Source organism: Syngnathus floridae, chromosome 1 (genome assembly GCF_059516105.1).
Source record: "Syngnathus floridae isolate MCC-2025c chromosome 1, RoL_Sflo_1.0, whole genome shotgun sequence".
NCBI lineage: Eukaryota > Metazoa > Chordata > Actinopteri > Syngnathiformes > Syngnathidae > Syngnathus > Syngnathus floridae.
Window position 1 is genome coordinate 23292682 of NC_142413.1, and position 255300 is coordinate 23547981.

At 41.5% G+C, this 255300-nt stretch overlaps 2 protein-coding genes across 5 annotated transcripts; one reads left to right on the plus strand and one right to left on the minus strand.

Moving 5' to 3' along the window:
- Positions 1-58292: 58292 nt before the first annotated feature.
- On the plus strand, positions 58293-224210 carry nlgn3a (neuroligin 3a). 3 transcript variants are annotated; one of them, XM_088388800.1, is made up of 8 exons: positions 58293-58561; positions 92059-92729; positions 93609-93668; positions 104300-104359; positions 113187-113336; positions 166083-166268; positions 209152-209941; positions 221718-224210. In XM_088388800.1, exons 2-8 carry the CDS (start codon positions 92258-92260, stop codon positions 222574-222576), a joined length of 2577 nt encoding a protein of 858 aa, XP_088244926.1. In that variant the 5' UTR covers positions 58293-58561; positions 92059-92257; the 3' UTR covers positions 222577-224210. The 3 variants fall into 3 exon arrangements, with proteins under 3 accessions (XP_088244926.1, XP_088244935.1, XP_088244945.1); XM_088388809.1 differs by lacking the exons at positions 93609-93668; positions 104300-104359; XM_088388819.1 differs by lacking the exons at positions 93609-93668; positions 104300-104359; positions 113187-113336.
- An 11061-nt stretch (positions 224211-235271) lies between these two features.
- LOC148404669 (regulator of cell cycle RGCC) lies at positions 235272-239360 on the minus strand. Of its 2 annotated transcripts, XM_088392955.1 has the most exons (5): positions 239139-239353; positions 237971-238135; positions 236877-236957; positions 236295-236357; positions 235272-235875 (listed from the first exon to the last, which is right to left on the minus strand). In XM_088392955.1, exons 1-5 carry the CDS (start codon positions 239158-239160, stop codon positions 235868-235870), a joined length of 339 nt encoding a protein of 112 aa, XP_088249081.1. In that variant the 5' UTR covers positions 239161-239353; the 3' UTR covers positions 235272-235867. The 2 variants fall into 2 exon arrangements, with proteins under 2 accessions (XP_088249081.1, XP_088249090.1); XM_088392964.1 differs by lacking the exon at positions 235272-235875 and having other exon boundaries at positions 236287-236357; positions 239139-239360.
- Between the last annotated feature and the right edge of the window lie 15940 nt (positions 239361-255300).

Here is a 255300-nt window from a genome sequence, read left to right on the forward strand (position 1 = left end):
AACCACCTGGAACATTTGTGGGGTGCTCTGAAATTTTTCATAAAGAGATACAAAATAGTAGACTTACAACAGCCATAAGGGAAAACTGCCAAATAAGTTGTTGCTATTTCCGTGTGAGGACATTGATAAGCCTGCCAAAATATGCTTCAAACAGATTAAATGAAATAAAACAGCGCACTAGTTTTAAATGACGCTTATAAGCTGGAGCAGGTCACTTCATTCCCAATGTGCCCTCATTTCAGTTAACGGTCTTTTTGAACCGAATGGCAGTTTGATGTCAGAACGAGCCATCTGTTCCATTAATGCGTGATTGACAATAGAATAATATTTCCAAAGTTTTGATCTGGGGCCAAGACGACCTGTCTGATCCCTTAAACTGTAACTGCTGGCAGAGAACAATAGGGTTTCTCAACGAAATGTTAAAAAGCAGAAGCATCAGCTAAAGGTTTTATTGGCTGTTTGGAGGTGAGTCTGACATTGCGTCAATGGCGGTGTATGATGTCGTAGCTTTTATTTCTTCCAGCAATAGTGTGACGAGTCACGAGGCTTTTTAATCCACTTCACGCAGTGGGTAGTTTTATATACAGTATATTTTAAGTGAATAGTTCTCTGTAGTTTGTTGTACTTCTAACCCGTAGCCATTGAGAAAAACGTTTCTCCATCTGTATTGTTCTTTAGAGAATAACACTCAGGGTAGTGAGCAACAGGCAATGAAACAATGCGATTACTTATTAATGTGGTTACATTTGTTTTTACTTTGGTTTGTAAGTTTAATTGAATACAGCTTGATCACTTACATGAAGTGCAGACAACCTACGCTACAATTATATCTGCTCACTCAATCATGATAAAAATCAAGACTTTATGTAATATTGTATTTCCATGCTGAGTCATTTTTTTCAGAAAGCTTGGATTGAAATATTAAACATGTTGAACCATAGCCAGGATAACAATGACAGCTTAAATTGATCTATCCGTTTGTATGGCCGTTCGTCTGTCCGTCCGTCCGTCTATCCGTCCGTCTGTCCGTCCATCCATCCATCCATCCATCCATCCATCCATCCATCCATCCATCCATCCATCCATCCATCCAACTCTTTTACTTCCAATTATCTGGGGTTAGGTCACAAGGGCAAAAGACAAGATTCAGCCACTTTGAGCAGCTCTTCCAGGGGTGGGGCACTCCCCAGCTCTCGCTCCCAGTGGGACGTGCCCGTAACACCACACCAGGGAGCCATAGGTTGACTTTCATCTTCGCACCTTCTTCATCACGGGAGACCGATAAAGAGTCTGCATCGGGAGAAACGATTTAAAAAATAATGCCAAGTTTACTGTATTTTCTGGAGTATAAGTCGCTCCGAAGCACAAGTCTCACCAGCCATAAAATGCATAATGAACAAGAAAAAGACATATAAGTCGCATTGGAGTATAAGTCACATTTTTTAGGGAACTTTATTCGATAAAATCCAACACCAAGAACAGACATGTCATCTTAAAAGGCAATTTAAAATAAATATAGTATTATTTATTATAAAATAATAGAGGCAACAATAGGCTGAAGAATTGTACAGTATGCTAACGTTAGATGACACATAAACAACAAACTGAGAAAGTGCCTGACGTAAAATATTAAGAGTTATTTAGAAAGCTATAGCATAAATAACATGCTAACAAGTTTACCAAACCATCCTTGTCACTCCAAATCACTAAATCCAATGAAATCTTCATCATCTGTGTCACTTTTAAACAACTCGGCTATCTCCGGAGAAAGAAGATGCAGCCTTCCTCTTCTACGTGCCTTACATCAGACTCATCATCAGTTGCAGTTCCAATTATTCCACAGACCTAGAGTGCCCTCATGCAGTTTAGTGTGAAAATAACATGTGAAATTATATAATAATGTGTTAATAATTTCACAAACAAGTTGCTCTTGAGTATAAGTCGCACCCACGGCGAAACTATGAGAAAAACTGCCATTTATAGTCCGGAAAATACGGTACATGCATTTAAATTCATGATTTGGGAGTCAGCTAAATGGTCTGTAACATTTAATGTGTATTGTTGATCTTACATTGTGTCATTGTTGGTTGATCCGGATACCTCAGCACGCATCTATTTTAAATAAAGGAAGTGAACTGGAATTAGGTGAGTAGGCCACAAGCGTGAATACAGCCTATTACCAATTTGTCCAAGCATAGTATAACTGAGAAAATCTAGTCTAAATATAGCCATTTTACTAAATGATACATTGCAACTTTTTATTGTGCGTTAATACATTTCCTTTAGTGTGTACGGTCAAGTGGTTATCGAGAGCCTAATGACTTGTGACAGCTCACACAAACACAGCCAAGTGCTTTAATGACAAGCATTTTCTTGTCATCTTGAATGAACTATAATTTCATGCTATATTAAGTATATATTGACCAGAAGTAAGAAAACATTGTCTGTGTGCACAACTGCAGCCTTTTAGGCGTCGAGATCTTCATCCATTTATTGTTTCAACATATTTCTGAAAATAGAGAATGAATGAGAAAAGGGAAAGAATATGATAGTGGTCTGAATCAATGAGATTTTGACTTGCGACCCGTGGACTGTTGCCTGCTTAATGTGGATATAATACTCCTGACACGTCTACATTGCCTCACACGTCCATGATTAGATTTTCACTATTTTGCATATTAACCGCTTTTTTACCATGATAATTCAGAATGTAGCAAAAATGTGTTGGACCACAATAGGAAGAAGTTAAGGCATTATGACCTGTTATTCAGTGTAGTGACGTTCAAAAAACATATCACACAGTGATGACACCGATGGCATGCAGCTCAACTTGACTTTTCACTCAAAGGCGTGAAGGTGATTAGATATGTGCTGTGTTAACATTTTTCTGTTTTTGTTAGAATGAACTCCAATGTCCTATTTTGAAGGTCAAAGTGAACATTTGGTGACTTTCAGGTTATCATAAAAAAGGCTGTTACAATTAGCATGTGTCCTTTCCAAATTAATGAGAGATGTTATGCAATACTCAATACGACACTATAAAGAATGTCACAGAGCAAAAAATCATTTTTGTTGTCCAGAATGAAATATTTCTCTCCAAGCACTTACAGAGAGTATCATGTCAGACTAAAATTGATATACCGTAATTTCCGGACTATAAGCCGCAACTTTTTTCCAAAATTTTGGACCCTGCGGTTTATAGTCAGGTGCGGCTTATATAAGATTTTTTTCGTTATCTTTTGTGATGACTTGATCACTTTTACTCTTAACACTATTATATACAGTAAAAGCTACAAAACAAACTGACAAATAACTCGCTTTCAAATCAGACGAGTAAAAACTGGTCAAATATTTAAAAAAAAAGATATTATTAAAAGTGAAGACTATTTGCAATTCTAGTAATGACACACGAATTTGATGCACAATTTGTCTTTGCGGGCCACATAGAATGATGTGGCGGGTCGTATCTGGCCCCCGGGCCTTGAGTTTGACACCTGTGCTCTAAACCCTTTCTCTTACTCTGCCATGTGACTCAGAGATTACACAAAGCAGTGGCGCTATTTGGACCATCTGCATTGTATTAAAACCCAATCAATCAGCATTTAAATTCAATTCTTCTGACATTTTGCTCACCAAAAACAAGTTGTAATGAATGTGAACTTTTAATGCATTTTATTCAGAAGGTTACTTTGAACCCTGAGGCTTAAATGGCGGCGCGGCGTACTTGTGGATTTTACACGGCCTCCGGCCTCCAGGGGGCGCTCTAGCAGGAAGCAAGAGCGAGACAGACGAAGAAGAGATAATGCGCCGAAGAAGACGTGCTAGTTTGTGTTTACAACATTTCGCCCATCACGCAGAACGCGATCAAGACAGACATTACTGAAAGGAAGCTTTTATACACAAACCGTCATTATGGGGGACAAAAGAAATGCATATGATGCTGCTTTTAAGCCAAAGGCAATCAATGTTGATGACATTGTGTTGTGTTGTCTACTCTGGAGCGTATTTATGGATTTTTACGGCCTCCAGGGGGCGCTCTAGCAGGAAGCAAGAGCGAGACAGACGAAGAAGAGGTAATGCGCCGAAGAAGACGTGCTAGTTTGTGTTTTGATCGTCTCGCACATCACGCACACACCCACACTCGCACTCACACAAAGAAGAGACAGAACGAGATCAAGACGGACATTACTGAAAGGAAGCTTTTATACACAAACCGTCATTATGGGGGACAAAAGAAATGCATATGATGCCGCTTTTAAGCTATACGTGCCGCTCGCTAGTTTAATGTAATTTAGCGCTTCGTGCATGAATAAGATTAGCATGAACAGACCCTCATCACACTCGAAGAAATGCATAAAAGCGACGACGAAAGAGAGACTGAGAAAGTGTGAAGCGAAGGATAGCTAACACTATTCCAATCGGACACTAAGGAGGAAAACTTCGATGGTTTCAGTGCACAGAAGGAAGATGAAGACGGCTCTTTTTTTACTTTTACTGGTATGTTTTTTTTAACCAGCCCTGTTAGTGCTGTGCTATCGTGTTGCTGCTGTGTTACTGATGTGTTACCGCCGCGTCTCAGTGACTTTGCTCTGTTACTTCTGTGTTGCTGCGGTATTACTGCCGCGTCACAGGCAGTGTTTGGAAAGAAATGTTAAGGTATGTAATTAAAGCTTTAAAAAAACTTTCTGTGTCCAGTCTTTCATTGCTAATAACTCGTGTGCACACTTCCGCGTTGCTGCGGTACTACTGCTGCGTCACAGGCAATGTTTAGAAAGACATGTTCAAGTATGTTATTAAAACGTTAAAAAGGCTTTCTATGTACTGTCTTTCTTTGTAAAAAACTTGCGTGCACGTGCGGTTTATAGTCCAATGCGGCTTATGTAAGAAAAAAAATGAAATATCTCTGAATTTTAGCTGGTGAGGTTTATAATCGGGTGCAGCTTATAGTCCGGAAATTACGGTAAGTAAATAAGAAAAGAATCCTGGTTTCATATTACTCACAATAGCAATAGAGTTATGTGTATGCAAGATTAGTTTTGAAAACTTGCTCTATTTTTTAAATAACATTGCAGTGCACACTGTAATGCTGTTGTAAGCCCAGTGAAAATCAAAACAAAACAATTGCTTTCCAATATAACCTCTGGTTGCCGTTCCACTTCGGTTCACTTTAGCTCAGAATGGCGCTGTGGGAAGAAGACATGGAGTGATAGTAAAATTACATTATAAATCGTTTGATATTCAATCACACATGTATGCCCAAACAACACAAAGAAACACATTCAGCTGTAAATTTAAATGACAGCAAAAGCGTAAACCAGTAAAAATGATCTAAATACAGTACCCCAGAGGCATCTCAGAAATAAGGTTAATTCATTGAATACAGCAGGCAGTGGAATAATGTGGCAGTTACCCAAATTTAAATCAATGGGGTGAGAGTCAGCAAAGGCCAATGAAACTATGCAATGTTTGACATTTGTGATATTTATCCATCACTCTTTACTTCAATGTCGCGGCTGGATGCTTTTAACACTTCTGGCATCTGTGCATGTGGAGTCATATTTGTAAATTTAAACAGTCATGTTGGGTGTCACCTAATAAGTATGTCTAAATAAAAAAATTAAACATTGTATATAAGTAACGGGATTCAACAAGCAACTCTCTGCCTTTTTTTGGCACTTGGACTTGTGGTGTATATCTAGCCTTAGTGAAGCATATTGATACAATCATGTACAATGTGCTCCAGCTAATTTTCAACAGTGATAACGTGTTTTTAAAAGGCCCAAAGGCTGCATATTATGCTGGCTATCATACAGTTAGTGCTGCTACCACAAGAGAAATGTAGCCAATTAGCATGCAATATTGAAACATTCCAAGACATAGCAGCTGCACCTGTACACCTGCCTGGTTAAAGTCACAGGCAAGGTGTAAGCCACAGTGGCAGTCCATGGCTCGGTGCCCTCTGATTGCTCCTAGTTATCCCCAGGTTTCTGCTGAGCTGACAGGTAGGACACACAGGCCAGATGGTCAGGTGTTATCTTTTACAGGGCCACTTTGACTGCTGCCATACAATGGTGATAACATGTATGATATATTGTGAGTCAGCGCTGAATACTTTAGCAAGACTGCAAAATGGGCTCTTCTCAAAATGCCCAAAGCGTTATTAATCCGCACCTTCACAACTAAGGTGTTTCATTCTTATACCTTTACATTTACAGGTAAGATTTAGAGAGAATGTTATGTAAGTAAAAGGTAGGAATTAGTGCAGGTATACTGAGGTGTTTTTTCATCATGTAGGTTTCATAGAGTAGCCACTAAGCTGCCTTCATACTATGTAATGGAATATAACCCAAGTACAGTAATTCCCCCTCTATTGCGGGTTCCAGGTTTGTCTTTTTTTTTTTTTTGTATACTTAAAACATTGGCGTAATTCCACTTTCAACCACAAGATAGTGGCGAACTTATTTATTTGATTGAGATGGTTTGAATTTTGGAAAAAAAAATAACACAGGAAAATCAAAAAGCTCTATCCTGGAGCACAATAAATTTTTAGTTTGATTACTATTTTTTGTTACTAATTATTAATTAATATTATTATTATTAACTACTAATTATCCATTGCTATTACTTTGTCAATTTATTATGTAAATATACATATATATAGTATTGAAAAGTGTTTGAAGATATTTAAAGAATTTAAGAAGCAGAGTGTCGTAAATGCTTTAGCAGTAGCGCAGATGCACAGCAAGGGATATCATTGTTAGTTTTTCTTTTGTGAGCCTTGATCCTCCAATAGAGCAAGAATTCCATTTCATATACTTTAATTAAGTATTTTCGAAATTCCCCTTAAAAATATGCTTGACAAGTCAATGACTACATTAATAACTTGAATGAATGTCTTATTCCCTCAAAAAATACAAGGTGAGGATATTGAGGGCCATTACTTAGTCAATGAACCTCAAGTGGGTATTCACCTTCCTATATAAGCCTGAAAACAGAGTTTTCCTTTTAGATGTATTAATAATAGAAGAAGCATCTAGCAACGCTCTGTCTGGACTCCTGAGACGTGGTGGTGCCTTCCTTGAGAAATGAAGGAAATCATTGGCATAAACCAGCCCTAGGTCAAACTCATCAACACATCTAACATTGATGAAGAGAGATCTGACTGCTAATGAATGTGTCCTTGACTTGCAACCACCCAGTTAGGTTATCTGTCCTGAGGATCATTTGAGAGCAGCTTACAGTTCACAGGGGTTTTTTTTTCCTCGGTTTTGATTTGTGCTGAATCTTCCTCGCATTGTCCTTTCAATTATTGAATAATATGTTGAACAGGAGTGGAGGAACGGGGAATGAACTTAATGTCCTTGATTGGTTTATGGGGAAACTTTTAAGTAGTTATTATTCTAATACATGTTGTAACTGGTGTATCTGTAATTAAGCAGAATAATGATACCTGAATATGAATGTCAGGTTGTGAATGCACAGGTTCTATCTTTTGCTTACAAGTGGTACGACATTTTATTCTTCTACCTTGTAGCATAGATAGATGAACAAAGATCTATTTGTGGAAAATAATTATCCTGGTACTACCCCCCCACCCCCCTCGAACATCACACCGCTAACATGCTAGTCCACCCCAACAGTTCATATTTTTTAAGTGAAATTGAATCACTGGTTGTCAGCATGCCATATGGTTAAATCAAAAATCAATTCCACACAATCAACCAAAATCTTTTTTTATTCCCATGCCGTTTTGTATGTTGCTTAACCTCCCTCAGCCCCCCAACACTAACCGGTAGTATCGTGATGAAAAACATACTATTATTACTCTGCCTTGTCTCTGGCAATGTTTTAGCTGGTTGGCACACAACTACAGTAAAAATAATGATAAAATGAACTGCAGTCAACCGTGCTCATTTCAAGACCATGTGATGATGTTCATCATATGGGTTGTTTCCCAAGTGTCCACAAGGGATGCCCATCTCTTGAGGGTCACTCAGAGGATTCCTTGTGTAGAAGGCCAGCAGAGCATGTGATATTTCCCATGGGTGCTTTGACAGATAACTATTAATAGGTTGAAGGTACATCCTCCATCCCTCAACATCTACCAACCTACACCCCAATCACAAACATCCATTTCAATCAGTGAAAAGGTGTATCACCAAAAAGGTTCTCTGAGAGTAATGATTTGTTTTCTTTTGGTTAGCATGCTGTTCATCTAAAGGTTACAGGTGTGGTAACCATCAGGGACGATGCCAGATATTTTTTAGTGGGGTGTCAAGGGTGATATCTCACTGGCCACTTGCTGTCGACTGAAAATGACATCACAGTTTCATTACGTCTGCCGAACTATCACAACCACCACGAAGCTATGCCATGCGGAGGAGGGTACAGCATAGAGAGTCCTCGGTGCATGACAGGTTTTTGTTTCTTGGGCAAAACCGAACTGCAATAAGTATGACAGTAACGGCTCCTTTTTATGCCACTTGATGACACCGCAAACACCACAGGCACCCAAACTAGTTTACTACTTGTCATTTGTGACCTCAAAATGCTGTCTTTTGTTGTTGTTATTTTCTGACATTTAAGCGCTTATTTTGTGACAGCATACCATTCCCGCAAGATAGCGGGTAATTTGTAAGAAAATAAATATACCTTGTAATCTGTTGCTCCGGGTCTCTGTAAACAATAACAATGTCTTTGAGTCCTTCTACACCATCATTTGAATAGCGCTCGATTGGTGGAAGTCCACCCCTATCAACATATCTAATCGTACGACAGTCTAGTAATCTGTGCCATAATAAATGGGTACTGAAAAGTAGGATGGCTCAGGTCCGATATTTTTGGACTAACTTAATCAAAACAATCAAGCCAGCCTGTTTATGCAGAAAACCTGCGTGTCAAGTTCTATTTTGTGTCCAATTGGTTGCTGACTTGAGTTATAAAATATTCATTAATTCATCTTCAAAAAAACACTTTTTCTGACTAAATTGTACAATGTTTTTCCAAGTTATTTATTATAAAAGCTAATATTGAGAGCATTTATTTTATTTGCTTTGCACGCTGTATAAGAATGTTAAAATAAGAACAAACAAAAAAATAGAAAGCCTCCCTGAAATATGGTCAGTGGTGGGATCCCAAATGCAAAAGAATATGAGCACAAAGGAGATAACTGCAAACACGAAGCAACAGAACGGAAGGAAGGATTAATCACTGCTACCCCGCAGCTTTTTTCTCCACAGACTAACTCTGCCGCCTCTGCCCTCTTGGAGTCAAGCCAAGATCACGGCACTCTTTTTGGATTTCACCTTCCGTAGCCCACGCAACATGACCAACGTCATCCTGAAGTACTTTGAGATCACTTTATGAAAAGGCTTTAGCATCGCTTATATGTTTTAAAATGACCTTCGGTTGGAATGACATAATGTGCCAATAAATAACAAGAGCTATACCATTGTAATTGGCCCCAGCTGGATGCTCCCTCGCAGTTAATGTCACCCGGTGTCGTCTGCTCACGTCTTCTCTCTAAACGTCTTTTGTGCTTTGTGAGTAAATTCCTTCATTAAACGACAATTGATTGGACATCACCTGGCCTTTCAGTCTCGGCTTGCTAATGGAGTAGAGTTTTATTCATCTGCCAACTGACCAGTCTTATGTTTGGCTTTTACATAAATCTCACAAATTTCAGCAAATATATCATTCTGCCATGCCGGTGAAAAGTATCCGTGTGAAGACTCAGGAACTTTGTCACCGTTTTTTGTGTCTGCTAAAAACTCATTGATGTCATTGGGAGGTACAGTTTCCCAACATTCTACCTATGTACGGCTCTAATGTCTGCACTTACTCAATAATTAGTCATCGTCTACCAGTTTAAATTTAATTGATTTTTCAAACAGTGTATTTCTGCACGTTGCCCTAAGTTGACAATACTACTGTAATTACGTGTTTAGATGAACACAGTCATTTCGAACCAGTTTTAGTCACTGTCTCGACTTTTTTCATTCATAAACATGGAGGATTCCGATTTTTGCCTTGGGGTCTAAGTAAATCTGTGCCAACTCAAGTCCTTGAATTACCTTTGCCTGAATCCTTGATTTTAATCGACCAAATTTTCGCCTGGATCCACACCGATGCACTGTATGTGCTCCAACATGGTGCACACATGTTGTTTTTGTGGGTGCCAAAGGCTTTTTAGGACAAACAATTTCATCACAGGAGAATCATAACATGAGATTCTGAAGGAGCAAGAGGGGAATATTCCTTGTTATTTATTGTTTGTTAATGAATTTGAAAGAATGAAAATAATATATACCACGGTATTGGTCTTCCTTTGGCTTCCTAATAGGAACGCAAAGATGATCTGTGAAATTTTGACACTCACACAGACACGTCTACTAGATATACTTGCACAGCTAATAAATTATAGCACGATGCAGAGAGCACAAAGGATAATGTCTCCTTGTCGAGGTCGGTCAACACGATGATTGAATTTGGTGACTCGATAATTAAGTCTGTCATTAACACAATAAATTTTACAATCAACAGTCTATTGGAATTGATACACCAGCTGATCATGGCATCGATGGAACTTTGCTGTGTTTGTCGGTAATATGCCAGTAATGACAATGTTAACCTTCGTGTGCTCTTGTGGAGCTTCAATTAAGTCTGCAAGATTGCTCATATTGTTACTGCATGTAAATGAGTTTGCACTCTTTATTCTTTCATTTTTCACTCTTCATTGTGCAAACGAGTCAAACCAGAGTAGTGGCAAAATTGTGATCATCTTACCTAAATGCTATGAAAATGTTGAGGCGTTTCGCATTACCATCGTTAAAATACCACCATAGTTCACTGACTCCTTTTATCAGAACTTATCTTGTCCCGTTTTTCATGCATAGAGTCTTTCAAATTTTAGCCATACAGGAGCTCGGAAAAGCAATTTGATAAAATGTTCTGACCTATTCCATCATGTCAAACCAACAAGATAGTTATAAGATGTTAACATTGATGTCTATTGTATTCAGTGACTTTACTGAAGCTGTTGTCTCATGTTTGTTTATTTTTTTATATATATATTTTTTTTTACAAACTAAGACCGCAATTTTTACATGCATTATATGTCCGTTATACTTAAAATGCAATAATTTAAATTTCTCTGGTATCATGGAAACATAATAAATGAGCCAAGTGGCACATTTCGGTTAAAGTCAAGTTAAGACGGTGAATCCTAATCATTGATTAAGAATTATATTGATGGTTTGGAAACCATTTTTTGATAAAAAAAAATGGGAAAAGAAAATAAATAGAAGAGGGTTGGAGTCAGGAAAGGCTTCATTTAAAAAAAACAAGGGCAGAGCATTATTCAAAAACAGCAATCCAGAATAGGAACATGCTGGGAAGAGCAATTCATAAGCAACTTGTTTTCGATCTCAATAACATTAAGAACTGCAGCAATGGAAAGTTGAACTACTTCAGCAACTCAGTATTTTTCTGCAGAGGCCCACCAGCAATTATTCTAAAAGCTAAGAAGCATAAATGTAGCATATGCAACACTTTATCTCCATGAATCTCAGCATTTTTTTTACATTTCCAAATATCCCATAACTGATGAGCTCTTTTTGGAGAAAGGCCACAGGCAACTCATGTGATCCTTGGAGGCTACCCTGATGCCCGCTACCAGCGCCATGTTGTTTCTTATTGGTCTTTAATGACCACTTCCCTGAAATGCATTAACGCGAAATAATGATGAAATAATAACATAAAGAAACAGATAAGAAAAACATGGCGTGCACTGCATGACGTAAGATTGTCTCAACTAGGGTGAATCATTTTTATGCTCTCTGACAGGTATGTTGGCATTATTCAAATAGGTTTGGTGGTTGAATTCTTACGTCAGTGGAAGCCAAGAAATAGCTCCACCAATTTTTCGATGTATATGTAAATAATCACTGCAGAAGGTAGAGGTTTTACTCCCCGAGCTCTTTTGTTTATAATAGATCCTCGAGCTTGCATGCAGGTGCAACCTGTGAACAATACAAACATGCCAGGGAATTCAGACTGGCCTTAATTGCAAAATCACATACAGTGTGATGTCTCTGCAGTAATCTCCATAATATGGGAAAGCTTTTGATGCTATTTATTAAGAATAACAATACATAGAGGTCCCACAGCTCACAGGCTGTGAACATAAGAGGCCAGGATCACATCAGAATGTGCTTGTATTACTCACTTTTTCATTTTTATTAATTGTTCGCCTGTTCATTATCAAATGTATTGATATAAGGTATGCCAAATGTTAAAATATAAATTGCTTTTTTCTTCTTTTTAATCGTGCCCTGTGGCACCTTGTGGCACCCTGTGGCATTATGGGTAAAATATGGTTTGTTGCATTTACCTTACAAGTGCATTCAAATGTATATGCGAGTAGGTTTGAATGAATTTAAGTATATTCAACAGTCACTAATGGTGAACGTGTACGTCTGACTTGTGTGCGGGTAGCATGGGATTGATTCTCGCTCAGTGGCGGTGTGCATGTGAATGTGGCTGCCTGTTTGTCTCTATATGTCCTCTGCGACTGCCTGTCAACCAGTTCGGGGTATAGTCTGCCTTTTGCCCGTTACCAGTTGGGATAGACTCCAGCATCCCCCACGACCCTGAAAATGGCTAGATGGGGATGTTGAAATGTACTCGCAAATACGGTCAAACGTTCAAACACACTTGCAAATAAACGTTCTAAACGCCAGTGCATTGGCTGGTATGTTCCGCACGTATTTGCCAGTCAAAATATTTTTACCTCGCATTGGCAGCGCCACAATTGAATATGCATGCTCTTGAAAATTTTTCAATAGCTGCTGAGCTTTTCACACGCTTTATTTAAATTCCCACTTCGAAGAAACCCCACCCCAAATTGTACATCCTCAGCGGCTTTCCCTTCATATATTCCACAATATTTTTGCTATGATGAACATTTAGACAGTATTGATAGCTTTTACTGCATAGCTTTGTTCTTGACTGTGACGGCTATACGAACAATCACAAAGAGTCAGCACCAACCATAAATGCCGAGCTGTGACAATCGCTGCGACTTCTCGGTTTAATCCAATATAGTAAAGCAAGCGCTTGTTCAATGACAAAATGGAAGACGGATATCAGTGAAAACCGTGAAAATCATAGAAAATGTTGCACCAATAAAAGGGCAGACAATGGCGGCCTTTAAGCCAGAGGATGTTATTTTCATTAATTTTCTAAAGAGGCCTGTTTGGTGGGTGTGGAGTAGGACAGCACGAAGGGGTGACTCCATATATATTTCCATTCTTACCCCGTCATGCTTGCTTCATGGCAGATTGAGGCCTAAACCCATCAACGCATTATCATTCAAGTAGGGCGGCTGTCTGAATCAAGGACTTACGTATTATCAGGAAATGAATTGCCGGTTGACACCAAAGATTCAAAGGAATTTCTCATGACCCCTACCCAATGGTTTTTATTTGCTTATTTATCCAGTGTTGTCATGTATTGCAAACACGCATGCCAATGCACTGCAAAAGGCACACTGAGATCTCACAGATGACTAAGGTACAACTAACACCACAGGAGTACGGTAACTCATCTTTTCTGAAAGATTTTGCTAGCGACATTGTCATTTTAGTCATTGGTCTGTTTGGAACTGTGCAAAATAATAGGAACATCTCTCAGGCCCGTTGCAAGACTCTAAAACGACTGTAAAAATACATCACCATCTCCCGGGGACAGATTCTATCAAAATGACTCATTATAATCCTCACAACGGAAGGATTTATTTCAGTGATACTGCAGTTATCAACGTACACCTTATAAATCTGCGTCGCGTGTGAGTTTTTATCACATCTCCTAGCTGAAATGAGCAGTGGCACCTTGCTGCGCAACTCAGTGGGTGGCAAAATGTTTTCCACTTTCCCTGGGAGAGAAGACATGGCTCTAAAAGTAAATTGTAAGTGGGTGGCTGTGCTTTTCTGTCCCTTTTCAAGGTTGTGCCAGTCCAAGGTTGAAATAAGAGTGCCACCCAGTGGTCCAATTCAGCCCACAGACCCAACATGAATTCTTCACTAAGTGGTGCAATTAATTTACAAGTCAGTTGGTACATCATTAACACACTATAGAAGTCAATGTACCATCATTTTAATTATTTGTCCATAGTTCACTCCAAGATATAGTACAACCACAATTAAGCAAGACCTTTATAGTTGATGGACAGTTTAAGGCATCGGAAAACCGGTTTGTTATACCTTTCTCATATGGTTTCTCGATGAAGTATTAAATTTTTTATTGGTACACGAAGTTTTAAGGGTTCAGTGGTGTAAAACACCAATGCAAAATACTCTGTGATCTAACATGGCAGCCTTCATCATGGATCATCATGGGTATTATATTCTGACTTGTCAGTCTAAGTGCTCCACAAAGAACACATTTCTTTCATGTTTAGTACACAAGCGCACATTACGGAGAATGTGGTTGTTGATAAGTCATACGTACGTATATATACCGCTTGTCCCCACGGGGTCACTGGCATGCTGGGGCCTATCCCAGCAGTCATCGGGCAGTAGGCGGGTGACACCCTGCCAGCCAATTGCAGGCCACACAGAGGCGAACAACCATTCGCACGCTCAATCGGCCTACTAAGCATGTTTTTGGGACGTGGGCACACGGACAACATGCAAACTCCACACGGAGAGCGCCGCAGGTGGAATCGAACCCACACCCTCCTAAGTGTGAGGAAGACGTGCTAACCAGTGCGCTACCGTCATGTAAATGTATATTATGTGTAGTACTTATCAAGTATTATCAATCACACCCTTAGAAATGCTGCATTAAAAACAACCGAATTTGGACTCAACTTCTTGGGTCGTTTTGTGCAAAACAACCCATCACATTGAAATGTTTATTTGCAACCAAAGTTAGGTTAAAATTGACCCAACTTCCTGACCCATCATTTTTAAGGGTGCATGACAAGAAGACTGAATCAAATATTTAAGTGAGGAGACATTGATTCTGTGGTTCCCAATAGTTTGGAATGAATACACTCTCAGACTCGCGCTCTTCCTATGTTTCTTATCGTACGCTCCACTGTGCACTGTATTGTTGAATGGATGATGAACGACCACTGCGGCGAGAGCCGGAATGAGCTCTCGCTGAGACCACACCGACGGCGGCCTTTCAACACCTCTCCAGAAAGATTCATTACATTAATTAAAGTCCTGTTTTCGCTGGTGTCCAGCCGCTTGAAGTCCCCCCTATTGCAGTCATTCCCGGCCTTCAATAGCGGGGCAAACCCTGATGTTTAGTTCTCCTGGTGGGCGGGGAGCCTAAAGATGGACGTGTTGGAAAATCAACTCTACGGAGCACAGTGGGAAAACAAATTGGTTCATTTAAGCATGAAAATGATTGAACGAAAGAATGAAAAACTCAGAGCCAAGCATTTATCAAAACTGTTTACACGAGACACAAATCCCTCCTGTTACATCACTTGAAAAGTGAACTTGTTATTGTCACAATTGATCACAGACGTGATAATAACAAATGTATTGAAAAAGAAATATGTCCGGATAGATCAAAGATGTCAATGTTCATTTCTATGGAGATGTACAACCAGCTGGTGGAAATAGATCACAAGGAAACATTTGAGAAACTCTGATAAATGTAATATAATATCAGTGAGCCTTTGTTAAGTTTGACCTGCTATGATAAGTTACCAAGGTTTAGAATATATCCTCGACCCAAGAGGTTTATACTTCTAAACTGTAGGGCAGCCTTGAAAATTCAAAATGTGCCGTACGTAATCTCGTACATAGAACAAATGATATCTTCTGATTGATGCTTTTATCTCCATCTCTTTGAATCCCTTACTTGTTTGCACTTTATATTGTAAATATCTTGTTGATGTTTTGAGTCCTAGCCAGACATAATTTGTCATTACAACAAAACTATGCATTGTGCATCATATTACTTTTTGATACTCTTAACGGCAGAGTTTCAGTTGTCCGAAGTGAGCCGTAGAGTTGAAAAACAAACTTAAGTGGTTTCTCCACCGATGTGGCAAGCCCATGTGATGTGTTTTCCCATCACAGCTGCATTGCATTCCAGAAATTTGTAGGGTTCATGTCAACATCTCAACATGTAGATAATGTTTTAATCATCAGATTTTTCTCTGCTCTCAGTTGTCTTTGACCCAGTCTTCATGACATAAAATCCCAGCCCACACTTGCCCAGGGAGATGATTCTTAAAATGAGGTTTTCGTATACCTGCATTTGTCCTTGGCTTTTTCCACAGCCAGCCCACGCACGCAAGCACTTTAGGGCCCAAATCCATACAAATTTGCATGGCAGGCCTATAAGCCTGGCTGGCTGGAGAGACGATGATGAAAAGAGACTGAAGGTCGAATGAGAAATGGGCGGCAGTGACTCTGCCTTAAGTGCACAGTTTTCAGAGAGCTCTAAACATTTCAGCCAAGAGTGAACTCAACAGCAACAAAACCAATGACATACTGAGTCATTGTGGTAATTGCACTCAGAGTGGGACAGAAGATAAAAACACATGATCACAGTGTGTGTGGAAGGAAGGCTTTATTGGAACAAATTGCACAAAAGACACATCAGTTGATTTTAATTCTGATCTAAAAACTGCAGTGGATCTTCTAAAGTTACCCCCAGCCTCTCCCCTATGATCTCACAATTTGGATTTCAGGAAAAAATTACTTAGATGGAGTTCATGTATTAGTGTATCTTCTAAGGTCTCAGTTCACAAAGCATTGAAGGGCTGATCATTTCTTTGGGTTTTCGAGTGGGGGGGGGAATGAAGGACGTGGATCCTCGTCAGCTACATACAGATTCGGAAGCAGGTTAATGTGTCCACAGTAATTTCCTGTATATATATCTATATATATCTATATATATCTATATATATCTATCTATCTATATATATATATATATATATAGATAGATAGATAGATATATAGATATATAGATATATAGATATATATATATATAATAAGGTTCGATTCCCGGCAGGGGCACAATATGAGCAATGAGCGATTACCTTACCAACAGTCAGTGTGGGTCCTTAGGCAAGACCCTTAACGATACCGCCTGCCTCAGAGATAATGAGAGTACAAGAAATGAAAGACATGCCGGACGTCGCCCGGACAAACAAGGTCTGCGTCAGGTGCTGGGGAACCAGAGCACCCTGATGAAAAATGGGCTACTGGAACAAGACACAAATGGGCGAGATGCGAGAATAAGGATCTGTTGGAATGCTACTACTCCAGCAACCCGAGCGAGAGGGGTTACATGCGGAGAATGCGGGAACAATGGCAACTTCGATACCCACAGTCAACACTATCGGTCAAGCAACTAGTAGCTCAATGTTCCAATATCCATAAACGGCACCTGCTATCACAGCTCGAGATTGATGAGATACAACACAAATGCCATAGCGAAGGTCAACCAGAGCACCAGGTCAGAAACGAGTTAAATCCATGTACAAGTCCAGAGGTTGGGTACAAAACCCCAATAAGCACAATCAAGCTGAACGAGGCAGCAACTGACCTGAAGAACAAGATCATGGCGAGAATGAATGCTCGGGAACCTAGATACACACTGCAGAGGCTAAGTGAAGTACCCTCAGAAAGTCTCCTAGAAGATGTGAATGCAGCACTGACAACAATTCCTACGGCTACCATCACTGAAACCAATGAGCTGATATACACCTCAGCAGCAGTGATCCTAGAAATGCTTGGCTACAAGAAGAATGACCATATGCGACCACAACAGTGCCCACCATGGAAGAGAAGGCTGGAGGCCAAAATCAAGATAGCACGGAGAGAAGTGAGCCAAATGACAGAGGCCCAGAAAGGTGCAATGAAAAAGCAAGTTCCCAAGAAATACAGCCAGATGTCCATACCTGAAGCACTCGAAACTGCCAAACAAAGACTCCAAGCCTTGGCCAGCCGCCTAAAGAGGTACACAAGAGAGAATGACGCCAGACGAATAAACAGGTTGTTCACAACACAACCAGCGAAAGTGTACGCTCAGTGGCAGGGGAATAATAGCAGCGCAGACCCACCAAGGCTGGAAACTGAACAGTACTGGAAGGATATATGGGAGCGGGAGGCATCACATAACAAGGATGCACAGTGGCTGGTGGCTCTGAGAAAGGACCACAGCAAGCTCCCTGAACAGAACCCAGTAACCATCACAGTGGCAGACATCCAGAGAAGAGTCTCAGGAATGAAAAACTGGACAGCACCAGGCCCTGACATGATCCACAGCTACTGGCTCAAGAAACTTACAACTCTCCATGAGCGCCTGGCAGCACAAATGAACCAGCTGCTAAGGGATGGGACTCACCCTGAATGGCTAACCCAAGGGCGTACGATCCTGATCCAGAAGGATCCTTCAAAGGGTACAGTCCCATCCAACTACCCGCCAATCACCTGCCTCTCCACAACATGGAAGCTGATGTCGGGCATAATATCAGATAAGATCAGCGGGCACATGGATCAATACATGAGCACTGCTCAGAAAGGGATTGGTAAAAATACCAGAGGAGCAAAACATCAACTCCTGGTGGATAGAACAGTCACCCAAGACTGCAGAACCAGATGTACCAACCTGAGCACTGCCTGGATTGATTACAAGAAAGCATATGACTCAATGCCACATACTTGGATCACTGAATGCTTGAGGCTGTACAACATCAATGGGACTCTGGGAACCCTCATTGATTTTTGGGTTATATTGCTTGATTATGGTTTAGAGTTTGACCATCTATTTGTGTTTATTTTAAGGTTTTTCACCTGTGTTGGCTGTGTTTGGCTGTGTTTGGCTGAAGATAATCAAAAATAAAACAAAGACAAGAAAGAAAAACCAGTCATGATCACTGAGTGAAGTCCAGTTCAAGTCCTTTTGTCCAAGCGCCTTTCAAGAGGGGAGCTGCAGTTTAACCCCACAAAAGTGTGGGCCACTTGACATCCATCGAGTAAGGCAAGTCCTAAGAAGTCAGCTCAACGGCAAGAACAAGTCCCTAGCCATTAACAGCTACGCCCTACCAGTAATCAGATACCCTGCAGGAATCATACGGTGGATATACAGACCACAGATATCAAGACACGGAAGCTCCTAACCATGCATGGAGGGTTCCATCCCAAGTCCAGCACCCTGAGACTGTACACTAGCCGTAAAGAAGGAGGCCGAGGACTAGCGAGCGTGAGAGCCACTATCCAAGATGAAACATCCAAGATCCATAAGTACATCAGGGATAAGGCCCCAACGGATCACATGCTCAGTGAATGTCTCAGACAATGGGCATCAAAGGAAGATGAGGTGCTGGAGGGACCATCATGGGAGGACAAGCCCCTACATGGGATGTATCACCGAAACATAGCTGAAGTGGCTGATATCCAGAAATCCTACCAATGGCTAGAAAGAGCTGGTCTGAAGGACAGCACAGAGGCACTGATCCTGGCTGCACAAGAACAGGCCTTGAGCACCAGAGCAATAGAGGCCCAAATCTACCACACCAGACAAGACCCCAGGTGCAGATTGTGCAAAGAAGGTCCTGAGACTATCCAGCACATAACTGCAGGGTGTAAGATGCTGGCAGGTAAAGCATACATGGAGCGCCATAACCAAGTAGCTGGAATAGTGTACAGGAACATCTGTGCAGAGTATGGACTGGAAGTCCCAAGATCCAAGTGGGAAACACCTCCAAAGGTGGTAGAGAATGACCATGCCAAGATCCTCTGGGACTTCCAGATCCAGACAGACAGAATGGTAATGGCGAACCAACCGGACATTGTGGTGGTGGACAAAGAGCAGAGGAAAGCCGTTGTGGTTGACATAGCCATCCCAAATGATGGTAACATTAGGAAAAAGGAACATGAGAAACTTGAGAAATATCAAGGGCTCAGAGAAGAGCTGGAGAAGGCCTGGAGAGTGAAGACTTCAGTGGTACCTGTGGTCATTGGAGCACTAGGGGCAGTAAAGTGCAGTACTAGGAACAGCAAAGATACTGCGTAGAACCCTCAAGCTCCCAGGCCTCTGGTAGAGGACCCAAGCTTGAAGGGAAAAAGAGACCACCCATGGGGGGTAGGGAAAAAGTTTTATATATATATATATATATATATATATATATATATATATATATATATATATATATATATATATATATATATATATATATATATATATATATATATAAAAATATATATATACTTTCTTAGCCACACCCACAATAGGGGAGTGGTGTTGCCTATCAAATGTCGATATGCTACCATAATTTGTCTTAACTGGTCCGAGTGTGCTACTAAGAGTGCAAAGAAACTCCCGTGCTACGTCGAGAACTCTGGCAAGGGTGTAGAGTTGGTCCGCTGTTCCGCAGCCAGGTTGTCCAGTCTTTTCTAAACCTAACCATTAATTCATAAATATGACTACAGATATTAGATACTAAATATATTATTATTATTATTATTATTATCATTATTGAAACATGATGTACTAGGGAAGAAACAAAGGAAGATTTAGATTCAGAGCAATGAAAATCTAGTTTACTTGCCCCTCAGATTAAAATAATACTTTTTCAATAATTCCAAGTAATTTTGCGAATAAATATCCTTTAATTCTATTGAAGCCTAGGAATTTGGCAAGGAGGTCAAATAGTTTCTCTGAAGACGGCATACAATCCTGTTGAGGCAAAGTTTTCATATTTTGCACATTTTTATCCTAGCAATGTGGAACAAACTCATTTTCACAGAGTCAAGATTCAAGATTCAAGAGTTTTTTATTCGCCATGTTTGAGCGTGCCAAACAAGGAATTTGACTTCGGTAAATCACAGCCTCTGTTCAACATTTAGGTGACTAACAACAACACTCAGGACATGTGAAAAATGAAAGATATTCTCAAACATCCCCTGATCTTAAACTCCCAAGAGGGCAAGGAAAAACTCAAAACTCCAGCTAGGGGAAATGAGAAACCTTGAGAAGAGACCACAGATGGGAGGGTCCCTCTTCTAGGATGACCAGGCTGCAATGGATGCAGAGAGGACACATAGTACAAACAGTGTAGACAAAAAAGGTGTGTGGAAAGCGGGATGTTATTGCACAGTAAAGACTCTGAGACTCTAAGAGTGGTGTGAGTTCATCAGAGCGACAGCCTGGGGGAAGAAGCTGTCTCTGTGTCTGCTGGTTTTAGTGTACAGAGCTCTATAACGGCATCCGGAGGGGAGTAGTTCAAACAGGCTGCAACCTGGGTGCGAAGGGTCTGTTGAGATGTTACTTGCACGTTTCCTGGTCCTGGACAGGTACAACTCTTGGATAGATGGGAGGTTGATTCCAATGATCTTTTCTGCAGTCCTTATTGTCCGTTGCAGTCTGTGCTTGTCTTGTTTGGAGGCCGATCCAAACCAGACAGTGATGGAGGTGCAGAGGACAGACTGGATGATGGCAGTGTTGAAGGTCTTCAGCAGCTCCCGCGGCAGGTTGAACTTCTTGAGCTGTCTCAGGAAGTACAGCCTCTGCTGGGCCTTCTTCCGGACAGAGTCTATGTGGCCGGTCCATTTCAGGTCCCGAGAGATTGTGGTTCCCAGGAACTTGAAGGTGTCTGGTGAGAGAATAGTATTACTGCGGATAGTGAGGGGTGAAAGTGGTGAAGGGCCTCGCCTGAAGTCCACTGTCATCTCCACGGTCTTGAGCGGGTTCAGGTCCAGGTGGTTTTGGCTGCACCAGTGGACCAGCCGCTCCACCTCCTGTCTGTACGCAGTCTCATCACCGTTCTGGATCAGTCCGATGAGAGTGGTGTCGTCTGCATACTTCAGGAGCTTCACAGAAGAGTCACTTGCGGAGAAATCGTTGGTGTAGAGGGAGAAGAGCAGTGGGGAGAGGATGCACCCCTGAGGGGCTCCAGTATTGGTGGTGAGGGTGTCAGATGTGATGCTACCCAGCCTCACACGCTGTCTCCTGTTGGTCAGGAAGCTGGTGATCCACTGACAGGTGGAGGCAGGCACCGCGAGCTGGATGAGCTTCTGTTGGAGGATGTCAGGAGCGATGGTGTTGAACGCCGAGCTGAAGTCCACAAACAGGATCCTGGCGTACTTTCCTGAGGTGTCCAGGTGTTGCAAGATGTAGTGCAGTCCCATGTTGACCGCATCATCCACCGACCTGTTTGCCCAGTAGGCAAACTGGAGGGGGTCCAGCAGGGGGCCCGTGACATCCTTCAGGTGGTTCAGCACTAACCTCTCGAAAGATTTCATGACCACAGATGTCAGTGCAACAGGTCTATAGTCATTCAGACCTGTGATGGCGGGCTTCTTGGCCACTGGAACGATGGTGGAGCTCTTGAAGCACGAGGGCACCTCCAGCTCCAGGGAACGGTTGAAGATCCGTGCAAAGGTGGGCGCCAGCTGCTCAGCGCAGACTTTCAAGCAGAAAGGTGACACGCCGTCTGGGCCCGGTGCCTTCCTGATCTTTTGTCTCCGGAACATCTGGCGCACTTCCTCCTCGTGAATCTGGAGTGCGGGTGTGGCCTCTGCAAGAGAGAGAGTTGAAGTTGAGCAGGGTACGCACACTCCAGTGGTCACCAGCCAATTGCAGGGCACCTACTTTATTGACAAAATAGTCTTCAATTTACCTTGCATGTTTTTAGCATGTGCTGCTTGCGCTAACTCTGCTCAATTAATGAACTCCTCTGCTGGGTTCATCACTGTCTTCAGTGTCATAGAGCCGATCCTGGGTTAAAGACATAACCTAGTTAGACAGGTGTGATTGTATGCACGTGTATGTTTTGAATGGCTCCTTGCTGCTTTTTACCATTGTTGCACGTTTTCTGTAGGAAGAAGAAAACAGCATAAAGTGTCAATTTAAAACCTTGACACTGTAACATTTGCCGCAGAAAATAATTGGACATTTTGCAAGGCTGCGTATCGCTGCTATAAATTGTTTCGAGTGAAACCAGCCAAGCAGCATTATCCTCAATGGAAAACCATCTCACGGAAGAAGTTGTCACCTTGAGGCCGATCTCTTCTCACGACTGACTGACTGACAGCCTTCTCGCTGTATTGTCTGCCTCGCCTCCAGTCTTCACTGCCTGTCTCCATCTTCTTCTTTCCCTGTCCCTACAGTCTGTTCACATTAAACTGCTCCGTTAAGCACCTCTGATTTTCAACACGCTTCAGTTTCAGAAGCCATCACCATCTGCCTGTCCCTCGCATTTTAGAAGCGAGTAGAAGAAAGTAAAGACAATGGTTGTTCTCCCACACCGACAGTGATAGATCTGGACTCGTATGCACGCTTCTCATAACCTTCTCTAAATGAACGTGGCGAGGGTCCTTTCAGACTGATTGGGTGCTGGTTGTGTTCAAGTACAAGGTCAAGTACAGAGCAAGTAAATCAACGTGGCTTAAAGTTCAGTATTTATCTCCTCCCTTTATGATTCCAGAAGTGTAATATTTCATATACTATCCTTTGAGTTACTTCATTTTGTTTTTCAGATTCAATTACTTTTAATTCGTGGTAAGAGCAGCTTCTTTGGATTTTACTTTTAGGGAAAATACATCATTTTAGTTTGGTTCTGTTAGTTTTTTAGTTTGGTTAGTGTTAGTTTTATTTTTTTACACAGTATATGGAGCATTTGCATAAGATTTTTTAAAAAGTCACGTGGTCCTCCCAAGATATCAAAAATTCAAACAACGCATACAAATGTGGCATTTTATGATTTTGGAAAATGCTATATGTGTCAATAAAACTCAAACCAAATAGACTGAATCATTAGAAATGTGGCAAACACCGTGGCATTAGATAAGCCCGGTCAGAGTAATTACAGTGGGAGAGTGCTCAGACCGTCTCGAGAACTCTCTGAAACAAACAAATAAATGAACTGTGAAAGAAGCCAAATGAAGACAGCCAAATAAAAAGCTTTTCTTAATAGCCTTCGTATACGAGCCAGTCCACTCATTTATTCACAGATGAGATGCACTTTGTGCAAAACAGTAGTAACAGGTCCTCATCATTTAAACTGTATTGACGATTTGGTTTTGAGCAAGGCCAGTGTCATCATTGATTTTAGGTAATATCAGACTATTTGAGCGCTTAATCAAGCAAACAAACACGTTTTCCATTCTCATTAAGTCTATTTCCACCCTAGTAGCATGAGACACAGTTGTGTAATGGTGTGTATATCCCAAAGTAATTGAATGGACTTAACCCAGAATTAATTAAGCCTAATATTTGATGAATATTATATGACCTGCTCATGTCTCACTCAGGTGGAGCCAATGCATCATTTTTGTGCCACAAGGTCAATGAAGATGTATCAGTTTAATAAAAGACCCCATGCACCTCAAGCAATTTGAATGTCACATACTATAGAAAGTGAAAGACCTCCTTGTTAAATCATGGTTAAATAATAATAATGATGATAATCATGAATCATAGTTTTGAAGCGTGGTACAGTACAGGTAATCTGAAGCATAAGCCATACGGTCATGTACTGACACCTGGTGGGTAAAGTGTTCCAGAAAAAAACTAAATTCAGTGACGCCCCCTCCAAAAAAACATTTTAATTCACCAACAATATGTTGATATATGTGCAGACTGTGATTTTTTAAATTATTTTTATTAGTTGAATGTAAAATAAATGGGACTGCATCTTGAACAGTAGACTCCAAACGTCTGTCCAAACGGTTCCCATTTTCAGCATACAGCTGATGGTCAGAAGGTGGCAATGTCTGCTCACGTTTGAAATGGCCCAGTTCCGCAAATCATGAATGACTGAGTGAATAAGACTCATTAATCTTCGTGATTGATTCAGTGAGTGGGATGCAGCACGAGATAATGACAATGCATATTCATGAGTTTCCTCAGTCATGAATTTGATAATCCAGGCTCATCACATCACACACACACACACACACACACACACACACACACACACACACACACACACACACACACACACACACACACACACACACACACACACACACGCACGCACGCACGCACGCACGCACGCACGCACGCACACACACACACAAAGAACACACACACCTATACATACACACGCCTCCACTTACAGTTGGTTTGCCTTCATTACCTCAAACCTTCTTTGGGTCACCTGCTGCATGACCTCTGACTCCTTTAATTTCCTGTGAGCGTTAATAGCACAGGCTGCATATAGAAAATGATAATCAGTGGTCTCTCAGGCTATCCATATCATCTTGTATTAATAACTAGATGAACATTCATCAGAATGAGAATCAACTTTTGTTGCCTGAAGTTGTGGCCACTGGTTGGTGTCACAACAGTATACTCACAAAAACACTGCAGAGAAATATAAATTCTACACACATTTAGCCCGTTTCCATAAATGGTCAAAATGCATTACTGTATAAATAGTAACCATAAATAGAGATGTGCAAATGAATATGCTAAAAAGCTGTTTTGGATTATTCATTTGAGGTTTATTCATCCAGGTGAGGCAAGTGAGGACAAATTCTCATTTGCAGAAATTGCAGGGTGGACCTGGCAGCAGCAGACAACAGAGAAGGTTTAATGCCAAATAAGTTGACTGTCGTCTTTAAGATGAATTCCCCTCTGCCCGGTCGTTTGCTTGTTTTCGTCTCTTGTCTCATTGACTAAATTAACTCCAATTATAACTGTGCGTTAACACTAAACTTAAGACTTGTTTAATGCAGAGTCGAATGATTGTCGTCTTACAATATTACATTAGCTGTAATTACTATGACCATTTGGAGGCAGTTGTAGAGAAAACACCCGCTGTAAGGTATTATAAGCGCTTTCCTGGAATCAAAGAATCATTACAGTCTGCAGCAGCAAGTGTCTTCTGTTGCCTAGCAACTCGAGCACTGGTGCCGGCTAATGCCGGCTGTGTGTGGAGGTAACTCAGGGGGCAAATCTCCCTTCTCAATTGGTCACATAAAGGTGGGCAGGGTCAAACTTGGCTAGCCGACAGCACTTGTTCTCCCGATTGTTGTTGCACTGTCTTGTTTAAGCGGGAGCTCCCTAGGGGGTGAGTGTGCCGCATTTGAAATAAGATGAGGCGATAAAGTCCAAGGACAGCATGTCAGAGTAGGCAGTGATGGGAAAGTAACATTTAGCTGCTGACCATGGAAGGCTTACAACCTCTCCCAAATGGTGAAATTAACTCTGCTTGCCACCTGAGCTGCCGTGTCCCCGGGCCAGGCTGCTCTTTTTAAAGTATGAAAATGCGCTTTGTTGATAGCGGCCGTGTCTGCTATGTATAATTGCGCTGGTTGCTCCTCACGCATGTGAAATGCAAATGCCCATAGCGATTGTTATTCCTTTCCTAGGTTTCTTGATTCTGGTCCGTCACGCCTCACTAAAACAATTCCACATCGCCACCAGCAGATCAGCTTCTCGTCTTTTCTTCTACTTGTCATTAAAGTTTCATGGCCATTTTTTTTTTTTACTTTGATAACATATGCATATTGCATGTCATGCTCGGAGATGTAGGTAGCATCACAGAGGCAGGAGAACGTCTAAAAGCAATCAAATGTGTTTTCCACCACGTCTTTATAACTATAAACTGTCATGTGCAAGTGCACGTTTGCCTCTCAGATCTTTGCAGATGTATCGCTGAAGGTTATGAAACGCCTTGACACAATTTATTGTGATTTTTTAACTTTTTCAACCGCACCGCTGTGACAGATATATTATTAGGTGTGCTACTGTGTTGGTTTAAATTTCAATAGTTTGTCACACTCTTTCCCGCCCCCACCGGCAATGACAGGTTATCTATGCAATCTATGGTATGCCAGGTTTGATATCAAACAGAATGAAGAATGAAATTTTGACTCTCTGACCCTATATGCTCATTGATTTTAATCACATTTTTGTCTATTTAACATATACACATCCATATTCTATCCTGCTTATCCTCATTAGTGTTATGGATGAGCCAAAGCTTAGCTCAATTGACTAAGAGGCGGAGTACACCCTAATCGGATCTCAAGCCAATCACAAAACACATATCGAGACATTCACACTCAAACCCACACCATCACTGAGTGGGAACTCATGGAATGAATCAAATGTATTGTCATTGAACATTCAGGAGAACAGAGAAACAAAATTCACTTCACAGTTACATGTCCAAGAGACATAAAAAAACAATGACCAACAGAGGGAGACAAAAATAAAGTTATCACACTGTCATCTGATTTTCTGAAAAACAAAGAAGGAAAAAAAACACATCTCAACGTATGGGGAGGGGCACAATGTGGGTTTTGGGGGGCGTGGAAAACAACCGCATGAGTAGAAACATCATCCATGCTACCATGCCTGGAAGTCGAGCTGGTAAACACCATCAGTGACTGTCACCAGTCAAACAAACCTAAAATGGCGAATGTACTCGATATTTGGAGTCATGCATTATACACACTTCAAAATTAATTCAACGTACCGTATTTTTCGGACTAAAAGTCGCTCCGGAATATAGGTCGCATTAGCCATAAAATGCACAATAACGTGAAAAAAAACATATATAAATCGCTCCGGAATATAAGTCGCATTTTGGGGGAAATTTATTCTACAAAATCCAACACCAAGAACAGACATGAACGAGCAACAACAGGCTAAACGATAGGTATGCTAACGTGACATAAACACAAACGAAGAGCTGAGAACGGGCCTGACGTGACATTCAGAGTTATCAAAATAACTCTTACATAAATAACACGTTTATAAAACCATCTGTGTCACTCCAATTCATTAAATCCATCGATCGTCCTTTACGTCAACAATGCCGGCCGGGTGCGCGCTGCTGACGGCGGTTGCACTTCAAAATATTCCACAGGCCCATATAACGATATATAAATTATATATCAAATAACTATTATATAAACAATAATATTATCAACCCATCTGTGTCACTCCAAATCATTAAATCCATCGATCGTCCTTTATGTCAACAATACCGACCGGGTGCGCGCTGCTGACGGCGCTTGCACTTCAAAATATTCCACCGGCTCATATAACGAGATATAAATTATATATCAAATAACTATTATATAAGCAATAATATTATCAAACCATCTGTGTCACTCCAAATCATTAAATCCATCGATTATTCCACAGATCTATTATATAACTACATTGTAGCGTTAACAAAGTAAAGTCTCGGTTTTCAAACACAAGCCGTTCCAGAAGGCTGTTCGATAGGTGAATTGTTAGAATTCCAAATCATATTTTACAAATAATCCATTACAAATAATGGGAAAAAAATTAATCCGTTCCGAGCAAAAAAAAAAAAAAAACAACAACAACCCATCCATCCATCTTCTTCCGCTTATCCGGGGTCGGGTCGCGGGGGCAGCAGCTTCAGGAGGGACTCCCAGACTTCCCTCTCCCCAGCCACTTCATCCAGCTCATCCCGGGGGACCCCAAGGCGTTCCCAGGCCAGCTGAGAGACATAGTCTCTCCAGCGCGTCCTGGGTCGTCCCCGGGGTCTCCTACCGGTGGGACATGTCCGGAACACCTCCCCAGGGAGGCGTCCAGGAGGCATCCGGATGAGATGCCCGAGCCACCTCATCTGGCTCCTCTCAACGTGGAGGAGTAGCGACTCTACTCCGAGTCTCTCCCGACCGAGCTTCTCACACTATCTCTAAGGGAGAGCCCGGACATCCTGCGGAGAAAACTCATTTCGGCCACTTGTATCCGGGATCTCGTTCTTTCGGTCACGACCCATAGCTCGTGACCATAGGTGAGGTAGGAGCGTAAATCGACCGGTAAATTGAGAGCTTTGCCTTTTGGCTCAGCTCTCTCTTTACCACAACAAGTACAGAGTCCGCCTGACTGCCGACGCTGCACCGATCCGCCTGTCGATCTCACGCTCCATCCTCCCCTCACTCGTGAACAAGACCCCAAGATACTTAAACTCCTGCACTTGGGGCAGGATCTCATCCCCGATCTGCAGAGGGCATTCCACCCTTTTCCGATCGAGGACCATGGACTCGGATTTGGAGGTGCTGACCCTCATCCCGACCGCTTCACACTCGGCTGCGAACCGCTCCAGTGAGAGCTGGAGATCACAGCCTGAAGAAGCCAACAGCACCACGTCATCTGCAAAAAGCAGCGACGCGATGCTGAGGTCCCCAAACCGGACCCCCTCAACGCCTCGGCTGCGCCTAGAAATTCTGTCCATAAAAGTTATGAACAGAATCGGTGACAAAGGGCAGCCTTGGCGGAGTCCACCCCTCACTGGGAACGAATCCGACTTACTGCCGGAAATGCGGACCAAACTCTGGCATCGGTGATACATGGACCGAACCGCCCTTATCAGTCGGGTCGGCACCCCGTACTCCCGAAGCACCCTCCACAGAACCTCCCGAGGGACACAATCGAATGCCTTCTCCAAGTCCACGAAACACATGTGGACTGGTTGGACGAACTCCCATGCACCCTCGAGGATCCTGCTGAGGGTGTAGAGCTGGTCAACTGTTTCATGGCCAGGACGAAAGCCACACTGTTCCTCCTGAATCCGAGGTTCGACCTTCCGACAGACCCTCCTCTCCAGCACCCCTGAATAGACCTTACCAGGGAGGCTGAGGAGTGTGATTCCCCTGTAATTGGAACACACCCTCCGGTCCCCCTTCTTAAGGAGGGGAACCACCACCCCAGTCTGCCAATCCAGAGGTACTGTCCCCGATGTCCACGCAATGTTGTAGAGGCGTGTCAGCCATGACAGCCCCACAACATCCAGAGCCCTTAAGAACTCCGGGCGGATCTCATCCACCCCTGGGGCCTTGCCACCGAGGAGGTTTTTTAACTACCTCAGTGACTTCAACCCCAGAGATTGGAGAGCCCACCTGAGAGTCCCCAGGCCCTGCTTCCACAATGGAAGGCATGTAGGTGGAATTGAGGAGGTCTTCGAAGTATTCTCCCCACCGACTCACGACGTCCCGAGACGAGGTCAGCAGCACGCCATCCCCACTGTAAACAGTGTTGATGTTGCACTGCTTCCCCCTCCTGAGACGCCGGATGGTGGACCAGAATTTCCTCGAAGCCGTCCGTAAGTCATTCTCCATGGCCTCGCCAAGCTCCTCCCACGCCCGGGTTTTTGCCTCAGCCACCGCCGAAGCCGCGTTCCGCTTAGCCATCTGTCAGCTGCCTCCAGAGTCCCGCAGGCCAGAACGGCCCGATAGGACTCCTTCTTCAGCTTGACGGCATCCCTTACCGCCGGTGTCCACCAGCGGGTTCGGGGATTGCCGCCACGACAGGCACCAACGACCTTACGGCCACAGCTCCGGTCAGCCGCCTCAACAATGGAGGCGCGGAACATGGTCCACTCGGACTCAATGTCCCCCGCCTCCCCCGGGACATGGGAAAAGCTCTGCCGGAGGTGGGAGTTAAAGCTCTTCCTGACAGGGGATTCCGCCAGACGTTCCCAGCAGACCCTCACAGAGCATTTGAGTCTGCCAGGTCGGACCGGCATCTTCCCCCACCATCGGAGCCAACCCACCGCCAGGTGGTGATCAGTTGACAGCTCCGCCCCTCTCTTCACCCGAGTGTCCAAAACATGCGGCCGCAAATCCGATGACACGACTACAAAGTCGATCATCGAACTGCGGCCTAGGGTGTCCTGGTGCCAAGTGCACACATGGACACCCTTATGTTTGAACATGGTGTTCATTATTGAAAATCCGTGTCGAGCACAGAAGTCCAATAATAGAACACCGCTCGGGTTCAGATCGGGGGGGCCGTTCCTCCCAATCACGCCCTTCCAGGTCTCACTGTCATTGCCCACGTGAGCATTGAAGTCACCCAGTAGAACGATGGAGTCCCCAGAACGAGCGCTCTCCAGCACTTCCTCCAGGGACTCCAAGAAGGGTGAGCTGCCGTTTGGTGCATAGACACAAACAACAGTCAGGCCCCGTCCCCCCACCCGAAGGCGGAGGGAGGCTACCCTCTCGTTCACCGGGGTGAACCCCAATGTGCAGGCGCCCAGCCGGGGGGCAATAAGTATACCCACACCTGCTCGACGCCTCTCACCGTGGGCAACTCCAGAGTGGAAGAGAGTCCAGCCCCTCTCGAGAGGGCTTGTACTGGAACCCAAACTGTGCGTGGAGGCTAGACCGACTATATCTAGTCGGAATTTTTCTGCCTCGCACACCAGCTCGGGCTCCTTTCCAGCCAGAGAGGTGACATTCCATGTCCCAAGAGCCAGCTTCTGCAGCCGGGGATCAGACCGCCAAGGTCCCTGCCCAGCTCACACTGCACCCGACCCCTTTGGCCTCTCCCACAGGTGGTGAGCCCATGGGAAGATGGACCCACGTTTCCTTTTCGGGCTGTGCCCGGCCGGGCCCCAAACAACAACAATATTTTTAAAGTCCTGATGTACTTTCCAAAATTTAAGTGGACATCAGTGCGCAGGGAGCTTAATTTTGTCCGATCGCGCAACTGCAGCGCACCGTCGAACGCTCAACCGTAGCGCGCCGCCGACCGCGCAACTGCACCGCGCTGGTCGCATTATTGTGACCGAGTGGTCTCTAAACTTTAGAAAATATTTTTAAAATCCTAATGGACTTTGTTGGATTTTGTCCACAATTTAGGGAGCGCGTTATCTGCGCCTCACGGCAAAAGCCTTTGCCAATCACCTGTTATTCAATTTACTCACTGCGTGCTCGTTTGATTTCTTCAGATTTAGGAAAATGCAAAGACACTGAAGCAGAAATTAGACTTAGACAGCTTGGTTGAGTTCAATCACAATTCTTGTTCAAAAAGCTCTGTTTTCAGGAAAGTGCAATACAGCGCTGGGCCCTTCAAGAGCGGAAAGTCTCCATTCAGAAAAGGGCAAAGTCCAAGGTTGTTAGATCAGTTTTATATTCAGTAGCACATTGTGGGCCGGGATTGATGGGCGATGAGTCTTCGGGGTGGGGCAAGTTCGAAGGAGAGTCTGCTTCCATGCGAGTGGTGCTGGTTATGGGCGATTCGGTGTGTTGGTGGGGGCTGTTGGTGTGTGTGTGTGGAGGGGGTTGTTGTCTTCCATCCCGTATCTCGGCCTTGGCGATCATCTTTGGCCGAGTTCTCGGGTGGCTCCTTCTGGCACCAGCTGGTTTTATCTCCACGTGACCTTCCTGTGAACATTCTCCTCCAATCTCGGACATACACTGTCGTACCGCATTCAACCGTATCTTTTTCTTTGTGAGGCCAAGATATTTCCCTCTGTGCAGAACGTTCAGTAGTAATCAAAAACTGGCGTCTAGCATTAGTCAAAACATAAGATACAATCAAGTACTGAACGGTCAAGACGACTGCGGCCGTGTCCATGATTCAGAGAAAAAACATCAGGCATGCATTCCACAGTTCCTTAAGGGTCATTAAGGTATTTAGGCAATATATCAAAAGTCATTTGTTATTTCAAAGTCCTCAGAAATATATATATCAGATCATAAAGTTATAAAAACCTTTCTCATCACCACTTATCAAAAATGTCTAGTTATGTCTTCTTTATTGATTTGGTGTGTAGGTATAATTATATGCTTCAAATGTTTCTTTTATTTATTTAATATGTGAATATACTTGTCTGCTTATGTACTTTATTCAATGAGGTTTGAGCATATCTGTTTTTGTAGCGAGGCAGGACTTTTTGTATTTCGACCTCATTCCTTCACTCCCTCTGTTGACCTCAGTTTTACTGAGGTCACCAAAATCGTTGATGCCACCAGGGTCCCTCTGTTGGCACACCACGTCCCTCTGTGGAGCCGCTACAAGTCCCTCTGTGGGGCCGCCAATGAGTGAGAAAAATAAATATAGATAAAATTCATACCCAGACATTTGTAAAAGATGGAGAGTGGAAAGGCAATTGGCCTAGACGACATTCCAGTGACAGCATGGAACTATCAAGGAGAGATGGCAGGGGAGATTCTTAAAAAGCGAGAAGTTCCCCGGAAAGGTGTTGACTTCTATTTCTTAATTCAGACCACGGCGATGCGCAGAACTGTAGTAGCTACAGAGGTGTTGTTATGTTTATTAAGCAAAGCATGAAGTTATCGGAAAGAATGTTAGAAGCGAGGCTTGGAAATCTACTAGCCAAAATAATGGAGAGTGTGGCAGAGACAAAGATAGGACATGCAGATGGTTGGTGGCACAGAAAGATATGGAAACGATCGCTCTGCAGTCGCGGCCCCTAACAGGAGCAGCCGAAAGAAGTGGAAGATGAGAAAGAAAATGTGAAAGAGAAATACATAAACAAATAACGAATTACATACGTAAAACAAATAACGAAATACATACATACATATATAGTACATACATATAGACAGACAGACATCGAACAATTGCCCATTCGGCCACTCAGCCCTTCAGTCAGTCACTCAATGAATCACTCAATCAATAAACCAACCAATCAATCAATCAACCACCCAATCAATCAATCAATCAATCAATCAATCAATCAATCACACAGGTGTTAACTAATTTGTAATTGTATTGCAAGCAATTCAAACTCTAATGGAATATGATGATGTCCATATCTGTTTTATCAAATTCTAATCCTACTTTACCTTTGTATAAGGCACAGGTGTCAAACTCAAGACCTGGGGGCCAGATGCAGCCCGACACATGATTTTATGCGGCCCCCGAAGACAAATTGTGCTTTTTATTCATGAGTCATTACTCGAATTGCAAATTGTCTTCACTTTTAATAATATTTTATTTTTAAATATTAGACCAGTTTTTATTTGTCTGATTTGAAAGCGAGTTACTTGTCAGTTTGTTTTGTAGCTTTTACTCTATATAATATGAGGTGCTCACACATTTATTTGGGTATGACAGTCATACCGGTCCTCCGAAAGAAGCTATGACTACACTGCGGCCCGTGAACAAATGAGTTTGACCCCCCTGGTACAAGGGATAGCCTTCTCATTGATCAATCACGTATCTTAAATCATGCTTTTCCTCCTTTGAAGCGACTATGTACTTCAAACCCAAACGGCACCATTTTATAGGGAAAAAACTTGTTGAATCTATTTGTTTTCGACATAATACTACCGCAATCATCTTAAATTTGTTCAGTTTATCAATCCCTTCCATTGTTTATCCTGCAATCACGTGAATAATGTGTTATTCAAACTTTAACGTTCATAATCCACCTGTTCCCAATTTGTTTGGAGTCTGTATGTTATTGTTCTAATTTTTTACATTTAATACTCTCCCACCTATTTGATCCTATCTTGTGAAGGTCTACAGTTTATTATGAGCTATTTTGAAACTCTTCACACTTGTTACCAGGCTTTGGCTCCATCTCATGATGTTGTCTCCCATTCACTTCATTTCTGCCGAGCTGCTTCTTCTCCTCCGTCCAGCATGTTGAAGACTTAAAAACCATCAAATCTGAAAACACTTAAAATCTCACAATTCCCCCCTTTGTTTTTTTTTTTTATTATTTTTCTACCTCCCCCTTTTGACACATTCTAAAAAATGTGTCACAATGGTTAAAAAGTAAAAATAACAATATCCATGGTGACATACCCATCGCCAGCTGGACTTCGGTGTACCTCCAGATGCCATCCTAGCCTGGAATCACCAATTCTCAGTCCCTGAAACTCGACTGGCAGCATCTCCCATGGCTGTATGAACAAAAGCCACCACCCACCTGTAGCTGTGCATGCAGCTCTCCGTACAATAAACATCCATAATACCAAAAAATAAAATTCATAATGATAAAAATAATCCACACATGGGCGCATGTCAAACGCATGAAATAGAAAATTGGAGCCTGCCGAGCCTGTCATGAAACCGATCACATTTACAAACTCGTTATGAAAAGTAAGGGGTTAGTTGTTAATGCATGTTCACAGACATGACACAAAATTCTCCAAGACTGCAGTTGACAACCTGCAAAGTAAAGCAAGTTTAACAAATAAAGCACAATCTGCTCCCTGGGTTGCTGTTAGAGGCTGCAATACAATTAGGTAAAACATCAAAACAAAGCAAGTCATCACAAATTCCGTCACATACATTTCGTCACACTGTCAGGTAAGTCCAGAGTTGTTGTCATACACTGTCTTGGCTCAGAGTCTTGATTGTCAATGCTGGTATAGTCACGTCTGGTCATAATCTTGAAATGGGCCTTCTCCATTGAAGTCTTTTGTTGTCAATGGTGCCCCAGAGTAATCCTAAACCCATATTTAGTCCAAAATGAGCCCTGATCAATCTTGCTTTTTTCAAATCTGTAGTATCTTTATATTTTTCAGGTGAGAGGAATGTTATCCTCTGCTGTGATCACATCACCCCAACCTTAAATCATGTTAACCATTCACAATACACAAACCCCATCCCAAGTACAGACTTGACATTCATACAGCATGACAGACAAACTGTCATCCCACAACACACACATAAAACATACAATATTAAATTGTAAAAAGAACCCTCCCTATGCAAAATTTTCTCCTCAATTAAAATTTCCCTTTTTTATTTTAAATCCAAAATTAATATCTAATTGTCTGGTCTCCTGTCCTCACATCGTTTGCCAATATGCATAATACTGGAACATGATTTAACTCCCCATTTAGTTTGCTCACATCTCACACTTAGACTATTTGACACTTTGTGTTGAGCTGTAACTTCAATATTTCCACCTTCTCATATTTCTTCCACTAAACAGTTCCATTTTGCTTTCAGTTTAAATTCATCCCTCCAAATAACTACCTCTGGCAAAAAACCAAAAATTTTTAGAGCACTCCCTTTTACTGTCACCTTGTTCCTTCATTCATCTCCTCACAAGCATTACTGACCCTCCTAAGAAATAATGATACTGAAAATAATGTTTAAAAAATATACACAGCTTCCTCCTGCCACTTACACTATAACCTTGGATTATCGTTCTCATTTTTGTTGATGCCAATTCTTAGAATTAAAAAGAAAGACTTACTCTTGATAATTGAGTGACGCTATATCACAAATTTTGAAAACCTTCTTCCATGTTCCCCCTTTGTTCCTATCAAAACCAATTAGAAATATTTTTGCTGTCATGATCATCATTGTGGCCCTCACACTTATTGTTCTTGTATTTTAAATTGGCAATTTTTGTACATTTGGAGCCCTTTGAGACTTGCTTGTGGGATATATAAATAAATTTGAATTGCCTTGACTTTATTATTATTCAACTTCTTCTGCATTCCTCTTCCTTTTATTTTAATCTTAACTACTTCCACATAATTCATCTGATTTACTCCATTACACTTTTAACCTCCGAGATTCAAATTCAAATTTCACATCCTCACTTCCAACATTGCGGTAAAATTTTGCAAAGTTTCATTTTTTTTTCCCTTCTAATTTCTTCTAGTTTTCCTTTTTTCTTCTTTTTTTTTTTTTTTCCACTGACTCAACTCATTTCAATTTTTTTTTTTTTTTTTTAACTGTTCATCTTATGCCTACCTATTCCAAAACTTCCCACTCCCCAAATTTCAAATTTTCAACTTTAAAATTCACGCCCAATTTAACAAAATTCTTTCTAAATTTTTATCAATTTTCTAGCCAATTCATCACGTTCCAAATTTAAACATAACCTTGTAGCTTTCCCCGAATTTTTATTCAGCCTCTTCGCTTTCACACGCAATTTCTACAGAAATGAATAATTCTAGTTATTATTGTTAATCATCTGTGGCCCTCGTAAGGACAAGCCACACCAGTAATGGATGGATGGATGGATTGTTAATCCTAACCCCAAATGCCGATCATAAATTGCCATTTAAATCAATTGTCGCAAGGGTCATGTCAATGTATTTGTTATTTAAAGCCCTACTGTATTACTATTTTGCCGACTATCCAGAATTCCAACTTTCTTATGGCCCCTCACCCATTCAAGCTGAAATATGCATCCTATAAGTCAGTCGCAGTTGATGTGTAATTAAATTCTGTTGTTTTGATAAAGGTCAATTAAGTTTAGCAATTCAGCCTTCTGTTGCCCGAATCCAAATTTTCACTGGTCCAATTATAAAATTTCATTATTTCAGTTAGATTAATTATGTCTTCGAAATGCTAAGTTACATATAAAAATTTATGATTCAAAAGATTTAATTTCTATTGATCAATGTCCACCTTGCAAAGTTTCTGATCACGCGGTTGTGTAATTTGTCAGTGCATCTTCACTGTCCCTATCTATGTATTTTATTTTTTTTTATCCCCGTTTCAGTGTCAATAAGCAGCCTTATTATTCCCACTTTTATCAAAACTCCTCAGTTATGTCTGCCCCAGCACCCAAACACACTTCCATCCCTTTTGTCCCACACTCCACCAACTTTGTAATGCTTCAGCAGTCTTTAGCAATGTGTCCAGTTTGACTTCATGTGACTCGTGCAAGTCTTTAGCAGCCTCTCCTCTTAGATTCTCATGATGATGATTCAGGGCTGGACCGTCCGCCATTCTCAAATGCGTCCATCTTGTCTTTGTTCTTTCAGTCCATTTTCTTTTTGATCTGCAACTGTGTGTATTCCACCAACTATATGGTTCTTGTCCTGTGAAGAGCTGTGCTTGCCCCCTTCAAGCATGATAATAGTTCCTGTTGTTCTCCCAAAGGTCAAAGGTGTCTCATGACCAGGGACAGTCCTCTGTTGATTTTGAGGCAGCCAGTAGAGTACAAGGACTCAGTTCAGGACTTGTGCCATGCGCGAGGGCAGAACACACTGGGACACAAATTTCACAAAACTATCTTCGTGTTATCAGTCTTCATGTGTAGTATTTGTTCCTTACACCCCAAATCTTCCCATTAACATATTGTATCCTATCAGTTGCGCACACACATCATCTTACTATCAAGCCGCCCTTATCAAAAGCTTTTTTTTTTTTTTTTTTCGAGTAATCCATCCACCCTACCCATTAACACGGCTAAAATCCTCGTTCCAGTGTTTATCAGCAAATAAAGTTCCGAAATCCTTTGTAATAAACTGTAATGTAATTTAACAATCTACCAACATGGTTGTATATGCGGTGAATGTTATTGTTCAATCTATAGGTCATACAGCGCCTGTGTTCCAACTATGACACTCCTCCTTGGTTTACCATCTCATAAGTTATTGTTGTCAGCAGCGCTAAATGATAGTGCTTGAAAGTGAATGTCTTATCGCCCAATTTAAAACACATGCCGCATTTGAGCGAGTATTTATTCATTTATTTGCCATCCTCATGTTAGCTGGCATGTGTCAGAATTAAAATGTAATTTTGCTTTTAATTTTAAGTCTTTCAAAATTGCTTTATCCTTACTGCACCGAGATAAACTGTCAAATATATCTTTAAAAACAAACAAAAACAATCTATGCTCTGCACAGACTCTTAAAAGTGGCACCCAAATGCCAGATTACAAATCAAACCTCCTCCTTCACTCTCACATTTTTGATAAAACAGTCTACTTATCTAGACACTGTCATCACATACGAAATAATGGCCTGCAAATTAAATATAATGTCGTTGCTCTGGTCCCTCAAAACATGTAACTAGGATTTGGACAATTATTAACCCCCATCAATTGATCAATTTTCTCCTCACTAAATTCCTAGCCTGTTAATCTATCTGCATAAAGAAGACATTTACAATGCAGGGGATAAGAGAATAACAAGGAACACCTTAACAATAAACACAAGGAAAACCTAACAATAAACAAAATAAACCCAAACCACAATCAAAACCAAATAAACTCGGCCCATGACCTATGTAGACCAACACAGTACTCCAAATATTTCCCCATTAAAAATTTAAGCCTTTTTGTGTAGAGCACCATTGATTTCTAATCATTGACCTAATTTTATCCTTAATTTAATCCCAATCACGAATGCCCCCTACTTACTTTACTTGGTGTTCTTTTAATAAAAAGTGCCCCCTTGCAATGTCGTTTTTATTTGTTGTTTTTAACTCTAAGTGATTCAAATCTTTGACTTATCCTTACATGTGTCCTTGTATAGTCTTATGTCATAACCAATCAATAATTCCCCCTAAATTTAAAATCTGCAATCATAATTTAATTTTATCCAATTCTACAATGTATGTTCTCTCTTACTCTCACATTTTTATGAGGGCTGGGCACTCTCCTCGTTGGACGAGTTTCTGACCACAACCCTCAGATTATTCTATCATTTCTAATTTTTACATTTAACAATGCAAATCTGATTAACCATTGTCTAGCACACCGTTTCCGTGCACCAATTTAACGCAATTCCATCCTTTATAACGAACTGATACACAAAGACAAACATACACATAAACAAACACACGGGCCCACAACATAGACATGACAATCTTCCCAGTTGATAACAAGGGTGGGGGGGGCAACTGAAGTGCGGAGAGCCTCGCCATCACCACGTCGCACAATGTAACCCCCCACCTCTGTCCAAAAGGTGCATTTGTGCCCACCTGACCGTTTGGCCCAAACTTTAGAGCTGCACCCTTTTGAAAACAAAAATGGTTACAGTTTAACCCCACCACACAATGGGATATAACCTTCATGCTAATTAAATATACATTCTTTATCAAATTCTTGTTAAGCCATTTTTTCTGACTCCAACTCTCATGCAAAATCAAAATAAAATCAACAATTTTATACAAATCAACTTATTGTTCTTCATGAACCACAAATCATCACTTCCATCCCATGAACAGCACCACAACTAATCACTCACTTCTTCAGCTGCGCCGCTGTCCCATCTGACAGCCAAGCCTGCTTTCCACACAATATCATCATAGACACACTTCAACAATTATGTAGCGACCTGGTTAACCCAGTTACCCTTCGCCCTAGACAACAATATAAGTCTCTAAGGTCGCACTATTGAAGTCGCCAGGCATCCGTCCTGCTATATCAGCGATGCCTTCACCATTTTTTTTTTCTTTTTTTTTTTTTTCTTTTTTTTTAATTATATTTTTTTTTCACGAGTCCCTGACTCGTATTGGTGGCCTGGCCGATCCAATCGACCCCGACCTTAGGCAACAGTATAAGTTCCTAAGTGTCTACTATTGAGGCCACTCAGGTGCCCATATGCTAGTCACTGGCATCCCACAAGTTCCAGCGGTGTGAGCGCCCTTTGCTGATCAGACAAAGTCCTCACCACCTTTCTCTTAATTCACCACGACTCGGACATCCCAGATGTCCCTCGCCTTAGACAGCCCTATAATGTTCTAAGGTCACACTATTGGAGTCGCTCGGCATCCGTACTGCTATATCAGCGACGCCTTCACCTGTTTTTGTATTTTTAATTTTTTCCACAAATCACTTTTACCAAATTCCACACAAACACACACTTCTATACAACCACCATTCCTGAACACAGAGCTGAAATTATTAATTTTTGTATTCCGCTTTCACTCCACAATATTGCTGAACTGGGAGAGAGAAAAAAAAAAGTTTCCCCCTTACCTTTTGTGCCGATCGGACTGCAATACTGTTGAGCAAGAGCGGAGAAGGAAGAATCCTTTGTGGAGCATGCACTTTCCCTTCTGAAGAAATCACGTCGGATGGTCACCATTTGTTGGATTTTGTCCACAATTTAGGGAGCGCGTTATCTGCGCCTCACGGCAAAAGCCTTTGCCAATCACCTGTTATTCAATTTACTCACTGCGTGCTCGTTTGATTTCTTCAGATTTAGGAAAATGCAAAGACACTGAAGCAGAAATTAGACTTAGACAGCTTGGTTGAGTTCAATCACAATTCTTGTTCAAAAAGCTCTGTTTTCAGGAAAGTGCAATACAGCGCTGGGCCCTTCAAGAGCGGAAAGTCTCCATTCAGAAAAGGGCAAAGTCCAAGGTTGTTAGATCAGTTTTATATTCAGTAGCACATTGTGGGCCGGGATTGATGGGCGATGAGTCTTCGGGGTGGGGCAAGTTCGAAGGAGAGTCTGCTACCATGCGAGTGGTGCTGGTTATGGGCGATTCGGTGTGTTGGTGGGGGCTGTTGGTGTGTGTGTGTGGAGGGGGTTGTTGTCTTCCATCCCGTATCTCGGCCTTGGCGATCATCTTTGGCCGAGTTCTCGGGTGGCTCCTTCTGGCACCAGCTGGTTTTATCTCCACGTGACCTTCCTGTGAACATTCTCCTCCAATCTCGGACATACACTGTCGTACCGCATTCAACCGTATCTTTTTCTTTGTGAGGCCAAGATATTTCCCTCTGTGCAGAACGTTCAGTAGTAATCAAAAACTGGCGTCTAGCATTAGTCAAAACATAAGATACAATCAAGTACTGAACGGTCAAGACGACTGCGGCCGTGTCCATGATTCAGAGAAAAAACATCAGGCATGCATTCCACAGTTCCTTAAGGGTCATTAAGGTATTTAGGCAATATATCAAAAGTCATTTGTTATTTCAAAGTCCTCAGAAATATATATATCAGATCATAAAGTTATAAAAACCTTTCTCATCACCACTTATCAAAAATGTCTAGTTATGTCTTCTTTATTGATTTGGTGTGTAGGTATAATTATATGCTTCAAATGTTTCTTTTATTTATTTAATATGTGAATATACTTGTCTGCTTATGTACTTTATTCAATGAGGTTTGAGCATATCTGTTTTTGTAGCGAGGCAGGACTTTTTGTATTTCGACCTCATTCCTTCAACTTTCCAAAATTTAAGTGGACCTCAGTGCGCAGGGAGCTTAATTTGGTCCGATCGCGCAACCGCAGCGTGCCGGCCGGGCGCTCAGTGTCGCATTGCTTTGGAAGCGTCTTTGTGTTTTAGGATGGCTTTACTGCTCCCACTTGCTTCCTTTGGAAGCATGATTAGAGTTGATGCAATCCTCAGAGTAACGAGAACGTAATAACGAACGGAGCCAGTTGGCATACGGGTCCTCTCGGCTCATCTCGCGAGGTTTGACAACCGAATTTCGTCCGACATCCGAAGCAAAAAAATCTCGAATTTTTTGTTCCAATACCGATTTGTTCGAGAACCGGGATGTTCGAAAACCAGGAAAGACGTGGGTTTGGTAAACGGCTCTTTATTTAACAAAGCAAGAGTTCAACGAGCCAACAACTACTGAACCGTAACGATATAAACATATACAAGTTGCTACACGAAATAAAATATATCCAATAACTATAACATAAATAGTTCACCGCCACACGGCCCCAAGCACCAGCGTGGACTTCCAGGCGTGTGGCGGCGTGGACTTCCATCCCCGGAGTTGGCACTTCCAGCCACGGAGGTGGAAGAGAGCTCCATAGAAAAGGATCGGGCATGCGTAAAAGCCATGTTCGAGCCCCATCCACCGTCCCCGGACAGCCACCCGGCCGAGCGCCGGCCCCCGACTTCCATCCACGGAGGTGAAAGAGAGCTCCGTAGAGTAGGTCCGGGTGTGCGTAAAAGCCTTGTCAGAGCCCCATCCACCGTCCCCGGACAGCCACCCGGCCGAGCGCTGGCCCCCGACTTCCATCCACAGAGGTGAAAGAGAGATCCGTAGAGTAGGATCGGCCTTAATAGTTTTTCAAACCTTCTGTGTCACTCCAAATCATTAAATCCTTCAAACTCTTCGTCCTCCGTGTCACTTACAAACAAAGCCGCTAATGATGCCGGTAGTACGTGAGGCCCTTGGTCATCTTCGTCATCCAGTGATCAAATCTTTGTCCTTTATGTAAACAACCGCTGCGCCGCGCCACACCGCTGATGTCACTTGAAATTCAAATTACAGTAATCCCTTGCTACATCGCGGTTCGTTTATCGCGGTTTCAAATTATTATTTTTTTTTTTAACATTTGTGAAAAAATTCACAAATAAGTCGCTCCTCAGTATAAGTCGCCCCCCCCCACCCAAACTATGAAAAAAAACGCGATTTATAGTCCGAAAAATACGGTATGTTTTACTCTAAAGCAAGCAATTGATAATGGAATCTGTGCAATGTTACTCAATATATCAATGATCACTTTTTTTGTTTGTTTGTTTATCAGTTAAATTACTTTGACGGCATCTGACTCCCACCACTAATCTATCTGACTGGCAATAATCTCATCATTCAATGCAAAATATATTGTGCTTACAAGCTGAGTCGAGGACTGACAGAGTAGTTTCTCTTCCACTCCTTTCCAGCTCAGTGGTTAATGTCTTGGCGTTGGACTCTTTTCTCTCCTTTTCAACTCTCATTCCCTTTTCTCGACGCTTTCTGATGCATTTGCGCGACTCTCCTCTAGCCCCGAAAAAATTCACTTTGTCACATCGGGATGCATCATTTCACACGCTAAATTTTTAAAAAGTGGAACTGGGAATCCTTTCTCAGCATGCAATATCCATTAGGGAGAAAATTATTCATATGATTCCCTTGCATTATTGATCTATTAATGAAGAGAAATATGCGCACCTCTCAGTATGCATTGTTACCTCCCAATACTGAACCTCTCAGGAGTTCAAGATCCCCCTTCATAAGCGACGATGTAGTCTCACTGCATAATGTGGAAAGAGGAATGACTTTTGATCACGTAGTAATAGGATTTAAAGTCCCCTCATTCCTCCATCACCTCTGCACGATTCACTTCCTGGAGGTCCCATATATCTTCCTTCTAGAGGTTGTTGGGGTCCAGCCTCTGCTTTTTACTACACATTTTCTTTATTGTGGGATTGTCAGCAAGGTGTTTTGGTCTGGAGGGCACACATTCACACACGCACACATGTAAATAACGAGAAGTGTACAAAAGCTTTCGCTCGTCCTCTTTTGCAATGTCGCACCACCTTGAAAGGTTGTGAATCAAAGCCAAACAGAGTCAGGGTGTAATTTGGAAAGAATAATCCTGTGTTTAGAGGACAGTTTCAGCCAAGTGAAAGGCTTTAGCAGTGAGCATGTTTGGCTGTGGAGCTCTGCTGGGTGGGGTGAGCAGATGGAGACTTTGCAGGTGGGAGAATGTGTTGCCGGCACAAGCAGGGAGAGGAGGAGTTGTATGTCAGCTTGCTTGGATGCAATCCTCTGCAGGGTTTCACATAGAAACGTATTGGGGTTCTGAAACACACCTGCACAGACAACACTCGACAAGTTCATGGTTCAGTGAGTCGGTCACTCATTTTCCCAAATCCATGCAACAGATGAACGCTCAGTTGGATCATATGAACGCGCAGTGAAGGAAACCATGGCAGCCTACCCAGGACAATGGAAAATCCAAAGATGAATGCTCCAAAGGTGGTACAAAATGTTGAGAGGGATTTTTTTTTGTGATGCTATTCCTAACTCAGAAAAAGGAAATGAAGGAAGATAAACATAGAAGCGACAAAGCAAGCATTGAATAAAGAGCACTGCCTAGTAAAGTCAGAGCAGCAATAACAAAAATAAATGTAAATAAATAAAACACTTTTATAATTAGTAATGTTACTTGTTGACAATATTGTTTCGCAAACACTTCCCCTCTTTGTTATGCATTTTTCAGGAAAGTGTTAAAAGTACAATTGTGTCAATCACTCTCTGACGCATCCACTGAATCAAGCTTTGGTGTTTGTCCAGAACAGAACCTGTTTTGACAAACTTGTCACGAATAACATGAATTACGAGATTTGGACGTTGGAATGATGTGGTTACGAAAACCGCAAAGCCGAAGCTGTCAAATGCTGATGGCCTCACGTCTGTCTGAATGAAAAGAAAAGATTATCTAGAACATTTGGGGTTTTTGGCATTGATTTGAGTTTAAACGTGATTCATTCATTGTAGAGTATTTCCAGTCGGGAAATGTATTTATCATTTTAGAACTAAGGAAAATGCAATTTCCGGAGTAATTGTGTGGGAATGCTGAATGAAAAAATATTGAATCTTGTGGAATGTTTTTGAACCGATTTGGAGTGCTGCATGTATATTGGTTACAAACATGCAATATACTTGGGAGAAATGTAGATTTTTTTGCTACCTGGGACTTGTGAGACTGTTGAAAATTGTATCCTGAATGTGAGCTGAAAATGTTGAATTTTGAATGGGAAAGATGTGAATCTTTTGTTGAATGTGTCATTGAGAATGAATAAGGAATATTTTGGGAAAATTTGGAATTTTGGGATAGCTGTGATTGTTGTGATGAAAGGGTTAAGGTTAAAATAATAGCCTACATGCTGTGAATTCTTGTAATATGTTGAAAGGTGAGAATCAGATAACAAATGTGGAAGAACAAGCCTGACAAAAAAGGGATGACAATAACTAATTATGTGAAATCTTGGAGAACAATGTATTTGTGAATGCTCCAGCAACCATTTTCATGGGAAAAAAAAATGTTTTCAACTTTGGAAGTTGTACTCTATAAGAAAAGAAAGCATGGTAAATTATAATACATGAAAGCGGGTGAAATCACATTTGACAACAATTGCCGGGATGCTTCCATGTTTGCAAATTGAGTAAAATCCCATAGACATTCCAGGAGCTGACCTTTCACCACAAATAAACAATCGCACCAATACTGCTGGTTCTTTGCAGCCCATAGCTTTTACAGGTCAGGGGGAGTAATCTGACTTAAATCTGGATACATACGCGGACACACTAATGCTTTTGGCAGGACTGTGTTGTTAAACAAACAAAAGTAAAACATCAACAACGTCATTTGATTTTGTTTTAATCGTATTTTTATTTTATTTTAGTTTCGTCTCCCTTCCTGTCGCTCTTTGCAATAGCATCAAGCTGACCCTTACCTTTTTCCTCACTTGATAAATAATTGAAATGCACTTCTCCTTTGATATGGACTTTAATGCTTTTTCCTCAAACCTTGGAAGGCTGCATCCATAAGTGCTATTCCCCTGCTGGATTTAGAAAGTTTAGAGTGCACCATTACAGATCAGACACTCATATTATTGTGACCTTTTTCAGATTAGGTGAGATAAAGTTTTTTTTTCCCACCCAAAATAATAAAAACTGTTTATTGTGTAGTTATTCAGCCCCACAAAACAGAGATGGCAACAATCGTCCTTAACTAGATGGCCACATTTTGTTTCTATCATTGTGATCCTGTCATTATCAAAGTCAAAGTCAAAGTCAGCTTTATTGTCAATTTCTCCACATGCCAAAGACACACAAAGAAACCGAAATTTCGTTCCCCCCTATCCCACGGTGACAAGACATGGCTCACAACAGACAAACAGTAAACAAGTATAACAAAAGCGTGCTGAATAAATAATGAATAAATAACACAACAATAAATAAATAAATAATTAATTAAGAGGAGCGTAAAAACGCGTACAGCAGACATTCCCGAAAATAGCGCAACAGTACCGCACGCTACGCAGAAGGGGGTAGCGAGTTCAGGGCCCTAACAGCCTGGAGAAAGAAGCTGTTGGCGAGTCTGGTGGTGCGGGAGCGCAGGCTCCTGTACCTCTTCCCAGAGGGCAGAAGGTCAAACAAGGAGTGAGCCGGGTGACTCACATCTCTGGCAATCGAGGTTGCCTTGCGGGCGAGATGGGAGGTGTAAATGTCCTTCAGGGAGGGAAGCGAAGCACCAATAATCTTACCAGCCGTATTCACTATGCGCTGCAGGGCCTTCAAGTTCTGTTCAGTGCAGTTACCACCCCAGACAGCGATGCAACTGGTGAGGACGCTCTCAATGGTGCCACGGTAGAATGTAGACAGGACTGCCTGAGGAGCACATGCACGCCTGAGCTTCCGCAGGAAATACAGGCGGCGCTGAGCTTTCTTTGCCAGTGACGAGGTGTTCGCGGACCAGGAGAGGTCCTCACTGATGTGCACCCCCAGGAACACATCAGCGTTCAAAAGTGTTTAAATATTCTCTGCTTACTCGGGCTGCAACGATACAGACAACCCACAGTACAGTCCGTACCTCTGTTTTTGCACCACAATTTTTGGTACCGCTTCATTACACCTTTGTTTGCACGTTTTTAACACTTTTTTAAATGTTGCTTTAGTTTAATTTTCAAGTTGGAATTAATTTAATTCGTTAATCAATTAATTAATTTAATCCTAACCTCAAACCCCTCTAACACTAACTCCTAACCACTAATTTCTAACCTTTACCCTAGTTTGAAACCTTAACACTAGTTTTAAACCCTTCTACGAAACCCCAAACCAAGTTCGGAATGCTGACTTTAGTTGAAACCCTACTATGAGACATAAACCCTAACGCAAACCTTAACCCCTAACCTAACCTTAGCCCTAACCCCTTACTCTCACCCCTTATCTTAACCCCTAACCCTCACCCCTTACCCCAATCCAACCATTAGTCCCAAAACCTAACCCTAATGTGAAACCCCAACTTTAATTTGAAATCCTACTTTGAAAGCCTAACCGCAGTTTGAAACCTCAACCCTACTTTTAAACCCTACTATGAAACTCAAAGCCAGCTGTGTACAGTTAAATATATCGGAGGCAAAAAAAACAAGCAAGATCCTTATCTCTCTTGGGTTTTGGAGCAGAAAATGTCCAAAATAGCGCCTGCACTTTTGCAACAAGCAAATGAAGACCTTAACTTACCACTGCCAACGTAACCGATGACACACGGACCTGGTAACTATGCACCAACCCGTCCCTACAGTTACAACAGGCAACTCAAGAGCATAAGCGGCCCAAGCACAACAGCGACTGGACATGACCTCGTGGACGGAGGGCTTTTTACCAGCTTGCACAGGCACATACACGAAGGCCTGGAAATGGATCTGTGGAAAAGTACAGAGATCCCGCAGTACCTTGGCTGCATACATAGTTCCATGCTGAGTCGACCCAAAAGTTCAATATTATAATACCCTTACCGTTTACTTGGCCACATCACCTTTAAAAAGGAGATACTTGTCTCAATTATTCTTTTTTCTGATTAAATGGGGGTTTTGGTTGATTAATTTCATTTTCAAAGATGGGATGAACAGTAATGGGAGATTGTGAGAGGCTTCTCGTATATGAGTGTTCAAAAAGGAAAGCTCCAATTCCATGGAAGACAGCATAATCATTGACAATAATCTCATGACTCAGTTAACATTAAAAAATGCAGAGTCTGGCTGCCAAAGTAAACATTTCACGATTTGCATTCGATTATGTCATTTAGGTGGCTATAGTTCTGAGTCAGAGCATTTTATAAATCAAACCAACTCCTAGTTGAAACACAGGCTAAATATAGTCTTACTGCCGGGAAATTTTCCCAGCCCATCTATACAAAGCTGGACCTACATAACCACCTCAGGGGTCCCTAAGGGGTCATCAACTGGACTTAATCTCCTAGTGACAAAATGATAGCAGGAATTTCAGTCTGTCTTTGAAGAGAAAAAATTTGCCCACACAGAATAAGAACTGCTCGGTCCTCTTAAACATTGCCAACTTCCTCTCAATGTGTCAGGCTACTGATTGGCAAGTGGACCACTTTCTGGATTTACCATCTTCTTCCTGTCAGAATGCAGGAGCCTGCTGCCCTTACTTATTTATTTATTTATCCCCATTACGCTGGCTGGTGCATAGAGCAGCAATAAAGGTTCTCCACTTGCATTGTCCTTTTCTGTGGTCCACCAGCTCTGATGGTGCTTCTGAGCTCTTTCGCTATTGTCCTCCGCCATGTTTTTTTTTTTTGGCCTTCCTTGCTTGGTTGCCTCTCAGGAATGGGCCTTGTTGAGCTTCACATGACTTGTTCAGACACATTACCAATTGATACGTGCTGATAGTACTGCAAACTGTATTTGCCTGCAGCCTGGCTCTGATCCTTGCTGGGCCACCTGAGAACTGATTCCTACAGTCTCTTCCACCTGGTTAATGTAGAGCTTTGCTGATTAGGTATAACTCAGGTTATGGGCAGGTTTTCTCGAAAGCAACTCTTCTCCTGCAATCTACATTGAGTGGCTACTTCAGACTCACTTTCTGAGAGACGGTTCTGTGACTTTGGCTTAATCTTCCTTGCCCAACCCGCATGCTCATCATACATACGTATACAGGAGTCTTGTTCTTAATGCTGTTCTCTGAAGGATGTGGTGATGCTATCCCTATGGCCTCTGACCGCTGGAAGCCTTTGTTCTGATGGCTGTTCCACTCCTTTCGTGCCCCAATGAGAATATTTTCAAAGGCTGTTATGAACAGAATGGGAAAGATAGAATCTCCCATGGCAATACCTACCTCGAGTTGATGCCAGCATGTTGTAAATTCCTGATAGTCTGCAAAGTACTTGGCTAAGGTCTTTGATGTCTGGGATGTAGAAGACCTCCCAGGCAAAGTTAATGAGCTGGTGAAAGAATGATCCATATTCATTGGCAAGGTCCAGTCAAACAAGGTTACTCTCTTGCTTTGTCTTCTATATGGTTTCCCGTATTATGGCCGAGTACTTCACACACCCAAGAAAGCCTGGCAGTTGGTATCCATGAAGCCATTGCTTATGGGGTCATTGGTCATCCTCTTGGTCATGATGGAGAATTTTTTAACCATTGACAGCCAGTCGCACAATGCCTCTGAAATTACTGATCGTTCTAGAATTCTGCTGTTTTTGAATGAGGTCTGTGACAGCTCTTTGCCAACATAATGTTTTTGCTCAAGAGATGTGTCTGCAGTATTACCTTGGTCCCTGGAAAGGACTTGCATTGCCTGCATGTGATATCATTGGGTCCTGGAAACGAGGCTGCTTTTGCTATCTGTAAGCACGAACTGGTTATTTGATGGATTTAGCACCATCAAAAATAATCTAGTCGATATCATTGTTGCCTGAAAATTTTGTTCCACCGCCTCGTAACTTCATTAAAACACGACATACACACAGATAAGTTTCAGGACGGCGGACTGCCAAAGGACATTCCAAGACCACATTTTGCATGTCAACACCCACACACATCAAGCTGAAAGCAGACTAACAACACCAAAGGTTCTTGTAGTGTTACAGACCAATAAAATAGATTATTTTACGAAGCAATCTTATCATCTGATAGCAATGAGAACAATAATAAATCTGCATGTTAGTATTCATTCATTGCTCTCAAATCAGTGATAAAAACGGTTAGCCCAGGAGACTGCCAAAGGGGTGCAATGTATATACTGTACATGTGAAGAAGGCTGTGAATACATTTAATCTCTCTAAAACGTTCGATTAAACCTTAATACCTTGTACCGCGCTGTGAGAGTTGGATTGAAGAGCTATGACCTTCTGTTCATTTCTTGTGCGCCGTGTGTGCCAGACATCCATTAAGATATGAAGAAAATTTTGGAAGGTACAATATGTGAACAAAACAGAAAAAACAAAACAGTAAAAACAAAATCACCAAAAGTTCCCCACAGGCATTGTTCTGCTCATTCCAACTCATTGAAGACAATTTAACACTGTTTGCATCCAGGCAAAAAAATGTGAAATAGGAGCAGCGGCAGGACACCTAGGCCGAAACTGGCAATAAAAAAAGTGATATTCTGTTGAAATGCTAATTATTTGGGCGGTTTTGTTCCAGAGGCATGCAGGGTGAAATTGGCCTGTAAACACATTGGCATACTAATGTCCACCTTCTGCTCGCTCCAGAATAACCACAGCTTTATAATTGACTCATAGTTCACAATGGCAACGCATACATTTGCATCAAATCAAATTCAGAATTTCAGTGACGACTAGTTGAGTTGCAATGTGTGTGTGTGTGTGTGTGTGCGTGTGTGTGTGTGCACGTGTGTGTGCATGTGTGTGTCTGTGTGTGTGTGTGTGTGTGTGTGTGTGTGTGTGTGTGTGTGTGTGTGTGTGTGTGTGTGTGTGTGTGTGTACGTGTATACATGTACCCATTGGCTGCAGGTGTAAAGACAAAAGCGATTTGTAGCATTGCTAATGCAGAGTTGAGTATTGAAATGAATTTGCTTTGAGGATGTGGTACTGCTAACCTTGACAAGGTTCAGCAAATTGGTTAGGTTGCTTTGTCCTGCAGCTATTTTTCTTCTACCCTGTAAACAGTGTATTGCATGAGATCAAAAGCTACAAATAGTGTATGAGAGCTCGAACTGGGGGAGTAAGAATGAAAGCTACACTATAAAATGGGAACTAATCTGTTATTATTTGAAATAATCATGAATTACCATTTTAAATGCATTCAAAGTGCTATGAGGGAGAATTTTACGTAAAATGGAGAATACACTTGTATTTTAATATATTATAATGGAGGGCAAAACATAACACTTGGAAAAGACATTTTTCCTCCAAACGTATTGGAACAGTGAGGCCAAGGACTGTTTTTCAAAACCACTGGCAAAAAGATGAAAGAGACAAGCTCTTAACAATCCAGTCAGCTACATGAATTTTAAGATAGCATTATCCGTAGCAAAACACCACATTTTTAGGAGCGCAAAATCATTGGAACAAATTTGAATACACTGCACCAGCTGAGCCTGTTGTAAATATGTTGCTTGAAATAACAAATTTGTTCCAAGTTGTATAATCAAACCTTTACATTCTGTTGTGATGGTTTTCCTTATTTTAAACAAAACATATTTTAATTGTTTGTCTTGAGGTGGAGCATGTGGATTACTCAACCCACCCTCCTCGTTTGTTCAGTAAAATATACGCTCGATAGGGTTTAAGTATGGAGATTGATTTGGTCAGTCAAAAACCTTTCACTTCTCACCCTTGATGAACTGCTTTATCATTTTGGTGGTGTGTTTTGGGTCATTATCTTTCAGCGTGATGATGGTTTTCGCAGTCCATTTGGATTCATATTTCTCTTAATTAGCAGACAAAATGTTTCAGTTGACATCTAAGTTGATTTTACTGCTGCGCTGATCTGTTGGCATCACATCAATGAAGAGTAATGAGACCGGCCCAGAAGAAGCCATGCAAGACCGAGCCATGACATTACCTTTTCTGAATTTCACAGAGGAGCTTCTGTGTTTAGCATCATTATCATATTTTTTCTTTCTCAACGCTTTAGCATTTCCATCAATTTGGTACAGGTTATTCTTTGTCTCTTCAGTCCATAAAACTTTCTCACAGAATATTTTGAAGGTCTTCTTTTTAATTGGTCAGATCTACTCTGGACTCCCTAATCATCTTGCTCAGGAGTGAGTGTTTTCTATTAAGTCTTAAATAGTATAAAAGCTAATTGTCCAAAAAAAGAATACAATGATTTTGCAAATCCTCTTCAAGCTATATTCAAATTATTACACTGCAAAGACGAGATATTAAACATGACTGATTTTTTATACTAATTTCTCCTAAAAGAGACATAATGACTCCAGGGGGTATCTTGAGTCTTTCCTGCCTGTCAGCTGGGTCTTTATCTTGACCACAAACACCGGTTGTGTTACATGAAAAGGTGGGATGAAATCAATCAAGAGGTGGAAATGCCAGCCTCTTTGATGCAAGAGCAGGGCCGCACATGTATACGTGTATTAGTGAGTCAGCTTCACAATTGGCATTCAGTTGAACTCCCATAAGGATTTCAAGCAATAAATATGTAAATCTGAGCATGAGAGCCACTTACACATAAACAGACAGCAAGCTGTATAACATTAGCGCTTCCTCAACCGGTGACTCTTTACTTTAGACTTTTACACCTCAAATTTAAATTTCTGATCTGTGGTATCCTACCTAGCTCTGTAATGAAACGAATAATACTTAAGCATAAGCTGACTTGATAATGGGAAGAGGCGAGAGTAAATCATGTGGGCACATTAGATTTTGCATGTTAGATTTAGCATTTTTAAAATGCTTGTGTTAGGGAAAGACCAGCCCAGCCCTCGGCACTTGGCACAAAAATATCCCTAAATCCCGACTCCCACCCTGGGCAGTGACACGTGCTGTGACTAACCCTGTTTCACGATTATGACGTTCAGATTATTGCACAGAAAAGCATGTCTAAATATGCTCAGTGTGGTGCTAAACATTCATTATTACAATTATGAGCAGGCATCAAAAGCTTGAATCCACCTTGTTGTTAATAGCCTCAATTTAGTGTGTACCTGAAAATGAGCCTGATGCCAAACACACTTATCGACCACATCCTGAGAGCCAACCCAGATAAAGATAGATTTTTATAATAAGGAAGCATTAAAAAGGAGGACGTATGAATTAATTCTAATGCTTAGCATAACATGAATTGTAGTTCAAAACAAAGAGGAAATTCTGAAATTACACCTGGATCTCTAAAGTGAAAATTAGAATTTTAAAAACAGCTTGTATGAATTGAATGTAGTCTCCCATCTTGAGTCTCAAGAGGAAATAGCAGTGCTAGCATTAGCACAGTAACGCCAACATTAGCCATGACTGCTATATTAGTAGCATAACTTATTTGTAATGGAGTGCTACCATAAGACAAAATAGTATCGGTTTGGCAATTTATTTTAGGGGATTGTAGAATCAATTAAAAATTAAAAAGAGGTGATACATTTTACTGTGGAGCCAAAATGTTGCTAATTCTGCATACATTTCTTTATACTTTGCTTCTTTTTGCTAGTCTAATGTCTAGTTGTTTGCAAATGACATGTTTTCAGGAGATGAATATTCCGCTATAGTTTCAGCAAATGTCCTGCCACTCAATGTAACAGGTCTTTTTTTTTTTAAACTCTCTTGCATGATAAGTCTTTTGATCAGGCACTCATGAACATAAAACATGTACTTCATTCATGTATCTATAATTAAATAGGTGTGTCTTGACAGTCATGCAGAAAAGTGTGAAGTACGTATCTCCAAATAATTCTGCAGACAGTGCCCGTTTCTCTGCGCTTAAACTCGGATTTGGAATCTAAAGGTTGAAGGGTGGGAAAAGTCCTGAGCATGAGGATCACTGCCTGGCTAAGATTATTTTTACAGCAGTCTGCGTAAAATACCACAAAAGAAATAAACAGATCAAGCAAAATAAAACAATGCAACCTCGTAATGTGTCTCCGTTGGTTACGTGAAGTGCTCTGCAAAGAACTGTTAATGACATGGCAGAAACACTTCATCAGAGTTGATTAAGCAACAGAAAAGGAATTCAAAATACTTAACACAGTTAACTGATTTTTAATGTACAATATATTTAAATGGAGAATGAGAAGCTTGATTCTGAAACAGAATACTTGTAGTATCTTTTTCTATAACGAGTGAGGATGCAGCGGTGGTGTAAAATCTTGCCGTGTTTAACGCTCAGCCTGATGATTGACCTGTTTAGGATGTCTTAAAGATATTGCTTGTCTTAAAGAAGCTTGTCTTAAAGATATTGAATGAACATGTGAGTGAGCATGTGTCGATAGCCAATGAACATTACTGTCATCAAGCACAACTGCTTGTTGCGTACACTGCATGTCTGGTATGTACGTCAACAATTGTTCATAAAGTGCATCAGTAAAGTTAGATGCAAGACTTTGGAGCAACCTATTCTATTTATATTAAATTTTATATAACAAATCAAAAATCTGACAGCTTTATGAATATAATGCACTTTTATAGTGAAGACGCTTGAGCCTGTCACTGATTATCAGTTAAAAGAAAGGAAATAACCAGCAAATAAATAATAAAACGTCATCATGAGTTTTGCTTATGTGCACAAACTACAAGCCTACTAGTTACTTTCCTTCATCAAATATTATGAAAGTTAACGGAATTCTCCCAAACTCACATTTTGCCAAAATTTTTAAAAGCGTCAGTCCCACATGACAGTGGTAGGTGAGTAGTATGAACTATGGAAAAAAAAAAAAGTCAGTCCAGCCTCTAATTTGTATTGTCAGAAACCATCACACCTGAGGAAATCCAACCAATTACTGACAGGAAAAGCATTTTACCCAAAATGCAGTGTAACGATAACAGCAAATGTTATCATGGCACACGAAAATGTGTTTTGACATTGTGATGTTCATCCTGAGGCATTGATGTTACTCTCCAGTAATCATCAAATCTCTACAAGCCCCACATTCATCTGCTTGCCTCAAAGCTGACACTCACCTTGAGAACAAAATTGGGACTTGCCTGTGCTTACCTGCCCCATCACTGCCCCACCGTGTCACAATGTAACTTGAAATTTGCCCATTCACACCTTTATCATAGTTCAATTTTACATTCTTTCAGTAACGTAAATATTGATGCATGTTTGTACTTAACATTAACTGAGGAGTTTTTTCAGCATGTTTATTATTGTGCTTGTTGTTTCATTAGCTATACCAGAAGAGAATAATTCAACAATTGCAAACATGAAACAAAAATCTAAACTGTGATAAAAAATCACTTTTCAAAAGTGGGCCGCATTAATAAATAACATGATATTAATTTTCTTATCTGATTTTTACAATCTATGGGGAATCGTTGTACAGAGAACGGGAACTAGTTCAGCAATGCCCCTTTTGACAGTAAAACAATGAGCATTTCATTAGTCATAACGTGAAAAAAAAAACATTGAAAAGCTCTTACATCACCACACCTTCTCAACATGCAAATGTGCCAGTTTTTTTTTCTTACACAACCCCTCCTTCAGGGGGAAAAAAAGTTCCTTAGTGTTTATTGTATGTCTGTCCATTCTGGCAAAGGATTCCCGTCAGTTTTTAATGAGTGCCTTGGGACTGAGCATGCTGGCTCTTCTACTGATTACAAAGGCCTCTGAAGCAAAGTCAAGGACTTGATTGAGAAAGTGTTGGTGACCCAGTTCCAAGACACAAGGTTTATATTTTCACATACTGTCACTGGTCAAATCAAATAAAGGCTCTCCAGCTGGTTTTCATGCCCTTCATTTTTTAATACCTGGGGAACAATCAACGTTATGCTGTTAGCCCTCTGTTTAATTTGCAATTTGCAAATCCCTTTGTGTTCACTTTTCTATCAAACTACGTATATTGTGTGACTGATAGCATCCTGTTTATCAGACTTTAGAACACTAATCGAAATATGTGGAGATATACAATGAACAAATAAAGAATACATAAAAATCTTTTTTCGCCCCAAGGCTTCAAAATATTTATATTATTGTAAATCATTATAATTTTTCAGTTTTCCTCAATTTGAGAGCCGATGGACTGCGTTATTCATCCATTTTGAACATCTGCATGGAATTGTCAATATGCTTTGCCTATTTAAATGTAACTTTTGTTTCCAAACGGAAATGTAGTGATTTCCCTTAAGTGCCATTTCATATTGTTTTCCATTCTGCGTAAGGGTAGCTGCAGCAAATAGTGTTTTTCCCTCACTTTGTAATATAGATTAATTTGAGTTACTGTCACAGTTAATCTATACATTGCTGGCAAAATGTTATCAAGTCCTTATCTAAAGTGGCAGACACGCAACAATGGCCCTGTGTTCCCATATTGGTGTTAAGAATATGATCTATTCGCACATGTAATGCAAATAGAGCATTTTCACTGTTGGAAACAATATTATCTTTTTAAACACTTCCATATTGAGACTGTTTTGGCATCTCCTAATTCGCAGTAGCTTTATAAATGAATAAGCAGTGTAGTTATTTATGCATTTCAGCTGTAAAGTTTTAAATGAATAATTTACTAACTAAATAAGCAAATAAACAAGCAAATAAGCAAATGAATGAATGACTAAATAAATAAATACCCAATGTGTTAATGTCTTAAGGCAAGAAACAATCACCGCCACCATCAATTCAACTATGTTATTATCTACGTATTGTTTATGAAGGGCCAGTTCAAGTCAATTTTAAAACATTACATGAAGAACAAAAGCATAAGTTATACTAAATATAATGAAATTAGGTACATTGGAGCAATTCTTCATTTGCTCTGGAATATATAATTTGTCTTCTGAGGGGTTTCTCTCAGAACATATCGCAAGGCCTTAACAAGTTAGAGTGGGTTTGCAGTTTTTGAAAATGTATTTAAAAGCTGAGGGCAGTGGTATGGATAGCAAGTTGACAAAAAATCAAATGACCTCATCAATTAGTTTCATGTTGACTCAACTATCATTACCTTATCGTGGACTATAAAAATTCTGCGGAAAATGTGGAACGCTATTGAAGAATATAGATGGATGTGGAATGATATTGGTATAGAAAATGTTCACTAAGTTGAAAGATATGGAATGATGTGGAATAGTATCAAATTTTGATTTTGAATGACAGAATGATGTGGAAATATATTGTTGAAAAATGTATATATGAATATGAAAAATATGGAAGTTTTGGCATGTGGGAATTCCTGCAATGTTGAAATAGATGTGAATTGAATGAGTTTAACATTTAGAATTTTGATGAGAGTCTGAATGTGCCATTGATAATTAATGGGGACTCTGGGTGAAAATGTGCATTTGTGGGTAAACCCAATTTTTGAAATAAGAAAAATAGTACCTTTATGGTGCTCATTTTTGAAGATGTTGAACTTGAACAATATAAATGGGATACATTTTGTGGACGGCGATACATGTAAAAAAGTAGGCTGAATGATAATAATAATATTAAAATAAATAATCCATCCATCCATTTTCTGAACCGCTTAGTCCCCACGGGGGTCGCGGGCGTGCTGGAGCCTATCCCAGCCGTCATCGGGCAGTAGGCGGGGGACACCCTGAACCGATTGCCAGCCAATCGCAGGGCACACAGAGACAGACAACCATTCGCACCCACACTCACACCTAGGGACAATTTGGAGTCTTCAATCGGCCTACCAAGCATGTTTATGGAATGTCGGAGGAAACCGGAGTGCCCGGAGAAAACCCACATGGGCCCGGGGAGAACATGCAAACTCCACACAGGGAGGGCCGGAGGTGGAATCGAACCCGCACCCTCCTAACTGTGAGGCGGACGTGCTACCCAGTGCGCCACCGAGCCGCCTTAAAATAAATAAATAAATAAAATAATAATAATAATAATAATAATAGGGTGGCTCGGTGGTGCACTGGTTAGTAACCTCCGGCCCTCACTGTGTGGAGTTTGCATGTTCTCCCCGTGCCTGCGTGGGATTTCTCTGGGCACTCCGGTTTCCTCCCGCATCCCAAAAACATGCATCGTAGGCTGATTGAGCAATCCAATATGCCTGTAGATGTGAGTGCAAGTGCAGATGGTTATTCATCTTTGTGTGCCCTGCGATTGGCTGGCAACCAGTTCAAGGTGTCCCCTGCCTACTGCCCGATGACTGCTGGGATAGGCTCCATCCCGCCTGCGACCCCCGTGGGGACAAGCGGTACAGAAAATGGATGGATGGATGGATGGATGGATGGATGGATGGATGGATGGATGGATGGATGGATGGATGATAATAATAATAATAATAATAATTCATATGTGTGAATGAATTCACACGATAATCAATAATTGAAATCAGAAGGTCTGCGCACATAGTTGGACAGCACCGATCTGCTGTACTTCTTTTCCCCACGTATGATGCGTGTGCCCTTGGTTACCTAGTAACTCTCCTCTCCGGCTCCAATTGGCGCTCGGGAGAAGGCAGCGGGGTCGCGCTGCGCGTTCTCGCCAGGCTGGCTTTGAGCCTCGAGTTGAGGCGAAAGAGCATCCACTCCAGAGGCAGGCGAACTGAGAAGGAAGAGCTTTCTCGCCGGAAACAACTCACGCTCTGGAGCCCCCTTTTTATTAATGACGGCGGGGCGAACGGAATGAGACTTGCTACACTGGAGGCTTATTTCTCAAAGAAATATATATTTTTTAAAAGCCATTTGTGGGATTTGGAGTATACCCACGTAATTATTTTCCATTTCTTTACTGTAAAGGCAGACGCGCTGTTATGGGGGGATTTACATCTGGATTGTGCAGGTGAGATATTTCCTGACATTAATGGGAAGCATGCGGACTATGTGTTATTTGTGTGAGAAAACTAAGAGCTGAAGTCATGTTTTTGCAACGCTCATTGCATTCTACTTCTCCAACCCATCCCTGGGTTTGAATGCGCTGCCCCAACATAAGAGATGCATGCACTCCGACTCCGTTTTTTTTTTTTTTTTTTTTTAAACAACACTGACACACATGCGACGTGTTCCAGCACCCGCCAAATAGTGCTGCATGTCGGGATGTATGCATGCGTTGTGCTAATTGTTCCCATTGCGAACACTTGTTACTTTCAAAAAGACAATGCGTGTGCGTGATGGAGGAGTGACGCACGAGCTCCCGCACCAAAAAACAAAACAAAAAAAGACTGCAGCCACATGAAAGAAGCACATAAATTCAAATATGCAGTGGTAGCGCATCACTAGATTTAGGGTAATTTCCATACATTTTATTTTATTTTTATTTTGTTTATTGAACATTTTTATCTCCATGTTGAGGCTTCCTGTTAGTTTGTTGTTAGACAAATAGCCTGCTCAATTCAAATGCCTATTTACAGGCATGTGGGATATGATTATTTAGAGATAATCTGCCTTTATGAGCTGGGATTAGTATATTTTTATCAATTTGGGAGAATCAATGTATTATTTCTATCCTCATCATTTGAACCCTCTGATCGAAGGATCCAGTGAATAATTCACTTTTTGCAATTCTTAAGTTAACAATAGACAGGTGCATGTTGCTGAGAATTGACTAGAAGAAGAAGAAGAAGAAGCTGATGCAAGTTTAAAGGCAGTGCAATGCTGCAGGCTGCATGTCTGTCTATTTTCTTACTCCTGGAGAAGCTTGGGCACAATAAGCTCAGTATGCAGAAGCCATGGCACACACTCAAATAATGTAGCTGAGAGTAATGGGTTCCAAACTGGAAACGAGCGAGTGAAAATGTCAAATGCTCTTTGTCATTGTGATTTAGGTGAATGAGACAAATATGAGCAAGTGATCCAGCCTATCCTATTAGACCATTATTATGGATTGACATTTCACCATTATCCTTGGTCAGCTATTAACTTTCAAGTAGTCAATGGTTACTATAAGTATAGTAGTATAAAATGACCTTGTAAAAATGTTAAATTCAAACCTCTTGCATTTTCATTCTTCAATATCCTCACTTTAGATGCCTTGCATCTTTGCACACATTGAAGTATTACCCTATTTCTTTATCACATTTATTTTATCTTATGTTATTTTCACAAGTCCTCTGATTTATTGGACTAACCAAAAATGTAGATGACTTAATTTCATGTGACATAATGTGGAAATTTCTTTATTTTGGTATGACAAAATATGGTAATTGAATGATTGTATTGTTCGATTTTGAGGAAACGAAATTCCTTGAATCTTGGTTAAAACACCTTTAAATGTAACTATAAATCTAAATGACCATATTATAATAATGATAAATGAAATAAATGAGTAAGAATGTAAAATTAAAACATACCAAAATAATATCAACTAGAAGAAAAAAAAACACCTCTTTCTTAGCGTTTTGGCCTCTTAGGGGCAGTGTGGTGGCATGCTCTATTTACACAACATGTGTAATTATTTTTGTTGTGTTTAATTTAATAGTAAACTCCAATTAAGGTGTCATTAAACAGTTTAAAGGAAGCTCAGGAAAGGTAGAATATCATTTGCTTCACACCCACTTATGCAAGCAGTGTGGTGCATTCAGGGTTCTTTCACAAAATCAGGAACTTGAAAACGGATTGCTTCAATTGATTCGTTATAAAGATCAAGAGGAGCCAAAATAGAAATCATGATTGAAATTTGGATTTATTATTCAGCCCTAGTTTGTGTGATACTGTGACAGTGTGACGCATCAGCGAATTATTGATCATCTCCATCAGAAAGAGGTCTTTGTTCACAATATTTTGTCATTGAGTCAAATAAAATTTTAGATAGCAGAAACACCAGATAGAGGTATAAGTTCTCTGTATTGAGTGCTCAGAGCGAATACTCCTGTTAATATTGTTTGGATGTTTTTAATATGATGATTATTCAGATGCTTCCAATTTCCTCCTGGTCATTTAGTCTCAGTGGCGGTCTGAAAGAGAGCTTTTTTTTTTTTTTTTTTTACAGTCCCCACTTGGCACCTCGTTTTTACATTCTTTGACTTTGACTCTTGCATTGTCAAAAATCACACAAGCTTCATGTACTGCAGACAAGGCAATCTCTGTTGAAGCTGTCGTCGAATAAATGCTAGGAACAGAGTCCACCGATTGTGTTCATTTTCCAGACAGATTGTCCTTCAGTGGACTGGAAGGGCTGGGCCATCAAGAAGCAGTCAATGTGTGATCCCTGACAGGCACACAGGCTAGCGCGCTCCTGAGCACGCTGATACGTTTCATAGTGCAGTTCAAAGTGTGCACTTGTCAAGTTAAGTCAAACTTATTTATATAGCCTTTAATCACAAAAACGTCTCAAAGGGCTTAACATGGCCACAGTTGACAATTAAACTTGTTTACATGAGTCCCCACAAGGAAAAACCTAATGAGCCTCAGTGTGCTACAAAGTTCAGCAGGGCCTCATTCTTAGCTGAGCAGTTTGTCTCGGCCTGATGTGACATAGGGGAGCCACTATTGGTCTCTGGCTTTGTCAAAGTCAAAAGTCAAAGTCAAAGTCAGCTTTATTGTCAATTTCTCCACATGCCAAAGACACACAAAGAAACCGAAATTTCGTTCCCCGCTATCCCACGGTGACAAGACATGGCCCACAATAGACAATCAAGTAAACAACAGCGTGCACTTGTGTTTCCGTTTCAACGTATTATTGCTCCCCAATCCACTTGTCTGGAAAGGATGATTGTGGGCACGTTGTGTATATGCTCGAGTGCAGATCTGAAAGTGAGACAGCAGGAGGGGTTGGGTCTGGGTCAAGGTTATTTTTGTTTTCCAATATTCTTTATTGTGTTTGACATGTTGTCTTGAAGATGCAGAGGAGGAAATTAATAATGTCCCAATTGCATACTACTGACCAGTAATATGTCCGAGTCATGTTTGCCCTATACCTATGCAGAAGTCATTCTTTTGTCACGGCTTTCACCTACTTACATCAAGTGTAACGCGGTGCAATGTAGGTAACTCATACTTCCTTGCAAAACTATTGAAAAAGAAAGGCATATTCTTTTTATTTTGCTTCAGACTAAAAATCTTTGGGTTTGACTCCTGATGTCATTTTTGTATGTTTGCTCATAAAGTCCTCTGCAAATGGTTGATTGTAACAGCTTCATTCCTGCCCTCTGAAGGTTGTTACTGATGTCACTGACAATTGTTTTGGGTCTTCTTTACAGCTCGCTCAATGTTCCCCTAATCAAGTGTTGTTTTTTCCGTTACCTACCCCTGCAACATCTTTTACTACAAGTAGCTTCTTTCTTCTTGAGTGAATTGCAAATGATTATATTGGCTCTGATCAATGCTTGGACAATGGCTATGTTTGAGTTCCCCTCGCTCAGCTTCACATTTACTTGTTTTGCAGCTTGTTGGTGGCACTCGTATTTAGCATGAAAGTAAATGCAAAACCTAAATCCAAATTTGTAACAGCAGAGACACTCAGCCTAATTTGACATCACTGATGTATGAAGCAGCCACTGGCACAGACAACTAGAGATAGTAACTGTCATTGTAATTTGTAGTTTAGCTGGGTTTTGCATTTGATTGCTTAATAATTGATTGTTGTAATATATTAATTAATTTGAAGTGGTTTGCATTGTGATACTTCTAAAATGTATTATTTCTTCCTCCCCAAATAGATTTTACTGGTGTACTAAAAGGTAATGTGTCACCTCTTAATGAGATGGAAAGCAGCAGAAGACACTTTGTTGTACTAGCAAAATGGTTCTGGAACAAAAAGAGGCCTCAAATTAGCTCCAAATAACACATTTAACACAGATTTGACATTGTTCATGGCCCAAAAGCATTTCCCTTGACTAACAGGTTTTTCCTGCCAACGACCAGTGTCTACTTAGCAAAAATTCTTTTGGACATCGCCTGCTCTACATCTAACTACAAAGCAGATGTCACGCAGTATGTCGGCATTTGCTGCTGGCCAAAATGCATCATATATTTATTAGTAAAATTAGACATTTTACACATGACAACAACAACAAAAGTGTGACTGGTATGTCCTGCTCAGTTAAAATCAGGAGTGTAATAAGATATGCACAGGCACTGAGGAGCTATTTTTGATTGTTTTTCAGTTTTGAGATTTAAAAAATGCATCACATACTCTTTCTGTGATGCAGCAAGATGTGGTGGTGCAAGACAAACATGACAGCAACAGAAGGAAAGCCTTTACACGACCCTAAACTGAACCGCTGCAGTTTTCCTTTCCACAAGATATGAAATTGTATACATTGATAAATTTGATGTTCACTTCTAAAAAAAATTCCGTAACGTACCTCTTGACTAATTACCGTATTTTCTTGACTATAAATTTCAGTTTTTTCATAGTTTGGCCGGGTGTGCGACTTGTACTCAGGAGCGACTTATGTGTGAAATTATTAACACATTAAATAGTTTTACGTTATTTTCAAACTAAACCGCAAGAGGGTGCTATAGGCCTGTGGAATAGTTGGAACTGCAACTGACGATGAGTATGATGTAAGCCATGTAGAAGAGGAAGCGCTGTGTCGTCTACTTCCGAGTTAGCAGAGTTGTTTATAAGTGGCACAGAGGATGAAGATTTCGTTAGATTTAATGATTTGGAGTGACCCGGATGGTTCGCTAATTTATTAGCATGTTATTGATGCTATAGTTATTTGAATATCTCTTAATATGTTTCAACAGGTGCGTTCTCAGTTTCTCGTTTGTGTTTATGTAATGTTAGCATATCGTACCGTTCAGCCTGTTGTTGCCTATTCATGTCTGTTCTTGGTGTAGGATTTTGTCAAATAAATTTCCCCCAAAAATGTGATTTATACTCCGGTGCGACTTATATGTCTTTTTCTTCTTTATTATGTATTTTATGGCTGGTGCGATTTATACTCTACAGTGACTTATAGTCCGGAAAATACAGTAATCAACCAATCAGTCACTTAGTTAGACCCCACAACCAAACCAAATACCATACCAAAACATGATGGACATTAGAAAAAGCCTTAGGAATTTGTGAATTTGATGACATGCACCACATACTGTATGTCCGTGCAGCTCAGAATTGGTCTACCTGAGCCTTGATCAAATCCACGGAAATCGCGATTAACCAATTTAGACTTACATTTAGCTGGTCTAAAATCGAGGCTGCTCTTGGTCACCAAATTGCTAAATACGTCACAGGCATGCAATAGTAGTGCTATTGACTGCTATTACTGTCTACCAAACTCACAAGCACGCTAAACTCGACTTGCCCCGGAAACATAAAAAAATATATAGACGGGCCAGATATTTCGACGAGTGCGCATGAAATTAGGGCCTCATGTCTCAGGCAAAAGTGACATCTGACCGTTTGCTTTTAAGGATCTCTTTATAATCCTTGTTATTGTGGTTCTGATTTGTCTAAATCCAGTCTGAAAATGCCAACAAGTGACAGTAAATCCATTATTAAAAAGATGCACATGAACGCGTTCCTTTCCTCTGTCAATTCACCAACGTCTTATCCTACCAAGCAATCGTTAAGCCCCCTTTCTATCTCATTCATTTACTTAACACGGAGTAAGTATTGTGTGGATCTGACAGGACACAGAGGCCGGAGCCCGTCTAATTCATGGGATAAATTGGTTGAGATAAGGCCTGAGTCAGTACCTCTATCCTTCTATAGATCCCCTGGGGCTGGCTCTTAAGAAGCTTAGTAAAAGCCCATCCTATGAAGACATGACATGGAGCTGGCTAAATGGACCATGTTGGAGTGTCTTCCATCAACCTAATATTCATATATGGGTCAACCTTGCTGACTGTTATCCTGTCTCCTTTATTTATTCTTTGCCGTGATTTCAGAGTTTGAGGAACTCTTGGACATGTGCAAAGGATGGAGGGTATATCACTGAGGCTTTATTACAGCATCATCTGAAATAACAACCCGCTCATAAGAGCACGCTGTGGAAGACCATGAGTCTGTGCTACCCAATCAATAATGACTGCTGGTTTACTCGTTTTAAGTGAACGTGGAAGAGCTCCCCTTGAGTCACTGGGTCACCCACACTTGGGAAACAATTAGCAGATTCCTCTCTGTCCGCATTGCTGCATTTCTTTGCTTCCTTTTGCTTTCTAGTTGCACGCTTTCCCCCTTAATTTTTCTCTGGGGTTCAGCAGCGTGTCGGCTCCACTGTTGAGAAATTACAGAAACGAGCAGGAGTGGCATATCCAGCCAGAGCTACAAAAAGCGACGTCAAGTTCCGGTGATGTATGTGTGAAGCGTGGCGACAGATAGGACACCAGTCTTGCGGGTGTGTGTTAACCTCATAATGCTGACAGATTATATTTATTTATATTTATATTTTAAATCTCATAGAGCACATGGTGCTGGTGATGAGGAATGGGGAAATGACTACAGTAATGCCAGAGATTAATGGAGATCTTTCCACACTCCCACACTCCCTCTTCATCACCATTGGTGGACCAGCATTAAAAAAAATAATGTTATACAATCTTGCATTGAATGACATGTACTTTGTGTAGTCCCTTCTTGTAAATGCGTATTTTTACTGCCGGGTTTCCTCTGCAGTTGTGACTTTTATGTAGTTTTGTCAACAATTTTGCAGCAGCAGCAAACATATTTTTTCTTTGTAAGTCATTTCTATTTCTTTCATTTGTGCAAGTTAAACATAAAAGTTGAAAATTACATTCTTACAGTCCGTTACTTTTATCAAACACTTAAGGTGATCAAATGTAATCTTAGTCATGACAGAATCAATATTTAAACCTAGTGCAGTGCTAGCAAAATTGTTATTTTACATAAGAACATATAGCTGTGAATTGTGTTTAGTTGGGCTCACTGGACATTTGCATCCACTGCCACTCAACATCATTTTAGCATGTATATGCTATGTTTTGCTTTACTTTACTAAAATTGGACAGCATATCAATATTTAATAGTGTGTGAGAAAAATTGCTTTCAAAGTCAAGTCAAGTCAAAGTCTGCTTTATTGTCAATTTCTTCACATGCCAAGACACACAAAGAGATTGAAATTACATTCCCACTATCCCACGGTGACAAGACATAGTTCACAATGTTCATACAAGTAAACAACACAAGAAAATAAAACAAGAAGGCACAAACAATGAATAAATAGGAGTGATGAATAAATAATAAATAAACAAATAACACAACAAATAAGTACAGGACGCTACGCAGAAGGGGGAAGCGGAAGCTTTGCCGGTTACTCTGAAAGATTCAAGCACCAATCTTACTTTTTGTATGAAATAATACAAAAAAAAAATAGCAATGGTGTCCAATAACATGCATCCAAGACAAAACTCTATTCCTTTAGTTGTTTTTCAAGGTGTGTGTTTCACCAGACAGCAGCGTGTACCGTCTGTCAATATACATTATTAGATAAAGTATGCCCTCCGTAACTTCCTTATCAGTATTTACACTTGATAATATAAATACGTCTTGGCAAAAATATGAACTTGTAAGTAGCACTTAACAGAAGTGCTACACTTTAGGACCTTTGTTGTGAAGTCAAGTCAAATTTATCTATACTATAGCACTTAATCAGAGAAACCAATCAAAGGGCTTCACATGCCCACAGTTGACAAATATTAATGTTCTTGTTGTTCTTCTTTGTTGTTCTTTGGCCACTGGGGGAACCTACTGAACAAATAAAAATATAGTGTGCTATAAAAGCACGCGAGTGTGAAAGCTCAATCATTGTTGCCTCACATAAACGGACCTGCAATTTACACAGCACAAAGTCATTCACAGGTTTGTTTAACCTTAAATGTTCACTGCTTTCTGGCAGAATGATCTCAATGAAGTGGAATGTCAGCGTAGAACCATGTATAAATTTTACAGGCCATATTCACTCACGTAATACCGAGAACCCATATAAGGGGTTTGACATATCTTCTCTATTTCTCACATTTGCTCTTCCTTGCAACATATACTGGAACCATTTTGACATGAAAAAAACATCCCAATTTAGATTTTTGTGATTGTACTTGTGAGATCTAGAATGCTGTTGTTATTTTTGGGTCAAAGGAACCCAAAGAGCAACGCTCGTGAAAGCGGTCACTAATGGCACCCTGATTTCCAATGTGGAGGCTTCATAAATGTCCCCCAATGACACTGTTAACCACAGGTCTCAAACATAAAGCCAGGGGCCGGATCCAGCCCGCCACGTCATTTTCTGTGGCACGCAAAAGCAGATGTCAACATTCATGATCCTTGCTAAAATCTATACCAACATTTAAGATTTGCCTGTACAACAAATAACGTTGAGATGTCTTCAATTATTTGAGCAATACTACAAATTATTTTGTCTGATTAGCAATCCATATTCCCTTGGTAATAAGACCTTTAAAACATGTATTGGGTCTCACCATTTAAGCTGTTAACTACTACCATTACTACTAATTTAACTACAAAGTGGCTCATGATAATATTGAGTTTTAACACCTATTGGGTTTGGGTTAAAGTTTGAACTTTAAACATGAATTGGTTGCCATCATTTAAGCTGTAACTACAAAGTGGCCCATGGTAAAATTGAGTGTGACACCCATGCTGTAAACTCTGAACCTTAACAGTATATCTGCTTTGGGATCGGTTCATTCCAGTGCTTACAATGTAGACCTCCTCCTCCTCACATTCTATTTATATCCCTGCAGTCTTGATGATAGCTTTCTGATAGCTTCTGAGAATCGTTAAATTCCTCTATCAAGCCTAGAGCCAATCTGTCTACTTCCACCTCCTGCTTCACAATTATAAGTTTACTATACTCTGCTACACGCCATGTAATAAGGGTCCTAGAAAAATTACTTATTCTTTGAATTATAAAAAAGTTACATCCTCAATGGATTGCTAAATCATCGATTCTGAATTGCATTTTCTTTGGCTTGTGGTTTTAACTATTCTGCCACAGAGCCAATTAAGTGCAAAAATCCTCACGGAATAGAGTTTATTTGACCTAATATGTTCTCTTGGCTGCGGCTCATTACATTGATACAGATCCCAATTCACCTGGAAATCTGGGTCATTACAGAAATAGCCTGGTGGCTTACTCCCCCCTAGATGGCAGCTCTGATGAATTGGTGGCTGTAGGTCACGATGACAATGGTTTGAGTAAAAGTATAGCCTGGCAGTTGGCAGCTTAGGAAAGTTCACTTTTTGGAGAGTTTGAGCAAGGTGGGCGAATTTGTAAGACTGAAGGGATCCTCAAACCACTGAACTGATCTCTTGGCCAGATTTAAGTGGTTTTGCAAACACTGGCCACAAGATGTGCTGCAAAATCTGTAATCGTTTCGTATATGCAGAAGGCCATCAGTGTGTACGAACGTGGTCTAAAACACATGACATGTACTCACCTTGAGCCTTGCCAAACCTGTTGTGTCTCTTGAGGGATTACAACCTGAAGGTGAATTTGGCAAGATCAACTCGAGGGGTTTAGGTCTTTCAGGGGCTTTTGGGCACTCTATGAGTTTGAGCTGCTCCCATAAATACAGGTGTCGAATCACATAATGGTGGTAGACAGCTCAGTCCTGAATCTGAAGAGCAAAATGATACGGTTGGGATAGAAATGGTTCTGCGAGAGTGGCAGGAATGGAGAGCGGATCAGAGAGGATCGAGAGTGGGTACAAAAAGAGATCAGTTTGAAACAAAACAAGAGGAAAGTGATTAGGTTGGAAAAAGCTTTGCCTTCCTGACAAGTCCGCTCTTCACTGGGGGAAAAAGACAAACCAAACAAAATATTGCCAGTTTGTTTTATTCATTCTAAGGACAGCTTTAGCTTTGCTGCATAGTGAGCAAGCAGCAGATACAACCGGAACACTATGCCCGAGTTTTCTACTTGTGGGGATTTTGATTGAGCCCGATCTCGTCGCCATATTGGAACACACTAAATGATTCAACATTTTCTGACAGTCCTGAATTTGCAGGCATTCTAATGTTTTATTCTCTTTAATCACTCCAGTCTAAACCTGCCGCACACACATTTCAAACTCTATCCAACTCTCAACTCTAAAGCAAACAGTGACAATTACTGTTGGAGCATCTCGGTTGCCTGGCGCCCAGCAATATGTAAACTAACGGGATGTTTATTAAGATGATATTAAGCTTACATGCTTAACACGACTATCTCAGACATATTCAATGAAAGAACATCCATTTCACCGTATTCTTCTTTGAGACCAAAGCAGCCAAACACGACTACTTTCTTAAAAACACCGGAAGCCAAGTCATTAACATTAAATTGCATTCACACTCTTCATTCACCTCCGGGTTGATTCTAATGATACCCATGTGATTTACCAGGCAGATCCCTGATCAGTGTGTAAAAGCAATCCAGAAGTGACCTAATAAGGCATATCGTCGTCTTTGTTCCACAGTATGTTTTGAAAGGCGCTGCTCGGAGACGCGTCTAAGGGAACCTTATCACAAAAGGCGCTGGAAATGTGACACATTTCCACAGGGATAATTGTGTTTTGTGCCTCTGCGGCCCACTCTTCCCTCACATTGATGCTTTGCTGCACACCCAAGATAAAAAGCTGCATCATATTTAAAAGTCTCTAGTCAAATTGAAACATCCTGAACAGAGATCTTCAACTCAATGTTGTGCACCGTGTGAACTCGTCAAATGGGGTTGATTCTGGATCCTCAGTTTCCCTTTTAATCCAAGACACACACCCATACCCACGCCGATCTAAATCCCGCTAGAGATAAAAAGCAAACAAAAGAGTAGAGCATGCACAGTGGTGAATTTGTGTAATCTTGGGGCGACAGGGCTGACTCCAACCCAATCCAGAGCCGCTGTTGCAGAGAGACAACCAAGGACAGTAGTGTTCTAAATCCCTAGTAGAAGAGAAAAGTAAAGACAAACAGTGTTGCAATGAAACAACGGCCAACCCATTTATCTGAGCATCCCACACAACCCTTGGCCCAGATTTATAGCTGTGCGCATCCACAGCTACCAAATCTTCTGGCAGCCTCTGACAGAGTTATTGATAAGAAAAGCAAGAATCCCACCAAGGAATTCCAAGCTCATCCTAAAACATGAGCAGCCCCGCAATAGCTCATACTTGTCCACCACAGGCTTATGATATATAACATAATGCGCCATGATCACGCTTTAAATTGGGAGACATTGTTCCTCATTGATTTTGCTCTGAAGTAATCCGGCACGTATTTCATGGTAAGTGGCGGTACTGGTTTATAGATCGGTGGACAAAGCCCGGTCTTTTGATGAGCATGTGTTGCCTCCGGAGACGCAAGCCATTCGTTATTCTATCAAGAGTAAAATGCCTTTTTGAAAACAAATAAAAACAGGCCCCCGCTAATCATTAGACCTGAAGAACTTAATCCAGCACAGAGGGGGTGGCTCTGCTCTACTAGAAATCTTTAGAATCTTTGCATCTGTCAAATAGGAGGTTCTTTTGTAGAGCATGTTTGCATACTAAGGGCCAGACATTGTAATTTGCTGTCGCAACCGCACTCTGGAGTATGGTGATTACAGTCATAACAATTACTTTAATAAAAGAGCATTGACTATAGTTGTAAATATGTTTCTTCTCCTTTAAGTGACAATCTATAACATTATGAAACTACTCTGAATAAAAAAGATTAATTGTATACCTGTGGAGGATCCTAATCTTTAAGTACGTGCTCACCGACGTCAAGTGATGAAGCAAGAACATGTTCATGAGGCAACCTCTTAAAAGATTTGCACACGCCATGATTTGGTTTTAAACAGCCTATCTCTCTGTTTACCTCAGAAATAAGTATAAGGAACATGATTCTGGCTCTAAGGGCTTTGTGCATAGTGTCAATGGAAATTAAGGGGATGCCTTGTAGCCACATTATATTTTACAGCCAACATGTAGGCACTTTTATTGTTGTGGTTGCTGCTTTGCACAAGCTCTGGGGCTCTTCAGTAACAAAACGACAATGGCCTCATTGTTTCATCTCTTCTGCATTCATGCCTGGTAAAAAGTCCCCTCTTCCCTCTGCAAGCGCCAAACTCGCTGTTGTATCTGTATATGCACAGCTTGGGTTCTGAAACATACCTAGTTTTCAAAGTGCCAGCATTTAGGGCACAGTTTGGATGTCAACATATGAATGAATAAATAATATGCCCTGAAGTTGGAATGTTGAAACTGGATGTGATCCGATGTGACTTTTCGTTCAAGCTGGTTAACTCACAGATGTTGGAGGAAAACATTATTTTTTTTCTTCATTTTTTATGAAAAACGCTCTACCTAAAACATACCCAGTAGTCCTCCAAAAATCACTTTGAACGAGTCATTTGATTTTCCTCAACACACATTTTCAGCCTTGATTCATTTAATTTCTCATATTTGAAAGTTGTAGATGTGAGGGTTTGGTAGCTTTAATCTGGTTCTCAATTTTACGGTAAATGTCAGTTAATAATTTTCATTTATACACAAAATCAGTTGAGTGTCTTGTAAAACAAAACAAAACAAAAAAACTACAGAATTAAGTGGTTATAAAAGTATTGTACTTCATTCCACTCTTTTCAGTGTGGCCTATGTGCAAAAAACACGCACACGGTCAAAGCACAGAACATATTGCCTTGTATATGGTACAGTATGTTCTGGGTTGAAGATTAGGGGGAGGAATACAATCCTAGATCTGCGTGTGCAGTTTTTGAGGAAGTGCACACAACCTGAGGCTAGATTTGCCTGGGGTGTTTTGGGCATGGCCTACTTTTCAGCATTCAGTCATTAGCGTTGTCTTATACTGGCTTTAAAGTAGAGCGATGGGATTTTAATTCATCCTTAAAGCTCCGTATGCAGGATGTTTGTGCTGCATTCAATTCCTCAGTGAAAGGAGGTCAGCCACCATCAGAGCTGCCGATGAAAATTGCCTCTTTACATTAGACGGCAACAGCTCATGGATTTTAGAAAGTGGTGAGTGTTCGTACGAATGACCATATGACCTTGAGATCTCTCAGGCCAGTAAAAGGATGCGTGCTTACTCACACAGTGGCCTACTCTTGTCTCATGGATTTTGTCGAGGGTGCGCTTGAATAATATTCTGCTGGAGACACTCTAAGTGCAGCGTCTAGGACTCTGGCGTCAGCAGTAATGTTAGGGCAACCTCTCCTCTTTGTGCAATGGCATAGGGAATATTACGGCCTGATAACAGATGAATTACGATGCCATTGTCAGGGAACATCGAAGTATTTAGTACCCCCGTGTGTGAATGCTGTCAGTCAAGAGAATAAAACGAGGAATAGGCCATGTGAAATTTGGTTTAAGCATCTCTCTCCACAGCTGGACTGGTGATACGTTTTAGCCAATTCAATTGAATAACACTCTATTGAATTAGGATCCGACATTTATCACATACTGTTCTGAGCTGAACCCCGCACCACTTTTTGGGATGAAGGTAGGTACGGTTGCTGTTGTAAATGAACGAGAGTGTTTTGTCAAATAGAGGGAGAGAAAACACCAAGCTGCACGGTAACAAAGGATGCATTACCTAATAGATTTGGCAACAAGACAGAGTTCAGGGCGCTCTGATAAAGCTAGGTTATAGTACTTTAATCAATCACAAAGAACACAAGCCAATTTAGGAAGAAGCCTGACATTCAAGATAGGCTTTCAGATAGGATTAGAAATAGTAAATTGAGAGTAGACATATTTGGCAAGGAAAGCCGGAAGGATTGTTGTGATGTGACAGTGGTCCGTCCTCCATAGGGGATATTATGGCATGTCTGTGACTACCCTACTTTATTTAATATATTAGCAAGAAAGCTCTAGTGGTGTCTGTTTGCTCCCTGCCTTCTGCAAAAGGGCAGTGTCATTTAAGATATCCACAAGAGCTCATCTGGATTCTCTGGCATGACTAATAATAATATCCACAATCTGATTGTGAAGCAGTATAAACCTAGAGCCTTTTGTATATGGCTGCTTTTGAAAATAAACCCACCCCCCTTCCCCCCTCCATACACAAACAAAATGGATTCGCATGCTAGTATAGGTCAAAGCAAAAGGTGGCATATATATATATATATATATATATATATATATATATATATATATATATATATATATATATATATATATATATATATATATATATATATATATATATACCGTAATTCCGGACTATAAACCGCGGCTTTTTTCCAAAATTTTGACCCCTGCGGCATATAGTCAGGTGCAGCTTATATAAGATTTTTTTCATGATTTTTGTGATGACTTGATCACTTTTACACACTCGTATAAAGGCTGTGGACCACTGTTGTGCGGTATCTTGAAGAAAAAACAACAACAAAAATACTATTTTGAAACACTAGTATAGCTGCTGCTTATTCTGGCTGTCTTGCTTGTGACTATTATGAGCTTTCGTAGGAATGCACGCTAGGTGACCTGCGTCAAAGGGCTCTAAACCAGGGGTGTCAAACTAATTTCTTTCGCGGGCCGCATTGTAGTCATAGCTTCTTTCGGAGGGCCATTATGTCAACCCAAATAAATGTATGAGCACCTCATATTATATACAGTAAAAGCTACAAAACAAACTGACAAATAACTTGTTTTCAAATCAGACGAGTAAAAACTGGTCAAATATTTAAAAAAAAAAGATATTAAAAGTGAAGCCAATTTGCATTTCTAGTAATGACACACGAATTTGATGCACAATTTGTCTTCGCGGGCCACATAGAATGATGTGGCGGGCTGTATCTGGCCCCCGGGCCTTGATTGACACCTGTGCTCTAAACCCTTTCTCCTACTCTGCCATGTGACTCAGAGATTACACAAAGCAGTGGCGCTGTTTGGACCATCTGCATTGTATTTAAACCCAATCAATCAGCATTTATATTCAATTCTTCTGACATTTTGCTCACCAAAAACAAGTTGTAATGAATGTGAACTTTTAATGCATTTTATTCAGAAGGTTACTTTGAACCTTAAACGGCGGCGCGGCGTACTTATGGATTTTTACGGCCTCCGGCCTCCAGGGGCCGCTCTAGCAGGAAGCAAGAGCGAGACAGGCGAAGAAGAGATAATGCGCCGAAGAAGACGCGATAGTTTGTGTTTACAGCATTTCGCGCATCGCGCAGAACGTGATCAAGACAGATATTACTGAAAGGAAGCTTTTATACACAAACCGTCATTATGGGGGACAAAAGAAATGCATATGATGCCGCTTTTAAGCCAAAGGCAGTCGATGTCGCGTCTCAGTGACTTTGCTGTGTTACTTTCGTGTTGCTGCGGTATTACTGCCGCGTCACAGGCAGTGTTTGGAAAGAAATGTTAAGGTATGTTATTAAAGCTTTAAAAAAAACTTTCTGTGTCCAGGCTTTCTTTGCTAATAACTCGCGTGCACACTTCCGCGTTGCTGCGGTACTACTGCTGCGTCACAGGCAATGTTTAGAAAGACATGTTCAAGTATGTTATTAACGTTAAAAAGGCTTTCTGTGTACTGTCTTTCTTTGTAAAAAACTCGTGTGCACGTGCGGCTTATAGTCCGGTGCGGTATATATATATATATATATATATATATATATATATATATATATATATATATATATATATATATATATATATATATATATGTAATTTCCGGACTATATATATATATATATATATATATATATATATATATATATATATATATATATATATATATATATATATATAAAATTACTGTATATTATATATATATATATATATATATATATATATATATATATATATATATATATATATATATATATATATATATAATATACAGTAATTTTCGGACTATTTCGCATTTTTTTTCATAGTTTGGGTGGGGGGGCGACTTATAATAAGGAGCGATTTATGTGTTTTTTTTCCAAAAATTTTCCCCCCCCAAAAAAAAAAAAGTGAAACCGCGATAAACAAACCGCGATGTAGCAAGGGATTACTGTAATTTGAATTTCAAGTGACTTCAGCAGCGCGACGCGGTGCGGCGCGGCGGTTGTTTACGAAAAGGACAAAGATTGATCCCGGGATGACGAAGATGATGAAGGGCCCCACGTACTATCATTAGCGACTTTGTTTCTAAGTTACATGGAGGACGAAGAGTTTGAAGGATTTAAGGATATGGAGTGACACAGAAGGTTTGAAAAACTATTATGGCTTTTACGCACGCCCGGTCCTACTCTACGGAGCTTTCTTTCACCTCCGTGGATTGAAGTCGGGGGCCGGCGCTCGGCCGGGTGGCTGTCCAGGGACGGTGGATGGTGCTCGGACGTGGCTTTTACGCACGCCTGGTCCTACCATACGGAGCTCTCTTTCACCTCCGTGGATAGAAGTCGGGAGCCGGCGCTCGGCCGGGTGGCTGTCCGGGGACGGTGGATGGGGCTCGGTCATGGCTTTTACGCACGCCCGGTCCTATTCTATGGATCTCTCTTCCACCTCCGTGGCTGGAAGTCCACGCCGCCACACGCCTGGAAGTTTGTTTTGTTAAATAAAGAGCCGTTTACGAAACCCACGTCTTTCCTTGTACTTTGTTAACGCTAGAATATAGTTATATACTAGATCTGTGGAATAACAACGAGGCTGACGTCAGGGCGCACGCGTGGCGTTGTTGACAAAGGACGAGGAATTTGATAGATGGATTTAATGATTTAGAGTGCAAAGATGGTTTGATAATATTATTGCTTATATAATAGTTATTTGATATCTAATTTATACATCGTTATGTGGGCCTGTGGAATATTTTGAAGTGCAAGCACCGTCAGCGGCGCGCACCCATTGTTGACAAAGGACGATCGATGGATTTAATGAATTGGAGTGACACAGATGGTTTTATAAACGTGTTATTTATGTAATAGTTTTTTATAATAACTCTGAATGTTACATCAGGCCCGTTCTCAGCTCTTCGTTTGTGTTTATGTCACGTTAGCATACCTAATGTTCAGCCTGTTGTTGCTCGTTCATGTCTGTTCTTGGTGTTGGATTTTGTAGAATAAATTTCCCCCCAAAATGCGACTTATGCTCCGGAGCGACTTATATATGTTTTTTTTCACGTTATTGTGCATTTTATGGATAATGCGACCTATATTCCGGAGCGACTTTTAGTCCGAAAATTATGGTATATATATATATATATATATATATATATATATATATATATATATATATATATAGAGAGAGAGAGAGAGAGAGAGAGAGAGAGAGAGAGACTTATTTATTACACTTTACCACCAAGTGGCAAAGTTCAGGTTGGAGCTCAAATTAAGATCAGGCTCTGATTTGATCAGGCTTTCCACAATCACTGCATCCGCGATGAGAAATGTGAGACAGCCTTTAAGTCTCCAATGAATTGAACAACGTAATAAATGTGACTAGAAAGTGTAACAATTCAGGGTGGCCATTTTGGGAACCGTCACAACGGAAATGATTGAACTGATCTGAACAATAGCACCGGATGAAAGTAAAGCTTTCGGGCAACAGGCACAAAAAGCCATAGAGTGGATATCTTTTTAACCAATCAAAAGCCTATTCGTGGAAAACAATAGCACTTTGGTGGGAAGCAGTGAGGTAGTTATTCCTAAATAACTTAGAATATAGCATATGGTATATCATTACTTGCTGGTAAATGTCACATCAATATTTTTCCAGTAACATTTCCTAGGAACACAAACTGTAGATCATAGATGTCAAACTCAAGGCCCAGGGGCCAGATGCGGCCCGCCATCTCGTTTTATGTGGCCCGCAAAGACAGTTTTGCATCGACTTTGTCTCATTACTAATATTACAAATTGTCTTCCTTTTAAAAAAAAAAGAGCTAATACTTACAATTTGTATTTTTAAAATATTTGAAAGTTTTTACTAGTCATTAATTTCAAAATTAGTTCTTCATCACTTTGTTTTGTAGCCTATTTATAACACATTGACAATCACAACGGCCCTCCAAGGGAAACTATGACTACGGTGCGGCCTGTGACAAAAATGAGTTCGACACCCCTGCTTTAGATAGTAGATTATCATGAGACACAGATATACATTTTCACAAGCTCTGCTCAGTTGCTCATGAACATAGTATTTGAAACGTTAAAATAAAACTGTTCAAAGGCCATATGTATGAAAAATTACAGGAGCATGCTTTCATAAGCTTCCCTATCACCTGGCTTCAGATTCAGCGCGGTTTTATGAATGGCATTCAGAGAAGTACTGTGATTGTGCTGGGTAAGAGAGGCGAGTCAACTATGGTGACTGATATCACCTCACTGATCCCTCTGCGTCTCCTCCAAAGCCACCTGGATGCTGCTTTGAGTTTGTTCCTAAGAGGGGGTGTTGAGATTCAAATCACAAATCAAATCTCAGACACAGCTGCCGGCGTTAAGGGAAACAGTGTATGGCATATATTTTCTTCTATTCAGCTCCTAAGTACCTCTTCAATGGCTGATAGAGGTCATATGGTGCAGCAAGTGTTTGTGTGGCCATTGTTTCTCGCCAGTGTTGACGGTCCCCTTCACAGAGCGACAGGCTCTGTTTTTGTGTCGCGGTCCACGTAGTCATCAAGTGTAGCTTGAATTGCTGCTGACCTTTAGTTAAAAGCACATCATTGTTGGTTCAGAACTTAATTACGCTCCCATTAAAGTCCAGACATCATGTGCAGTGGGCAGACCTCATTTAATCTGTTGTCATTAGGCCACATCAACCTTCCTGTGTAAATAGGCCTGCTGCACTGTTCATAATTAAGCCACTTTACCCGTTTTTGTGTAACAGAAATATGGTTGCTGCAGGTTTGTTTTCCTGCATGAATTGCACTCATGTATGTCTTTGAAGCCACGAATTAAGAAATCCAGCTTGTCACACAACAATACACTTTGGCAGCCCTCACTTCTGTGCAACTAGCAAGCCTTTTGCATGACAAAAGCGCTTTCCTGTTCCTGTGTTGTTTGGCATCTGTGGCTGCTTCGCTTGGAAGCCAATTGGTTGCGGTATTTGAAAGGAAACATAAAAAGCTGTTGTGCTTTAATGTTTTCATTGACCCATCACTTAATATGTTAACTGTTACTCTGCATGGGTTAGTTATAACGGGTGAAACGGTGCCGAGTGCATTGAAAAGAAAAGCAAAAATGTACAGAATCCATCTGATTAATTACTGTAATTAATTCCTTTGCAGAAAGTCAAGATCAATGTTTCAGAAACTTATTCTGAAATATTGAGGAAATCCTTCTTTCCAAATATACTGTGTGTGTGTGGTAATTATTATGACACTGACCTGAAATACAAAGAAAAACAGGTGCATAATGGTGAGTTTAGTATTTTGTAAAACGAGTCCTGGAACTTTTCTGACTCACTTTGTATTAACCATTGTTAACTAACCTATGTAAACCAGTTTTGAAATTTGACATCTAACAATTAATATTTACTGTACTCATTTTTTTAAGTACAAAATCAAATCGCAAATCCAACAATAGTCACTTGCTTTCAATCAAATGACAGCAGTATAACCTGGAAAAAATGGATGCTATATCAGCTTTAATTTTTCTTACAAGTACATTCCCAACGTCTGATGGTTGGGCTACATAGCACCGGGTTGTTGCATGTTTTTTCCAGGCCGAGACAACGAGGCGCTCTAAAGTGGCTATAGTTTGCCACTGTATGCACACTGGCTGTCATGTCTGACTTCTGTAAAACATTCCCCCTTCTTCACTATTTTGCCTTTCCCTGCCTGACGTATCTGCACTCAGGCGACTCGCCGACAATCAGGCGCTCTAAAGCAGCCCACAGACTATCCAAAAGGGAGATTTATTGCTAGCTATCTACACGCATGTCGCAATCGTGCCGGATGACCACTGATGTGGATGAAGGTGCTCAGGTTATTGTATAGTTGGGGATGTCATGAGTCACTGAGTTGGTTTTACGGCTGACTCATACGAGGACTTTAAGTCAAGAAAAGTCTGGAAAACTGACAAACAGTACAGTTCGTCTCTCCAGAAGCGAGTACTACATCGTTGTAAGTCTCGGCATGTTTTCTGCAATTATCTTTTATGCAACTATCTATTATGTATGACCATTTACAAACAGATCTCTGAATTCATTTCAAAGTCAAAGTCAAAGTCAAAGTCAGCTTTATTGTCAATTTCTCCACATGCCAAAGACACACAAAGAAACCGAAATTTCGTTCCCCCCTATCCCACGGTGACAAGACATGGCTCACAACAGACAAACAGTAAACAAGTATAACAAAAGCGTGCTGAATAAATAATGAATAAAGAACACAACAATAAATAAATAAATAATTAATTAAGAGGAGCGTAAAAACGCGTACAGCAGACATTCCCGAAAATAGCGCAACAGTGCCGCACGCTACGCAGAAGGGGGTAGCGAGTTCAGGGCCCTAACAGCCTGGAGAAAGAAGCTGTTGGCGAGTCTGGTGGTGCGGGAGCGCAGGCTCCTGTACCTCTTCCCAGAGGGCAGAAGGTCAAACAAGGAGTGAGCCGGGTGACTCACATCTCTGGCAATCGAGGTTGCCTTGCGGGCGAGATGGGAGGTGTAAATGTCCTTCAGGGAGGGAAGCGAAGCACCAATAATCTTACCAGCCGTATTCACTATGCGCTGCAGGGCCTTCAAGTTCTGTTCAGTGCAGTTACCACCCCAGACAGCGATGCAACTGGTGAGGACGCTCTCAATGGTGCCACGGTAGAATGTAGACAGGACTGCCTGAGGAGCACATGCACGCCTGAGCTTCCGCAGGAAATACAGGCGGCGCTGAGCTTTCTTCGCCAGTGACGAGGTGTTCGCGGACCAGGAGAGGTCCTCACTGATGTGCACCCCCAGGAACTTGGTGCAGCTCACCCTCTCCACCACAGCACCGTCGATGATCAGCGGCAGGTGTGTTGTGTGACCCCTCTGGAAGTCCACAATGATTTCCTTGGTCTTACTGACGTTCAGCAGGAGGTTGTTGTCCCTGCACCACGTGGTCAGAAGGTCAACTTCCGACCTGTACCGAGTCTCGTCGCCCTTCGTGATGAGACCCACCAGAGTCGTGTCGTCAGCAAATTTAGCAGGGTGTTCAAGAACCACAAGCTTCTGACCTAGAACAAACTACTGTATTTGGCTTATTTTGGCACCATACATTACCTCGCTTCAGAGTCATTTAGCCTTTGCCTGCGCCAATAGATTTCATTTAGATATTTAAAAAAAATAGTTTTTTATGTTTTGTTTTTATGTTTCCTAGCATAGCCCGACAGATTTGCTTTCACATTCTGGTGGAAAACTCATCTCAATTTTAACCCCAACATAAAAAAAAACATGATTCAAAATGCATTGGGTAAAAGGCACTGAATTGCACGCACTCAGTGTGGCGCTTCAGTGGATTTTTGAAATGACGCACAGTAAGTGTTCAGGATGATCAGCTCTTCAAAGGTTTCTATTGTTTATTACCATAATGTGTTTGTGTTCTGGGCTCTGAAAATAATGTTTTTGTATGTGAGGGCATTGTACTATGTGTTATATACACCCTTCCTTGTAGGGAACCTGCCCTTATTTATCGACATTACTTCAGACAACATGATTCATATGATTCTATTTAAATTTACTCTCTGCTATTTTTTTACCACTGTTTTCACATTAGATGACCATCACTGACGAATGATATTAACTCTGTAGATGTTCACTGAGGCGAAGGACAACTGAGCAGTCTTTAACATATACTTCAGTCGCAGCCACACTGATGTCATATAATGCATTGCCAATGAACACCTCCCAGTGCAGCTCCATGTGTTTGTGAAGTGTTAATACAGAAGCCACTTCAAGAAAAATGGCATCCCACCTATAACGCAGTCGATGCCCGGCGATATCCAATCAATGCTCTGTGCTCCACATAGTGCTAAGCATTACTTCAAGTGAAAGGTTTCAACTTTATACCAGATGATAACCTCATTAATCTTGCTCGATAATCGATCAGTGTGATTTTAAGTGAGGTCTCTTTTGCAGACAGCAACTATCAGGACAAATGGGTTTGTGAGCAAAGAGTGCAGCATAGGTAATACACAGCAAGTGGCTGTCATAATTATTGATTTGCTCTTCATATGTAGAGATGTGCCGTTACTACTCCGTACACTTGCAGGAATTTCTATTAGCTATGAATCCCAGAAGAAAAAATTAAAATCCATGCTCATTCTGCTGTTTGCAAGAAATTGATGTCAAGCTTCCATGTTACTGTCCTCACAGCAGTGAAGAGTAGCATGACATATCTACACAATTCTCTTTTGCTTTATTTAATCTCGCCCCATGAGTGCTATGACCCCTTTTCATAATATAGGATGATTGGATGAATGACTGTAAAAAGCAGAAAATTGGCACAGCATTTATTGACAATTTGAATTAGCCAACACTTGCGTGAAAAGCATTGGAGATGTAGCTCATTTGAAAACACAATAAATAAACACACTCAATTTCAAACTGCTTTACGCTATTAAGTGCATATTTTATACACTGTAGGCCTGGAACAGGACTTGGTTCTTTTGGTATGCTCTGTACAGTACATTATGCCTCAATGCACTGCGTTTTTGCAGTTTGGCACTTGGGATAAAAGCAGAATCATGACTCGCCCTTGAAAAGAATAAAACGTGAAAATATTGTGTCAATGTATTTTGTGTAGCTTCATGTTAATACATCACCATATGTTGACATAAAATGGGGTTGTAAAAATATATATTTTTATGTCCCAATTAAATGGTCAGATCTTTAAGAGCTACATGTATATATATTTTTTTACATTTTGGGTGCCTTTTATGAACAAACGATTTCACTGCATTTAGTGACATTGAATAGCTATTTGTTTTGAGCATTTGTTAAAGATAACTTTCTTTGTCAAATGAAACGCATGATGGAACTAATAATGTCTCCCCACTTGCAGCCAGCGTCCAACCTACTTTCACCCTCAGACTGCTACACTGATGTGCCAAATGTCAGCCCGCCTCAGTCTTTCACTTTCAACCTCACTATACAAGACATAATTGATTTCCATAACAGTCTACTGAACAGAAAACTGTGACCACCAAACAGAGATATGAACCTAAGTCCCAGTCCCATTACATAGTACAACCAAATTTAGGTCAAATGATCAACTTGGAGCTGACCCAGACACTTCGGCAGCCTATGAGTTCCCTAAGAAGTGCTCACGCACTCTGACAAAGGCATAAAAACCACTATGGTTAAAAAAACAAAGACTATTTGACTCGAGGTTAAACTGGTGGCCAGAAAGTGTCCATTTCTCGAGTTGCCACGGCAAACAATGTGTGACTGATTGTAAGAATCGCTGAGCCTTGGAATGTCACGATTTGCTTCAGTACAAACACATTATCACAATATTATACTGTACTACAAAATTTCCGTGCACCATATTCATCTGAAATTTGCTTTCTGTATTTGTTTTTAGTAGATACAATATTCAGACTGCACAACAAATTAGTTACTTAACACTCACGCAGGCTGATGGGAAAAGTATTTGTTTTGCATCTACCAGTCATGAAGCAAATTATTGGGGAAATTAAAATTTTGACCTCATGAAGGTTCTGGATTAAATAGACAGGAGATCCCTTAAGTCATTACGACTAATGCTCTGGAGACCAGGGCATAATTGCACTGTAACAACTTATCTTGTGCAGATATTACACTAAATCAAAGTGTTGGAATGACCACATTTTTCGAAAGTTGTTATGTTGTGCGCTCACCACAACTCTTGTACATGCACATCCATTCTGAACCAATGCTGAAACAGTATTCTGTCTAAATTTTGGGCCTCACTGATTTTTGATTGACATCTATCAACTTGGGTTTTGAGTCTTTCAATTGTACAATATTTAGCCAAATGGCCTGTGGGTGTCACATAACACCCCCGCCATAATGTGACCTTTACACCTTCATGCCGACTACCACAACTGTGCAGCCACCATAGTGTTAATACTCTAGCTGTGCATTTGTTATTGTCATTGAATGGGTCATTTTTGACTAAACTACTCATCACATGGTCATTCTTTAACTGCAGCTGTGTTAGCAGCAGGTTAGAAATAGCACTGTAAACAATTCATCAGGAGAATGGTTCCCATCCTGCAAATGGCATCTGTGGGAGCTTCGATAATGACTATGCAACGTGTTAAGCCTTAATGTGTTTACATAGGGCTCGATTATAGACGCACCTAATACTTAATCCTGTGGTTGCTCTAAGAATCCCTGTGGGCTGCTTGAATGATAATCTACTTTCAGTTTTTTCCCCCCATCAATGTTGTACTCTGCAATGGATCAATAGGAGTTGCAATAATGAACTGTTGGAAATGTATTTGTCTTTTTTAAACACCCCGGTTGTTTTTCTTCTAATTGAGTCTTGTAGCTTTGGTAAATACTCATTCTCTGTCACTATTCCTTATGGCATAATACTTCATAAATTGTGTCTGGCACACACACACACCTACACACACACACACACACACACACACACACACACACACACACACACACACACACACACACACACAGATGGAGACGGTCACTCAAGAGAAATATAGATGTTATACAGCATAGAGTCTACTTGAAATTTCTTGATCACATCTGTCCAAATCTTTGAGTCCAGGGGAGCTAACAGTTGTTTCAAGCACCGTCAGCACCTAGTAGTATGGCCATTATTTATTCGCTGAGCAGCCATGGTGTTCATCTCAGTGCCTCGTATCTGTCTTTATTTGGATCAGTAAAATCCATCCGTGTAGCTGTTCATCCATCCAACCAAGTGTCAACTTCCAATACAGCTCAACCTGATCAGGGTATATGTGCCCAGGCCATCAAGCCCTAATGAAGCGCTTGGCTCCCACAACCTGATCACGTCCTGTCTGGTTCTTCTTCACAACCGAGCCAGCTTAACTGTGATGATTAGCAGTCAGAATGTGCCGCATCTCTGTCCTTGATTTTCTGCCAAATCTTTTTAGATATAATGACTGCCAAATTTCCATGTCTCGAGAAGAAAAATAGTGACGGCGAGGACTCGTGTGCACCCACCCCTGCTGGTGTAGCGTCCCTGCTGCCCAGCGGGAGCTCACTGAAGCCACGGTTTGGTTTTGACACTCTGATGTTATTCCGCTACATGACTGTCTGTGTCCTTGATTTGAAACGGTGTGTTGTTGTTAATCAGTCCAGTGTGCCAGTAAGAAGAATGCTTCAGTGCATGCGTACTAACAATATTGATTTTGCTGTTTTAACATCCATGTCGGCTTATTTGAATGAATCACGTGTTAGCAAATAATTTGTAGATATGTATTCTCTTTAATATCGACACAGGGAGGCCAGAGCGCAATCCCTTCATGATTAAAGCAGCTCTCAAAGTGGTGCCCCGGCTCTCAGGCTTTCTCTCAGCGGCGCACATTGTAAGGCGAGATGCTAAATTAAGTTTTTGCTGTTGCCTCTCACATTTTAATGAGTTCAGCAGAGGTAGCATTCTGATTCCTCTGGTTCCTGTCCTTCTGTCTCTTGTCATTTGTGTAATGGCACATCCAGCCTCGGTTCCAACTAGAAGCGTTTGTAATCAGTGATTACACATTCTCAGGTCACATTGGTTCACTTCATTTCAAGTTAGATGTTCCCCAGGACTAATGTGGAGGTCTTTATTTGAAACTAGCTTTTATAACAACAGAGTTGGGAGAGTTTCAAACTGTATTCACCTACAACTCCTTTTGTCCTGTGTCTATTGTAGCTTTTCTCCAAGGGTTGTGGAGGCATAGGTGTACTTTCACTTTGCTGCAATTTACAGAAGTCTTTGTTGAACCTCAATTTTAGAAAAAACATTGTATTTGTGGGGATTTATACAGGTATGAAAAGTTGACGCTTCCTGTGTGGAGGTTTTTTGACTGCTCTGTGGAACCGCTGAGGTTCTAACATCTGTTCTATGATGTTGGTCAGTCATTACTTGGAAAATATCCATCAAATGGAACATTGTTTTATGAGTGGAAAATGGATGAGTTGGAATGTTATCATTTTAATTAGAGTACACTTCATGCAACTTCCATACATCTTTTTGTCTTTCTTATATTGCCATTCTCTGACCGCCCTTGTGTCGCCGAACAGTCCAAAGAAAGGTAAATACCATATTTTCCGGACTATAAGTCGCTCCGGAGTAGAAGTCGCACCAGCCATGACATGCATAATAAAGAAGAAAAAGACATACATATATAAGTCACACTGAAGTACAAGTCGCATTTTTGGGGGAAATTTATTTGATAAAATCCAACACCAAGAACAGACATGTCATCTTGAAAGGCAATTCAAAATAAAAAAAAGAATAGGCAACAACAGGCTGAAGGTACGGTATGCTAACGTTACATGACACGTAAAGAACAAACTGAGAACGTGCCTGACGTAACATATTAAGAGTTATTCAGCTAACTATAGCATAACATGCTAACAAGTTTACCAAAACATTTGTGTCACTCCAAATACCTAAATCCTCTACATAAACAAGGATGTAAAACACAAACCAAAAAAAAAAAAAAAAACATCTGTAAATGAAAATTGCAGTTGAAATGAAATGAAAAATGAAGTTTTGTTTATTCGGTTGATTTTTTTGCATTTTGGCTGCATGCACATGTGGGTTGTCTCAGAAATTCAGTAAATGTGGAAACAATGACCTTGGATATAATTCACTTGGTAATAGAGCAGATTATCAGATATAGGTGCTATATCTGAACTGGGCACTTCCAGCTACACTGTAAATCAGCAGTAAAGCTTTACTGTCAATTTTATTTTATAACATCTTACTTTTCCCCCTTTACATTCTTTCATCAAGAATTTGGCCCTTGACTGAAAGGCCTTAGGTTCAGTTGCCTTGACTGACATTGGTATAAGTGTTCACGACCCAATTCACAGCTGAGGTGCCCTTGACCACAGCTGATAACTCCCCCAATTACTCCCATGTCACCAGTCCAATGTCTCTTCTAATGTGCCAAATGGCGACCAGAAAGGTCTTCTGAATAAGCAGGAATTGGACCGGCAGAATGCGGAGTTGAGAATTTGGGAGAGGGGTGCTTAATGGGGTGTACTCGCTTGAGTGCCGTGTTGCATTAGAGGCTAATAACCTCCCTTAGATTCAACACAACACCCCGTCTCCCCTCCCAGCCCGCATGAACCGCCCTACTCGCATTTATTACGGTCGGCAAGGCCATGGTGATGAGACGATCAATATTTCTGGGATGATGAGGGAGAACCTGTGCGGTCTTTGTTTTTCCCTGTGTTTCTCCCTTGGCACTGCTGCAGCAGGTAGAGATCAAAGCACAGAGGACTTCTGAGATGGTGTTGGGGATGGGAGGGGACGGGCGAGACTGATGAAGTCCGTGCTACTGTGTGTCCTCTAAACACACACACACACACACACACACACACACACACACACACACACACACACACACACACACAGACACTCAATCAGACTGTCCTATGTCCTTGCTATGTCCTGATTAAAAAGTTTGACCCGATGCTTTTTATCTCAACCAGAGGGGTTTTTCTCCATCCTGTTGCAGTTGAAATTGAAACTGAAAATCAGGTTTTCTATAAGACACGGTGACACGCAGCGAGGCTCCATAATGAAAAGTATCAGCTACGCTTTGCTACTGTAACTGAAGCAATGCAAAAAAAAAATCTTTGACACATCAGCACAGAAAATATCATCTTCATAGTCTTTGAGGTGTCCCAAGATGGCTGCGCAGGTGGATTCAGGGATTTTTCTTTTCTCTCTCTAAAAGCACCACCCAAAGTAGAGACTATTGAAATACAAGCATTTTGCAGCTCTTACTTTTTTAGTTCTGTTCTCTTTTAACAGTGGTCTCCAGTGCCAAGCATTTTTTTAGTGATTGTGTAGATGTGAACTATTAATTGGGCTGCACTGTTATAACTCAGTGAGAAGGAAGTTCAAAACCTAAAGGGAATTCATTTTTCATACAGTTAAAAAGTAGGTTTCTTTTGCCGCCCACAATCTCACATTTTGAGAAGTCACAGTTGCTTAGACAACAAAATGGAATCCACCCGAAATGTATTTGGAAGGTATACCGTATAGAGCTAGAAACCCAAACTCAATGCGGTATGACAAATTTACAGTACTTGTATAGTCAGAACTCAAAGTACCGTATTTTCCGGACTATAAGTCGCTCCGGAGTATAAGTCGCACCAGCCATAAAATGCCCCTAAAAGTGAAAAAAAACATATATGCTCCGGAGTATAAGTCGCATTTTGGGGGCAATTTATTCGACAAAATCCCACACCAAAAACAGTCATGAACGAGCAACAACAGGCTAAACGATAGCAACAACAGGCTAAACGATAGGTATGCTAACGTGACAAACACAAACAAAGAGCTGAGAACGGGCCTGACGTAACATATAGAGTGATTAAGGACAACTATTACATGAATAACATGTTTATAAAACCATCGGTGTCACTCCAATTCATTAAATCCATCGATCGTTCTTTGTCAACAATGGGTGCGCACGGCTGAGGGCGCTTGCACTTCAAAATATTCCCCAGGCTCATACAACAATAGATAAACTATATTTCAAATAACTATAATACAAGCTAATAATATTATCAAACCACCCGTGCACTTTAAATCCATTAAATCCATCGATCAAATTCCTCGTCCTTTGTCAACATCGCCGCGCGTGCGCCCTGACGTCAGCCTCGTCTTTATTCCACAGATCTACTATATAACTATATTGTAGCGTTAACAAAGTACAAGGATAGACGTGGGTTTGGTAAACGGCTCTTTATTAAACAAAACAAACTTCCAAGCGTGTGGCGGCGTGGACTTCCAGACATGAGAGCTCCATGGCATAGGACCGGGCGTGCGTAATGGCCATGTCCGAGCCCCACGCACCGTTCGTGGACAGCCACTCGGCCGAGCGCCGGCCCCCGACTCAGTAGAGTAGGACCGGGCGTGCGTAAAAGCCATAATAGTTTTTCAAACCTTCTATATCACTCCAAATCCTTAATTCCTTCAAACTCTTTGTCCTCCGTGTCACTTAGAAATGATCACCGCGAATGATGCCGGTAGTCCTTATGTGGGTACGCGCCGTGCCACTGACATCACTTGAAATAGTAATCCATTGGTACATCACGGCTCTCCAAACTTTCTTTCTGCTGCTCGATTACTGTTTTTAGCTGCATATTTTACAACTTGAAGTTTGTAACCTGCAAAATATGAGTTTCTTTTTGGTGCCATTTTTCTTAAGCCCACCCAGTTGATGAGTCACGGCCAACGGTGAAATTTAGAGCGCCCTCATCCAGTTTCGTCTGAAAATATAATTTTTTTGGGTTGTTTTATCAAAGTCAAAGTCTGCTTTATCGTCGATTCTTTTTCCATATACTAAGACACACAAAGAGATTGAAATTACGTTCCCACTATCCCTCGGTGAGATAGTACACATATGCATACGAGCAACACAAAAAAAAAAAACAAGAAGGCACAAACAATGAATAAATAAGAGTGTTGAATAAATGATAAATAAACAAATAATAATAATAATAAATATAAGAGGAGCAAAAATGGAGCAAGTGTACATACAGCAGACAGTGGACTTGGATATGGTGCTTTAAAGTGTTAATTGCTTTATTTGATGTTTTCTCTATTTTTTATGTTTTGAATATGTTCAAGATAAAGATATAAAAGCATGTGAAGTGATCAACTATACTAAAAAGAAGTGGTCAACTATACTTGTAAGTAAGTGATGTCTTAATGATCAAGTAAAAATTTGTGAAAAAAAACATATATGTCGCTCCTGAGTATAAGTCGCCCCCCCACCCAAACTATGAAAAAAAACGCGACTTATAGTCCGGAAATTACGGTAAGGTAAAAAGTAAATCAAGTTAAAAAGTTGTTTCACCGCTGCGTTTATCGCTGTACTATTTTTACTGCTGTTTCAGGTTTTTGCTGCCATATTGTTACAGTAGCTGTATCAAGGAACTTCATGCAGTAATAGTATTGTTTTCAAATTTTTTGTATCACAACACCACATGAATAAATACAGTCCATCCATCCATCCATCCATCCATCCATCCATCCATCCATCCATCCATCCATCCATCCATCCATCCATCCATCCATCCAGCCATCCATCCAGCCATCCATCCATTTTCTGTACCGCTTAGTCTCCACAGGGGTCGCGGGTGTGCCGGAGCCGATCCCAACAGTCATTGGGCAGTAGGCAGGGGACACCCTGAACTGGTTGCCAGCCAATTGCAGGGCACATAGAGACGAACAACCATTCGCACTCACACTCACACCTATGGTCAATTTGGTGTGCTCAATCGGCCTACCAGGCATGTTTTTGAGATGTGGGAGGAAACCTGAGTGCCCATAGAAAACCCATGGAGGCATGGGGAGAACATGCAAACTCCACACAGGGGAGGGCCAGAGGTGGAATCAAACCCAGACTCTCCGAACTGTGAGGCGGACGTGCTAACCAGTGCTAACCATACCACCCCAATAAATACAGTCCATATTGTAAATATGACCAATAATGTAAGTGAATAAAATATAAATTTATGTTGTGAATGTTATTGTTCATTTATGTAAGCCTTAAAATTGACCAATGTTTGATAAAGTGTTTGATAGGCTCTTACTTCTTTGATACTTCTTCTGCTATTGAATTGTATTAGATTAGAATGGTGTACTTAACAAAATATACACGGAAAATATAGCATCAATGTAGCCATATGCACATTGGTATGTTTCCTAACTATATAGACATAAATATAAGACTCATAGTTTAGAGTTATAGCCTGACATCTGCATGTATGTCTTATGAAGCAGCAGCAGCAGCAGCACACTTGCCTCTGATCAGTGTGCCGCTCGTGTTTCTGCACCACAAAATGGAATTGCACTGCTCTCCTCTGCTTTCTCTGGTATGGCCTTGGGCTTCCATAGTTAGCCACAGACATTGGGGAAGCTCTAGCATCCATTTTCCTTCACTTCAATCGTTAAACCCCTCCTCCGGGATCCTCCTTCCATGACTGAAGCCTTACTAGCAAAACCACTTCAATCATGTTGACCCGACCTAGCCACAGAATTGCATCACAGACACCACCATCAGTGGGGCTGATCCCTCATCCCAGCTGAGCAAAAAAAAAAAAAAAAAAAAGCCACAGCACCCCCAAGAAGCCTTCTATCTTCAGCCAGGCTGCTTGTGCCTCCACTGTGGGCGTTGCAGCTGCTTCCACGCAGACAGCAGAGCAGGTGCAACTGGTCACTCATTCATACTTCCAATACATCTTCACTTTAGCTGATGACATGCTCATCCGATGACACATCTGGCGCAGACTCTTTTTCTAATGATGTTCCCATGGACTGCAGTTGACTCCATGAGTTGCTGAAAACAGTCAACAAACACTGCTGCCATACCTTGATGCTCATGAGTAGATCAAGTGGCTATAGCTACTTCACCCCTCCCCCGCTAGTTCACACTTTGGTGGAAATAATCATATAATCTCTGGGAGAGATAGCGACTTTGACGCCTGAACAAGCACAGCTTCTGGAAAAGGAAACTATCCTTCTGCAGTGAGCAAAGTGCATGGAACGCCCCAAAACAGTCTTATGATTCTGGCTCTGAATTCCCTACAATATGTAATGAAGCTTATCCCATGAAGCTTACCGTAATGTGCACTTTTATTATTATTGTTGCTATTATTATTATTATTATTATTATTATTATTATTATTGGTAATAACTGTGGTAAATTAGGATTCAGCTAAATTCACAGGACATTGCCATAGATTCCACCCATTATCAGGATTGTGTCATGATGTAAAGGAAATAAAATAATTTTAAGACAGAAAAAACATTGTATATGTGCTTATAGATCAATAATAAAAACCTTCTGAGAGACTTCAATGTAGAACTTCAAACCATTTAAGACACACAGTTTTTTTTTTCCTTTTTAAAGTAACTTGAACAATAATTGAACAAACTTGTCTTCAACTTCTGATTCCAAAACTAGTCATACAACATTTTGTTGTGTTTACAATACGTAAGAATACAATGAGACTATTAGACATTTATCTGGTTTCACCCTCTTAAGGCTAGTCTTGTCATATTGTTATTGTGTGCCTTGTCATTTTTGTGGTCCTGCTGCAATATTTATTCATCTTAAGGGAAAATAAGGAAAAATAAAGATGATTCAGATACCTAACCCGGTAACCGGGGACAGCAGTAGAGTAGGTGGGAAAACTAGGTTACCACTTGCTAAATCCTAAGTATCAAGTGTTGGTGGATGCGCTCGTTGATTCAATAATCTCAACAAAATATGTCTTCCAGGATTTTTGCCTTCCCACCGTATTGAGTCGATCAACAGTGTCACTTTTCTGGCAAATAATCCTTTCCCAACACTTAGCCCCGAGCAACGGATGCCTCTTAATCCACAGATTGAATGTGAGAGGGGACTATTCATATATTTTCAGTCAGCAGGTGCTCTGTGTGCATGAATTGCAAATCACAATAGTCCATCATGTGCACGTCCTTTATGTAAGAGTTGATGACGATGGGCTCATCTGGAGCATCGTCAGTACGTATGGATATATGCTTGAGCCACAGTTCCTGCAGATGGGAATAATAACCCAGCGGTAAGAGCACCCCTGGGAACATCCATGTTGCTGATGCATTATAAATCATTCAAGCCATCTTTCTGAAAGCAATATCCTCTCCTAAATGTTGACTTTTCTTTGTAGAGCAAATGTTGTAGGACGATAGAGGTGGTGGGGGTGGGGGAGGGCTAAACTGCAGAAATTGAAAATTGATCAGGCAGTGTGTGGGAGGGTGATATCTCAGGCACTACAAATTTACCCTGAGACTTTTGGTTGGCATTTACAGCAATGTCATGAGAGGAAGCATCACTGCCTATAGCTACATCCTCCTCTGCCCCTATCATTTGGAGCAGGAGGGAGTTTGAATCTAAATTGTTCATATCTGGACCAAAGGGAGAAGGGTAAAATGCTGCATTGCAATAAGCACAACATACATTTTTTATCATGTGACTGTGTATGCAGATTTTTCTTTTTGTGTTAGTATTGGGAGTGAGACTAGGTGGGAAAATGGCAGTTGGTGGCTGCCACAAAATGTCATTTCCATTATCAAATACCTTATGACACAACGTCATGAAGTTAATTACAACATCTAAGTCACTTGATCATTTGGTTCAATGGTACTTGCAAGAACTCCTGTCACGTTTTTGTGAGGAATTTTATGTCAGCACACGAAAGCAGCCTAGCAGTCAATAAATATGAGGGCCTTAAAGAAGAAGGAAGGACACCGGTGAGCTGTCAGGAAACTGTCATTAATTCTCCCGTCTTCTTCTTTTGCAGCACGGGATAGAAGATCTGACAAGTGAGGAGAGAGGACTTCTCTCTAAGGAGAGGAGCTGAAAAACTGTTTCTCATTCTCTACAAGCTGCCAGGGTCCAGTATATCAACCCATGATTGGCCTTCTCGTGGCTGGAATGCACATCTAAGCTCCGGCGCAGGAACATTGTATGTTCGACGCTTGCACTCGCTCTCAAGGACCATGTGGTTTTCACCGAGGAGAAGTCGTACCCCTTTGCAGAACTGGGAAAAATCTCACAGTTGCCCTGGGATTGTCTTGTCCTTGTGGCTATTAACGTTTTGCTGGTACTTTGCGGCAGTGAGGGGTCAGAGCTACCATCCCACCGTCAACACGCAGAATGGCAAACTCCGAGGGGTGAGGGTGCCCCTGCCTAGTGAGATCCTTGGCCCGGTGGACCAATATCTTGGGGTCCCTTACGCTGCCTCACCAGTTGGGGAAAAACGCTTCACGCCCCCTGAGCCTCCTTCTTCCTGGTCAGGGATCAAGAACGCCACCCACTTTGCTCCTGTGTGCCCCCAAAATATTCACAATGCCGTTCCAGAGATCATGATGCCCATATGGTTCACCTACAACCTGGATATAGTTACCACTTACATACAAGACCAACATGAGGATTGTCTTTATCTTAACATCTATGTTCCAACAGAGGATGGTGAGTGTGTCTCGCAGTCAGGATGAAAGCAGTTCTCTCCTCCCTCTCTGTCACTTTTTTTTTTTTTGCGCGTGAGCATGACCTGTCGTCTGGCGCATGCTGTGTCTGTGTCAGTCATCTCAACCTATCATCTTTAGTCTTTTCATCAACTCTCCCCTTCCATGTCACTCTTAAATGATCCTCTTTTGATGACTAAATGACTTATAATGACAAAATTATATTCAAAGAAGGGAGACATTGGTTGTGCACTTTCCTACCCTCACTGTCTTGACTGTGTCGGAGATATTAGTGCTAAGTAGCTTCCCTCATAAGTGAATGATCTTGAAGGTTGGTGAAATGCTCTGTCTGGTACATGAGAGGCCTGTGGCGTCAGCCAAACCTATGTAAGAACCTGAATTTTCCTCTGCACATGGAGAGCTCATCTAAAAAAGATTATGGGAACCACACATTTAAATTTGGATGTTCTGAATGGCCGCTATTATGGCACCAATAGAAAACTGCCCAGGAAAATGGGTTTAACCCATAAAGCGCTCACCACTGATTCAAATGATTCAAACTGACGTCACTTCAATTTGTGATACCGCAAAATGGCGAAATCTGACCAGAAACTGTGTGGCCTATAATGGGTCTTAAATAGAAGCACATGTGAATATGGGCTTCCTGTGTCCCAGGATGCAGCAAATTCATTCCACTACTTTGGAATATTTCTGCAGCAACACCTACTTACCTTTTCAACAGGTCCTCTGTGGTTCTTGTTGATGGCTCGGGTGATGGGGTGGGGGTGGGTGATTTTGGGTTTGACAGATTTGTTGCATGTTACTTGCAATATTTTCCAGAGCCACCTGTTATTTTGTAGTTTTTTTCCCATTCATTTTACAGTCAAAAGAATATCCAAGGAATGTGCCCGGAAACCCAACAAGAAAATGTGTAGAAAAGGAGGTAGGTAAACAATCCCACATGTAATGAAATGAAATGAAAGAAAAGAAAAGAGGAGGTCGGAGCATCCTTCCAAAGTTGCCAATATCAGCGTCAACCAAGACTCCAGGCCATGTTCTAATGGTGATGAACGCAGGAGCTACATCTTCCTTGACAGTGATTGTGCTGCCTTACATGAGGCTGTGCATGCACTCGTGTACCAAGAAATAATAAATAAAAAAGAACAGTTCATAAAACAAATGTTGAAGCTTTGTCGAGCATGTCTAAGAATTACTTGGATCTTATTTTTGATAAAACTGTATTTGGATGATTTTTATCTTATTTATTTTGATCTTGACTGGAACTGTTGATTAAATGAGCAGAGTTTGTTTTCATGAAATTAGACTGTCAAATTTTAACTTTGTATGCAAAGTAACGCTTCGAGTTTAGTACAAATTCTGACAGCACTTTGGACGCAAGCCTATTTCTTCAAATAGAATGCTCTGTGAGGAAGATTGATCTACTCCAAGTCCTAACTGTTATAAAATTGCTATAGGTCTTTTGAAAGAATATATCACAAGTCTAAAAATGCACTTACTTGCTAATAGCAATAGAGCAGTTGATTCATCTAATTTCAATTAATAGTCTTGAAGAGAACACTGTGAAAAGTTGAGATACATTCATGCAGACTGCACACTGCAGTGGTTGAAATGGGTTTAGGTTTTATGACTATGTATCTTGCAATTGTTAAATGAGGGTGTACAGTTCTTATAGAGTGAGGGAGCGTCAACTCATGCCATTGCCGTGTTTACATCATTAGGTCTAATTTTATCCTGCACAACAAATTCAGTCAACTGGGAAAGGTGAAAAAGAGTTTGCGTTATGTCGCAGCAATTCAGTACCTTACGCTGTTGTTGTCATGCTTTTAGCACTAGTCATCAAACATATTGAATGTATTCAGAAACAAGTAATGACAGTGTCTTGAAAAAACCCATTTGTGACAAAATATTGATAGTTTCCATTGGCGAACATTGTCATGCTAGACTAATGAATTGCAAATTTGGTAATGTCAGGAAAAAGCCCATATCCCACTGAGGGCTGAACATTTTCAACTGTTGGCAAAGGTAGCCAAATGTGCGTTCACGTCGTGTTTGACAGGGTTCGTTCAAAGTCGCAAATGTTTTCAAAACGTTCGCCAGATGTTCGTCAATAGATTTAGTGATTTTCCCTGTCCCAAAGAATTTTGAACATGTTCAAAGGTCCGTTGTGACAAGATAAATCGAAGCAAACATCTGGTGACTGTTTGGCCTACATTAGCGACCTTGAATGAACCATGGAGAAAAACCATCATTGGTTAACTTCGAAAACACTCACAATGTTCGCCCCTAAGTGGAAAGGGGGCTTTACCATTATGCTGAAGACTGAGAGGCATTGCATATCCAGAGGCAGTATTTCTAAGAGGTTACTCAAGAAACATTTGTCAAGGTCATGTTTTTGCAAAGATGACCAGCTCATAGTAATATAATAGAAAGTTTAAATATCCATACATTTCACCCTGAATGCTCACGAGATCATGTTACTTTTGAATGATTGGACATATTTACTATTTGAATTGGGTCATGATATTTTACTGGCAATAAAGCTTCACTGTAGCCAGAGATACAAAAACAATGACATGTGTAAATTGCAATTTCACTTTAAACGCTCGTTAAAAATCGCAGTGTTTTGTAAAAACACACAGCTAATTCAAAGAGTGTGCCATAAAGGACTTAACAATTAGCCTTTAGACTGAAACAAAGCATATCTTGCTCCACATGAATGAGTTGGCTCCCTATTTCCATAGAAGCAATTGGCAGCGTGTGGCCTCACTCTGTGGACCCATACATTCTACTTTGGCAAACCAATTTTATTTGAGACAGGCCCTCTAGGCACTTCTGTTTCAGAATTAGTCCCAGATGTGGAATACACGCAGAAATATCTCTTTAATATTACCATTCCTCTTGAATTTTTTTTTCAATTATCTCCCTTAGGTTCAGTAATGGGGAAATGGTTTTAATATAAGTTTCATATATTAGTTTTGTGACACAATATTATGAGAAAAGCCGGTTGTAACATTGCCCCCCTGTTGCCATAAACATTCAGGGCATCATTTACTCTCAAACTCTCGCTTCATTTTAATGACACTTTAAAAAAGAGTCTAATCTAATTGTCTAATCTTGTCTTATGTTGAATTAGCGGTGCTAATAAAGCAGAATTTACTATCATAGGTAATGCAGGAATTGACCTATAAAGCCTACGTGCTTCCAAAACGGGAATTACAAAATGAATAGTTGTCTGAAATATTTACGATGAATACGCTGCATTGAAAATGCAACTTTGATTTTACAATGATGACATTTAAAGCAAACACTAAATTATTACTCATGGGGGAATTCTGTTTTGATGGTTGCAAAGCAAATGAAGTGTAGTAGAGTCATACGCGGTGCTAATAACATTTTAATTCCCAAATTTGCGAAATCTATAAATACGGTTCCCCCGAAGGAAATGATGATTAATCCTCAGAAATATGATAATATGCTTGTTTTTCCCAGCATCAGGCCTCTTAGCCAGCATGAAATACATTTCTTGCATAGTGATGCTCATCAAATGACAACTAAATAGCTTCATGAACTTCACGTTTGGTAGAAATGCTGCTTTAGGATACTTGTTCAGGAATATATAAAGTAATGGGCTTCCTATAAGACTTCTTGCATTCTTCCTTGTGGTCCTGTACAGGTTGTTCCACATTTTTCTGATTTATTCGAACAGATTTAAAAAAACAAAAATGTGCAAAAATAATATATGCCTTCTCTTATTATACATTATTTAGCACTGCTTGTAAATCAGACATCGACGCTGTTAGGCAAAGTTGCTGGAACTAAATCTTTGATGTTTAGTACAGCTAAGCGATGACTCAGATATCATTTACAACAGAAACAAGAGTTTTCGTCGTTTGCTTTAATAGCCCGTTGCATGCTGAGCAGGTTGCCACCGAGGTTATGTGGAGGTGCTCAAATGTGCAAGTGCAGCACTGTAGCCTTTCTACAGGCGATCTATCTATCTATCTATCTATCTATCTATCTATCTATCTATCTATCTATCTATCTATCTATCTATCTATCTATCTATCTATCTATCTATCTATCTATCTATCTATCTATCTATCTATCTATCTATCTATCTATCTGTCTATATATACCGTAATTTCCGGACTATAAGTCGCGGTTTTTTTTATAGTTTGGGTGGGGGGGCGACTTATACTCAGGAGCGACTTATATATGTTTTTTTTCACAAATTTTTACTTGATCATTAAGACATCACTTACAAGTATAGTTGACCACTTCCCATGTTATTTTTAGTATAGTTGATCACTTCACATGCTTTTATATCTTTATCTTGAACATATTCAAAACATAAAAAATAGAGAAAACATCAAATAAAGCAATTAACACTTTAAAGCACCATATCCAAGTCCACTGTCTGCTGTATGTACACTTGCTCCATTTTTGCTCCTATTATATTTATTATTATTATTATTTATTATTATTTGTTTATTTATCATTTATTCAACACTCTTATTTATTCATTGTTTGTGCCTTCTTGTTTTTTTTTTTGTGTTGCTTTTATGCATATGTGTACTATCTCACCGAGGGATAGTGGAAACGTAATTTCAATCTCTTTGTGTGTCTTAGTATATAAAAAAAAAAAATCGACGATAAAGCAGACTTTGACTTTCATAAAACAACCAAAAAAAATTATATTTTCAGACGAAACTGGATGAGGGCGCTCTAAATTTCACCGTTGGCCGTGACTCATCAACTGGGTGGGCTTAAGAAAAATGGCACCAAAAAGAAGCTCATATTTTGCAGGTTACAAACTTCAAGTTGTAAAATATGCAGCTGAAAACAGTAATTGAGCAGCAGAAAGTTTGGAGAACCGTGATGTACCAATGGATTACTATTTCAAGTGACGTCAGTAGCGCGGCGCGGCGGTTGGTTACATACAAACGTGCCCACATAAGGACTACCGGCATCATTAGCGGTGATCATTTCTAAGTGACACGGAGGACAAAGAGTTTGAAGGAATTAAGGATTTGGAGTGACAGAGAAGGTTTGAAAAACTATTATGGCTTTTACGCACGCCCGGTCCTACTCTACTGAGTCGGGGGCCGGCGCTGGGCCGAGTGGCTGTCCGCGAACGGTGCGCGGGGCTCGGACATGGCCATTACGCACGCCCGGTCTGTCTGGAAGTCCACGCCGCCACACGCTTGGAAGTTTGTTTTGTTTAATAAAGAGCCGTTTACCAAACCCGCGTCTATCCTTGTACTTTGTTAACGCTACAATATAGTTATACAGTAGATGTGTGGAATAAAGACGAGGCTGACGTCAGGGCGCACGCGCGGCGATGTTGACAAAGGACGAGGAATTTGATCGATGGATTTAATGGAATTAAAGTGCACGGATGGTTTGATAATATTATCGGCTTGTATTATAGTTATTTGAAATATAGTTTATCTATCGTTATATGAGCCTGTGGAATATTTTGAAGTGCAAGCGCCCTCAGCCGTGCGCACCTATTGTTGACAAAGAACGATCGATGGATTTAATGAATTGGAGTGACACCGATGGTTTTATAAACATGTTATTCATGTAATAGTTGTCCTTAATCACTCTATATGTTACGTCAGGCCCGTTCTCAGCTCTTTGTTTGTGTTTGTCCCGTTAGCATACCTATCGTTTAGCCTGTTGTTGCTATTTAATGAATTGGAGTGACACCGATGGTTTTATAAACATGTTATTCATGTAATAGTTGTCCTTAATAACTCTATATGTTACGTCAGGCCCGTTCTCAGCTCTTTGTTTGAGTTTGTCACGTTAGCATACCTATCGATTAGCCTGTTGTTGCTTTTTAATGAATTGGAGTGACACCGATGGTTTTATAAACATGTTATTCATGTAATAGTTGTCCTTAATCACTCTATATGTTACGTCAGGCCCGTTCTCAGCTCTTTGTTTGAGTTTGTCACGTTAGCATACCTATCGTTTAGCCTGTTGTTGCTATTTAATGAATTGGAGTGACACTGATGGTTTTATAAACATGTTATTCATGTAATAGTTGCCCTTAATCACTCTATATGTTACGTCAGGCCCGTTCTCAGCTCTTTGTTTGTGTTTGTCACGTTAGCATACCTATCGTTTAGCCTGTTGTTGCTATCGTTTAGCCTGTTGTTGCTCGTTCATGACTGTTTTTGGTGTGGGATTTTGTCGAATAAATTGCCCCCAAAATGCGACTTATACTCCGGAGCGACTTATATATGTTTTTTTTCACTTTTTGGGGCATTTTATGGCTGGTACGACTTATACTCCGGAGCGACTTATAGTCCGGAAAATACGGGATGTATATATATAGATATAGATATAGATAGATAGATAGTCTGATATATATATATATATATATATATATATCAGAAAAAGAAATATTCTATATAATATTACAAAAATAGGTCACCTTGCCATGACCCAGTGGCACATCTTTTCATTTGATTGAGTTCGAGTGTTTGGAGACATGAAGCTTCAATTATGTGTAATAAAAACGTGCATGGTAATAGGAATAAAGGAAAGGATATAACGCAAGAGAGCTTTTGAAGAAGACTATCACTCAGTATTCATAAAACATGAAGGCAAAAACAAAGGATGAGCATATGAGTCATTGATTAGCAAACTAAGGCCAGTTGGGATTTTTGGTTCTGACACTTAAAACCTTTCTTGATGAATTCATTAATGCACTGATCCAAACACTAATGCAGACTGAATGCTGAGGAAATTAAAGAACAGTGTGTCAGGCTGTGTGAGGAGGAGGAGAGACACTAAACTCGGAGCTTATCTCTTCCAACCAACTTCAATTATTCACATATTGCTGGTGAGTTGAAGCATGCATCTGGTCACCGGTTTTCTCAAAATTAAAATAGTGAATTAAAATTGGGATCTTGCCGTCTTGAGACAACAAAATTTAAATTGCTTTTCGCTTTAAGTTGATGCAGTTTTACAGTGTAAGTTGTGCTGCTGCAGTTTTTGAGGGCAGGTTTTACCTTTAAAAGAATAAACATTATCGAAGGTCTCACCCTATTGATCTGCTTCTCTTGAGGCAGAGCTGCACTGCTAAATTTTGTATACAGTACTTTTTGTCATTTGTTCTCTTTGTAAAATATATTTTCACCTCAGGTCCCTCTCACTGCGAGTGTAAAAAACGTTCTTAGTGTTCTTCACAACAGCATTTAAGAGACACTCATCCTTCCTGAAATTAAGCACTCACTATGAGAAAAGCGCAGCCATATCAATGCTACATTTGCTTCTATTTTGGGCCCTCTGAGTATGTTTTCTATAAAGGCTGTGGACTACTGCAACTGATACTGGTGGCAGGGCTGAACGATTCCATCCAAAGGTTTGCAAATCAGCCAATTAACTCGAAACTTTGGACACTTTTCAGTTAGGCTTGGTGTTGGGATGCAGAGCATGAACGCTGTGAAATATATCCAATCCTGCTTAGACCACAGTATGTCTTCTCATCGCAGCCAGTAACACTCAGTACACAATAATCTGCCGGTTGGCCCACTTCAACATGCCAAAGAAAAAGAGGGAAACGCCGAGGAAGTCTGTGCAGCAAGAAAAATGGGTGAACATTTCCCAACATGACAGTAAACATTGGCCTTTGTGCTTTGACAACAGTCAATGCCTCCCTTTGAATACGACAGCAACGAGCTCTATTATTGAGCCGGGACACTCACTGACCCAAGTTAGTCCAGTCACATTGATTTGTGATGCAAGACTTGACCAAAGCAGGAAGTTCGCACTTAGAGCCCCACTGCCGTTTTACTGTTCACTTTTCACAGTAATTGCTCTATTCTTTGAGTTTAGACCAATTTAAGTGAATAGAGAACGCGTATACACACACAATCGGTTGCCTCTGGTATGTCTATTAGCTTAGTCAAGCAGCCTGCGGAGAATTTGCCTTTATTTTTTCTATTCTCCTTTTATTTTCATTAATTCCCCAATTTGTGAGTATGAGTTATCTGTACACGGAGAAAAACATCTATCATTGCTGGTAACTGATATCAAAAGGAGTGCTATTGTGTAGTGTGGATAGGTATGTATGTCTATATGTATATATCCATATATATGTGTATGTGTGTATATATGTATATATACACACATACACCACACAATAGCACTCCTTTTAGTGTCAGTTATCAATGATGATTGATGTTTTGTTTGTGTACAGATAACTAATTCAAATAACCACTAAGAAGTGTTATGACATCAACAGTCTTGTAAGATTTGATTGATAATACTGATGTTTACATGATTATATACCTTTACCTCGTTTTATATTCAGAATCCCGTGGTGCTAACATGCCTTCTTCCACATTAGACAGGCAGCAAGATTTTTTAACCAGATTTTTGTTGGTTTTTACTTCATTATTTTGAGAGCAGCTGAAGCACAGTGTGAATTTTTGGCTGTCCTTTACGGCAGGATTACAGCCTCCTTAACCTTTCAGCTGCGTTCTCCATCATTCACTCTTACGTGTCCCTACCAAGCTGTTCCTTAACCTCTCCTCTGAGAGCCAGCTTGAGGGGGACGTAGAAAAGGGAGAGAGCGCGAGATCACAGACAGAAGGAGATACAGATCCGGCCTCTCTAAAAGAGGAAAATGGCTACCTGAGGATTAGAGACCGACTATAACTGCTTCAAATTGTCAAGCCTGCAACATTTCACCTTTTTACAAAATCCCATTCCACATTCTGACCTTTCTAATATTTAACTCCGAGGCTCATCTGTTGTCACGGAACCTTTCTCCTTTGCAAAGGCATGGCAGTTAACATTCAGCCCTTCTTCTATGTATTGAGGAAATGGTTGATTCGTTTAATAAATCTCATGAGTCTTCCCGTATGAGTAAATTAGTGCATGCTCTGGTTTCTTCATGATCACCTCCAAGGCAAACTCACTTTTTGACTGTGGTTGCACCCTGCTAAAATGTAGCATTTTGCCACACTTGATGTAACCAACAAGTCAGGTTTGGCTTATTTGAATCTTGATCAGATGATTGTGACAGGATTCCATTTCTCCTGTCAATGAGCATTAACGATACTAGCTATCGTTACCCATGGAACCTTAGAGACTGCCCATGCGAACAAAATCCTTCATTCATTTTTGGAGTATCACAAACGATCTCACCTCCTGTGAGTTTCAACCTAGAAGCTCAAATATAGTCTTGTCCCCAAAGTCGCTCCTTATTTGGGCTTCATGTTAAACTGTAGGCCCACGTTTGACACATACAGGCTCACCCACACCATGATTTATTGTGACAGAGCTCCCTTGTTGACACCTGCCATCCAATCCCTGCCTGTCTAGAACACTAATACTCAATAACCCTGTATCATCAACACCAGAGGAAGCTAAAATAATAGCAATAGGCCATCAAAAACACTGAAATATTTTTTTTCGACTGTTAGTTGTTATTTTTCTAAAACATTTGCCCATCTAAAAAGTTTAAAAAATGATGATTGAAAAGGAGACAGACAGTTACAGTGTAGCACCAGTCAAACACAAAAGCTTTATTGTCTCAAAAAGTAATGTTAAAATTGCTAGTGTAGTTTTTGGAGCTGGAAATTCAGATCCCTGGATTTTGTTTTTATTTTACTTTTGTTTTTATTTTTATGAAGTGATCTTTGTTGTTTTTATCTTCAATGTTTGCACATCCACACAGACTCTTGAGTGCTTTTAAACATCTCAATGTACAACCAACAGTCCTTGGCCCCTTACTTACAGCCATATTGGCGTTTTTACAATTGTAATCGCCTGAGAGCATTCGCATTTACCCGAAAACCCGCACACAACTTGTACAGCATTTCATTTTCAATCTCACATATAAACTCATGCAGCATGTCCAGTTCACCGAGATACACAAGTTGGCACATGGAGCAATACAAAGGTCTCCACCCTCTTGCACTTTGCACTAACTGAAATGTTCATGACTGCAATTTACATTATGAAATAACTAGCTATGGTCACATAGGTAGAAAATGTTGGTTGTTTAAATGGTGTTTGTTACCAATGAGGATTGTCTTTAATTTTCATTGTTAATCAGTTAGTTAACAAAATACATTATATATGTATAATATATAATGGGCAGAACATAGAAAACACGGAATGCTTAAAAGCGTCAGAGCATAAGTGAGTGTGGTCATTATCTGAAGAACCTCAGAAAATGATTTGTTCATTTATTAGCTTTAATCTGCAAACAAAAAACACGGTTGAGTTATAAACTCTAAAGTGTGTAAACGTTTTTATGGTACACCATAAAACAGCGAGTCATATACGTTGGCTTCATTGGTTGACACACTGAAGGCCACTCTGTTTGCAAACAAAAGAATATGCATACCAATATAAGTGTACACCAAGAACATTTCTGTGCAGGAAAGCAAAAAAATAGACCTGAGCACTGCAAGTTTATATGATGTTCAGGTGCCCTGGAGGGCTTGCACTTGCATGCGGCACAAGGACAACATCACATTACCTACCGTGTGGGGCGCGGAGACAACTTGCTCACATTAGCACGTATACGTGATACCCACAATCTCTTGTTTTATTCAAATGTAGCCACCTCTTGGGAAGCGGAAAGCCTTGCTCTTGCTTAAGCCTTGTAGTTTAAAGCCTGATCTCTTGAGCATGTTCATGTCAATTAGCATGTCGTTAGCCAGTTAGCCCATTGTCTGCCGCCTTTGTTTTTTCAGCCTCCCAACAATCTCGTTAACATCATATGCTGAGTTAAGAATAGCTATGAGGTGCGTTTCTGGAGAGAACATGAATTCTCCAATGTATCATTTAAAGGCACTCAATATTAAAAAAAAAATGGAATTTTTAAGAGCTCACTTATAATTCAATGCAATGTTAGTTTTAGAATTTCTTCAAATTGTGGAGCTTATTGGTGCTTTTAAAGTTCATTCCTTATATTGCTGAAAATGTATAAAAAATATTGTGCTCGATTTGTTACAAAAGGTACTTTCTTTCTTGTACTATGTATTAGCTGAATTGATTTTGTGAATTTTGTAATAGTGTCAAAAAACACCATGTTAAGAAGGAGTAACAGTACCACTGAAAAGAAAGTGGGTAATGCGTTACAAGTTATTTTCATTACATGCTTTTTATGTGACAGAACTGTTTAATTTAGGGGGTCTAATGTGCCACAATTCTGAATGATGTCATAACACATAGATTTATGCTGATAATATTGCTACTTCATTCTTTTTTTTTGTTTTTCAGACACATAAATATAATTATGTTCTGATTAAGTAATATTGCAATCTCTTCAATTTTTTTCTCATTTTACAAATGTTTTCTTGTACTTTTGACATCATTCTCATATTGTTCTTTTTTGTATGGCACTAATACTCCTTTGTACTCGATGTTAATGAGAACACATATACTTCAGTTTGTGTCTTGTGATTTCAACTGCTGCTGTCGAAACTTCAATGAAATAATTCACAATGTTCTTAGCATTGTTGCTTGCTTTGAAACATGCCTGTTCCTCTCTATGTCTCTTCCTCCTTCACCAAACAGGTGCCCATGCAAAAAAACAGAGTGAGGATTTATCAGACAACGACGGTGATGAAGATGAAGGTATTTTCATGGTGAACCAAGAAAATGCATGGTTATTCAGATTTATTTCTTTGTCTTCATTTAGTGTTTTTTTTTCTCATAATGAACCACTGTCACGTTACAATATTAAGTTATTTCTTCATTTATTTTCATTTCCAAGTGAATGAATGTGATCGGCATCTGAATTCAGCCACCGTTATTACGCCAAAGTCGAATGAGATCAGGTGGCAACCTAGATAGTCGCACTTAACTCATATGAATGTCTCATGTTGACAAGGTGTTGTTACAAGGCTACAGGTGCCGGTAAGCGACCCCTCTGGAGGTGTGGTCAGCCACCGTGTTTGTGACGACGAAAATTGCCAAGAGGAAGCGAGGCGGCGGTGTCATATCAGCCTATTCAGCAGGTCTTCCAGCAGATTTAGATGAGGAGAGGCGGTTCACGAGGACCGCTGGAGAGGATTAGAGGAGAGTGGTGTTAAAAATGGAATGTTACTGCTCAGCAATCGCATTGTTCACTTTCCATATTTATCTTGTGATATTCCAGGCTCAGGCTGGATCTCTTGGTGAGATTAGAATGAGAGATGATTCTTGTGCTGCAACAGAAATGTCTTAAGTCCTGGAATGTGAATCAAACCCTTGATATCATCCGGCTTTTGCCATGGTGAGCCATTCCAGGGCATTTGAAGCAATCATGGTGTTGAGTATCGAGATAAAGTGCTGACAGAAATTGGATTTTTATACAGTGTGTTGGCGCATTTGGCGAAGAAGAGGCTAGTGAGAAGTGACCTCATCAAGGTGGAAGACACCTCAGTATGTGATTTGACATCTCTTGATGCCACACTTTCCTTCGAATTGCTGACACTGGTTGATTCTGAAAAGAGACAACGATGCTTCCAGATGTCAATCAATAGCTTTTCTCATCCTGACGGCAAGGTTCTTCAAACCTGCAGTGTTGTGTCACTTCAAGGTATAGCCTCAAGCGTGTGCAAATGCTAGGCCGGAGTCCCATGGAAAATGCTGACGAGCGTCGATCCGTTTCTCTGGCACGTCTTAACGCTCGTGTTTGCATTGACTTGGTCTCTAAGCCATGCAAGACTACCCAGAATGAAACTGTGACATGTCCATTCTTTACCGAGCGCGACTAATGCTATTTACAGAACAGCACAGTACAATACACAATACCAGCCCAGGGGAATCTCTTCGGTAGCACTTTAGCTAATGCCTGTTATGGCCATCAATCCCTTAACATAATCGAGAAGATTTTATTTGTTCTGGTAAACATGTCTTTTTGCAGTGTCAGCCTGAGACAGGAAGACGGAAGGAAGAAATGTTCAGGGAGTCCCTTGTTTCTGTTATTCACCCCCTCTTGAAAATGAGCACCACTCACTGACGGATGGATTTGAACACGCCACGGCACAATCCAAAAATTCCTCACAAGCTTCCTTGTCTTTTGCTCAAGCATGGTGAACACATTGCGTATGTCACTGATGAAAATGGAATGGGTTTATTTTATGTTAAAGGGCAGGTAGAATAAGAATGCACAAAGAACTCCCACTCGGTCACTTCTTGCCGATTCACCTCTCATCCACATCATTCATTGTGCAGAGCTGCCGTTTTGTCTGGCTGCTCAGCACTTCCATCGCTCAGCCCGTGCATTTCTATGCCGCCTTAGTTGGCTGTCTGTCTATGTGGGGATAATTCCCTCACTCCCCCTAGCTTTGTGGTATCTCCCCCATGTTACGAGCATTCGGGTACGTACTTCGGATTCAGTTGTTTACAACAAAAATAGAATAGCTGTGTATGTGTCTGTAATGTTCACTGACCTAATAATAAATATAAATAAATAAATAAATAAATAAATGTTTCTTACCTGTTATCTGGATTCAAACCAAAAAGTGTTGGCTTCTTCTCAGATCAGTGTAAGCAGCCTGGCTAATTTACATTAGCAAGCCATAATTGTTGAGTCACATACCAGAGAGGCATACTTTTGTTATTGGAGGTGTCGTCGTATTGTACTGACCAGCCTGAACAGAAATGCGTGTACCACTATTGCTGCTACTGCTACCTTGCAATATATTCATTATATATTGCTTGTGTCGCATCACAAAAAAGTGAAACCACACCTAAAACCTCTCATCCAACAACCTTATATTTTCTCACAAATGTTTATCAAACTGTGTTTTAGACCGTTCAATTTAGAAGATTTAACTGTATGTGATAATAATAAATACACATTCATAATATATGTACATTCCTTTTTAAAAGCAAGCGCTACTTGTGCACTGATTAATGCAAAGGGCTACCAGTTTCATTAAACACATCTGAAAAAACAAAAATACTTACTTAAATTATATATTTATATATAGTCCTGTGCGATTGTGTGATTGTGATTATTGATGGTGACAAATTTCACTTCGATTTCTCAATCAAGCATGTGTCAGGATGCAATACACATACATGTGATACAGTCAATGGCGCTGAATGCAAACCACCATTGTTCTTGATAAAGAAGAAGAATTGCCTGACAACAGCCAATCAGAGACGACCTGTAACTGATTCGGTTCAGTTTTGAGTTGCCGAAGTTGTAAATTGCCAACCGCCACTAAATGCCAGAACAAGCACATCAGGTTTCACACATGGAAAAGGCCAAAAGCACATACCGTAATTTCCGGACTATAAGTCGCGTTTTTTTTTTTTCATCGGATGGTTTGATAATATTATTGGCTTGTATTATAGTTATTTGAAATATAGTTTATCTATCGTTATATGAGCCTGTGGAATATTTTGAAGTGCAAGCGCCCTCAGCCGTGCGCACCCATTGTTGACAAAGAACGATCGATGGATTTAATGAATTGGAGTGACACCGATGGTTTTATAAACATGTTATTCATGTAATAGTTGTCCTTAATCACTCTATATGTTACGTCAGGCCCGTTCTCAGCTCTTTGTTTGTGTTTGTCACGTTAGCATACCTATCGTTTAGCCTGTTGTTGCTATTTAATGAATTGGAGTGACACTGATGTTGTTGCTATCGTTTAGCCTGTTGTTGCTCGTTCATGACTGTTTTTGGTGTGGGATTTTGTCGAATAAATTGCCCCCAAAATGCGATTTATCCTCCGGAGCAACTTATATATGGTTTTTTTTCACTTTTTGGGGCATTTTATGGCTGGTGCGACTTATACTCCGGAGCGACTTATAGTCCGGAAAATACGGTAGTCTATTTGACAGAAGTAAATGTAGAGGAAGGTAAACAGCAAAGTCACCTGTTTAGATACTGCACATCTTTCTGTCTGTCTGTCAGTCCCTGAGGCTTCCCCCTCTGAGCATCCCTGTATGTTTTTCTTCTTCATGTCTTTCGGAGTGACAGTCAACCCAGTGGCACCGCCAAAGTCTATTCAAATTCCTCCTAGGACTCCCTGTGGCAACATGAGTGTGTAGGCCAAGTCGTCGTGATTTACGCTGTCCCACAATAGATCCAATTTTCCAGAGGCCATTATTACACTGCAAATAGGAAAGTGCAAGTTTCCAGTCACCTAGCTGCTATTGTAAGATAAAAGTGGCCATGGAAATAAAGGAAGCAAGGTTAAACACAGCTTCTGTGTATCAAGTTGCTCCCGCTAATGAAAAGTAAATGCGTCTGTGAGTCCATCTGCCTGCTGTTTGGCTACAGCTCCAGTCAGGAGGGAGGCCGCCACTGAGAGTGTGCGTCTCACACCATCAAATAAGTAAAGCATGCACGCACTAGAAGGCATAAACAATACTTGCTTGCAAGCTCTGACAAAGGATAGACACACAAACACAGAGGCTCCCTGTGGTTACAGTACTGGGGAGCAGAGCCGAGCTCCACCTGCCCCGGTATTATAATTAATTCCATTGCACAAGAATAACTGGATGCCCATGTAGCGCCCCCACCCTTCCCCGACTTTTCTCAGGCTGCCTGGATGAAGAATGCTGAACCAAATTGGGGAGTAATTGTACACCATTCCCGCCATTCCTATCTTTCTGTTGTTACTAGAATGAAGGCTCCTATCCCAGGTCCAGACTTGTTTACATGAAGATAGTTTTATTTCACTACTACAACTTGTATTGTACGGTTTTGTTAATGCCAGACAAACCAGGTCAGTAGCATTATGTAGTCATCGTCGACGTAGCGTAGTAGTTATAATTTAAAAAATATAATGTAACAGGTGCTTTGACAACATAGCTTGCCTTGCTGCCCCTCCTCAAACTGTCTCGCACTCACTGTATTTTTTTTTCCTTTTCAGAATGACAAAGAAAGAATAGACCAAGCATGTTTCATGTTGCATATTATTTTTCAAGGCCCAGAAATGACGTCCTTTGCAGCCGCACATATTGCACATACCAGAAACTGTTTCAGTCTTCACCACTACTTCGATAATTCATTTGTAGTTTATTAGTGCTGTATTCAGTCTACATTACATACAAAAAATATATATTTTTGTAGAATGGCTCAAGGACTAAAACAGGTCCAATAATATACTGGTAGATTTGACGAATTGACTCACCTCAGGCTCTAGCAGCCCACACTTATTTTTTTTCCGTCTTGCCCTTTTCCCACAAGTGTCAAGAAATAATTGGTGAAGAAAAGCACGTCGACATAAAATCTAAAACCTGCAAGACCGGTCCATCCTACACATGTCCATCACATTAATTTCATCTGCATTTTTGTCAAAGTCATGTGAAACCAGTACATCAAAATATTTTGTTCTTTTTAGACCGCAGGCCCACCGTTAAAAAACTTTAACAATTTTTCTTTAAAGAAAATCTGTTTAATTTGTAACCTTATTCAAATCTGTCACATTATAGCCCCCGAAAACCCTTTTAAAAAAAAAAAAGGTACTTTTATCAGCAATTCCAACATCCTACCTGCTTGTTGCTTTTGATTTAATCTGTTTTTCTAAGATGACACCTTTCAGGTTTGCTTTGGTGACAGAAACTCATTCTCATTTGATTCTGGCGGCAAACATCTGTCTGTGTGTGTTAGGGATTATAGAAATAGCTACGGGGAACTTGGGGTCCCCTCACATTATTTTTCTCAGCCGTCATCTCTCCTTGGCTCGACTCTCTTTTCTATGCAACACATCACACCAAGCTCACATTTTGACCACAAGCCACCAGCCAAGCAGGAAGTCACCTTCACCCAAAGGTCATTGTTGCCATTACTGGCGCAGTAGGGATGCAAAGATTCATAGAGGAGGCATTCACTTTCACACTTCTTTCATGTGTTAGCATCCCTGCCAAGAGTTTTTTTTTTATAATCTACAGGACACACCTGAGTTAATCAAGGAAATGTCAAAAGAACGCAGTGATTGTACCAAAATGAAAGTGAAAGGTAATGATGGATGCCATCCTCTCGAAGTCAACTGGCTCGTGACAAAATTGTTTTTTTCACGCTCATGCTTGCACTTGTTTGTGTGTGAAAAGAAGAAAATTTGTTACAGCGTGTTCCTTCACTTTAGTGCTTTTCCCTCTAAGGCCAAGTCTCACACACACACACACACACACACACACACACACACACACACACACACACACACACACACACACACACACGCACACACACAAACGCAGAGTAACTCATTTGATGTGGATGAAAGGGAATGGAAGCAGATATTCTGTGACATTCCAAATATTGTCAGTGACTTGTAGAAGCTGTATAATTTGGTGTAATGACACAAAATGTTTTGCAAGCAGCGTCACGGCAAAGAGAAAAAAAAACATGCTGCCATATTTAAATGTGAAAACAGTCTGTAATGGACTTGTCATGACTGAAGTGTGAACCTTGTCCTGACAAGAACATTATAGTAGGATACGTGTCATGTCGCACCATATCAGGACACTGTCACCCAATGGCTCCCTTCACCGTTGCCCCCACTCGGCCTCCACGCCACCACAGACGCTGGCCACTGACAGCCGTCGTGTTTCACAAAGTGCTGAATGCCAGCCACACGGTCGCCTCTGTTCTGTGCCACTCCGCTGGGTCAAGGGTTAAAGTTGCCCTCATAACATACCAGTGCAAACATGCCCACAAAGTTCAAGATATCACAGTGTGAGCTTGGGGTCCTGATCGAGGAGGTGCGAACGGGACTTTTATCTGACTGGCCCTGGTCGAGCAGGCATTAAATTATTAGGTCGACGGGGGTTTGAGGGCGGAGGTGTAATTTCAGAAGACTTGCCCTCGTGAGGTTAAGCGGTTTGGATGATGGACAGATGGATGGATGTCTTGTATATGTCGGGGCATTTCCCCATGTTTGGAAAAAAAGGAAAAAATATATGTGAACTTCACATTAGAAGCCATTCTAGGGTTTGAAAATGGCTTCAGTGTGGATATAATATAATGCTTCACTTACAACTCTCATTACATCTCAGTGCACAGAGGACTAGTTATGAATGCTATTTATTGTTGATGTTGACATTAACTGCTATCTGAAATAAGCGGCCCGAGAGTCTGAAAATGTTTTGCATGTGAGAAGAAGTGTCATTGCAATGGGTTTTTATTTGTCTCCTCAGTTACTGCACACCATCATGTTTTGCACAATAATTCATTTTCTTTCCTTCTATGTTTATTTTTTCATGTAGTTTTTTTTATAATTATGCATGTTGTTGTATTCACACAGTTCTGATATGTGCATTAATGAACTCTCCTTTTCTTTTCTAGCACCGAGCACACTTGCTAATGTTTGATGTTATATATTATGTTGTCACGAGTTTTATTAAGGAATGGTCGATTACATGTTGATTTGTTTGCCTTGACACAGATGAAAGAGGCAGGAGGGGCAGTTTTCTGACGTTAACTCCTGCTCTCAATCATCAAACTCCATCTCATTCTTTAATAATATTCCCTTACATCAAAATGTTTTAAACAGTCCATGACAGTAGTTGACACAATTGGGTAAGCATCAAGCTGTTTATACATCAGTGTGACTCCGCCCACATTAGATCAGTAAACAGTACTGAACAAATTGAGCTGAAGCGTCTTATGTCACACTCCTGAAACAGATTGAACTGTTGTCATGGCGACATGATGAGACTCAACAAAAGATGTGACCGATGACATTGACGTGACTAATTTCTGTTGTGTTTTTATTTGATTTTTTTCTGCCCCTTGCTCCTGCCTCATCCCCTATGTATCTGTGGTACATTTGTTTGCTTGTTTTTCCTTCCCATTTCCCTTTGACTCTACCTCCCATGTTCTCACTCACTGTTCAGCACACATGTGCACGGAGAGGTGTCAGTTGTAAATCACATTTCACTGTCGCCCTCCCAGATACCAGACCAATAAAGAAAACCCAAAGTCAAAGCTAGCGTTGCACATGCGGTCAAATGCGGATAAACAAAGGGACAATGCGATTGCGATTATGTTAAGGCTGGAGTAGAAAATGCATCTTGTGTGCATATTGACGAGCAGCGTTTGCAGATATAGATAGGGTCGTCCAGGATACCGTTTTGAAAAAGTCAAGTTCAATCTCAACCTCTTGTTTTGTCTTGTTTGTTCTTTGCTTCTCAATTTTCTTTCTTTTTCGTAACTGTATCTTTTTTTTTTTTAGTCGGTCTCTCACGTTCTTCGTCACTTTTTGCCCTTTGCGCCTCTTCTCATTCGCACCACTCTCAGACTGTAGGGGGAAAGGAGGGAGGTGGAAAGAGATGGAAGGAATGCAAGAGGGAGATAGGGGCGAGCTTGTGATTGAAAGTGATACAAAGTGAGGGAGGGGGGCTGAAGGAGTGAAAATGAGAGTTTCTTGAGCTGTTGCTAGCCTCTCACTAATTGAGAAGACTGCTTCAGACAGTGCCCCCCCACCCTCCCTTTCTGCCAGTGAATGTGTTTTATCTGGCTTAGCTGTCATTCTAGCTGGCCATCCATTTCTGGTCTGGGAATAAAATAAATAGCCTTCAATGTCCTGCACCTCTGTGCAAACAAGTTAGCGAGTGCACACAGGCCCATGCTTAAAAAAAGAAAGAAAGGATGTTGTGTAATTTATGTGTTTTTTTACCGTCAAACCAAATCAGCCCCTCTCGGTTTGGAAATGTCAGAGTAGCTTCCTCATAGATATGAATACTAGAAGCGTGCCGTGAGCCAATCTGAAATGACGTCACCACAGGACGTCCATTTTTAGACAAGGCTGGTCGATCACTCATAACATTACAGTCGATGGAGTACGACTTCAAAATAACACTAGGTTGCTCAACACAGTCTATGTTCAATCAACTTGTATTGTTAGGTGTACATCAGAGATTATTGGCACAAACAAATATGCCCTAGTTTTCCTCCCCCCAAAAATGTCAGTCTGAATCACAGCCACCTCACTAAAGTTTGTAATAAACCAATCTGTTTGTAAATCCATCAAGAATTACAAGAATTTAATTGAGTAAATCATCCAATTTACAGCTGACAACAGCACAGCGCAACAAAGCAGTCCTCTGTTCTAAGATGGTCGACGAGTGGCGACGCTGTCGAAGCCGCCTTAAGCCATCTCGCCTTTGCAATAGAAAACTGAGCTTCCTCCTAATAGCTTCTCACTTGCCCATGTTTGGGGAGTCTGTGAGCTTCCTGGAAAGCCAAACACGAGCTTAATAGTTTGTAAAGGTAAATTAAATGTCATTTGCAGCCGGGATGGCCAATTACTTTAATAGAATCGAAATCGGTTTAATGAGCTGACATTTGCATGCAGGAGATGCAATCGCATGATGCATCCGTGCCAGTCAGCGCCGGTATCTGGGAGGGGAAAGTCAGTTTATTTGTTGACCTACGTGGATGTGAACCGAGTCACCGTGAGCGTCAGTGGGCGAGCATCCAATGTGAATGTGGTAACAATGGCCGCTTTTGCAGACATACGAGACACCGGGGCCAAGCCTGTGATGGTCTACATCCACGGGGGATCCTACATGGAAGGGACGGGCAATATGATTGATGGCAGCGTCCTGGCAAGCTACGGCAATGTCATCGTCATCACCCTCAACTACCGCGTTGGAGTTCTTGGTAAGTTTTGTCAGTTTTTAGCCACATTGTTCACATTTATGGAGTTGCTGGGATGCCTGTAAAGAAGATGATGCATGGGTTGCTTTTGAGGAAAATTGGATAATGATTGTTTTGGTATGATGGTCAGAGAGCAATGGCCCTATTTCCTCACACAGTGGCCGGGACTTATTAATTTACATTATAGTTAACGAAAATCAATAAAACAAACTGAAACTTCATTTTATTAGATCAGAATTAGTGCCATCTTTGTTGGACAATCATGACATTTATAATGGTATCTTGCACTAGACAAATACTCCATATATTTAAAAAAAAAAAAAAGGAATACAATAGCGTAATGAAGATTAAAATAAAATGAGGCATTTTTGGGAAAAAAACAGTAACACAAACTAATAAAAACCACTATAAAAACTAAGTAAATCAACCGAAATCATTAAATAAAAAAAATTAAAAATGAATAAATAAATAATATAAGTGACAATTAAGTAACAAGGACTTGATATGTCCTGTGATGCGATAGTGATGCAATAAAATAAATGTTCAATGCCAGTAAATATGATATCAAGAAAAGCATTGTGAAATGGTGTCCTTGTTTGTTGATGGTTCAGATTGACTCGCAGATAAATCTTCTTTCAGAAATGCTTTTGTACCTGCACGTATTGTGTGCGCGCATGCATGCATGCATGTGTGCGTGTGTGTTGTGGGGGTGGAAGGGGAGAGAGCCAGAAAAAGAGGGGGAGTTAAAGGAAAGAAGTCAGCTCCATGGTAACAGCTGCTTGTAACACAAAATGGAGTTTGTTAGCACACTAAGCTTTTTTAATCCACCAATCAGCATAAAGATAATTTCCTGAATATTTTTTACACTGAGACAAACAATTTATACCATTAACTTGAAACAAAGTAGGATTGTTGTCCTCTGTAAATTTTATGTCAACGAATCAGAGCAAATTCCCCCCCTTTATTGACAAAGTTCATCCCGTCAAATTAAACTGTAGAATTTGCACAAGAGGCTCAATTATTGCCTCATTAAATTGCAGAGTCCATGTACTGCCTGTGCCATGTTATTTACCTTGTGATATTTACCAGGTTTTAGAAAGATTGAATGTGCGGTAGCGTTTTAGCAATGGTACTGGAGACATTTTTGTCATTTGGGATACAACACAGATGAAAGTATCCAGTATAATTAATGAATTAAACTGGACTAGATTAGCCTAGATGAATTCTTAGATTTGAGCAGCACTCTGAGAGCAGTATTAATTTAACAATATTTATTGTGATTTTAGTTTTCAGTGGGAGGCATTTTCAAACAGAATAATAGATATCTCACCATGATGTAGAGAAAATTAAGACTGCAAATTATGACAACAACTTAATTCCAATTAGTAGCATTTGCAGCATATAATTAGTATCATTAGCATTATAGACCAGTGGTTCTTAACCTGGGTTCGATGGAACAGTAGGGATTTGGTGAGTCGGTCTCAGGGGTTTGGCAGAGCCTCAACTGCGGAGGTCCGAACACACCTGATTTATTGTGTAAATTCATGATGACGCATATCTGAACTGGTCTCGCAAAGGCAACAGCAGAAATCACACTGATTTGCAGGTATGTAATTTGTTGTTCATGCATTGTTTTGGTTTCGTTCTTTGTACAAGGTGATGTTCATGCACGGCTCATTTTGTGCACCAGTAAAAAACATCTGTCTTGAATTTGAAATGTTTCACTAAAGACGGGTTTGGTGAATGCGCATATAAAACTGGTGGGGTTCGGTACCTCCAACAAGGTTAAGAATCACTGTTATAGACGCTTACTTTTTTTGATACAGCTCTGCTACTGGTTGCCCTTACATTGTGCAAGTGTACCTAATGAAGTGACCAGTGAGTGTAATGGAATGGTAAAAGAATGCAGGCGAGATTTATACAGTATGCAATGTAATAATGGCAGAAAGATTGCTTGCAAAGTATTTTGTCCTGCTGACCTTGTTTATTGTGAACACGAAATGGTTGGTATGTGGAATGGGCGCAGCTCTAAAGGTGTTACATGAAAGAGGAGATTGTTGACTAAGTGTTGCTTTAACATACAGGACAATGAGTTGCATCTCACATGCATGATGTTTAGTTTTGTTTCTACCACATTCTATTGATTTGGCATCCAGTCATCAGACTGCTTCTCTGATGTCTTATGATCTTTCAGCAGAGGTGATAGAGTAGCCAGAATTTCTAGTCAAGTAATTTTCTTTAAAAAAAATACATTTATTTATTTTACCTTTATTTATCAAGATGAGGCAATGTTTGTTTGTTTATTATTTTGCATCCCCATTTGCTGTCATAATCTACCCTGACATCCTTTTCTCAATTCACATACAAAACCAAATAACGTTTTGTTATTTTTATTCATATGCAATGCCGACCTGGCTAAGGTGCACCTAGTGTGAGTGTAATTACTTTAGAATAGCATGACTGGAGTAAAGATAAAAAGTAGTTCTCCAAATAATAATTTGAGCAAATATTTGATGGAAGCTACTCAAATACAGAGTAACTGGCAAGTAACTTTTGCATTTAACCACCGGGCAGAAATTTGATTATATTGAACGTTAAACCACATTTATCAGCTATGCTGACATCTGCTTCACGATTTGAAAACAATATGAGCTCTGCCACCTTGCAACTTTACCTTCAGTCCACTGCATACATACTCCCTGATTTATCTGAGTGCGCACAAGCCTTTCTGCAGAGAGGAACATCAACGGCTCTAATTTGGTCAGAGGAAGTGCAACCGGCATTGAGGTGCTCTGGGTTACTTGCCGGTTTTACTCCACGCAGCATTACATTTTGCAAACGCAGACCCAGACAACCATGTGCATATTTCACAATTGAAATGAATGTAGATATTTTCCTCAGATCCAAACGTTCTTTTTTTTTTTTTGTAGTGTTTCCATCTGTTTTCTATACTGCTTATCCTCACTCGGGTTGGGATTTGCAAGATAAATATAGATTTCTACTTGGCTCCATTTGAATCGTAAAATTGACTAGTCATTAAAAACATGTGAAACAAAGTCAGATGATCTAGCTAAGACTCTCTGACAAACAAAAATCTATCACCAAATAACTACCTGTCACCAAAATTATAAATAGTAAAAGGAATGTGAATCAGTGTAACAGACAGATAAAGTACCTTTTCCTCTTTTAAAGTGAAGTTTAATTGAAGGACTATAATGGAGTAACCTGCGACTGCTCACCTCTGTTAATCAACCTTGGAAAGGTGTAGTCCTGGCTTAACATGTGCCGTCCAACCACGAGTGGAAGGCTCAGCATCCAAGGCTAAAAGGCGTTATAGGCATGTTCATGCTCATATTTCCTTCATGACACTTCATTTATGAGTCAGATGTTTCTACTCTCACCACCGCATTTCGCTAAATGTCATTCTACATGCATGCACACACACCCTGCAAACAGGGCATGTCAGTGCTCTAAGCATGCACATACTCATGCACGTGCATACACACGGTTCGCACATCATGACAAAAAAAATGCACACGCACTGATGTGCTTGGCTCAATTGCACAAACACACAGAGTTGTTCGCTTGGTAAGATCCTTCTGAGAAGCAATGCATGTGCTTGAGCGATAATGTAGCGTGGTCCGATAATCTCCCCATGGTGCGGCTTTAACTGTTATCACAGACACACTCATACAGCGCAAATAAAACCAAGGCCAGGGAGAAATCGGAGCACGATATGCAAATTTGCGCGAAGCTGTCTGAAGCGTCAGCACTTCAAAAAAGTGTTGACCTACCATTTGCTCAAAATGACATGTGGCAGTCTCTTTTTAGCTAGTTGACATTTTCTGGAGACATAGGTGGTCAAAGTACTCTACTCAAGTAGAAGCACCAGTTGTGTACGGTCCCATCTCAATTTAATTCTTCTCTGTCAATTATCATGAGCCCTTCCTTTAGTCATTAATCATATTGTTTCTTAAGGTCACATTTTTTCGTTTCAGTCTTATCATTTTTAAATGACAATTAATTAGATGCCAAGCAAAATCACAAAGCCACCACCGTTTGGCATTGGAAGTTCCGCTGCATACATTGACACATTGAGTAAAAATCAGGAATAAAAACTAATACGTAGGCTACGGGAAATACATAATACATCGTCTAATAGGACTGTCATTAAAAGATAGATACGAGCGGCTGGGATCATTGCAAAGAGAAAGAAATGTCACCTCTTCAGATGCTCCAAGGCTAATTCACTTATTTATATCATAAATAAAAGTAGTGATTTATTCACTGAATAAGAGTAAGCACTTCAATGTAAATAGATAAATAAATGAAGATTCTGAAAAGCTGTTTTAATTAAGCTGCTTAAAGGGATGTGGGAATAGTGGAGGCAGAGAGAATTAGACAAGATAATGAGTTTAGTGTAAAAGCAGACAAGGCAAGTCAAACCATCTTTTTTGGACACTAATATCAGTTCATGGACAGTCAGAATATGGCATTAATATTGCAATAAACATCTTTGAAACAGATAACATTCAGAATATTTAACACAGTCTTCAGAAACAAACGACTCACTAACAAATCTGTACTGAAAGTTATTTTAATGTGCGAATGAAGAAAAAAAATGTTTTCACCAGTTTATTGCAATAAATTAACTCCAAAACCTTTCTAAATGTCAGTGATTAATGTTTTATTCATGTTTCATTTTTTTAGTTTGAGTCACAGCATTTCTACAGTCAACGTCTCCTCCAGCTTTTCGATGTTAGTCCTAATGGATCAAAATTATTGAGAGATGCTGCTCTGTGTATTATGAAATATAAATGGCGCGTTTGTGTTGTTTCCGAAAGATAAGCTACAGAAGATTGAATCTATTATCCAGCACGGTTTTTGAACGTATTCTGCAGTGAATAGACAAACTGCATTGAGTTGTTTAAATTATGTTCTAACTGTGATGTTTTTAAAACACCATCACTCGTGTTCCAATTAAAGATGAGTCTGTAACGTTATTATGGTTCTCCTGCAGCTCGAAGCTCTTTGCTACTGAAACGGTAATTATTGCTTCAAAGAGTATACCGCAATTCTCTCGAGTCCCCATTTAGAAACTTTCACATCTCAACCGCTCAGTGTGTAGACGATTGAACTTTTTTGAGTTAATCGTTAATCACTTGTTGATCCACCGCGGGATGATTATCACCCAGCGAGCTTTGAGTCGGGTCAGTCACTGCAGGTCGGGAATTGGAGAGGAGAGATTGTGTTTTAGAGTAACACTGTTTGGAGCTCTGCTCTTTGAGCTGCATGTGTGTGAAATACATAGCATGGGACTGCTCTCGTCACGTTATTCCTTATAAAAAACACTGGAACGGAGAGGCCAATACCTTTGTTTTTCCTTTGGAGATGACATCAACAGATAAATACGAGAGAATAAATGAATATTTCCTGGCTGTTTCTACATTTGGACATTTCGACACACAAGTTCCCAATTGTGTCCAGGTGTGGACATGTGACTGAGTGTTTTGTGTCCCAGGTATATCTCAAGACTTTGCTTAGTCAAAAAATAAATAGCTCTGGATGTTTACGCTTGGTTTTATATTTTGGGTTTGTGTGTATAGACTGCATTTTTTCTACAGTAGTAAAGAGCTCATAACTTGATTTACTTGTATAGCAAATCCATTAACTCCATTTAAATGAATTTAGATGCCATTATTCCGTTCTAGGCCCCCAATAAACCAGCATTTATTTTTTTTTGTTTTTCATTTTTTTCTTTAACAAGAAAAGTGGAATAGTACTGTAATTTGTGAAAACACTCATCTTCGGGTAGTGGAAGGTGTCTCAATGATGACATAAGCTTGGTTTCCGAGAGCTTTATACTTGTGGAGTACCAGAAGCAAAAAGGGTAACTCAGAGAAGCGTGGGTGTAGGGTGACCCAAGTCAAATTGGCCGTAGGTGAAGGTCCACGACAGTTGTTGTTGATTCATGTTCTTTTTCTCACCTCTATTGCAACGTGTGGGTGTCTGAACAAATAGGATCTCGAATGTAAGCGGACCAAATTAATTTCTTGAGTATTGTCTGGGCTCTCCCTTAGAGAAGCTCCGTCATCTGGGAGGAGTTCGGAATAGAGGGCAAAGGAATTAAAGGAATTGCTCTCTTGAAATACTTTTGGACTGGGAATACCATGTGTGTCGGTGTGTGCATGTGTTTGTGTGCGTGTGTGTGTGCGTGCGTGCACATGTGTGCGTGCGTCTGTGTGTTTGCAGTTGCCACGCTTCTTTAAAGATATGTAATGACCCCCAGTAAGAGGGGAGTATCTTGCATCACTTCTCTTTACAAATATAATTACTCACCGGGTGGACAAACCCTGTCCATTGGGTGGTGGTGGTGTGGCTAAAAGGGGAGGGGTGGGAGGTGTCAGGGGGCTGGGGGGGGGTAATTTATTTACCACTTTGAGAAACATCAAAAATGACGAAAGTCTTGCCAGAACTCAAGGTGAGACACTCCCTCTCGGCCCCTTCTGTAAAGAGAGCATCGCCTCCCTTGTGATTATGACCTTTGATGACTGATTTCTAGATCGCTCTAATTACAGCCTTGTTTTTTTGTCGCTGAAATCTGTCATTTCACATTTAAGTCATTCGGGCCTTGAAAACCAACCATTTCCAATCAAAATAAGATCAAACTGCACCAGAGAGTATATATCTCAGGTCAAAGCTTCAAACTTGTAATGGTGCCTTAAATGTTTAGTTGTGTATTATTGTAACTTTGTCCCACTTGTCCTTCCCTGGTGCTTAAGAAAGTGGCTTGTGCGATTTCATCCACAGATTCTGGGAGAAGCTAATTAGTCAGGTTTGAACAATAATGAACTCAGGAATCTCAGCTTAATATGTGGTAAACATATCAAAGTCAAAGTCAAAGTCAAAGTCAGCTTTATTGTCAATTTCTCCACATGCCAAAGACACACAAAGAAACCGAAATTTGGTTCCCCCCTATCCCACGGTGACAAGACATGGCCCACAACAGACAAACAAGTAAACAAGTATAACAAAAGCGTGCTGAATAAATAATGAATAAATAACCACAAATAAATAAATAAATAAGAGGAGCAAAAAAAAAAGGAGCAAGTGCGCGTACAGCAGACATTCCAGAAAATAGCGCAACAGTGCCGCACGCTACGCAGAAGGGGGTAGCGAGTTCAGGGCCCTAACAGCCTGGAGAAAGAAGCTGTTGGCGAGTCTGGTGGTGCGGGAGCGCAGGCTCCTGTACCTCTTCCCAGAGGGAAGAAGGTCAAACAAAGAGTGAGCCGGGTGACTCACATCTCTCGCAATCGAGGTTGCCTTGCGGGTGAGATGGGAGGTGTAAATGTCCTTCAGGGAGGGGAGCGAAGCACCGATAATCTTACCAGCCGTATTCACTATGCGCTGCAGGGCCTTCAAGTTCTGTTCAGTGCAGTTACCACCCCAGACAGCGATGCAACTGGTGAGGACGCTCTCAATGGTGCCACGGTAGAATGTAGACAGGACTGCCTGAGGAGCACATGCACGCCTGAGCTTCCGCAGGAAGTACAGGCGGCGCTGAGCTTTCTTTGCCAGTGACGAGGTGTTCGCGGACCAGGAGAGGTCCTCACTGATGTGCACCCCCAGGAACTTGGTGCAGCTCACCCTCTCCACCACAGCACCGTCGATGATCAGCGGCAGGTGTGTTGTGTGACCCTTCCGGAAGTCAACAATGATTTCCTTGGTCTTATTGACGTTCAGCAGGAGGTTGTTGTCCCTGCACCACGTGGTCAGAAGGTCAACTTCCGACCTGTACCGAGTCTCGTCGCCCTTCGTGATGAGACCCACCAGAGTCGTGTCGTCAGCAAACTTCACTATGCGGTTGTCGCTGTAGGTCGCAGTGCAGTCATGCGTCAGCAGGGTGAAGAGCAATGGACTGAGCACACAGCCCTGGGGGGCCCCCGTGCTCAGCGTGATGCTGGCGGAGATTTTGTCGCCAACACGCACCACCTGATGCCTCTGACAGAGGAAGTCCAGTAGCCAGTTGCAGAGGGAGGTACTGAGGCCCAGCTCGTCGAGTTTGCAGATGAGTCACTGCGGCACAATGGTGTTGAAGGCAGAGCTGAAGTCCACAAACAGCAACCTCACATATGAGTCCTTTCTCTCCAGGTGGGTGAGGGCCGAGTGGAGGGCAGAGCAGATGGCATCCTCAGAGGACCGCTTGGCACGGTACGCAAACTGGAAAGGGTCAATGGTGGGGGGGAGAACGGACTTGATGTGCTCCATGACAAGCCGCTCAAAGCACTTCATGATGATGGGCGTCAGTGCCACGGGGCGGTAGTCATTGAAGCAGGACGGTGCAGGTTTCTTCGGCACAGGAACGATGGTGGCGGCCTTGAAACACGAGGGGACGATGGCCTGCTGCAGGGAAACGTTAAAGATGTCCGTGAAGACACCCGACAGCTCCCCAGCGCAGTCCTTCAGCGCTCGACCCGGGATGTTGTCAGGGCCCGCTGCCTTACGGGTGTCAATAGCGGCAAGCGGCCTTCTCACACCGTCGGCAGAGAGGCGCAGGGGCTGCTCGTGTGGGGGGGAAGTGGTCTTCAGCGGACAAGTGCTGTTCTGGGCGTCGAAGCGAGCAAAGAAGCGGTTCAGATCGTTCAGCAGACGGACGTCGCCCTCACAGCTCCTCGGCGCGGGCTTGTAGTCCGTGATGGTCTGAATGCCCCGCCAAAGGCTACGTGCGTCCTTGCTGTCCTTGAAGTGGGTGGAGACCTTGCACGAGAACGCCTTCTTCGCTTCTTTGATGCCTCGGGACAGGTCGGCCCTCGCTGTCCTCAAGCCAGCTTCATCCCCCGCTCTGAAAGCCTTGTCCCTGGCCCTCAACAGTCTGAGGACAGCCCCCGTCAGCCACGGCTTCCAGTTCGCGCGAGTGACGACGGATTTCGAGCAAGTCACATCATATGGGTAAACAATATGAGATACACCTTTAATACATTTGGTAATCAATCAGGTGCTGGTCAATTTTGTTTTCTTTCAATCTTAATACAGCAATGCTAAACTCTATGCTTCCAACTTTGTTGAAACAGTTCAAGGGAAAGCTTTTTTGTGTTCCAGCATGACTGCTCCAGAGCACAAAGCAGATCACATAGTGGCATGGTTGGATGAGTTTTGGTGTGTGAGGCCTGACCTCAACCCCACTATACACCTTTGGAATAAACGACAGCAGTCATTGTGAGCCCGGCGTCACAGTACTTTAGTTTATTGGAACAACTGGGGTTGAACACAATCTGTTCAGTGACACTAGTTGAAATCCAGTTTGTTATGTAGTTACAATTTTTTCCTGGAAAAAATAATTTGTAAATGTGTGTTTTCTAGGTTTGCACTGTCCCATAATAAAAACATTTAAAGTGTACAGTTAATGTTAATATTGCTAAGTCATTGGTGGTGGAGTGGTACGTTGGCCCGATTTCCATTTGAGACCGTCTGTCTATACATGGGACTATACATATGCGACTGATTTGCCGGCTCTTTGGCAGACATTTTGTTTTTTCCCAAATTCTGATATTGTCAGGTTACTCATTCATAGGTTTCACAGATCAAGTGTGCATCCTGATTTGCACACATTCCAATAGTGTCAATTGATACATGGCAGGTACATAAAACATACATACATAATTTACATAAATTGTCAGTTCATTGGCAGGACAAAGCAATTCAGTTTGAGCCTGAATCCATTTAAAGTGACACATTTCTTTCCTGAGGCTAGACGTAGCACACGGACTTATAGCGATACATCTGAAGCTGATTGATTACTGCCAAAACACAAGGGATAAAATCTCATCGTTTTCTCATTAGCTGTCACAATGGTGAAAACAACAGCAATTGACATCAAAATGACAGGCATGAAGACAAATATAGCTGGAGGAAATGACAGTGGTCCCCTGCTAATACAAAAAAATGTTCGCACAGAATATTCGATCTTGAAACACCGAGGGGATCTTACATTTTGATGACAAAAAGCTAGGCTTCTTTTACTGTACACTATGTTTTTAGCCGTCTTGAAAGCCCAAAACGTACTGAGGCATGAGACTTTCGCCATTGTTTTCTGCCTCAAATTCGAGTGCTGCTGAGTTTCTCATGATCTATCATGCTCATTTCTCTCAGAATCTGTCTGCCCGTGCCCCGATCAACTTGATCAAAATCTGATTAGACCAGCTATGTAACTATATAGACGTGGTCCAAGCAGGATTAACTTCAGAGGGACTTTCTGTCAGCAATTTGCCCTTCCACTATGTCGTAAAGCCAAGCATGATGCAGAGTGGTGCACCAAATTGGCAAACGGGTGCAGCAAGGAACAAGAAAACCAGGATACTCCCTCATTTCCGCATGTTTATACCTTCATTGCACCCAAATGGATTTCTTGGTTTGATGTTAGAGATTAGAGTCACTTAGAAAATAATTTAAAAAAATATCTCAAATTAATCTTAAAGGTATTCTGGTCAACAAACAGTTCTCGCTGTAGGTGGAAGAAAAGCAGAGCAATGGCTTTTTGTCTTCTGGCAGTGCTTCTGAGACTGGGAATAGTATTTACTGGTTTTCATGGCCATTTTGACAAAGTCCTCCAAATGAAGCAAGAGAACAAAAACATATTCATCCTATTAATGTGGCAGAGTAAGGGAGTGAAGTAATGGTTTCCATGCCCCTGTCTAGTGCAGCTTTTTGAGACGCTCTGTTTCGAATGTCTGTCAGGAAATTAACTCCAAAACTTCTCTTGGTAGACAGGCTGCAATAAAGGTCTATCCTCCAGAAAAGTGGTGGTAGGGGCTTTTTTTTTTTTTTTTCTCACCATGCACAATGAATACGTTTCTGTAATACTGAAAAGCATTGGTTGAAACTGGAAGGCAAAAACTTTAAAAGTGTCTAGCCGGAGCAAAGCATTGGCATCAAGCAGCAGTATTATCGCAGCACAAAGAATTGCATGGAGCTGACTTAAACATTATGTCATGGTTTCCTTTATTTGTTATTCTTAATTCTGAAAAACCTAGTGTGTCTCATGATACTTCATATTGATATGAATCTGTCTGAGCAAGAGAAAGCTTCAGGAAATTTGGTGGACTGTGGTCTCGAGCATCTATTAGTATATTTTAGTCCTGCGCTTGACAATAATCTTGAGATGATATATAGTACCTTATATATGCCATGACAATACTGTTCAGACTAAATTGTGGCCCAGCAGTGCTCTGCAGCTATTTTTCGCCTACTGTTCACATTGTAAAACAATTCCCAGTTGATATCAGCAGTTATAGATGTTCTAAACTTGTTAGATGTTCAAAGATGAGTGCGCTGACATTCACTTGTGCACACCTAACAATGTTGGCGGCGGGAGGAAAGTTACCTGGGGTCCTACGTTCACGTTCCGAGGCGGCCGATCCCCGCTGGCGCCAGCATGGGGGCTTCCCACCGCCTGCTGGTCGGGTCGAGTCCGGTTATGTGGGTGGAGCAGGAGGGCCGGCGCCTTAAAAGCCTGATCCCTGGTTGAGTCATGACCAGTAGGAGGCCACCTCAGAAACTGCCTCAAAAGCAGGAGAGCGATGTATGGAGATGAAAGGAGACGCTTAGGATGAAATGCAAATTTTTACTGTTTTGATTGACCACCGCTCTACATTCAAAATGGAATCCTGTTGAATATTCTCTATATTTACTCAAAAGTCAAAGTCAAAGTCTGCTTTATTGTCAAGACATACAAAGATATTGAAATTACATTTCCCACCATCGCACGGTGACAAGACATAGTACACAATATACATACAAGTAAACAACACAAAAAGTAAAAACAAGAAGGCACAAACAATGAATAAATAAGAGCGATGAATACCATAATTTTCGGACTAAAAGTCGCATTAGCCATAAAAAGCCCAATAACGTGAAAAAAAACATACATAAGTCGCTCCAGAGTATAAGTCGCATTTTGGGGGGGAAATTTATTCGACAAAATCCAACACCAAGACCAGACATGAACGAGCAACAACAGGCAAACGATAGGTATGCTAACGTGACATAAAGTCAAAGTCAAAGTCTGCTTTATTGTCAATTTCTTCACATGCCAAGACACACAAAGAGATTACGTTCCCACTATCCCACGGTGACAAGACATAGTTCACAATGTACATACAAGTAAACAACACAAGGAAATGAAACAAGAAGGCACAAACAATGAATAAATAAGAGTGATGAATAAATAATAAATAAACAAATAACACACCAAATAAGTACAGGACGCTACGCAGAAGGGGGAAGAGAGTTCAGGATCCTAACAGCCTAGAGAATGAAGCTGTTGGTGAGTCTGGCGGTGCGGGAGCGCAGGCTCCTGTACCTCTTCCCAGAAAGCAGAAGATCAAACAAAGAGTGAGCGGGGTGACTCACATCACTCACAATCGTGGTCGCCTTGCGGGCGAGATGGGAGGTGTAAATGCCCTTCAGGGAGGGGAGTGAAGCACCAATAATCTTACCAGCCGTGTTCACTATGCGCTGCAGGGCCTTCATGTTGTATTCAGTGCAGCTACCACCCCAGACAGCGATACAACTGCAGAGGACGCTCTCAATGGTGCCACGGTAGAATGTAGTCATGACGGCCGGAGGAGCACTTGCTCGCCTGAGTTTCCGCAGGAAGTACAGGTGGCGCTGAGCTTTCTTCGCCAGTGACGCGGTGTTGGCGGACCAGGAGAGGTCCTCACTGATGTGCACCCCCAGGAATCTGGTGCTGCTCACCCTCTCCATCACAGCACCGTCGATGGTCAGCGGCAGGTGTTGGGTGTGACCCTTCCGGAAGTCAACAACAATTTCCTTGGTCTTGTTGACGTTCAGCAGGAGGTTGTTGTCCCTGCACCACGCGGTCAGAAGGTCAACCTCCAACCTGTACTGAGTCTCGTCGCCCTTGGTGATGAGACCCACCAGAGTCGTGTCGTCAGCAAACTTCACTATGCGGTTGTCGTTGTAGGATACAGTGCAGTCATGCGTTAGCAGGGTGAAGAGCAGCGGACTGAGCACACAGCCTTGGGGGGCCCCCGTGCTCAGCGTGATGCTGGCGGAGATTTTGTGCCCAACACGTACCACCTGAGGCCTCTGACAGAGGAAGTCCAGTAGCCATTTGCAGAGGTAGGTACTGAGGCCCAGCTTGTCAAGTTTGCAGATGAGTCTTTGTGGCACAATGGTGTTGAAGGCAGAACTGAAGTCCACAAACAGCAATCTCACATACGAGTCCCTACTCTCCAGGTGGGAGAGGGCCGAGTGGAGGACAGAGCAGATGGCATCCTCAGAGGACCGTTTGGCTCGGTACGCAAACTGGAAGGGGTCCATGGTGGGGGGGGGAGAATGGATCTGATGTGCTCCATGACAAGCCGCTCAAAGCACTTCATGATGATGGGCGTCAGTGCCACGGGGCGGTAGTCATTGAAGCAGGAGGGAGCAGGCTTCTTCAGCACGGGTACGATGGTGGCAGCCTTGAAACACGAAGGGACGATGGCTTGCTGCAGGGAAATGTTAAAGATGTCCGTGAAAACACCCGTCAGCTCCCCAGCGCAGTCCTTCAGCGCTCGACCTGGGATGTTGTCAGGGCCTGCTGCCTTACGGGTGTTGATAGCGGCAAGCGCCCTCCTCAGGCTGTCGGCAGAGAGGCATAGGGGCTGCTCATGTGGAGGGGGAGTGGTCTTCAGCGGGCAAGTGCCGTTCTGAGCGTCGAAGCGAGCAAAGAAGCGGTTAAGATCGTTGAGCAGACGAACGTCACCCTCACAGCTCTGCGACGCGGGCTTGTAGTCCATCATGGTCTGAATGCCCTGCCAAAGGCTCCGTGCGTCCCTGCTGTCCTTGAAGTGGGCGGTAATCTTGCAAGAGAACGCCCTTTTCGCTTCTTTGATGCCCCGGGACAGGTCGGTCCTCGCTGCCCTCAAGCCAGCCTCATCCCCTGCTCTGAAGGCTTTGTCCCTGGCCCTCAGCAGCCTGAGGACAGCCCCCATCAGCCATGGCTTCCAGTTAGCCCGAGTGACGATGGACAAACAAAGAGCTGAGAACGGGCTTGACGTAACATTCAGAGTTATTCAAAAAACTATTACATAAATAACACGTTAATAAAACCATCTGTGTCACTCCAATTCATTAAATCCATCGATCGTCCTTTGTCAACAATGCGTGCGCGCCGCTGACGGCGCTTGCACTTCAAAATATTCCACAGGCCCATATAACGATATATAAATTATATATCAAATAATTATTATATAAGCAAAAATGTTATCAAACCATCTCTGTCACTCCACATCATTAAATCCATCGATCGTCCTTTGTCAGCAATGGGTGCGCGCGGCTGACGGCGCTTGCACTTCAAAATATTCCACAGGCCCATATAACGATACATAAATTAGATATCAAATAACTATTATATAAGCAATAGTATTATCAACCCATCTGTGCACTCTAAATCATTAAATCCATCGATCAAATTCCTCGTCCTTTGTCAACAATGACGCGCGTGCGCCCTGACGTCAGCCTCGTCGTTATTCCACAGATCTACTATATAACTATATTGTAGCGTTAACAAAGTTCAAGGAAAGACGGGGGTTTGGTAAACAGCTCTTTATTTAACAAAACAAACTTCCAGGCATTTGGCGGCGTGGACTTCCAGCCACGGAAGTGGAAGAGAGGTCCATAGAATAGGACCGGGCGTGCGTAAAAGCCATGACCGAGCCCTATCCACCGTCCCCGGACAGCCACCCGGCCGAGCGCCGGCCCCAGACTTCCATCCACGGAGGTGAAAGAGAGCAACATAGAATAGGACCGGGCGTGCGTAAAAGCCATGACCGAGCCCCATCCACCGTCCCCGGACAGCCACCCGGCCGATCACCGGCCCCAGACTTCCATCCACAGAGGTGAAAGAGAGCTCCATAGATTAGGACCGGGCGTGTGTAAAAGCCATAATAGTTTTTCAAACCTTCTGTGTCACTTCAAATCCTTAAATCCTTCAAACTCTTCATCCTCCGTGTCACTTAGAAACAAAGCCGCTAATGATGCCGGTAGTACGTGGGGCCCTTCGTCATCTTCGTCATCCCGTGATCAATCTTTGTCCTTTTTGTAAACAACTGCCGCGCAGCTCTGCTGATGTCACTTGAAATTCAAATTACAGTAATCCCTTGCTACATCGCGGTTCATATATCGCAGTTTCACTTTTTTGGGGGGAAATTTTTTGAAAAAAAACACATATAAGTCGCTCCTTGTTATAAGTCGCCCCCCAAACCAAACTATGAAAAAAAAACGCGACTTATAGTCCGAAAATTACAGTAAATAATAAATAAACAAATAACATAATAAATAAGAGGAGCAAAAATGGAGCAAGTGTGCATACAGCAGACAGTCAGAATATAGCGCAAAAGCACAGGATGTTACGCAGGAGGGGGGAGAGAGTTCAGGATCCTAACAGCCTGGAGTATGAAGCTGTTGGTGAGTCTGGTAGTGTGGGAGCGCAGGCTCCATATGCGAAATTTATTGACGAAATGTGTTCAAATTCCGGGAGGCCGTGCGCATGCGCAGTGGCCGGAAATAGCTCCAGCCGAGCGGATCGGCTGTTTATAAGCACCGCGGAGGAGATCGCGGAGCCTTATTCGACTTCCAGTGGCCGGCGAGCTCGCGCACGCCGCCCGGCACCACCGGGAGGCCGGAAATAGCTCCCGCCGAGCGGATCGGCTCTTTATAAGCACCGCGGAGGAGATCGCAGAGCCTCATTCGATTTCCAGCAGCCGACGAGCTCGCGCACGCCGCCCGGCACATCCGGGAGGCCGTGCGCACGCGCCAAGTGGCCGGGAATAGCTCCCGCCGAGCGGATCGGCTGTTTATAAGCACCGCGGAGGAGATTGCGGAGCCTCATTCGACTTCCAGCAGCCGGCGAGCTTGCGTACGCCGCCCGGCACAGCCGGGAGGCCGTGCGCACGCGCCGGGTGGCCGAAAATAGCTCCGGCCAAGCGGATCGGGACTTTATAAGCACCGCGGATGAAATCGCAGAGCCTCATTCGACTTCCAGCGGGCCGCGCACTTGCGCACGCCGCCCGGTTCAAATTTTCTAAGTGCCAACGGCTCTTGCGCCATAAAGAGTCCGCCTCGGCTGGTTCCCCAGGTCGGCCAGAACAAGTGAAAATTCGGCCTCTTCCCCTGGAAGTCCGGCCAAGTTTGGCGAATATTTTCTAAGTGCCAACGACTCAACCGCCGTAAAGTGTCCGCCTCGGCTGGTTCCCCATGTCGGCCACCACAAGTGAAAATTCGGCCTCTTCCCCTGGAAGTCTGGCCAAGTTTGGATAATATTTTCAAAGTGCGAACGACTCAACCGCCGTAAAGTGTCCGCCTCGGCTGGTTCCCCGTGTCGGCCACCACAAGTGAAAATTCGGCCTCTTCCCCTGGAAGTCCGGCCAAGTTTGGCGAATATTTTCTAAGTGCCAACGACTCAACCGCCGTAAAGTGTCCGCCTCGGCTGGTTCCTCCGGTCGGCCAGAACAAGTAAAAATTCAGCCTCTTCCCCTGGAAGTCTGGCCAAGTTTGGCGAATATTTTCTAAGTGCCAACGACATTCATTTAGACATGGCGATTGAATGTTTACGTACCGGTAGTTATTGTCGTTGCTTGACGCGCGATGACTCGCACATTCACTCAATACCCAGTACTTCCCCCTAGCAGTCATCGTCGCTGCCTGGCTTTCGATGTCCGTTATTGAGGTGAGAATATTTGAAATTGTTGCTGAGGATGCATGTTAATGCGACGAACGCTTTATAATGATTCAGTTTATCGCAGTTTGATTAGCCTGACGGACGCACACCCACGCATAATGAGATGCATGAGAAACGGCCTTGGTTACCATCACATTTGAAGCGATGAATACGAAGTTACATTTTATGACTCGGTGTATAAGTCGAGGTCGATTTTTTTCGGTCGATTTTGGATCGAAAAAGGTCGACCAATACACCGGCAAATACGGTAGTTACAGTTAGTTTGTATCCTAATTACATACTGTTCTTTTCATTTCTCCCCAAGCATGTATAGAGCCATAATATTGTAGTAAACTGCAGATATGATACCACCGCTAAATTGTAACATTTGAGGATATACACAGCTCGAATGACAAAAATAACCACATTGGCTCTGAAGACTGCAGCATACTACCCCCAGTCTCCACTTTGGTTTAGCGCCCCTTCGTACTGCGCTCAGTCTTCTATCGATTAAAATTACAGTCCTTAACGTGGCCAACAGCCACCCGTCAGGAAGTAGATGATCCCCTAATCTTCCCTTGTTATTGTTGTTTGTTTCTGTGTCACTTCAATAATGGGTGAAAAGCAGTGGTTTCGTGTCGATCGATATCGATAGATATCATGCAGTGGAAAGGCGGCACTATTTGTTTTGTTTTGTTTTTGTTGTTCTTGAGCGATTGTTTCCCTCTTTGTGACAACCTGCTGTTGATTTAGTGTTGTAAGAATTTTTGTGCAAAAATCCAACACCCAATAATGCGTAATTCTTAAATTTTGACCCAGATGGCTAATTTATTGTTAATGAAACTGCACACACTTTTCTCATTACGAAACAAACGAGGCACAGAGGACAGTTTTTTTTAGAGCTTGACATTTTATAGTGGGACATACAGAAATCAATACACAATTGTTTTGTTTCTTTCACTAACAAGCTATTGCCGTACCTTTGCCGAAATGCTTTGCATCTCAAAAATTCGTCGAAAGGAAAGCCCAACAGTTGCTTTCATCTGATCAGTTTGTCCGCTAGATTTTTTGGGGAAACCGGAGATGCCGTTTGCTAATATAAAATACACAGATGGAACAGCAATGTAGTTTCAGGAGAATAATAACAGCTCTGAGTCTTTTTTAATGATTTAATTATTTATTTATTTTGCGGTTGTATCGAATATATGCCATAGACAAACTTTCATTATGCGAATGAGCATTTCATTCTCTCCCATTCTAACGTGATCATGGAGTCATCGCTAATTATTCGTCATTCTCAAAGTTGTCCTTAATTGTGTTTGAGCATCAGACACAATAGGCAAGTCATACTGCACACATTAGCATCAATCGGCTTTCTTTTATTTCTGCACTCCTACCATTCAATTTCAAAATAGTTTTTATACCAGGAGAGTATTTTGCATCACCAGCCACATTTTGCCCTTTGTGACAGGTTTTATTGTACTATAGTGAAATGACCTTTTGTTGCAAGGCATTAAACGAGTGTTCCCTCAACCTTTAACGTGTTATTGCTTCCCACGTCCCCATATGACATAATGATTGCACGACTTTTTGCAGTGGTAACTGATGAATACTGGTGAAAGGTGGCTGACTTAGGGTGCTTCTTAACACTTGAAAAGTAAAATTGACAAGACTTTGTCACTGGCAATGAGCTAATGTAGTATAAAATACATAAACAGGGAATTTACCCCCAACATTTTACTTTCTTTAAACCATCCATTTATTTTCTACGACACCTTTTAAAATATTGTGTGGTGTGTCACTGGTGAAGGATGCCATCAGTAAGATTTTTCCCAATTTCTTTTTTGTTTTCCCCCAAGACTTTCTATAAGACAAGTCTATGCTGGAGCGTCTTCTTTGTGGCGCCTGAAAGATCTCTTTGTGGTCATTCTGAATGCTTTGTTTCCCTTTGTACTTGCTCTGGTGGGGATTGTGGGCTTCCTACTGGCAGCATATTTCTTTTCTGACTGCATTTGTCCCTAAGGACCCTGTTACTTGACAAAAAATACAAAGTCGCTGCTGCTTCTTTTTCTTCCTCAAGGGAAAACATATACAAGTAACAGTTGTATCCAACATTTACACCTTTCAAATGCCATGATTGACATTATTGATCATCTGGAGGTGCTTTGTCGGGGGCGCTGTTAATGTTTTAGAAGGCAAACTGCGGTAAGCACTTATTTAGGGGACATGATCAATATATCCGTACTGTCAAGCTGAAAAGTGCAATCCTGCAAAGTACCTTTAATTGGACCCCTCTCACTCTACATTCAACTACAGATCCAAATCTTATATATAATGTCTCCTTAAGATACACTCCACATATCAAAGTATCGAGACGCATATCTGAATCAATTAATTTCTTGATCAGCAGTTGCACTATACCCTTTCGTTCCTCCTATCTTAATTATTCATTTTACATTTGCAAACAATTGTATGCTTCCAACTTTGCTGGAACAGTATGGAAAAAGCTTTTGTTCTTTTCGAAAATGACCCAGTGCCCCAATACACATAGCAGTAAAGGCATGTTAGGATGACTTTGTTGATAAAGAACCTGAAAAGAAACACTGACCTCAAACCCTTTAACATTTTTGTTGTTGTCAGTCTGCCAGAGAGACTGAGTAATTTTTGCTTCCTGTGCAATCCCTGTGTGACCCAATGATTGTGTCTGCATTGTCAAGCAGTTATCAGACAACAATATGACTTTGAACACAAGCTATTTCAAGGGTCAAAACCACCAAGATTTTATTATGTCACTTTGTCACTGCATACAGGCAGTCTTATAAGATCGCAGTGCTGCTTTTCACGTCAACAAAAACATAGTGTCATAATTAATTAATTAGTTGATTACACTTACTGGACTAAATACTGTAGATTTCATTGCATTGTAAGAATAAAAACTTTGCAGTCATTGCTGAATTGGAAATATTGCGCGTTTAATGTTTAAAAATTACAATCGCTTGTGTGTGAACAGTACACAGTTCACATTTTGGCTTATCAATGGTTAGTACAAGGATGACAAAATAAAGCCCGCTATAAAACAGTATATACTAAAACTCCACTTGTTATACAAGATACAAAAGTATATCTACATATGAAGCCTAATGAAACTAATTGGTTAGTTACATTTTAATAAAGATTATAGCCAGGGTTGACTTTGGCTTGTTCTGAATTAGCCCTTAATTATGCTGTTATAGGCCTGGACTTCTGGCGGATTTCCCATGATGCAAAATATCGCTCCTCCTCTCCATCTGTTCACCTTCATATCGTGTTAGCAAATGTCTCTAACATCTTTTGCATCATCTCTGTGGAGGGGCGTTTGCAAAACACTATGACAATGATTATTATTATTATTAGGACTAGAAGTAGTGTCAGCACGTTATTGGTATTGGCAGATGGCTACACTGAGGCTTCTTGAAGTTTCTGTCGATGAGGATTTTATATTCACCGCAGTTGTCAAGTGAGTACATGAAGGGAATCACTGAGGAACTTAGAAGCATTTTTTTTTTGCCAACAATAACTAATAGGTAAATGCATCCATCAATTTGCGATACATCAGATAATGTGTATTGAAGAAAACAACAGTCATCAATGCATGTTGTTGGATTTTTTTTTTTTAACTTTACAACCTTGCTGTTTTTAAAATCACAAACAGTACAGACAGGCTAAGACAACAAAAAATAATAAAAACAAAAAAATGTGTAGGTGGACTTCAAAACATTGACCAGTAGCGTTATGAAGATAATATCAATAATTTGTCCGAGCCCTGAATAATTGCAAAACATTTTCAGAGGAAACAGCTCTTGATGCTTTTGAGACTCAGTGGAGTTGAAGAATTGAAAGTCAGGAAGAGTTTGTACAGCTTTTGGGATGTGTCCATCATGGAGTATATCACATCTAGATGCACTTGTGTCTTGTGTTATATGGCATTAATCATCAGCTGCCAAAGCTGAGCATCAAGGTTAGCAGTCTTCACGTGCGGGAAGCACTCCTTATCGCTAAGCAATGTTGTAGATCAGCCATGTCAAAACTCCGGCCCGCGGGCCAAATCCGGCCCCCGGTCATATTTCATACGGCCCACAGCTTTGGTCTTATAATGTATTATCCATGGCCCGCCTGCAATGTCAAACTGAATAAAAATAAATCATGAAACTTGAAACTGTGAATCCTCCAATTACCAAAAGGTGGCAGCACCAGCCCTCTCCGCTCATTTCTGCCATGGCAACTGCAAAGAAAACGAGGAAAGTTGACATTGAGGGCCGTCGCTTTTAAGAGAAATGAATATGAATTACAATACTTCTTCACTGAAAATCAAGGCAATTGTGTTTGTCTAATTCGTAAAGATACTGTTGCCTTGTTTAAGGATTTCAACCTAAAGAGACACCATCAGACTAAACATGCTAACACATACGACAAGCTAACAGGGACTGACCGCGCTGATAAAGTGAAGCAGCTCCAAGATGAACTGGCATCACAACAGTGATTCATCACGTGGGGCTGTGAGTCAAAAGTAAATCAAAAGTAAAAATTACTTAATATTAAATATTACAAAGTGTCTATGTTAATACGGTTGAAGTTATGAACCTGTAGACATGACACAAACTATTACTTTCTGAATATTGCAAATGACAAGAGAAAAAATTCACTTGTTTTAAGTTTTAATAATAACAGACAACTTTGCATTACTTATAACTCCTGTTTAAAATGTTCATGAGGCAAAATAATTTTAAACTCTTGTAAATTAAATTATTTTATACAGTTTGTTCAATGTTATCTGACTCTTCAGATATGAATCAAAGGCAGAATTTGTGTTTTTAAAGTTGTTCACATCTGCCTGAGTGGCTTCTATTTGGTTATTTTGTCATTTAAAAAATAAAGACAATTGGGACAATGAAATTTGTTTGTATGTATTTGCATGAAATTTCTGTAGATAAAAAATGTCTGAAAAAAGTATTGGCCCCCAGCCCCCTTCACTTTATCAAATCTGGCCCTCCTTGCAAAAAATTTGGACACCCCTGTTGTAGATGGTCAGGGGGGGACGGGAATAAAAGCGATGACGAGCAAGATGTTGAATTGCTGCAGTGAAAGTGGACAGAGGAGGAAGAAAAGTAGGTTGGATTTAAAATGACCCCGGAGGCGTGGTTGGCAAAGAGTGGCACTTGAGGTGGCAGTGAAGGAGATTGCTCTGCAAAAGTAGGTGGACATTTTGGGATAATGGATTGTAGTGGGCAGCGCAGCCGAGTAGGGCAAATAACAGTGTGTGGCATGCTGTTATAGTGCAGCTGTACCAGTCGGAGGGAGAAAGGTTTCGAGAAAAATGTGTGAATGTCTGGGCACAATGCTTTTAATCACACCTCTTGAGTAGGAGTGAGGTTTTATTCAAATTGGCAGGAGGTGAGAAATCTGCCTTTCAAGTTAGTATATTTACCGTATATGAAGCTGGCAAGTGTACATGGAAGAGCTGTTGTATAAATGCATTGGGCTCATTTTACCCATGGGGAATCAAGTTCCGTCTCTTGCTGTTAATAGCAGGTACTGAAGATTCTTGAGTTCATTTAACTCCAAGATTGCTCTTGACTTTCTCAATCCAGATTGAAAAAGAAATGGAAATTAGTTCTCATCACATTTTCTACATTTGAAAGTTGCCTTAGATCAGACCTCATTGAAAACCACTCATGAACTCACCCTGACACTTTCTGGGATGTTTTTCGCTGTGTGTTTTGGGTCTTAGTGGACCCATGACCTGCGGGTGAGATCAAGCTTCCTTCCGCTGGCCTTCACGTCTCACTTTAGAACAGTGGTTCTTAACCGGGGTGCGAGAATGCTTCCTAGGGGGTGCAAGGATACCCTGGGGGAAATTTACAATTGTTCGGGGATAATGGTCAGGTAACCGAAAAAAGTGAAAAATTCTGGAAATCAAGAAGTCATTGTGTTAATTGGCATTAGGGATAATGCTAATTAAGCCTTATAGCTGTAAAGTAAACCAATTATTATTATTATAATTATTTAGGGTTAGGGGTGCGAGAACTGGTTGGTGAATTAAATGGGGTGCGAACAAGGAAAAAGGTTAATAACCACTGCTTTAGAGCTGCTTGATATTCTTGCAAATTCATTTTACCCTGCACTGATTAATTTGTTTGCATCTTGGTGAATTCTTGCTGACAGTTTCAGGATTTTTGTCTGTGCCACATACAAAGAAAAATACCTTATGCGAAAGAGAACGGCGGCATATTGTGTTTAGCTCTAGGGCAGTGGTTCTTAACCTGGGTTCGATCGAACCTCAGGGGTTCGGTGAGTCGGCTTCAGGGGTTCGGCAGATCTGGTATGTCATTGCCCCCCCCCCCCCATGGCCGAACACACCGGTAGCACCCCCTCCTCCCCCCTCCGTCAGCGGATGGCCAAACACACCGGTAGCACACACACCCTCGTCCACAGATGTCCGAACACACCGATAGCACCCCCCCAAGAAGGGTTCGGTGAATGCACATATGAACCTGATGGGGTTCGGTACCTCCAAAAAGGTTAAGAACCACTGCTCTCGGGTATATGAATGGGCTCTGGTCAACAATGATTAGGTAGCTACTGAAAAGAAATAAATATGCTAGTATATCGCAGGAAATAAATATGCTAGTATATCGCAGGAAAGGAGGCAACACTTCAGACGTTTTACTTATCGAAAAGTCAAAGGAGACTGTCTTAAGAAGTCGGTGGGATAAACAGTGTGGACTAGAAATCTAAATGGCTTGAAGGTGGAATAAAGGAGGCCATCAAAATACAGAACCTCTCTCAGCAGAGGAGGTCTATGACACAACTTATCGACAAAGATGTCCTTTCTTCCTCTCCCCAGGAGATGTAACAACCAATTGTTTGGCCCTGCAGGACTCCAAATAGTCCAACGAGTGCCGTTGACATTTAACCTCAGATAACCGGCAGGCACACCATTGAAGCCAGTGATGCAAATCACCTTGATAACAAGCCCACAGAGGTTGAATATCTGGCACAATGCAGGACAGTGTCACTTGGAGTTGGTGATGAGTAAAACTCTTAATTACAGATATGTTGTGCTGGAAGCAAATCACAATTTGTATTTTCCCCTTTACGGTACCTACACTACTCCACTGACAGAAGTATGAAATCCCAGTCCAGAAATTAGAAATCACAGATTGGCTTCTAAAACCAAATTGTGGCAGGTATTATTTTGTTTTACTGGACCTGGATTTGAAACCTCTGTCCCTTTATAACAGTTAAACAAATGACTTTTTCTAGTACAATACTGTTTTTGTAGTTCCTAGTTTGCAGTGATCATAACACATAGATCAACAAATTCATAACACACATTCTCCTTTATTGTTGTTTGTTACCGTGTTTTTTAATTCTGCATACAATGTACCGATGCCTGATGCACTTTCCTATGCTTCTAAAGTGGATATCTGATTAGCATACTGGGCTATACAGGTACGGCTACCACACAAGTAATAGTTAAGGAGATCAAAGAGATTCCGTTGGTGTTCTAGACAAAGGAGGAAAACAAGACTAAAACTCTTTGCTTGTTCCACATGATGCAAGAACATGCTTAGAATGAATGTTTCTCCATTTCGCTCTTCCTCTGTATTGTGTTTGTTTTGATTTTGGGTATAGGAGGACAACAACAGAATAAAGTTTTGCATCAGGAGCAGGCAAAAGAGGGAAGGAAATAAGATTACAGTAGGACAAAGCAGCTTAGAGAAAGGAAGTCGTGCAAATGGTTGATATCTAACAATTCATTTGAAAATTACATATTTAGAGAGAACGTCATGGTTTGCCTGCAAATAACCTGAAAACAAATTAAAATGCCATCATCTCATGCATGGAGAGTCAGAGTCAGCTTTGTTATTGTATGTGTGTGCGCACATGCGTGTGTGTGTGTGTGTGTGTGTGTGTGTGTGTGTGTGTGTGTGTGTGTGTGTGTGTGTGTGTGTGTGTGTGTGTGTGTGTGTGTGTGTGTTGCAAGTGCATGAAGGGCAACACCTTTAGTCAAATGAATAACCCCCCTAATTGCCCAAAAATGACATTTCGGTTTTGCTCTCATGCTGCCGCAGTTTTTTAGCAAATATCAGTAATTTCATTTATGTCGTTCAACAGAGGATTAAATATGTTTTTTAATGGCTTTGGTTCCTTCCTAAAAAGTTATAGCAGCAGCATTTTACAAAACAACAATTGCAGAAATAGCGTCTATACAGAGTGCAGAGTTTCTCCAAGGTTGAACTTTTCACTCAAAACCATAATTTTTTTAGGGGAGGTTTCCATCATTTTCAAACAGCATTAAGGAGAACATTGTGTCCTTCAATTCAAATTGAAAACAGCGTGCTAACATTTGTGGATTACTCGATGTAAGGTTACTTTTTGGTTCTGGTTGGAAAACAACGTGAGACACTGTAGCTGTATTCACCTTTGTCAGTTACTTTAAGTTAATGTTTAATGCAAGTTTTTTCTTTAGTTTTCATTGGGGTTTTTTCCAAAAATGTTCTAGTTGAATTATTATTAGTTTGATGCACAATTTGTCTTCGCGGGCCACATAGAATGATGTGGCGGGCCGTATCTGGCCCCCGGGCCTTGAGTCTGACACCTGTGCTCTAAACCCTTTCTCTTACTCTGCCATGTGACTCAGAGATTACACAAAGCAGTGGCGCTATTTGGACCATCTGCATTGTATTAAAACCCAATCAATCAGCATTTAAATTCAACTCTTCTGACATTTTGCTCACCAAAAACAAGTTGTAATGAATGTGAACTTTTAATGCATTTTATTCAGAAAGTTACTTTGAACCTTAAACGGCGGCGTGTCGTACTTATGGATTTTTACGGCCTCCGGCCTCCAGGGGGCGCTTTAGCAGGAAGCAAGAGCGAGACAGGTGAAGAAGAGATAATGCGCCGAAGAAGACGCGCTAGTTTGTGTTTACATTTCGCGTATCACGCAGAACGCGATCAAGACGGACATTACTGAAAGGAAGCCTTTGTACACAAACCGTCATCATGGGGGACAAAAGAAATGCATATGATGCCGCTTTTAAGCCAAAGGCAGTCGATGTTGATGACATTATCTTGTGTCTACTCTGGAGCGTATTTATGGATTTTTACGGCCTCCAGGGGGCGCTCTAGCAGGAAGCAAGAGCGAGAAGACGAAGAAGAAATAATGCGCCGAAGAAGACGTGCTAGTTTGTGTTTTGATCGTCTCGCACATCACGCACACACCCACACTCGCACTCACACAAAGAAGAGACAGAACGAGGTCAAGACGGACATTACTGAAAGGAAGCTTTTATACACAAACCGTCATTATAGGGGACAAAGGAATGCATATGATGCCGCTTTTAAGCTATACGTGTCGCTCGCTAGTTTAATGTAATTTAGCGCTTCGTGCATGAATAAGATTAGCATGAACAGACCATCATCACACTCGAAGAAATGCATAAAAGCGACGACGAAAGAGAGACTGGGAAAGTGTGAGGCGAAGGATATCTAACGCTATTCCAATCGGACACTAAGGAGGAAGACTTCGATGGTTTCAGTGCACAGGAGGAAGATGAAGACGGCTCTTTTTTTACTTTTACTGGTGTGTTTTTTTTTAACCAGCCCTGTTAGTGCTGTGCTACCGTGTTGCTGCTGTGTTGCTGCTGTGTTACCGCCGCGTCTCAGTGACTTTTCTGTGTTACTTCCGTGTTGCTGTGGTATTACTGCCGCGTCACAGGCAGTGTTTGGAAAGAAATGTTAAGGTATGTTATTAAAGCTTTAAAAAAACTTTTTGTTTCCAGTCTTTCTTTGCTAATAACTCGCGTGCACACTTCCGCGTTGCTGCGGTACGACTGCTGCGTCACTGGCAATGTTTAGAAAGACAAGTTCAAGTATGTTATTAAAACGTTCCAAAGGCTTTCTATGTACTGTCTTTCTTTGAAAAAAAACTCGTGTGCACGTGCGGTTTATAGTCCGGTGCGTCTTATGTAAGAAAAAAACTGAAATATCCCTGAATGTTAGCTGGTGCGGCTTATAATCCGGTGCGGTTTATAGTCCGGCAATTACGGTACATTTAAAATAACCCCCAAAGATAATGCTGGGCTCCATTATTGGTTTATTGTTTTTGTTGTTGCATTTATTACGGTAAAAAAGAAAGATAGGAATGAAGAATAATTCAGAGCTCATTATATTGGGTTTTAATTTTTTTTTTTTAGTGCCCATTCTGTTCAGAATTTTTTTAAGTGGGAAGAAGAGACTTAATCAGCAGTCTGTCTTAATTGAGATTACTTTATTGAAGAAAAAAATGCATTGTTCCAATAGCAAAAAAATAGTTGAAGGCATTCTTGTACATATTATGGGGGCGTCAGGTGCAGCTGAGCGGCGGTTTCTCTTGAAAAACAGTGGTGAAATGTGTTGATAAATCTTGAATGTCTTGTTGGAGCTACGTGGCTTCAGGTGCTGCCTGACATTCTCTCAGAGGAACTGCCTGTCAAAGTGATGCTGGGCCTCTGGAGTGCTGTCTGTCTCTCTCGCTGATTTCTTTCCAATAGTACTTGTTTCTCTCCCGCATTGTGAGCGTGCAAGCGTATAGCTGCAACACTTCACACATTTTTGGTTTTCATTTTTACCTACCAGCACTTTATTTCCCCACATCTAAATGTATTAAATGCTAATCTGTTTAGAGCAGTGACACTCATGGTTTTGGAACACTCGTTACAAAACAACAACTCGCAACTGGCTCACATATTGGCCAAGTGCCCATGTGAGTTGTGACCCCATGCCACTTGTCCTTTACACTCAGTGGCTGCATGCTGGCAAGTTGACCTTTATCATTAACCCTGCTGCGCGCTTGTCATTTGAAGTCTTTATTATTCATGCTGTCTTCTGGGTATATTGTATACAGAGGATGAGGAACATCAAGGAAGGATGCAGGCAGAGTTAGCACATTTGCACTCAGCAATTAAAGCACTTTAGCTGCCGCAACATCAGAGGCAAGGATGAAATCCAGTAATGATGATATGTAGCCATGGCATCTCAAAAAAGTGAAGTTTAAAAAATGGCACTTCTCTTGTAACATCACAGATACAATGACTGTAGAAAAAACATATACCGTATTTTCCGGACTATAAGTCGCTCCGGAGTATAAGTCACACCAGCCATAAAATGCCCCAAAAAGTGAAAAAAAACATATATAAGTCGCTCCGGAGTATAAGTCGCATTTTGGGGGCAATTTATTCGACAAAATCCCACACCAAAAACAGTCATGAACGAGCAACAACAGGCTAAACGATAGCAACAACAGGCTAAACGATAGGTATGCTAACGTGACAAACACAAACAAAGAGCTGAGAACGGGCCTGACGTAACATATAGAGTGATTAAGGGCAACTATTACATGAATAACATGTTTATAAAACCATCAGTGTCACTCCAATTCATTAAATAGCAACAACAGGCTAAACGATAGGTATGCTAACGTGACAAACTCAAACAAAGAGCTGAGAACGGGCCTGACGTAACATATAGAGTGATTAAGGACAACTATTACATGAATAACATGTTTATAAAACCATCGGTGTCACTCCAATTCATTAAATAGCAACAACAGGCTAATCGATAGGTATGCTAACGTGACAAACTCAAACAAAGAGCTGAGAACGGGCCTGACGTAACATATAGAGTTATTAAGGACAACTATTACATGAATAACATATTTATAAAACCATCGGTGTCACTCCAATTCATTAAATAGCAACAACAGGCTAAACGATAGGTATGCTAAAGGGACAAACACAAACAAAGAGCTGAGAACGGGCCTGACGTAACATATAGAGTGATTAAGGACAACTATTACATGAATAACATGTTTATAAAACCATCGGTGTCACTCCAATTCATTAAATCCATCGATCGTTCTTTGTCAACAATAGGTGCGCACGGCTGAGGGCGCTTGCACTTCAAAATATTCCACAGGCTCATATAATGATAGATAAACTATATTTCAAATAACTATAATACAAGCCGATAATATTATCAAACCATCCGTGCACTTTAATTCCATTAAATCCATCGATCAAATTCCTCGTCCTTTGTCAACATCGCCGCGCGTGCGCCCTGACGTCAGCCTCGTCTTTATTCCACACATCTACTGTATAACTATATTGTAGCATTAACAAAGTACAAGGATAGACGCGGGTTTGGTAAACGGCTCTTTATTAAACAAAACAAACTTCCAAGCGTGTGGCGGCGTGGACTTCCAGACAGACCGGGCGTGCGTAATGGCCATGTCCGAGCCCCGCGCACCGTTCGCGGACAGCCACTCGGCCCAGCGCCGGCCCCCGACTCAGTAGAGTAGGACCGGGCGTGCGTAAAAGCCCTAATTTTCAAACCTTCTCTTTCACTCCAAATCCTTAATTCCTTCAAACTCTTTGTCCTCCGTGTCACTTAGAAATGATCACCGCTAATGATGCCGGTAGTCCTTATGTGGGCACGTTTGTATGTAACCAACCGCCGCGCCGCGCTACTGACGTCACTTGAAATAGTAATCCATTGGTACATCACGGTTCTCCAAACTTTCTGCTGCTCAATTACTGTTTTCAGCTGCATATTTTACAACTTGAAGTTTGTAACCTGCAAAATATGAGCTTCTTTTTGGTGCCATTTTTCTTAAGCCCACCCAGTTGATGAGTCACGGCCAACGGTGAAATTTAGAGCGCCCTCATCCAGTTTCGTCTGAAAATATAATTTTTTTTGGTTGTTTTATCAAAGTCAAAGTCTGCTTTATCGTCGATTTTTTTTTTTTATATACTAAGACACACAAAGAGATTGAAATTACGTTTCCACTATCCCTCGGTGAGATAGTACACATATGCATACAAGCAACACAAAAAAAAAAACAAGAAGGCACAAACAATGAATAAATAAGAGTGTTGAATAAATGATAAATAAACAAATAATAATAAATAATAATAATAATAAATATAATAGGAGCAAAAATGGAGCAAGTGTACATACAGCAGACAGTGGACTTGGATATGGTGCTTTAAAGTGTTAATTGCTTTATTTGATGTTTTCTCTATTTTTTATGTTTTGAATATGTTCAAGATAAAGATATAAAAGCATGTGTAGTGATCAACTATACTAAAAATAACATGGGAAGTGGTCAACTATACTTGTAAGTGATGTCTTAATGATCAAGTAAAAATTTGTGAAAAAAAACATATATAAGTCGCTCCTGAGTATAAGTCGCCCCCCCACCCAAACTATGAAAAAAAACGCGACTTATAGTCCGGAAATTACGGTATTAAAGAACGAGATAGTAGGATCCTTTTTGTAAGTACTCTATCGTGCTCAGAGTGCAAAAAGATGCAGAATGAAAAGACTAAGAGCTATGTGAAATTCCCTGGTAATGCACTTTGGGTTAAGGCAATTTGGTACAGTTCAACGCAATTACGGCTCTTCTCCTTTTTAGAGTCAGTCAATCCGCATTGCTCATACCTTCCTTATGATTACAATACTGATGTGTTTTCATTCTATCCCAAATCAATTACACCTTTATCGCAACTATATTCATTATCATCCGCCTCTGCTGCTTGCCTTTGCTCAACCCCATGCTGCTGTGTGCCCAGTCAGCAGTCTCTGTCAAAAAGTAATCCTGTGTGTCTCTCTTGATGGGCTGTGATTGGCTCGGCGCTGCAGCAAAAGGCAAACAGGCAGTTGACACCCTACTTCTCCTCTGTCAACCACTCCATTTGAAACACAATGTCAAAATGATTCCGAGCAAATTGTCTGATTGTATTATGCAGCCAATGCATCATCCCGGCAGTTACTTCTACTAGCCGTACAATATGACTTTCAGCACAGTTTTATACCCGAGCTTTTTGCATTACACACACAAAAAAAAACCACAACTCAGTGCAAACCCCTTCTAACACATTTCAAAATCTGTCATCTAAAATACAATTTGTTGATTGAATAGCTCTTTACGTGTTACACCACACCTCCTGTACACAGCCCCATTCAGAGCAGAACAACATTGGATGAAGTCATGGATTTAGGAATATGGCTGGGTAATTCAAAAAGGTAGTTGTCTTCCGTTAAAACTGTACTTTTGGATGGATGTTTGAGCATTCCGAAAGGGGGAGTTAACACCAACATTGGCTGGTATCCGGAACTGTTTTTAGGTGCCTCACCGTGATTAAAGCCCCAGGTCTAAATAAGGAAAATCAACCAGCATCCAAAAACAGCATGCTGCTGTCACCATGATGCTACATGCTGGTGACACTTTTATGACCTCCATTCATTTCTGACCTATCTGAGCAACATTTACATTATTACACCCAAAACTGTAGGACGGTCTTGCACGGTCCAAGGAAAAATCCATAAAAATCTGGTGATATCCAGATAATAAATGAATATATTTTCACCCTTTGAGTTATTCTAGCATCCACCTCCAGAATCATAAGGGCACCATCCGTCTATTCGTCATCCTACATTAACAAGGAAGTTGCCTGCTAACAAACAGATGGTTAGACAAATACTCCACAACTATCCATTTTTTTGTAAAAAGTATTACCTTGATGGATTTCTCTTGACACTTTACAGATTGTAGTTATTTTTTGCCTTTCCAGTCCTGCTAAAAACAATTGCCCAACCAATTTTGGTCTAAATTGCTATGTTCTCATCACACAATTGTTGTAGATGAGTGAACAGCCTAGCGCATTGTGGATTGATGACCATGGAGATTATTTGACTAGTAACTGGTTTGAGATGACAACATTTGTGAGATTGTACTCAGCTAAGAATCTATGAGACCATCCTTTGTAACCATATAGATGTGTGTGAACACCTTAAGCCAGTATATATACCATGTCCTCGCTGACCAACATCTGCAAAAGATCAATTACTAGATGGCTCTGAAGATTCTCCTGACCGAGTATCCCCCAAAAGATCAGTAAGATCACATAGGGCCATATTATAGTTAATGGTGACATATTCTACGTTTTAAAACCTTAAGGCCTTTAGAAACAACATCCAGGCCATTTTGAAAGTCACCCAAATCTATCTATTTATTTATTTATTTATTTATTTATTTATTTATTTATTTATTTATTTATTTATTTAATCAACAGCAGGTGCCAGTGGTTAGTATATAAACTTGAGAAGTCCAATCATGCATCCTGCAATATAAATGCAAAACACTTTGGCCTTGAACAATTTCCCATCATTAAAACCATGCAAAATGGAGCTATGCTGATTGTAAATGGTAACATTGCAGATTGGCGTTTTTTTTTCGTCCTTTTTGCCCTGTCTGAATCAATTGAACAGACCGGCATGATATTTGATGGCCTGTGAGCTGTAATTATTAGAACAATATTATGGCTGGCGTAAGACAGGGAGCACTCCCGTGGAATTCAAATAGTGTTTGTAAGCTATTTGTGCTGCTGGCTAGTCCTTCAGGAGCTGAGGAAGGGCAAAGAGCTCAATAACTCAATTCTTAACAATTAGCCCATGACTTGTCCTGCAGAAATGACTGAGATGATCGCTTCAAAGGCTCACACTGTATCCTCGAAGAACACTCTTTTCAAATCACACTTGTCCACCGATAACACCGGACTTGATAAGCATTAAATTCATCATCTCCAAACTGTTTAGGTGGCTTTTCCTCCACTTTTTTTGTCCGTGTCAGCACAGATCTCATCATGAGCACCAGCCGCTCCGTGAAAAAGCAAAACTTTTCCCCAGTAGCGTATAATTAGCAGTGCATTTACAGCATTTTTTTAAAAAGCCACATACCTTGTCATTTTCAATTACAACTGCATCAAGCGGTGCTTTTGCACCTTTGATCGGATCTCATTTCATGTGATTACTGCTCGCCCTACTCCCGCACCTCCTTAACTTTGAATCCAGGAGGCAGTGACCTTGGACCAGTGGCGACCTCACTGCATCACGGCAGCGTGATGTTATTAGATTGTCCAGGAAGGAGAAAGGTTGAACAAGCATAAACAGTCCATCTCGCCCTGGATTTGGCCTGTGAAGCGAGGAGAAAGCGTTCAAGAGAGTGGGAGAACAAATAGTCTGAGGGTGTTTGTGTGTGTGTATTCGCATGCTGGCTGTGCTTCTGTCTGTTCAGCCACATAAAACATGGCAGTGACATTTGGAGTAGTCTGTCCAGGGGAGGGTTCTCGCACATTCAGGTATCATACCATGGTGTCCTTTGGATCCTGATGTGCTCTTGTGATGGGGTTTGAAAGGAAAGATTCAATTTGTTTGTTGAGGACACCCCACAAGGCCGGCGACAATTAGAAAGAAGACGGTCACATCCCAGAAGGGCCGCTGGGATAGTGTAGGTCAATTGCATAGGGTGGGTCCAAATCATGGAGTGATTTAGGACAAGTGTATAAATTATGCAGAACTTGACTGGAAGCCAGAAAAGGTGCATGAGTGTAGTGTTGGGGAGCTGCCTTGGTTTTGAGTTAATGAGAGCCCTGGCAGGGTCTACAATACTGGAGCTTGTCCAAGGCTTTGCTGGGAACTTCGGACAGAACTTTATTGCAGTAGTGCAAATGGAAGAGCCAGACAGTTTTAACGCAGTGAGTGATAGCCAGAGTCTAAAAATATATAATATTTCCAGTGGAAGACAGTGGACTAGTAGTTGAATTGGATGTGCTACGAGAATGGGAGGAAGAGTGTTGAGGATCTCAGGAAAAGCGGAACCAAACTTCCTCAGTAGCAAGTGTAAGATCTGTATTGTCAGTGTTAAATTATAGCCAATAACATCATGGGGGCTTTTTTAATGCCCCAAGAGCAGCTTAAGACGAAGAAGTAGAAAGCTAAATTGTTGACTGAGTAGTTGTCAGCAATGGAATGTAAGCTGAGTCCTCTTTTTTGAATAAACTGGCAAAGACGGAGCATGTAAAGTGGAAATAGAACTGGGCCAAGCACAGAGCCAGTACAGCTCCTTTGACTGCTATGGATAGTGGTTAGTCAAGTGTGTCTACACAATATACTAAATTGCTATGACCAAAGTGCAACTACTGACCTGAATCCATATTAACGATACCGCATGGTCTGTCCTATACATGATTTTTTTGTAAACATTGGGTTTCGTAATACCTGGTTTCTATAAAAAAAAAAAAAAAAAAGAATACTGGTGTCAAGAACCAATGGCCAACATATTGCGTAATAATGTTTATAGTATTCATGTACTTTGATTAAAGGTTGCCAAATGTTTATTTAAGCCCATACGTACTGCATACTTGCTATATTTCCGCTTCTATATTTTTGCGGCAGTGTAACAGATTCCCTCTATAGCGGCATACGTGCTATAACAATGCTTGACAGGGATTAAAAAAGACATGGATTTATGCGTCTAGATTCCAGATTGATGATTTCAGTTTCGTATCATTATTTTTCTTCATTTTCCCGGCAGAACATATATAGAATTAATTTGAAAAGATGTGTATTCATGAGAAGGATGAATCTTTCAGCTCGTTTTTTTTTTTCGTGTGATTAGGACTGAAAGGGCATAAGCAGGATGACTCAAACTCTGCCTGTGTTGTAGTGGATCTCGCCTGGTAATGTGTGTGAATAATGTGAAGTTCTGTAAGTGGTGTAAAGGTTGCATTGAAACACATCTAACTCTATCATTTTGAGGAATTGAATGCAACTGTGATTGTCCAGCCTATCAGTGTAGACAGAAATTGTACAGTGGTGCCTTGAGATAAGAGTGACCCACATTGCAAGAAAAAAATGGCGATATTAGCACTGCATGGTCGCAGTGAACTCTTGTCAACCAGTAGCCGTTTGGCAGATAGTGATCAATTCTACTGTCAAACTAAACATTAAAAATGACCTGGTGTCCATTAAAACAACTTATCTGAAAAAATATATACTATATTTTGAATGCAAGGAGGTTGAAACGGATTGATCGGATTTCCATTCATTTCAAACAAGTGTATATACTAATTACATCACTCCATTTATTATTTTTTAAGACAAACCATACAATCATAAATGTAAATATAAACACATGCACGTTCCCTCTGTGGCATTAATTGAATGTTGGATTAAAGCTTGCTGACAAGTTTTTGCATTTAAATGTAAGCTGTATTTAAATTCACAAGGTAATCATGGACACTATAATATGGTAATGCCAGTCATTGGATGAGAGTAGAAAACGATGAAATGAATTATTCGCTGTCATAAAGGTGCAAACAAATTAGTGTCCTGTGCCAGTTGCTGTTGGCACCACCACCGCTAATGCCCATTTACTCCCATATTGTAAAAGCTAAACTATCTTATTTTGGAGCCAATTTGGCTAAATTATGTATTTTAGGAAGGTCATAATATTGATTTAATTTGAACCTATTAAATGATGCATTGCGAGGGTAGTGTCTTGTTTGCCCAAGATACACAACATATCAAACACAGTAAGACAGTAATATACTCATCCATAGTCAACTATAATCATCACATACAAACTATCATCATCTATAAGCTTTCTAAATGGTTAGTGCAAAAATGTCTGTTACATCCGATATCTTCTTGCCATGCTTTCAAATTGGACCTCCAATGTTTGGCCACTGAGCAACCTTGTTAAGGGAAATATTGAATAAATTGCCCAAGTAATTATGAAAACTGCTCACAAGCGGGACTAATGCTACCACTCATATAATTAGAGCAGGGAGCTGCCACTCAGAGTTACTCCTTGTGCCAGTCTAAAGAACAGAATTGTAGAAGAGGCTCCACTTAGGAGCTCAATATGGTATAAATCTTACACCGTCGCAAAGGTAAACGATGGGATGTTGTTTTTTGTTTGTTTTAAGTGAGCAGAACCAACCACACTGCCGAAATTTGTTATTCTGATCCGGAGCCTGGGATAGCAGCAAATTAGCAGTTTTTCAATGTGGAAGCAATTGGAAAGCGGGTAACAATTGTCAGATAAAGAGGCATTGTCACTAACATATGTCTGCGAGTCTTGGAGCGATAATTTGGAGCCCTGTTAGACATTAGAGTGCATTATCTGTGGCACGAGCTGTCGGGGAACACTGAAGTAAAAGAATAGATGTGTATACGCAGGAACACGGAATGACTCGAAATTGCCTTTTTTTTCTGCTGTGTTCTACACCTGCTAGCTGTTGGCTGGCTGATGCTATCACAGCGCCAGAGGGCCTAGTGACTGAAAACAAGATGTCCACCTAATAAGATTGTGAATCCTTCCCTCCATTAGAACGTGTCTGTTCTCTTCTCCTTATTGGCAATGTGGTTGGGTCAGTAATCCGCCTCTGTAGGCTCAAGGCAAACTGCCTCCGAGGGCTAAAGAGCTAACAAGAAAGCATGTCACCTTGGCGGTGGTGAGCAGTGCCGCATGAGGCCAGACAGAGGAAGCCCAGATCCGCCTTGACTACGCTGAACCAACAGAAAACAGCGTTTATAATGAGTATTTTCCCAGTCGTTCCCTTTATACAGTGTACGTACTAGTTACTTTCATCCACCCAAACACATAAACTGCTCACCAGAGCCAGAAAAACATTACTCAGGGGAAAAATATTAATCCAGATCAAATCCTTCTCCATTTTATCTTTTTTATTTCAACTTCAGATGCAACAAATTATTTTATAATCACAAAATAATGATCCATAGTCTTCAGCGGGCCATTTATGATTGATTTCATGACACAATGCTTCAGGCCAGTTTAAATTTAGGAATTTGGTCCATATATAACGCGCACCGGACTGTAAGGCGCACTGTCGGCTTTTGGGAACATTTTAGGTTTTTAGGTGCGCCTTATAGTCCGGGAAATACGGTACTGTGTTTAGGCACATAAGGGCCCCTCAAATATGATTTTCATTTCTGAAGGCTCCTCGATGTAATCACAACCTAGTGAGCGCTGTGTGTGTCCGACAGATGTACTAGCATGCTGGACATGCTAACTTTGCTCGCCCATGTCCTAACTTCACTTGCCAGTATCCAGTCACTCTCTTCACTTTTAACGGTGTGTAGGCTTGTAGTAGAGAGGTGCAAGAATCGCTTGTTAAAAGCGCTGAGGTTTTTTCCATGCTGTTGTTGCATTGAGCAGATTAATGCTGCCAAGAGGAGTTGATCTGAAGCGGAGGTTTGACATCATGACTTAATCCATTTATATCAGCTAAGCACATTAAAAAATAAAAACTCGCATTGTGTGAATAATATGCATTACCATTTGCATTCACACCTTTAGATGATTAAGTGTTCATAGTTTTTGGAATGAGACCCGCAAACCACACGATACACTGCGTAAATATACATTTTATATAAATTGTTGGATCTAAAATTAACTTTAGTCATGACTGAATACCAAAAGTCAAACAGTGTGGATTCAGTGTTTGTGTCCTTGTAATCACATGTTTTTTTCCCCCTAAAATGCTAATTCAATTCCCACAGCATATTTGGCAGAAATTGGTTACACTCATTTTCGTCCTCAGTGTATATAACAGATGCCTGCGCTCATGTTGCTGTTTGCACAGTGCCTGTCGGAAAATAGCAGCATGCGCCCCACATAAGCCCATAGGCTTATACGCCATACAAAGCCATTAACATCTGCTATCAAATAAAGCAAACAATACTCAATTTAGGGAAGATGTATCTGGCCTATTAGTCCATCAAATTAGGTGACTGACAAGCCTACAGTCAGGAGCGTACACTGCTGTTCAGTAATATTTTCTCATCCCGTAAGGCCTCCTTGGAAAATGGATTGAGCAGCAGTAGAGAAAGGTGAAAGTAGCGGGACCGGGGGTCATGTATTGAGCGCGGCGACAATTCCTTCCAACAATGTCCCGTCTCTATTCTGCTTCATAAGCAGGTGCTCTAAAGCGGGGGATGTCTTAGTTAATCAAATTACCCACAAGGGCTGCTCCTTCTTTTATGAATTTATTAGGGAAAGGGGAGGGGGTAAAGGGGCATGGATGAGCTCCTCTGAGATCACTGTGTTTGTGCTCTCTGAAATGTGAACCGCAGAAGGCTGACATAACAGGACCTGACAGCGGCAAACACACTCATGCTCGGCTGAGAGAGGACAAGTCGACTTTTCCACTTGAGTCTCGTTAAGAAAGCTGAGAGAATAACCTTCTAAGTTTCAGGTACCGGAGCTGGCTATGTCACACGCAATATTAACCATATGGGAGCAAACTAAAATAAATAAAATACTTGCAAGTAGACACAACACAGTGTCCACTAAAGAGTGGCAGCATTGTTGTGTAAACTTCTGATCATGTAATTTGATTTTTTTTAAAGACGTTTTTAACGGATATCATTTTGTCTAAGAACGTTTTTTTCCTCCCCCCATTTTGTCTGGAGCTCTGCTGTCTGATGGACGATGGTATCATTCCTGTGACTCAACAGGAATACCTGATGCTGTTTTGGCAAAAGTCAGATCCATAAACATTTTACTGGCACTTGATGAATTTTAAGATGATGCCTGACAGCCGTTGCTTTTTCATCTCTATCTGACTGCCGGCTATGACACCTGACAGTGTCTTAAATTGTATACAGTACTGCTGATGGCAGTTTAAATACTCATCTCTTGAGTACTCTCTGACATGATACCAAGTAACCAATACCACCAATTATTTTTCAGATATTTCAATTACGCCAATAACAGATCATTTTAATTAAAGACATTTGGTTTATAAAAGGTCAGAAGAATCAATCAGGGAAGTTAAGAACAATATAAAACACAAATAACGTACTCTGAAATGATTGTGTTATTTTTCTCAGCCAAATAAGTAAATGTGTGAAGTATATAGTACATCAAATACCATAATGGAGAAAGTCATCATACCGGTTAAGTGAGTTAGAAATCAAATGTAAACAGTTGGTAACATGACACTAATAATGCACTCAAAGCATTGATATAAAACCTATAAAAATACGAAAGGTAATAGAAATGAGATCTTAATGGACACATGAGAGGATGGACATGGATACATTTAAAAAATAAAAATATTCTGTCGACCATGCAGAAATTGAGTAAACAAATAAACATATGCATTCTGGTAGCAACACATTAATAATGCACTCTATGCATTAGTATAAACTCGATAAACATATTGAAAGTGTATCTTTATTGGAATAAGACAGGGTGGATGTGGGTGAAATTCAGATAAGACGAGCACTCTCGGCCAAGTGGAAATTGAATTAACAAATAAACATAGTGCATTTGGGTAGAAACCAAAAACTCTAACCATGGATATAAACATATACTTAGAGAAATTGCATCTAAATAGGCATATGAGTGGGTATGGTTCACTTAGCATAATGTTCCATTTCTGTCGGCCTCAACGGTGTCAGCTGCCATCGGGAATACCAAGTACTTGAACATAAAGCTGGTATCAGCCCAAAAGCGATACCTGATTTAGATGTAAGCAATTTATCAGGTTATCATCAAGATTTGTATGTTTCAAGTTGCCATAACAAAAACACAAATTGGTTGCAGCAAATAATATTTGTACACACGAGTTGGTTTGACAAATTCATATTTGCACTCCAAAAAGACATTTTTGTAAACAAGTGTCCGAGTTTTTATTTCACTTTTGAGTAATAAACAGGCTCAAATTACCTTGCTTACAATATAAATGTGTTGCACATTAGTTGCTATCTTAAATTTAGATACAGTACAGTCGATTTACTGTAAATCCCTTTTTTTTTTTCTTGAAAAAGTGAACAAGTGCAAAAGTTTACCTGCTTCACAAACCCAACTTTTGGACTTTCGAGGACTGTTTTCCATCACTTAGAATTGTTTGCAATTGGTTCTCCGCAGTCTTTAGAGTGGTTCTAACCAACCGATAGGGTGCAGGGCACAAAACAACGGTGACATTTTATCTAACGGTTTATTTAATTGTGGGGCTGGAGCAATGCTGCTCAGGTGTCGGGCAGATTTCAGGGCAGTGAGGAGATGGAATAAAGACAAGCAAACAAGGCTGCCACAATTTCCCATCGCCAAGCGCCGAGGACGCGCGCACACAGGCAACCGACATCTCGGGGGACTGCGGGAAACCTGAGATGAAACAGAAAGCAAGATCTAACCTTTTTATTGTTGTTGTTGTTGTTGTAACCAAGTTTTTTTTTTTTTTTTTTATGTGGCTAGATTAAAAGGCAGAGTGACGCCGTGAAATGAAAAAGCTGTTTGAAAGTTGAGACCTCTGCTGGAAACAGGATTTCAGTATCAATCGGGTGAGGGAGGGCAAAAAAACAGAAAAAAAGACATCTTTCGTGACACAGGCGTACAATGGTGCGTGCCGATCGTGTTGCAGGCACCAACACGAAACAGTCGAGCTACTTGTGCTGTAAAAGTGTTATGGTAATTGTTCACACCATTTCAAAGGCCTTTCATTCATTTTTCATGCCATGCCTGTTCTCAGGGTGCGGGAACAGCACCGTTTCAACAACAAAGGAATATGTAAGACCAAGCCAGCCAAGCACACCCGCACCGTTCAAATAAATCCTTTCTACGCGCGATCCCAACTTGAGGTTTTCGTTCGCACAGCAGAGTTTTTACATCCAACTGATGTAATCGCCATATCAAAGTTTTTCGTCGCTAAATATTCTCAGCAAGCCACATACCTCATATTCAATGTACCAACACTGAATAGGGAGACATGCTCTATCGCCCGGTGATACAATAGGGCTTGATGTCGGTAGGTGGTGGCATCACGGTAGATACTGACATAGTACTGACATATGTCATGCAATTCTAAAAGTATTTTCATCAAGATTGACAGAAGACTATTTCTCTTCTGTTATGTAATGTAAACCTACAGTCTTGGATTTTCAATGGACTTTTAAATAAAAACATACAAAAATAATCTAAAACGACAGCGCAGTAATATCAGACGCCTGGAGTCATTTGCGTTAGTGTTTTATCAAGCTGTTTATTGAGAAGAACTGTTAAGTTGTAAGCAAAAAGAAGGGAGTATAACTAAAGCACAGGAACAAGGACAAATTGACGTTTATTAATTCTTGTGCATCCTCCTTTGATATATTCATCTTATTTCCTTTCACCACTCCTTAACAGTTTCGTGTAACTCTGATTTATAATGGTTGCATTACTACATATGTATTCCTTTCTATTTTAATGTGCTAAATGCAGATGTGGAGCAGCCTAATTAAAGATGGATGAAACGCTTCTGCCCCGACATACTCAAGCCTGCGGAGTTGGTATTAATCTCCTGTTGGCTTTACGGGAAGATGAGGAGATAGCCGCCATTAACGCTCAACTGGAAGTGGAGCTGAGGCCCCAAGAGATCTTGAGCAAATCTCTAGAGGAAAGCTCCAGTCTACCCTGACATAGCAAAGTTTGGCCACAAATTGCCCGGCCTGTACTGCCGTGTCCTAAATTGATCCTTTTGTACAGTGAAGAGGAAGAGGGTCATAGCAGTCATTTGGAGAAGAATGAACAGGGAAGTAGAACTCTAGAAAGTTCAGATTTTGATTGAGAGGTACTTTAACATTGACACTGAGGAGGAAAGTCCAACGTGGTTTTAAGATAGCTGATGTTAAAGTTCAGAAGATAGAGTCAAGGGTTTGAAATGAGGTTTAGCACCTCTGCTTAGTTGCAGCAGACCTTTGGGAAGAGAGTATAAGCATCTTTTGTGGGTGACGCTGCAACTCTGTTATTTGATGGTGTCATGCTTTGTGGAACTAGCCAGCGAGGAGGTCAGACCTTTTTAAATCTCAGGTTGGTGTGCACTCAATGTGATAGCGGCTACATATCTTGCCGTGTATTTCACAGTAAACACGTGCTATTACCACCGGCTCAAATGTCGACTCCCTGTGCCATCATTCCAGTACTTCATCAAATTGATATTGTGGTAAGACACAGCCATTGGCCACTTGTTAGTTTGTAAACACACTGAGAGTTTCCTCCTGGTTTTGCTGGCTGCAGACCTAGATTTTTTTTTTTTTTTAACAATAGGATCAGTCACCTGGGAGTCGCTGATCAGAGTGAAAGCAAAAGTGCTGTCACAGTTTCATTAGATTGATTAAAGGAGCCAAATAGAAGCCTTACAGATGAGTATGTGTAGTTAGAGGGCTGTGCAATGCACTCTGGTGCCAGAGTTGGAGGGTTGAGGTGGGTGTTAATGGTATGGTTAGTATAGTTAACGAAAAATAATGGAAAAAAAAATTTGGGAAAAAAAAAACATTTTGTTCAAGACATAAAATAAATAATGATGAGAATAAATAAAATAAAAATACTTAAAATGCTTTAAAGAAAAAATAACTGAAACTACATTATAGCAAAACTAGCTGTTTTCGTCTTTGCCAATACATGAGCTTTCAGCGTTCGTTTTAGATATATTTAATTCAGTATTGATGTACTACATCCAAATAGAAGAAAAGTCAAACAGACTTACTTTAAGTTATTACACAACACTTTGTGAGCGTTTTCATTTTAAACAATACTGAGTTATCCTTTTTTATTATTTTGCACTTGACAAATACTCCGTACATTAAAAAAAAAAAAACAATTACTAAAACTAATAAAAGCTAAACTAAGAGGAAGGATTTTCAAAAATAAAGTACCACTAATAAAAACTAACAAACCTGCTCCAAAAACTAATTAAAACTAACAACTAACCCTAAAAAAGGTGAAAATAATATAAAGCAATCTCCCAAACGTTCACAACCCTGCTTTATGGCTACGGTGTACATATTCTCCACACGTGTAACCTGTGCATTGTGTGCTCGGTGTGTTGCCGTGTGTAGAACTAATTGAAATGAGAGGCGATGTGCGCGTCTCAGCCAACATGGCCGGTCCATTTGTCAGGATGACATCACTGTACTCACACCCCATCCATCTACGCCCAGCAGCACACAGCCACGCTCATCCACGTGATTAATATCTATGCCTCCTTTGCTGCCTTGAATACACACCCTCATCCCCTTTCCCTGCCATAGTGACACACATGCACCAATGCAAACAAACATTGTTGGATGCGATCCTGGTCGCTTATACGATGGCACCCCCATTTACCAGCATACACAGATGGCCGCAGTTTAGGGGCCAAAAAGTATCTCACACACAGAGTCCTTGCTCTTTGTTGGGCCTGTTCGGATTTTATATACTTGCTGACCCTTTCATTAAATGTACCTACACGATGTAATCAATCCAACACAGAAGAGGCGCCATTAATTCTATCTTTACGGGAGCTTGTGAATTTACAGTTTTAGTTGACACCGTCAGAGAGGTTGTAATTCTTCTTTAGTACTTTATTAGTGAGGTCATGGTGTCCGATAGGTATGAAAGGCAAAGGCTTATGCGTCTCTTCTCAGATATAACCGATATATGATATCTATAATCAACATGTAGTAAAGTTTATACCACTGTAATGGTGTCAATCAAAACTCAAGAGTGCCATCCATCCATCCATCTTCTTCCGCTTATCCGGGGTCGGGTCGCGGGGGCAGCAGCTTTAGGAGGGACTCCCAGACTTCCCTCTCCCCAGCCACTTCATCCAGCTCATCCCGGGGGATCCCAAGGCGTTCCCAGGCCAGCTGAGAGACATAGTCTCTCCAGCGCGTCCTGGGTCGTCCCCGGGGTCTCCTACCGGTGGGACATGCCGGGAACACCTCCCCAGGGAGGCGTCCAGGAGGCATCCTGATAAGATGCCCGAGCCACCTCATCTGGCTCCTCTCAACGTGGAGGAGTAGCGATTCTACTCCGAGTCTCTCCCGGATGACCGAGCTTCTCACCCTATCTCTAAGGGAGAGCCCGGACATCCTGCGGAGAAAACTCATTTCGGCCGCTTGTATCCGAGATCTCGTTCTTTTCCTCAGAATTTCCTCGAAGCCGTCCGAAAGTCATTCTCCATGGCCTCACCGAACTCCTCCCACGCCCGGGTTTTTGCCTCAGCAACCGCCGAAGCCGCGTTCCGCTTGGCCATCCGGTACCTGTCAGCTGCCTCCGGAGTCCCGCAGGCCAAAACGGCCCGATAGGACTCCTTCTTCAGCTTGACGGCATCCCTTACCGCCGGTGTCCACCAGCGGGTTCGGGGATTGCCGCCACGACAGGCACCAACGACCTTACGGCCACAGCTCCGGTCGGCCGCCTCAACAATGGAGGCGCGGAACATGGTCCACTCAGACTCAATGTCCCCCGCCTCCCCCGGGACGTGGGAAAAGCTCTGCCGGAGGTGGGAGTTGAAGCTCTTCCTGACAGGAGATTCTGCCAGACGTTCCCAGCAGACCCTCACAGAGCGTTTGGGTCTGCCAGGTCGGACCGGCATCTTCCCCCACCATCGGAGCCAACCCACCACCAGGTGGTGATCAGTTGACAGCTCCGCCCCTCTCTTCACCCGAGTGTCCAAAACATGCGGCCGCAAATCCGATGACACGACTACAAAGTCGATCATCGAACTGTGGCCTAGGGTGTCCTGGTGCCAAGTGCACACATGGACACCCTTATGTTTGAACATGGTGTTCATTATTGAAAATCCGTGTCGAGCACAGAAGTCCAACAATAGAACACCGCTCGGGTTCAGATCAGGGGGGCCGTTCCTCCCAATCACGCCCTTCCAGGTCTCACTGTCATTCCCCACGTGAGCATTGAAGTCACCCAGTAGAACGATGGAGTCCCCAGAAGGAGCGCTCTCCAGCACTTCTTCCAGGGACCCCAAGAAGGGTGGGTACTCTGAGCTGCTGTTTGGTGCATAGACACAAACAACAGTCAGGACCCGTCCCCCCACCCGAAGGCGGAGGGAGGCTACCCTCTCGTTCACCGGGGTGAACCCCAATGTGCAGGCGCCCAGCCGGGGGGCAATAAGTATACCCACACCTGCTCGACGCCTCTCACCGTGGGCAACTCCAGAGTGGAAGAGAGTCCAGCCCCTCTCGAGAGGGCTTGTACCGGAACCCAAACTGTGTGTGGAGGCTAGTCCGACTATATCTAGTCGGAATCTTTCTGCCTCGCACACCAGCTCGGGCTCCTTTCCAGCCAGAGAGGTGACATTCCATGTCCCAAGAGCCAGCTTCTGCAGCCGGGGATCAGACCAACTCAAGAGTGTTATACCGGAATCTCGTGTGCAGGCTATCACCATGCCTGCTTAGGTTTCTGCCCAAAAATGAAGACTCAAAACTGTCCATAGGTATGAATGTTTGTTTGTATATAGTGTACTATATGTGGCTATGCGGCCGACAATTGGCTAGCTATTCCAACTTACCTGTGACCTTGAGCGAGATAGAAATGGATTGGATGGATGGGTCTTTAGAATACCTTTATAATAACTGTACCGCATATTTAGGAAGAAATCCCTCATTTCACAAAAGGATCCTGTGACAATTTGGAACCTAACATGGTTGAATTTCATTTGAATTGTATGACTTGCCTGTAGGAAGGTTCTGCTGGATTTTTTTAAGGCATTTTTCTCTTCCTTGTGCTGCTACATTGAGAGCAGCGTTGTTGGTGTCTTTAAACAAAGTGCAGAATAAATAGGCAAATCCTCTGCAACTAATTTGGAAACAAATCTAAACCAGCACACCGTGCCCATTTCTGTAGCCAAGCCTTTTTTCTTGAACTAGCAATCAGAAGACAAATAACAAGACTAATTCCAAAGTGGCATGCTAAATGGCGAGGAAACACGGTTCACATAAAGGGATGTTGATCTACAACTGTTCTTCATTAGAATTTCCTTTTTTTTTTTCAATTGAGCACCACAAAGGAGAAATGTGGGATTATTTTGCAACATCAGAAGTTCAACTGTAGTATAGTCAACTTGCTAAATTCCGATAAAGATCACACAATACTAAGCTTATTGTGTTTTGTGGGAAAAGGAAGTGTGGCAACCTGTTGGGAGGAGAAGCTGGGCTTTGAAGATCTTCTAAATGATGACTTTTCTCTCCATTGCTGCTTCTCTAACTTGCTTTGATAAGCCTTGCTCTGATCTCCCCTGCAGTAGCACAGTGAATTAGTGCTCACTGAGTGCACGATGGTGTTAAACCTTCTCGTCACCCAACCTCATCGGTCAGATTTGCACATTTTTCATGCCTGGCCTTTGAACTTAAACACATGCAAACACACAGAGAGGCACCGTTGCTCTGTTACAGTGAGAAGGGGGAAAAAAAAGATCTGGAATATAAGAACCCTTTCAAAAAGGAGTGGGAAAATTGCGAAATGTCTCCCAATGAGCTGGAACCAAAGAGCTGCTTAACCTCACAGTTGTGCCTCTTCACCACGAGTCTTTTTCTCTGCCTTCACGGGAATGTGCAGGCCCGCCTCCGCACCAGCTGTGAGATGCCTCGTCGTCCTCAGTGTAAAAGCATTTGACTATCTTTGACAACTGACTGTCTGTGCTCAAAGCATTGATGTGTAGAAAGTATGAGGTAGTTCTTGTAAGAAGATGCTTAGCCATTGAGGGAGACAAGCGCCGCTAAAGTCTAAATGGATTATTTAGAAACCAAACGGTTTCCGTTTTAAGGGCAAGAACACATCAGTGGATCTTAGGATCATTTAGGCCTTTTTCGTTGCTTGTCCAACTCTTTGCCTAACATTAGGCAAGCCCCCTCGTCACCCATCTTTAAAACATTTTTATTCTAAGGATTTTGACCCATCATGAGACTTGTTTTGTTTTTATTGTTTCTGTCATCAATTTATTGTTTTGTGTTTGTTGTTGTATGACTTATTTCAGCTCCATGAACATCACTTTGTATGCAGCCGTGGTTGTTTCAGTGCTCTACAAATACAGTTGAGCTGAGTTGAGTATACAGTGCCGTATAATGGCTGTGTCAATCAAAACTGAGCATTATCATATCAGTAAAGACAGACACTTTAATTTGATGAAACATTCCGAGAATATAAAATATAGTTTTAAGAAATTCTATTCATATGTATTTATAATCTTTTTCTGTGGTAATGAGATCATGCAGCTGCCTCTTTCCAACAACTTTCTCTTCTACCAGAAAAAAGACTGTGATGTTACGTATGTAAATGGCGTCAGTATTCAGGAAGCCATAAAGAGGCTTCCTTGTGCTTGCATGCCCTTCTCTCTCCTTCCCTTGCTCTCTGATCACTACGATCTGACTCCAGCCGTGCCGTTGGGCATGGAGCTGTAAACAGGAACTGATACGAGTAGCAGTCACCTTCATTCAGGCCCCTCTCTCGCAGTATTTTCGGAATTCCTTAACCTTCACCGCCCCTAAAATGAAAAGATGGGAATTCCTAAAGGATGACTCTCTATGCGAATGATGTGCTACTGGATTTCTTATTTTGCTTGTCGTGAGCTTGACACACAGAGCCTTTATGTGGCCCCTTCCCTCATCTGCTTCCCATCCACACCCCAGAGGCTCCCATTCAGCTCAGGCCTGGCTGGGGGGGAAGTTGGGACTCTTTTGTACTACAGGATTCTTAAGGGAGGCTGTCAAGGCTGCAACTGTGTGGGCCTTTATTTCCCCAGAGAGGAGAAGGGGGAACAGCTAGAGGGAAAGTGCAAAAGGGAGACGGGGAGGGGAAGTACAGAGGAAGAGTTGGGACACAGACCGCCTTGTTAACCAGCACCCCCAAAGAGATGGAGGATGAGAAGCGGAAAGGCAAAAGAAAATGGAATGAATCACACTAAAAGCTACAAAACTTGCCTTCCTTTACATCATCACTGTCTTCCCCCAACCTCCTCTTCTCTTTTACTCTCCTCCTCCCTATCACTTCCCTCCATTTGTCCTCATGTAAGCTCGCTCTACAGCTCAATAGCATAGTTTTGCCCTCCTCCTCACCCTTCTTTGCCCCCTCCTCACCCTCCGCCATTACTTCACACACATTCCATTACCGGGAGATCGAGCTAAGAGAGATGTCCGGAGTCGGGGCGATCATTATCGTCACCTCTTTCCGCTCTGGTGTGAGTTATAGCCCGCCATATGGAAACAGACTTTTAAATCATAATCAATAGAGCAATATGTATGCGGTGAGGAAAGGGTAAAGGAAATCACTGCCACAGCCCAGGAGGAAGAAAAAGACATCGTGTTTATATTGAGATAGTGGCGCCGGGTTATTGATAAAAGATCACAGGACAAAATGCATTATGTGGCGGCACGCTTGGAAAAATAAACTTTTCTCGGTGATGAAATCAAACGGAAAGCTGCTACATTTGATATGCCAGTGGCATCAGCTGCATTGCTCCACACTGATGCTTGAGCTTGTCCACACTCCCTACCTCGATCGACCCTCTCCGTGCACGTGAGACTGTATACACGGTTGTTCCCCGACAAGCACGATGCAACGTGACAGGTGTGTGCGGAGACCTGGTCAAAGCTCAGCTCTGTTTCTCAGGCTGAGATCAGGGCTCAATCCGTGACCGTGACTGTGGCACTGCAAGAAAATACCATGGAGCAGCTCCCGTCACAAGATCACCTTGTTATCAGTTCAGACATGCTCCGACATGCAGAGACTGAAAGCAGAGAGACTCATGTTGATCCGTGATGTTTGTTTTCAGTAAATAAGAAACTGTAATCTAATCTCTGATCCATTTGACAGAGGTTGGACTCCATAATCTGCCATCTTTGTTTTGTTATTGTAAGGATATTTTAAGTGATTCACAAGCATGGCCTTAAGGATGCATCTAAAATAAGCCCACAGAAGAGTTTCTGTTACGTCGTGTACATAAATTTTGGACTTAAGCATTAATTATTAACAAGGCCTGCCATAAATGAAGTTTTTTTGTATGAATCCGTCTTTCTAGTGCAGTTCAACTTCAGGGCATGTGCCTTTCTCATGTCAAAACAAAAGTGTTTTTTACAAAACCGTTTGAGCTGAAACTGCAGGACTAAGTTTTGTTCTGTTGATTAACAAGAATCATTGGCACAGTTGCTTGGTCATGGATTTTCTGATTTTGCCGAGACTAACTTGTAAGCTATTACTTATATGAAGAGAAAAAACATCCACCACAGTTATTCATCCATCCACCCATTATCCATACCGCTTGTCCCCATGGGCGTGCTGGAGCCTATCCCAGCAGTCATGGGGGAGCAGGCGAGGAATCGTGAACTGGTTGCCAGCCAATCGCAGGGCACACAGAGACGAACAACCATCCGCACCCGCACTCACATCTACGAGCAATGTGGAGTGCTCAATTGTTTTTGGGATGTGGGAGGAAACAGAAGAAAACCCACGCAGGCACGGGGAGAACATGCACACTCCACACAGTCGGATATGCTCACCAATGCATCACAGTGCCGCCTTCCACAGTTTTCCATGGGTGGATATTCTACAGTACTACAGCATCCTGGATGGACGCGTGTCATCCTCTTTGGCATCACTGGTACCTTTATGTGGTGGTATCACCCAAACTGGTAATGAAGAGGTAAACCACACTTTCTCTTGAGAGCTTCAGAAGATGTTTATGGACCTTTACAATATAGTTAAAGAATGACAATTTGTCCCAACTTTGTATTTGGGTTGTTTTGCCCAAAACAATCCAGTAAGTCAGGTCAGAGTGACCCAACCTCCTGGGTCGGTCCAATTTTTAACCCAAATTGGTTTGTTTTTAACCCATAATTTTTAAGGGTGTACAGTCTAGCCAAGAATCAAAACAGCTGTGCTGCTATCTTAATTGCTTTCCAGAGGAAATATTCGCTGTCGCTTTTCCAATTAAAGCATCGCCAGAAGTTAAACAATAATTATTTTTACAATTGTACCTGCAGCTTGTCCTGTTGTGTCAGATAGTGGATTTCCACCTTTCTACATTGTTGGCCGCATGTATTTATAAGTATTTATAAATGCAGTAGCATCACCGTGGTGAAACAAAGAGTCCCCACTCAGTAGGCCGTTGGATGGAGCTTATCCTGCCAGATGGATATACATTTCTGATTGATCATATTTTGTCATCCTCTAATGCCCTTTTGTTTTGAAGTTACATCGGGATTATAGTACCTGATTCTTTTCATTTTGGAACATTGTTCCAGAGAATGTATTTGCTTGAAATTCTTCAAACTTACAAGTTTGACAGTGCAAGTATGGTGTTGACCCCCACTTTTGCAGCTTTAACAAATTCTGGGTAGATTATACAAGATTTTGGAGCATAGAGGCACAGCTGTGAGGTCATTTAGGAGGGCCTGGAACATATTCTATCCCTCCCGTAGTTCATCCCAGAAGTGTTTGATGGAGTTGCAGTCAGGATCTCCAGTTCTTTCACAACATGTTCATCAAATAGATGTTATTTTTAACCTTGGTTATTAGTTCACTACAAAATAGAAAATTACACTGTTAATTGTTTGCACAAATTTGGATGCAATGGGGCCTGCTAAGACTAGCAATGAGGAATTTGTCTGATAGGTCACACATGCACAGGTGGCCAACCTGTTTATGTCGTATAACGGGATTGTTTCTCTTACCAGTTGAGTCTCTGCTCATTGACAGTGTGAATCTGAGCATAAAACAGTTGTATGGTATGTGTCACTAGTATGTGTCCTAGTCCTATATTAACTGGCAACCAGTCTAGGGTTGAGTCTACCTTTTGCCAGAAGACCGCAGCAGATAGGCACCAACTCCCCATGATTCTGAACATCAAAGTGTCAGTGTTTAAAAAATAGCTTCCTATCATTTTAAGCAATATTGACTGGTGAATGATTAAGTAACAATCCCTCGCCCTGGTCCTACCACTGCAACCTCTTATTGTTTTTTAGTCCCACCAGTGAGAAATCATGGCGCATGTGTGACCAAATTGGTTGCACCCTAGAGCCTTGTTGTATACTGTAAGTGATGTGACTGCTACTCCTGAGAGTTTGTAATAGTCGCCACTGTGGAGACAGAACAACTTGAGTTAAGACGAGAAGCCGGGAAAGATCCAATGATTTATCAAGTAGTGATGATACATAAGCACACTGAAGAATGAATGAGTTCAGCAGGCAGTGTGCGTGTGGATCAGTGAGCAACAGTAGGGGGGGTAATCGCACCAACGGACAATACAATCAAAGTGCCCTCATGTGAGCGCTCCCTAAAATCTTTATTGATTAATATATTTCGCAGAGAGTATGTCTCAATGCCAAAGTCCATCTGGTGTATTCCCTGAGCTGACAGACACATGGTAACCTAAATAAGTTGAATTCTCAGCAAAATATAGTCTCACCCAAGAGAAGGTAGTACAAGTCTGTTGCCCTTTCATGGCATGAAAAGAGGACAGTGAGAGAGGTGAATGAAAGGCTCTTCAGATGGAGTCCTCCCCTTCTTCCTGCCGTCTTTTCTATTCCTCTGCTTGTCTCCTTGGCGCTCCCTCCCTTTCTCTGCATGTGCCACGCTGCTCTGTCATCCTCAGGGATGCGTCTGAAGGAGACCATCTGTTGATCTATTTGTCTCCTGCTTTGCTGCCCACACCACTTCCTCCTCACCGTATCCATGATGAGGCTCGTCCTTTCCGATGCCGCTCAGTCACAGCCGTCAGGCGTGCGAGGGCATGGCAGGTGTGATTTTGAAGGCAGGGCAGGCTGTCTATCATGGTGGAGGAAAGTCAGAAAGTCATTAGGACAAACACTCTGACCAAAGCGTAAACAGCTAATGAGTGCAGAGCAGATGCTTTCTAATCTGTGTTTATCCAACGTGATCATGGCTCTGTCTGACCTGGGTCACGAACACAGATTTGTATTTTTTTTCTGAGCAAGCGATGCCTTCAAAGCACTTTTCTTTCATCCCACAGGGCTTAAAAACAGTCGTCATTACATAGAGGCATTGACCATGAAATAGAAACAAAGCTGAGAAACGCTGAAGGGTATGCAACCCACCACCACGTTCACTGCCTATGATGTGTTTAGCAGTCCTTGGAGGGAGGGGTGCTTCTTTGTGTCTACATGTCTCAAGAGTTGTCGCCTCGCATGCATGTTCTCTGGCTTGATGGACATTGAGACCACCGTCGGGACTTTGGGGAGTGCCTGCCTTTGAACTTCTCCCTTAGCTCTCGATTATCCATCATTCAGCTTGGGCCCGTGAGAGCCGCTGGGACAGGGTGGTGAAATAATTCCGTATGAGGTCTGATGGGCCCAAGAGAGAGTCACTGTCCAAATCAAACATTGTTGAGCATATGACGCTCTGGGAATGTCCGTGGATAGAACCTGCTGGGAATGTTATCGAGTGAGGAATTCTCAAAATGATCTTAAAATGAAGATAAAAGATGCCCTTGTTGTGACTTGAACATATGACCATTGCTCCCTTTTTTCCCCAGTGATCCATAAGGTTATCATCTGGACTGATCGATACATCAGATGATGGGTATTCACCCAGGGTGACATGAGATTGATTTCCCATAAGATGCGAGATGGCATGGGGTCCTCACACATTCCTATTTTACGAACAACCTTGCCATAGAATAAGTCATGATTTCATCGCAGCTGTCAACTGGCGTGACGGTTAGCAGATATGTAACCTTTCACGTTGATGATACATGCTTATAAACAATACACAAGACGTACGAGAGTATAACGACACAGGGTTGTCTAATTTTTGTCGCGGTACACATTGCAATGATAGTCTCCTTTGGACGGCCATTATGACGGCGAACCCAAATAAATGTCTGATCGCCTCATGCTAAATCCATCGCATCCAGCCATCCATTCTCTGAATCGCTTATCCTGCAAAGTAATGAATAGGCCAGCTAGTTTTAAAATCAGAGCTTAGTTATATGGCATTTCTATTTATTTCAATGGGTAAAGAGGATTTACAATTTTTAAGTCACCTCTTTAATTTGAAATGAGATGAGATGTGAGACTTTGAATACAATACTACACAAATGAGAACTAAGGTATGCTAATATTAGCATGTGTAGTTGACGGAGTTGCTGAAATTTAGCAATGGTGGAGGTTAAAGTCAAAGTAGGAGGAGTGACTCCACATTGTACCTAATGTTGGCCCAATGTTGGTCCTCAGACCATATTTTTTTGCAAGTCCCAAACATCCTACTTTATTCAAAAGCCTATTTGAGCACTCAGTATAAAAGTTTAACATTGTCTCTCCAGTGTATGCATTTCAAATATCTTTATCTGCATGTGTTTCAGGCTTCCTCAGTACCGGGGACCAGGCTGCTAAAGGGAACTACGGACTGCTAGATCAGATCCAGGCTTTAAGGTGGATCAGTGAGAACATCGGCTTCTTTGGAGGAGACTCCAACCGCATCACCGTGTTTGGTTCCGGCATTGGAGCTTCCTGCGTCAGCCTGTTAACCCTTTCCCACCACTCTGAAGGTACATATGGTGCTGTCAAAATTGGGCTGGTGATATTGGGTAGTGGGGTGCAGCTGTTACCTGCTGGTGGGCTGCTTGGTATTAGAATCTGGCAAAGCCAGAGTGTCACTCATTGAGTAATGGAAATTGCAGCATGACAAATGCCGTATGGAGCAGGTGTTTGCATTTCAATTATTCTGTTGTTCAATACCACGGGGAAATTCCACATGTGGGTCTTGCGATGCTTTGCTGCTTTTACTTGTACCCCCTCTCCCCGCCTCCTTTTGGATGTCAGAAATGTACCTGTGAGTATAATTTTTTTTGTATGTGAACAAGATTAACAACATGATGCACTTTGGAAGAGCCATTCAGTCCTGCTAAATGACACACACATATGTACAGACACACACACGCAGCACTCTTCTCTTTATAGTGAATGTTCATCCTCAGGCTTCCTTAATGCTGTCTCATAATAATATACTACTCTCGTTGGCTATGTCTTTTACAGTAAGTGCAGCAGGTGTGCTTAACCTGTACTTGCAGTAAGCATGCCTCATAGACATACTTCCCTGATGCATCATTGAATTAAAAAGTAAATTGTGGCTCGCGCTTACTTTAACGAGCCACCGCTGTGGGATCCATCCGTGAATGTCAAATTCCTGCTACACCCTGCAGAGCCACGCAGTAACTGCATCATTCTTAACCTTGAATTATTACCTTCACTCACATATTTACTCATCCTGTTGACGTAGTTGTATTGCATCCATTCTGTTGTAAAGCGATGTTTATTTGCTGGTTAATATTCTAAATGAGAAATCTTCACATTTTACATCCATACACACATTTACTCTGCTTGTAAAGCAGCCACTAACAAGGTACTTTGGACATGCATGGTTGGCAGAATAAGTTATTTAAACTGTACGTGGCAGATAGTAGGTTGCATTAAATTATTTTTTCATTTTGCAGGGTTGAATCTTTTTTGTTTGTTTGTTTTTTAAATGCGTGTAAAAACTGTCCTTTTATTTCCCCCAAAATGCTAAGAATTGGTCATGTGTTTGCTACACAATTTGCATTAAAATATTATTAATTGCTTCAATTTCATGAGATGGGCGAGGACTGCTTTTGGATTCAATTTTTACCAATAAAGCTGCTTTTATTCCTACTTTATAATGCTACGCTTCATGTAGCCTGTTATTATACTGCCAGTGAAACCATCTCCTGCCTCCCAGTAAATGGGATATTATCAAGTTTGTTTTCCACCCTGAATGGTGCTGTATGTGACACTGCTGGGAAAAAAGCGCCAGTAAAAACTCAAAAGATACCTGGTAGTTAGAAATAGAAAGCCGGGACTTGCTGCAATTTATCGAGTGGAAGTCAGTATGAACACAGCATTGATCCCTGTAATTACACCAAATTTCTTTGTGGATTAATTAAAATAAAACGTGTTTCCTCCAAGTTGTAGTCATATTTTTAATCCCATCATATTGTCTTGCTGTAGCCGTAATTGACAGGATGTTCTTGTTTCCAAGACAATCCGGTAAACAACAATAGAAGGCATCTGGAGAGCAGAGGCGGAGCTGAAGTGAAAATCTATAATCAAATGAATTATACAATGGCATGAGCACACTTGCTTTTAGGTAGGCCCCCTGTAATGGATTTATGTAATGATTTCTTATACATGTTTGCAGTCTGCTGCTCGTTAGAAAGAAATATTGTGTTGTGTTCCGAACAGAAATGGAAATTAGAGCAGGAGACGCAATGCGAAAAAATGCTTTCCTCTCTGAAACTTTTTTTGGGTGGGCAAATAATATAAAGAGAAATAACTTGTGGAGAGTCAACTGTCACTAGCTTAAAAGTTGACCGGTGATATATTCAAATGAGACATATTGTGGAAAAATTACATATTAAAGGGGTACTCACCTCGAAAGCAACTTTTTGGGGGGGTCTGATAAACTGTAGAAACGGGTATCGAGTAATGCTGTCTTAATGTCCTGGTCATTATTTTAACTTATTGGGGTATGTTTGTTAAAACTTGAATTCGTGGCAAAAGTCGTCTGTGTGACGCCATCTTTTGGTTAAACTCTGCACTGCATGCAAAGTTGTCTTTCTGTCCTCAAATTTGAATAGCAGGAAATTCTGACGTCACTTCCGGAATCTTCACGTAGTTGCTCTGCCTCCGTAACAAGTTGGAGTTGCAATATTAGCATTTGCGAACGTCATTGAATTGATTTTCAGGTTAGTGATTTATTAGCATTGCATTTGGTTTGTTTATTTAGGAGTCGTAGAATAGAATTATTTCGGTCATACTTTAGACCAGGGGTGGGCAATTAATTTTCACAAGGGGCCACATGAAAAACCTAAGTTGTGTCAGAGGGCCACACCTACAATAACTTAAACCTGCTCAATTTTCTTCCATTGTAAAATGCACTAAATTATTTATTTTAAATAGCTGGTACTGGTAATTAGAAGAATACAATTATTCTGTTTATATTTATATTAAGCTGTGTGAAATTGTGTTGTATAGGTCAAATAAAAACACAATCATTAATCAGTACAATTTATTCTTAAAGTTAAAAAGTTAAAGTTCCAATGATCGTCACACACACATCTGGGTGTGGTGAAATTTGTCCTCTGCAGGGTGAGGGGAGTAGCAGCAGCGGCGGTGCCGCGCTCGGGAATCATTTGGTGATCTAACCCCCCAATTCCAACCCATGATGCTGAGTGCCAAGCAGGGAGGCAATGGGTCCCATTTTTATAGTCTTTGGTATGACCCGGCCAGGGTTTGAACCCGCAACCTTCCAGTCTCAGGGCGGACACCCTACTACTAGGCCACTAAGCTGGTTTTACTTTTTAACTTCTTTAACTTTTCGTCAAATGACAAAGCCGCTGCATCTCTGGGTGTGAAGTTTGATAAAAAGTCCTTGTTGGGCTTGCAGTTTTGCTAGCAATGCATCAGCCTCTGATACGCGCTGTTTATTAGACAGATGTATTTTTTCTCATGCTTGGTCGTGTAGTGGCGACTGAAATTATATTCTTTAAACACAGCGACCTGTGTACCACAAATCAGGCACAAGGCTTTACCTTTCATTTCTGTAAAGAAATACTTGGCAGTCCATGTCTTGTTGAAAACACGGCGCTCCCTGTCAACTTTTCTTTTCTGAGGGTCAGCACACATTTATTTCTCGGGCAGCATTACTTCGCATTGTTCACCTTCACGCACAGCTCACATACACGTACGCTACACGGAAGTGCGACGCCTTTCAAAATAAAAGCAAAACAGTTGTATTGCACGCACGACACAGATTTTATTTATTTATTTTTTTTAAATTAAGTTGTAATCAGATATAATTTACGATTGGCCTCATGCGGGCCGGACAGGGAAGCACAAAGGGCCGGATGTGGCCCGCGGGCCGTATTTTGCCCAGGTCTGCTTTAGACTGTGCACAAGCCTCTCCCTCAATCGCAAGCCCAGTAATCCTCCATAATGGGGCATTCGAGCGCCGTTGTCAAATATTAATGAATGGTGGAGCAGGAGTCTCGTAGGATGGGTGAGATCTCCTATAATGATATATCAAGAATCAATTGTTGATTAATGGATCTTCTGAACGGTTAGTGTTTCTGGTGCAATGTTATATGGCATAAATTTTTCCGCTGTCAAACAGTTACAAGCTAATCGGAGGCTATTTAACTGAAATTGACACTGTCGTCAGAGTTTCATCACCAGGAGCGTAATTAGCTATGTTTGATGGTTCGAGGGTAGTACTAAGCTATCAAAAGTTTTAGCTTTTCAAAAATTAGCTCCTCCAAAAAACACTGCGTAAGATGTAAGATGCTATTAGGTCATTTTTACTGTTGTCACGTTTTTTATTTTTCCGTCTTTGCCATCCTGACAGTTCTATGGTGACATCACAAAAATAGGACGGAAAATCAAACACGCTTGTGAAGTGATTAATTCAGAATCTCACTGATCTGAAATATGACAAGATTTTTCTGAGGCCTCGGGTAATCTCACTTTGGAGGCATATTTTTCCCTAAAATATTCACCCACTTCCAAATTGTTATCGACTCGAGGTATAGGTGCCACTGTGGAAGCAGTTTTGCCAAAGTGAAGTGGGCTCTAATAGAATATGATCCAATCTGACAGCACGGGATACTCCTTCATAGCCAGTATGCACTCACGCACCTTCTCTTTCTTCCCTGTGTGGTTCAGATGCAGGATAATGAGGCCCAGGTTAGAGAGGTAAATCAGGGACGACACATTGTTTTGAATCTCCCTGATGTGTGCGCATGTGCGTGAGTGTGTTGTGTGTCTGTTTGCATGCTTCTAATGACAGTAATCCCACTGGCACTGTACGCGGCCTGTCATGGTTGCCTGCAGATTGTGCTTTCTATGTAACACAAAGTCTTTAGGTGCCAGTATGACAACTTAGTTGAGATGCTCCATGCACCTCCTGAAGCCTATTTAATAAGCTGGATCCTCTTATATCATCCTAGCCCTCCGGCCTCTCTTTGATTGTCTGCTCCTCTGGCCTGGCCTTGGTGGCGTCTCCATGTGGGTGTGCCAATGGCTCCAATCAGAGGGTATATCCATCACAAGCCTCCCCCACCTCCCCTTTTGGCCCGCATGAAGGCTGGCCTGGTCATCCTCTCGTGAGGGCTGCATTTTTTTTTTTTTTTGTACACCCGGGTTCCTGCCCTGCCGCTCCCATCTAATCCCCTCTTCACTGCACCCATCTGTCTCCCTGCCTTCACAGCCAGTAAAAGCATGCTGGGGCCACACGCTTCCTCGCTATGTGTCCCTAGCGCCTTCTATTCCCGCAATAGTCGGCGGGATATACAGTGTTTCGCCAATAACAAGATAACCTGCCTGTTTGTTGTGCGCCAAACAATCAAGCTTTAAGTCTGAGACTCAGAAAGCAGAAATGGTCATTAAAAGCTCAACCTCCCTCAGCAGGAGAGCAGTTTTGACCGGCTTATTAAATGTAGATCAACAGTTGTGTTTCTACGTGACGTCCCTTTATTTTTCTTCTTCAGCTTCAAAACAAAACGGCAGCTGAAGAAGTTCAGATGCAAGGATGTTAGCCAGTCTTGAGGATTATCTATCTGGCATCGCACTGGCACTAATTGAACATGCAAATGTGCCTTTTTCCTCCAGCTCCTATTTATAATTGGGATGTTTTGCATGTTTTTTCTGCTAATGAGCAGATCACCAAAAGCATGAGACATTTTATTCTTTAGTCAATTATAAATGCAATAAATGATATACATTTTTTTACACTTCAGTTTTACTTTACTTATGAGGAGATTAGATTTAAAATATATCAAATCCCTCTAAAATATAGGTATGTGTAAGTGTAACCCTTTGATTAATTTAAAAAATGTATAATAAATATTAAAAACCCTAAAAATCCTTAAAAAATAAAGAACAAAATAAAAAGAAATTTAAAAAAAGGAAAAAAATAATTGCCTTGTGCAATAAATGTACCTACGTAGTTGTCATCACAAATGTCCACTCTGCTTCATGTTGCAGGTGGGGTTAGATTAAAGTGAAACAAGGTCAAAACTGTTACCAATAAAAACCGTAGATCCATGGAAAATTAAACAGTCAATTGCCTTCCCGCGCTTAGTTTGTCTCCTCGCCATGATTACTTCTAGGTCTGGCCGTTCAGACTGCGGTCGCATTGCAAAAGAAATCGATATGCATCCGATCTAGAACCACATATGAAAGCGACCCTGATTGGATTTTTAACAATTTGGGGTTATAGTCACAAAGATTAAGACCTGTGCACATGTAGACTTGGTTTCTTCACAAGGGAGCTTCTCCCTCGCATTCACACAATGATGATGTTTGCTGAGAGGCATCAACCTCTATCCATCATAGAAAGGCTAGATAACTCTTTGATTGATACTGTATTGATACTCTGCACGTGTCCACACAGGCTGGAGGGACCGGGTTGCAGAAGCACTGAAGGTCGTTGTTTGCCCCCCTCTCTCTTCCTGTAAGCAATCAGGATAAAAGCTCTGCTTGTGAGGAAGTACTCCTGTTTTAATGGAACATCTTAGAAATTAAAGACAGCTAGTGTCGAGGATCCTTCATGCCAATGTCAGCTTTCATTTTTATTAAGACTTCTGGGTTATTGGGCGCCATAAATGCCCCGGCTTTATTACACTCGTGCAACACGTACTGTGTCTTTTGAAATGCAAGACAGCACTTAGCAAACTGTAAGAATCCCTTGAATCAAGCTAAGAGATGAAAAAGCTTTGTTGTCAGTAGAGTGTGACATTTTTCTGTGTGAATGCTTTTATTTTATTATTTTTTTAAAAAACAGGATGAGACACTGAAATTTATAAAACATGAGCTGCTATTACTTTAATGGCTTCTTTATAGTATCGAGAGTCTGTCTGATTAATGCACATTGCAAATGATGTGACTTAATGTGCAAGTGATGTATGACTATATAGTTTCATGCAGGCTTCAGGAAGGGTGACTTAAGTGTGATGAAATGACTGACACACGTTCATGCCTCTTGTGCTAAGAATGCATAATTTACACTGAAACCATTACTGGTACACTGGTAATGTGGTTTTGTCAAATGAAGTCACCTTTGGAACCGTTTACCGTGCGATGGCTGCTCTTCATGGGATAAAATTGACACATGTTCAATTACTTTATTCTAAAAATTATTCTATTGAAATTACTCTTGCTCCAGTCCAACTTTTATTAATAGTATCTGGTCTTGGTCGTTTGAGAGTAATTACGCTCCTTATACTAACAAATACTGAAAACATATTTTACTGAATTCTATAACAAGTCCCGTGGCCTAATTTACCAAATACAAGCATTTTCTCCCATCTTAATCGGAACAGTTGTCTTATCAATCCAAACGTGTTATCGCTGTCACTTTTGGAAGCAATGAGCATTTGTGTAATAAAAACTGTCAAGCTGACAGCCTTTAGTAATTTAATCACTGTAGAAGGTTTTTTTTGTGTTTTTTTTTACATTGTGGCTAATTGTTACTTCTTTACTAATGTAACAATGCAGCCACCGTGAAAGTTTCTTCTACTGCTTTGCATCCGCAGCATGGGCTTCTCAGTATTATGTTGCTATTTATTACCCTTGTTACTACTAATGTCTCTGCTTACAATGCTTGAAATTCTACTCTGAGAGGACAATATTTCAAGGTGTAATAGAATTGTAATGAATACCAGGGGCATGAGTTCACTGGGAGCATGAAGAGACGTCCCTTTCAGGCTTTACGTGTGATTTAACGGCGCACATCCGTGTCGGAGACTACTGCATTCTTCATGGCATGTATTTAAATCACAGACATGTACATGGCAGGAATAAGACCCATAACAATGGTATTGCACCTCAAATCAATCTTTGTCTGTAAATCATGCTGATACCTTAGCTGGATTTAAAGTCCGCATTCATTGCCATGAGCACCCAGTCGCTTTTCGATGTACGCATTGAACGCAATCGCTTCTGTGATGCCCGTCAAGCTCAAGTTAGAAGTCATTAGAAAATGATTGATATAATTAGTGTCATGGTCAAATTCATAATTGAAACTTTATTGAGAGTACAGATTTTAGGCAGCATTTTAATATTATGCTGGATTTAAAGTCCGCATTCATTGCCATGAGCACCCAGTCGCTTTTCGATGTACGCATTGAACGCAATCGCTTCTGTGATGCCCGTCAAGCTCAAGTTAGAAGTCATTAGAAAATGATTGATATAATTAGTGTCATGGTCAAATTCATAATTGAAACTTTATTGAGAGTACAGATTTTAGGCAGCATTTTAATATTATTAAGGACCTGGATTGTCAAAATAAATTGCCGTGAAGTTATTGAAAAAAGTGTGCCTTTATTCATGGCTGTATCACGAAATACCAATCGAAGGTCAATATGAATGCTGCCCCAAATTACCCAAGTGGCGAAAGAGGCCAGTAAGATATATTGATGAAGGATGTGGAAATGTTGTGCTATAGCTCTGCCTTAAGTTTACTATTACAGCTCCCCATGACCTTTGAAAATTGCACGTGTGAATTTGCTCTTTGAAGTGAGAACCCCTAGGAACTTTCCCTTGTGGACTGAACACCTCCATAATGTCCTCACTCACCGCTCATATAAGGTGGTCATCCATCCACATGTGGAGCTGGCTAAATATATTGCAGGTAACATTCTTGGAACAGCCAGACATTGACGGCAGACTTATAAGAGCAAATAAAGGCAGCTTTGCTCCAGCAAGGAAGGGGAAAGATAGCCAGCGCATACAGACACATGCCTGTGGCAGCTATTGTTGTGCAAATTCAATGGGGTGGAGGGAAAACTCTGAACAATTGTCAAAAAATGAATAGAAACCATTTCTGAGCTGTCAAAAGGGCTCGGCACCTCGAAAGTGTAAAGTTATCTGAGTGTTTGGTCCTTTTTGATTTGCCTGTTTGCTGAAAGGGTGTCTGTGCCTATCATGGTGTGAAAAACAGGTACGGAAGATGAGAGAACAGGGGCTCGTCTTGTCACGTGCGCTATCATTCTACTTGAATTGACAAGCGTGATAATTAAACGGAGGGGGGCCATCTCATGTAGCAGGTATTATTGTGTTTATTTGTGTTGACTACGTCTGCTTGAAGTCTGCCAATATCATGGCCGCCATTTTGTAAAGAAGCTGACTGCATCATGAGTTAACCTTGCTGCATTTATGGTCAAATTTGCAATGAAAGGGACTTCTCTTTCAGGAGAAGCATTGTTGTCTGCCTAAAAAGATATTATTCACTATGCAGATGCAGTCTACTAATTTCACACAAATATATTCTCCCCTACGAACATTTCCGAGTGTTTAATTATCTTAACATGCATGTTTTTAGACAGAAGCATGAAGCAGGATTACCCGGAGGGAGTCCACACATGGATAACATGCAAGCACAACCCAGAAAGACCAGAGCAGACTCATTAAGAGTCATGCATTATTCAATGAGAAATTGGCAAAAATGTCAGAAAAATATCACAAGGTTAACAAAAGTGAGAAATATGAATGGAACCCCACATTCATCTTAATCGGCATGAAAATGTCAGATTCATACTTGGTACATAGTTTCATACAAATTAGTTCTGTACTATTTTTCCCATGTAACCCTACCAATTGACAACCACATACATAACAATGTGGACCTGCAGAATTAATGATATGTAGTAACAAGATGGCCCCGCTTTGGCTGTCCATCAGAGGGAGGCAGCTTTAGCGAACGCCAGCCAGCGGAGGAATGAAAAACTGACAAAGTGCCCAAAAACAGTGTGAGCAGTTTATTCTGCTGGTCCAGCCATCAGTCTGTCTCCGCTTGCCGCAGGTGCTTGAACCTATAACACATGGAGTTATAGGTGCTAGAGTCAAAAACTAACTCAGAGAAAGTAGCGGGGGGGTAATTGAGTGCTTTAGTGAATCCTTGCTTTCAAACGGATAGCTCAGGGCAATGTATATCCAGTGGAACTGTCAAAGATGCGGGTTTGCATGAAACAAAATTGAATTTAATCAAAGATCGTTACACATACTTGACAGTGATTGAATTCCAATTTCCTCCGTTTAAAAAAAAAAAAAAACGAAGAAAATTCTCATTGCCATTAATGGATTCTAAATATGACATTACAGAGTCAAATGGTCATAATTCGATTCAGTAAAATGAATAGTGGGTGTTTCAAAGTGCTGCTATTACAGAACCATTGTTGATTGTACAGTTATTGGACCTTTATAAACAGAACCAATATTAATCGTACACTTATTGGACCTTTTTAAACCAAACCACAAATCTGTGATTCATCAATACATATGTTCAGAGTGGAATTTGTACGATTCTGTGAAAAAAATTTGGAACTTCCTCAGACCATCTGTATGCCCAAACATACATTTTATTCACGATGCACAAAAGGCTGAAACTCATTTGTAAACTAAATAATATTAATTAACAATAGCTATTTGCTAATGGGTTGACTGACGTCCTAAATCACTGTGATGGATACTTTCACCCTTGATTCGTTCAAGTGCATCGAGTACATTTTACACTATACTGACACTTGGTAGTGTGCATTTTCGAGACACATTTTCCCAAGTTTTATTTCCATGTCAAATTCTGAATGATAGAACCTTTGGGAGGTTGGACCTTTGGAGTAGCAAAGTACCGCTAGCAACGGGCTTTGGCAGCTCTTGCAACATGTGGCCCACACAGGCTGCCTCAGCAATATTTTCCAAGACAATACGAGAAAAGCCATCTGGTGAGGTAGCACAGAGATTGCTTTTGGAATTTTAATCGCGCCTGATGAACGAGGGGACGACAGACAATGTCGTCTCTTGATGAGTCGCAGTTCCCCAGCGAAGGCTTTGGCTAAGTCATCAGCTCAGGTGGATACTATCCACAAATCCTCTTTGATGAATTATTGTCAAGAGCGTATTCGTACACATCCTAATGGACAGTGACAGTCGTGGAGAAGGTGGCTGAGGCTCCAGGCTGTGCCCCAGCATACTTTGATCTTGTTAGGATTCTGATCAATTAAAGCAATAGGGTCATCATATTACAGAACACAGGGTCTCGTCTGTTTCCTGTCTTGCCCGCTCTAATGTCTTGACGGAGATGTCTGACTGTCTTTCCGTCTTACAATTTCCCCTAATCTCAAAGGCATTTTCTTTACCTTCTCTGGCCGCTTCCGAAAGCATTTTCGTTCTCGTCACAGCATCTTGCCCTCCTTTTGCGGTTTTCTCTCACTCTCTCTCTGGCACCGGTGTAAAGCATCTATTATAGAGCCATGCATGGGTGTCTGTGTGAGTGAGTGGGAGAGAGCGACTTGGCACTGCTCAGTTCCCACCTGCAGAGGAAGCACCGACAGCTGAGCACCGGGGACCCAGTTCAGCCCACCTCCCCGCTCGATTCCCTCTTCCTCCGCCCATCTCGATGTCTCCACTGACCTCCCCCCCTCCTCCTCCTCCCCCCCCTTCTCACACCTTCCCTTGCTTTCCGTCTCACCCTCGCTTTGTTGCGCACAAATTTTTCACCACTTCCTCCTATCACCATTTTTTTTCCCTTGGCAGATACTTTTTATGCTTGTCCATACTCGTGCAACCCGTCTGCCATCTCTTAGCATGCAAGCTGCGGGAGTCTGTGTTGTTAAGCCGATTCCGTGATTGTCCACCAGATGAATCAGCATGGCGTAATTAGCCAACCTTTGCCCGTTCGTGATGACCACGAGCCTTGTTTGCTTGTTGTTGCTGGAAGCTCACCTCTGCGGCGAGCCAGGTCGCCTCTTCAGCGACTGTGCATCTGTTTCTCTCAGCTGAAAGCACTCGGTGCCTTTGAATATAAATGGACACCGCGGCTACGCCTGAGAGTGGTCGCTTTTCTCGTTATCAATTTCACATGTTTGAAAGCACATGTGATTTATAAACAGCTTCTTCAGCGGGAAGGGGAAATGACCTCAAACAGTTTTTTCTTACTGTGTTGGCTAATTTTGAAATACATAGTGGGTGTTTCAGGACAAAGTTATTTGGTGCTCTATAAATGATTATGAGCATGGAGCAATACATTTACTCCCCCCTGGATGGTCTTTTCATCACGGTGTGATAAGAAGCCTATTATTTACAGTATATGCTGCATAACCTATTAAACTATAGATATATTGCGGCGTGTTTCTCGGTGTGATTGAAAGAATGCAATCCGCATAGACCATCTGGTTGTACGCTAGCTTGTGATCATGCCCTCACATCAGTAGCTTGTCTGCTGATATGATCCCTGTGCAGTGCAAATGCATTAGCCTTCCATGAGAAATTTGCATAGTCGGAGCACAAAGAATTCCCAAATGAGAGAAACTTGGGCAAACGTGCTGACAAGCAGGAAGCTCCACTATAAAGGGCCAACACTGTGCAACCTGACAGAACAAGAGCGTCCAAAGCGTGCACGGCTGTAAAAGGGTTTAAACTTAGAGAGGCAATAGAGGCCATTAATCCTGCTCAGGGCTCAACGGCACCCACTGTCCAGGCCCTGCGCCACTTTTGAAAAATAGTATTGCCACTTTAACATTCTGTGCTTTGAATAAATTCCCATTACGTGTGTTCACAAAAAAATCAATATTTAATTATATAATGTATACATTCACATCCAGATAAATTTGCATGTAGCTGTTACAATTTCTCAGCCTCTTCCAAGGTGACATTATTGGACTTTTTTTTTTCATTCCAAAAAGATAAAAGGTAAAATCTTGAAAAGAAATGTGACTTCAATCATATTTTTTTCAGAGAAAACTATATAAGTATATTGTTCTAATGTCATCCCTTATTCTGCTCACAGGTGCCAAGGCTTCTTTGACATGTTATCAGGGGATGGCTTTGATATGCTGTGACATATTAACAAGTCGTCGTCCTTAATTTATTTCTTACATAGCGACTGCATCTCGTCGCATTTTGACAGCAAACAACTTGAATTGCTCTTGATGCCATTTATCGCCTGCCCAACTTTTCAGTGGCTTTCACAAATAACCACAACCACTGATGTAAACCTTGAAAACCAACAAGAGCGCAGCCAATTAGCTCGAGGCCTTTGCGAATGTGCAAGAGGAAATGCTGAGAGAAGCTTTGCTGACACAGCAGAGTGATGAGGTGAATCACAAACGGCTTTTGTTCCCGTCTGTTCGATGACAAGGAGAGCGAATGAAAGACTAAAAACCAAGTTCCATCCATGAGCAGATTAAAGACAAACACACACAAACAAGAAAGTGTTTTCTTAAAATTGTTCATAGCGACCTGTTTGGTATTCTCTACCGAAGCACTCGTAAGTAGCCTTGTGAAGAATTTGCCGAGTACTCCAAACTACTTTCACACCTAAGCGCATCCGTCTAATTGCTCAAAGTGAATAGGTGGAGGCTCCCAGAATCTGCCCTCTTGTAAAGCATCCTTCATATAGAGCGTTCTCCAGTCCTTGCCGCAAAAGTGACTGTTGAAAAAAGTTAGTCATACTCCAAGGTGACCCACGTAAACGCCTTTGGCAGACTCATCGTTTAACTCAAACAAATAATGCTTTTAACGGGCTCAAGATAAAGCCGCATCATGGTTCTATGAGTAGGCATCGCTGTTAAAATCTTCCTGCGTGCTTAAGTGAAGGATGTCTGGAGTACCTGCCTCCTCTGCAGTATTTCTCACATGTGACATGTGCGGCATGCCATTAATCTTGATCATGCCATTAATCTTGATCAATGAACACTCCTCATGTACAACATCTTGGAGCATAAAGACTTAGATGTTTATTCTCCTCAATTTTGATATTGCTATTTAGCATGTGATTATTTTTTTCAAGGTCTTCTTCCCATATGTTTTTAAAGAAAGACAAACAATAAGTCAAAGTCAAAGTCAAAGTCAGCTTTATTGTCAATTTCTCCACATGCCAAAGACACACAAAGAAACCGAAATTTCGTTCCCCCCTATCCCACGGTGACAAGACATGGCTCACAACAGACAAACAAGTAAACAAGTATAACAAAAGTGTGCTGAATAAATAATGAATAAATAACACAACAATAAATAAATAACTAAATAAGAGGAGCAGGAAAAAAAAAGCAGACATTCCCGAAAATAGCGCAACAGTGCCGCACGCTACGCAGAAGGGGGTAGCGAGTTCAGGGCCCTAACAGCCTGGAGAAAGAAGCTGTTGGCGAGTCTGGTGGTGCGGGAGCGCAGGCTCCTGTACCTCTTCCCAGAGGGCAGAAGGTCAAACAAAGAGTGAGCCGGGTGACTCACATCTCTGGTGTGAGTCTAACTAATCTGATCAACAATATCAGATTTATTATACTACATGATTTATTCATGATTATTATTAATGATCATTTAAAACCCAGTTTATTAACTTCAATTAAAGTTGTTAACATACTCCACACGTTGACTTGGAGTCATTTAATTGTTCACTGCAGTGGCATGAACATAAATCAGTAAGCCACAAGTCATATTACGTACAACAATAATGAAATTTTCATGAAACAATATGCAAACATGCAGACTGCACATAAGTGCTTAACATATCTAGACACAATGTAAATAAATCATCAGCTCTTTTTTTACGATTTGAATATGATTACAATGAAAACTGCAAGCTATCATCGACATTATGATGATTGTACTTTCAGAAGGGCATTCTGCATTCTACTATCATCGAATGTTTATTTTCTGAGCGCAGAACTCGTAAAAATGTCTACTCTCACCCTTTATGCTATTCTTACAGCTCCCCTCAGAGCAACTATCTAATTGGTGTCTTTGTGGTTGTATTGGCGACGCTTTCCTCCACACGGACCTTTCGCGAGGCCTGTGAGTAACTGCCATTCCCGTCTTGGGTCTCTGCGGCTGCTCTCCGCCATGTCCCGGGACACCGTCTCGCTCAGTGAAGGCTTCATTAAGCAGGAATGGGAGGTGGTATCAGAGAAAGAGAACAGCTGTTTAGCTAAGCACGTGCATTGTTAGCCAGCCTCCTCCGTATGGCTAACTGCCGAGTTCAGTCCCCTAGCTTCTAATAGAATGCTCATTAGGAAAGAGGAGGGCGAGTCGATGGGAAACAGCGCTGCTGTGCATCCTCGGCCATTTGTCGTCTCCCTCCGGTCTCTATTAACAGCTGCATGGAGCAAACCATCCCTCAGTGGCTCCGCCGCATATACTAGCATGTTTTGAACCCTGACCCAGGCACCCTGCGACGAACAGCGTCTGCGCGGTGAGCCGAGTTCTCCTTGGAGACGGCGAGTGTGACACCAAAAACATGCTTCACACCCTTGCAGGTACAGAAAGATGCAAGATTTAAAACAAACAGAACCCCCAGAAGGTAACAGGCGATACCCTGTGTTTCAGGCTCCTTGAGACACGATCTGTTTGCATGTGTGTGTGTTCAGACAATGTCCCTCCAGCACTGCGGCGTTAAAGTCTCTAAACACTGTAGACGGTGCTGCATTAATTTGTCAGGAAGCCAAAAGCACAAGTGTGTTTCCCCATGTCACAACTCATGAAGATGGTAAGGACGATGGAAAGCTGTGACACCGCGAGACGCCACTGTGAATATTTAAATTGTGCTCATGGGAACAGAGACATATCAGAGCCAAAAATAGGCTTTCTGTCACAGCAGAAACACACCTCGGGCTTGATTTCACCGACACTGACTGCGAGTAGAGATTTGCCAGAATGCAAAGTGCAGGTACATAAATACAAGGGAGACACAGCTCATCAGTGTGAGGCTGAAACGCATTGTCTCTTGGTTTTTGAGAAACAACGCAGCTATGGGAAATTTCCTCGCAAGCTCTGCCATGGTAACATATTGTGAAACAAATTAGAAAGAAAGGCACTCTTTATCTATCTCTATGTACCACATAATGACGCTCTCAAAGATCTTGAGTGTGGATTGAGGGCCTGGTTTTAGATCAATGAATGGTAATTTAATGTGCATATTTTTTGCATCAATTACACGAAGAACCTGAATTTGTCATTTCACCATTATGACGTACCTGTATTGTCTTTTTTTAAAAAAAAAAAAAAAAAAAAGATTTTTAATCCCTGAAAAATAACTACTTTTAAAATGGATACTAGTGCATAGTAGATATGAATGTGTAATCAAGTAGAATGCTATCCAGTGGGGAAACACCATAGAGGCTGAAACGTAGCTTTCATTTAAGGAGGTAATCATAATTTGAGAACACACAGCATGGAGTTTAATTGCCTTTACTGAACAACAGTTGGATAAAAATATAAAGTCAAGGTACAGTCACGCTGTAATAAACACCTCAAGCACACTTGTCACCTAAAATTTCCTTTGTTTGACTTGTGTTAGTGTTCAATGTCGACACTGAAAAATAAACCAAGATATTCATAGAATCATGGTAATAAGTGATGAATAAATGACAGACCACTAGAAAAACCCAATGACAATTAAGCCTTATTTTCCCTTGTAAATGAAACTATTTATGTCCTTTTCTAGGCCTTGGTATCAGTCTTATCAAATCAATCACTAAAACAGCATTTTATCAGCTGGAAAACATACTGAGAGTTGCATGCTCCAATCAGACCAGGAAAAGCTTATCTATGCGTTTATCTCCAGTAGACTCAATTACTATAATGGTCTTCCTGGCTGCACATTTTTCCAAAGCTGCAAGGAAGAAACTCTCTTCTAATGATATCACTATTATGTAAACATCGATATGAGTTGGATGCCCTCATGACCATATCGGGGTTACAACACTGACTACACCTGCATGATTTAATGAGTTCCAATAAGAGTGCCGTATGAAATTCTGCCTTCCCAAAGCTAACAATGCTCAGTTTTGACTGACATTGTCCAAGAGGTATTCATTTTAACAATGTGGCTGTTATTGTTGTAGTTTATGGTGGTATAAAACTGTAGTGCCTTATACAGACCGCTGTTTCTATTGCAAGTGCATCACCATATTAAAACGCTCTGTGCTCTATATTGGCTAGTTGTGTTCACCTTGATTTCCTATTTTTGAAATAGAGACAGATGTATTTCAACTTCCCTTGTTTGATTTTTCTATTTACAACCAGCTCAACCGGTGTGCATAAATAATATGTGTTTTGCATTTTATTTGACTTTTGGGTTCCTTTATGGCAACATTTGTGCATGAAAGCTATTTTTCATTAGATTTTTTTACAGAATTTAACGTAATTGTGGAAAAATTTGTTTCATTCTAGACCCAACACTTGAAAATTTTAGTCTTATAGGTTCCAACATTACTTAGTTTATAAATAATGGTAGCAATAAAACACAACCCGGCTTGCTTAAAACCAGTCCATGCTGCAGGTTGAGTTGCACTACTTTATTGTTTGTCCATTTGATAGCTTGAACATTCAGAAAATAGAGCAACCACGCACATAAGACACACAAACCCAGAGACGAGGATACGATACAGATCCGGCCCCGCATGTCCAGCTCCTATGGGATTATCTGCAGTTAAAGGTTGGCCTGTGGAAATACAATTCCCCCCCCTGCTCAATTCACCTCACCCCGACTTGTGCACAGGCAAACAAATACACACGTCCACATGCAAATTGCATTTCAACATGTAAGTTCACATATCGTCCCACTTCGGGGATTTCATGTGGCTACAGCTGCTCTCCTGGCAACAAGAGGCAAGAAAACACAATAGAGAGAGAATATTTTAGAAGATATAGACAGATTGCTGTGAATGACATTTTACTAAGAAAGTAACAAACTAAATAAAGGAAACTATACTCGATCACACAACTATATTTTCTTATTGTTTTGCTGCCTGCTGTGAATGACATTTTACTAAGAAAGTAACAAACAAAAGAAAGGAAACTATACACTCTCTCACACAACTATATTTTCTTTTTGTTCTGCTGGCTGCAGCCTGGTTTGAATGTATAAGACTGATATTCGGAGGTGTGTTTGCTGATGCAGAAAGGCAACTTAATACTCTCGCTGCGTCAGAGACACACAGTCACAAAGCTGTCGCTACAGCAACAGCACAGAGAGTTCACTTGAATGCCAACGCATGTGTACATACAAGGACTCACACAAGCTAAGTAAACAGTGGCACGAGGGAGCACAACAACATCGCACATACTATGTGATGAAATGTAATTGCAGATAAGACCTTAAAGGAAGGTGAATGAGAAAAAAATATTTGATACACTTGTATAAATTAACTAACGTTGACAGTATTGACATTAGTTTACTGCTTTAGTCCTGATAAATTCCATTTATTTTATGATTATTATGATTCCTGTTAGGTGTATGATACACAAAATATTGGCTGCAGTATGGCTTTTGAATATTGATCAATTGTGATAGCGCTTGTTAATGACGCCGTTGTGAAAATGACTTCAAGCAGATCCAACCAAACACCTGGCGGCGTTGCGAGCTGTACGTACGTCTATATTGAGCATTCTGCTCATGTACATGCGAATGCTAAGTGCTAAGATAACTTGTTCCAAGCTGTGGCTGGCTATATTTAGCCGCAAATAAGCTGCACTGATAAGCAACAGGTTTCGAATAAGATACACTACTGCCAAGTACCATAACAACTAAAAGCATGAAGAGAGAACAAGAATTGTCAGATAAGCCATTCTTACCACTACAACAATGAGAAATGTAAAGTAAGAATAAGTGCTAATTTACGTAGTGCTTAATAGAAGGCAGATAATAATCAACCATGAACAGCAAATTAGTACGTAAATTAATAAGGGCCTTCAGATGAAATATTTTAACAAGTACACAGGAAACACACACAACACATCTGAAAACCGAAATGAGTCATTACTGCATACAAGAGGAGCCGATAAGGTCAAGGGATTCATTTTATACCGTGATGTAAAGTTTAGTCGATGTGGCCCAGGCCTCATTCCAGTAATTTCAGTTTTATTTCTATTCATTCACATTCGTTCCCATTTGCTCCCATGGGCTGGGTCAAAATTTTATTCTCTCCAAGATTTCTGTTTTTTGCACTGTGTCCAAGCGATCAAAGCAACATCCCTTAAGGCATGATTGGATGAGTTTACTGTTGAAGAACTCTGACAGAGCCCCATCAAACACCTTTGGGATGGACTCAGAGATTGACAGGACAGAAATTCCTATGGACTCAGTCCAAAATCATGTAGAATGACTTCCCAGAAGTGTGTGTGAGGGGGAGTCTTATTTTATCCAATTTTGCTTGCTAAGGGCGTAATGACCACATATCCCAGTGGGTTTGTCCATGTACTGTATATTGAAGCAGATTAAACCCCTCAAGGGTAGAAATCACACAATTCTCACTTATCTGGTCCAGAGCCCAAGCAGCTGCGATGGCTTTCGGAAGTCTTTGCTCAAAGCATTTTAATTTAACTGTATTTTGTGCTGCTCCGCCGCCTGTCTATAGGGTCATATTGGTTTCCTATGTGCTGCAACTGTGAGTAAATATGACGGTGTGTATTACATTCGGTGGCCCCGAGATGAAATCGGATTTCTGTGAACTCAGCGGGAGCAATAGCTTGCTGTTCCACATCCACAGATGCAAGGCCACAGCTGGCAGCTCCGGCTAGCACAGCTATGAAATACACCAAAATCCAAGATATTATTTCCCTGAAACAACTCCATATCAGTGTTTGCATGACAATATTTATTTTGTATAGATAAACATGTTACGGCATCCGTGTTTCACATCGGTTGTTGCAGTTCTTGTCCGACTACACGGAAATGCATTTTAGGGGGTTGATATTGTAATGAAGGCAATAAAGCAGCGAGATGACTCAGCGGATATTGAGTAGTGACAGTTAATTTCAGTCAGAGGTGTGTGCCAGCTGATAAGAGATTGATGTCACAAACTGAATTGGACAAGTAATTAATATCTATCACACCGCCTCCATTTAGGACACTAATGTATCATATTGAATGTCACAGGAGGAAAAATAGAATGATGGGAAACATCTCAATGGCTGGTTCTGTCAACCTCAGTTAGCATATGTATGTAACCCTTCACTTATAGCAGGTCAGAACATACCGTAATTTTCGGACTATAAGTCGCTCCGGAGTATAAGTCGCACCAGCCATAAAATGCCCCAAAAAGTGAAAAAAACAACATATATAAGTCGCTCCGGAGTATAAGTCGCATTTTGGGGGGCAATTTATTCGACAAAATCCCGCACCAAGAACAGTCATGAACGAGCAACAACAGGCTAAACAATACCAACAACAGGCTAAACGATAGGTATGCTAACGTGACTAACACAAACAAAGAGCTGAGAACGGGCCTGACGTAACATATAGTTATTAAAGACAACTATTACATAAATAACATGTTTATAAAACCATCTGTGTCACTCCAATTCATTAAATCCATCGATCGTTCGATACGATAGCAACAACAGGCTAAACGATAGGTATTGTTGGATTTTGTCCACAATTTAGGGAGCGCGCTATCTGCGCCTCACGGCAAAAGCCATTGCCAATCACCTGTTATCCAATTTACTCACTGCGTGCTCGTTTGATTTCTTCAGATTTAGGAAAATGCTAAGACACTAAAGCAGAAATTAGACTTACACAGGTTGGTTGAGTTCAATCACAATTCTTGTTCAGAAAGCTCTGTCTACAGGAAAGTACAATACAGCGCTGGGCCTTTCAAGAGCGGAAAGTCTCCATTCAAAAAAGGCAATGTTCAAGGTTCTTTGATCAGCTTATATTAAATTGCACATTGTGGGCCGAGATTGATGGGTGATGAGTCTTTGGGGTGGGGCAAGTTCGAAGGAGAGTCTGCTTCCATGGGAGTGGTGCTGGTTATGGGCGATTCGGTGTGTAGGTGGGGGCTGTTGTCTTCCATCCCATCTTTCGGCCTTGGCGATCATCTTTGGCCGAGTCCTTGGCTGGCTACCTCTGGCACCTGCTGGTTTTATCTCCGCGTGACCTTCCTGTGAACATTCTTCTCCAATCTTGGACATACACTGTCGTACCTCATTCTTTCTTTGTTAGGTAAAATATTTCCCTCTGTGCAGAGCGTTCAGTAGGAATCAAAAACTGGCGTCTAGCATTAGTCAAAACATAAGATACAATCAAGTACTGAACGGTCAAGACGACTCTGGCCGTGTCCATGATTTAGAGAAAACATCAGGCATGCATTACACAGTTCCTTAAGGGTCATTAAGCTATTTAGGCAATATATCAAAAGACATTTGTTATTTCAAAGTGCTCACAAATATATATCAGATCATAAAGTTTATAAAAACCTTTCTCATTACCACTTATCAAAAATGTCTAGTTATGTCTTCTTTATTGATTTGGTGTGTAGGTATAATTATAAGCTTAAAGTGTTTCTTTTATTGATTTAATATGTGAATATACTTTTCTGCTTATGTACTTTATTCAATGAGGTTTGAGCATATCTTTTTTTGTAGCTAGGTAGGACTTTTTGTATTTCGGCCCCATTCCTTCAGTATGCTAACGTGACAAACACAAACGAAGAGCTGAGAATGGGCCTGACGTAACATATAGAGTTATTAAAGAGAACTATTACATAACACGTTTATAAAACCATCGGTGTCACTCCAATTCATTAAATCCATCGATCGTTCTTTGTCAACAATGCAATTCAAAATATTCCATAGGCCCTTATAACGATATATATATTATATTTCAAATAACTATTATATAAGCAATATTATCAAACCATCTGTGCACTTTAAATCATTAAATCCATCGATCAAATTCCTCGTCCTTTGTCAACAAAGCCGCGCGTGCGTCCTGACGTCAGCCTCGTCGTTATTCCACAGTTCTACTATATAACTATATTGTAGCGTTAACAAAGACGTGGGTTTGGTAAACGTCTCTTTATTTAACAAAACAAACTTCCAAGCGTGTGGCGGCGTGGACTTCCGGCCACCGTTGTGGAAGAGAGCTCCATACAATAGGACCAGGCGTGCGTAAAAGCCATGTCCGAGCCCCATGCACCGTCCGCGGACAGCCACCCGGCCGAGCGCCGGCCCCCGACTTCGACCCACGAAGGTGAACGAGAGCTCAGTAGAGTGGGATCGGGCGTCCGTAAAAGCCATAATAGTTTTTCAAACCTTCTATGTCACTCCAAATCCTTAATTCCTTCAATCTCTGCGTCCTCCGTGTCACTTCAAAACAAAGCCGCTAATGATGCCGGTATATGTACGTGGGTACGTTTGTCCTTTATGTAAACAACCGCCGCGCCGTGCCACTGACGTCACTTGAAATTCTAATTACAGTACAGTAATGCTTTGGTACATCACGGTTCTCCAAACTTTCTTTCTGCTGCTCGATTACTGTTTTCGGCTGCATATTTTACAAATTGAAGTTTGTTACCTGCAAAATATGAGTTTCTTTTTGGTGCCATTTTTCTTAAGCCCTTCCCATTTAGAGCGCCCTCATCCAGTTTCGTCTGAAAATATATATTTTTTCAGATGTAGTTTTTTTGTTTTGTTTATTTGGTTGTTTCATCAAAGTCAAAGTCTGCTTTATTGTCGATTTCTTCATATGCCAAGACACACAAAGAGATCGAAATTACATTTCCACTATCCCACGGTGACAAGACATAGTACACAATATGCATACAAGTAAACAACACACAAAAAAAAACAAGAAGGCACAAACAATGAATAAATAAGAGTGATGAATAAATAATAAATAAACAAATAACATAATAAATATAAGAGGAGCGAAAATGGAGCAAGTATGCATACAGCAGACAGTGGACTTGGATATGGCGCTTTAAAGTGTTAATTGCTTTATTTGATTTTTTCTCTATTTTTTATGTTTTGAATATGTTCAAGATAAAGATATAAAAGCATGTGAAGTGATCAACTATACTAAAAATAACATGTGAAGTGGTCAACTAAGTTAAAGTTAAAAGTTAAAGTTAAAGTCCCAATGATCATCGTCACACACACATCTGGGTGTGGTGAAATTTGTCCTCTGCATTTAACCCATCCCCATGTGATTTTGATCCATCCCCTGGGGGAGAGGGGAGCAGTGAGCAGCAGCGGTGCCGCGCTCGGGAATCATTTGGTGATCTAACCCCCCAATTCCAACCCTTAATGCTGAGTGCCAAGCAGGGAGGCAAAGGGTCCCATTTTTATAGTCTTTGGTATGACCCGGCCGGGGTTTGAACCCACAACCTTCCAGTCTCAGGGCGGACACTCTACTACTAGGCCAATGAGCTGGTGTATACTTGTAAGTGATGTGTTAATGATCAAGTAAAAATTTGTGAAAAAAAACATATATAAGTCGCTCCTGAGTATAAGTCGCCCCCCCCCCCCCCCCAAACTATGAAAAAAAACGTGACTTATAGTCAGAAAATTACGGTAGTTTCATAGTTGCAGGTCAGGCTATGTTCTTCCAGACCACTACTGCATAGAATTTCATAGAAAAGGCAACATACCTGTGTCGTCACTTTAATGAGTGAAGGCTTAGTGCTATTTTTCCACGTGGAGAACTTTTACTGCCCTTAATCCTCTCTTATCCTCCTATGACCCCACACACACACACACACCACCACTCTGAAAAATGGATGCCCACAAACTCATTTATCCATGTCTGTCAAAGATGTATTTTCTACTTTTGCCTTGGAGTAGACTAAAATGAGGGAATTCAGATTGATGAATGCTTGGTCAGCGCATTTTAATCTCAATTACTAATTCAGTATCAGCGCACCGTGTGCCTCTAGATCAGTGGTTCTTAACCTGTGTTCGAACGAACCCTAGGGGTTTGGTGAGTTGGCTTCAGGGGTTCGGCAGAGCTGGTATGTCATTGCCCCGCCCCTGCACCGCCCCCTGTCCGCGGATGTCCGAACACACCGGTACCCCCCCCCACTCCGTGGATACACACCGGTAGCACCCCCCCCCTCCCCGTCCGCGGATGGCCGTACACACCGGTAGCACCCCCTCGATAAAGAGGGGTTCGGTGAATGCACATATGAACCTGATGGGGTTCGGTAAAAAGGTTAAGAACCACTGCTCTAGATCAAAATAAAGCAATTTAAATTGATTGATTTGCTTTAGCATTGTACCCAATCACAGCTCATGGCCTTCCGCCCTAGGCACTCTGAAATGTCTGAATTTGCAGTTGATTTAATTTGAATTGTTAGAGTCTGTTTTCAAGGGCAGCGAGTAAAACCTTTCCAAAGGCAATTTTATGGCAGCATATGTCATAAACCTGTTATTTCAATGTGCACTTATAGTAAGTGGCTATGGTGGCTAAAGACTCTGCCATTGTAATTGACTCGATGGGAGTTTACTGTATGAAGCATGAGGCTGTGACTGCAGATATAGTGCTCTCCAGGGATGGGCTGCTGCAAAACTGCTGCAATTCAACACAGATAAGACACACAAACACAACGTCTCACTCTATGCATACACACACTAGATTGGCACTAAAAAGAGAGCAGTATTTTGGATATTGTGGGTGTGGGGGGTAGTTAATGACCCAAAACACTAAAAAAGAAATTCAAATATGTGACTTTCTGGTTCACAGAGAATTCCGTAAGCATTGTAACGATATTTTAGTTTGTTATGGACAGTAGCTTAGCGTCACCATAAGCATGCAGCTCACTATCACTTTTTTGCACCATTCTATGGCTTCTTCTTGTTTCACTTTAGTCTTCCGTTTCAGGGTCTTATCAAAATTGGCTATGTGGTTTTTGCCTAATCATGCTAACAAACGGACCATTTTTTTTTCCTGAGTCCTGTTCACGTTCACAGTGTGTGGGAACGAGGCGAGCGCCTTGCATCTCCATCCTATTTCCGTTTTCTTTTTACATGGCATGCCACCTCGAATTAGGCCGCGCCCGCGTGGCATCTGGCCGCAGGGCTGGTGGCACAATGGGCAGAGCAGAGGCCAGTGTTGGCAGACGCTGGGCGAGAAGCAACACACACACATTCACACACAGCTAGAAGAACATGAAGAATATGTTTACGCTGCTGGAACCTGAGCCCGGTCTTGCGCGTTCATGTCTGCTACTAGAGTTAATCAGCTTGGATGCAGCTGCTGGCGTGGCCACTGACCCTTAAAGCGGTTGTAATAGGTGGAGCTGGTCTAATAGGAATAGCTTTATCATTTTGCGAGAAGAGCGGGAATTGCAGCACATCAGGGGAGGGACTTTCTTCTTCCACATGCCATCTAGTTGCCGTTCATTAATGGTGTTTTACATAAAAATAATGTTTGATCTTCTTGGTCAGGAAAACAAAGGTTGCACTGTATGTGGTGCCTAATTAGCTTGCTGAATGATACAACTTGAGCGCGCCCACCAGGGTCAGTCTAGTGGGTGCACTATATTTTATATATGACATTTAGCCTGAAGAGATTTGCCGTTTGTTTGGAGATTGGGTATCCCTTGAGAAACAATTCATTTTCAGTGGGCCGCACATGTGTAACGTATTTGTGCTCTTTGTATAAATGCAAATGGTTTAGCCTTTGAATAGATGTTTCAGTCAGATGGGATCAGACACAGACTCTTAAAAGCTCTTAAGACAGATCCAATGTATTGAAGGAAAAGGGCCATCGTAAGCAATACGATCCACCCACTGTCTCCTTCCACATTGGTTTCCAGCTCACCACCTTCAATACTAATTTGTTTTTGCAGGCACTTAGTCCCTTAGCGTTTTTTCTTTTTGCCTGTCATTCTTTCTTGCCCTGGTTGTGCTAAACCCCCGTGGATCCCCTTAAGGGGACGTAAACCCCTTGAGATGATTTGTCAGTCACAAATGCAACTGTGCCCTCTCAGTGGCTTTCCTTGGCCCAAAAAATGAGTTACATCCATCCCATCTGGCTGTCACAGGCAAAATGTAGCCAAGAATAGAAGCTTGCCATCCTTCCACATTTCACGGCTGAGCTGACAAAGTCACGTGTCACTCATATGTTTGACCCTCCCACGACATACTACTTCAGACTTCTGAGTGTTTCAGCGTATACGTTGTCTCTGGTTTGTTGTTTCTCAACGTACTGTATATTTAGAAACAGCAGAGGTCATGACTTTTACTCAGCCCAGCTATCACGTGGACCGTCGTCCAATTAATTGCAGTGTCTGTGGGAACTATAGGCTCTAATCGTTTCCTCTCCGCTCCCTGATCTGGAATCTATTTGTGGACACAACAGGGGGAGAGGGAGAAATCAGAAAACATCTTTAACAACTTGTCTCATCTAATGAGATTAGCAGAGCCGCTTACACAGTCATGACATGGAGATACACATAGATAACCCTGTAGTGACTCATTATTCTTCCCATTTCCGCATGGGTGCCGATTTGAGGCGGCTTGCATGTTGTTGTGCCCCGTATCAGGCCCGCATCTAAACACAAGCCCGGCATAGAGCGAGCGTGGTGAATGCGGCCTCGAATTGCCAGAAAACAATGAAGGACATGAAGATAACAGCCTTTGCCTCTCACAGGCTGCAGCATTAGTGACACTTGCGTGAGCACAATTGGAAAAAAATTCAGCGTGCAGCCTCCTTGTCTTCGCGCGTTGGTTGTGCGAGTAAGTTATGACTATGTAGATGCAGCTGAATGAGTATGGAAAAGAGTTATGTGATCACTTTTTATGGACTGAATAAAAATGCACTCGCTTTCAGTCGGATAGCTCATAGGGTTCATACATCAATGCTCGACTGATACTGTCAATTTTGAACAACTCCAAATTTGGAAACCTTTAAACTTCATGCTAAACTGCTTATTTTTAGTCGGTAATACCGGCTTAACTTTCATATATGGTGTCCTGGAGTCTCATGGCTCAGCACTGTGCCACTTTAGTTTCCAATGTTTCAATGAAAATAGTCATTTTACCCTTTTTAATTAAAAATCTAAAATAGGAGGCTATTTTAGATTCCCTCCAATTATTTGAGGAAAAATAAATATTGCAATTGAATGTGCTAACAATCAGAGCTTATTTGCACATGTATGATAATATAAATTGTTGAAATTGATTTGATAAAAGGATCAGTTGGCAAGTATAAATAAAATGGGATAACATATTTTACAGTTTTATTTTAATTTATCAAATGCTGTTGAGTCTGCAACTTTAAGGCAGTGAACACATCCCTAGACTTACTATTTGAAACCGATTCACGCCACTTCTGATCTATCATTTAGCGCGATGACATTAACAGGCCGCAGAGAGAGAGAAAGGGAGAGCGAGAGAGAGAGAGAGAGAGAGAGAGAGAGAGAGAGAAAGACAGAGAGAGAGAGATAGCGAGCGACAGACAGACAGGCAGACAGACAGACAGACAGTTCAGATCCGTCAGTTAACCCAAGCAGCATGTGCTAAGCACCAGGTCATTTTTTTATTCACTTCCAGTGTAAAAATCTTTTTGAAATCAGAACAAATTGAAAAATGTCCCTTAACATCTTGTGATTGGCCTTTAAGGTTCCTCTGTACTTACAAAAAGCTGCTATAACCTTTTAGTGCTGTGAGATAGTTTAAGTAGGTGCAATTATAATGACATTTCCTCCACAACTGGATTAAATAGCATTTTTGAATAAATAAAAGCATCATCCTTTCTGGACTGCCACATTCAATTTTATAATTCCAAAGAATACATCTTAAATGCACCACATTGTTACACCAATCACACAGTGGAATTCTGTTTCAGCCCGTTCTGACATTCTCCAAACTAAATGGTAACATCCCAAAGTAGAAAGCCTCACCCGCAGGCCTAAATAAATTTGGCGAATTAAAGTGCTAATTATTTTCCACTCAGGTTATGCCTTGTCTGCCCGCCTGCTGATTAGCAGCTAGATTGATGAGTTCAAGTAGGAGACGGAACCCCGCTGTGCTGTGCATACAAACGGAGGGATGCCAGCCTCTGTGCATGTATGTGTGTTGTATTGACTGCTGAATGTTAAATGTCTTGTTATAATTTGTAGAGATACCACACACCGTGCTCAGATGTCTATCGATCTAATGTACAGCCTGTCAATTAGGCCATTTTTATTCATGCCATTCTTCCCCTTCCTGGCTTCTTGCCACATCCTCTCTCATTTCTCGCTAACTTCCTTTTTCTCCGTCATCCTTCATATCTCCTTTGCTCTATTTTTCTATTCCCTCCCCCTTTTTTCCCCTCCATCCACACTTATGGATCAAACTCTTTATCTGGCCAAAGCCGCTGCCTGCAGGCAAGCAGCCGAGCTCTTCAGAGGCTCGAGCCGAAGACCAAACAACGTTATATAAGGTTAGCATGAAGCATGTCTCACGCTGATAGATGAAAACACCGGCACCTCAAACACAGCCTCTTTTATGGAGGACAAGAAGGTCGAGCCTTCTGTTTTGAACTCTGCTGCTCTTAACTAACATATTGCTATGGAAACTCCAGGAAAGCGAATTTAATTTGTGTTTGATAGTAGTAGTGTTTTTTTTGTGCTTTGAATTGAGGAACTCTCAATATGTGAAGGCTTCCTCCAAACTATACTCGAGTGCATGAGTAAGTGTAATCCAGGAGATAATTTGGTTCATGATATTGTAGTTTAATTATGTAGTGAACAATGTCATTGTATTGATTTATTCGTTTGTGATTGTTTACTTGATATGCACAGACATGTAAAGCCATTTTATTTCACTTGGCTCGGGATTGAGGCTGTCACCGTTAATGCAGCCTTGTCACAGGTTGAAATCTGCATTTGTGCTTAGGCACACCCCCCTCCTCCATCCAACATGTCGAGAGTTGCAGTCGACAGCACATTGTGAGAAATCATTTCCATAATCAGCGTCTTCACATATAAGAAATTATTTAAAACCTTCCATCCATCCATTTTCTGAACCGCTTAGTCCCCACGGGGGTCGCGGGCGTGCTGGAGCCTATCCCAGCCGTCATCGGGCAGTAGGCGGGGGACACCCTGAACTGGTTGCCAGCCAATCGCAGGGCACACAGAGACAGACAACCAATCGTACTCACACTCACACCTAGGGACAATTTGGAGTCTTCAATCAGCCTACCAAGCATGTTTTTTTTGGAATGTGGGAGGAAACCGGAGGGCCCGGAGAAAACCCACGCGGGCCCGGGGAGAACATGCAAACTCCACACAGGGAGGGCCGGAGGTGGAATCGAACCCGTACCCTCCTAACTGTGAGGCGGACGTGCTAACCAGTGCGCCACCGAGCCGCCTATTTAAAACCTTATTTTTATATAATGTAGGTCAGGATTTTTTGGGTGAACCCAGACAGAGACTGGACATGTATTATGGATTCTCCCTCACTTGGTAGATGGTGAGATGACAGTAATTGAGTTTCCCATTAAAAGGGACATTTTGTTTCATATTTTGAGTCCAGGTTAAGCATGTTTTGCGCTCGGAAGACATTTTAGGTCCAGTCGGCAAAGATCTTTTTTCTATTATTTTCCATAGTATATCTTTTCAATTTTTGAGTTTGAGTTTGTGTTTTTATTCACGCAATGTCCAATACATACAACATGATGCAACAAACAGTATTACACAGTCGGATGCGTAAAAGGTCACCCCAAGCAAGCAATTTAAAGCTTTTAATAGGGGGCCTGGTTTCCCATAAGTATCAGATATTGGCCAGATATCCTTACATTATGGACAACATATAGATATATAATAGACAATAACAATAAACACACAATAAGGTACAACACACAATAAACATACGACAAGTAATAGATAGTCTCAGTATTCTGGTTACACATTAGCACATTAAATATACATTGATAAGAGTTGATTTTTTAGATTTGCCTTGAAGATGGATATGGATTGCAACATTTTTAGTGTTTTGTCAAGCTCATTCCAAATCTGTGGCCCTCTGCACACAATGCTAAAGCTTGTAGATTTTAGTTTCCATTTTTTCTCAATGATTAGATTGCTATTCCTGGTGGTGTGGGTGTGGCTGGGAGTACAGATTGGGATGAGTTGACAGAGTTTATGGTTTCGTTTATGGACAGTCTGATACATGACACAAGCATTCTGGAAATAGTTGTGTTCAACAAGCCTCAGAAGATTGTGTTGGTGGAAGATTGTTTTAGTGGGGGCGTTAAACTGAGACCATGTAATGGCTCGTATGACCTTTTTCTGAAGTATCTCAAGCTTTTTTAAATGGGTTGGAAATGTGTTAAACCATATAATATTGCAATATTTTAAATGAGGTTCAAATAAGGATTTGTACAGAATAAGAAGTGCAGTGAGTGGGAGATAATGTCTCAATTTGAAGAACAAAGCAGCATATTTAGACAGTTTTATTGTGAGATCATCAATATGTCTTTTAAAGTTCAAGAACTCGTCAATGTGGATCCCCAGGAATTTAGTAGAGCTGACTCTTTCAATGTTTTGTCCGTTGATTTTTATGCAAATTTAGTCAATGTCCTTTTTTTCATTGGAGCGGAATACGATGTGGTTTGTTTTATTGACATTTAGGGAGAGTTTGTTGCATTTAAACCATGTGTTTATTTTCGCTAACTCACTATTTATAATTTGTTCAAGTGTATTTAGATTTTTGTGGGAAAGAAACAAGTTTGTATCGTCAGCAAATAATACTTTATGTAGTATGGGTGAAGTATTAACAATGTCATTTATGTACAAAATGAAGAGGAGCGGCCCTAAGATGGACCCTTGGGGAACTCCATAATTGATGGGTTTGTATGAAGATTTATGGTTGTTAATAGAAACATATTGATGTCTTCCAAACAGGTAGCTGCGGAACCAGTCTAACACCACGCCTCTAATACCATAGTGTTGTAATTTATTTACAAGAATGTCAATCATAATGGTATCAAAAGCTTTAGACAAGTCCAAAAAAATCCCAATACCATATTCGCCTTTATCAATTGCCTCGTAGATTTTATCAGTCAAGTCAAGTACTGCCATATATGTAGTGTTTTCCTTTCTGAATCCATACTGGGATGGGGCAATGATGTTTAGTTTGTTTAGATAGCTGTTGAGTTTATTGTAAACTACTCTGGAAAGAGTAGGCAAGATTGATATTGGTCTGTAGTTGCTAAAATCGTTTTTGTCTCCCGATTTAAAGACCGGTGTGATACGTGCTATTTTTGCTATTTGTGGCACTACTCCAGAGAGTAGAGACAGATTGATGCAATGTGTAAGAGGTGCAGTTATTATATTGGAGATGCTATTCAGAACTTTACTTGAGATACCATCTGTTCCAGCTGAGTTTGAATTCTTCATATTCATGATTATTTTACACACTTCATCGCAGTTAGTTGGATTCAGGAAGAAAGAGCCCAGGTATTTTACCTGATAGGTATTCTTTAAACGAGGCATCCTGAGGCTGACTGATTTTAGTGGATACTATGTTACTACCAATGGAGACAAAGTAGTTATTGAATTCGTCGGCAAGACTGTTGTTTCTGGTGATGTTGCTTGTATTATTATCATGATCAGGGAATACAGGAGTTTTTTGGCTTCTGTTCAAGACCTTGTTCAGTACTCTCCAAGATTTCTTGGAATCACCCTGTGATTCGTTTATCAAGTCGGCAAAATTAGTACTCTTCCGCTTTCTGATAATATGTGTAAGTTTATTTCTATAATTAATATATGCATTTTTATTATTATGGTTAGGTTTATTTATGTATCTTTTATATAATTTATTTTTGTGCTTAATAGACTTTAATATGCCCTTAGTGATCCATGGATTTTGAGTAGTTGTATTACATATGATTACTTTCTCAGGAATGGTCCTTTGAATAGAGTCAGATATTTCTTTGGTTAGAGTTTCCAATGCAGCATCAACATCACTACAATTATATATTCCATACCATGTCTTGGTCTGCAGGTCCTCACCTAGACGTTGTATGTTTTCTTCATTGAGTATTTTTAATTATATTGTATGACGAGCAAGTGGGGGCCTAGCAGGGAGGTCAATGAATAATACAATAGGGAAATGATCAGAAATCTCAGAGTACAGTTCCAGAAGTAAGTGTGGTGTTTTGAAGATTTGTGATGAGATTATCAATAATTGACTTAGTTGAGTGAGTGACTCTGGTATAAGTATTTATTGTGGGAAAGAAGGATGAAGAGTGTAATGTGTTTATAAAGTCAATTTTGGCTGTATCATCCTTGGAAAGATCAACATTGAAGTCGCCAAGGAGGACACAGCTTTTGTTATTATCATTTATAGAAAATAATGCTTCCTCCAGTTTGGTCCTAAAGATTTCAAGATCAGCGTATGGGGGACGATAGATTATACCAATAATGAGATTTTTCCTGCTTTTTCCGCTTATTTCAACAAAAAGGGAGTCACTGTGGTTGTCTGCTATGACAATGTCATCACAAATCCTCACGTTGTATGCGGAGGAAATATATAGGCACACGCCACCGCCAGATCTGCCACATCTGTTCTTAGTCAACAACTTATAGCCATTAAGATTTAAGATATCAGTGTATGAATTTACCATTCCTGTGGCTCCAGTTGCATGTTTGTGTGTCAGTTGTGTGTCTCCGGTCATTTTTTATGCTATTTTATATCTGTGCGGCGACCTTGAGTGCCTTGAAAGGCGCCTTATAAATAAAATGTATTATCATTATTATTATCATTTAGTAATTGGGTCAATTTACCAATGTATTCCTTGGAGAGACAAACCTACGGAACTAACAGACGCATGCGTGGTGTATAATATGCAAACGGTAATACAACGTAACAGCCTTACTGCCCATGCATGCACTCAAATTATGCACTTTGTAACATGCATGGAGGAATTGCACCATCCAACTTCCCATCTTCTTATGATTCCATCAGATGCACTTTGAAGTTGAAGAGTTTGATGTTGGACAGACGAATTGGAATAGAAGCACAATGTGCAATTTAGATGCAATTTCAGGGCTTTGGGACCAAATGGGAAATTATCAGTGGACTAATTCCTGATTCGACCGCAGACCCAAGTGTTTAAGTAGCTGTAGCCACTAGACTGTAGCCATGGTGACGGCAGCTTTAACCTTATGACTGCAAGTGACCAAGGATATTACCGTGATTGCCGAACTATAAACCGCACCGGATTATAAAACGCACCAGCTAAAATTCAGGGATATTTCAGTTTTTTTCTTACATAAAACGCACCGGACTATAAGCCGCACGTGCACACGAGTTTTTTACACAGAAAGACAGTACATAGAAAGCCTTTTTAACGTTTTAATAACATACCTTAACATTTCTTTCCAAACACTGCCTGTGACGCGGCAGTAATACCGCAGCAACACGGAAGTAACACAGCAAAGTCACTGAGACGCGGCGGTAACACAGCAGCAACACGGTAGCACAGCACTAACAGGGCTGGTTGAAAAAAACACGCCAGTAAAAGTAAAAAAAGAGCCGTTTTCATCTGCCTCCTGTGCACTGAAACCATCGAGGTCATCCTCCTTAGTGTCCGATTGGAATAGCGTTAGATATCCTTTGCCTCACACTTACTCCGTCTCTCTTTCGTCGTCGCATTTCTTCGAGTGTGAAGAGGGTCTGTTCATCCTAATCTTATTCATGCACGAAGCGCTAAATTACATTAAACTAGCGAGCGACACGTATAGCATTTCTTTTGTCCCCCATAATGACGGTTTGTGTATAAAAGCTTCCTGTCTTCGTGTGAATGCGGGTGTGTGCGTGATGTGCGAGACGATCAAAACACAAACTAGCACGTCTTCTTCGGCGCGTTATCTCTTCTTCGTCTGTCTCGCTCTTGCTTCCTGCTAGGGCGCCCCCTGAAGACCGGAAGCCGTAAAAATCCATAATTACGCTCCAGAGTAGACACAAGATAATGTCATCAACATCGACTGCCTTTGGCTTAAAAGCGGCATCATATGCATTTCTTTTGTCCCCCATAATGACGGTTTGTGTATAAAAGCTTCCTGTCTTCGTGTGAATGCGGGTGTGTGCGTGATGTGCGAGACGATCAAAACACAAACTAGCACGTCTTCTTCGGCGCATTATTTCTTCTTCGCCTGTCTCGCTCTTGCGTCCTGCTAGAGCGCCCCCTGGATGCCGGAGGCCGTAAAAATCCATAAGTACGCCGCGCCGCCGTTTAAGGTTCAAAGTAACCTTCTGAATAAAATGCATTAAAAGTTCACATTCATTACAACTTGTTTTTTGGTGAGCAGAATGTCAGAAGAATTGAATTTAAATGCTGATTGATTGGGTTTTAATACAATTCAGATGGTCCAAACAGCTCCACTGCTTTGTGTAATCTCTGAGTGACATGGCAGAGTAAGAGAAAGGGTTTAGAGCATAGGTGTCAAACTCAAGGCCCGGGGGCCAGATACGGCCCGCCACCTCATTCTTTGTGGCCTGCGAAAACAAATTGTGCATCAAATTCGTGTGTCATTACTAGAATTGCAAATTGTCTTCACTTTTGATAATATCTTTTTTTTTAAATTTGACCAGTTTTTACTCGTCTGATTTGAAAACGAGTTATTTGTCAGTTTGTTTTGTAGCTTTTACTGTATATAATCGTGTTAAGAGTAAAAGTGATCAAGTCATCACAAAAATCACGAAAAAAATCTTATATAAGCCGCACCTGACTATAAGCCGCAGGGTCCAAAATTTTGGAAAAAAGTCACGGCTTATAGTCCGGAAATTACGGTAAATGGCACTAATTCAATCACCTGAGGTGAAATAAACCACTTCATATAGCTTTATGGTTTGGTGTGAAATAATGATTCCTTGTAGGAGATGAGGCTTAAAATGAAAAATAGAAAAAACAGCAGAGGGGAAAAGTGAAATTTAGCAAGATTTTCACTAGACGTGTTTTATTTTAGTTTTTAGTTTTTTTCCCCCACAACAAAGGGTGCACCGTATAGTGCACTGGTCTGTGGAGATTTGCTTACAGTGAGAAGATGGTGGAGGTAAGATGGCTCAGAGGATTCAAGCTTCGTTGAGCGCAGGCTTATGCCTAATAATTAGCAAGGAGGGACTCAGCACGGGCCCTCGGAACAGAGACAGCGAGCGCTCGATCGAGAGCGGTGCAAAACAGAGCAAGGGAAAGATTAAAGATGAGGCAGAGGCAAGTAAAAGATCTAGCAGGAGCTGTGGGGGAGAGTGCGGCGTGATATAGAACATTTCTGTGTTAGTCTGTTGTTATACTGCTTGTAAGGAAATTTAATAAGATTTTTACAGCATTAGCTCTGTGAAAATGTTATGTTTTCTTGTGTATTTATAGCCTTGGTGGAATTTGACAAATGAAACATTCATGGTCATGTAATAGCTAACATATTTTCCCTTTCGCTTTTTAGTAACTACTCAGCTCACTATGTTCCTCTGGGATTCCAAACACGTGGAGCCAGTGGCAAATAGGAAATGCAACACCCGCTTGTCATTTATTGGTTGAGCAGATTCACCTGTCATTGTAACATTTTGAAATGAAAGATCATAAAAAGATTGGTTACTGCCACGCTGACTACGTTTAATATGATTGTTTCAATCTCATGACCTAGTTTATTGTGATTCAACTTCTATGCTAGTGTAGGCCGATGCAAAACTTTCCTAATGCTAAAACTCATATTGAAAAACAATCAAAAAACAAAGCAATTTTGACAAAATAAAAACAAAAAACACTCTGAAATACAAAAGTGAAAAATCCCAAACTCTATGATAGATTCCGGTGTGCTCTGAAAAGCATACAAATCAGAGTTACGTCACCACTGTCGGAACACAACTTTGCAGTAAATCGAAGGCCTTCTGTGTTTTGTTGTTGAAAACTGACCACCCCCAAAGAGAGGTGGGCTAGCTGTGTAGTGGGAGAGTGGTATAACAATGGGAGATTTTTCTGTGCTTTCCTCATGCCATTATAAAGGCCCTTTTACACTAGACTTAGCAGAGCAGTGTGGTGTCAACGTCCTAATTGAAAGATTTTTGGTTTGAAGGGGAAGTGGGATGACAGACAGCACATCCCATTTGAGACGTGGTGGCAAAGTGATTCGAGACTGACAACAGAAAGAGATTTTGACAGGGTTGTACAGCAAAGGACTTTAAGAATATGGAAGACAGGTGCAGCCAGATCTCCACGATGTGGACCGTAGCTGCTCGGTTGAAAGTGGTAGACGTGTGATTTGAGCATTTTTAGCAATAGAAATATAGGCTTAAAATCAAATACTATATCATAACCACAGATGCCTCCTCCTTATTATGGGGAAAGGCAGTGCTTGGGTTTCCCTTACGTTACTCTGTTTGGTATATTAGCAACCGGTCCCAACTATGTACACGCCTGCGGCGGGCTCTCATTATTCAGGGCACCATCCTGCGTGTTTTACCACACCACAAAAACCAAGTGCAGTGTGAAAAGGGCTTAATACTGCAATGTTTTAAATAGTCATCCGCTATTCTATCCCAGGTCCAGTTTGATCAAATTCATTACAGATGCTTCAGTTACATTTGCTAGCTGGTCCAGATTACAAAGTACACTCATTTACAGTGCTTTCTGGTTTCATCGCCAATACAACATCCTTGGCCATTAACATGCATACATGCCAGAAACTATATCAGCAGCAGTGATTCAAAGCACGGCTGTGTCATGTTACTCTTTTCACAGATGTCCCATTGGCTTGTTCAAATCAAATGACACTGGTCCAAAGATGGTGTGAGCCTGTCGTTGTCAATCGCGGCACTTAACCTATGCAGGAGTCATCAACTTTTTTTCCCCTCTCCATATCGAAAATAATTTATTCCCAAAAGCCACATCACCAATTCAGGGCCTGACCACATGCCCATTTAACGGTGTCGAGTGAGGGGGCAGCGCGGTTCAAGGTCAGCTCACCGCAGTGTTGAGACGGCAGCGGTGCTACACGACAGCATTTTAGCCGCGACCCAATGAGTGATTACCTCGCAGCTCCAGTCATAATTCAGTGTGACCTCAATCTGCCAGCATCGCTGTGCTTTGATGGAGGACACATTATCAGTAGGGTAAAACTAACCTGTCTCACGACGGTCTAAACCCAGCTTTAGGTGTTGGGTTCTAGCATGTCATGCAGGCTGATAACGATAGGCCGATCTGATGCTTCTACAAAGGAGAACGTTTTTGATATGAACCTAGTATGAAACTGTTTCTTCTCCAAAGTATTTCTGAACTACAGTGTGACATACATTAACCCTGTCACGATGATGCATGTGTGGTAATTCATCATCTTCACTGACACATGCAGACGCACACACACAAACTGTACATCCTGCTGTGAATAATTAGTGGATTCTCGCTGTGGGTGATTGGCGCTACTGCTCCCCCCACCCTCCCTCTCTACTTCTATTTCTCTCTGACCTTCCCCACTGGGCTTCCTACCACAGTGGGGCTCATCACACACAGCTCTAATACATATTTATTGCCCCGGTGACAGCTCCTGTGCACTGGATTTATATGATTCTCAGCAAACAATAGTGAAGCCCAACTCACTCTTGCTCCCTTTCATCAAACAAAGCGAAAGATAAATCTCATGGTGTCAGGTCGGTTCAGTCCTGCTCAGCACTCAGCCATCTGCGGATTTTGATGCACGACCGGGCAGACCCTGTTGCATTCATAGCGCACCCGTAAATTAAGGTAAATATACTCGATAAAATGTGCACTGTATGGATCATTTAGAGGACGGCACGACAGGGCCTAATCCATTACATCTTCCTAAATGTTTTTAAATAGCAGATTTTTATTAAAGAAAATACTTCTCTACTATATTCATACATGCACCTGGGCTGTGCCAAAACCATGCTTCTTTCAAAGCAACTCAAAAAGGACAGTAGTAGTCTCTGACCACCTGTAAAGTCTCCATACGATAAAAGAGATAAATTTAAGGTTGCTAATATTTGTAAACTTGAAAGTTTGTAAAGCGGGGTCATCATAAGTCAAGGTACCACTGTATATTGTGGTTACAATACTTATGGTCGTATTTTAAGTTTCAAGGGGAACTAAGCTTTCTCACTCAACTATGATTTCTTATTAACAAATGAAGAGCTGTGTACCATTATTTATTCAAGCATTCCTTGTTGATCACGGGACTTCCCTGCAGGCAAATATGCTCTCCTTGAACATTTACAAGTGGGAACTGCATGGAAGGACAAACTCCCAGCGCCATCACAGCCTCTGCTCGCTTTGTCTTAAGTTGAGTTGAGAGGCAACACCAAGAAAGTGCGAGGAGAGGGGAAATAAGGGCAGAGCGGGATAGTGACAAAGATGGTCAGATGAGCCTGAGCAGCTGCCATACACCCCTATTCCCACACCAGCAAATTGCATCTTATAGCTGTCACTCTAATGCTTTCAAGTGGGTGAAATCCTCGACATCTGCTCCCGCTCGCTGAGACGCAGCGCAGGCCACCACCCTGCAGAGATGCACAGCTGATGGGACAGCTTGAAGGGCAGCGGTGGTCGTGGTGGCTTTCACATCCAATGTGATTTGTTTTGTCAAAACAGAAACAACAAACAAAAACTTCAGATTCACGGTGAAATGTTTTGTGTTTGCCGCAAAGCTTCCCTGTAGCATTTCTGGCATCCGTGGTGCAGAGGCTGTTTTGTAAAGCCAAATGAGCTGGTCTTGTGCAATCGCTTTCAAACAGCTCACTATCAAACTAAACTATGTTTTGAAAGTATTTGTGCCCCTTTTGATTTGGGCTCAAAATTCTTTGAAGTACAAACGAAGATGTGTTTTCAATGTAAGTTTTAGAATGATTGGATGATCAATGAGCCGTGACAAATTTGCTGCTGAGCTCCTTTGCTGCAGTCGAGGTTTTGGTCCATGGACTGTGGAGATAAAATTCAAAAGGAATTACCGTATAGGACTTTAGAACTATAACACAGAGTTCATCTTAGCGTATGAGAGAGTGGTGTTTCGCATAGCTGACTTAGGTGCAGATTGCAGGGGAGTCATTTTCATTCAATGCGTCCTTCACAAACTGTATTCATGCAAAACAAAAAGTCCACAAATTGCAACCAATTTGCATTTGGGCGTTACAGCATAATGGGAAATCCATCTGGAACATCATCCGCATTTTCTTCTTGAAACTCTATTGAGGGATGCTGCTGCTGTAAAGTGTGATTCTAAAAAATATGAATATTTTTAACATCTTTGTTATTGCTTGTCTCAGCGTTAACACAACATCCACACTGAAGTTATCGCAATGGGATCCCACAGCAGAGTGAGTGCACCTTGTAGTGTAACTTTGAAAAACATTTAACAGTTCACCCATGCGTGCAAATTAATTCTACTTACGACTTGCGAACAAATGTAAATAGGAGTGTAAAGAAACACTTAATCTTTGCCAAAAAGAAATAAGCCCCCCTCCGCCACTGATTAAGGCCACCAAAGTGATATATCTGGCACTTAAGTCTTGTGTTTACCTCATAAACACAGAGACTTCAAGCAGCCACCCACACTGATACTGAAATATTACTCTCAAACTCTACAAGCCAGCATGATGTTTTGGAAGCATCTTGTGACATTTTGTTACCACTCGGATTTACTCATCGTCTGTTGTGCCTGCCACAGTCACAACGTCAGAGAAATTCAATCACTGTTGACCGTAACAAAGACATGAACAATAATGCAGCGTGGTCGAGCAGTTGGTGCTTGGCCTCTGACTCCCGCATTGGGTGAAGTGGGACTTGTGCTGGAATGCTGAGACACGATGATGACGCGAGGAAAGCATACCGCAAACAGAGGTGATGTCCCCTTTAATCTGCTCGATGTAATGGAAACATTTTTCGAAGGGATGCAATTCAATTATTTCTGAGGAAATTATGTTTCCTATTTGGGATGTGTGCCTTGTGGTGGAAAGTCGTCTCGGATTTGCTTCATTCTTCACTGCAACTAAATGGTAATTTGATTTGGGGCAGAACCCGCGAGACTGTAGATTTGTTTGCATTGGTTTCCACTTGACACACACAACACTAAGCTCCTACAGAATATCTACTAACATCATTGGAGGTCTGTATCATAATGTGTTTATTGCCACACATGGCAGGCACTTTCTTTCAGTGTGTGCCACCGGGTCATATTTTCTTGGCAAGTAAATGCACACCGCTTCATTCCCTCAATAAGGAGTAGGAGTTTACTTTTATACCGTATTTTCCGGACTATAAGTGGCTCCGGAGTATAAGTCGCACCAGCCATAAAATGCCCCAAAAAGTGAAAAAAAACATATATAAGTCGCTCCGGAGTATAAGTCGCATTTTGGGGGCAATTTATTCGACAAAATCCCACACCAAAAACAGTCATGAACGAGCAACAACAGCATAACGATAGCAACAACAGGCTAAACGATAGGTATGCTAACGTGACAAACACAAACAAAGAGCTGAGAACGGGCCTGACGTAACATATAGAGTGATTAAGGACAACTATTACATGAATAACATGTTTCTAAAACCATCGGTGTCACTCCAATTCATTAAATAGCAACAACAGGCTAAAAGATAGGTATGCTAACGTGACAAACTCAAAGAGCTGAGAACGGGCCTGACGTAACATATAGAGTGATTAAGGACAACTATTACATGAATAACATGTTTATAAAACCATCGGTGTCACTCCAATTCATTAAATAGCAACAACAGGCTAAACGATAGGTATGCTAACGTGACAAACTCAAACAAAGAGCTGAGAACGGGCCTGACATAACATATAGAGTGATTAAGGACAACTATTACATGAATAACATGTTTATAAAACCATCGGTGTCACTCCAATTCATTAAATAGCAACAACAGGCTCAACGATGGGTATGCTAACGTGACAAACACAAAGAGCTGAGAACGGGCCTGACGTAACATATAGAGTGATTAAGGACAACTATTACATGAATAACATGTTTATAAAACCATCGGTGTCACTCCAATTCATTAAATCCATCGATCGTTCTTTGTCAACAATGGGTGCGCACTGCTGAGGGCGCTTGCACTTCAAAATATTCCACAGGCTCATATAACGATAGATAAACTATATTTCAAATAACTATAATACAAGCCAATAATATTATCAAACCATCCGTGCACTTTAAATCCATTAAATCCATCAATCAAATTCCTCGTCCTTTGTCAACATCGCCGCGCGTGCGCCCTGACGTCAGCCTCGTCTTTATTCCACAGATCTACTATATAACTATATTGTAGCGTTAACAAAGTACAAGGATAGACGTGGGTTTGGTAAACGGCTCTTTATTAAACAAAACAAACTTCCAAGCGTGTGGCGGCGAGGACTTCCAGACAGACCGAGCATGCGTAATGGCCATGTCCGAGCCCCGCGCACCGTTCGCGGACAACCACTCGGCCGAGCGCCGGCCCCCGACTCAGTAGAGTAGGACCGGGCGTGCGTAAAAGCCATAATAGTTTTTCAAACCTTCTATGTCACTCCAAATCCTTAATTCCTTCAAACTCTTTGTCCTCCGTGTCACTTAGAAATGATCACCGCTAATGATGCCGCTAGTCTTTATGTGGGCACGTTTGTATGTAAACAACCGCCGCGCCGCGCTACTGACGTCACTTGAAATAGTAATCCATTGGTACATCACGGTTCTCCAAACTTTCTTTCTGCTGCTCGATTACTGTTTTCAGCTGCATATTTTACAACTTGAAGTTTGTAACCTGCAAAATATGAGTTTATTTTTGGTGCCATTTTTCTTAAGCCCACACAGTTGATGAGTCACGGCCAACGGTGAAATTTAGAGCGCCCTCATCCAGTTTCGTCTGAAAATATAATTTTTTTGGGTTGTTTTATCAAAGTCAAAGTCTGCTTTATCGTCGATTTTTTTTTTTTATATACTAAGACACACAAAGAGATTGAAATTACGTTTCCACTATCCCTCGGTGAGATAGCACACATATGCATACAAGCAACACAAAAAAAAAACAAGAAGGCACAAACAATGAATAAATAAGAGTGTTGAATAAATGATAAATAAACAAATAATAATAAATAATAATAATAAATATAATAGGAGCAAAAATGGAGCAAGTGTACATACAGCAGACAGTGGACTTGGATATGGTGCTTTAAAATGTTAATTGCTTTATTTGATGTTTTCTCTATTTTTTATGTTTTGAATATGTTCAAGATAAAGATATAAAAGCATGTGAAGTGATCTATACTAAAAGTGACTATACTAAAAATAACATGGGAAGTGGTCAACAATACTTATAAGTGATGTCTTAATGATCAAGTAAAAATTTGTGGAAGAAAAACATATATAAGTCGCTCCTGAGTATAAGTCGCCCCCCCACCCAAACTATGAAAAAAAACGCGACTTATAGTCCGGAAATTACGGTATATAGCAATCCACCCACAATCTCATGTAGAAGCCAGTGATTAAATGTGGAAGCACATTTTCAATGGGGCGTTACAAAAACAGATGCATAAGTAGTTGTATCTATAAAAGGTAAATGTCAGTCGGGGCTATAAAGAGACTGAATAAGTAGTTGAAATGGCATTCAATGCCTGTGACTTGTAGAATCGTGTTATAGCAAAGGAAAACAAACAGATGAATGAGTAGAGGTGCCAACATTTATTGACAAGTAATCCATTAGCAAATTAAGCAACTTTTTTTAATCATCAAATAATCGTTTTAGTCTCTCAACAGTAATGAATATCTGAGCCTTCATGAAAGTGTCTTTTATCTCTTGTATTTAACTCAAATAAGACATTTGCAAACGGGTGCTTTTACTTTGAAAAACAATGACTGAACCAATAACTGAATCAGTTTAAATGTTGTTTAGTTGTTTTTAATCACTAAACAAAAACAAACAAACAACAATAATTGGTCACTAAACAGCAAAATCTGGAGGTGTTTCACCTTTAGTCCAAGCTTGAACGTGGGGAAGAAATCCAGTCACCTTTGATTTCACTTTTGTCAAATGTATGAACAACAAATATCGACACCATTTTCCATGTACCTCCTTTATTAGTCACCCAGTGATCCTCTGTTACTACCAGGCCAGGTTGTTCCCCATCACGTCACCCGTGGTTGACTTTAGCTTCGCTGCAACCAGAACGAGATGGACAGTAGAAAATCATTTCAAATGTCTGCGGAGTTTCCGTTGAAACCATAAATATTCGTTTCAATGTTCGTTCCGTTTTTCCGCATTGCTCTGACTTCTCTAATTGTAACAAAAACCCGCAGCACCATATTCTTAGCATCCGTCTCTGACGAGAATACAGATTATTATAGTGGCAGTTGCAGGGACGGGAAGTGAAATGACACAGTGCTGGTGCTCTTGTCTGTCCCTGAGCAGTAAGACCAGGCCATCTGCACGTTGATCATCACAGACACGATTCTATTATTGTTGGCATCTATTATTGTACTATGTGGGAGCAAGAATTTGTTGTCAGTCTGGGCTTTGTTGTTCTTATCAGCTGCACAGCTGACAGTCAGGTCTCGAACATGATGACGGCAGCCAAATGAACCGCCATTGTGTTTTGTACTGAATTATCCATGAGACGCACCAAGTATGATCTGTTCCCCTGTGTTCTTGTGCAGGTCTCTTCCATCGAGCCATCATTCAGAGCGGCTCGGCGCTGTCCAGTTGGGCGGTGAATTACCAGCCCGTCAAATATACACGCCTCCTGGCTGAGAAGGTTGGCTGTAACGTCCTGGACACGTTAGACATGGTGGACTGTCTGAGAAAGAAGAGCTCCAGGGAGCTTGTGGAGCAGGACATACAACCCGCAAGATACCACGTGGCTTTTGGACCTGTCATTGATGGCGATGTCATTCCAGACGACCCCGAGATCCTTATGGAACAGGGCGAGTTCCTCAACTATGATATAATGCTGGGCGTCAACCAAGGCGAGGGGCTGCGCTTTGTGGAGAATGTAGTGGACTCAGAAGACGGCGTCTCTGGAAACGACTTTGACTTCTCTGTGTCAGACTTTGTGGACAGTCTTTACGGATACCCGGAGGGCAAAGACACTCTAAGGGAAACCATTAAGTTCATGTACACGGACTGGGCTGACAAGGAAAATCCAGAAACCAGGCGCAAAACGCTGGTGGCTCTCTTCACCGACCACCAATGGGTGGAGCCCTCTGTGGTAACGGCAGACCTCCACGCTCGCTATGGCTCACCCACCTACTTTTATGCCTTCTACCACCACTGCCAGAGTCTCATGAAGCCTGCCTGGTCAGATGCCGCGCACGGGGATGAGGTCCCCTATGTTTTTGGAATTCCAATGATCGGTCCAACTGACTTGTTCCCCTGCAACTTCTCAAAGAACGATGTGATGCTTAGTGCTGTGGTAATGACCTACTGGACCAACTTTGCCAAGACTGGGTGAGTCATTGCGTATCTTTCAGGCTTCTTTGTAAAGTGACTATTTTTAGGATGTTGTAAGGATTTTATAAAAGAAAACGTTCTACAGCAATAAGATATAGGGAATAAATGATATAAGACAGTGGTTCTTAACCTTGTTGGAGGTACCGAACCCCAGCAGTTCCATATGCGCATTCACCGAGTGAACTTTTTTTTTTTTTTAAATATAAGACATAGATGTTTTTTACTAGTGCACAAAATTAGCCATGCATGAACATAACCTTGTTCAAAGAACAAAACCAACACAATGCATGAACTCACAACAAATTACATACTAGTAAATCAGAATTTACACGATAAATCAGGTTTGTTCAGACCTCCTCAGTGGAGGCTCTGTCGCACCCCTTGGGTTCGATTGAACCCAGGTTAAGAACCACTGATATAAGAAACATTTTTTAAAAATGAGAAACTCTTGATTGCTGGCCAATTTAAAGCAGTCTGACTAATCTTTCAAGGCTCATAGATTTTCTTTTTGGTGTGTTATGTACGTAAACACAAAAACTATCAAAATGAAAGATTAGACTCTTCTTTCATCACACACACACATATATATGAAAAGGAATGCGTTTTAGAAACACAAAGAAATCGATTTGGAGTATATGGAGAAATTGACTTGAAAGAACAACTCGGTGTCTGACCAAACCTACAAAACGCTCGGGTAATTCCTACAATTGCAAATTTCTGCAATTTGAACACTGATGAACGACTTGCTGACTATGTGGACAAGCAACCTGCAGAAGTCAGAAAGAATGACTGTGAATCTGTGACCTTAACACTTGACCTTGATTTTGACCAGACTTTTTGTAAGTCATATTATCTTCTTACACGCCCACGCACGCATGCACGCACGCATGCACGCACGCACGCACGCACGCACGCACACACACACACACACACACACACACACACACACACACACACACACACACACACACACACACACACACACACACACACACACACATACATACATACATACATACATACATACATACATACATACATACATACACACACACCAGTGGAAAGTATCAGAGGAAATCAAATCAGTCCTATTAAAAGGACCTGTATGCCCCATAAAATACTAGGATGTAGGAAGAAGGAATTGCCACAAAGGATGAGTGTGGGACTGGAAAGAGAAAAAACACTTTTTAACAGATATTTTTCAGAGGTGTTTTTGAAAAAAATGAGACATTAAATGTGAGGATGATTAAATGTAGTACCTCCAGTGGGTGCAAAGCAATTTGTACACAGCTGACTTTCTGAATTGAGTACAAGGCCTGTCTTTATGTATGCGGCTGTGTCTGCACCTTTGGGTTTTTTATTTTGGGCGAGGGAACTGAAAATGCAATTGCTGCTCCATTGTAGTCGGGCCCCAAAAGACACCGTGACTTATCAGAAAGGCCACTGTTGCCCTCGTCGGTATTGATTTCTTCAGCTTGGACCCAGACGATCACTCATACCCAGGGTGACTATCCCCCACACCCCCCTCCACACTCAATTTCACCTCTGCCCACAACACACAAAACATACAAGGTCAATTTTGCACAACTAGTCATGATTTCAAACAACTGGAATTTAATTTGACAATCCACGTCTTCCAGAGAGCTATTGATCTTATCTTGAGGGGTATGCACTGTGGGATAAAAACAAAAGTGTCTACTCTACATCATCTGCTGCTCAATCAGGTTGACTTTGACATCTAAACGTCTGGCTTATAGTCCACAGTGGCCACCAGCCCAAGTCAATGCAGAGTTGCTAATGATAGACAAGTGCAGATGGACTGATGTCAGCTGTTTGGCTCCTCGGTCAAACCACTGAGGTCAGACTACACATCTGTCTCCTCTGCCTGGCAGCCATCTTGTCTTGCCAAATTCAGAATATCCCTTTTTTGAGAATTTTGCATGATTTGTACATCTCATATGCACAAGGAACATGCATTAGCATTTTATGTTCCACAATATAAGCCACTCCAATAAGTCTGTGATTATTTTGGCCACTTTTTGCAATCTATAAAAATCACCTGAATTGAATTCCATTTGGATTCGCAAGAGAGGTATATTCTTTTTGCTGTGACTTTCACATGTAAAGAGGTTACCAGAGACCTTCAGTCGGAGTGGCTAAAAAAAAAAATTAAACTCCATACAAACCTGTGTGTAAATTACAGCATGCTCCCCGCTGGGATAGTCCAAGTGTGTGCGTGCGTGCGTGTGTGTGTGTGTGTGTGTGTGTGTGTGTGTGTGTGTGTGTGTGTGTGTGTGTGTGTGTGTGTGTGTGTGTGTGTGTGTGTGTGTGTGTGTGTGTGTGTGTGTGTGTGTGTGTGTGTGTGTGTGTGTGTGTGTGTGTGTGTGTGTGTGTGTGTCAATTGTAGAGTGAAATGATTCAACCCTGGTGGTAATCATTCAGGCTGATTTGTAGTGCATTGGAAATCCATTCTGATAGATGATGACATCCTCTTCATTTACCATGGTGGTGTCAACATCTGCGAGTGAGCCATAAGCCAGCCTCCACGATTAGCTGTCAACATTTGACTCTTGACTTAGATGTAGTAGGTTTTTGGTGTTATTGTCTGCACCACTTCCCTTTTATGGATTTCATGAAGAACTCCAACTAAGAATTATATCAAAACACTTTGAGAGTGAATTGATTGTAGATTAAAAAATTTTTTTAAAGCAACATAATTATTTTACTTTACATCTTATGAACCCTTTGAACATTGATTTACTGTATGGAGAACTTATAGGTCACTGCCTACCAATCATAATTTACAGTCCTGTTTGTTTTAGCAACGCTATAATGAGCACGTTAAACTATAAACATATATCAACTGCCTCCAAGGCTAAACTGTCAACAAACGTAGAGGTTGATACCACACAACTACTCTGTCACTAGGTCATTTGATTCCGAGTAAAGGACTGTACCGTTAGTTCTTGGTGAGTGCTCTTAGCAAGCTTAAGCGGACTTAAGGTTTTTCCAAAAGTTCATTGTCCTCATTTAGACTACACCGGGGGATAAGTACCTCAGCCCAGCAACACCCAAAGCCAGTCTGGCTCTGGAGGCCGTCTTTAATTAGGACCCGGTTGAATTCTCTTTGACTTCTCGGCTCGCAACAGCAATACTCAGGATGAGCTAACCCAGATTGCACTTCCTCTCCTTGACTTTAAATCGCCTGTCAAAACATGTGTGGCACCATGTTAAGACGCTTGTGCTGCACGTCACCCGTGTGTATGATACCGGCGTTCCCGCGAAAGCCCTTCCTGTCGAGGGTTGTCATCTGTCATCTTTACAGAGCCAACTCTATCCCTTGCACATTTTTGTCCTCCATCGTAGTAACTAAGAACATAAAAACACACAGAGAGTACTCACTGTCAAATCTCCTTTGTGTTTGTGCAGTGTGTCCATTTGCTCTTTTTAGGGGTGGCATTGTTGATTCTTGCCTTGTGATTTCTGAATAGATGGATGGATGAATGAAGTGAAGTGGAAGTGTTTTTGTCTTGGTGCCCTATTTCCATAGACAGGTGCACGTGCACTCTGTGTAAAAATGGCTGAATCTTTACATCTAGTTTACGGTATTTGGGAATTTGGAAGACCGTGCTACATCTTGTGAGGTGTTATGGCAGATCAAGGGCATTGTCTACATGGCCCACCACAACTTGCAATTTGCTGACAGAAAGTAGACTAGACTTTAAACTAGGTGAAACCACAGCTAAATTGTGGCACAGGTTGTGTTGTGATTTTGGTGGATTTGATCCAGGCACAGGCAGACAGATTCTGCAGTCTGTGTGATGGATGTCATCATATTTTATTCAAAGTGACATCAGCGTGTATCAATCCACCTGAATCATTGGAGATATCAATTCATTTAATGCAACATCATTATTTTTTTTATCATATTTATTTTTAGAAACGCCTCTATATTGTAGCATGACTGGGGTATGTGTAGAAGACAGTCAGATGTGGAAAGTGGTCTCAAAGTGCCTCTTTAGCAGAGGCCAACTCATCCACAAGTATTCTGCAGGAACATTCTGTTCTGAAAAAATACTTTGTACATGTCCATCGTCTGCATGGACTCCAGCGAGTTGAACTTGCACGAGGTATGAAAATAGGGCTCATAGTATGTATAGATGGACAAAGATATAAAAGGACATAACGACCAATGGAGAGTACAAATGATCGCTTAACAGACGAGTAGGTGGACAGTTAGATAGACCTTTTCATGGTTGGACAGAAGGATAGCTCAGCTGGCCAATTGGTGGGTGGTCAAGTGGACAGACCACTGGATGAGCGAAATTGACAGAAGGTTAATCAAACTGATAGACAAATGGCTGCAGTAACAAACAGGATGGAACAATGTATGGATGATGCACAGGGGGAAGAATATATGGATAGATGGACTGACAATAGAGATGGAAGGACACATGAATGAATAGGAGATTGATGATGATTACAAGGGCAGAAAGAAAGATGGACAAATGGGCTGTGGATACTGATGAATGAAGGTAGGTGGGCACACCGAAGGACGGATGCACAGGAAAAGGAAAGTGAAACAGATGAATCAGCAGAATTAGGGTATTTAGACAACAGATATGAATAGATGGATGAAGACAGAAGGAAGTATAGACAGCGGGACGGAGGAAGAATTGAGCAGATAAAAAAATGGGATACATGCACGGAAGAATACATGGACTGACAGGTGAAAACAATTGAAACGTAAGATGGACAGATAAACTGAGGCAGACAATGAAAAGTGCACTGGTAAAGAGAGATGTGGTAGTTGAAAGGTTGACTGGACATTCGGGTAGATAGATGGATGGAAGAGCAATCAGGATGGACAAATACATGACCTGATAAATGACAGATGGAGAAGCTGTATAAATTGCATAAATACAAAGGCTGATGCTCTGATAGATAGAAGGAGTAATGGACAGAGAGAAGTTGGTCTAGCCACATCTGATCAAAGAATGATAATGAGTAAATTATAAGATGCATAGACCAATGTAATCACAGATAAAATACCCATTCTATCACATGAATTGTCTTCTACTGCATTATTTAAAGCACACTTCCAAAACTTTTGTCTTGTGTCCACACGCTGCAACTTTCACACTATTTCAAACAAATAAAAAGCACAGCATGTGCATCAACATCCAAAAGCGCTGGTGGAGCACTTCAGAAAAAGACAGAATGATGAAAAGGCAGCAAAGATCAGTCACTACATATCATTAGCGCTATAAATATGTCAGTCCAACTTGGTGTGTGTTTTTTACTGCTGCACACTCCTGCCACATGCTGTGCAAGGTCTTGCTAGGTATTGTTAAAGAGTATTCCACTGTCGTGTTGATTCTTTATTTATTATTTTGCTTGTTCTCTGTCCCAACTCCTCTGTCTCAATCTCTCATTATTCTTGACCAAAAAAGAATAGCCTACTCGCGGGAGCTAAAATATACACTACGGCATTGATTGCTTTGTCTTCAGCAACATTGTCTGCCAACTCAACTGTAAGATGTCTATGGTGCACTTTTTCACCTAACGGTTTAATTCAAAGACCTCTGGAAGGATAGTGACACATATGTAGCCATTGATTCTCACCCTGCCTGCCCTCTTTAACCAAAGAGTACTTGGCAAACATACGTGCTTCTCTTTCCCTGAATCATCCCCTTTTTCTATGTGGGAACAGGCCAGTGATTTGTGTTTAAGTAGTCATTACATTCAAAACGTACAGATTCCTAATAATCATTGAGAAACCTGAGCACGTTATTAAAACATAGAGACAACCGTTTTTTTCTTTCAATAATAATCGAGGTAGTAACTAGCAATCTGTCACCAAACTCATCCCTAACCTGGATGCAATGTGCAGCAATTGCAACAGCAAACAGCTCACTTCATTGAGTTAGGCGCTCTCTTGATTAGAGATATTGTAGCCAATATTAGGATTTGCATCCGGGAAGGTAAAAAGTTGTGTAGCTTGTTAAGTGGTGTGGATACAAGTGATCGCTGTCCATGCCATTGGCTGAATGTAATGGGGGGAGGGGGGGGGGTAATCTCCACACTGACGTCCATAAGTAAGTGGCTGTTAGATTGATGCAGGCGATAAATGCCAAATTTAACAGTGTGAAGCAGCCTATTGATGGGGCAATTTCAATACAAAAAACGGAATACACAGAACGCATTTTGTTTTTGCCACTCATCTAATAAAATAAAAACTGATAGAGAATAGTCCAAGAGCTGTGTCCTCCAACACCTTAACAAACTTCAAAGTGGCAGCGATTGGCCTCGCATCACTTAGCCTGTTGAACTGAAGGCTGCCATTAAATATAAACCATGCGTCACTCAGCCCTCCGCTCCAACATGCAACCACACAAAGGGCAAAAGAGCACAGCGTGATCATTGGCACGCTGTCCTACGAGGCTGCCGAAAAGCGCTGGATAAAATGCGTTTAAGAAAAAACAACTCAGAATACAGGGTCAGGTGTTTGGAGTGAAAATTAAAATGAAATGCTTACTTTGTGTTACCTGGTAAGTAGATAAACAGCTGCAGGGGATGCATTTGTTACACAACGCTAACAACAATAACCTCAACCTTCAAAAGGCTTTAACTTTGCATATTTTAGGAGCTTAGCAAAGTGAACATCAGTGCCTAAGATTTAATGCACCCCCCCTCCCATTTGTGTTATATAGTGAGACTATAACTCAGCTCAGGAATTCTGGGCTGTTGAGTGCAGTGAAAGTAGATTTTTGTCTACTGCCTTGGGGCGCCTAAACGTGTCTTTTCAGATTTGGCGATGGCTAGGTCTATGATCATTCAAGCGCTTCAAATTACATCAGGATGAAAAGGGGAAGGAGGAACATGGGAAATGGGGAAAAATAAGAGAAAATGATATTCATTCTATCCTCTTATCTACCTTTTACATCAGAGCTTCCAGACATGGTTTGGAATGGATAATGAGCCTAGAATGATTCGAACTGACATAAAGCAATGACATGGTTGACTTTGTCATCCACATGGCACATCCACTCACGGAGAAGCTTTAGAATTTGTCATATCAGACTGGTGTGGATCACTTTCTCCACTACAGTGCGCGTGCAACTGCTGCATGATTTGTGTTGAGCACTCGTGCGGCCTCGGGGGTCAAGTTATTACACCTGGATTGGATTCTAATCCAAAGGCACGCTCACAGAGACAGACAGGTGCACAAGCCACAAGAGATGGAAACAAACATACACAAACTCCCAGTCAATCATGAATATTAACACATGAGAACGCTTGAACACGCATGACTGGCCGAGGTCATTGTGGGTCATCAGGTCATGGAGAGAACCAGCAGGGGGGGGCGCTGTGCTTTATGGTACCACAAGCATATGAACACATCGCAAGGGATGTGAAAGGCCATTAAAACTCTTTTTTTATGGGTGTAATAATCTTTCTCCAGAGCCTGGAGTCTCGCCACTGCTCCAATGTCCATCTAGATTAAGGGGGAGGTTTGACAGCACGCATGTTGTACGCTAATGTGGAAGGGTGAGGTGCTCCTTAGAGTTTAACAAGACCATAAACGTCAAATTAGGCCAATGTCGATAAATATACTTGATTAATCGTTTAATTGTAAATATGCCTCACAATGAGCCGTCTGCTGTCGAACTCAACTCATGCAGTGAGCTCAGTGTTGTTCCTTCTAATGAATCCAAAAAAAGCTTGCCAGCCGCTGGGTTTTCAGCAGCGTTACACAATATTGTGCAAAATCATGAGTAACTTGTTTGATTAGAAGATAATCAGACAACACAGAAAACTATTGGCATCATGTAGTGAAATAAAGCTCAAAAACATTCCTATAGTAAGTCCATCGATTGATCCATCCATTCGTCAATGCATAAGTCTCTAATGATAAAGTTGTTAATAATGCCATACATGATACACTCTTAAAACTTCTAGGTCAGAGTAACCCAAATTGGGTGACCTAGCTAACACAGTCAAAAACGGAGGAAGCCAATGCTCTTTCATACCCTGAACATTGGGTTGAGAATCATCGGGTCAAGATTTTGATCCAACAAGGCATAAAGACTACCCATACTAATACTACCAAATGGAGTACCAGGTTATGTATAGCTCTGGTTAAAAATATTGTAATGCTGCCAATTTTACACCAGATGACAACCCACCCATTTTCCAAGAGTGGGCAAGGGTGGTGCCCTGATCATGATTTAAAACCTAATGTTGAAAATAAGCAGTATTACTGCCAGTAACAATTTCAAAGAATGTTACATCAAATCTACTTCAACTTCCCTACACAAATGGCAACCACCTTCAGCTGCTTCAGCCCATCCAAATCCAATCTTCAATCCAATTTATTTGGTCAAACTAATGAACCCAACCAGCTCAAAAGCTACCGCTGTGTGTGTGTTAGGAAAACAGTCCAGCATGTTTTTAGCCTGTTTCTGTGTGTGTGTGTGTGTGTGTGTGTGTGTGTGTGTGTGTGTGTGTGTGTGTGTGTGTGTGTGTGTGTGTGTGTGTGTGTGTGCGTGCGTGCGTGCGTGCGTGCGTGCGTGCGTGCGTGCATGCGTGCGTGCATGCGTGCGTGGGCGTGTAAGAAGATAATATGACTTACAAAAAGTCTGGTCAAAATCAAGGTCAAGTGTTAAGGTCACAGATTCACAGTCATTCTTTCTGACTTCTGCAGGTTGCTTGTCCACATAGTCAGCAAGTCGTTCATCAGTGTTCAAATTGCAGAAATTTGCAATTGTAGGAATTACCCGAGCGTTTTGTAGGTTTGGTCAGTCACCGAGTTGTTCTTTCAAGTCAATTTCTCCATATACTCCAAATCGATTTCTTTGTGTTTCTAAAACGCATTCCTTTTCAGCCGGAACAGCTATTTTGACACGACATCGAGCACTCTATCTAAACCCGCTCCCTGCGCACACAGATTGCTTTGTGAGATTTAGCCGAGTACCTTTTAGATCTTTTTGTTATCACAATTCACCAAATTGACCCAGCCGAGATGAGAGCTTTCGTAGCGTATATGGAAGTGGCCGGAATTCCTATTAACTCAGATTGCTCTGACCCCCTCCCTCATTGTTGTCATGCGGGTGTGTGGAACATGATTTGCATGTGTGTGCGTGCGCGAGGTTGGCAGGCTGCGAATGAGCACGTCTCCATTGACGTCCTGTTCTCTGGCATGTTGTGCGCTGGGAGATCAATATGACCTTACCTCCACCAGCCGCTCCTTTGAAACTTAATTACTGATATTCGGCTACAAAGTCAACATAGTCTGCCTGTCAATATTCATTGGGGATCATTACGGGCCTAATAAAAGTGGTTATTTACAGGCTGCTCTGCCGACACGGGCCCAGGTCCAGGGATTCGGCTTTAGCCATTTCAATTTGTTTTACCACTCATTCTCTCTCTCTCTCCCTCTCTCTCTTGCTCTCTCTCTCTCTCTCTCTCGCTCGCTCGCTCTCTCTCTCTCTCTCTCTCTCTCTCTCTCTCTTGCACGCTCTCGCTCTTTCTCGCTTTCGCTCTCTCGCTCTTTCTCTCCTATTCACCTTTCCCAAAAGCACTGACCTGAAAAAGAAAAATTGACAGCAAAAAAAAAAAAAAAAAAAAACAAGGGTTGGATTCTTCTGGCGTGGTTTTTAATTCTCTTGTTTGAACATTTCCAAGACACAAAATTACACTGTGACTGGCGCATCCCTAAATCCCAGAATAAATTTGAACTTGGCATGCCGCTGACACGGCAATCAAATCCGTAAAGGGATATTTCATGACATTTGAAGAAATGTCACGTGACTTCTTGCTTCCTTTCAACCTCTGGGACTCCAGCCATTGTTGTGTTTTCAAGGCTGGTACATTCTTTTTCAGCTCTATTCTCTGTTTACAGAGGCTACAATGGTTTCTGCCAAACTTCTATTCGTGACACTTGCCAGAAATAAAGATTTATATTGCTGGAGATTGCTATATGATCATTGGTTCAGTCGTTTCACTAAAAAATATAGGAAATGTCAAAAAGAGGAACAGTGAACTCTTTGGCGCAAACATAGTACTGCATCAAAAAAGATAGTCTTTTGATCTTTACACACACACACACACACACACAGACACACACACACACAAGGGGTTGAGCAGTTCCCGCTCAGTGTCTTGATTAATATGGTCCACTTTACATCGGTTCACTAGATGCCAATGCACACTGCGCTGGCTTCCCTGAGCAATTAGCAGAAGGGCTCCACCAGTGTCGGATTATCAACAACAAGATGCCTCCTGACGTGCACCCTAAAGCCTGCTGACTTATTCATATGTGTTTACTTAAAAAGCCCTTGCCCTGGTTTTTGTGGCAAGACTGCATCCGAACCGAATTAAGAGCAACATCTGGGGAGGCGGGTGGAGTGGGGGTTTTAGGACGAGCTGGCCGAGGCGCAGTCTGCCGACAGACATTGAGATTTTGTGCTTGGGCAAAAAAGCCTGTGTGTGGTTTTGAGGATTGGACTGCGGGAAGGTGGTTCAGTGGAACAAGTTGAGCTTGGACAGCATCATTTCCAGGAAAGTCCAATTAAAAACTGCAGTCTGCTCTGCCGTTAGCGGATCGATGAACTGAATCTCTTTCAAGTCCAAAAATCAAGCCAATGTGCTTCTTGGAAAGTGTTTGTATATGCCTCTTCTCACTATTTAAATTAATTATGAATTTTTTAAACTAGGGGTGGACATCATTTATAAGTCAGCAGATTGTGGAACTGATGATCAGTTCATTGTGTCAAGTTTGTGCATAGTAATCTCTTCCAGACCGCATTATTCGGCATCGAAGAAATCAACACAGGAGTTTAGGAAATAATTAACTCAATAACATCTCATTAAAATAATTAGATTCAACCATAAATAGATCACAAAACTAATTTGCTTTATTCGACCAGTTAATCTTTAGCAACTGTGGGCGTGTGACGCCATTCGGGAGTCTTAATTAAGTAATTCTAATTAAGGGCGACATAGATATTTTGGACTTGACTTGACCACCACCTGCTTGTCTCAGAGACCATCCAGCATCATACATTGCTTCAATCCCGACTCTTTCCATTTTACTCTTTAAATGGGAATAAGGATTTTCAACTGAATTTATGCACATTCAAGTCAGGAATTGAACACTGTTTCTGGTTCATTTTGAATGCTGAGTACAACTAAAGGTACAAGCTATCAATGACAACCAAAATGGCTCATAAGAATTTAATTCAAACGTTGGTCGAGACATTTTCCAAAGATTTTCTAGATAATAACCAAAATCACTTTACAGGTTCTTACATTGATAACGACAGCATTGGACTGCCCAAAATGGTGATTTAAGGCATTTCATGTTCTCTTTTGTGCCACTTAGTCACTTGCTACACTTCTATTGGCACCAGACATTAAAATGTAACAGAAATTGAAGAAAAACATGTCTGTCTCTTATTCTTTCTCCATGGCTATATGACCGTACAGGGATAGATGACTGACTTTCATTTGTGCAACACTGATAGTTTGGTGAAACACATGCAGTGTCTATCATTGTGTGCTACGTTACCACAGAAATAATGTCTCAATATTTTTCTAAAATACATTTCTAGGCTATGAATGTAAAATGATCAAATAGAAAGCAGAATTGTTCCCAAAAAGGAGAACGATTCCTTCCCTTTTCTGCTGTGATCGGTACTGAAAGAGGTGCAACGAAGGTCAATGAACTGATGTCTAAACACTCAACACATTTTGCATGTCTTCTCCGCAGAGATCCCAACAAACCGGTTCCCCAGGACACAAAGTTCATCCATACAAAGGCCAACCGTTTCGAGGAAGTGGCGTGGTCCAAGTACAACCCCCAGGACCAGTTGTACCTTCACATCGGCCTCAAGCCTCGGGTGCGCGACCACTACCGAGCCACCAAAGTGGCCTTCTGGAAGCACCTGGTGCCCCATCTGTACAATCTCCACGACATGTTTCACTACACCTCCACAACCACCAAAGTGCCCCCACCGGACACCACGCAGAACACCTTGTCCACCAAGCGGCCCAACGGGAAGACCACCTGGCCTTTCAACACCAAGCGGCCCCCCATGTCGCCGGCCTATAACAGCGAAGACAAAGACTCCTGGAGCAACGACAAAGAGTCCGGGCCTCTAGTGGTGGAGAACCCTCGGGATTACTCCACGGAGCTCAGCGTTACCATCGCGGTGGGGGCCTCGCTGCTCTTCCTCAACGTGCTGGCCTTCGCCGCCCTCTACTACCGCAAGGACAAGAGGCGGCAGGAGTCTGGCCACGGCCAACCTAGCCCACAGCGCCAGACAACTTCCAACGACATCGGGCACCACGCACCCGAAGAGGAGATCATGTCGCTGCAGATGAACCAGACGCACCACGAGTGCGAGGCGGGCAACAGCAACGAGGGGGCGCTGCGCTTGGCCTCGCTGCCCGACTACACGCTCACCCTGCGGCGCTCTCCCGACGACATTCCCCTCATGACGCCCAACACCATTACCATGATCCCCAACTCCTTGGTGGGCATGCCCAACCTGCACCCTTACAACACCTTCACAACGGGATTCAACTCCACCGGGCTGCCGCATTCCCACTCCACCACGCGCGTATAGCTTTAAGGAGGCCGGACGAGGGTGGCGACGGGCGGCGGTGCTGATGGAGGAGGTGCAAAGGATTCAACAAAACGGAGAGGAGGATTGTGTTTTATAAATACCACAGCGATAGTGGGGGCAGGGCAGATTAAAATGTGAAGAGATTTAACGAGACTTTTACTACAAGCAGAGTCGCTTCGGAGCTCTCTATGGATGTCAAGTTGTGCAGAGCTGCCAAAATCAAACTGCTTTCCTACGCTTCATCAGGGGAGGGTCTCTTTTTTGTGTTGTGTCCTTTTTTTTCTAAAAAAAAAATTAAAATCATCATTTCAAAAGCCTTTTAAGCGGACTAAGAAAATAGCTGCTGATGGGTTTTTTTTTTTTAATTCATAACAAAAACAAACAAAAGTGCTTTTTAATTTCCCGGTCCTCCTTCCTCCTGGGGTAGACACATGAAGAACAATGGCCTCTATGTCGACATTCGCATCATGCTTTTAATTGCATCTTTCTTTTGATTTCAATGCCTTACAAAGCTTGTTCTTTGTTTTGTTTTTTGTTGCAATTTCTGTTCCAAGAGACTATAACAAGAGGAATACGGCAGAAAGACTGACACCGGGATGAGAAATTAGTGAATTTGCAGATGTAGAGATTTTAAATCCCAATTCGGGCATCTTTTTTTTTGTTGTTGGTTTATGCTCCTGTTTGCAGCACAATATGAATGGTTTCATCTTTTTAAAATTAGTTTGCGTCAAGGGTTTGCCAAGGAGAGCTCTGGCTTGGAGACAAATGCTTTGTTACTGTGGTTGTTTTTGTTAAGAAAGTGCATCTTTTTCAGCCAATGGACCCGTTAAGCTATCTAATCTGATCTGATCTGATCTGATCTGATCTCAACCAAGTGTGCATCTACAGATGCTACTCGTGTGCAGTGTACTAAGAGTGTTCTGTTAGGAACATGTAAGGTGAGTGAGTGATCACGTGAGTGTCGACTATTTTTTTTTAATTATTATTATTTTGAGTAGGTTGTACAGTGTGCTTTTTGTGGGGGGAGGTGGGGAGGAGAGTCAAGGCGGAATACGTTTTCCATGTTGATTTGCGTTGACCACCAGTCGTGTTTCTGCTGCGTCTCTTGGAGTCCGTCTACGCAAAATAGCACTTTGTTTTTTTTGGGTTTTTTTTCATTTTTCAAAGTTCTATGTGTCTAATTTTGCTTAAAGATGATAAAATAAATCTATTATTTTACATGTAAGAGAAAAAAGATAGCTTAAAGAAAACACTGAACTAACTGGCGTGTGGACTTTGTAAGACTTCCTCTTCAACAACAGCAGACAGTGGCCTGTTTGCACTGAGAGAACCTTCATCAGTGCACACTTGTATTTCTTTCAATATATATATATAAATATGGGCATACATACATATATGTATAGGGCTTCTATGGAGATATCATTCCCACTTACAAAGAGAAACATAAAAGCACCAACACAAATAATTCCAGGATGAACATCCCTCGTCAACAACACTTCAAGGTGTCTTTGTAAGAGCTCTATATGTATATTTATGTATGAAATATTTAATATTTATTTCTGTATACCAGATGCATACATGCTGATTGTGCCATGTACCAAATTAAAACAGTAAAAAAAAAAAAAAGGAATAGAGTTTCACAGTTTTGTCATTTGGATTGTCTCTTTTTTTAGGACTTGCTATAATTTCCACTTGAATGAGTATAAGGAGAAATATTCTCACAGCAAGAGCAAGGCTCAGCCTTGGGACATTCTCGCTGTACCTCCCTCATCCTCTCTTCCTCTCTTCCCATCTCTTTCTCCCTGCCTCGCTGCTCCCCCCCCCCCCCTCTCTCTCTGCTGCAACCTTTGAGAAACTGGCTAACGCCTTGAGGCCTGTGTGCATAACTACATTTTACTGTAATTCATGCAAAGTAGTGCTACAGCGATTAGGCGATTGATGCGCGTCCTCACATTGCATCTTTTAATTTGTCATTATTCAGCAAGAAAACTGAAGCTATTGACACTGACGTTAAAACCGCCAATTTTCATTAAGCGTCATAGCAAAGCGCAAATTAAGTGTCTAAAAAGAGCAAGAACACAATCTGACCGCTTGAAAGTTCAGTCTTTTTTGGTACTTCAACATTATTCTATTAAAATCTTGACTTTGCAATTGGAGGGCAGCGGAGTGAAAATCCCAATCTGGTCAGATCATCACAAATCCTGCTCGGTGTAGAAAGACAGAAGGGTTATGTGAGGGGAGATGCTTATGGGTTGATCTCTATGAGTCATCTTGTTTATTCTTATCCTGTCTTATATGGGTCACACCTCCTTCAATAAGCAAAGAGGGAAAAATACACAGATGGAGTCTACCTGCTGAAACATTATTAACAGTAATGCTTTAATGATGTCACAGTTTGCCAGCTGCATCTCAAATCCAATACAGATTGCACATGGTAAATTACTTTGTCTTGCAAACACAAGTCAATGGGCATGCTACCAGCGGCAAGCAATCCCCATTCAAGTCAATGGGCATGGTACCAACGGTGCAGTTACTGCTGGCAGCCACTGGGAGGGTGGCAGGCCAAATTAAATCTGCATTTGAAATTGAATGAATTAGGTTGATCATTACAGACCTGTTTTTCTTTCGTTTTGTGGAGTGACAAAATTTACCAGTAGGTTCCAAAGTATTTGGGCAAGTTTATTTATATATTTAAAATTAATATAGTTCAAACCAATATATTACTGGTTTGAGAAACACGTCATGTTTGTTTGTTTGTTTGTTTTATTTTTTAGGAATTACATTATATTACTGAGAGTACCTTCCTTCAAGGGTCTGTCAAGCATTTGGGAAAAGTAACATCACTGTAAATACGACGAAATCTGCAGCCCGTTTCAAAATATGATAAAACCCTTTGGTACATTATTGATACATTACTGTTTTTCAAGTTGGATCCAGGAACTTCTCCTGTACTTGAGAGACAAAGAAATAACCATTGTCTGGTAACCCCACATGTTTTTCTACAAGATGTTTACATTACCTTAAGAAATTTGATTCTAGTTTATAAAGAAACTTGAGTTAGCACGCTTGCAAATACTGAAGAGCCATACTGCAACCCTATGACTGATATTTTTATGAAATCTCTTAAGAATTAAAAGATACACTTCAGTTATATCTAAAAATATTATTCACAGTGTATTTTAAAGACTAAATCATTGGAATTGTAGTGTACAAATACATGGATCTTACGGTAGATGGCTATAACCATCTGAGTTATTTTTTCTTTTCGCTTCTGATCTGTCTGCATAACTGGGAGGTCCCCCCCCCCCCCCCCCCACACACACACACACACACACACGGGCAGTGGGCTAAAATTGAGTGGTGAAGCTTCAAATGAACTATCAAAGGGAAGCAAATGTCATGGGAGGGCAACATGTTTTTGCCATTACTTCTCCCATATGCTGCAGCAGCAGAGCAGATGTCATCGACGATTGGCTCGATGGACCCGGTCGACTCTGTGGACACTTTTTGGGAGGATGCGTGTGCTTTTGAAGAGGCTACTTATCATTATCTGTTGGACCAATGAAGATGAACTGCAACAAGAGGGGAATCGGGTCATCAGAAAGCCCGGTGAAATTATTTCAAACTTGCTATGGCAAGAACCACCGTAGTCAGAAAAATAGGCCACTTCTACAGTGGAGATTTCTTTGCACTTGACTGTGTGGGACATCAGTCAAGGCTCAGGTGAAAAAAGACCCTGGTGGGCTTTCATGCTGCCGAAGACAAAGTCAGTCTTGGAAATGGTCAATAAATGTGCCAAATTACAGCATGCTCCCTGCTGGGATAGTCCAAGTGTGTGTGTGTGTGTGTGTGTGTGTGTGCGTGCGTGCGTGCGTGCGTGCGTGCGTGCGTGCGTACGTGCGTGCGTGCGTGCGTGCGTGCGTGCGTGCGTGCGTGCATGTTCGTTCCCTCTCTGTTTCAAGATCAGTTTTTCCTATATAAGGGAGTTACAGAGAAATACAGTTATGGCCAAGGGTGTTGGCAATGATACACATTTTCAGTTGTGCTGCCTCCTTTTTCCAATGTGATTCATGTTGCTTTTACAGTGTTGTAATGAGCATTGTCATTAAGGACTTCCTGTATTTCTTTTTTTAATTGATGTAAAAATCTGCAATAATGATACACACTGTAGAAACATGTTTATAAATTTTCTGTGGACTTAATGAATACCTCTTCTATTTTCAAGGCTGATTGTTGTATATTTTCATCTTTTCAAAAAGAACCACCTCTGCTATGATCAATTCTTCTAAAAAAAAGTCCTCCCCTTTTTGAACCTCGCAAGTTTGATCTTGTTTTCATTATCAACAAATCTTGCATTCACACACACACGAACACACACAAATAATTCATGCTGCTAGATTTGCTTCGGCACAGGCTTTCTTACTAATAAAAAAAAAAAAAAAAGCTGTATGAACACATACTAGAAACAGAAAACTGAAACGAGAACGGCATTGAAATACTGTTAATTAATTCCAGGTTTCATTAAAATGGACATACCAAGTAAAACGTTATCACCCAATTAGCAAGTCTAACAAGGTTTAAGGTTGCATTTTCACAACAAACAAAAGTGGCAGCATGCTCAACTTCTTTTCTGGTCACATCACATGTTGCAAGGTCACCTGTCAGACAGAATTTGATGAGCTCACGCATTCATACACCAATTAGCAATAAGATGTGGAATATTGTCATCTCTGTACTATTTTCTTGGAAACTCAGGCCAAAGGACTGCACTGCACCACAAAGTTAAGCAAGAACAGCAAGGCATAACAGGAACAAAACTGCAATGTAATCATTATGAATGTATACAATATAACACCCAGTGGTGTTTTACGTTGTCTTTTTTTTTTTTTTAAATGATAATTAGCTTGTGTGATACAGAGGAAAAGGCCTCATCCCATGCACTCTAAAACTAATTTGGCAAAAGCATCTTGGTTTATACTTTAACTTGGGCTTTTTCTTCTGACCCGCAGGTGAACATTTTAAATCAAGTCCTGGTCATTAAAAGCACCAATGATATGGTTGCTTTATATATGGAAGAGCTAAAGAATAGTGGCAGTCTATAGTCTAGCTATTTAAACGGGCCCACCAGCCCTTGGCTTAAAACTGCCTGCCACCTACATAATGATCTTTCAGATGTATGGTCTGGAGATAATGGAGGCTGCTGAGACTAAAGCCTGTATGCTCCCAGGGTGTGCAAGAGGCAAATAACAAAGTAGGAAACAAGTGTGTTTGATCCCCCTGCACTCTTATCTGTCCTGTATGGTGTACAGTAAAACCTCTACAGCGTGTGACACCTCATTCCTCCTGGCGCTTGTTTCTACTCTGATGGGAAGTTTCACAGCAAGCTTCGCAGACTTGTGGTTATTTGTTGTTGTCTCTAACAGTGTTCATATTTCAAAACATGATCTAGTTGCTTCGTGGCTGGTCGTTCATGGCCTCCCGAGGCCCGCCTCTTTTCTTTCAAGCTGCATCAGCTGGAGTTCACCATCAGATGGCAGCCCACTAATGCCTCCTTCCCATCTTAGATGACAGGTACTTTGCTCATTGGACACCGATGTGTCTTCCGTTATTATCATTATTATTCAGTTAACAGTTTTTCACATCACACAGACTTGATCCAAAAATGATGATGGGAGTGATATTATCTTAATGATAAAGGTTTACAGTAAAGAACTTAGACCTCAAACATTCAAGACATTTCATTGAAATTCAATCATGTTCTGACTGTGAAATGTTTGTATGCTAAAAACAGCTTAAAATAAAATAAAATAAATGAGGATTATTTACATCAAAACGTTTTTCATGGCAAATAGACCACTCACAGTCAAGATGTTAAAAAGACGTTATCATTCATTCTTCATTAGTGATTTCAAGTAAATGGTCTGGTTGAAAAAAGGAAGAGTAGAGTGAAATCCCCACTCACTTAGCAGTGACGTAATGGCACAGTCGGAGTGCACGGAAAGCTGCGTGACTCACATTTTTCAAGGAGTACGCTGCTTTCCTGTTGCATACAATGAAGTCTGGACAGTGTGAGAGCAAAACAGGAAACGCCGGGCCATAGGTGGATTTTGCATTTATGTATGTGACGGCGGCTACAAACATCTGAAGTAGGTGAAAGTTTCTATCGCACCACCTTAGCAGCTGACCAACCATTCGATCGTGAGATCCTCAATATTATATAATGTTAATAAACGATATATGTCTTTGAATATTGGGTTATTTGAAAGTCGCTGGTGGTGTTGTCTTTCACTCATCTGACTTTTGTGCAGGTTGGACAATAGTCAGATGTTCAGTTCCCACTCACAAATGGTGAAATGATCCTTTAGACCAGGGATGATCAACTGTTGTCATCGAGGATCGGTATTTTGGATGTCTCCCTCTTCCAAATCACCTGCCTCCACCACACCCGATTCAAATGATCAGGAATTTTCCCCTCAAGAACCGGAGTTGCCCCCACCTGCCTCTGAGCCAGAACTAGTCCATAAACTCACGACCCTGAACAGGAGATTACACGTTAATGATGCATGGCATTTAAGTTTTCGACTAACCTGAAATGAATGATCCTACTTTATTTTTCCATGGTAAGTTTCCAATTGAGGAAAATTCCTGCTATTTTGCAGCACCAATTACCACCATGTGTTTTGTCATTTGAGTTTGACAAAGGAGCAGATGGAACAATCGATTCCATTTCCCCATGTTGAAATGTTATGTCATGCCATGAAAGATGAGATACTTATGCCCTAACTGATGGCTTTAGCAACATTCAGAGAGGAAATATCATGCGGTCACAAAGCAAGAGCATTCATTAGACGGGAACATCGTGGTTATGTGTCTCTTGATTTCATAACAAGTCTTCCAACCACCAGTCTTATTTGTTGTGGATACAGAGGCTACAGTCAGACAATTTGCAACTTGGATCAGCCATTTGTTCTGCTGTGGGTCAGAGCACCGTGTTTGCTGCTGTGTCACAATAGTCTATAAAAAGCTCATTGAGAACATTTTGATGCCATGGTAAATTATGCACATTTTAGTGTTTCAACTCCCTCTTGCTATTTTGGGTGTGTAAGTCCTCTCAGGCACCAGTGAAAATCAATGTGTGTGTGCCTGTGTGTGTGCTGTGCAAACACAATAGACCCACAGCTCAGGCCATATCTCGACTTCATTTACTCCTCGTCTGATAATAAGTGTCTCCTCTCTGCTGTACCCAATTACATCTTCATTAGGTTGCTAACTTGCTCCCAACTAACCATCAACGTACGTGCAGATTCTAAGTCCGTGTGACATTAATTACCAAGATGGCTGAGTCCACAGGGGAAGGGAGCGAGGGCTAAACCGTCATACAGGAATTATACCTTCATCTCTCAGGACCATTCAGTGTCTGGAGCCGTAGTCTCCGGTCTCATCATAGCATCAATTCATTTTCATTTATCCACTGATGAGCTCAGTTCCTTCATCATTTACTCAAGGCAGTCTCGAAAAAAGATGAGTGGCTGACGCGGTGACCGCTTCTAGTCAGGGTCTGCCAATCAAATTCTAGACACATTATAATCAGCAGATAAACAATCAGTGTTGCCATTCCGCAAGATGAGATGTTACATCAGACTCAGAGTCAAGACTCAAGAGTAAAGGCTCATGCTGCATAGTTAACAGCTGAGAATTGACCAGACATGTCATTCGGAACACTCAAGACTTTTATGTAGCTGGATATGCTTTATTGTATGTACTGCATTTATATTACTGGTCCTATTATTGTCAATAGGTTTATCATATTTGAGGTTATTTATTTATTTAATGCATGGAATTGTAGTTATCATAGGATTAAGTCCACCACTTTCATTAAGTTCCACTATCACGTGTCATTTTGGGCCTAATGAATGAATGAATGAATGAATGAATGAATGAATGAATGAATGAATGAATGAAACTTTATTTCTTCACACCATTATTATTTCTTTCATATACATATGTCGTGCATTTAGACTGTAACAGGTCCCTTGATGGTGTTCTTTCCAAGTATTTGAAGCATTTGGAAGAATTTTTTTTTTAATCGCATTGAATTGCTGGGCAGCACCAACCCTCTAAGAGACCGTGTTACATTTGTTGGTGAGGTAACACACAGGCAGAATCCTCGCCATGCTAAATGGTCTGTTAAAAGATAAGTTTCAACTAAGCACAGAAACACTGCTTAAAGAAGTGTGACCGTTTAGCTACTTTAGTGCTATTTAAGAAGAACAGGAAGAAAGACTATCAAGACAAAATTTTATTTATTTTTTCTCCATGACTACATCTTCTTCATCCCTTTTACCAATCAGCTCTGGCTTCTGTCTCAGTGTCGGTAAAATATTGAGACAGAGTTCAGAGAGGAGGCAAAGTCTGTGAAGCGAATGGCTGTTAATAAGACAAACAGTGAGGGAGAGTATCTTAAATAAGCAGCCCTCCTTCCACTGGCCACTGGCGCCATGTCAACAAGTAGTTCCACACAAGCAAATCTGTCAGTCAGCCCATGGTGTGTGTGACGGCCTTCAGCAGACAGCTCTCATTGGAACTTTGAGAAGCAAAAAAAAAATTCTGTCACTGTGACTAAGTGAAGCATCCTTAGTCAGAGGATTTTCTATTGTTTCATCTCTTATTGTGTTAAAAAGTTTGGTGTTTCATTTAGTTAAGTTTTATAGATATTAGGGCTGTGCGCCAATCGGTGGTAAGCAAGACACCGAATCTGACTTTTTGCATTCAAGTTAGAACAGGTCAGGCCAAAACACAAACTTCAATGGCAAACTGGAGATGAAAACAAACACATTAGGGCTTAGGGCTTGCTAGCAGCTGGTAAAACACAAGCAGATGGATTTGAAATTGGTCCAAAAGAAACACCGTGGATTTTGCCGTTGATCAGAGTACGGCGAGGGATCGTGAGGGTTTAGGATAGTTATTTGAAGCTAAAATGAAAAACCTTTACCTAAGTTAACGCATCGATGTAAACGCCGCTGTCTTCCAGGCTTGACAGTATGGTGTAGTTAATGTGCTACATACCGTATTTGCCGGTGTATTGGTCGACCTTTTTCGATCCAAAATCGACCGAAAAAAATCGACCTCGACTTATACACCGAGTCATAAAATTTAACTTCGTATTCATCGCTTCAAATGTGATGGTAACCAAGGCCGTTTCTCATGCATCTCATTGTGCGTGGGTGTGTGTCCGTCAGGCTCATCAAACAGCGAGAAACTGAATCATTATAAAGCGTTCGTCGCATTAACACGCATCCTCAGCAACAATTTCAAATATTCTCACCTCAATAACAGACATGGAAAGCCAGACAGCGACGATGACTGCTAGGGGGAATTACTGGGTATTGAGCGAATGTGCGAGTCATCGCGCGTCAAGCAACGACAATAACTACCGGTACGTAAACATTCAATCGCCATGTCTAAATGAATGTCGTTGGCACTTAGAAAATATTCGCCAAACTTGGCCAGACTTCCAGGGGAAGAGGCCGAATTTTCACTTGTTCTGGCCGACCGGAGGAACCAGCCGAGGCGGACACTTTACGGCGGTTGAGTCGTTGGCACTTGGAAAATATTCGCTAAACTTGGCCGGACTTCCAGGGGAAGAGGCCGAATTTTCACTTGTTATGGCCGACATGGGGGACCAGCCGAGGCGGACTCTTTATGGCACAAGAGCCGTTGGCCATTAGAAAATTTGATCCGGGCGGCGTGCGCGGCCCGCTGGAAGTCGAATGAGGCTCCCCGATTTCATCCGCGGGGCTTATAAAGTGCCGATCCGCTCGGCGGGAGCTATTTTCAGCCACTTGGCGCGTGCGCACGGCCTCCCGGATGTGCCGGGCGGCGTGCGCGAGCTCGCCGGCCGCTGGAAGTCGAATGAGGCTCCGCGATCTCCTCCGCGGTGCTTATAAACAGCCGATCCGCTCGGCAGGAGCTATTTTCGGCCACTTGGCGCGTGCGCACGGCCTCCCGGATGTGCCGGGCAGCGTGCGCGAGCTCGCCGGCCGCTGGAAGTCGAATGAGGCTCCACGATTTCATCCGCGGTGCTTATAAAGTGCCGATCCGCTCGGCGGGAGCTATTTTCGGCCACTTGACGCGTGCGCACAGCCTCCCGGATGTGCCGGGCGGCGTGCGCGAGCTCGCCGGCCGCTGGAAGTCGAATGAGGCTCCGCGATCTCCTCCGCAGTGCTTATAAACAGCCGATCCGCTCGGCGGGAGCTATTTTCGGCCACTTGGCGCGTGCGCACGGCCTCCCGGATGTGCCGGGCGGCGTGCGCGAGCTCGCCGGCCGCTGGAAGTCGAATGAGGCTCCGCGATCTCCTCCGCGGTGCTTATAAACAGCCGATCCGCTCGGCAGGAGCTATTTTCGGCCACTTGGCGCGTGCGCACGGCCTCCCGGATGTGCCGGGCGGCGTGCGCGAGCTCGCCGGCCGCTGGAAGTCGAATGAGGCTCCACGATTTCATCCGCGGTGCTTATAAAGTGCCGATCCGCTCGGCGGGAGCTATTTTCGGCCACTTGACGCGTGCGCACAGCCTCCCGGATGTGCCGGGCGGCGTGCGCGAGCTCGCCGGCCGCTGGAAGTCGAATGAGGCTCCGCGATCTCCTCCGCAGTGCTTATAAACAGCCGATCCGCTCGGCGGGAGCTATTTCCGGCCACTTGGCGCGTGCGCACGGTGCGCACGGCCTCCCAGTGGTGCCAGGCGGCGTGCGCGAGTGCGCTGGCCGCTGGAAGTTGAATGAGGCTCCGCGATCTCCTCCGCGGTGCTTATAAAGTGCCGATCCGCTCGGCTGGAGCTATTTCCGGCCACTGCACATGCGCACGGCCTCCCGGAATTTGAACACATTTCGTCAATAAATTTCGCATATTTCTGATTGAATTTTGAAGTTTAATATAATGCAACAATTGAGCTCGACTTATACAAAGGATATATCATAAAATCGTAAATTTCCGTCGAACTTTAGGGGGTCGACTTATACACCGAGTCGACTTATACACCGGCAAATACGGTACATACAATAGTGATCAAGATTTTTGGGACTTTAATGTAATTTTGGCTAAAGTACTATTAGTAATCCATTTGAGTTAATTCAGAACAAGGGACACATCGAAAATACGGCGGATAGGTGCCCTGGAAGACCGGACTTAGTGACCCCCCTGGTTTAAAGGATGTTCAAAGTACTATGCTTCTTCTACACTTAATATTTTATCTAAAACATTGCTCATACATTTGATAAAAGTTTTATTATGGTGAAAATTTGACTATTAGGCCTTGTGTCAGACTGAATTGATTTTGTCCCGACTCGTCCCCGGTTGCTTTGTTATGTATGTTACGATGGTTTCTGTTCGTGTCACCCCTACCCTCCTGTGTTACCTCAATCAATGTAACCAGTCACCTGCCTCTTGTAACCTGTCTTGTATTTAAGTCCTGTCTGCCCCTCACTCCCCTTTTCGGATCGTTGATGTCTTCCCGTTTGATGTCATTCTTGTTTCTTGTTTCTTTTGGTTCCTGTCTTTGCCAGTTCTGTTTCGGTTAGCCAGTCTGTCGGTCGGTCTGTTATGTCAGTTTGTCGGTTCTGTTAGTTTTAGTTAGTTACCTTTTCCCTTCAATAAACTCTGGTCCAAGCTGCATTTTGTCGCCCAGCTCCATTCACTTCATGACAGGTTTATGTTTAAATTAAAGTTAATATGAGGGTTAAAGAAATTTATTATTTTACAGTTTTATAGCTAAATATTTGTAACTTTATTGACAATATTCACTCTTTATTTGATATTCTGCCCTCTGGGAAGAGGTACAGGAGCCTGCGCTCCCGCACCGCCAGACTCACCAACAGCTTCATTCTCCAGGCTGTTAGGATCCTGAACTCTCTTCCCCCTTCTGCGTAGCGTCCTGTACTTATTTATTGTGTCATTTGTTTATTTATTATTTATTCATCACTCTTATTTATTCATTGATTGTGCCTTCTTGTTTTATTTTTCTTGTGTTGTTTACGTGTATGTACGTTGTGGACTGTCTTGTCACCGTGGGATAGTGGGAACGTAATTTTGATCTCTTTGTGTGTCTTGGCATGTGAAGAAATTGACAATAAAGCAGACTTTTACTTTGACTTTGACTTTGGTTTAATTCTCTGTGGACAAAAAAAGGGGTTTCAACTCCAAACCTTTCTCATTACCGATTTTTTTTTTAACCAAACCTTACAATCTCATAAGAACTTTCTGTCTCCAGAGTTGGAGCGGCGGTCACAACCTACATCAGTTTCGGAACAAAGTTAAAACATGCATTGTTGTTCTGCGGTGCTTTTGACGCACTTCCCCTTCAAGGTGTCTTGGCTGCGCGTCTGAGCTAAATTTGTGTTTTTCCTCATGTGTTGGCAGAAGTGAAACTCAAAGTATGATCAGCGCACGCATACAGGAAGCAAAGTTACAGTGTACACAATGAAGAATGCTTGAGCAGACATCAGACATCAGCTCTGTTATAATACACGGCGGCAAAAGTCACGCGGCACCAAAGGTGAAGCCATATTGTTTCTTGTCAAGTATACGTACGTTTGAAATCTTTGTGTTGAAAGTAAAATGTGGCCAGCAAATGTCACCCTGTCTCTTATAAACCTACTTTGGATTTGGTTTCCATCAACATAAAGGGCATAAAAAGGCAAAGAATGCAAGCAAATGGTCTTTTATTTATCCACTACATGCATTCACCTTCATGACATTTGATACAAAACAAAGCAATAACAAGAACTGTACAGTGAAACAACAGAATATAAATGACATTTTGATATTACACAGCAGAGACTTAAAGTTAAACTAAAGTGCTGCATAGTTTTGCTACACAAAGCCTCCTTCCAAAAAAAAAAAAAGGAAGCCAGAGGAATCGGAGCGAATTCTTGGTTTAGTACAGTTGGGAATTTCAAATGAGGCATCAGCATATTCAGAGGACTGGAGGCAGACTTCTTAAGTCGGACAGATGGAGGCTTTATCGAGATTTGGGAATATGTCACACATCTTGGAGATGACACTGCAGGCTCATCGTCTTCTGGACAAGGACGCAACATCGTCAGGGGGTCTTGTGCTTTTTCTTTTTAACGATGAAACGCCCTTTTAATTCTGATCTTAACCTTTTCCCCTAAAGCAGCGAGGGCACGGCTGGCCCCCTCCGATGAGCTTTGCTGTAGATCCGTCCGTCCGTCTGCTCGGCGGCAGTCGGCCGTGTTGCCTCCCTGCAGCCTGTTTTCTCTGCCCCTCGATGGGGATTTTCACATCTCTGTGATAGAAAAGAGATGAGAATGAAGCTCAGGGCAGATGAGGAAAGGGGCATCTTTTGAAGTTAAAAGGGTATAATGATTTATTTGTAATATGAATTATTTTGTGATGATGGTGTCGTCATGATTGATTGATATTATTCAAAGCATATACATGAAATTTGTCCTCTGTCCCCACCACTTTTACACCTTTTGCCAATTATGTTGCAATCTGTTAGTGTGAACATACAATTTACCGCCTGTTACATGTATGTTAGCAAATCAGACCTACGAGAGGTGCTCGGTGATGCCAAGAAGGAGGATGGGACACTATATATGTGACTTTATATGTACACTACTACTATGGTGTGTAAGTGTGTCAGTGAAAAATAAGAAAATAAAAGATTGAGTGATAGACGCTCTAATCTCCTTAACTACACACCAGCAAGTTCCCGGTCCAACACATCAATGAAGCTCTCCAGCTCCCTTGTGTCTCCCAGCTTGGCTGCAAAAAGAGGACAGAGAGAAAAGGAATTAGAAAGAAAAAAAAAAACTAAGATTTTGAAGCATGGCTCATTTCTTTGGTATTTGCATTGGAACAACTGCTGTGAAGTAAGAGAATGTCTGATGAACTGCTTTTAGACGAGGAAAATATTGAATTTTTTGTCTACAAACAGAGTTAAAGTTGGGCCCAAAAACTTGACAGCTCGCAACCTCCCACAGGGGTCTCTCTGCATAACTTTCTGACGTGGAATAGAGTAAGCGGCCCCTGCAGGTCACCCTTGTTTATTCCCATTGATATGTAACCATCCTCGCTGTGTATGCGTATGCGACCCAATACAACTGCATTTGCACCGATACAAGATGAAGTGCTGTGACATGACACAAAAAGCCCTGCAGGAGACACGGCAGCCACAGACAGAAGCTGTTGTGTAAAAAAAAAAAACCAGAGCTTTAGTGGTCACAGCAAGATCAACAGTGATCGGAACAGCGATATGCATACGCTGAAGGACGCCTTCAGTACCTTTCGGTAGCAGCATTAAGCCTGCTGTGTGCAGCTCCTCCTCACTGGTGTTCAAACTGTTGCCCAAAGATGTTTCACTGTCTGCAGGAGACACAATTTTAGGATCACGCACTCATTGGCCACAACATTAGGTACAAACATACAATATTTTGTATTACTTTTATGTCATTGTATCTGTTTTTCATAATATGACATTGAATAAATGTTCAATACAGTCGTCATTTAAATACCCGTCTTAATCACATTTATAAATTGACTATATGCTGTAAAGTACAAAATTTGTGCCAAAGCTAAAGGAAAATATTTTTAGGTCTACTGGCTGAAAAGGAACAAATAATTTCATGCGTTGGCACCTTTATCTGGAGCCTCCGCCAAATGGAATGGTCGCACCCCTGGCATATGCAGACTACAAAGTTTCTTTATGTATTTACAATTACATTTAGTTTAGTTTTAAAATACTACAAATGACACGTGATTGCATTTTGTTATATCAAAATATTGAGTTCATTCAACCTTGTGTTAATTTACTAAATCCACTACATTCCTTCAATATGTCAATATTTACAACATCTAAAGAGGGAACATTTAGTACTCCCCCTGGGGGTTCCCACTTTACTACACAAATGCATCGCAGTCATTGTTGATTATTTTATGCCAACATTACGCCGTTAATTAAACACACAGAGATCACACTGGTCCCGCAAACACTATTGTTTTCTAAAACTTTATTTTTTTTCGGTCGAGAAATGCTGCAAGCTGCAAAATGAATGCTTATTCATCCAATGACTGTGAAGGTTTCGTCTTTATTGTCACAGGCCTCTCTCTTTAAACACTAGAGGTCAAAACACATTCAATGATGCATCACACAAGGGAGCAAAAGCACGATTGTTTCTTTTGTCCTATAACGTCTGTTTTTGCATAACCACAAGAAAAGAATCACAAAGACTATTATGCCTGCAGAAAGGCATTAATATTCAAGGTGTATATGGATGTTGGCCTTTGGTACCATTCATTCAATGCAAATTAAAAACGTGGAGGATTATTTGTCCCACACTTATTAATATTGGGTTTTGGAGGTTGCTCAGTTTTCTTACTGTAATCAGAGTCTTCGGCCCCGCTATCATCCCCTGGTGCCCTGCGGCTCTTGGCCTCCGTCAACATGTGCTGGTATGCATGTAGGCTACTTTGAGGGGGGGCCTGCAGCTCCTTCACCACATCTTGGAACTCTTGCAGCAGATCTTGCAGGTCCAGCTCAAAGTCTGCGTGGAAAATATGACACCACTTTATGAGGTTACTTCATCGCAACTATTTTTATATTTTTTATAAGCATTAGCATGCAGGGTTGTTTTGAAAAGATTGCCTATAGTGTTTTGGGGGTCGTATAGAAAATGTTCTTGTGAATTTCATGAGATTCGAATGAAATAAACGCTTAAGCCTATACTGGTAGTTAGGATGGAGTGGAGGTGGGTGAATAAATCTTGCAGGTCCAGCTCAAAGTCTGCGTGGAAAATATGACACCACTTTATGAGGTTACTTCATCGCAACTATTTTTATATTTTTTATAAGCATTAGCATGCAGGGTTGTTTTGAAAAGATTGCCTATAGTGTTTTGGGGGTCGTATAGAAAATGTTCTTGTGAATTTCATGAGATTCGAATGAAATAAACGCTTAAGCCTATACTGGTAGTTAGGATGGAGTGGAGGTGGGTGAATAAATAGCCTTTAAAGCATGAAAAACATCTCAGTGGTGTAAAAACACTCAAACTGTTAACATTGTGGTATTGATAATAAAATGTGAAACAAAGTTAGAATGTGAGCCGTGGGCTGTGGTAAAAGATGTCATTTTGTGCAATTTCTACCAAACATTGCAGGATAAACACAGTTCTTATTTACTTTAAAAGGAAAAAAACAGAATGGTAAGGCATTGACAAATCCATTTAGAATCTAAATATATGTGCTTAATTTTGAAAAAAAAAAAATATATATATATATATATCCGCATTTGTTGAATGACACGTGACTGTGGTGCACACATAAAATGAAAGTGGAAAATGTGAAAATATGAAACATTACAGCCGTGATCAAACCAAACGCGAGGTAGGCAAAACGTGAAAGTGTAGACAGTTTAAATATGATGTGACTGGGCAAGAAATAAGTTTTAAAAACATCAAATATAGCTTCTCTGAGAACTTCTTGAATGGCTATCTGATCCCCATCAGTCCACCACTTGAAAACTAATGGCTCATATAGACGCTGGACTCACCTGAAGTCACTCCTGAGGACATAGTGGTGCCAATCTAGGGACGAAATAAAGAGCAGACTGCTGGGATCAAGGCGTTTCTAGGTTGACTGGAGCTGACTGTAGTTCTCTTATACAGCTGAGAGAGGGGGAGGAGGAGCCAGACACATGGAGGAGGAAAACTTGACTTCTACTGTAAATGGAAAGAAATGAGAGGAAAGGCTCGTCGGAAAAGCAAACATAATCAGGCATACAGGAAAGGGGCTATTATGCAACTTTGGTTCAGGCTTCAATGTTTTTTCCTTTGAAATACTTGCTGAGGATTCCCTCCCTTCATTTATAGTTCTTATTACAACACAATACAATAAATATATTGTTCTTTATATAGCACTTTCACAACAGCTGTAGCCGTAACAAAGCGCTTCAGGCTATAGTATTTATAGCAATGGATTAAAAACTGAAATTATAATCATCAGTGTAAAATAGGTCCCTTATATTCTCGACATTGCAGCCGTATACTTTGAGAAATTTAAAATGCTGAAATAAAACTGATTAAAAAAAATCTGAAACTATTCTTACCCTGGTTGGCAGTAAAAGGTACCACTTCCTGTTTGAGCATTTCTGCTACTGCTGCTCCTCTACATCACTACATGCATCAGTTAATAATGACTTCATTTGTCTTATTCCAATCTCAGTGGAAATGGACTCCAGCCCTCCTGTCAAAGGGTGTCAACATAACAAATGAGATGAATGCTGAATGCATGTGAGCACTGCTGAATTTGACACATTAATCCTATCAAATGGGCTATCCAGAGAGGGAAAATATAAGCATGAAAAAAGGTTCTTCTTGGGCAATAACTGTGTTGAGATCATTACTGGTAATAAATGACATTTTTAGCTGCACAGGTATGCTTTGCCGCCTCCACGCTTAAGCTCCTCTTGCTGCTAGGGAACAAGGCTAGCGTATGAGGTCATGGCAATTGTGAATCTCTAAAATACACCAGGTCAGTCAAGAGTCAAATCAGAAGAAATGCCATGAATATCAACTTCTTGTGGCGTCTCATTACTGTGTGGTAGAGAATCCCCATGCATTGGTAATCACCTCATGTGAACCTTACACAAAATAGAAATATATTTAAGATGTTATGCAGCCGTTAAAGAGGAGTTTGCTCGCAGTAATTGCATGACTCGAAGTTGAGAAAAGTGAAACACACAGGCTTTCCTTTTGGCGGGGTTGCACATACTTCTCACAGCTGAACTTTCCGGTTGCGGGCCTTCCAGACAGTGCACGTGGAAGAAAAGGAGTGAGCGATTTTGACTGGCTCTAATACTTTCCAGATCCGAACCAGTTTATGACTCAGGAATATTTGCGGATGGATACAACACTGGGGATTTCAACACCATTGAGCAGCAGATGGATCGAGAAGCGGTTTTCCTCCAGGAGAGCAAAGAGAATAAATGCATTCTTTAACACATCATGTGACCCACAAAGGACCTTGCGGTTTTCTGTTATCACAAAAAAATCAATAGCCATGTTTCCAAATATTAGTCAGCCTACTGTACCGTACAGCAACATTCAGCAAGCCACTGTGAGCTGTAGCGTTACTAATCTGGGTCTTTTTATCATGGAGTGTAAGTGGGATGGAGATATTTTAGTCATCCTTGTAAATACGGTGACATCATACCATGATAACAATGTAGCAAAGAAAATGAATGTGACATGGTAAACCACAGACAGCAATGGTGGACATTTAGCATGTTTTCTTGCACTCCTTGGCATGTGTCCTTCCTAATCCCATTGTTTCTCAACAGATGATTTGACTGGAGTGTTTTCCTCTGCCCTTGAGGTCCTTCTGTGTTGGTAGTGAGCCAAAAATGGTACCAATGGTACCAATGTCAGTGGAAGCCCTAAAAATTGCATTCAGACTAGGGTTATAATATCTTGGGATTTTTCACTATAGGTAGTTATTTCATGTTGACATTTATTTTTTTAAATCAAATTTTCAGGTTTTTAGTTTTACGTACCAAAATAAATACGTTGAAAATAAACTTGAATGCTCATGTCTGGAATGAATTGACAAAGCTGATAATGTAAGACATTTTTTGTTATAATTATTGATAGTTGGATACATTTGAAATGTAATTCCGTTATAGTTTTTAAAAGCACTTATTTTGATTTTATCTCATCAAAGAAATCGATTTTTTGTTTTTAAATTAAAAATTTTAGCTATTTCAAAAACTATAATAAATCTGCTCCAGGCTGAACCGTAGAGAGTCAGCAATGTAAATCTAGTTCCGCAAGTATAATAGTCATAGTGAGGGAAGGTAATGATGAGATTTTGTCTTCAACCCATCTCCTCTCAGATCAGCGCCTCAAATCTACATATACGAGTCTCAAAGTCTGTGCGTGAGCCAAGAAGCTCTTTAGCCTCAATACCCTCACTGGGCACTATCGACCACTACACAACATCCACTGGCAACGCTGATGCAGCTATTGTTGTTATAATGGTTAGCTAGCAGCCATCAGTGCCTCCCACCAAACACTAGGGTGTCATTACATGCATTCTCCCAAATACAAACCAGGCACCGGTGATAACTATTACAACCATAGCAGTGCATCAAAATCAGATGAGTGTGGATCAGAGAACCGCCCCCCACCGAGCTGTCTAGTGTTTTAGAACTTGATTGACAGCAGCTTTCAAGATGCCTCACTTTGAATGTTTTGCATTTCAAGTCTGTGCTGAGAGAATGATAAATATCTGCTTTCCACCTCAAAGACGTGATGGAGGGTGAACGTCTGATTTTACCTGGTAGTGCAGCGATGATTATCTGAAGTATCTGACATCATCTACATCCAAACATGTCATGTGGGTGTTAAAAATGTCACAGGGAACGCGTAAACAGTCGGAAAAAAACAACAACTGCTTAAGATGCAAGCAGCGTATACAAGCTCAACAAACACAGCGCTCGTATTTGGCCACGCTACTGAGCCCAGCTAGATTCCCTTTTGAATCGCTGTGGACAGCCAGGATTTGATAAGTGGGAGCCACACAAAAAAGCCCCAAAGTCAACTGGGATACGTTAGGATAGACAAAGAATGACAATGAACTTATTTTTCAGTCCTTCTATTGATAACGTACAAAGAAAAGGAAACACATATTTGGAAGTTCATAAGTAAGGCAAACTCATTTGTGTTGATAGTAACTACGAAGGTGTCCACAATATACATATATATATATATATATATATATATATATATATATATATATATATATATATATATATATATATATATATATATATATATATATATATATGTACTCTTAAAGCTGTTGGGTTAAACTGAACCCACATTTGGGGAAATAGTAACCAAAAGGGACCCACCTAATGCCGGGTTATTGGTCTGAGGATTTGACCCAGCACACTCGGTCAAGGTTTTCATCCACCAACACAAAAAGAACCCATACTGAGGATTTACATTCCATTTTCTTCCATGTCAGTAGACAAATTGTCAAAAAAAGGTGACCGGCTCGAGTATGGCCAAATGCAATCTTCAAACTACAACTACAAACTACAGATTCAAAATAATTAACCCCACCAAGACTCCAACACCGCTCCTCAGCAATTGGGCTAGCAAGGAAAATAATGGCATTTTCTTTTGTTTGTGCGTCTGTAGCAATTACATCATATCAGAGCACACGTGCAGTCACTCTGGATTAGATTTTCTGCCAAAGGCTATCATATTCGTTCAGCGTTTGTTGTGGGGCAATATTTAGGAGAGCATCATCACTTCATTGTCGACAGTCATTAATGGAAACCAGCGCCACTTAGCACCAGTACGTAGGTTAATCTGCTGGTCAATGAAGGGAGAGGGGAGGGGAGGGGTGGAACTTTGCCAATTACCCACCTGGACAGAGCTGCATGAATTTTTGGTTCAAAAAGCTTCAAAGGACTTTGCGTGCCATGGTGTGAGGCCTGCATCCATCTGCTAGTTTGATGTTGACAGCCGTTCCATACCTTAAAGACTGGGGGAAGAAATCAACAACCAACAGAGCAAGAAAGGGCATTTTGATGAGAATGAGACTGCACACAAAGACACATAACGCCTTAAATTAGAGCCGGAATAAAGCAAGCTACGTGTAATCAGGGGGGAAATAAGCATGCATTTTAAACGTTTCCTAAAGGCGTCTCTTATTTTTATAATGCAATTTGTTGAATTTTCTGTCAGCTAATGTCAACAGAGAAACTGCTAAAGCGTTTCACTATAAAGCAGTGTTTACCGAGATTGATTGAGCCAAGGCACATATTTATGTTGGAAAAACATCCCAGGGCACACCATCAAATCACATCACCAACAAAAATGACACACACACACACACACACACACACACACACACACACACACACACACACACACACACACTGCCCCCCTCCAAAAAAGTTCATATGCACAGGTTAATTGCTGTATGTACTTTCTGCCATCTAGTGGAACAACATTTAATTGTTCTGTCTGGCACTATACATCACTGGCAAAGACGCACAAAGATGAAGTTGTCGTAAATAAATGACATTCGTAATACAACGATTATCGCTAACATTAGCATAACAAACAAAAGTACTATTTTACTTTTTACAATTGTATTTTTGGGACCTCTGGAGGTTATTCACTAATTTGGAGTTTTAGCTCATAAAAAAATGTATGAGGTACTATCTAATGTGCCCCACAGGTCTAAAGATTGGATTCCAGGGTGGTAACTGCTTGAATAAAGAAACAAAAAAGGAGTATCAAGGGCACAAAAGCAGCACACTGTAGGGACAAGTCATTGTACTCCTAAATGAGTGCAGTACTATCTATCATTTAAAAAAAAAAAAAATTGCTTGACGTGACTGATTCAATGCAGTCAACAGAAAACTGGGGACATTGCAGCAAGGCCTCACTAAATCCGTCGTAATATAATCATCAGCCAAAGAGAATGTATTCCCTGAGATGACTCCCCCTTAAAATATGTAATGTACTGCTGATATGATTGAGTCTTATCATGTTGGCGGTAAAGTAGTTAGACACATAAAGGAGGTGTAATGTAATGTTCCTCCTGTGTGGAGGTCGCGAAAGTCCCCAGAGAGGAAGCCCTTGGTGTTGGCTCGTGAGTGAAAAATTCGTTCATAAGATTTTTTCAGCGAACGAGAGAGAACGAATCACTTTAGGAAGTGATTCGTTCTTTATTCAGTTCATTTGACTTCAACCAGTAGGTGTCGGTAATGCGTATTGAAGCTGGTGCCACCTCGCCGTAAAACAAAACGAAGAAGAAAATGACGTAACTGCCCGTTCACAAACGAGTCATTGGGTGAACTGCCTTCTCGTGCACCAACGTATCAGTCAACATGTTGCGTCTCCTGGGGTGAACTATGTAAGCCAGAATGTAGATTTACGATTTGCCAAGGAAAGAAAGAACCACTCACTGAAACACCACTTCTTTGATGCACGTTTTCTCCAAGATAACGGCTAACTTTATTGCATGAAGGGATGCGCCGTTATGCAACAACGGGGAGATTATGCTTCTCTTTGGGTAATCGTAATTTTATAACACTTATAGTAGTTTTTAAATAACGTGTATGCATATATATGCCTAAATATTGTTATCCAATATATCTACTGCAATTTCACATTAGATTGCTGGTTTGAAATTGTACTTTTATTATGATTATTATTTATTTTTATTTATTTTTAATTATTATTTCAATAAACATTTATGTTAAAACTTGTCTGGTGTTTTATTCCTTGTATTTATATTTGCCAATCAAAACATAAAAATCAGACATTTGGTTAACTGCTTTATATGACAATATGTATATATATATATATATATATGTATATGTGTTTTACGTTGTTATATGAGTTGGTGTCCTCCAAAATAACAATGTCGGCATAACGGGTTTTTTATCAACCTTTTATTCAAACACATTCGGTATAATAACACCATCAACTACAATCCAACAAATACAAAATAACGTGTGTCGGCTGGCATAGCAGCAACGCTGTCTGTCACTCACTTGTGAATCTTCGCGAATGAACCTGAAAATGGCGGTGTTCCTAATAGTGTCCGAATGACATCACAGATCAAACAGCCAATCAGAAAGTGGGGGTGAGGGCGGGTGTGGCACTTTTCACTTTCATTTAAGCTTTGACCATGATTTTTCCCTGATGAAGTGGCCTGTGATTAGGTACACTTCATGGGCACTTCAATAGGTACACTACACGAGGTAAAAAAACAAATTGAACAAATCTTTTGAGTGAACCGATTCTAAAGATTCAGTTCACTTAAGAACTGGAATGCACATCACTAGTACAAAAGAGTGCAGACCGCCAAGGGCCGCCAGGTGTGACCATGTACCTAAATGTGCTTTTAGAATTGAAACCTCGCTTTGTATGCAAACAAATGCAAGTATTTATGAGTAAATACATAAGGATAAGGTGGCCCCACACAAACCAATGGATCACGTCCACTACCTAGGGGGCGGGGTGAAATCCAGTAGTGTAAAGGGCGGGGCAAAGAGTGTTAGGGTTTAAAGCTAGGGTTAGGGGTTAGGGTTTGGGTTAGGGTTTCAAAGTCGGGTTAGGGGTTAGGGTTAGTTTTGAGGGTTAGGGTTTCGAAGTAGGGTAGGCGAAGGGTTAGGGTTTACCCTAACCAATTAACCCTAAACCCTAACCCCTAACCCTACTTTGAAATCCTAAACCGAACCCCTAACCCAGACCGCGGGCCATATCCGGCCCTTTGTGCGTCTCTGTCCGGCTCACAATCATAAATTACATTTGATTACAACTTAATAAATAAAAAAAACAATCAGTGTCGTACATGCAATAACACTGTGCTGCTTTTATTTTGAAAGGCGTCGCACTTCCGTGTAGCGTGCGTGCATGTAAGCTGTGCGTGTAAGTGAACAGCGCGAAGTAATGCTGCCCTCAAAATGTGTGCTGGCGCGAAGAAAAGAAAAGTTGACAAGGAGTGCCGTGTTTTCAACAAGATATGGACTGCCAAGTATTTCTTTACAGAACTGAAAGGTAAAGCCGTGTGCCTGGTTTGTGGCACACAGGTCGCTGTGTTTAAAGAATATAATTTGAGTCGCCACTACACGACCGAGCATGAGGAAAAATACAGACATCTGTCTAATAAAGAGCGCGCAACAGAGGCTGATGCATTGCTAGCAAAACTGCAAGCCCAACAAGGACTTTTTATCCAACTTTACACCCACAGAGATGCAGCGGTCAGGACAAGTTTTGTCATTTCCCGCAAAATTGCCAAAAAAAGTAAGCCGTTTACTGACAGAGAGTTTATTAAGGAGTGCTTATTGGACTCTGTTGCACTGATATGCCCGGAGAAAAAGAGTGCATTTGAGAATGTGTCACTCTCCCGATGTACCGTAACAAGGCGGGTTGAGGACACATTGATATGTTTCTATAAATGTGTTGTAATTCACAGTTTGAGGAAAAGTTAAAGAAGTTAAGAATAAATTGTACTGATTAATGATTTTTTTATTTGACCTATACACCACAATTTCACATAGCCTAATAAATATAAACAGAATTATTGTAGTCTTCTAATTACCAGTACCAGCTATTTAAAATAAATAATTTAGTGTATATTACAATGGAATAAAGTTGAGCAGGTTTAAATTATCGTTGGTGTGGCCCTCTGACATAACTCAGGTTTTTCATGTGGCCCCTTGTAAAAATTAATTGCCTACCCCTGCCCTAACTCAACCCCAACCCCAACCCTAACCCCTAACCCCTAACCCCTAACCCTACTTCGAAACCCTAACCCCTAACCCTAACCCTAGTTTGAACCCCAAACCTAACCGCTACCCCTAAACCCCAACCCTACTTTGAAACCCAAACCCTAGCTTGAAACCCTACTTTGAAACCCTAACTCTCTTCGCCCCGCCCCCTACACTACTGGATTTCACCCTGCCCCCTCAGAAGTGGGCGTGATCCATTGGTTTGCTCCGCCAACTTGGGGCTGGGGCCACCTTATGTATTTACTCATAAATACTTGCATTTGTTTGCATACAAAGCGAGGTTCCAATTCTAAAAGCACATTTATGTATATACTCACACTTGGGATCGAACCAAGTTCTTACCGAGCTAGAGCCAGTGTCACTAACTAGTCGGCTATTTCGACCTGGCAGCCCTTGGCGGTCTGCACTCTTTTGTACGAGTGATGTGCATTCCAGTTATTTTAAGTGAACTGAATCTTTAGAATTGATTCACTGAAAAGATTCGTTTAAAAGAATCGTTCACTGAATCGTTCACTACACTTTCTTATTTATTTATACTTTTTTTTTTTTTTTTACCTCGTGTAGGGTACCTATTGAAGTGTCCATGAGGTGTACCTAATCACAGGCCACTTCATTAGGGAAAAAGCTTAAGCGAAAGTGAAAAGTCCCACACCCGCCCTCACCCTCACCTCCTGATTGACTGTTTGATCTGTGACGTCATTCGGACACTCTATTAAGTACACCGTCATTTTCAGGTGTACCTAATCACAAGCCACTTCATTAGGGAAAAATCATGGTCAAAGCTTCACGGAAAGTGAAAAGTGCTACACCCGCTCTCACCCCCACTTTCTGATTGTCTGTTTGATCTGTGACGTAATACGGACACCGCCATTTTCAGGTTCGTTCGCGAAGAATCACGAGTGAGAGACAGACAGCGTTGTTTGTTTTAATTTTGTATTTGTTGGATTCTAGTTGATGCTGTGAATGTGTTTGAATAAAAGGTTTATGAAAAACCCGTTATGCCAACTCATATAACAACGTAAAACACACATATATATACATATTGTCATATAAAGCAGTTAACCAAATGTCTGATTTTTATGTTTTGATTAGCGAATATAAATAAAGGAATAAAACACCTGACAATTTTAACATAAATGTTTATTACAATAATTAAAATAATAATAATAAAAGTAAATTTCAAACCAGTAATTTAATGTGAAATTGCAGTAGATATATTGGATAACAATATTTAGGCATAATAAATATTGTGTGTGATGTGAGTCACCCCGCTCACTCTTTGTTTGATCTTCTGCCCTCTGGGAAGAGGTACAGGAGCCTGCGCTCCCGCACCACCAGACTCACCAACAGCTTCATACTCCAGGCTGTTAGGATCCTGAACTCTCTCCCCCCTCCAAAGAGAAGCATAATCTCCCCGTTGTTGCATAACGGCGCATCCCTTCATGCAATAAAGTTAGCCGTTATCTTGGAGAAAATGTGCATAAAAGAAGTGGTGTTTCAGTGAGTGGTTCTTTCTTTCCTTGGCAAATCGTAAATCTACATTCTGGCTTACATAGTTCACCCCAGGAGATGCAACACGTTCACTGACTGATCCGTTGGTGCACGGGAAGGCAGTTCACCCATTAACTCGTTCGCGAACGGGAAAGTCAGGATTCGTTCCCTCACTGATCCGTTCTCACGATGAACTGGAAATGCAAATCACTCACTGACTTGGTCACTCACAGATCTGTTCAGTTGGTGAACGGGAAATGCAATTCACGACTTGGAAGTAACGTCATTTTCTTCTTCGTTTTGTTTTAGATGGCACCAGCTTCAATGCGCATTACCGACACCTACTGGTTGATGTTCCTGATGGACATTTACACCTCCCATCTCACCCGCAAGGCGACCACGATTGTGTGTGATGTGAGTCACCCCGCTCATTCTTTGTTTGATCTTCTGCCCTCTGGGAAGAGGTACAGGAGCCTGCGCTCCCGCACCACCAGACTCACCAACAGCTTCATACTCCAGGCTGTTAGGATCCTGAACTCTCTCCCCCCTCCTGCGTAACGTCCTATACTTTTGCACTATATTCTGACTGTCTGCTGTATGCTCACTTGCTCCGTTTTTGCTCATCTTATTTATTATGTTATTTGTTTATTTATTATTTATTCATCGCTCTTATTTATTCATTGTTTGTGCCTTCTTGTTTTTACTTTTTGTGTTGTTTACTTGTATGTAGATTGTGTACTGTCTTGTCACCGTAGGATGGTGGGAAACGTAATTTCAATCTCTTTGTATGTCTTGGCATGTGAAGAAATTGACATTAAAGCAGACTTTGACTTTTGACTTTGAAGTCATATGAACTGAAAAAAAGAACGAATTACATTAGGAAGTGATTCGTTCACTCTTGTTCACTGAAAAAAACAATTGTTATTTTGAACGAATCGTTCACTCACGAGCCAACACTATTTTGTACTTTCCCAACACGCACCGAACGAAATACTGAACGGATGAGAACGACTCGAAGTGAAAGTGGGGTGATCGTCCAGCTTGCCACGTTTGGCGAGTATCTCCGTCGCTACACTCGAACACTTCAGATTTAGGGTTCGACTCCCCACCGCTACGAAATCTGCTAAGCATGATTGTGCTAACGCTTGTCAAACTTCTCCCCGCCGCACTATCCGCATTGCATTGCGCGCTTTTCTCAACAGGAAAAAAATAAGGCAGTAACTTTTAAGAAGTTTAGCAAGTTTTCTTTCTTCTTTTTTGTTATTTACTTGTCTAGACGAGGTAAAAAAAAAAAAAAATCCCGTCATTTACTTCATATGGTGTACCGGCACAAGTTTGCAGTGCTGAGGACATGTGGAGCCATAGAACGAAGTTATTTCGAAGCACCGATGGCCGAGCGGTTGGGCACATTGATGGTAGTATTGGCTCGTGAGTGAACGATTCGTTCAGGAGAACGAATCTTTTCGGTGAACAAGAGTGAACGAATCACTTCCTAAAGTGATTGGTTCTTTTTTCAGTTCATATGACTCCAACCGGTAGGTGTCAGTAGTGCGCATTGAAGCTGGTGCCACCTCGCTGTAAAACAAAACGAAGAAGAAAATGACGAACGAGTTCTGAATTGCATTTCCCGTTCACCAACTGAACGGATCTGTGACTGAGTGATTTGCATTTCCAGGTCATCGCGAGAACGTATCAGTGAGGGAACGAATCCTGACTTTCCCGTTCGCGAACGAGTCATTGGGTGAACTGCCTTCACGTGCATCAACGGATCAGTCAGTGAATGTGTTGCGTCTCCTGGCGTGAACTATGTAAGCCAGAATGTAGATTTACGATTTACTTATAGTAGTTTTTAAATAACGTGTATGCATATATATATGCCTAAATATTGTTATCCAATATATCTACTGCAATTCCACATTTCAAATTTACTGTTATTATTATTATTATTATTAATATTATTATTATCATTATTATTATATTATTATTATTTCAATAAACATTTATGTTAAAACTTGTCTGGTGTTTTAGTCCTTGTATTTATATTCGCCAATCAAAACATAAAAATGACATTTGGTTAACTGCTTTATATGACAATATGTGTATATATATATATATATATATATATATATATATATATATATATATATATATATATATATATATATATGTGTGTAAATATGTGTGTCTGACTTCATAAGACCAAGTCGGGTTGTTGTGATGCGTCTAGTGTGTTGGTGGAGTGCCCAGTGTATGTCACTTCTCACTGTCAACCCTCCCTGCTGGCTAGCAGTATGCGAACGGGAGAGCCGAGTGTGTAAGTCTCTCCCTGCCAGTACATAGCCTCTCTAACAGCAAGCCCTATGTAGTGCCTCCACGCGGCGACACATGGTAACTGGGTACAACACGGACCCAGGCAAAACTACAAGGGACTCGGAGGAGGTCTGGCCCCTAGACGTGCGGGTGTGGACACGCCCTGGTGCCCACGAACCAGCCCCCAACTATGGGTTAAATAGTACCACTGCCCAGTGGGCTCCTCGGGAGAGGAATGGGCTAAGGGAGTCAACCCCTACAGAAAATCAATTTCCCCTTGGGTTGGTGTCAGGAAGGGCATCCGACTGTAAAAACTTTTTGCTCCAAAAATATTCTCAGTATGGCTAGACAAACACAGAAGAGGCGGGGTACAGCCTTAAGTACCCCGTGGGCATTTTCATCAGCCTACGACAAAAAGAATGATGGAAAAGGAGGCCAAACCGCAGGTGGATATGACGGCTCTCAGCCCGATGGACTGCGGGGAGGCCTAAACCGGAATAGAGAGGGGCAGGAGGCACGTGTTAGGGTGGCTACATGGAACATCGGCGGCATGTCGCACCGATCCGGGGAGGTGGTTGAGGCTCTACACAGGAGAAGGGTGGATGTCTGCTGTGTCCAGGAGTCGAGATGGAAGGGTGGAAGTGCAAGGATGCTGGGTGCGTTCGGCAGAAGGTACAAGTTCTTCTGGCAAGGCTGCAATGAAGGGACTGGTGGTGTTGGAGTACTTATCGCTGAAAAGTGGATAGATCAAGTGCTCAGCATTAGCAGGGTAAATGAGCGGATCATCTTTGTGAAGTTGATCGTTGGGAAGCGCCTGACAAACGTAATTTCAATCTATGCCCCTCAAGTTGGCAGAAGTTAGGACGAGAAGGATGCGTTCTGGGACAAGGCCATCATGGTGCTGTCAGGGATCCCCCAGAATGAGGTCATAATTCTGGGAGGTGATCTGAATGGACACGTGGGGAGGGAGTCAGATGGCTTTGAGGGGGTACATGGGGGACAGGGGTACGGCATGCGGAACGCAGAAGGAGAGAGGATCCTAGAGTTCGGCGACGCACTGGAGCTGGTGCTGTGCAACACGCTTTTCAAGAAGGACGAAGCCAAATTAGTAACATACAGTTCGGGTGGCTACAAGAGCACAATAGATTACATCATGGTCAGAAAGGAGGACCGCAACCTGGTCAGGGATGCCAAGGCAATCCCCGGAGAAGAGTGTGTGTCCCAGCATCGCCTAGTCATCGGAGACTTAACTCTGCGAATCAAGAAGGTGGGGGCTAAGAAGCATCCTCCCAAGTTGAAGGTGTGGAAGTTACATAGCGCAGGGAGTAAAAATGAGTTTAGGGAGAAGATTGAGCATATAGCAGAAGAAGTGGAGGAGATGATGAAGTCGGGTGGTGTGGATGGCAAGTGGCAGGCAATGAAGAAGGCTCTGCTTGAAGCTACAGAGGATGTGTGCAGATGGTCAAAGGGTAAAGCAAGACAAAGAGAGACATGGTGGTGGAACGACAGCGTCGAAAGAGCGGTGAATGAGAAGAGGAGGTGCCATAAAGCATGGAAGAAATCTAAAAGGGAGGCAGACCGAGCGCGGTATGTAGAAGCAAGGAGGGCGTCACGGACAGCAGTGTGGGAGGCCCAAGAGACCAAGAGGAAAGAATTTGCAAGTGAACTGGAGAGTGAGAGAGGACGAAAGAGCTTCTTCAAGATAGCAAAGCAAATGGTTAAGGAGAGGCGTGATGTGACCGATGCAAACTGTGTAAAGGATGAGGATGGCAACATCGTGACAGACAACAGAGAAGTGAAGGAAGTATGGCGAAGGTACATGGAGAAGCTGCTGAATGTGGAGAATGACTGGGATGGAGAGGTGGGATGCGACGAACTGGAGGGTGAATGTGGCCAGATCACGCGAACGGAAGTGGGGAAAGCCATGAAAGCCATGAAGGATGGAAAGGCAGCTGGACCATCTGGAGTGGTGGCAGAGATGCTAAAGGCCGCGGGAGACGTCGGTGTGCAGTGGATGACTGACCTGTGTAACAGTGTCATCGCTGAGGGGCACATTCCGGAGGACTGGACAAGAAGCATCCTGGTGCCGCTATTCAAAGGGAAGGGGGACCCACTTGCATGCGGGTCATACAGGGCCATAAAGCTGCTGGAGCATGGAATGAAGTTGTTAGAGAGGGTGTTGGAAAGGAGGGTGAGGTCACGGGTAGAGGTGGACAAGATGCATGCTTCATGCCTGGTAAAGGTACAACAGACGCAATTTTTGTCATCCGACAGATGCAGGAGAAACACCAGGAGAAGAGGAAGAGGTTGTACTTCGCTTTTGTTGACCTGGAAAAAGCATTCGACAGGGTGCCAAGGGAGGTGGTGAGATGGGCCCTAAGGAAGTCGGGCGTGGAAGAGGGACTGGTTAAGGCTGTGATGGCTCTCTACTGCAGAGCATGCACAGCTGTTAGAACAGGAGTTGGCGACAGTAATGGGTTTGAAGTAAGGGTAGGGGTGCACCAGGGATCGGTGCTCAGCCCATTATTGTTTGCTATCGTGATGGATGTGGTATCGAGAGAAGTGAGGGGTGGACTACCATGGGAGCTGCTCTACGCGGATGACCTGGTATTGATGGCTCACAGTCGAGAAGACCTAGCTAGGAAGCTAGCAGCATGGAAGACCTGCCTGGAAGTGAAAGGAATGAAGGTGAATGCGGCAAAATCAAAGGTCATGGTCGGTGGTGCTGGCCTGGGAGTGGTACCGCAGTCAGGAGCATGGCCATGTGGAGTTTGCGGGAAGGGGGTGCAAGCTAACTCTATCCGGTGCAAGGGTTGTCAGAGATGGGTACACCGGAGATGCAGCGGAGTAAAAGGCAGCCTACTAGCTGCAAGTGAGACCTTCAAATGCAAGCGGTGCAGGGGAGAAGTCGCCCAAGCAGACCCAGCTGAGCAAGAGGGGCTCATAGTAGATGGGGAGATGTACGAGGTGGTGGACAGCTTCTGCTACCTTGGAGACATGCTTAACGCTGATGGTGGGGTGGACCTAGCAGTGACTACAAGGGTGAGAAGCGGGTGGAAGAAATTCAGGGAACTCATGCCCTTCTTAACATCTAAGGCCCCATCCCTGAAGATGAGAGGCCAAGTGTACTCCGCCTGCGTCAGAAGTAGTATGACGTACGGAACTGAGGCATGGGCCCTGAAAACAGAACACGAAGAAAAACTAAACAGAGCAGAAATGAGGATGATCAGATGGATGTGTGGTGTGTCAATGAGGGAGAAAAAAAACAGTGCAGAGCTGAGAAAGAAGATGGGAGTGGAGGCCATAGTGGATGTGGTGAGGAGAGGCAGACTGCGATGGTACGGACATGTAGGAAGGACGAGAACGACTGGGTGAAGAAAGTTATGTCGTATAACGTAGAGGGAACAAGACCCAGTGGTCGACCTAAAAAGACCTGGCAGACGACCGTGTCAGCCGACATGAAGGCACTCGGCATCAACCACGAGATGGCCATGGACCGTTCCCGGTGGAAGAAAGCCATATCAAGAACCCAGTCCAACCCAGCGGCGCCTGGAAAACGGACTTTAAACCGATGATGATGATGATATATATGTATATATATATATATATATATATATATATATATATATATGTGTGTGTGTGTGTGTGTGTGTTTTACGTTGTTATATGAGTTGGCATAACGGGTTATTTATCAACCTTTTATTCAAACACGTTCGGTATAATAACACCATCAACTACAACCCAACAAATACAAAATTAAAACATCAATGTTGGCATAACGTGTGTCGGCTGGTATAGCAGCAATGCTGTCTGTCACTCACTCTAGAATCTTCGCGAACGACTAATCAGCAGCGACCGATAGATGGAGGAGGGACTTTACGAGTCCTGATTCTAAAGATTCAGTTCACTTAAATGAACTAGAATGCACATCACTAGAAGCGGGAGGCCCTGCCAAAAAGCAGCAGAGGGGAAAGTACAAGGAGAAGTCTACATTTCTCACCCACAGAGTTGGAGGGCAAACAAAAGCTATATTTGACTGCACCCTAACTAGCTCGTTGTTTTGAAGAAAAGACAGCACAGTGTTCAAAGAAATCGTGCCATTTGTACACCTTGACAATTAAAATATCAAATTACACACTTAAAAATGCTGGGTTAAAAATTGACCAATGAAGTTGCATCAGTTTGACCAAAGTATGGGTTGTTTTGCAGAAAAGAAAAAAATGTTCAGGTTGTTTTGTGCAAAGTCCAACTTCCTGGGTTTGAACCAGCAGTTTTAAGAATCTAAGTGATACTCTAAAAACTGTTGGTGTCAAAAACCAAATGTTGGACCAGTCGCCTTTTGAACCAATTTGGGTATTTTTGACCCAGACGTACTTAAAGTATAGTACAAGACAGCAAATTACACTAATGAGGGCAAAGTTTTATTTTTCTTTGATACTGTACCTGCCAAGTCTTGCTCTAAGAAAATATCCCAATTGGGGCCAATGAGGGACCAACTGAGCCACTACTTTGGGTCAACCAAATGAACCCAGATTGGAATACTTTTAACCCAACTGTTTTTAGTGTTCACGCGTGATGGTGGCAGCTTCAC

Excerpts from the sequence above, each read along its gene's own strand:
- nlgn3a (XM_088388800.1), top strand. The coding sequence starts at position 92,258 with ATGTGGTTTTCACCGAGGAGAAGTCGTACCCCTTTGCAGAACTGGGAA. Across the intron at positions 92,730-93,608 it reads CTATGTTCCAACAGAGGATG|TCAAAAGAATATCCAAGGAA; the intron begins GTGAGTGTGTCT and ends TTCATTTTACAG. Across the intron at positions 113,337-166,082 it reads CTACCGCGTTGGAGTTCTTG|GCTTCCTCAGTACCGGGGAC; the intron begins GTAAGTTTTGTC and ends CATGTGTTTCAG.
- LOC148404669 (XM_088392955.1), bottom strand. The coding sequence starts at position 239,160 with ATGTCCTCAGGAGTGACTTCAG. Across the intron at positions 238,136-239,138 it reads GTCCTCAGGAGTGACTTCAG|ACTTTGAGCTGGACCTGCAA; the intron begins GTGAGTCCAGCG and ends TTTTCCACGCAG. Across the intron at positions 236,958-237,970 it reads GGCCGAAGACTCTGATTACA|ACAGTGAAACATCTTTGGGC; the intron begins GTAAGAAAACTG and ends TGTCTCCTGCAG.